Here is a 286,683-nt window from a genome sequence, read left to right as displayed (position 1 = left end):
GCTCGGGTTCTTCCACCCTGCGTTCGCCTCGGACCGCTGTGGTTAGCTGTGAAATGCCCCTGCGGTCTGGTTTTCTCTCCTTTTCCGCACGGTTCTTAGTGTGTTATGTTGCTTTTCCGCACTGTACGTTGGAAGCTCTAGGGCTACGAAAACGCAGGCAGTTGCGGGGGAAGCGAAAAATCCCCGCCCTCATGGAAGTTCTGTTACGGTGGAGGAATCAGACCAATGATAAGAAGTCAGAAAATCAAAAGTAGTTTAAACAAGTACATGAATAAATAAGCATTTAAGATATAGTAAGTGCATGAGAGAAAAATAAAACAAGGCTGGGAGGTAGGGAATTCCGGGGAAGGGGGTGGCTCACATTTTAAATAGGCTGCTTGTGGGAGGACCTGCCATGTTGATCCGAGGTTAAGGTGACCTCCCAAATGAGCTCATCTGATGCACGTGGAGCCAACAGGTGAAAGTGTTGATGGAGTCACAGATTATTTATTTATTTATATTTTTAGGTGGAGTCTTGCTCTGTCACCCAAGTTGGAGTGCAGTGGCGCGATCTCGGCTCACTGCAACCTGCACCTCCCAGGTTCAAGCCATTCTCCTGCCTCAGCCTCCCTAGCGGCTGGGATTACAGGCGCCCGCCACCACGCCAGCTAATTTTTTGTATTTTTAGTAGAGACAGGGTTTCACCATGTTGGCCAGGCTGGTCTAGAACTCCTGACCTCAGGTGATCCGCCTGCCTCGGCCTCCCAAAGTGCTGGGATTACGGGCGTGAGCCACTGTGCCCCGCCGATTATTTATTTAGTTTTAGAGGCAGGGTCTTGCTCTGTTGCCCAGGCTGGTGTGCAGTGATGTGATGGTATTTCATTGCAATCTTGAGCTCCCCAGTTCAAGTGAGCCTTCCACTTCAGTCTCCTAAGTAGCTGGGGCTACAGTTGCCCACCACCATGCCCGGCTAAATTCTTTTAAAACTTTTTGTAGAGATGGGTTCTCACTATGTTGCCCAGGCTGGTCTGGAACTCCTGGCCTCAAGTGATCCTCCCACTTCGGCCTCCCAAAGTGCATAATTACAGGCATCAGCCACTGCACTTGGCCTACAGATTAATTTATGCCCAAGTGCCTTCCTGACAGAATAAGGTGGCTTTCCCCTCCTCTCACCCCTAGCATATAAGAAAGCTACATTAACCAAAAGGAGTATTTGGTAGTGTAACTCAAGGTAGAGGAAGAGACAGAGATTCTTTTTGCAAAATGACACGCAAGAAGCAGCCCCTTCTCACTCCAAAGTGGGCCTCTTCACAGCCTGGCTGTTTTGTGGGTGCTCCACCCATCCAGGGACTGGGGCTGCTGGGCCCAGTGACCTCTGACCTGCCAGGCGCCAAGCGGCAACAAAAGGGAGGGAGAGCTCTGGCCCACCGGGCAATTTGACTCTTCCTGGAGCCCTGCAGGGGGTGGTGGCCCCGAGAGGCTGGATCAGAGACCCTCAGGTCCGAAGGTCTGGTGGGCTAAATGAAGTAGAGAGGCCGCCCTCAACTCCACCCTGCCGGGATTCAGGCGGGCTCAAGGACGCAGCTTGGCAAGGACTGTCTTATGTATTCGCCTTGATGCGTGGTCTGGCAGGTTCACTGTAGTCTGTTGAATGATGTGTGTATCCTTTCTTCTGTTTTACACACCTGTTTTGAGAACCATTTACTTGTAGCACAGTCTGTGTATAAAGCCTAAGGTAGATGCAGCAGTGGTTCTCAAACCTGGCTGCATACATTTTGGGCAGTTTTTAAAATATCCCTTCTTGGGCCTCATCCCCTGGACATTCTGACATAGTGGGTCTGGGCTAGGGTCCGGGAATTAGTCTTTGAGTTTTGCAGCCACCAGATTTGAGATGCATTGAACCAAATGATTTCTGTGGGTCCTTATTCCTGATATCTGATTCCCCCCAACCTGCCTAAGCATCCCCAGGCTCTTGTGTCCTATGCCAGCCTCTCCCGCTCCTCGTGGGGCTGTGAGGGTTTGACCACCGTAAGCATGATGTGCCTGCAACACCAGGTCTCCTCCCCAGGCTGAATGCATGGATCTGTCCTCTTCTGCCTGGGGTGAGAGACAGCCTTCTCTGTGGGGAAACCAGCTACCACCCTGAAGAGCTGCCTCTGTCAGAGCACAAGATCCCCACCTAGAGACCCCCTCACTGCTCCCCTCCCACAGCAGCAACGGCAGCTCTGAGGTTCTGGACACCCCAAAGGACACAGACCTACCTTCACCCATGAGCCGTCCAGGAGACATTTGACAGCTGCTGTGTGCCATGTCCTAGGGGTAGGAATGCAAAATAAGTCAGAGGCCATCCCTGCTCCTGAGGCATTTACAATCCAGTGAGGGAGACAGAGGATTATAACACAACACAGAGCGGGGCACGGTGGCTCACGCCTGATATCCCAGCACTTTGGGAGACCAAGGCGGGCAGATCACCTGAGATTGGGAGTTCAAGACCAGCCTGGCCAACGTGGGTGAAACCCCGTCTCTACTGAAAATACAAAAATTAGCTGGTTGTGAGGCAGGAGAATCGCCTGAACCCAGGAGGCAGAGGTTGCAGTGAGCTAAGATAGTGCCACTGCACTCCAGCCTGGGCGACAGAGTAAGACTCTGTCTCAGAAAAAAAAAGCATACAACACGGAATTAAGAAAAGCTCCCACCTCAACACAGAAGGACACCAAGCCCGGCCCAGAAGGACAGGGAAGGCATCTGGAAGGAGGTCTCATGATTTGGCCAGATGGAACTATTGGGGCACAGCCAGTGCAAGGCGAAAGCCTTCCAGGCTGGGGGCTCTGTTTCAGCAAGGGAGAATGATTATGGCTCACATTAATTAAGTGCTTCCTGCAGCCCAGGCTCTTAGTGGCTTATGTTGTATGAACTACTTATTCCTGATGACTACTGTGGTAGGTAGAATCATGGTCCCCAAAGATGGCCACCCTCTAATCCTTGGAACTTGTGAATCTGTGAATCTTACACAGCAAAAAAGATTTTGCAGATGTGATTAACGGAAAGATCCTGAGATGGGGAGGTGATCCTGGAATACCTGGCAGGCCCAGTGTCGTCACAAAGGTTCTCATAAGAGGAAGATAGGCGCATCTGAGAGAGAAGGTGGGGGATGCTGCTGGGCTGGCTTTAAAAATGCAGGAGGGCCCGTTACTGGGTATATACCCAAAGGATTATAAATAATTCTACTATAAAGACACATGCACATGTATGTTTATTGCAGCACTATTTACAATAGCAAAGACTTGGAACCAACCCAAATGCCCATCAATGATAGACTGGATAAAGAAAATGTGGCACATATACACCATGGATTACTATGCAGCCATAAAAAAGAATGAGTTCATGTCCTTTGCAGGGACATGGATGAAGCTGGAAACCATCATTCTCAGCAAACTAACACAGGAACAGAAAACCAAACATCGCATGTTCTCACTCATAAATGGGAGTTGAACAATGAGAACACATGGACACAGGGAGGGGAACATCACACACCGAGCCCTGTTGGGGGGTGAGGGGCAAGGGCAGGGAGAGCATTAGGACAAATACCTAATGCAGGCAAGGCTTAAAACCTAGATGATGGGTTGATAGGTGCAGCAAACCACCATGGCACACGTATATCTATGTAACACACCTGCACGTTCTGCACATGTATCCCAGAACTTAAAGTAAAATGTTAAAAAAAAAAAAAAATGCAGGAGGAGCCACAAGCTCAGGATTGCAGATGGCTGTAGACACTGGAAAAGGCAGAAATACGAACTCTCCCCAGAGCTTCCACCCACAGCCCTCCTGGCACCTTGATTTTAGTCCATCGAGACCCATTTCAGACTTTTGAACTCCAGAACTGTAAAATAATAAAACTGCATTGTTTTAAGCCATAAATATATGGTAATGTGTTGTAGCCACAATAGAAACCAATACAACCATTCCTCTATTTTGAAGGGAAGAAAGCAGGAGGTGAAGGGAATTACCCACATTTCCGGAGCTAGAAAGGAGCAGATTCAGGCTCCAGGGCCTGCACCTGTCCACTCACCTCTCTTCTGTTCCTCCCGCCTGGAAGGGGTTTAAAAACAGCAGTCCAGCAGCTGGGGCTTATCGGAGACCAGGAGCATTGGAAGATGAAGCTGGCCAGATGCGCAGGCAGGAGCCAGGGTCCGGGAAGCTCTTCTTGGTCAAGTAGAGGGAAGTGGCTTTGCAGGCCATTGGCCTGGGCTCCTTTTCGGTGGTCTCCTCAAGTCTGTGCCGGACTGGGAGTGCCACAAGAGCAGAGGTCAGCTCCTTGGGCCCAGTGCACCCACATGTGGCTTCAGCCACAGAGTGAGCTGTGTGCCCATACAGACTGTGCCGCCTCTCTCCATTATCAGATGGTTTAAAAGTGCCACCCTGGCCAGGTAGTGAAGGGCAGACATCTGGTTAAGTGCCCGCAGCATCCTTATGCATCGAAAATTCTCCTATGTTCAAACATCTGTTTCCACCTCATCATTGTTTTCCTCATTCTAATTTTTTTTTTTTTTTTTTTTTTGAGACAAGGTCTTGCTCTGTCTCCCAGGCTGGAGTGCAGTGGTGCAATCTCGGCTCATTGCAACCTCCACTTCCCAGGTTCAAGCGATTCTCATGCTTTAGCCTCCCCTAGTAGCTGGTATTGCAGGCACGCGCCACCGCGCCCAGCTAATTTTTGTATTTTTCGTAGAGAAGGGGTTTCGCCATGTTGCCCAGGCTGGTCTTGAACTCCTGGCCTCAAGTGATCCCCCCACCTTGGCCTCCGAAAGTGCTGGGATTACAGGTGTGAGCCACCGCGCCCAGCCTCATTCTAATTCTTTAATATAAAGCATCCCCCATCTTCCAGCGTTTGACTGAAATAGGTGGTCAGAGGAATTTTTAGGTGGTGTTTTAAGCATTGTTTTTTTAAATAAAGGACACGTAAGCATAACCTGAAACTACTCCCGATATGTCTGCTCAATTTATATTCCAAGTATTTTGCAGGCTGTGCTTGGATTTTCAAAGGAGCAATCACTAGCATTTGATTAGCATTTTTCAGTTTGCTAAAAGCATTCATGTACCCTGTCCACTTGATCTTTACAGAAATGCCAGGAGGCAGGGATTTTTTTTTTTTTTTTTGAGACGGAGTCTGGCTCTGTCGCCCAGGCTGGAGTGCAGTGGGGAGGCAGGGATCTTTATCCCCATTCTTGAAGGAGGAGACTGTGGTTCAAAGGAGAATCACCATCAGGACAAGGTGCCTAGAGGAGCAAGGACGGCACCCAGGGCTTCCACTCGAACTCCACACTGTTCCTAGGGTATCCTCTTGCCCTAGGGGTAAGAGGTAGCAGCTGGGGTAGCAGGGAAAGACCTAGAATGCACTTACAAGGAAATAGGGTCCCAGAATCCAGTTCCGATGTGTCCCTCCCAGGTACAGAAGTACAACACTGGGGCATCCGCATGCCATCGCCTGTCAGTATTGGGGATCCCACCCTGCTTTGGGGGTTCATCGGATCTCTGGTCTTAACATGAGATTGTTGTATGGAGGAATGTGATTGAGGCTCACCAACATCTCAGGGCACAGGCAATTGCCCTGCTGGAGGACCCATGGAGATACGCAGGTCTCTGATGGGAGGTCTCTGATGGGAGGTCTCAGCGTGGGCACCGTGCCTCTGCGTGGCCGTGGCTTGCTGCAGGCACTGCTCCCCATGTGGCAAAGATGAGGGAATGCAGGCCTGCTGCTCAGTGCCAGCTGCTCTCCTCTACACGGGGCTCCCCTAGACCTTGCCCCAGGCCTCACCGCAGGACCTGGTGCCTTTGGGGTTCCCCTTTTCTGAGACCCCCAAAGAGCCTTCCTCAAATAAATCAAAGGCTTTAGCGTCTAAAACTTGTTCCTGAAGAAGGCTTTCTGAACCCGCTTTGGAAGTAAAAAGCAAAATTCCTCTTTGCACTTCTGTGTAATCGTCCTCATTCTCCTTGAGGCAGTGCGGATAACTCTGGCTGGTCAGAGGAGGGGCAGGTATGAGGAAGCACGGTGAAAACAGCCCAGCCCTGTCTCTCAGGATATTCTCCCTCTACAGAGAGAGAGCCAGTTCCTCCCTACACTAGTCTGGGCTTACCTGTCTAGCAAGAGGAGGGTTCCTGGCCATTACCTGGGTGTCCCCTGGCAGTGCAGCAATACCAGGTTCTCAAACACTAACTGGTTGGTTAAGGAGGTTAAGTTACCTTCAGTCTTCTGCCCTTCAGCTTCCTCAAGGTGGAAGGTGGGCCTTCAGAGCCACTGCAAGGGGTCTCTGAATACAGGTGCACAACCCAGGAAACCTGTGTAGAGCAATTGCGACTGCCATGTGTTTGTATCCTGCTGATTAATTTGCAAGTATGCATAGATGCCTTTGGGATTAATAAAGATGAATTTAAGTATGTTACTGAATTAATCACAGCTTTGTCGTGTTGTATCTTCTGTGGCGACAGATACTGAAAATACAGCCATGTATTAGTTGGTTTTGTGTTGCTATAAAGAAATACTTGAGGCTCAGTGATTGATAAAGAAAAGAGGTTTATTTAGCCGACAGTTCTGCAGGTTGTACAAGCATGGCACCAGCATCTGCTTCTGGGGAGGCCTCAGGAGGGCTCCACCCCCATGACTCAAACGCCTCCCACCAGGCCCCACCTCCATACATCAGGAATCACATTTTTCCCCGCCGAGATGGAGTTTTGCTCTTGTTGCCCAGGCTGGAGTCCAGTGGTGCGATCTCAGCTCACTGCAACCTCCACTTCCTGGGCTTAAGTGATTCTCCTGCCTCAGCCTCCCAAGTAGCTGGGATTACAGGCGCATACCACCACACCTGAATCATTTTGTATTTTTAGTAGAGACAGGGTTTCTCCATGTTGGTCAGGCTGGTCTCGAACTGCTGACCTCAGGTGATCCACCCGTCTCAGCCTCCCAAAGGAATCACATTTTAATATGAGATTTGGATATCCAAATATCCAAACCATAAGAGGCTGTAAGAGACTGCGTTTGTCTGATTGACTTTAGAAGGGACCTAATTTATAAATGTTTAAACTTTGCGCTTTAAAACCATTGGAACCATGGTTTGCAAAATCCTTCCATTTCTGGTGCTCCATGGTTCATTAACAATGCCATGTTCTGGTACATTTTCTAAATTTATTCACTGTCTATACCCGGCTTTGTATTGCCTTCCTCTATCAGCTGCTGACTTCAGCAAAGGAAGTATTTCTTTTTTTTGTTTTGTTTTTTGTTTTTTGAGACAGAGTTTTGCTCTTGTCGCGCAGGCTGGAGTGCAATGGCACCATCTTGGCTCACTGCAACCTCCGCCTCCTGGGTTCAAGCTATTCTTCTGCCTCAGCCTCCCGAGTAGGAGGCATGCACCACCACGCCTGGCTAATTTTGTATTTTTTAGTAGAAACAGGGTTTCTCCATGTTGGTCAGGCTGATCTCAAACTCCCAACCTCAGGTGATCCACCCGCCTCAGCCTCCCAAAGTGCTGGGATTACAGGCGTGAGCCACTGCGTCCAGCCAGCAAAGGAAGGCAGCCTTACTGTGGGGTCCTAATTAGGAACAAGGAGCCAGGCTGGTGGGAGCAAGGGAAAGCAGAAAGAAAATACAGATAAGCTATAAATCTGCGTTTCTTCATAGTCTAGGACACATAGCCCATCTGCGCAAATGACTCACGATCTTCCTGCACCCAGATATCACCAGACCCTCGGTTGATAGAAAAATGCAAGTTAGTTCACAGCCACCTTGACATTATCAATACTGCACTTAGCCCTCTCCAGCACACAGAACAAGCTCCATCCTATAAAATCCCCAGGAAGCCTTTGTCTCCTCCAGTCAGCTCCTCTCTTGCTAACTGGCCTATTGCTTTCTTGCAACATATTTCCATGCTTTTGCTAATAAATCTGCATTTCTGTACCTATGACTGTCTTGGCAAATTCTTTTTACTGCCCGTGCCACTGGCCCCAGACAGTAACCACTCGTGACACAAGGGCATTGACTGGGAAGCTTTACAGAGAGTGAGTCTTCCTGGTGCAGGGGTGGAGGGTAATTTTGAGACTAGCTGATCCCTCACCCTCCCTGGAGGAGTGGGGACTAGTTAGTGACCAGTGGAACTAACTGTGCCATCCTGTAGGACCCCAATCTGAGCTCTCTCTGATTTCGAATCCTCCCATTTCCCACCATGAACCTTTCCTAGGACCAGAGCTTTATTTTTCTGCTTCTCACATTTGGATTCTCGTCTTTTTATCCTTCCCTATTTGCTTATAAAGACTGTCCATGAGCTGGGCCATGTGTACATTTTTCTTGCTTTTTATGGCCTTATCCTGGTTGGACTTCTCCCATCCAGCTGCTTCTTCACCCACCACCAGGTGACTCCTGGTTGAGAGGAGAAATAGGCTGAGCACAGTGGCTTATGCCTATAATCCCAGCACTTTGGGAGGCTGAGGTGGGAGGATTGCAAGAGGCCAAGGGTTTGAGGCCAGCCTGGGCAACAAAGTGAACTTCTGTCTCTACAAAAAATTTTAAAAATTAGCTGGGCACAGTGGCATGCACCTGTAGTCCCAGCAGCTTGAGAGGCTGAGGCAAGAGGATCACTTGAGCCCAGGAGTTCAAGGCTGCAGTGAGCTATGATTGCACCACTGCACTCCAGCGTGGGCAACAGAATGAGACCCTGTCTCAAAAATAAAAATTTTTTAAATTTTAAAATAAAGTGGAAAGAGAAATAACCAGAGCCAGCCTCCCTGGCAGACTGTCTTGCTCGGAGGCTTCCCAGCACTGTCCCGCCATATGGTACATGAGAAGTTCTGTCATTTCAGGTGAAGGGGTGCTGGCACAGAGGGCAGATCTTGTCATCTGTGGCTTTTTTGGCTCCTGGGAAGAAGTGGAACTTATCCCTGCTTGTCTCCATCCCCAGCCTGCCATTCATACCACCAGCTCTGCTGCTCAGGGACAAGTCTCCATGAACAACCATATCGCAGGGACCAGCAGCAGGCTGTCACTCATTAAAACAACAACAACTGCGTCAGACTCTACATCGTTTTTCCTGGAAAGTATCCAGATTATTTCCAGGCTTTTTAAATGAGTCCTATATTTTTTTTCACTGCTGCCAATATACTCTCTTCCATGCATGGCGTACTTGAGCAACAGACATCAGCCTGTCTGCAAGGTCTGAATAACCACCGTAGAGAGATCCTTTGAATGTATGGAACAGATGATCAGCAGTGTCCGTGGGTGACAGCCTTCAAGATTAGTTCTTCCTTCCTCTTTTAAAAGCAATTTTCTTTGAATAGTCTTTCGGTTTCATCCATGCTTCTAATCTAGAATGAAAACTACGTGACTACGTTTTTTCTTTTTCTTTTTGCTTTTGTTTTTTCAGAATCGAGCCATTAAGTTGTTACTTAATCTCAACAAAGGCCGATGACAATGTCTAATATTCTAGGAATGTGCCAAGTCGTCATCTTGGTTTTGTTCCCAGCTGAGGCATTTTACTTAATTCTAATCGTTTTGGGGCAGGAAGACGACAGACAGTTACAAAAGGGAAGACTAAAACACAAAGAGAAAAAACCTTGTTCAAAGTCATACAAATAATTTTTAAAAATAGAAATAGGATTAAAAGCAAGTCTCCTGGCTCCTCATCCACTCCTCCTGTCTGAAAAATACTTTTTCCAGTTGGTTAAACCACATCTCCAGAACCACTTCTCTGTTTGTACTTGTAAGGCAGAATTTTCTAATTCATTTCTGGGAGCTCATTTTGCAGCCTAGGTATTCAGTCTTTGCACACAGATGAGAAACATGTTGGCCGGGTGCAGTGGCTCATGCCTGTAATCCCAGCACTTTGGGAGGCCAGGGTGGGAAGATCGCTTGAGCCCAGGAGTTGGAGACCAGCCTAAGCAATCTAGTGAGACCCTGTCTCTACAAAAAATAAAATAACTAGCTGGGCATGGTGGTGTGTGCCTGTAATCCCAGCTCCTCAGGAAGGAGGCAGGAGGATGACTTGAGCCCAGGAGGAGTTTAAGGCTGCAGGGAGCCATGATGGTGCCGCTGCACCCCAGCCTGGTTGACAGAGCAAGAACCTGTCTCTTAAAAAAAGAAAGAAGGAAAAACATGTCAACTAAGCCTTGCCCTGCATGACGGGCTGTTCAGCTGGGAAGCAGCAAGCCTCCGCACACAGCCCTCTGCTGGTGACCTCCCAGGCCCTCCCAGGCTTCACTTAAACTCTGCTGTTTGAGGTGTGCACAGAAGGAAGTATTCTTGCTATCTTTTGGTTAACTGAGAACTCATCCACGTATTGCCACTCATAGGAATTAGAAAAAACTGGCCAGGCGCGGTGGCTCATGCCTGTAATCCCGGCACTTTGGGAGGCCAAGGCAGGTGGATCACCTGAGGTCAGGAGTTCAAGACCAGCCTGGCCAACATGGTGAAACCCCATCTCTACTAAAAATACAAAAATTGGCTGGGCGTGGTGGCATACACCTGTAATCCCAGCTACTTGGGAGGCTGAGGCAGGAGAATCGCTTGAACCCAGGAGGAGGTTGCACTGAGCCAAGATAGCACCACTGCACTCTAGCCTGAGCAACAGAGCAAGACTCTGTCTGAAAAAAAAAAAAAGAAAGAAAGAAAAGAAAAAAGTAAGCTACGCTGGGCATGCAAACAGTGTTAATGCAGAAGCCACTTTAGGGTCCAGGCACCGAGCCTCCGCTCAGAGCATCAATGCCCACCAGCCCTCAGTGCTGCATGCTCCAGGACGGTGCTTCCCAGAGGTTCTCAGCTGATAGAGCAGCATGTAACCAGTGTGGAAAGATCAACCTAGGCACATTACAATTTTAGAGAGTTTATCCGAGCAGAGGGTGATTCATTAATTGGACAGCACCAAACTGCAAGAGGTTCAGGGCTCCACTGAGGGGGCGTGAGGGGTAAACATTTATAAGGTGTTCTTGGAAGCAAGACAAAGAAAAAATACTTGATCAGTTAAAGTGGAGAGTCTCAGCTGGGCACAGTGGCTCACACCTGTAATCCCAGCACTTTGGGAGGCCGAGGAGGGCGGATCACCTGAGGTCAGGAGCTGGAGACCAGCCTGGCCAACCTGGTGAAACCCCATCTCTATTAAAAATACAAAAATTAGCTGGGTATGGTGGTGCGTGCCTGTAATTCCAGCTACTTAGGAGGCTGAGGCAGGAGAATCGCTTGAACCTGGGAGGCAGAGCTTGCAGTGAGCCGAGATCGTGCCACGGCACTCCAGCCGGGGTGACAGAGCAAGACTCTGTCTCAAAAAAAAAAAAAGGAGAGTCTCTCATTAGAAATTAGCTGGTGATTGGTTAGGCTCACGTTTCATTTTACTGTTGACATTGAGTTGGGTTTAGTTTGCTTAGGTCAGAATCCTAGGCAAAACAGCCATCTCAGCCTCTGGCCACCCAATTGATTATTTTCTAACACCAGCTACAGTAGTATTTCAGAGTTCCTCTTCCAGAGCCCGTGTCCCTCAAGTCTACAGGCCATGCGTCTAGGTCATTCTGAGCTGCGTCCACACTCCCACGGTGACTTTCTGGTCATTCCTGGGGCAGCTTGAGCCATCAGACAGGACTTGCGTATGACAGGCGACCCTGCTCCAGAGGCCTTGAATTGCTGTCTCAGGCAGTGCTGGCTGGCACTTTGCAAACCGTGTACTTTCGTCAGAATTCCCGGGACAAACAAAACACCCGGCTGTTGCTGCTCAGCCTTGATGACGGCATCTGATAAGTGATGAGAGCGTGGCATCATCAGGCTGTTGGTCTTGATTATTCAAGTAGTTGAGTCACAGGCTGCTGTTTTCAGCAGCAAACATTCAAGTACTTACGGCATTTGAAGATGTGTATCTGGCAGCTTTAAGGTGCTGACAATGTGGGGACCTTTCTGAAATAGTCCCACAAGAGAATTCTTGAATGTCTTGAAGAAAGATGACCAGCCTCTTTTGTGAGTGTGCGTTTAGTGTATGTGAAGTTATGGGGAATGGAGGTTACTCATTCTATTTTAACAGACAGGGAAGTGTAAAAGTGAAGATGTGTGGCATCTCTACTCACCAACTCTAATCCTATTGTAGTATCTACCCTGGAAAAATTATCGTGCAAGAGACATGCTCATAACATCATTGTACAAAAGAAAATATTGGAAATAATTCATTGTCCACCAACATGAGAAAGGATAAGTAGAGGGGAACAATGTGATGAAGACAGTAAAAACCCAGAAGTGTCATAGAAATGAAGGGGAGTGCTCAGGTCCAGGGACCAAGGTGGCTGCCCAGCTCAAGAAAGCTTTGAGCCAGGCATGGTGGCTCATGCCTGTAATCCCAGCACTTTGGGAGGCTGAGGCGGGCAGATTATCTGAGGTCAGGAGTTCGAGACCAGCCTAGCCAACATGGTAAAACCCCATCTTTACTAAAAATACAAAACTTAGCTGGGCATGGTGGCATGCTAGTCCCAGCTACTCGGGACGCTGAAGCAGAAGAATAGCTTGAACCCAGGAGGTGGAGCTTGCAGTGAGCCGAGATCATGCCACTGCACTTCAGCCTGGGCAACAGAGCAAGACTCAATCTTAAAAAAAAAAAAAAGAAAGAAAGAAAAAAGAAAGAAAAATTTGAGAGGCTGGTAGCCTCAGAATGAACCCTTGAAGGAGGGCAGAGATGGCTTTTCACAAGAAGTGTTGGGTGCTGAGTCAAGGAGGGGTAAAGTAGATAAAATAGTGGAAGCAAAAGCATGCGAGTGGAAGAGGCCTAGGTCCCCGAGAGTAAAGGCAACTGCATTGAAATTCTTTAATTTTTCATACCATATGGGAGAAGTTGGGACCAATTTTTTTGCTTCTTGTAATTGCATTTGACATTTCAGAAGAGTTATCCCAACTTGGTATGGTGACTCACACCTGTAATCCCAGCACTTTGGGAGGCCAAGGTGGGAGGATGGCTTGAAGCCAGTTATTTAAGACCAGCCTGGGCAACAAAGCAAGCCCCTGTCTTCATTTTTTTTTTAATTGGCGGGGCATGGTGGCACGTGCCTAGGGTCTCAGCTACCCAGGAGGCTGAAGTGGGAGGATCTCTTGAGCCCAAGAGTTTGAGGCTGTAATGAGCTGTGATTGCACCATTGCACTCCAACCTAGGCAACAGAGTGAGACCCCATCTCTAAAAACAAACAAACAAAAAAGCAAAAAAAAAAAAAAAAAAATTCAAGCAAATGTTTGACTTTATCGCTTCCAAGGAGAACAAGTGCCAGTTTTGTCAGAGAGGAAATGCATGTCCATCTCCTGGGTCCTGCTCAGAACCAAAGGAAGCTGAAGACTCTACAAATGCAAAAGTGAAGGGAATGGCAAACCCTGAGAGAAGCCATACAGAGAAAGGAGGCTGGGCTTCCTGCAGGGAAGCTGTCTTTAAAAAGGGCCACCACCTAGCACCTGCGGATCAAAGTGAATAGGGCTGATGCGAGTCTCAATCCCCATATTCAGATATGCGGGGAAAAGTGACTTTTCTAAATGTTTTAAAACGCAAATCGAAGCATGCATTCTGCCTGTTTGGCCTGCTTGGGTTGCCTCAGTGTTTCCCCAGAACTTACACAGGACCAGGTATCTGTCCACTGGGTGACCCGTAGGACACCATCATCTGGGTGGGGACCCTTTAGGCTGGTTGCTGTTGGTGGTCTTGGGTCCTGCCTGGGGACACAAAACTCTCCACAAGACTGCCCATGACCTCCTCCGCTTCAGGGCACCCAATGGCCATTTTGTTCTAGGGTCTTGTAACCCCCCCCCGTCTCCTAACAAGGCTTTGTGGCCCCCAACCACCCCAGCTTGCAGAGAGGGTCACTCTCCGGTCCTGCAGGCAATGCTCTTCTTCCTCCTGCTTCTGGCCAAGACATTTTCCTCCGATACTCTGAATTCTTTCTCACCTCTGGGGTTTAGGCTTTTGGAAACAAAAGCCAGAAAGACTCTTGGGCCATGTCTGGTTTTTTGTTGTTGTTGTTGTTGTTGTCTTTGTTGTTGTTGTTGAGACAGAGTTTCGCTCTTGTTGCCCAGGCTGGAGTGCGATGGCACAATCTCAGCCCACTGCAACCTCCACCTCCCGGGTTCAAGCCATTCTCCTGCCTCAGCCTCCTGAGTAGCTGGGATTACAGGTGTGTGCCACCACGCCCAGCTAATTTTGTATTTGTAGTAGAGACGGGGTTTCTTCATGTTCGTCGGGCTGGTATCGAACTCCTGACCTCAGGTGATCCTCCCACCTCGGCCTCCCAAAGTGCTGAGATTATAGGCATGAGCCACCACGCCCGGCCCCATATCTGTATTTTAACCCATCACACCCATCCCTTCCTTGAATGGGGAAGTATTGGTTGATATCACAAAATACTATCCAGTCTCATGGTTGAAACTAAGGATCCTGATTTTCCTTTCAAAGAGTTCAGTATACTCCAGTCTTCCTCTCTGATGAAGTTAACATACCCGGAAGCCTTCCAGTTTCCAACAGTGTCCTGGGGAGAGGCCATTGTAAATGGTCTGCAGCACAAGTCTGAAGCACAGATTGACTGCCGCAGCTGGTTCCTGCATGCATCAGTGGTGATCAGAGCTGCCACTTCCTCACAGCCCCCTGTGCCGTACCAGACAGTTTTCCAAACCCTTCACTCACATGATCTCATTTCATCTAAAACTATGTCGGCCAGGTGCGGTGGCTCATGCCTGTAATCCCAGCACTTTGGGAAGCCGAGGCGGGCAGATTACAAGGTCAGGAGTTTGAGACCAGCCTGGCCAATATGGTGAAACCCCATCTCTACTAAAAATACAAAAATTAGCTGGGCATGGTGGCGGACACCTGTAGTCCCAGCTACTCGGGAGGCTGAGGCAGGAGAATTGCTTGAACCCAGAAGGCGGAGGTTGTCGTGAGCTGAGATTGGGCCACTGCACTCCAGCCTGGGAGACAGAGCGAGACTCTGTCTCAAAAAAACAAAAACAAACAAACAAACAAAAAACTATGTCATGGGGTAAGTGCATTTTACCTATTCCACAGGTGTGAAAACCCCAGGCTAGGAGAGATAAGACAGCTTTCAGAAAGTCATGCTGCCAAGTGACAGAGCCTCCCTCAGGTCTGTGAGTAGCGATGGTGCATTTCTCTTCCTCTTGTTTGTCATGAGAAAGTCTCCCAGTCCCAAAGACAGTCTCTAATTTGGGTTCTAAGTTCTTTTTTTTTTTTTTTTTTTTTTTTTTTTTTTTTTTTTTTTTGAGATAGAGTCTCACTCTGTCACCCAGGCTGGAGTGCAGTGATGCAATCTCAGTTCACTGCAAACTCCACCTCCTGGGTTCAAGCCATTCTCCTGCCTCAGCCTCCCAAGTAGCTGGGATTACAGGCATGTGCCACCACGCCCAGCTAATTTTTGTATTTTTAGTAGAGACAGGGTTTCACCATGTTGGCCAGGCTGGTCCCTAACTCCTGACCTCAGGTGATCCGACTGCCTTGGCCTCCCAAAGTGCTGGGATCACAAGCATCAGCCACCGTGCCCGGCCTGGTGTTCTTTATGAAGCTGCTGTCTTGGCAGCAATGGTCACGGAAAAGGTCCTATCAGAGAGTGACGAGTTTGCTCAGTAGACGGTGGGGCTGGACATTAGTGCAGCTGAGGTCTGACCACATCAGCAGGACCAGAATTAGGTGAGAATTTAAAGAGGCACTCGGCCGTGTCTCATCGCACTTGCAAGGCCCTGAGATAGATCACCTCTTTAAATTCTGTGTTCTAGGTCCCTCACTAGCCTCCCTCTAGTCCCAGGCCCTCCCTATGAGCTTTGAAAAGCTTGGGAAAGTCAAGAGAATGAGCAGACAAGTCACAGATTGGGAGAAGACATTTGCAAGACATCTGATAAATGCTGTCACTCAGAATACAAAAGAACTCTTAAAACTCAATAGAAAACAAAACAAAACAAAATCCTATTAAAGATGAGCAAAAGTTTTGAAAAGGCATCTTACCAAAGATACAAAGATGGCATTTGAAGAGAAGCTCAACATCATATGTCATTAGGGAAATGCAAATGAAAAGGAGGAGAAACCACTACACACCATTTAGAATGGCCAAAATCCACAACCCTGAGAATACACAAAGCGGGCCAGGATCTGCAGAAGCAGACACTCTTGTTCATTGCTGTTGGGAATGCAAAATGCAACAGCCACTTTGGAAGACAGTTTGGCAGTTCCTTACAAAACGACACCTCCTCTTCCCATATGCTATAGCAATTGCACTCCTTGGAATTTTCCTGGGTTGAAAACTTATGTTCACACGAAAACCTGCACACAGATGTTTATAGCAGCTTTATTCATAATTGCCCAAACTCGGAAGCAACCAAGATGTTCTTCAGTAGGTGAATGGATAAATAAGCTGTGAAACATCCAGAAAATGGAATAGTATTCAGTACTAAAAAAGAAATGAGCTATCAAGTCATGACACAACATAGAGGAGACTTACATACGTATTGCTGAGTGAAAGAAATCAGTCTGAAAAGGCTACATACTGTGATTCCCACTATATGACATCCTGGAAAAGGCAGAATTATGGAATCAGTATAAAGATCAGTGGTTGCTGTGGTGGAGGCACCTCCTGCTCTGAATGTGGCGTTGGGGAGGGTTGAATAGGTGGAGCAGGAAACTCCTCTGTGTGACACCATAATAGTGAGCACCTGTCATTAGACATCTGTCAAAGCCCATAGAATGTGCAGTGCCAAGAGTGAGCCCTATTGTAAACTATGGACTTTAGGTGATATTGATGTGTCAGTGTTGGGTCATTGATGGTCACAAATGGACCACTCTGGTGCAGGATGTTCATGGGGGAGGCTGCGCCTATTTGGGGACAGGAGTTATGTGGGAACTCTGTACTTTGTGCTCACCTTTGCTATGAACCTAAAACTGCTCTAAAAAATAAAGTTTATTTTTTTTAAATGCCGGGAAGTTTGCAGAAGAAGGCTAGGAAAATGGGGAAGAAAAGTACTGTCCCAGGGCAAGAGGAGAAAGCAAGGGAAAGGGATATCATTCTTGTGGCTTTGTGTGGGTCACAGGGTCGGCCTGCAAAAGACATCAATCTTCGTTCCCTCCCCCAGAGCCCCAGAGCCCCTTTGCCAGGCTGGGGCCCTGACCTGCTTCTTGGAAACCCTTCCTCATCAGCTTGGCAGCTGCCCGCATCCACCAGCACCTCAGTGTGGGTCCTCAGCAGGCTGTGGTTCCTCCTTGAACCTACGTTTGAGGTCAGCGGTTCCCCACGTTCCAGAAAGTCAGCTGTGTGTTGCAGACATTCCCACAAGCTGCAATTTACCAGCAACCATCTTCTCCCAGTGTTCAGGAGCCTGTTTGCAAATAGCACTACTGGCCAAGCAAATAACCAGTTAGCTGAGGAGCTGGGAGAGGAAATGGTAGTGGAGCCAAAGGCAACAAGGAAACCTTCTTTGATCTGTCTTAGCGCTAAAAAAATCTCATAGGAAGCAAATGAAATGAGAAGCAAAATTGCACACAATGTTAAGCAAAACCTTGATACTCTGGAACAAAGACATCCTGTTTTTTAACAAAGTTAATTCTTCAGGAATGTAAAAATGAATGGTTTGCCCGAGGAATGGTTATAGAAAATTCATTCTTCTTGAATAATGCTAGGAGCTGGAATATGACAGCTTTTGTCTTTTCTTCAGTTAAAAAATGAAATGGAAAACTCAAAATTATCATTTTCCTCTAACTGTCACTTTCTACTTTGTAAAAATAGCCTTTCTATTGAAACAATATCATGTCAAAATGGAATTGGCAGCCGGGCACGGGGGCTCACACTTGCAATCTCAACACTTTGGGAGGTTGAGGCGGGTGGGTCACTTGAGGTCAGGAGTTTGAGACCAGCCTGGGCACCATGGTGAAACCCCCATCTCTACTAAAAAAAAAAAAATACAAAAATTAGCCGGGCGTGGTGGTGCGTGGCTGTAATCCCAGCTACTCGGGGGGCTGAGGCAGGAGAATTGCTTGCACCCAGGAGGCAGAGGTTGCAGTGAGCCAAGATCACGCCACTGCACTCCAGCCTGGGTGATACAGCGAGACTCCGTCTCAAAAAAAAAAAAAAAAGGAATTGGCCACACAGACTGAAGTACTAGATGATCTTTGAAGGGACTGCTAGAGCCACGCTCTTCAGGCATGTGCTTTTCACCTGTACTCTGGCCAGGCAAAGGCTCGGAGGACCCTCCGTCTTCGGCTCACAGCATTTAAACATTGTGGAGTTTTTGTGTTATTGTGATTTTTAGATGTCCATTTTGTCTCTTTAGTAGAGAATCAGATAGATAATAGAAATAATCATTCTTCCCTCAGCTTTTTGCAAGCTGGGAATACAGAGATGTGCATGAAAGAGGAGGTCTTTCTCCTACCCCAGCTGCTGGTTGCTGGGGAGACAGCATGATGAGGGGGGCTGCTGTGGCGGAGGCACCCCCCGCTCTGAATTTAAAAGGTGAAAGTGGTCAGGAAAGATCCTCTGGAGGTCAGGAAAGATTCCCTGGAGGTCAGGACAGCTGATGCAAGGTATGGGAGTGGAATAGGTGCTCACCAGACAAGAAAGGAAGAGCGTTCTCAGCAGAGGGAGTGGCATATGGAGAGCCCAGGATGGAGCAAGCCCGCTACAGCCCGTCTCTCCTGCAGACTGCAGCAAAAACGCTGGAAAAATATAAAAAGCAACTCCCTGAGGACTCACGAATCACATAAGAGCATGTGGATTGGGGAGGACAGGCAGAAGCCACGAAGTCACCTGTGTGGATGGGAGTGTCCTTTACATTTGTTTTCTCCTTATTCTTGTGGCTTTGACCTGAGTGGGCCCAAGAGCAGGGCTGCAGCGGTGGCCGTGCAGGTAGCGAATGTTCTGATGGAAACCCCACATGGCTGGCGAGAGGAACTGGGGAAAGGGAACCCTGTGATCCTTTTTTTTCTTTTTCTCCTTTCTCTCACAGCTTTGCCCCAAGAACGGGCCCCAGTTCAGAATTGCACAGTGGTGGCTGCATGCAGGCTAAATCTCCAAGATAAACCCTGTCTTTCTGGTCAGGGAAACAGGAAAAGGTGCCCTTTTGAACTGGAGGGTGTGGCAGAAACCCTGGAGAGGAGAGAGTGTGAGAAGTGGATCATCTCATTCTTTTTTATTTTTTTCTTGAAACAGAGGCTCGCTCTGTTGCCCAGGGTGGAGTGCAGTGGCGCGATCTCAGCTCACTGCAACCTCTGCTTCCCGGGTTCAAGCGATTCTCCTGCCTCAGCCTCCCGAGTAGCTGGGATTACAAGCATGCACCATCACGCCTGGCTATTTTTTTTTTTTTTTTTTGAGATGGAGTCTTACTCTGTCACCAGGCTAGAGTGCAATGGTGCAATCTCGGCTCACTGCAACCTCCACCTCCCAGCAGGTTCAAGCGATTCTTCTGCCTCAGCCTCCTGAGTAGCTGGGGTCCACCACCACACCTGACTAATTTTTGTATTTTTAGTAGAGACGGGGTTTCACCATGTTGGCCAGGCTGGTCTCGAACTCCTGACCTCAGGTGATCGAACTGCTGACCTCAGGTGATCCACCCGCCTCGGCCTCCCAAAGTGCTGGGTGAGCCACCTGACCTCAGGTGAGCCACCGTGCCTGGCCGAATTTTTGTATTTTTAGTAGAGATGGGGTTTCACCATGTTGGCCCAGCTGGTCTCAAACTCCTGGCCTCAAGTGATCTGCCCAACTCAGCCTCCCAAAATGCTGGGATTACAGGTGTGAGCTACCGCGCCCAGCCTCATCTAACTCTTTTTATGAACCACAAAAGTTCCAGCCTCACCCCTTAGCTACACATGCTTAGGACAGAACCAAAGTAACATAGCAAAAGCTTTGAGAACAGAATTAGGATTCATACCACTACTCACGTCTCTTGGAGTTGCAAAGACTAAAAATTAAGCTGAGATCAGAATCTAACCTCACCTAATCTAACAACACACTTCTAAATAGCCCATGGTTCAAAAAGGAAATCAAAAGAGAAATTAGAAAATATTTTGAATTGATATAAAAATGTGTGGGACTCAGTGATTAAAGGGAAATTCATACCATTAAATGCTGATTTTATTTCGTTTCATTTTTATAGAATATAGCTTTATTTATAGAATCTTACAAATCATTTACAGTCCACATAAGTTAATTTTATTTTCTAATTTCTTTTCATAAGAGCTGAGTTATTTTTTAAAACAATGTGCTGGAGGCCAGGTGCGGTGGCTCATGCCTGTAATCCCAGCACTCTGGGAGGCCGAGGTGGGAGGATGGCTTGAACCTTGGAGTTCGAGACCAACCTGAGCAACATGGCAAAACCCCATCTCTACTAAAAATACAAAAATTAGCCAGACATGGTGGTGCACTCCTGTAGTCCCAGCTATTCAGGAGGCTGAGGCAGGAGGCTCACTTAAGCCCAGGAGGTCAAAGCTGCAGTGAGCCGTGATCATGCCACTGCACTCCAGCCTGGGTGACTGAGCAAGACTCTGTCTCCAAAAAAAAAAAGGGTAAAATACTGCAGTGGAATTGCAGAACTGTAAAGGGAAATATGAACAATAAAATCCTCTCACACAAATATCGGACAACTTTTTTTTGCCAGGTGCAGTGGCTCACACCTGTAATCCCAGTATGCTGGGAGACTGAGGTGGGCAGATCACTTGAGTTCAGGAGTTTGAGACCAGCCTGGCCAAAATGGTGAAACCCCATCTCTACTAGAAATACAAAAATAATTAGCCAGGCATGGTGGCGCACACCTGTAGTCCCAGCTACTCAGGAGGCTGAGGTGGGAGGATCGCTTAAACCCAGGAGGCAGAGGCTGCAGTGAGCCAAGATTGAGCCACTGCACTCCAGCCTGGGTGACAGAGCAAGACTCTGTCTCAAAAAAAAAAAAGAAAAGAAAAGAAAAAGAAAAAGAAAAAAAGGAAAGAAAAAAGAAAAATTAAAAAAAAATTAGACTTTTTTTTTTTTTTTGGCTAATCTCCAGCATATTACCATCTCGTCAGAAGAGGGCTTACTAAGACCAGATCTTAGGCAACCCAAACAGAGCCTCCTTTTTTTTAAACCCAAGGTGACGGACCAATGAGGAATAGCCCCCAAAATTGACATTAGACACAAAATACCTGTAGGAGCAAGGACAGGGGCAGCCTGCCTGCCAGTGACTAGGTGAGAAGGAGCAGACACCTGGTGCTGGCTTACTGTTCCTGCATGTGACATGTACTTTCCTTGGTAACATTAACAGGGGCTGGTCCATCCAGAAAGAGGTTGAAGCTACTAATGCCAGGGGTGAAAAGTCTTTAGAACAACTGGCTATTCCTTAGACTTCTAGATGTACAAATGCTTAAAACAGCACATTTGGCCGGGCGCAGTGGCTCACGCCTGTAATCCCAGCACTTTGAGAGGCCGAGGCAGGTGGATCACGAGGTCAGGAGATCTAGACCTTCCTGGCTAACACGGTGAAACCCTGTCTCTACTAAAAATATAAAAACTTAGCTGGGCGTGGTGGCGGGCACCTGTAGTCCCAGCTACATGGGAGGCTGAGGCAGGAGAATGGCATGAACGCGGGAGGCGGAGCTTGCAGTGAGCCGAGATCACGCCACTGCACTCCAGTCTGGGCAATAGAGCGAGACTCCGTCTCAAAAACAAACAAACAAACAAACAAACAAACTGCACATTCAACACCCAGAAGTCCAACTCACCAGGCAAAGCTGTTGCCAACGGCAACTTACAGTCAGGAGATAATATGACTGTCTCCAGCCCCACTAAGTTCCGACTAGGACTGACCTCTGCACCCAAAGAGTTTTGTGTTGTTTTGTTTTGTTTTTTGAAATAGAGTTTCACTCTTGTCGCCCAGGCTGGAGTGCAATGGTGTGATCTCGGCTCACCGCAACCTCCACCTCCCCGGTTCAAGCAATTCTTCTGCCTCAGCCACCCACGTAGCTGGGATTACAGACGTGCACCAACATGCCCGCCTAATTTTTTATATTTTTAATAGAGACAGGGTTTCTCCATGTTGGTCAGGCTGGTCTCGAACTCCCGACCTCAGGTGATCCACCCACCTCAGCCTCCCAAAGCGCTGGGATTACAGGCGTGAGCCACCACGCCCAACCTCCAACGAAAGTTTTAAAAGGATTTCCCTTTGAGGTAGCTGTCTATGAAAGGAAATTTCTTAATATAGCTGTGCACAAAAGAGAAAGCACCCTATTATTTCATATTTTATTTTTCAATTTGTTAAAGGTTATATTTTTGAGCTCCTCTCCTAAACAAGAAACCTGCTAACTCTAACTTAGTACTTTCTTCTCCAAAACAAAGGCTATTATTTTTAAGGTATAAGAAGATCTATAGGGAATGCTAAAATTATACATTTAATACATCGATGTGAGTTAGGGAAAGCAAAATCTTCCAGAGTCATAAACTTTGAGTGTTATTTTCTGGTAGCTCCTGAAAGCAGTTTTAGAAAAATAAAACAGAAAAGATGAAGAACTGTTTTTATAACAATAATAAAGATAATATAAAAAGTTAGATTTCAACATTCAAGGAATTGGTTTTTGGTTAACCTGGACCATAATCCTATCAGGAGTCAGTCCTGATATTTCATCTAGAATCTCAATCACTGAAGTTTTCCTCCCTCTTCAGCCTATTCTCAAATCTATTGAAGTCAACAGGCAAGATAAGGAGAGAAACTTGTAATATCACCAGCAGTTTCCTTGCTCATGCTCTTTTCAAGAATATCCCTGGTTTGAGAGATGTCTCCCAGGAAGGGAAAACAAAACTGATGCTTTTTTGTTTTTTTCCCTGAGACAGTCTTGCTCTGTCACCCAGGCCGGAGTGCAGTGGCGCAATCTTGGCTCACTGCAGCCTCCACCTCCCAGGATCAAGTGATCCTCCCACCTCAGCCCTGCAAGTATTTGGGACTACAGGCCCACACCACCACACCCAGCTAATTAATTTTTGTGTATATATATATGTGTGTGTGTATATATATATATGTGTGTGTGTATATATATGTGTGTGTATATATATATATATATAAATTTTTTTTTTTTTTTTTTTTTTTTAGAGACAGCGTTTGCAATGTTGCCGAGGGTGGTCTTGAACTCCTCAGCCCAAGTGATCCTCCCACCTCAGCCTCCCAAAGTGCTGGGATTACAGGCGTGAACTCACCACACCCAGCTGATGCTGCCTTTAATGACTAAGAGTGGACAGTTTTCTGTCTAAGAAGATGAAAAACTCACTGGCGGCGTGCAGTGGCTCACGCCTATAATCCCAACACTTTGGGAAGCCAAGGTGGGAGGATCACTTGGACTCAGGAGTTCGAGACCAGCCCGGCCAACATGGTGAAACCCCGTCTCTACTAAAAATACAAAAATTAGCCAGGTGGGGTGGCACATGCCTGTAATCCCAGCTACTCAGGAGGCTGAGGCAGGAGAATTGCTTGAACCCAGGAGACAGAGGTTGCAGTGAGCCGAGATCACGCCACTGCACTCCAGCCTCGGTGACAGAGTGAGACTCTGTCTCAAAAAAAAAAAAACAAAAAGATTAAAAATTTAGGCAATGGCAATGAAGCAGTACTCTTGTGAATCATGCACACGAATCAGTTTGTGAACACAGCCCCTGGGCTGCAACTGCAGGCACCACTGAGAAAGGCTTCTGGAGAGTCTGGCTTCCCAAATTGGCTAAAGAAACTCATGTTATCCATGTGATAGTAATAAATCGATTCACACAGTGAGCCCTGCAGATTAGCTTTCCTTGAAGCCAGAGTTCTGAGGCAAGGGATCCAGCGTGCCTGAGGCTGGCCCACGGTTTTACAGACAAGTATATCCGTCCATTTTCTGGGCAGAATCAGAGCAATTCATATTCATATTCAGTTCAACGAAGGATTCCACTTTTTGTGTGTGTGTGAGGGAGGAAGCGGTAACCTACACAGGTGATTGAAAGCCCATCTGTAGCATAATCACTGGGCTGCCATTCTGCAAACATCTGCAGTGCCCCAAACTAAGTTTGTGACCTTACATTTCAGAGACCCCTGTTATTCATGCTTTTATTTATGGAAGTAGCAAATCCTAAATTTTGCTTGCACTGATTCCATTTCTGATTACCCTTGTTTAAGCAGAGCATAAACTGCATTCCAATTCTACCAGTCAGCTTGCCACTGTGCAGATATCTCCACTAGGGGAGGATAGTTTGTGCAGTCTGCCTTCTAACAGAGATGTCTGAAATATGCTCAGAATGTGCTTTTAGGGAGGCAGCTCCCAAGTCTTGTCTTGTCTTTTCTTTTCTTTCTTTTTTTTTTTTTTTTTTTAGATAGAGGCAGAGTCTCACTCTGTCGCCCAGGGTGGAGTGCGGTGGCACAATCTCAGCTCACTGCAACCTCCGCCTCACAGATTCAAGCAATTCTCATGCCTCAGCCTCCCAAATAGCTGGAACTACAGGTGCACACCAACACACCTGGCTAGTTTTTGTATTTTTAGTAGAGATGGGGTTTCACTATGTTGGTCAGGCTGGTCTTGAACTCCTGGCCTCAGGTGATCCACCCACCTCAGCCTCCCAAAGTGCTGGGATTACAGGCGTGAGCCACCGCACCCAGCCTGCAAGTCTCTTAGAAGATAGGAGTGGGGAAGGGAAGTGGGAATCACAGCAAAACATTGTTTCCTTGTAGACTCTCTGACCTTCCATTCTGTCAGTGTTGACCTGAAAGAGGAGGTCCAGGAAGCTACATTACCTCCACATTAGCTCACCTGGACAGCCAGGAAATACCAGGTGCTGCCCCCAAATCAATACCCAGCATTCTGCTAGGAGCAGATGAGCAAAATGACAAGACACAGAGCATCCGTCCCACTTTCTCTCCCACTCCGGATGATCCCTGCCTCCCCTCTCACCCTGTCATCTGTTCTCACTTAGAATTCTCTCTGAGAGAAGTAATAGGCAACTAAGCAGACTTTGAAAAAATAAGAGGGATTCCTGCATCTTCTCTGTAAGAAGAGGTGAACCTGTTTCAAAACTGGCCAGCCGGAGGTCCAGGATGCCCAGCCAATGTCATGGGCCCCAAACTATGGATTCACCTCTTGATATTTCTAACCAAGTTAAAACCACTGGCTGTATTTTTGCATTGTCAGGTAAAGGATTCAAAATCTTTCGGCACTGGGCAGGGCACAGTGGCTCACGCCTGTAATGGCAGCACTTTGGGAGGCTGAGACAGATGGATCACCTGAGGTCAGGAGTTCGAGACCAGCCTGGCCAGCATGGCGAAAACCCATCTCTACTGAAAAAAAAAAAAAAAAAAAAATTAGCCAGGTGTGTTTGTGGGTGCCTGTAATCCCTGCTACTGGGGAGGCTGAGGCAGGAGAATCGCTTGAACCTGGAAGGTGGAGGTTTCAGTGAGCTGACATCGTGCCACTGCACTCCGGCCTGGGTGACAGAGCAAATCTCCATCTCAAAACACGCGCGCACACACACACACACACATCTTTCAGCACTGGTTCCAAGGGAAAGAGGCGAGGGTAATCAGAGAAAAAGGCTTGTCTTGCAAGCTGCATTCAGGTTCCAGAGTCACAGAGAGAAAAGGAGGTGAGGAGAGGGTGAGAGGTACTACCTGGAGACTGGTTACTAGGGACGTTTCTTCCTAGGACAGAGCATTGTAAACACCGCTGACATCTGAAGGCGGGAATACAATCTGTGTAAGTTTTTCATGGAACAACCTCTTCCACGGTGCTTTGTGGATGGCGAGTCCTCAGGCCAGGGATCGGGCAGCCCAGGGCCTGACTTCCCATCCCACAGGCTCCTGGCAGGGCCCTACCCAATCTGGATCTGTCCTGAATATATCACGAGGACCAGCATGACGGTGAATCTGGCCAACAGACCCAGGTTCTGAATGACAAAGGGGATGGAGATGCTGCCCTTCCTCCCATCCTCTTGGCAGACCTCATTCGTCTCAGGGAACATATCAACCACAGCAATATTCAAGAACATTCCTCCAACCAGCACAAAAATTCAGTTGGCAGAGAAGTGGCTGCTGGCCAGGATGCCAAAGGCCAGACCCACATAGCAGCAGGCGGAAGGGGGTTGAAGAAGACAGTGCTGAATGGTCCTCCTAGCGCTAAGCAGGATGACAAAGTCATGTGGGAACTCCTCATGGAAGACGGCCACCAGGTGCCGAGGCCTTGGACCACACAGACGGTGAAAGAGGCGCCAGTGGCCAGGCTGCTGAGGACATTGTGGAGGCTGTTGCTTAGGGTGATCACCCAGGCCAGAGTGCTGATAAAGTAGTGGACACCTTTCAGCTCCAGCAGGCACTCTGGGGAGCCTGCAGAACCAGCACAGAGAGTGAGCCCACCACGACCTTCCCATCCATCATGGACTGCTTGCCATCCAGTTCACTGTGGCAGTGCTGAGGGCTCATGTGGTCCAGGTCCCCATTCTGCAGCTTCTCCATCACCCCCCTCCTCCTGGTGCTTCTTGGAAGGAAGCCTCTCAGAGGCATAATGGCTATGTCTATGTGATGTTCATTTTCCTGTTTGAGAAACATCTTCAAGATCTCTGAAAAATAAAAATAAAAGCCCCCAGACACCACTGCAGACTTGGACACATAATCATCTTCCAGAGGGTTGAAATCAAAAGCCCCAGGAATGAGCTAGGAGAGCACATTGGACTAGAGGATTCCAATCGCCAGAGCTATGACGTGGAGCAGCAGCTTCCTTCTGTAAAAGGCCTTCTTGAAGGCACCACGATGGTGCCCATGAGGGAGCAGAGGGAGATGACAGTCACATAGAGGAGATCGTATCCCCACACTTCAGTTGCACTAGATGGTCATCCCAGCATTGAACAGCATGACAGAGAATCCTTTTTCTTGCCTTATCCAGCTTCTAGAGGCTGCACACTCCCCTTCGCTTGTGGCCCCCTTCCACCTTCAAAGCCAGCAGTGTAGCGTCCTCAGATCTCTCTCTGACTCTGACACTGACTCTTCTGCTCGCCCTTTCACTTACAAGGTCCCTTGTGATAATCCATGGTAATTGGTTCCACCAGGATAATCCATGATAATGGTCACACAGAGGAGACTATATCCCCACACTTCAATTGTGCTCAGCCTCCCCTCTTCGATCTATGCATTCTCTCGTTCTCCTGGTCCACAGAGGTGCGGGCCAGGAATCTAGCTCCTGGAGAATGGCGGCAGAGCTCCTGGAGCTCACTCCTTCCAATCCATGACTGCCACTGAAATTGTGGGCAGCAAAGCAGTCTCCAGAACTAAAGCACATCGAGAGGTTCCTCTGTCCCTGCATGGGCTCAGTGACCTTATCCCACCTCACTCCCAATTCCAGGTAGTTGAGCAGGATGAGGCTGCTCCCAGCCCACTGCCACATCCAGATTCAGCTGCTGAGTTTATCCCACAGGAAAGAGGTAGCACTGACAGCGTGCACGCCTGTGGGTGACGCATGATCCTCAGGAGCAGTTCACCATGCGCTGAGCAGGGCCAGTAGGAGGCAGCTGTGGAAGGCCAGGTACAGCAGCTTCATGGTCACCAAATAAGCCTGACACTCAAGCAGACAGCAGCCACCCCCATGCAGCCTCAGCTGCAGGGCCCCAGGGTTGCTGGCTACGGCAGGAGCAGCTCAGTCCATACGTCTGCACAGGCACCCATCTGCCTGAACCCTGATCCCTGTGTCAGGCAAAAATGTTTATTTTAGAAAAAAAGGAAGGTCTCTCTAATCACTGACCTCAGCTTTTGCTTTAATAAACTAAAGAGAGAGAGAGAGAAATTCAAAAGAAGCAGAGAAAGGAAATAATATAGAATAATAAAGCAGAAATCAGTAAAATTGAGGACAGAAAAAAGAGTCAATGAAACCAAAAGCTGCTTTTGTGAAAAGAGTCATAAAAATAAATCTCTAGCCAGACCATCCAAGAAAAAAAAAATACAAATGACCAATATCAGAAATGAAAGACGGAACATCACTACAGACCTACATACATAAAAAGGATATTACAAAGAATGTTATGGCCATAAATTCAGCAGCTGAAATGAAATGGATAAATTCTATGGAAAACACAAACAACCAAAGATCACACAGAAGAAATGGAGAATCTAGGCCAGGCGCAGCGGCTCACGCCTGTAATTCCAACACTTTGGAAGGCTGAGGCAGGCAGATCACTTGAGCTCAGGATTTTGACACCAGCCTGGGTAATATGATGAAGCCCGTCTCTACAATAAATACAAAAATTAGCCAGTCGTGGTGACTCACACCTGTGGTCCCAGCTACTCAGGAGGCTGAGGTGGGAGGATCACTTGAACCCAGGAGGTGAAGATTGCCAGCCTTATATGTCAGGACTGCTTGAAAGGTTCACACACCCTCTTCCTCTGCTGCATGAGAACCCAACCTTGGCAACTACCTAGCTCTGTTACCCTGTATTGCTGCCGTAGCAAGTTACCACATGCTTAGTGACTTAACACCAGTTTATTATATTACAGTTCTAGAGGTCAGAAGTCCAAAATGAATCTCAGTAGGGTAAAACCAAGCTGTTGGCAGAGCTGTGTTTCTTCAGGAAACACCAGGAGAAAATCCTTCTTGCCTTTTCCAGCTTCTAGAGGCTGGACACTTCCCTTCACTTGTGGCCCCCTTCCACCTTCAAAGCCAGCAGTGTAGCATCTTCATCTCTCTCTCTGACTGACACCGACTCTCCTGCCTCACTCTTTCACTTACAAGGCCCCTTGTGATTGCATAGGGTCCACTAGGATAATCCATGATAACCTGCCTGTCTTAAGGTCAGCTAGTTAGCAACCTTAGTTAATTGCATCTGCAACCTAAAACCCCCATTATCATGTTCACAGGTTCTGGGGAGTAGGACACAGATAACTTTGGGAAGCCATTATTCTGCCTGCCTCACCCTGTAAACCAGTTAAGATGCTATATGTCAACTACATTGCCAGGCAACATTGCTTATGGTAAAAATGGCCCCTGACTGGTGAATTACATATGGACTGGGAGTAGCTAGGAATGGAATTTAAATATCTGATGTAGACGCCATGCTTTGAACTTCTCAGCATTTTGGTGACTGCTATGGTCTGAATGTTTGTGACCCCCCCACCCCTCCAAAAAAAATTCTGTGTTGAAATCTAATCCCCAGTGCAGTAGTACTGGGGCTTTAGGAGGTGATTAGATCATGGGGGCAGAGCCCTCATGAATTGGACTTGTGCCCTTATAAAAGAAGCCTGAGGAGCCTGTTTGCCCCTTCCCTCATGTGAGGACACAGTGAGAGGTGAACAGTCTGCCGCCCAGAAAAGGGCCCTTGTCACAACCTGACCATGCTGGCACCCTGAGCCTGAATTTCTAAGCTCAGGGAACTGTGAGAATAAATTTTGTAGTTTAAAAGCTACCCAGGACGGGCATGATGGCTCATGCCTGTGATCCCAGCACTTTGGGAGGCCAAGGCGGGTGGATCACTTGAGCCCAGGTGTTCAAGACCAGCCTGGGTAACATAGCGAAACCCCATCTTTACTAAAAATACAAAACTTAGCCAGGCGTAGTGGCGTGCACCTGTAGTTCCAGATACTTGGGAGGCTGGGGCAGGAGGATCACTTGAGCCTGGGATGTCAAGGCTGCAATGAGTCATGATCGTACCACTGCACTCCAGCCTGGGTGACAGTGAGACCCCGTCTCCAAAAAACCTACCCAATTTATGGTATTTTGTTATAGCAGCCCAGGTGAACCAAGACAGTGACGCTTGTGAAAGTCACGTCCCCGAGATACTGCCCTGTGGTGCGCATCTTCCCACGCAGACCCTGCACCTCCCTGTGAAGGCCCCGTCTGTTTGCACCATGACCATCACATGGGGCTAAGATAACTCCTGGATGTTACATACTCTGCTGTGAGAAATTCTCCAGGACTCCTCACACAAGGCAGCCTGGCATTGTTCTGCTGGCAGGCCAGGGCCTCTGTCCCCATCCTTCTGAATAGATCGGAGCACGTTCTGTCATCGTCTTGTGAGTCTGAATGTCTAGTCAATCTTCGACGTTGTCCTGGGCTAAAGAGGGGCTGTCTTCCATCTGATAACCAATGAGGAGCCAACCCTTATATTTGTAAGTACTTCGTTTTCTTTTTCTTTCTCCTCTTTTTTTTTTTTTTTTTTTTTTTTTTGTGAGACAAAGTCTCACTCTGTCGCCCAGGCTGGAGTGCAGTGGCACAATCTCAGCTCATTGTAACCTCAACCTCCCAGGCTCAAGCAATTCTCATGCCTCAGCCTCCTGAGTATCTGGGACTACAAGCATGTGCCACCATACCTGGCCAATTTTATTTATTTTTTGTAGAGATGAGGTCGTACTATGTTGCCTCGGCTGTTCTTGAACTCCTGGACTCAAGCGATCCTCCCGCCTCGACCTCCCAAAGACTGGGATTACAGGCAAGAGCCACCACACCTGGCCAATACTTCATCATATATACTGGCAATGCTCAGGCAACCCTGTTAACAGTCGAAACTGAGACCCACAATGGTTGGTAATTTGCCCAAATTTGCCCAGAAAGTTAGTGGGCTCTTTCCCCCTTCTCAAATATGCTAAAAAACAACCCACCTGCTTGGCAACATTGTCTAATGCGAAGTTGGGATTAGTGCCCAGTTCTTCAAAAGATCTTTATGGACCCTAAGTCACAGATATACATCCAACCAATGGTCAAATCTACTCACTGACTTCCTGCTGGTGCTGGGCACTACATATTCAAGAATCTCGGTCCAGGGAGGACGCAATGGCCCACATGTATAATCCCAGCACATTGGTAGGCAAAGTGGGAGGACTGCTTGAGCCCAGGAGTTCCAGACCATCCAGGGCAACATGGCAAGACCCTGTCCTACAAAAAGTAAAAAATAATAAAAATTAGTCCAGCATGGTGGCACACACCTGTAGTCTCAGCTACTCAGGTGGCTGAGGTGGGAGGATCACTTAAGCCCAGGAAGTTGAGGCTGCAGTGAGCCATGATGGTACCACTTCACTCCAGCCTGGGTGACGGAGTGAAACCCTGTTTCAAAAAAAAAAAAAAGAGAGAGAGAGAGAATCTCTGCCCTGTGGGTAACTACATTTTATCTCTTTTGCAGTGCTTCTTTTTATTTTTTATTTTTTCTTTGAGATGAAGTCTCGCTCTGCCGCCCAGGCTGGATTGCAGTGGCACTATTTCAGCTCACTGCAAACTCCGCCTCCTGGGTTGAAGTGATTCTCCTGCCTCAGCCTCCTGCGTAGCTGGGACTACAGGCATGGGCCACCACGCCTGGCAAATTTTTGTATTTTTTTCAGTAGAGATGGGGTTTCACCATGTTAGCCAGGCTGGTCTTGAACTCCTGACCTCAGGTGATCCGCCCTCCTCAGCCTCCCAAAGTGTTGGGATTACAGGAGTGAGCCACCACGCCCAGCCTCTTGCAGTGCTTTTTTTTATCTTGACAGAGACACATGGCCAGGGTGAGAGAAAGAGGAAATCAGCAGTTTGGTAGGAATTTGAAACAGGAGCCTTTTTCTAGCACCTTGAATAGGCAATGGTAGGAAAGTCAGAAATTAATCAAAAATGATAAAGACATTCGAGAAAGACACAGGAACCAGCTTGAAGGGGCTCCCACTGGCCAAATCCAGGACAATTTATACATCAAAATAAATACTGATAGTAATGAATTGTAGCCTACTGAATAAAACAGAAAACCCTGAGTGCCTCCTAATAGCAGCCAATAATTGAATATATTGAAAGTTTGATAAGGAACAAGTTTAGACAGTTTCAAGGTATCTTTCCACAAATTCTTATTCATTACAAAAATAAAAAGTAACTACAGTGAAGAAACTTGGCAGACACCACCTTAATCACGTGATGACAACGAACATCATTAATGGGACAAGGTGACATCTTGGGCTACTGGATAGGATGCAATGAGAAGAATGCAGTTTGTCTTCTGTGATGTTCCTGGCAAAGGATAACACCTGCATCTTATGAGGAGACAGAAAAGAAGCCCGAATTGAGGGGTGTTCTACAAAATAACGGCCGCTATCTTGGAAAGTGCTGTGGGTCGTCAAAGTCAAGGAAGGGCTGAGGGGTTAAAGAGGCATAAGAACTCCATGTGGCGTGTGATTCTCAGCTGAATTTACTACCGTGCAGGGCATTACTGGTGCATTTGATGAAATCTGAATAGCGTTAGAGGATTAGATGATGGTAACGTATCAATAATAGTTTCCTAACTTTGATGGCTCTATCATGTCTTTCTGTGTAGGAAATAAGAAGTATTCAGGGCTGACAGGCAGTTAGGTTGACATCTCCCATTCAAGTGGTTCAAGAAACTTTTTTTTTCTTTTCTTTTTTTGAGACAGGGTCTCGCTCTGTCATTCAGGCTGGTGTGCAATGACGTGATCTCAGCTCACTGTAGCCTCAGCCTCCCGAGTAGCTGGGACTACAAGTGTGTGCCACCACACCCGGCTAATTTTTTTTGTAGAGATGGGGTTTCACCATGTTGTCCAGGCTAGTCTCGAACTCCTGAGCTCAAGTGATCTGCCTGCCTTGGCCTCTCAAAGTGCTAGGATTACAGGTGTGAGCCACTGCGCCCGGCCAGGAAACTTTTCTTTATGCTATACTTGCAACCTTTCTGAAAACTTGAATTGTTACAAAATTCAAAATATTTAATGTTAAGACTTTTTTTTTAAAGTAAATGATGCCAACAAGCATATGAAAAGATGCTCCACATCATTAGTCATTAGGCAAATGCGAATCACAACCAAGAGAGGGTACCACTTCACACCCACGAGGATGGCTATAACCCAAAAAGTGGAAAATAACATATGTTGGCAAGGATGTGAAGAAATTGGAGCTATTGCTGATGAGAATGTAAAATGGTTCAAAATAGGTACTCAAATACATGTTCGTGGCAGCATTATTCACAATAGCCAAAAGATGGAAACAGCCCAAATGTCTATCAGCAGATGGGCCGATAAACTAAATGTGGTGCACCTGCATCATGGAATACTCTTCAGCCATAAAAGGGAATGAAATACTGATACATGCTACAACATGCATGAATCCTGAAAACATTACACTAAGTGAAAAAAGCTGGCCAGGTGCGGTGGCTCATGCCTACAATCCCAGCACTTTGGGAGGCCAAGGTAAGAAGATCGCTTGGAGCCAGGTGTTTGAGACAAGCCTAGACAGCAATGTGAGACCCCTGTCTCTATTTAACAACAACAACAAAAAAAAATTGAGGAGCCAGACACAGTGGCTCATACCTGTAATCCCAGCACTTTAGGAGGCCGAGGCGGGTGGATCACCTCAGCTCAGGAGCTCCAGATCAGCCTGGCCAACATGGCAAAACCCCGTCTCTACTAAAAACACAAAAATTAGCTGGGCGTGATGGTGGGCACCTGTAATCCCAGCTACTCAGGAGGCTGAGGCAGGAGGATTACTTCAACTCGGGAGGCGGAGGTTGCAGTGAGCCGAGATTGCACCACTGCACTTCAGCCTGGGTGACAGAGTGAGACTCCGTCTCAAAAAAAAAAAAAATAAAAAATAAAAAACTAAGTAAAAAAGAAAACAAAGGAAGAATCCAGTCACAAAAGACTGCATATTTTGTGATTTTATTTATGTGAAATGTCCAGAATGGGTAAATCTGTAGAGACAGAAAGCAGACTGTTGGTTGCCAGGATCTGGGAGGAGCGGGAAGTGAAGAGAACTGCTTAATGGAGAACTGCTTAATGGAATGAGGTTTTATTCTGAAGGTGTGGACGTGCTTTGGAACTAAATAGTGTTGGTGGTTGCACAACATTGTGGATGTACTAAACGTCACTGAGTTGCTCATTTTAAAATGATTAATTTTATTGTAAGTGAATTGAACCTCAATACTTTTTTAATTCAAGCATTTCAATGTGAATTTGGTATTTTTTTAAAAAGGAAATGGTAAGTGATAAAACATAGTTGGCAGCAGCTGGCAGCAGCCTTTAGAAACAGCATTTCCTGGCCAGGTGCAGTGGCTCACACCTGTAATCCCAGCACTTTGGGAGGCCGAGGTGGGTGGATCATGAGGTCAGGAGTTCGAGACCATCCTGGCCAACAAGGTCAAACCGTGTCTTTACTAAAAATACAAAAATTAGCTGGGCATGGTGGCGTGCGCCTGTAGTCCCAGCAACTCAGGAGGCTCAGGAAGGAGAATGGCCTGAGCCTGGGAGGCAGAGGTTGCAGTGAGCCAAGATCACGCCACCGCACTCCAGCCTGGGTGACAGAGCGAGATTCCATCTCAAAAAAAAAAAAAAAAAATAGAAACAGCATTTCCTGTAGCTGGTCCCAGAGGATGGAGTCACCTCATCTTTCTTGGACAGCCTCAAAGTCCCACATCAGAATGGACTAAAGTGAGGGGAGGGGGCTGGGCCCTGTGCTGGGCAGGAGACACCCTCCCGGAGAGAGGCAGGGAGGGTGGCCTCATGACTTCTGCTCTTGTGGCTTTGCTCTGAAGTAGGAGGCTGCACCCTAACCCTAGCAAGAATACTGAAAAGCCGTGCCGATGGGATGGCATGAAAGGGAGTCAGGCTGGGCGGCGTGGATGGATGAACTGCTGCGAACTCATTCTCCCTGATCAAAGCGCGTGACCCACTAAATTCACACTGGTGGTTTTCTACTACAGAGTCTGTGAAGTACAATGCATTTGCTTCAGATAATTCACAGAACCACTTGTCTGCATGCTTTCCGCTGTAGGCGGCTGCCTCCCGAGAGTAGGCCCCACGGTGCACCCAGTGGCGATGGCCAGCAACCTCATTGAACAACACACTGTCCATCCGTGCTGTGTAATCTGATGTTGGTGGTGACACCATAGCTCATCTGTCACTTCTCCATTTAGCACCATTTCAATATTTGGTCTGGAAAGAATAATTAGTTTTATTGGCACTAAGTAATCTTTTACCTCCACAAATCTGAAAAGTACAGATTGAAGAACATAGAAAGAAACCTTCAGGGCTGGGTGCGATGGTTCATACCTGTCATCCCAGCACTGTGGGAGGCCAAGGCGGGGGGATCATTTGAGGTCAGGAGTTCAAGACCAGCCTGGCCAACATAGTGAAACCCCATTTCTACTAAAAATAAAAATAAAAAAAAATTAGCTGGGTGTGGTGGTGCGCACCTGTAATCCCAGCTACTCATGAGGCTGAGGCAGGAGAATTGCTTCAACCCAGAAGGCGGAGGTTGCAGTGAGCTGAGATCACACGACTGCACTCCAGCCTGGGTGAGACTCTGTCTCAAAAAAAAAAAAAAAAAAAAGGAAAGAAAGGAAGGAGGGAGGGAGGGAAGGAAGGAAGGAAGCTAGCTACTGGAGAAGTGAGCATGCGGCTTCCTTCCTCTGCTCGCCCCCCCATGCTGCTTTGGGCCAAAGGCTCTGCACGCAGCCCAGCCTTCTGACCCATGCTCCCCCTGGCCCATGAGCCTCCCACAGCCAGGACTTCCCCTGCCCCTACAAGTCATGAGTTGCTCAGCTCCGTCTTCAGCCCAAACTCCCTGTGAATTCCATCTCTATCAGTCCTCCTGTCTGCTGGCCATGTGCTTCTCAGTTTCCCAAAGGCCTCCTAAGTTCAGCCTGGCCCTATGTGAACTCTGCACCCCATTCCACTTGCTCTTTTCCTAAGCGTGCGGAACAGCACAGCACCATCTCCCTGGTGGTCAGCCCAGATATGCCTTCCTTTCCCCCCTCCCCAGCATCCAGATCCTAACCACATCCCCTGGCTCTTCCACCCTCACCACCTGGCTCTCCACCCCGTCTCCCTACCAGAGCCAGTATCTAGACTCCCATGGTTTCCTCATTGGTCTGTTTGATTTTTCTTTTTTTTAAGACGGAGTCTTGCTCTGTCGCCCAGGCTGAAGTTCAGTGGCACGATCTCAGCTCACTGCAACCTCTGCCTCCTGGGTTCAAGCGATTCTCCTTCCTCAGCCTCCCGAGTAGCTGGGGTTACAGGTGCATGCCACCATGCCTGGCTAATTTTTTGTATTTTTTAATAGAGATGGGGTTTCACTATGTTCAGGCCAGGCTGGTCTCGAACTCCTGACTTCATGATCCGCCCACCTCGGTCTGCTTGTTTATCTTGTTCACCTCTGATCCATTCTCCACACTAGGTTGAAGTGACCTTTCTAGAATGTAACAGCAGAGCATGGTGGTACGCCTATAATCCCAGCTACTTGGGAGGCTGAGGCCAGAGGATCACTTAAGCCCAAGAGTGCAAGACCAGCCTGGGCAACACAGTGAGACCCACCCCCCCACACTCTCAATCAAAAAAATAAAATGTAACAGCAATCTTTTTACTTCTCTGTTAAATAACCCTTCATTTGATGACACCTGCCTACATGATACCAGTCCCACACTCTTAGTGTGGCACTCAAGGCCCTTCCTGGTCTGCTCCCTGACCTCCTGGGCTTCAGGAATAAGGGACCACCCAGGGTTTCCTGAAAGTGCCAGGCTGGTTCTCAGTTGCTCCGTCTTTACCCATGCTGCAACACCACACTTGCATGGGACTTCTGCCTGGAACTCCCCCTCTCTGATCACAGTGCCTAGTGGGTCCCATTCATCTTCCTAGGCTCAAATTGAGTATAAAGCCCTTCCTAACCTTCTCCTTACCTGAATCGATCATCTCCTTCTTGGCCCCTCTACCCTTTACTGACCTCTGTGGTAGCACCTTGATTTGATTGTTGAGTTTGCTGCTGTTAGTTTTGTCTCCACATAAATAGAAGGCAGGAATCACGGGCCAGGCACGGTGGCTCACACCTGTAATCTCAGCACTTTGGGAGGCCAAGGCGGGCGGACCACCTGAGGTCCAGAGTTCGAGACCAGCCTAGCCATCTCGACTAAAAATACAAATATTAGCTGGGCGTGGTGGCGCATGCCTGTAATCCTAGCTACTTGGGAGGCTAAGGCAAGAGAATCGCTTGAACCTGGGAGGCGGAGGTTGTAGTGAGCCGGGATCGTGCCGCTGCACTCCAGCCTGGGCAACACAGTGAGACTCCATTTAAAAAAAAAAAAAAGGCAGGAATCATATTCCACCTCCACCCACTTCCTCATTTCTTCAGTGAGATGCCTGACATAGTATGTGTTTAATGAATGAATGAATGATATGGGGTTCTCACCTTATTTTTGCTGCTTATTAGCTATTTAATGGCTTTGGACAAATGACTTAGCTGGCCGGATCTCAATTTTCTCATTTTACAAGTGAAAAAAATTGAGGTGAGTATAGGTTATAAATTCTGCTTCTCAGTTCATGCTCCCATCACCCTGAGATACATTCCTCTCCCACAGCCATGAAACGCCATACAATTGTCAGAGAGGCGTTTCTTGTAGGTATTACAAAGAACAACAACAACAAAATCTGATTCTTTGTAGTAGTGAGCACAGACTTGTGGCCACATTTCTGGGTTCCTGACTATACTGAGTTCAGAGTTTACCCCCAGAATTCATATATATCCAGAACTTCAGAATATGACTTTATTTGGAAAGTGGGTCTTTGCAAATATGATTAAGTTGAGGTCATACTGGATTAAAGTGGGACCTAAGACCAATGGCTGGTATCTTTATAAGGAGCGAAGATGACACGGTGAGACACAGAGAAGTGGGTTATGTGAAGATGGGGGCAGAGATTGGAGTGATGTCTACAAATCAAGGATTGAATGTCAAGTGTTATCAGAGGTCACCAGATGATAGGAAAAGATGAGGAAGAAGGATTTTCTCCTGGGGCCTTCAGAGGGAGCGTGACCCTGCCAACACCTTGATTTTGGACTTCCAGCCTCCGGAGCTGTGAGAGAATAAATTTTTGTTGCTTAGAACCACACGGTTTGTAGTAATTTGTTCCCACAGCTCTAGGAAGCTGAGACGTGGCCCAGCCACGCCATCGCTCAACTACCTTTTCGTCCCCCGTGTGGTGATCTGCCCACTTCAGTAGAGCTGCGATAGACTCGAATGACAATGAATTCATTCTAGACTGTAAGGTTTATAGACTGTACAAACACACCAGACACAGGTTTGTGTTCCTCCATACGTGCCGGTCAACACCGTGGTCCAGTTTGAGTAACTTGAATAACCCAGCAGTCAGAAAGAATTAACATCACAGTCAGTAAGGGCTGATGTAAGAGCCTCAGGCCACGAGTAAACTTCTAACATCTTCTCCTGTTGATTAAGAGTTTTGATTTCTACCTGCAAGGCCGAAGCAATGGTCAGGGAGTGTCTGGGTGGCCAGCTAGGTGAGGGAGTGGATAGCGTGAAGGGTCCCACGGAAGGTGGATCTAGTTTCTCTTTCTGTTGTTTATTCTGCACTAATTTGTCAAATGTTCTTAAGTATAACCGCTGGTCTGCCAACCTTCTCTAATTTTCTTGACCTTAATAAGGACCAGATAAGGTGACAGGTGACCAGCAGGCCCCAGCGTCGTTCGGACCCCGCGTGCTCTTCCTAAGAAACTGTGGTTGTCTCTCAAGTCCATTACAACCCATGCCCTGCCCAAAGCTTCGAATCCCTGGACTTGTTTAGCATCTGTGTGATTAGGTGTTATTAGACCAGCTGGATGCTATCGGGCACTCAAGATGTAAGTTGAGTAATTGAGACCCATACTGTAAAATGTATCAAGCTTGCCTATCACAGTACTTAATTTGCAAAGTGGTTGAAGTCGGAGTGGGGAAGAGTCATCCCCCTGCGAGGGGGACGGTGTTCCTACTGCAAACGTAGAGCCCTGGGTGTCTGGGTGGGAGGGCACCTCGTTCCCTGCACTCCCTTCAGGGGTCAGGACATTCAGCTCCAGCCTAGGATGACTGAGAAACAGCAGAATTGATCATGTGGTGCTAAAATGCCACCTTACACATCCACGTGTACAGATAGAAAGGCTGTGCCCTTTGCTGCCACAGCGATTATGACATCCAGGTGAATTAGGACTTCCCCTGCCTTTTATTATTATTATTATTATTATTATTATTAATTATTATTATCATTATTGAGATAGAGTCTTGCTCTGTTGTCCAGGCTGGAGTGCAAGTGGCGCGATCTCTGCTCACTGCAACCTCCACCTCCCAGACTCATGCGATTCTCCTGCCTTAGCCTCCCAAGTAGCTGGGACTTCAGGCACCTGCCACCACACCTGGCTAATTTTTGTATTTTTAGTAAAGACAGGGTTTCACTATGTTGGCCAGGCTGATCTGGAACTCCTGACTTCAACTGATTTGCCCACCTCCCAAAGTGCTGGGATTACAGGTGTGAGCAACCGCACCCGGCCCTCCCCTCCCTTTTAGATCCCTGTGTGGAAGCGAACGTGACCTCTATTCTTGAGGGAATGCCAAGATGTCAACTCAGTTAGTGAAATTCTTGTGACAATTCAAAGCCAATTTTTCTTACAGCTGAAAGGGGGGAATCTTAATGCTCACGATGAACGCTAGGAGAACCCAGCCTGAATGTTGGTGCAAAAGCAGTGCTATCTGGTGGGCCTAGCATCTAACAGAATTTTAGGGTAAAATGTTAGACCCTAGAAATAAACACAGTTTCACTAGGTGGAATCCTTGTTAGACCTGAGTGCCTCATTGTATTGAGTTTCCCAAATACAAGCTCTTAAATGAGTACTTCTGTCTCAGGTTTAAAAGCATTTTCAAGGCAGCCATCCAGTATACTAACCTCTGTTGAAATACTGTATCGGTTAGTGAGATGCAAAGCTGCTGTGACCAAGAGACGCAGAAACACGGTGACTTAAAGAGTGTGGAAATGTATTTCACTTTCTCATATGAGCCCAGAAGTAAGAAGCCAGGCTAACGGGGCCGCTCAGCTCCAGGGGGAATTTGGGGACGTGGGCTCTTTCCGTTTTGTTTCTCTCTCGTCCCCCAGGACTGTGCTTCTCAGATTGTCTTGAGCATCAGAACCACCTGGAGGCCTTGTTAAGCACTTTCCCACGCCCAGAGCTTCTTTTTTGTTGTTGTTGTTGAGATCGGGTCTCGCTCTGTGGACCAGGCTGGAGTGCAATGGCGCGATCTCAGCTCACTGCAACCTCCGCCTCCTGGGTTCAAGTGATTCTCCTGCCTCAGCCTCTTCAGTAGCTGGAATTATAGGCACCTGCCACCATGCCTGGCTAATTTTTGTATTTTTAGTAGAGACGGGGTTTCACTATGTTGGCCAGGCTGGTCTCAAACTTCTGACCTCAGGTGATCCACCCGCCTCGGCCTCCCAAAGTGCTGGGATTACAGGCGTGAGCCACTGTGCCTGGCCCCAGAGCTTCTATTTTGGTAGGTCTGAGTGGGCCCAAGCATTTGCATTTCTGACACGTTCCCAGGGGACATTGATGCCTCCGGTCCAGGGACCACACCTGGAGGCACCACTCAGGCCACTGTCCTCGCCTGCCCTTGTTGAACTTAAGCTGTAGACACATCCACGTGTGATGGGAAAGAGCTCAGAGGTCCCCAAATGATATCTGAAAGCCCAGGCCTGGAAGCGGCACCCATCATTTCCACTCATTCATCGTCGGCATCTCCATTGGCAAGACGTGAGTCACAAAGCCACACGTAGCTGCAAGCGACCCTGGGGAATATCTATCCAGGGGCCACCTGCCCTGTCACCATGACATTCCTGTGAGAGGAAGGGGAGCATGGGTTCTGTGGACAGCCAGCCCACATACACCCATGACAATATGATCATTGCTTATTTATACATCTCTCCCTCAGCACCTGAGCTCTTTGAGGGCGGGCAAGTCTCATTCCATCTTACGGCTTCAGAATCTATCATAGAAAGCAATGTAGATGCTAAAGTCCAGGTCAAGTTCTTTGGTTATACACTGAGAGCCGGGCGCCTCCCTCATAAGAATATTCATGGATCAGCATGGTGATTCCAGCAGTCCATGGCGCCCCTCACCAGGCAGTAAGCTCTGTGAGAGCAGAGACCTCACACCTGTGCCTCAAAGCCGAGCACCACTAGGGGGCTCCTCTTTTAGATGATTTAATTAATTCTAGTAGCCACATCTTTCATCCATTGCTTGGAATGTATTTCAGATGTCAGCCCACCAGCCTATCCCATACCCTAACAAGGGGTTTTAGACACCTTCCCTGTATCATCACTGTTTCTCAAAGTAAGGAAGTTGTTGGAGCCATCAGTACATCTGCATGACTCTGGGTCATTACCCTTCACAACCCAGAGTTAATTTAGCTCCATTTAAGAACTGAAACAGCAGCAGCCATGGGGAATTAAAGTCTCTGTTGAAGCCTCAGTTTATTCTTTCATGCACACCAGAGTCACGTTCATAGGGACTGGCTACGGCGTGCCCGCCCTATCTTGGCAATGGGGGCACAGAAGCTAAAAAAAACAAGGCCTCTGCCCTTGAGGGGCTCCCAGTTAGCTCATGGCCAGCCAGTGGGCCTTCCCACTACCTCACAATGAAACACAGCAATTTTTTCAAAGATGAATATATTTTCTTCTTTTGAGAGGGAAGAAAAGCTTTTGAAAACATCATGGTAAAATTTAGTGCTATTAAAAAGCAGCTTTCAGCCAGGAGTGGTGGCTCATGCCTGTAATCCCAATGCTTTGGGATGCCAAGGTGGGAGGATCCTTTGAGCCAGGAGTTCAAAACCGGCCTGGGCAATACAGTGAGATCCTGTCTGTACAAAAAGTTTAAAAATTAGCTGGGTGTAGTCCTAACTACTCCAGACGCTGAGGTTGGAGGATCACTTGAGCCCAGGAGATTAAGGCTGCAGTGAGCTATGATTGCACCACTGCACTCCGGCCTGGGTGACAGAGCAAGACCCTCTCTCTTACACACACACACATATACACACACACACACACACACACAAAAGCCAGGCGCCATGGCTCACGCCTGTAATCCCAACGCTTTGGGAGGCCAAGGTGGGCAGATCACTTGAGGTCAGGGGTTCAAGACCAGCCTGGCCAATATGTTGAAACTCCATATCTACTAAAAATATAAAAATTAGCTGGGCATGGTGGCACATGCCTGTAATCCCAGCTACTCGAGTGACTGAGGCAGGACAATTTCTTGAACCCAGGAGGTGGAGGTTGTGGTGTGCCAAGATCGTGCCACTGTACTCCAGCCTGGGCGACAGAGTGAGACTCTGCCTGTCTAAAAAAAAAAAAAAAAAAAAAAAAAAAAAGCTTTCTTCCGCAACCAGATAAAGGAATCCAGTCAAGAGCTAAATTCCCATCAGCTCCAACAATCTGTGTTATTTTGAGAAATAGCAATGATACAGGGAAGGTGTCTAAAATCACTTCCTGGGGTAGGCTGGTGGGTTGACATCTGAAATACATTTCAAGCGTTGGATGGAAGATGCTATGCAAATGCCAGGAGGACAAGGAGAAATTGATAGTGTCTTTTCTGATGTGTGGCCTCTCAAAGAGCTTCTAGAGTTAGTAAGTTATCTAAAAGAGGAATCTAAAAAGCTGATGGGGCTGTGAATAACATTAAGGGTCAGGAGAACAGCACCTCTGCTGTCCACCACTGTTATGACTGACCCACGTGTCTTCAGCCAGGCTCTTCATCTTGGACCCTGCATAAGGCAGGACTGGGCCCTGCTGGTCTAGCTCAGAACTTTTCAAACTCTAACGTAAACCTGAATCACCTGGGTTAAAACGCAGATTCGGCTGGGTGCAATGCCTCACACATGTAACCCCAGCACTTTGGGAGGCCAAGGTGGGCGGATCACTTGAGGTCAGAGTTTGTTATCAGCCTGGCCAACATGGTGAAACCCCGTCTCTACTAAAAATGCAAAAATTAGCCAGGCGTGTTGGCTCGCGCCTGTAATCCCAGCTACTCGGGAGGCTGAGGCAGGAGACTCGCTTGAACCCGGGAGGCGGCGGTTGCAGTGAACCAAGATCGCGTCACTGCACTCCAGCCTAGGCAACAAAGCGAGACTCTGTCTCAAAAAAAAAAAAAACAAACCAAAAAACAAACAACGACAACAAAAAAACCCGCAGATTTGACTTCGTAGGTTTGGGTAGGACCTGAGATTCTGCATTGCTAACGAGCTCCAGGGGATACTGAAGCTGATGTCTCCCACCAGGCTGTGAGTAGCAGCATGCAGCCTCCCCGAGGTCCCAGCCAGTCCTGTTGAGTGAGAGCCTGAGATACGGGTTTCATGACATACACACCAAAGTGTGGGATGCTCCAGCTAGATGCAGACTTGAGCAGTGTGTCTCAAACGCGGCTGCACATTAAAAGCACCTGGGAAGGCCGGGTGTGGTGGCTCATGCCTGTAATCCCAGCACTTTGGGAGGCCAAGGCAGGCGGATCACTTGAGGTCAGGGGTTCAAGACCAGCCTGACCAACATGGTGAAACCCCATCTCTACTAAAAATACAAAAATTAAGCTAGGCATGGTGGCATGCACCTGTAATCCCAGGTACTTGGGAGGCTGAGGCAGGAGAGTCACTTGAACCTAGGAGTCGGAGGTTGCAGTGAGCCGAGATCACACCACTGCACTCCAGCCTGGGCAACAGAGTGAGCCTGTCTCAAAAAAAAAAAAATCACCTGGGAAGCTTCAACTTCCACTGATGCCTCAGTCCTCCCCCAGAGATTGTGGCTTAAAGGGCCTGGGGTTTGACTTGGGCATCAAGATCTTTATTTTTTTAATTTTATATTTTTGGGGTTTTTTGAGAAAGGGTCTCTGTTGCCCAGGCTGGAGTGCAGTAGCATGATTACAGCTCACTGCAGCCTCAAAATTCCAGGCTCAGGCGATCCTCCTGCCTCAGCCTCCTGAATAGCTGGGATCACAGGCGTGTGCCACCACACCCAGATAATTTTTAAATTTTTTGTAGAGATGGGGTCTTACTGTGCTGCCCAGGCTGGTCTTGAACTCCTGGGCTCAAACAATCCTCCGCTGCAGATTCCCAAAGCACTGGGATTACAGACGTGAGTCACTGCACCCAGCTGGAATCGGGATCCTTAAAAGTCCCCCTAGTGGTTCAGATGTACAGCAAAGTCTGAGAAGCTCTGGTTGCCTATAGAGCAGTGGTTTTATCATAATCTCCAAGAGAGCTAAGACAGAACTCTAAGGTCATGGAGGTGGGTAGAGCAGGGCCTTAGTCTCTGTACATTCCCAGAGGATTCTGATCCCAACCAAATTTGGGGAACCGATGGTAGAGAACAGCTTCCCCACAGTGGGCTGGGGAGTGTAGTGTGCAACCTACAGGTACAGCCTTGATCCAGCACCTCAGCCCTCTGGGTGGGGTCTTGGGTAGCCAGAGTCAGGGAAGCCAGTTGCCTCAGTGGTTCTGTTTTCCCCAGAATGTGGTGGAAAAGTAGAAGAAGCACTGTTATATTAAAATACAAAACCAACTCCGGGTGCAGTGGTTCACCCCTGTAATCCCAGCACTTTGGGAGGTGAGTGGATCACCTGAGGTCAGGAGTTCAAGATTAGCCTGGCCAACATGGTGAAACCCTGTCTCTACAAAAATAGAAAAAAAATTAGCCAGGTGTGGTGGTGGGCACCTGTAATCCCACCTACTTGGGAGGCTGAGGCAGGAGAATCACTTGAATCTGGGAGGTAGAGTTTGCAGTGAGCTGAGATCGCACCATTGCACTCCAGCCTGGGCTACAGAGTGAGACTCCATCTGAAAAAAAAAAAAATACACACACACACACACACACACACACACACACACACACACAGCAAACAAGTTAAAAAAAAAAACAAACTAAAACATAAAGCATTCCTGGATCTCTGTCAGAGCTCTTTACAAGATCATGAGTCCCATTCATAAGAGCTCCATCCTCATGACTTAACCACCTCTCAGAGGTCCCACCTCCTAACAGCATCACCTTGGGGCTTTGGATTTCAATATAGGAATTTGGGGGGGGTAGGGGGGACATAAACATTCTGACCATAGCACAGGCTGAGAAAAATGCACCAAGCACAACTTCAAACCATCTCCCCTGAAGTTGAGGCCAAAATGAATTTGGATTCCATTTTAGCCAGGGGAGCAAACAGGTCTGTCAGCTTATTCTTGTCGGGCTTTTAGCTTTGCTCCAAGTTCATTAGGATGCCTCGGAGATGGATGCCGTAGGGCAGAGCATTCGGAAAACCCTTGGGGAATGAACTCATTACCCCAGAGTCAGCCATCCTGGAGAGACTGTCCTGGAGAAGTCACAGTTACGGAGGATGGCTGCAAAGGGAAGGCGAACAGGGCTATGAGTCTTGAATGGGCTGTAAGAAACCTTTCAAAGGCCAGGCACAGTGGCTCATGGCTGTAATCCCAGCACTTTGGGAGGCCGTAGGTGGGAGGATCCCTTGAGCCTAGGAGTTCAAGACCAGCCTGGGCAACATAGTGAAACTCCGTCTCTACAAAATAAAAAAAAAAAAAGTAAAAATTAGCCAGGCATGGTAGTGGACGCCTGTAGTCCCAGCTACACAGGAGGCTCAGGTGGCAGGCTCGTTTGAGCCCAGTTCAAGCCTACAGTGAGCCGTGATTTTTCCACTGCACTCCAGCCTGGGCAACGAAGCGAGACCCTATCTCAAAAAATAAATATTAAAAAAAAAGAGCTTTCGAGTCGTCTGATCTCTTCTATGCTAAATGTCCTTTGGTTGAAATCAAATTTCTAATGCATGTAAGTATATTATACATCAACAGGCTAACCATAGTTATCTCTGGGAAAAGGCATTATCACTGGTCTTTATTTTCTTTGTTGTAATTATCTTTATCTGCACATTTTTTGATAATAGGTGTTTTTTTGTTTTGTTTTGTTTTTTGCTCTTGTTGCCCAGGCATGATCTTGGCTCACCGCAACCTCTGCCTGTCGGGTTCAAATGATTCTCCCACCTCAGCTTCCCAACTAGCTAGGATTACAGGCATGTGCCACCACGCCTGGCTAATTTTGTATTTTTTGTAGAGACAGGGTTTCTCCATATTTGTCAGGCTGGTCTCGAACTTCCCACCTCAGTTGATCTGCCCACCTCGGCCTCCCAAAATGCTGGGATTACAGGCATAAGCCCCTGCGCCCGGCCAGGTGTGTGTGTGTGTGTGTGTGTGTGTGTGTGTGTGTGTGTGTGTATTTTGTTTGTTTGTTTTTGTTTTGTTTTTGTTTTTGAGACAGAGTCTCGCTCTGTCACCCAGGCTGGAGTGCAGTGGAGCGATCTTGGCTCACCGCAAGCTCCGCCTCCCGGGTTCACACTATTCTCCTGCCTCAGCCTCCCAGGTAGCTGGGACTACAGGCGCCCACCATCACGCCTGGCTAATTTTTTGTATTTTTAGTGGAGACGGGGTTTCACCCAGTTAGCCAAGATGGTCTCGATCTCCTGACCTCGTGATCCGCCCGCCTCGGCCTCCCAAAGTGCTGGGATTACAGGCATGAGCCACCGCGCCCGGCCCCAAGTGTATATTTTTATAAGAAGAAAACACGTGACCTGTTTCCATTTGGCATAGGTTTGGCTGGAGCTGGGGCTCCTTGTGTTGGGGGGCAGAGCGACTGGGCATGAAGGTTTGCAGGGTCCAGGGGAGCAGTCTGGTGAGGCCCGGGGTGGCCTGTGGCCCTGAAGTTGTGTTTCCAGTCTGCTCTGGGTCAGATCTGAGGGTTCTCTGTCTGCCTCGAGCTCCCCATCTCCCCAAGGTCTGATATGGAGTCCCCAGGCTTTTGGGGAAGGCTGCTGAGTTTGAGGAGAGGGGAACCATGGGACAGGGTGGATGGGGACTCTGGGAGCAATGCCAGGGAGTCCCCACACCTCTAGACATGTCTCTGGTTGTGCTTTCAGGTGACCTCAAAGCAGAAGCTCTGAATTCACCTCTCATCTGACGACTGACAGCTGCTGCCACCGCCAGCCTCTGTCCCTTGCCCAGGCCTGTCACACGGCTGCCTCTCAGCAGGTAAGGAGAGTGACTTACCCTGTGTAGGGGCAGGAGGACAGCAGGTGTCTTCGCCAGGAGCATGTGTGTGGGCTGGGGTGAGACTCAGTTCTCAGGATCCTTGATGGTGGCCAGGTCCTCACAGCATCACTTTCTTCTAGCAATCATCACTGTCCTGTCCCCTTCTCCCACCCTCCACGGCAGACACGGGGCCCTTAGAAACCTTTTGCCACCTCCTGTTATCCCCTATGTGAATGGATGTGCACCTGTTGGGGGAGCAGGGGAGGAGAACTGAGCCATCCCCGAGGGCTGCTGGGCCTTGGCTGGGGAACCGTGCTGTGTGCTTCCCTGTGGGAAAAGAGATGCTATTGCAGTGAGCTTCCTTGTTCAGCAAGGATGAAAGGAGGTCCACCACTCACTTCCTCCCCACTCGCAGTTTAAGCTGCTGGGTCCCTTCAGGCTCAGGGATAGCTGTGAGAGGTGACAGCGTGCTGGCAACCCTCACAGCCCTTGCTCGCTCTCGGCGCCTCCTCTGCCTGGGCTCCCACTTTGGCAGCACTTGAGGAGCCCTTCAGCCCTCTGCTGCACTGTGGGAGCCCCTTCCTGGGCTGGCCAAGGCGGGAGCTGGCTCCCTCAGCTTGCAGGGAGGTGTGGAGGGAGAGGCACGGGCGGGAACTGGGGCTGCGCACGGTGCTTGCGGACCAGCGTGAGTTCTGGGTGGGCGTGGGTTTAGCGGCCCCGCACTGGGAGCGGCCGGCCCGCAAGCCCCGGGCAGTGAGGGGCTTAGCACCTGGGCCAGCAGCTGCTGTGCTCAACTTCTCACCAGGCCTTAGCTGCCTCCCTGCGGGGCAGGGCTCGGGACCTGCAGCCCACCATGCCTGAGCCTCCCCACCACCATGGGCTCCTGCACGGCCTGAGCCTCCTGGACAATCACCGCCCCCTGCTCCATGGCACCCAGTCCCATGGACCACCCAAGGGCTGAGGAGTGTGGGCGCATGGCATGGGACTGGCAGGCAGCTCCACCTGTGGCCCCAGATGGGATCCACTAGGTGAAGCCAGCTGGGCTCCTGAGTCTGGTGGGGACTTGGAGAAACTTTATGTCTAGCTAAGGGATTGTAAATACACCAATCGGCACTCTGTATCTAGCTCAAGGTTTGTAAGCACACCAATCAGCACCCTGTGTCTAGCTCAGGGTTTGCAGGGTTTGTGAATGCATCAATCGACACTCTGTATCTAGCTACGCTGGTGGGGACTTGGAGAACCTTTGTGTGGACACTCTGTATCTAGCTAATCTAGTGGGGACGTGGAGAACTTTTGTGTCTAGCTCAGGGATTGTAAACGCACCAATCAGCACCCTGTCAAAACGGACCAATCAGCTCTCTGTAAAACAGACCAATCAGCTCTCTGTAAAATGGACCATTCAGCAGGATGTAGGTGGGGCCAGATTAGAGAATAAAAGCAGGCTGCCCGCGCCAGCTGGGGTAATCTGCTTGGGTCCCCATGCACGCTGTGCAGGCTTTGTTCTTTTGCTCTTTGCAACAAATTCTGCTGCTGCTCACTCTGGGCCCCCACTGCCTTTATGAGCTGTAACACTCACCACGAAGGTCTGCGGCTTCACTCCTGAAGCCAGCGAGACCACAAACCCACTGGGAGGAAGGAACAACTCCAGACGCGCCGCCTTAAGAGCTGTAACACTCACCGTGAAGCTCTGCAGCTTCACTCCTGAGCCAGCGAGACCATGAACCCACCAGAAGTAAGAAACTCCAAACATATCCGAACATCAGCAGTAGCAAACTCCGGACACGCCGCCTTTAAGAATTGAGAATTGTAACACTCACGGCGCGGGTCCGCAGCTTCATTCTTGAAGTTGGTGAGACCAAGAACCCACCAATTCCGGACCCAGCTGTCTTTTGGGCATTGTCCGGAAGGCCGGCTGTAGTATTCTGCCTACAGATACTTGTCAAGTGCTCATGGACAGAAGTCGTAGTTGGGGAGGATGGCTGCAAAGGCACAATGACATTTGGCTTCCAGAAATTCTAAGTACTGTGCCGTGAGTCAGGTCAGGTCAGAAGCACTGGGGATGGAACCGCCTTGCATTGGTCTCCCAGCCCCAACTTTGTATTTACTGAGTTGTGTGCTGCAAGATGCAGCCCATCAGAATTTTACAGAGCATGGTCGGATGCAGGCACTCATGCCTGAATTCCAGCAATTTGGGAGGCCAAGACGGGTGGATGACCTGAGGTCAGGAGTTCAAGATCAGCCTGGCCAACATGGTGAAACCCCATCTCTACTAAAAATACAAAAATTAGCTGGGCATAGTGGTACGCACCTGTAATCCCAACTACTCAGGAGGCTGAGGCAGAAGAATTGCTTGAACCTGGGAGGTGGATGTTGCAGTGAGCAGAGATTGCACCACTGCACTCCAAGCCTGGGTAAAAGAGCAAGACTCCATCTCAAAAAAAAAAAAAAAAAATGTTACAGAGCAAACCGGGGTCTGCTTGCCCAGCGTGGTAAGACCAGATATCCACACCGAGGTGTTGCAGTGGAAGAAAGGAGGGTGTTTAATTGCTGGGCACCAAGCAAGGAGGACCCGGCGGCTCATGCTCAAATCCTGACCAGTAGCTTGCAGGTAAGGGTTTTTAAAGTCGGAGGTACATTTCAGGAAAGAAGTTACAGGTAAGATTGTAAAATCGACACATGGCGGTTGCACAGTGGTTTTGACCGAAAAGGGCGGCTATCTTCAAGCCAGGGGTTACAGGTCGTGGATGGATTTAAAGATCTTCTGATTTGCAATCACTTAAGGAAAAGAAGCTTTGTTTAAAATGTTGGGGTCGGCAAAAAAAATGTTAGCTCTGGCTTGTGGGCAGGACTCCCTCCAGGACCCTCAGGAAGAAATTTATTTATTTATTTAGAGATAAGAGTCTCATTCTGTCACCCAGGCTGGAGTGCAGTGGTGTGATCTTGGCTCACTGCAACCTGTGCCTCACAGGTTCAAGCAATTCTCCTGCCTCAGCTTCCTGAGTAGCTGGGATTACAGGCACGTGCCACCATGCCTGGCTAATCTTTTTTGTATTTTTAGTAAAGACGGGGTTTCACCATGTTGGCCAGGCTGGCCTCGAACTCCTGATCTCAAGTGATCCACCTGCCTCGGCCTCCCAAAGTGCTGGGATTACAAGTGTGAGTCACTGTACCCGGCCCAGGAAGAAATTTAGAACCAAAAGCAGCAGTCAGAGTTGAGTCCTCAGTTCCCCCTCATCTGAGGTCTCTGTGCCAGCTGATTCATTCCGTAGGGGGCCGGGTTTCTGAAAAACAACTCAGAGACATATGTTAAGATGTTATCTTTAGTTTCTATAGGGAAACCAAACATCTCGTAATTCTAGCTTCCTTGGCTATTGTTTTAAGCTACTATTACCTTCTTGCTTATCAAGTCACTTATTTACTTCTCAGGGCTAACTTGGTGCTAGCTTGGAATTTCCCTTGAAGGAACTCAAGATTTTCCTTTATTTCCCTGCTGGGGGTCCCACAGACCCGTACAACGGGTTCTCTGCTGCATCTCAAGAAACCCCCGGTGCGACCTATGTGCATGAGCACATTCCTGTATACCTGGGAAGAAAGAGCTGTGTGAGCACGTGGCCCCAGGTGCCACCCCTAAGCAAATGGTCCCTTTTCCCCCTTGCCTCATCTTCTGGAAAGCCGAGAGCCCAGTCAGTGTTGCCGGTAGCCAGTGTGCGTGTGGAGATTTGTTGCAGCTCCTCTCTGTTCCTACTTCCATTTTTCTTCTTGGGTCCAGGTGGGATGTGCAGACGCATGAATGTCTGTGCAGGGAGGCATACCTGAGTCCCCATGGAAGTACATATAGCATCCAGACAGTCTCAGAAAGGCAGGGGCGTTATTCAGGTGGAGCCTAAAGGGTACCTGGCCAGGTAGGGGAAGCAGGACCTCCGAAACCTTCTTATAGGGCTCTATCTTCAAAGCATGTGGTTGTCTTCAGCACCATTGGCAAAAGCCATTACCTTCTCCCCCACCAGGGATTTCCTGCTTTTTTTGCCCACCTCAGGGAAGGGGCTCCCTCCTGACACCTCACTCCCAGGTTAAGCAAGGTTAGGATCACCCAGGGGATGAGTCTGTTCCAGGAGAGCAGGACAGACCAAGTGTGGGGGATGAAATCCTAAGCGCCACTAGGCCAAGGTGGGTAATGAGCCAGGAGCAGTGGCGGAGCAGTGCTTCCTTCCACTCCTGCTGAGGAGCGCTGGGAAATTATGTTACCTAACCTCCTTGAATATATTTCCTTATCTGAAAAATAAGAGGATTGGAACCGGACCTCCATGTTCCCCTGCAATACCAACAGTCAGTGATTCAGAGCCTTGCTACTCAAAGTGTGGTCCGTGGACCAGCAGCCTCACGAAGCTCGTTAGAAGCGCAGGATCTCGGCCCCTACCCCAGAGCCACTCGATCAAAATCTGCATTTTAAAATCCTCAGGTGATTCATATGCACGTTAAAATTCAAAAAGGACTAGTTGAGACAGCCCCTAAGGTACATGAGACATCCTATGCGTCCCATGCAAGGTAATTTGGACACTAAGGAATCACGAAGTAGAAGTGGCTCACAGCCAGCAGTGGTGCTCTCCTTTGGTACGGGCCAGAATCAGCCTGGGAGATTGTAAAATACGGACGTCCAGGTGTGCAGGGCCACAGTGCTGGGAGAAGCCAGAGCAGCCCCTTGGAGAGAGAAAACACAAACACGCACACATGAAATCGCTTAAGGATCACTCTGGGCAACAAGGGTGACTGTCCTAGACACAGAATCAGGGTGAGCCGAGGGCAGCAGAGCAGAGACCGTGGAGCAGGCCTGTTTACCCAGTGCTCCCGAAAGACGGCTTTTCATCCTTACATTAGAATCTCTTCCTTTAGTTACTGAGGGGCCTCTCAGGGGAATCTGTGGTTACCTCTCCACCTTCTTTTTTTTTCCAGACAGTCTCACTCTGTCACCCAGGCTGGAGTGCAGTGGCGCAATCTCGGCTCACTGCAATCTCTGCCTTCCAGGTTCAAGCAATTCTCCTGTCTCAGCCTCCCAAGTAGCTGGGACTACAGGCACCCACCACCATGCCTGGCTAATTTTTGTATTTTTAGTAAAGAGGGGATTTCACCATATTGGTCAGGCTGGTCTCAAACTCCTAACCTCAGGTGATCCACCCACCTCGGCCTCCCAAAGTGCTGGAATTACAGGCATGAGCCACCACACCCAGCCTCTCCACCTTCTTAAGCAAGAATGCAGAAGATTGCAGGGAGGGAAGACTGTTGATGTTGTTGCTTGTTTTAAGATGGTCAGGTGCAGATTGCATAAATATATTTGCATATTCTGAGGAGGAAAAGCGCCAGAGACGTGGACATTACAGGATGGAGGGGTGAGTGTAGGGCAGATCCCTTGGGGAGGGGAGCGGTCTACTGACCTGTGAAGTGTTAGCCTTGGCTGAGAAGATGCCTTCAGCTGCAAGTGACAGATGACCCAACAAATATGGCCTGAACCATGAGGAGTACATTATCTCATTTCAAGGATCAGGAATAGACTTCCAAGGACCCACCCAGCTCAAGGATCCAGGTCATTTTCTCCACTAGACTAGTGACCGTGTCCTTGGTTGATTCCCCAGTGGTTTTATGGCTCTGGCAGCTGCAAACACAACTCAAGGTGGCCAAAGACAGAGCTTTCTCCCCTTGTCCCTCCGTCGGGGAGGAAAACCCTCCCTATGAGTCCCTGCAGATTTCCCCTGATGTCCCATTGAGGAGGACAAGGTCACGTTGTCAGGTTCACAACTATACCAAATGCCCTGCTTGGGGTCAGGTTCCAGCCCATGCTGAGGTTCGAGGGGAGTGGGCGGATGGGCAGGTAGCTGAAGGAACACTCGTGGGGCCATAAGCAGGTGAAATGTAGTTTTACTCAACAGGTCTCTCAGCAGCTGACTCATACCAGCTCTCTCACACTGTCCGCCTTGACTCAGCTGTCTGCTCTGGCTTTGTGGCTCCTCTCAGCAGCCAGCTCCCACACATAGCTGCATGGCCGACTCTCCCCTGCCTTCGGGGTCAGCAGCTTAACTCTTTCTCTCTCTGGGCACGAGCTGAACTGTGCTGTGCCCTGGCTCCCCCTGTCTACCTGCAAAATGGACAGCTTTGGCTCTTTCTCTGGGCGCCAGCATGCCTGTACAGTGTCAGCAGGGCAATAATAGCTTTTACAAACAACAGTGGCTTAGAGCCAAATGATGAGCCTTCCGATGTTATGGCTATATGGCTGTGATGACAAGTGGAGTTATACGCCTGCGCTCTAAACTTGCTGAGTCACTCTGGATGTTTACCTCAGCCTATCCTTGACCAAAGCACAGCCATGTTCCTGACACGCGTGCTCTGGCCTTACAGCAAGGGAGGCAAGAAAGTGAGTCTGCCATTGTCAGCCCCTGGGGAGGAAGGAGGGCCCTGCCGGCAGGGCAGCAAGTCGGGAGCAGCTGTGGGTGGTGTCCTACAGGCTCTGCTGTGGAGGAAGAGCTGCTGCCCTGAGTGGAGGCAAGGATGGATGTGGGTGTGGAGTGGAGTAGGTGGGGTGGGGAACATTAAGGAGGGTTCTCTGCTAATGGCCATTCTGTGTAGACAGAGGGGCTGAGGTCCTCTGCTGAGGAGGAAAGGTCAGAGGTGATGAGGAAGTGATGAAGACTGGAAGAAGAGGATGAAGGGAGGGGGAGATGATTTGGGGCAAGGAGTCCTATTGCCAGGTAGCTCTGAGGGCCTCGCAGAGGCTGGATTGTGGATGTCTGATGGGCAGAGTTTAGTGGGGGGGGTCTCTCCAGCAGCGCTGAGCAGCCCCTTCGTGAGTGTGGAGAGGGGAGGAGTTGGGTCCATACCGAAGCAGGTTTTAGGGACAGAGGAAAGGGCCAGAGAAGCAGACGGCTCTTGGGAGACAGTGGTGGTAGTTGGGTCATGCTGTTGAGGCTAAGTATGGAGCCAGGGGAGGAGGAAGCAGCAGAGAAGGGGCTGAGGGAGAAGCTGGGGTCGGAGAGCACAGCCCCCGCTGGGGGCCAGGTCCAGGGGCCTCGGCTGTGGGTGGCAGACATGGGCTGGAGAGTGGACGCACATGGAGGGCCTGAGAGGGAGGCCATGGAGGGATGGAACCCCCAGAGGGTCACCCACCCGCTTATTTTATCTCCAGCGCACAACAAGGAAAGCACAGTGCGCTGGTGGGACCTTCCCACAGGAAGCCTCCAGCCAGAACTCTCCTCTGCGGAGAGGGTAGGGCATGTGGAAAACGAGCCCTTCTTTTGAACAGCGGAAGAATGAGGAAGGGCTGAGGGATCAGGGCCGTCTGAACAGCGCCTGGGAGGGAGAGAGGTGGGCGCAGCTGCAGGGGCCTGACGGGACTGAGAGTCGGCTCTGCTGCTTTCCCCGGTAACGTTAGCTGTTCCCTCCCCGCCACATGACCCACCTGTGCACATGTGCACACATCCTCAAGGACTCACACTTATACCCACACACTCACACTCCAGACACAAACACACCCCCCACACCCTCTCACACACTCCATACACTTACACACACGTTCACCCCGCATGCTCTGAGACGTGCCTGTATTCACACTCTCACCTTCACACACACACACACCCCCACCCCACACTCTCCCACACTCACCCTCACCCCCACCCTGAACCCTGACCCACACCCACACACACCCTCACACACAGACACCCAACACTCGCACACATACCCCACAGTCACACACACACCCAACACCCTCCCACACTCACACTCCACCCCACATTCACACACCCCACCCCATGCCCTCCCACACTCACACTCACCGCCACCCCACACCCTCCCACATTCACAACCCCAACCCACACCCTGACACACACCCACAACACACCCACCTCACATTCACACACCCCCACCCCCCATCCACACTCTCACACTCACCCCCCACCCTGTACCCTCACACACGCTCACCCACCCTCACACACACACCCCCACCCCTCACCCTCATACATGCTCACACACGTGCTCACACACACACTCACACACACCCCACCCCTGACCCTCATACATGCTCTCACACTCTCACACACACACACCCCTCACCCTCACACACACCCCAACCCACACCTTCACACACACTCACATACACTGTCATCACACACACCCCACCTCACACACTCACACTCACCCACACCCTCACACATACTTTCTGTCACACACACTCACCCCCACACACTCTCACACGCTCACCCCCACCCCACACTTTCACACACTCCTACTCACCACAGACTCCCTCACACACAGTGCAGAGCCCTCCCCTCCTCCCTTTGCCCTGCTCCATGTCCTCTTGGCTTCACCCCTGCTGATCCCAAACTCTACCTCCTCCTCCCCTGAACCTCCCCCAACTCCTAAATGCCCAAGTCAAAGACAAGGGGCGAGAGGGATGGAGTCTAGAATGGGGAGAGCAGGATCAAGATTTGAAGGCAGTCACTGTAGGGTCTGTAGTAGGCTGTTTTGTGTTGCTGTAAAGGAATACTTGATACTGGGTAATTTCTAAAGGAAAGAGGTTTAATTGGCTTATGGTCCTGCAGGTGGTACAGGAAGCATGGCAGCCAGCATCTGTTCCTGGTGAGGCCTCAGGAAGCTTCCACTCATGCAGAAGGTGAAGGGGGAGCCATACTATCACACAGCAAGAGTGGGAGCAAGAGAGACAGCAGGAAGGCGACACACACTTTTAAACAACCAGGTCTTGGATGAACTCAGAGTGACTTTCACTTATCACCAAAGGGTGGCGCTGAGCCCTTCCTGACTGATCTGGCCCCGTGATCCAGTACCTCCCACCAGGACCCACCTCCCACATTGGGAATCGCATTTCGTCATGAGATTTGGAGGGAACAAACATCCAAATCACATCAGAGTCCTTTTTTCATTGCATCAGCTGGGAAGGGTTGGGAACTAGACTGTGTCTCCTCCCTCATTTTGTGTAGACACACAGCAACGCAGACACACATCAGCACACACACACACACGGAGAGATGGCCACACACAGACTGGCACAAGGCCTGCACGAGCAGGCACGTGGGCACATACAGACACACCCAAGGACACACCAACACATGTGCAGGAACGCGTGCACAGTTCTGCTGAGTGGGGGATGAAGGGGATGTTCCTTGGATTTCAAAGCTCCCAACTTGTCGTGATTCTCCTTCCCTTGTTGTTGAGTTAAAGTTCCAAACTAAGATAAGGACACACATCTATTAAACTCTGATTTGGGTGGCTGATCTGTCTTCTAACGAGAATATTTTACTTTTCAAAAACTGCCTTTGGACAAATGTAGTTGCCATTATGCCTTTCTGGGCCAGAGAATTAGTTCATATGTGATTAAAACCCACAGAGAGAGTGGGTCCCATACACTAACCTACTGGCCAAATAGAAAATTTCTTAAAAATTCTAAATGTTTTGTATGAAGCAAGTATAACATTGATATTTAAACCAGATGAAGGTAGCATTAAATGACTTAATTTATTACTTAAGAATAGTACTGAATTCCAAAATTACTTAAGAATCTTGATGCAAAAATTATCAGAATGTTACCTTATAGAATTTGGTAATATATCACAAAAGTAAATATGCATTTACCTTTGACCCAGTAATTCCAGAAATGTACCTTGAAGACACACCCCCACAATAATATGAGAATATAGATGTAAATGCCCGTAAATATATGGATTGAAAAATATACAGTATATCCACACAGTGGAGTACTGTAGTATGTAGTTCTAAGAAAGAATGAGTATGATCTTTTTTGCATATCAGTGAACTAATATGTGGTGCTTTCTAAAATGTATTGCTAAATATAAAAACAAAGTTCAAAAGCACACACACGTTATCTTTTTGTGTAAGAAAGAAGGAGAAATGAGAAAACATATATGTAACTGCTTACTTTCTAAGAAAATAAACACAGGACCAGCCTGGGAAACATAGCAAAAAAAAATTTTTTAATTAGCCAGGCATGGCGGCACACACCTGTAGTCTCAGCTACTCAGGAGGCTGAGGCAGGAGGATCGCTTGAGCCCAGGAGTTTGAGGCTGCAGTGAGCTGTGATTGCACCACTGCATTACAGCTTGGATGACAGAGACCCTATCTCAAAAAGAAGGAAGGAAGGAAGAAGGGAAGGGGAAGGAAAGGAAAGGAAAGGAAAAGGAAAAAGAAGCATAGGAAAGAATAGTCTGGAGTCCAACGTGATGGGAAGGAAGGAAGACCAGAGGGAGGGAGGAAGGGAAGGAGGGAGGGAAGGAAGGAAGGAGAAAAAAGAAGCATAGGAAAGAATAGACTGGAGTCCAGTGTGATTGGTTGCCCATAGGAGGTAGGTGGGAGGGGAGAAAAGGATTGGAATGGGCAGTGAAAGTGACACCTGTGTGAATATCAATTTGCATCATTTTAACTTTGAAAGTATGGTTGCTGCTTTACATACTCAATTAAATTAATACAATAAAGTCCAACAGTTGTGAGGTGGGAAAAAAACCTAAAACTGAAATAAAATATAAACAGAAGCAGACGAATAATAGATGGTGGCCAGGGCCTCTTCCCACCTCATCTGTACCTTTGGGAGCCAGTGTCACTTGTGTTTCTGCTCTCAGTGACCTGTCCCCAGCTCTCAGGCTTTAGTTTTAGGCTTCCTTTGAAGCAGATTCTCATTAGACGGGGCAATTGCAATTGTGATGTGTGTAGCACATGCTTTCTGTGAAACAGGTAGCACTACACTGGTCTTAGTCACGGGGCATCAATGTGTGTAGGGTTAGGGAGAATTTCTTCTGCCTCCCTCTAGAAAATAAATCTATGCTTGGGATAGGGAAGAAAGAGAGAGAGAGTGTGTGTTTGTGCGTGTGTTTATTGTTGAAAACAAACTCTCAACACAAAGTCTGTAAACTTTTTGGAAGGACAACAAATTAAAATTAATAAAGCAATTTTATTCATTAGAAATGTGTGTTATGAGCCATAGATTGTTAGGAGAGGCCATTTGAGACACTCGGCTAGGCTTCAAAGCTTTGAGTTTGAGTTCTGGATCCACAAATGTTGGCTGTAGGATCTTTGGCTATTGGTTTAATTTCTCTGATTTTTGCACTTTCTTCCTTTGCAAAATAGAAATTAATATTGTCCCACCAACTGTATGGGCTGCTAGAGCAATGAATGAGCAAACGTGTGTGAAAGTGAATGATGACTCAAAGCACTATACGAATGTCCAAGCATTACTTATGGTCGTGGTGGTGATGGTGGTGGCAGTGGTGGGGGTGATGGAAAAGTCATTCTGGAACCTTCTGTTCTCTTCTCACTGTCCCCGGGACTGAGAAAGTTTTTCCAAACAAAAGCATCATGTCTTGCTCCTCTTACTCGAATGAGGCATTCCTTTCTCTTATCCCAGGAGGGTTTTCTACCAAATGCTGTCCATGCTCCCAGATGCTCCCTGGCTTGGACAGAGAAGCTGTAGGTGGTGGGAGGTGGGGTTCCCCTACCCTTGGAAGAGCAGCTCTTCTAACCCTTTTACTTTGGTTACTTCTAGGGGCAGTAGAATGAAAGAGGGCATGTCTAATAACAGCACCACTAGCATCTCCCAAGCCAGGAAAGCTGTGGAGCAGCTAAAGATGGAAGCCTGTATGGACAGGGTCAAGGTAAGCATGCATGCGTCAGCCCCACCCTCCGCCCGAAGCTCAGCTCAAAACATTCCTCCTGCTTCCAAAGCAGACTTGTGAGAGTTAACACGTCACCCAGCAGAGCATGCAGCCAACCTTGGCAGCTGTAACATTTACAAATGAGTGTTTGCTTCACAGTTCTAAGTGTGCCCAAGGATTCAAAGGATGCAAAATACACAGTGTGCATGAATTCCATAAGGAGTCTCCAAAAATAGACTCATAATTCATCTCGGCTCTATTTAGCTCCGTTGTCATGCCAATAAGCAAGAAAGAGAGTTTAGCAATGAGATCAATCACTTTTCTGCTGTGATACAGTGCCTTTGAGGTTCAACAACATCGGATATTTTGACAGGATTATTGTTGAGGGTGGAGCTCTGAACCATGCCTGGGTGTGTCAAATATTCCTTTGGTGAAAATGAAGAAAGGTTCCAGACACCTCCCGTTGTATTCATTTCACTGATGAGTGCAGGTCTCTCCACGCTGGGAGGACTGCAGCAAGATGAAGCCACCTCTTCTCCAGATGCCACTCAGAGGTGAGCAGAAGGCCAGGCAAAGCATGTGGCTCTGAACGAGTCCGTGAGCATGACGCTCGTTGACTGTAATAGAGTTGAAAGGAACCCCAACTCTGGTGTCGGGAACCTGATGCCAGGAAGCTCCATGTGTCTGTGGTCTTGGGGAACACAAATCAGAGGTCTCACCTGGGCATCTGGGATTCAAAAAACACAGAATCCATGGCAACGGGCGACTCCTGAAGCCTTCTATGGACAGAGCCTCCCTGACCCCTCCCCTCATGCTAGTGTATGGCTAGAAAGCACCAATACTCACCTCTGTGTGGACAGTTATTCTTTTCCCCTGGAGCTCTGGGGGTACAACCTCTCCAAGGAGGCAGAAAATATGCACGGAAAGTTACATGAGGGTATATGAAGCAAGGAAGGAATCCAGCGTGATGTAAGTCAGTATCACCGGACCCATGTTACTAGAGCATCTACATCTCATACATACCGATACCAACTGCAAATTACATGTCAGTCCTTGGTCTCTAGACTAGAGGAGGGAGCAAGTTTAGAACCCAGAAAACAATTCTAAGACACAGCGGGTCCCAATAGCATAGAAAGGGGTTTCAAATGAAAGCTGCAGGCATCCCGTGCTCCAGAAGTGCAGACAGGAAAAAGGATGAGGACTGCAGTGAAAGGCATTGCTGAGCACCTAATCTATACTTGAAGGGTCCTGGGAGAGAAATGTGAAGGCGACAGTCTCCTCCGTATGGCTCAGGGAAGACTTCTCAGAGTTGTGAGCTATGGCTGGCTCTGAGCTGATAGTGGAGGAGGAAAGGCCGGTGTGAGCTAATCACGGCTCGTGTGGAGCAGCTGGGCAGCGGGAGGAGCTGCAGGTTGTGCTGGGAAGAGAGCTATGGGAGGAGGGCGCCATGCACACAGGTGCGGAAGCCACAGCCATGAGGTGACAGGTGTGTGAGGTGAACCAACCTGTAAGCAATAGACGGAGTTGTCAGAGGTGAGGAGGTAGTTGAAGCTCTGAGTAATCAAGAGAGGCAAGGAGGGGCAGAAATCGGGTACAGTGTGGAGCAGACAGCAAAGATGCGATCGGGGAGGCAAACACACCAAGAAAATCAACAGAACATGGAGAGTAAACGTGGGAGGCACTAGGGAGAGAGACGTTAGAATCCAGCTGTCAAGCCCCATGGCCAGAGACCTGAAAAGACAGTGGGCCCCAGTTTGGGCTATAAGGCAGTTCTCCTTTGCCCAGGCGTTCTCTTCTGGCAAGGAAGATAAATTCTGCAATAGCATCTTCACCTGCCACAGACACCGCCCCAGGAGCCCCTGTGAGGACCGGGTGTCTTCAAGAATGAAGGCTTCTTCAAGAGTCACTTAGGCACACACACTGTCACTAAAAGAAAGAGGAAAGTCAAAGACAAATGAGTTACTGTAGGAGTTCATTCTCACATTGCTGTAAAGAAATCCCTGGGACTGGGTCATTTATAAAGAGATTTAATTGGCCTGTGGTTCCACAGGTGGTCCAGCAAGCATGATGCCTGTATCTGCTTGGCTTCTCAGGGCGGAGGGTGCGGAGGCCTCAGGAAATTGAAAATCATGGCAGAAGGTGAAGGGTAAGCAGGCACATCTTACATAGCAGGAGAAAGAGAGAGAAGGGGGAGGCGATACACACCTTTTTTTTTTTTCTTTTTTGAGACGGAGTCTCGCTCTGTCGCCCAGGTGTGATCTCGGCTCACTGCAAGCTCCGCCTCCCGGGTTCACGCCATTCTTCTGCCTCAGCCTCCCGAGTAGCTGGGACTACAGGCGCCCACCACCACGCCCGGCTAATTTTTTGTATTTTTAGTAGAGACGGGGTTTCACCGTGTTGGTGAGGATGGTCTCAATCTCTTGACCTCGTGATCCGCCTGCCTCGGCCTCCCAAGGTGCTACACACTTTTAAACAACCAGATCTCTTGAGAACTCACTCACTATTACAACAACAGTACCAAGGGAGATGGTTTTAAACCCTTCATGAGAAACCACCCCCATGTCCAATCACTTCCCACCAGGCCCCACCTTCAACACTGGGGATTACAATTTGACGTGAGATTTGGGCAGAGACACAGATCCAAACCATATCAGTTACTCAGGTGATATTCAATCAAAGGGATAGGCAGGCCAGATGTGGTGGCTGACGCCTGTAATCCCAGCACTTTGGAAGGCCGAGGCAGGTGAATCACCTGAGGTCAGGAGTTCGAGACTAGCCTAGCCAACATGGTGAAAACCCATCTCTACTAAAAAATACAAAAATTAGCTGGGTCTGGTGACGTGTGCCTGTAATCCCAGCTACTTGGGAGGCTAAGGCAGAAGAATCACTTAAACCCAGGAGGTGGAGTTTGCAGTGAGCCAAGATTGTGCCACTGCACTTCAGCCTGGGCAACAGAGGAAGACCCCATCTCAGGAAAAAAAAAAAAAAAAAAACAAAAAACGGGATAGGCCGCCATGTTGCTGTGCTGACCATAATGGAAACGTGAAAGCAAGATTCCTCAGGGGGCCTGCCAGAGGCTAATTCAGATCCTGTGGTAATTCCAGGGAGTAGGCCAGTGACAGCTGTGTCAGATTTGGTTCAGAAACAGAGTTGGTGGAAACAGAATGTTGTCATTGAAGAGACAATGCCTGAGGAGAGAGCTGAACCTAGGAACCGCATCTGTGCCAAAGATGCGTGAGCACACATGGGTGGTTTTTGTTTTTTTCTTGCTTGGACACCCTTGAACATTAATTTTTTTAGTTGTGGTAAAATATATATAACATACAATTTATCATTTTAACCATTTTTAAATGTACAATTCATCAGTATTAGGTACATTCACAATATTGTGCAACCATCACCAGCATCCACCTCCAGAACTTTCTCATCTTCCCACACAGAAACTCTGTACCCATTCAGTGCCAACTCCCCATTCGCCCTGCCCATGCCTGGTGACCACCGTTCTACCTTTTTCCTCTGTGAATCTGACTACACTAGGTATCTCATATAAGTGGGATCATACAGTATTTATCTTTTTGTTCCTGTCTTATTTCACTTAACTTATCGTCCTTAAGATCCATCTATGTTGTAGCCTGTATCAGAACATCATTCCTTTTCAGGGCTGAGTTGTATTCCATTGCATGGATAGACCACATTTTGTTATCCATTCATCCATTGATGGACACCTGGGTTATCTCCACCTTTGGACTATTGTAAATAATGCTGTTAGGAACATGGGTGTGCAGGTATCTGTTGGAGTCTTTACTTTGGTTCCTTTGGGTACCCACAAGTGGAATTGCTGGATCATAGGGTAACTCTATGTTCAACCTTTTTACCTTTTTTTTTTTGAGAGATGGAGTCTCACTCTGTTGCCTGGGCTGGAGTGCAGTGGCATGATCTCAGCTCACTGCAACCTCTGCCTCCTGAGTTCAAGTGGTTTTCCTGCCTCAGCTTCCCAAGTAGCTGGGATCACAGGCATGAGCCACTACACCCAGCTAATTTTTGTTTTTAGTAGAGACAGGGTTTTACTATATGTTGGCCAGGCTGGTCTCGAACTCCTGACCTCAGGTAATCTGCCTGTCTCGGCCTCTCTAAGTGCTGGGATTACAGGCCTGAGCCACCATGCCCGGCCTTATGTTCAGCCTTTGGAGGAACTGTCACGCTGCTTACACAGGGGCTTCATCACGTCACGTCATCACCAGCAGTGCACAGGAATTCCCGTTTCTCCACATCCTGACCAGCACTTGTTTTCTGGGTTTTTTTTTATTAATGTATTTACTTTTTTTTTTTTATTAATGTATTTACTTTGACAAGTAAAAATTAAAGTCACTCACTATCATGACGACAGTACTGAGGGGGATGGTGTATATTTATGGTGTACAACATGAAGTTTTGACATAGGCATACATTGTGGAATGGCTAAGTCAAGCCATTTAATGTATGTATTCTCTCACATACTTAGTTTTCTGTGGTGAGAACACTTAAAACCTATTCTCTTAGCAATTTTCAAGTATACAATACATTGTTATTAATTGTAGTCACCATGATGTGCAATAAACCTCTCGAATTTATTTCTTCTAACTGAATTTTTTTTTTTTTTTTTTGAGATGGAGTCTTGCTCTGTCACCCAGGCTGGAGTGCAGTGGCATGATCTCGGCTCACTGCAACCCCTGCCTCGCGGGTTCAAGCAATTCTTCTGCCTCAGCCTCCCAAGTAGCTGGGATTACAAGTGTGCACCACCGCGTCCAGCTAATTTTTGTATTATTAGTAGAGACGGGGTTCGCCATGTTGGCCAGGCTGGTCTCAAACTCCTGGTCTCAGGTGATCCGCCTGCCTTGGCCTCCCAAAGTGCTGGGATTACAGGCCTAAGCCACCGCAGCCAGCCCTGAAACTTTGTGTCCTTTGACCAACATCTCTCTAATCTCACCACCCCACAGCCTCAGGTAGCCACCATTTTACTCTCTATTTCTATAAATTTGACTTTTTTACACTCCACATATAAGTGAGATCATGCAGTATTTGTCCAGTGCATGGCTTATTTCATTTAATATAATATCCTTCAGGGTTACCCATATTTTCTCAAGTAATAAGATTTCCTTCTTTTTTAGGGCTCAGTAGTATTCTATTGTGTAAATATACCACATTTGCTTTATCCATTCATTCGCTGATAGACACTTAGGTTGATTCCATAACTTGGCTATTTTGACTAATGCTGCAATGAACACAGAAACACAGATCTTTCTTTGACATACTGATTTCGTCTCCTCGGGTTATATACCTAGTAGTGGGATTGCTGGATCCTATGGTAGTTCTATTTTTAATTTTTGAAAAACATCCACAGTTTTCCAAAATGGCTGTACTAAATTTAATTCCCACCAATGGCATACCACGGTTCCCTTTTCTCCAAACTCAGCAACACTTGTCATCTTGTGTATTTTTGATAATTGCCATCCTAACAGGTTTGATGTGATATCTTGCTGTAGCTTTCATTTGTATTTCCCTGATGATCTAGTGATGTCTGTTTTTTTAATAATAGTCACCCTAATGAGTATGAAGCTCACACATGGTTTTCAGCCCTAGGCATCCCTGGTTTCAGGGCACAGTGTGGCTTTGCAGAAAAATCTATGTGATGCAAGACTTGAAAGAAAAAAAAAGAAAAGGTGCATCTTGGTATCAGCCAGACTATACGAATGTGGAAAGAAAGGGGAGCTGTCAAGGACACTCCCGATGACCTCGTCAAGGACCTTGAGGAGGGAAGAGAGAGGAAGTCACCAGGGAAAGGCAATGGCCTTTCTGGGATGGGTACGAGGTTACTGCCAGAGAGGAGGAAGGAAAGAGGGAGGCTGGATAGGAAATGACAGAGGGCAGCCCTGGGGAAGGAGGAGAGGAGCAGTTTTTAGAATCCACTGAACTCGCACACACCATGTCAGAAACACCAGGGCCAGATGACAACACTGAGATGGGCCGGGCGCAGTGGCTCAAGCCTGTAATCCCAGCACTTTGGGAGGCCAGGGCGGGTGGATCACGAGTTCAGGAGTTTGAGACCAGCCTGACCAACATAGTGAAACCCCATCTGTACTAAAAATAGAAAACTTAGCCGGGCGTGGTGGCACGTGCCTGTAGCCGCAGCTACTTGGGAGGCTGAGGCAGGAGAATCACTCGAACCCAGGAGGCGGAGGTTGCAGTGAGCTGAGATTGCACCATTGCACTCCAGCCTGGGTGACAGAGCAAGACTCTACCTAAAAAGAAAAAAAAAGAAAACACTGAGATGGATTTTCCAAGGAAGAGGAAAAGGCCAGGCCCATACTGACTGCATAGTGAGAATGCCTAGCAGGTGAATGTGCACACGACGATAGGGCAGGCTGCATGGGAACCAGCTGGAGGGTCCATGGTAGGAATCGTGGCAACTCCCAGGCCCACAGAGCTGGCTTCCAGGTGAGAGCACGGCAGATGGGAACCCAAAGAGGACATCCCAGGCGAGGGCAGGTACCAGCAGGAAACCAAAAGGGAGCCCCCGGGATGGCATGGTATGTAGCCAACCATAGGGCCCACCACCAGGCTCTGTAGCTTATTGTGCTCAGGAGAGTTTCTAAGGAGGAAGGAAGGAAAAGAAGGCATTTGCCGCCCAGGAAAATAAGGGGACATCTGTCACTGGGAAGAGAAAGGAAAATATAACTGCATTAAGCAGTTCTGGGGTTGCAGAAGTAAGAAAGAGTAATAGTGCCAATTCAGAGAGCTTTGCACGATTCATGGAGGAAAAACGTAGCTGAAATATTCATTATTGTCTTGAAGTTCTGCTTGTCCCCATTTGCACAAAAGCACAAGTGCAAATATAGACTTCAGTAGGGGATATAGATTGAGGCATTACACCACAAAGCCCACAGCAAGATCTTAAACCCACACACAGTGTGGTTCAGAGACCTCCTTCCTACCTCCATTCATTTAATATTTATCGAGAATCCCCTGCTACTTGGCCCTTCTCCCAAATTACCACCCCCACTCCATGTGACTCTTCATCTTGCCTAGAAGCACATCAAAGCATTTCCCAACAAAGATGTGTGTTCTTTGCAAACTCTTATCAGCAGCTAAAAACAAGTAATGTCCTCCAGGTTGTCGCAGGCATGAGGAGGATTCACCATAGAACCTGTATAGCCTCACAAAAAGCACAAAGCTTGGAAAATAATACCCAGGTTTCTAAAAAAGAAATAAAGAGCACATGAAAGATGAATTTTGGAAACTATATGGGTTCTAAGGGAAAGAATACCATCATAGCCTTATTCTTTTTCTCACCCATCAGAAGTTCAAACAATCTAAAACTCTATTAGAAAAGTACATATATGGTTGGGCGCGGTGGCTCACGCCTATAATCCCAGCACTTTAGGAGGCAGAGGCAGGCAGATCTCAAGGTCAGGAGATCGAGACCAGCCTGGCCAACATGGTGAAACCCCTCCCTACTAAAATACAAAAAAAAAATTAGCCCGGCATGGTGGCACGCGCCTGTAGTCCCAGCTACTTGGGAGGCTGAGGCAAGGGAATCGCTTGAATCCGGGACGCGGAGGTTTCAGTGAGCCCAGATCACGCCACTGCACTCCAGCCTGGCAACAGAGTGAGACTCTGTCTCAAAAAAAAAAAAAAAAAAAGTACATATATGACATTGATCATTAAATAGAGAAAATCCGACAAGCGGTTATGGCAGGTCTGAGCTGAGCAGAGTGTAAGAGGCCTCACTGGAGAAAACAGTGTCTGAAGCCAGCCTGCACAGCCACAATGCAGAGTTCAGCCACTGAGAAGGCGTTCTCCCAAGGGTGAAGTGCAGCGCTCCCAGGCAGAGTCAGGACACAGGCTCTCAGGCGGGTTCCACGCTGCCTTCCACGTGCCATCCCTCAGGGTGCCCTGATTCTCCTGCCCCACAGGAAAGGGAAATTGCTGACATTGGGTCAATCCTATGTCTGTGGCTCATGAGGCTCTGGGGTGGACAGACACCCTTGAGCAAGCCCAACTCTCAGCCAGGGACTAGAAGCAACTGATGGAATGGCCAAGGAAAACTGGCCAAGGAACATTCTGCCCAGTCTCATTTGTCCTGGGAGATAATTTCAACATCCGTGGGGTGGGTGTGCTCACAATTCCTACAAGGGCTGCCCTTAGGCTGAGATTAATTTTGTGAGCACAGGCTTTATTTGCTGAGTATTGACAGATCAATATATTGTTGGGCCTGCGTTCTATAGACTACTGAAAACATGAGTGCAGGAAGAGAGGAATTTCAGGTGATGGATGCACTAAAAGTTGAAGCCCAAGAAACGCAGGAGAACTGGCTACACATGGCCCTTGACTTACAATGGGGCTACCTCTCAATAAACCTATTATAAATTGAAAGTTCAACTTACGACATTTTCAACTTACGATGGGTTTATGCGGATGTGACCCCATGGGAAGTGGAGGAGCATACTGAATGCGTATTGCTTTCTGCCACTGTAAATTCGAAAAAATCATTCAGCCAGACCATCGTACGTCAGGGACCCTCTGTATTTAGAGTGCGATAGTGCAGAAAGATACTGACATCAAAGAAAAGAGATTGTGGCGAGGCGCAGTGGCTCATGCCTGTAACTCCACCACTTTGGGAGTCCGAGGTGGGTGGATCATTCGAGGTCAGGAGTTCGAGACTAGCCTGGCCAACGTGGTGAAATCCCATCTCTACTAAAAATACAAAAATTAGCTGGGTGTGGTGGTGTGTGCCTGTAATCCCAGCTACTCGGGAGGCTGAGGCAGGAGAATCACTGGAACCCAGGAGGTGGAGGTTGCAGTGAGCTGAGATTGCGCCACTGCATTCCAACCTGGGCAACAGCGGGAGACTCCATCTCAAAAAAGAAAAGAAAGAAAGGATTGTGTCGTGACAGATACTGGCAGTTATTAACAATCTTCCTTCATAAAAACTAAGAAAAATGTAGAGAAAACAGAAAAAGAGAAAGAGCTATTTTTTAAAAGGGTATAATTTGGTGCTTAAAAGAAAGGAGAACAAATAATCAAAAAAATAGGAAATGCAAGGACACAAAAGTTGAATTTACAAGTCTTTGAGATATTTCTCGTATATACTCTCTTTATTCCGTTGATAATTTATTTAAAACCATAAATAAATGAGAGTGGCTCGAACACATACCTAAGCATGGAGCTTACTTAAAGCGCTTCCAACAAAGAAGCAGAACATCTGGTGGGTTGAAGTGAGAATGTGAAAAAGTCATATCCTTTTCAGGGGCCTTTAATGCTTGTTTTGAAAATGATACTACTTCTCTGTTCATTAAAATGGTACTTGCTTTTTTGTTGTTGCTGTTTTTTGAGATGGAGTCTCTCTCTGTTGCCCAGGCTGGAGTGCAGTGGCGTGACCTTGGCTCACTGCAATCTCTGCCTCCTGGGTTCAAGCGATTCTCCTGCCTCAGCCTCCCGAGTAGCTGGAATTACAAGCCTGTGCCACCATGCCTGGACAATTTTTGTATTTCTAGTAGAGACGGGGTTTCACCATGTTGTCCAGGCTAGGCTTGAACTCCTGACCTCAAGTTATCCTCCCATCTTGGCCTCTCAAAGTGCTGAGATTAGGTACTTGTTTATTTTTAAAATTTTTGAAAAATGCTGACAAGTATAAAGAGGATAATTGGAATGGTCTATAACCACTACCTTTTGATGTTTTTCCATCTATATTTGTTTTACATTTATTATAAAACTGGGGCCATAATGTACACTTATTGCTTTTTTATAACCTGATATATCACTGAACAGTATATTGTGATCATATAACAAGGTCAGGAAATATTCTCCTAAAATGTCATTTTTAATATCTATTTTCCCCCGATGTACAATAATTAACCAGTCTCCTATCCTTAGACATTTCAGTTATTTCCAATTGTGAGTCTTTTTTTATTTTTCCTTTTTTTTGAGATGGAATCTCACTCTGTCACCCAGGCTGGAGTGCAGTGGCACGATCTCGGCTCACTGCAACCTCCGCCTCTCGGGTTCAAGTGATTCTCCTGCCTCGGCCTCCTGAGTAGCTGGGACTACAGGCGCCCGCCACCACACCCGGCTAATTTTTTGTATTTTTAGTAGAGACGGGGTTTCACTGTGTTACCCAGGATGGTCTCGATCTCCTGACTTCGTGATCCGCCCACCTCGGCCTCCCAAAGTGTTGGGATTACAGGTGTGAGCTACCGCACCGGGCCGTGAGTCCTATTTTTTTTTTTATCATACTTTAAGTTCTAGGGTACATGTACACAACATGCAGGTTTGTTACATATGTATACGTGTGCCATATTTGGTGTGCTGCACCCATTAACTCGTCATTTACATTAGGCATTTCTCCTAATGCTATCCCTCCCCCCTCCCCCCACCCCTTGACAGGCCCCGGTGTGTGATGTTCCCTATCCTGTGCCCAAGCGATATTGTTCAATTCCCACCTATGAGTGAGAACATGCGGCGTTTGGTTTTCTGTCCTTGCGATAGTTTGCTCAGAATGATGGTTTCCAGCTTCATCCATGTCCCTACAAAGGACATGAACTCATCCTTTTTTATGGCTGCATAGTATTCCATGGTGTATATGTGCCACATTTTCTTAATCCAGTCTATCATTGATGGACATTTGGGTTGGTTCCAAGTCTTTGCTATTGTGAATAGTGCCACAATAAACATACATGTGCATGTGTTGTGAGTCCTACTTTTAAGGAAGCACTGCAGCAAGCATACTGGTAGATAAAATTTTCATGTCTGATTATTTCTTTAAGATAAATTCCTAAGGACTGAAAATCTCTTGGCCAAAAGAGAGATATATACTGTCAGGCACTACATAAAAACTGTTTTAGTCAGCGACAGACTGCATATATGACGGTGGTCCCATAAGATTCTAGTAGTGTATATTTTTTGACCCGGCATGGTGGCTCACGCCTGTAATCCCAGCACTTTGGGAGGCCGAGGTGGGTAGATCACTTGAGGTCAGGAGTTCAAGACCAGCCTGGGAAACATGGCGAAACCCTGTCTCTACTAAACGTACAAAAATTAGCTGGGCATGGTGGCGCACCTGTAGTCCCAGCTTCTCAGGGGGCTGAGGCATGAGAATTGCTTGAACCCAGGAGGCAGAGGTTGCAGTGAGCTGAGAACATACCACCTCACTCCAGCCTGGGCGACAGAGCTAGACTCTGTCTCAAAAAAAAAAAGAAAAAAAAAAAAGAGCACGGTGGCTCATGCCTGTAATCCCAGCACTTTGTGAGGCCAAGGTGGGTGGATCACCTGAGGTCAGGAGTTTGAGACCAGCCTGGCCAAGATGGTGAAACCCCGTCTCTACTAAGAATATGAAAATTAGCCAGGCGTGGTAGCGAGCGCCTGTAATTCCAGCTACTTGGGAGGCTGAGGCAAGAGAATCGCTTGAACCCGGGAGGCAGAGGTTACAGTGAGCCGAGATGGTGCCACTGCACATCAGAGCGAGACTCCATCTCAAAAAAAAGATATCTAGTACTGTATTTTTACCTTACCTTTTCTGTTTAGCTGTTTAGATACACAGATACTTACCATTGTGTGACAGTTGCCTACAGTATTCAGTACAGTCACATTTCTGTAATCCTAGCACTTTGGGAGGCCAAGGCAGGAGGATCACTTGAGCTCAGGAGTTTGAAACCAGGCTGGGCAACATAGTGAGATCCTGTCTCTACTAAAAATTCAAAAAAGTAAGCTGGATGTGGTGCACACCTGTAGTCCCAGCTACTTGGGAGGCTGAGGCAGGAGGATTGCTTGAGCCCAGGAGTTGAGGCTGCAGTGAGCCCTGATCCTGCCACTGCACTCCAGCCTGGATGAGAGAGTGAGACCCTGTCTCAAAATAATTAATTAGTTAATTAATTAACATTTAAAAAGTTTGTAGCCTAGGAGCAATAGGCTATACCCTGTAATCTATAGGCTATACCCTATTGTGTAATAGGATAGACCATCTAGGTTTGTAGAAGTACACTCTGTGATGTTCTTACAGTGATGAAATCATCTAACAAGGCATTTCTCAGAACATATCCCCGTCATTAAGCGACACATGACTGTATACACAAGAAAGTGTTTGAGTCAATATCAAATTTCCCTATAGAAAGGGATACCAATTTATATTTTTATCAGTAATGTGTGTGTTTTCCCACATTCTCCCCCCAAACACCATTCATTATGCCATGCAAATGTAACAGATGATAATAATAGCGGCCAACATTTACTGAGTGCTTAATACGCGTTGTTCTGAACAAGTCACATTAAATTCATTCAATTCTCACAGCAGTCCAATGAAGTGGGTACTCTGTTATATGAAGGAGGAAACTGAGGTCTATGAAGATTCATTAACTTGCCTAAAATTCAGCAGCTGAAAAGTGATGAGAGCCCAGGGATAGGAAACCAGGGAGTGTGTCTCCAGAGCCTTCGCTCTCAACCTTTATGTCATACCATCTCTTGATTGCTGACGCCTCGTTATTTTAACATACATTTCATTGACTGTTACTGGGGTTAAACTAATTTTGTATGTTAAATTCTTCTTTTGCTAATTGGCTATTCCTACCGTTTACCCAATTTTCTATTGTAGTATTGTAGAATATTTTAAGGCCAGCACAGTGACTCACACCTGTAATTCCAGCACTTTGGGAGGCCAAGGCAGGAGGTTTGCCTGAGCACAGGAGCTTGAAACCAGCCTAGGCAACATGGCAAAACCCTATCTCTTCAAAAAAAAAAAAAAAAAAAGGTATGTATATATATATGTGTGTGTGTGTGTGTGTGTGTATATATATATGTATACACACACACACATATATACATACATATACACACACACACACACACATATATATATATAATTAGCTGGATATGGTAGCATGTACCTAGCTAGAGGCTGATGTGGGAGGATCACCTAAACCTGGGAGGTTGAGGTTGCAGAGAGCCGAGATTGCGGCGCTGCACTCGAGCCTGGATGACAGAGTGAGACCCTGTCTTTTAAAAATTTATTTAGACTGGGTGCGGTGCTCATGCCTGTAATCCCAGCACTTTGGGAGGCTGAGAGGGGGAGTGGATCACCTGAGGTCAGGAGTTCGAGACCAGCCTGACCAACATAGTGAAACCCTGTCTCTACTAAAGATACAAAAATTAGCTGGGCATGATGGCGGGCACCTGTAATCCCAGCTACTCGGGAGGCTGAGGCAGGAGAATCGCTTGAACCCGGGAGGCGGAGGTTGCAGTGAGCCAAGGTCATGCCATTGCACTCTAGCCTGAGTGACGGAGTGAAACTCCGTCTCAAAAAAAAAAAAAAAAAAAAGAAGAGGTGAAACTAACGAGTTGGAAAGGGAGGTGGAAAAGCTAAGGAAAGAATTGGAGGGAGGTGGGAGCACCACTGGAAAGAGTGGAGAGTGGCACACATGCTGTGGAAAGCCACAGTGATGACCTGGAGACAGGCCTCAGGAAGGTGCACAGGAAACAAAAGAAACAGATGGAGTGTCAGACCGAAGCAATTAGAAGCTGATAGAAATCCAGACTGACAAGAGCATTCTCACATTTGTATGCGAATATTCCTGGCAGAGAGAATAAATGGAATAGAAAATACTCTTCAGGATATAACATAAAACAGCTTCATTAAATAAAGGAAGACCTGAATCTGCAGGTCCAAACTGCTTGCCGTATTCCAGAAAAGAGTGTGAGAGAAATGATCGACACAGACACAAATACAGCTGAGGGTCTTAATCTCAAAAGGAAAGAGTGATCTCTCCATCAACAAATAAGTCAATAGCAAAAAGCAAAACAAAAGCAATACTAATAATAAAGAGCCCATTAAGAATATAGGCAGAAGAGGCCAGGCGCAGTGGCTCGCACCTGTTATCCCAGCACTTTGGGAGGCCGAGGCGGACGGATCACCTGAGGTCAGGAGTTCGAGACCAGCCTGGCCAATGTGGTAAAACCCTGTCTACTGAAAATACAAAAATGAGCTGGGCGTAGTGGTGGGCGCCTGTAATCCCAGCTACTCGGGAGGCTGAGGTGGGAGAATCGCTTGAACCTGGGAGGCGTTCAAACACTGCTTCAGTAAACAAGGAAAGAGGTCATGAGGAATCTAGTGAGCCAAGATCGTGCCATTGCACTCCAGCCTGGGCAACAAGAGCAAAATTCCATCTTAAAACAACAAAAAAAAAAGAATATAGGCAGAAGAAGCAGTCAGTTAGGACAAATACCCCTAACTTTGATTACATTCTTTTTTTTTTTTTGAGACACGGTCTCCCTCTGTCACCCAGGCTGGAGTGCAGTGTCGTGATCTTGGCTCACTGCAGCTTCCGCCTTCCCGGCTCGAGCTATCCTCCCACTTCAGCCTCCCAAATAGCTAAGACTAGGTTTTGCCATGTTGCCCAGGCGGTCTCTAACTCCTGAGCTCAAACAATCCACTCGCCTTGGCCTCCCAGAGTGCTAGGATTACAGGCGTGAGCCCCCACACCCAGCCTTGGTACATTCTTAATATGTGTTAGGTGCTTGAATTTTCACACCAGCCCTGAGATGTTGGTGCTATCAGTACCCCATTTCACAGACAAGAAAACAGGCCCAGGCCAGGTGCAGTGGCTCACACCTGTTGTCCCAGCACTTTGGGAAGCCAAGGCAGGAGGATCAGAAGAGGTCAGAAGTTTAAGACCAGCCTGGCCAGCATGGTGAAACTCCATCTCTACTAAAAATACAAAAATTAGCCGGGCTTGGTGGTGAGCACCTGTAGTCCCAGCTACTTGGGTGGCTGAGGCAGGAGAATTGCTTGAACCTAGGCGGAGAAGGTTTCAGTGAGCCGGGATCACACCACTGCACTCCAGCCTGGACAACAGAGCAAGACTCCATCTCAAAAAAGAGAAAAGAAAAGAAGAAAAGAGAAGAAAAAAAGAAAAAAAAAAAGGAAAGAAAAAGAAAAGAGGTCCAGAGTTGTCATTTGATGAAGGAAGGATACAAACCCAGAACCTTGGGTACTATCATTACACTACAGTGCCTCACCCACAAAGGAGGAAAATATCAGTCTGGACAACACTTCCCCACAGTTCTGAAGATGTCAGCCCAAGGAGAAACAGCATCTACAATGAATTCTCTACCCAACCAAGTGGCCATTTATGTCCATGGCAACATAGATATATTCTCAATTATGCAGAAGTTTAAATGTAATGCAAATATGTGCTGCTTTTCTTTAGCAAACTTATTTTATTTTATTCCATTGAATTTCACTAAAGGAGATACAGATGTGCATAATTATGTTAATTTACACATGATAATATACATTAAGACCATAAGAAAGCTGAGAAAATGCCTGCTCAGTCAAAAGGTCTTCCCGAGCAGGGGCTGAGGGTCTTGCACATGGCTGGATCCACACACAATCTGAGTCATAGGAGGCATTGAAGGCACTGAAGGATGGGCTTGATGTACTTGGAACAGCTCAGTCACCTGTTTTGATGCAGGGCCTGTTGCAGGTGTGATGACTAGAGCGGGGATCATGAGTGCTAAAGGAATTTGCCAAGGCAGTCATAGGTTTAAAAAAAAAAAAGCAGATTTATTAGAAGGAAAGTATGTTGCAAGGAAGCAACGGGCAGCACAGCAGAAAAGGGACTGTCTCCAAAAAGGCAGGGGCTGGAAGGAAGCTTTATAGGGTCATGCTGGAGGGGGTTCGTGCAGTTACAGTCCTGCTGCTGGGGCTACGTGCAGAGTGAGGGAACAGGATGTTGTGCAAGGGCCTGTTTGTGGTTAGCCGTCTCTCAGAACAATTGTTCTCCCCAACCTGGGACCCCTTCCTCATTGTTGCTTATTTATCAGGATTCCACAGAGCCCAAATCAATATTATAGAAATGGGATCGGGTGAGACAATCCATGTATCACCTATGAATAGACTCAAAAGAATTGGAAGTAGGGTCTTGAAGAGAGATCTGTACATCCATATTAATAGCAGTTTATTCACAATAGCCAAGGCATAGAAGCTACCTAAATGTCTATCAACAGATAAATGGATAAACAAAATGTAGTGTATACTTAAAACAGAAAATTATTCAGCCTTAAACAGGAAGGAAACTCAGACATGTGGGACAACATGAATGAACCTTGAGGACACTATGCTAAGAGAAATAAGCCAGGCACAAAAAGACAAAATATTGTGTTCCACCTATATGAGGTACCTAGAGGAGTCAAATTCATAGAAACAGACAGGAGAATGGTGTTCTCCAGGGCCTGGGGGAAGGAGAGAATGGAGGGTTGTTTAATGGAAACAGAGTTTCAGTTTTGCAAGTTCTGGAGACGGATGGTACTGATAGTTGCACAAGAATGTGAAAATACTTAATACTACTGAACTATATACTTAAAAATAGTTAAGACGATGCATTTGATGTCATGTATGTTTTATAGAAATACACATATATGTGTATATATGTACACATATATTTGTATAAACATATAGTCCTATAATTAAACATTTTTTTATGCCGGGTGCAGTGGCTCAAGTCTGTAATCCTGGCACTTTGGGAGGCCAAGGTGGGAGAATTGCTTGAGCTCAGGAGTTTGAGACCAGTCTGGGAAACATAGCGAGACCACATCTCTACTAAATTTTTTTTTTTTAATTAGCTGGACATGGTGGTATGTGCCTACTTAGGAGGCTGAGGTGGGAGGATCACTTGAGCCCAGAAGACAGAGGCTGCTTTGAGTTATGATCTCACCACTGCACTCCAGCCAGGGCAACAGAGCAAGACTTTATTTCAATAATAATAATAATACTTTAAAAAAACTGCTTTCAAGACAAAGTTATCTCCAAATCCAGCTTCCATCGCTATAGAGCATTCAGAACCAACAAGTCTTCGTGCTGTTGGACCTGCTGTGCTAGAGGGCTTCATGTCCATCAGATGAATATTAGCATTCCCTCTGAGTCTGTATGAGACTGGGCTTGATGCATCCTTCATAGCACTTGTCAAGGCACCACTCACACCCAGATCTTCAGCACTGGTAGCATCCCCGTTCTCATTAGATAGCACCGCCATTTTCCTCAGTCTCTCCTATCTTTTAGAGCAGCGGTCCCCACCCTTTTTGGCACTAGGAACTGGTTTCATGGGAGACAGTTTTTCCACAGGTCATGGGGGACGGTTTGGGGATGATTCAAGCATTACATTTATTATGCACTTTATTGCTATTATTATTACATACTCACCATAATGTAGAATCAGTGGAAGCCCTAAGCTTGTTTTCCTGCAACTAGACAGGACAGGTGTTGGGAGACAGTGACAGATCATCAGGCATTAGGTTCTCATAAGGAGCATGCAAGCTAGATTCCTTGCATGCGCAGTTGACAATAGGGTTCACGCTCCTATGGGAATCTAAGGCCTCCGCTGATCTGACAGGAGGCGGAGCTCAGGCGGTAATGCTCACTCGCTGGCCGCTCACCTCCTGCTGTGCAGCCTGCTTCCTAACAGGCCATGGACTGGTACTGGTCCCTGGCAGGGGGTTGGAGACCCCTGTTTAGAGCACTGTTGAAAGACAGAACACTCACGATTTCACTCACCATGGAGACATCAGTGTGAGTCACCACTCTCCAAAGGTGATCTGCCTCCAAAGTCTATCACTGGGATTCAAATGCTCTCTGCCAAGTTATAGTTTCTGGGTCAATATTCAGTCCTAGAATTCTGCTCAATTCTTTATCAGTGTGATAGAGTCAGATTCTCAATTCTCACTCTTAATAGCCTTCAGATTTGGGTATCAGACAACTTTCTTACTCCATTGACTGAAGATACCAAATGGTAAAAGGGACCTCTGTCCCTCTGTGTCAGCTCATGGAATGCACAAACATCAGCAGCTGCCCCAAAAAGAACACTAGGTCACCTGTGAGGCTGATGATGAACTCCATAGGAACGACTGGGCAGTCTACTGCCTCGTATTTCAAAAGTTCCACCCTGAGAAGCTGTCAAACCTAAGCAAACCTAAGTAGGCACATACCACCATGTCCAGCTAATTGAAAAAAAATTTAATAGAGACGGGGGTCTCGCTATGTTTGCCAGACTGCTCTCAACTCCTGAGCTCAAGCAATTCTCTCACCTTGGGAGCCTGACGAAGAGCTTGCACCAGCCCATTGTGGTTGTTCTTTATTCCCAGGACCTTTGGGGATCTTCTAGTCACTGCCATATTGTGTTTTTTGTTGTTGTTGCTTGTTTGTTTGTTTTTTGAAACAGAGTCTCACTCTGTCACAAGCCCAGGCTAGAGTGCAGTGGCACGATCTCGGCTCACTGCAGCCTCCTCCTCCTGGGTTCAAGTGATTCTCCTGCATCAGCCTCCTGAGTAGTTGGGATTACAGGCGCCCATCACCACCATGCCCGGCTAATTTTTGTATTTTTAGTAGAGATGGGGTTTCACCATGTTGGCCAGGCTGGTTTCGAACTCCTGACCTCAGGTGATCCGCCCACCTCGGCCTCCCAAATTGCTGGGATTACAGGCATGCCACTGCGCTGGGCCAACTGCCACCCTCTTTCTTTAGCCTCTGACTTGCTCAGAGACGACCTTCCTGTTCAGGATTCTTGCCAGCACCATGGCCCGAGTGGTCTCCTGCCTCCTCTGGACTCTGCACATACATGTGTGTAACATGGGATCCAGCCAGCTGACTGAATCGAAATAACTTCCACACGGGGATGGCATGGTAGGAAAGAAGTTGCAGGGTTATTCAATCAATGTAAACTTAGAATTAAGAATAACTGGCTGGGCGCTGTGGCTCACGCCTGTAATCCCAGCATTTTGGGAGGCCAAGGTGGGCGGATCACAGGTCAAGAGATCAAGACCATCCTGGCCAACATGGTGAAACCCCATCTCTACTAAGAATACCAAAATAAGCCGGGCGTGGAGGCACACGCCTGTGGTCCCAGCTACTCGGGGGGCTGAGGCAGAAGAATCGCTTGAACCCGGGAGGCAGAGGTTGCAGTGAGCTGAGATTGTGCCACTGCACTCCAGCCTGGGCAACAGAGCTAGACTCTGTCTAAAAAAAATAATAATAACTATGATGACCACTCTTAAAAAAATGTAATTTTTATCATTCTTCTCAGAAATCTATATGATGTAAAAATAAATATTTGTCAGTAGTAGACTATGACAATCCTAGAAAATACTTACATTAAAATAGGGGAGGGAGAAGAGAGGAGAGTATAAATATGGCAACCTGTCAGTCCAAGAGTCTTTATTACAAATAACAGAAGCTTACCCTGGCTGAGTAAACATAAAAGGAATTTAGTTAGTTGGTTAGTTTCAACTTTAATTTTAGTTTCAAGGGGTACATGTGCAAGTTTGTTAAGTGGGTAAATTGGATGTCAGTAGGGTTTGGTGCACCAGTGATTTCATCCCCCAGGTAGTCAGCATAGTACCCAACAGGTAGTTTTTCAGCCCTTACCTTCCTCCCCCCATCACCCCTCAAGTAGTGTGTCTCTCGTTCCTGGTGTCTCCTATTCCCATCTTTGTGACCATGTGTACTCAATATTTAGCTCCCAGTTATAAATGAGAACGTGTGGCATTTGGTTTTCTGTTCCTGCATTAATTCAATTAGGATAATGGCCGCCAGCTGTATTCATACTGCTGCAAAGGACACAATTTCATTCATTTTTATAGCTGCATTGTATTTCATGGTGTATATATACTACATTTTCTTATCCAGTCCACTGTTGGTAAGCATCTAGGTTGATTATAAAAGGAATTTATTAAAGGGATTTTGAATAGCTTATAAAATTGCTGGAAAGTCTAGAGAAGTGGGCTTAAGATTCATCTTCTGGGAACAGCACTCAAAACCACACTGCAGAACAGTCTGAGGAAGGAACTGCTGCAATCACCACCCAGCACTACATGCTACAGTTTATACCACTATCACTCTGAGCCAGGAACTCAACCTTCTAGTCAGGACCACTGCCACCAGAACAAAAGCTCCTAATGTCTTTTCCCTCAGATCATTCACCAAAGTCTGGCACATGTGTGTCAGATAGACAGAAACAAAGTCACATGTGCCAAGTTGCAAGATTCTGGGAAGGTGAGTATTTAACATTTTCAGATCTATTAAGAGAAATAATTGTTTCCCCACACGAGGACTCATAAAGTAGATCATTCCTCCAACCAGAGAAGGGGTTCAGTTGCTGGGGGAAAACATGCATGATAATTGTCCAGTATAGCCAATTTCCTCATATTTCATAGATGTGAATCAATCAATATAACTTCATTTCTGAAATTGATTAACATTATAAACATATTAAGGCTATAAAGATAAAACGCTTTTTTTTTTTTTTTTTTTTTTTTTTTTTGAGACAGTTTCACTCTGTTGTCCAGGCTGGAATGCCGTGGGGCGATCTCTGCTCACTGCAACCTCTGCCTCTGGGTTCAAGCAATCCCAAGTAGCTGGGACTACAGGTGCGCACCGCTACGCCCGGCTAATTTTTGTAATTTTAGTAGAGATGGGGTTTCACTATGTTGGCCAGGCTGGTCTCAAACTCCTGACCTTAAGTGACCCGCCCACCTCAGCCTCCCAAAGTGCTGGGATTACAGGCATGAGCCATCACGCCTGGCCTATACTTCTTAATTACTGGAGTACAAGAAATAAAGACCATGGAACATCAACAGAAAACAAAAGAGAATGTAAAAGTTTCAAAAGACAAAATAAGACAGCAGAAACAATACCAAATACATCTATCTTAATAATAAGTGTTAAGTGGGAAAACTAATTTAGATTATCAGATTTAACCTTTAAAAAGAATATATTTTGCATTAGACATAGACCTAAAATAAAGTGACTCAGGTTGAATGTAAAAAGATGGGCAAAAATATATCAGATATATTCAATATGCACAAGATCTATATGAGGAAAACTACAAAACTCTGAGGAAAAAATCAAACATCTAAATAAATGGAGAGATAGTCCATGTTCATGGATAAGAAGACTCAATATAGTTAAAATAGCAGTTTTTCCCAACTTGATCTGTAGATTCAATGTGATCCCAATCAGAATCCCAGCAAATTTTCTTCTTTTTTTTTTTTCTTTTTTTTTTTTTCTTTTTTTTTTTCTTGAGACAGAGCCTTGCTCTGTTGCCCAAGCTGGAGTGCAGTGGTGCCATCTTGGCTCTCTGCAACCTCTGCCTCCCAGATTCAAGCAACTCTCCTGCCTCAGCCTCCTGAGTAGTTGGGATTACAGGCCCACCATGCCCAGCAGCTAATTTTTGTATTTTTAGTAGAGATGGGGTTTCGCCATATTGGCCAGGCTGGTCTTGAACTCCTGACCTCAAGTGATCCACCTGCCTCGACCTCCCAAAGTGCTGGGATTACAGGCATGAGCTGCTGTGCCCCACCCCAAAATCCCAGCAAATCTTATCTTGTGGATATTGACAAAATGATTTTAAAGTTTATATGGAAAGCCAAAAGACCCAGAATAGCCAATAAAATACTGAAGGAGAAGAACAAAGTTGGAGAACCGACACTACCTGACTGAAAGACTTACTATAAAACTACAGTAATTAAGACAATGTGGTATTGGTGAAAGAGTAGACGTGTAGGTCAGTGGAACAGAATAGAGAGCCCCAAAATAGACCCATGTAAATATAGCCAGCTGATCTTTGACAAAGGTGCAAAGCCAATACCATGAAGCAAAGATAGTCTTTTCAACAAATACTGTAAGAACAACTGAACATCCACATGCAGAAAATGAATCTAGACACAGACCTTTTACATTTTATAAAAATTAACTCAAAATAAATTATAGACATAAATATAAAAGAGTACACTACAGAACTTCTAGAAGATGACATAGGAAATCTAAGTGACCTTGGGTTTGGCAAAGAGTTTTTAGATACAACAGCAAAAGCACAATCCATCAAAGAAAAAAGTAGACAAGCTAGATTACAGTAAAATTTAAGACTTCAGTGAAAAGCACTGTTAAGGGAATGAACACAAGCCACACGCTGGGAGAAAATATTTGTCAAACACATGCCTGATAAAAGACTTGTATCCAAAATATATAAAGGGCCAAGTGCGGTGGCTCTCGCCTGTAATCCCAGCACGTTGGGAGGCTGAGGCAGGCAGATCACCTGAGGTCAGGAGTTTGAAACCAGCCTGGCCAATATGGTGAAACCCCATCTCTACTAAAAATACAAAAATTAGCTAGGCATGGTGGCAGGTGCCTGCAATCCCAGCCACTCAGGAAGCTGAGGTGGGAGATCACTTGAACCCCAGAGGTGGAGGTTGCACCACTGCAGTCCAGCCGGGTGGCAGAGCAAGACTCGTCTAGAAAAAAAAAATGTATATATATAGAGAGAGAGAGCGCGAGCGCGTGCAAGAGAGCAAGAGAGAGAGAACCCTTAAAACACAACAATGAGAAAACAACCAACCACATTAAAAAATGGGCAAAATGGCCGGGCGCGGTGGCTCACACCTGTAATCCCAACACTTTGGGAGGCCGAGGTGGGCGGATCACGAGGTCAGGAGATCGAGACCATGCTGGCTAACACGGTGAAACCCCGTCTCTACTAAAAATACAAAAAATTAGCCGGCCGTGGTGGCAGGCGCCTGTAGTCCCAGCTACTCGGGAGGCTGAGGCAGGAGAATGTCTTGAACCCGTGAGGTGGAGCTTGCAGTGAGCCGAGATGGCGCCACTGCACTGCAGCCTGGCGACAGAGTGAGACTCCGTCTCAAAAGAAAAAAGAAAAGGGCAAAATTTCTGATCAGACACATCACAAAAGATGACATACAAATGGAAAATAAGCGTATGAAAACATGTTCAACATCATGTCACTAGAGAATTACAAATTAAAACAATAAGATACCACTACACACCTATTAGAATGGCTAAAATCCAAAAATCTGGCCATATTGAGGAAAGGTTATTAGGATGAGCAGTTCTAGAACTGGGATCAGATAAAAGGGGAAAATGCTTCGGATTAAATGAAAGAGTAGAACATGAGTAGTAGAAGAAGAAAATGAAAGTTGCACTTAGAAAGGGATCTCTTCTATTCATGGGGATGATCTGGTCAGGGCCATTGTGGGCATCCAATGCCCTAATAATTTCTGAGAAACTTCTTCGTGTCTGTTTCTCAAGTATCTTCTCTGTCCTACTAGAAAGTAGCCAAATGAATAATGGATTAATAACCCCATGTGCTTATGTTTCAGTTGGCTTGTGCTGCTGTAACAGAATACCACAGACTGGGTAATTTATGATGCACAGAAATTTATTAACTCATAGTTCTGGGGGCTGGGAAAGGGCTACCTCTGGTGAGGGGCTACTTGCAGTGTCACCCCACAGCAGATGGCGGAAGGGCAAGGAGAGAGGCAGAGAGAGAAAAAAGGGGCCAAACCCATCCTTTTATAAGGAGCCCATTCCCATGATAACAGCATTAATCCATTCATGAGAACAGAGCCCTCATCACCTAATAACTTCTCATTAGGCCTCACCTCCTAACATGCTCGCATTGTTTCCAGAACATGCTTTTGGGAGACAGCACTTTCAAACCACGGCAATATATGATGGCATCCATTTAGCCACAAACCAGCAGGTGTTGCCGTTCTCGTTTACAGGAGTCAAAGCTGAGTGCCTGGAGTGTCCATCTTATCCAGCATGGCAAACTTGCAAAGTGATGGAATTATGGATTTCTTTTTGGAAATTTGGGAAATATCAAAACTGAGAGATAGTCAGTCAGATGGGACAAACACTGACCTGTTGAACGGGCTTGGTTAAGTCAAGGTCCAGGGTGGATCTAGGTCAATCATATTCTAAACAAGTGAGGGCTTTGATATTCCTGTGCTGAAGGCCATGTCAGAACAACTCTTACTTAAGTTAATTTGGTGATATTACAACTCTCTTTCAAGCATCTTAGATTTAGCTCCCAATGTGCAATCAACTTTTGATGTGGAAAAAAAGCCTATGCTGAAAGTAGTTAACAGTGGCTAGTCTGCTGCTATGGACATTTGACTTAAGGGTTCAGAGACGGACTCTGTTGAATTATTCTTTTATTCACACATATCACCCACCCTCCTCTCTCTGGTTTCCACCTTCAGGTATAACCTAACCCACTCTAAGCTTGATGTTGCCTGTGGCCTAGGACCCACCCACAGGGCGGAAGCCTCTCCCCACACAGGCCATCCGCCAACAAGTAAGAATTGCCCACACTGACCAGGAATAGTACGAAGTAGTTACTGGGATCCTCTGAAAGCCATAATATGAAAGTATCTAGAGACTGCCCTTAGGAACTGGTGTGTGGGTCTCAAATACTTCCCAATGTTAGGAGAAAAAAAAAAGCACAAGAGTTCACCCTGCAGTGCTTTCTGAGAATTTAAAGGTGAGGTATATACCTGTAATGTCCCCAGGATCCCACTGAGGATAAGCAGTATATGATATCTTCTAGTGGAGTGTGCACCAAATTTCACCGTGTAAAAATATACCATTATAGACCTTGTAAAATATACCGTTACACCATGCTGGCTGCAACCTGGCTGTACCATTAACTGTAATCCTGCTTTGTTTTCTTGGAGTAGGAGAAACAGGCAAAGCCAACCAAGATGCTTTTGATTCCCAGTAGTACTGTTAAATAGACCAGCGTTGCTTAGAAATAGGTGTGGGTCTGTCTACTTCAGATGCAAAGGATAAATGCAGTGGGTGTCACAGCCACAATAATAATTATGTCATCTGTCTTGTCATGGAATGTGACTATAGTAATTGCGGCATTTTCTCCCATCATTGAAGCTTGTAATTATAGTGCAACTAACAGGATTACGTGCTAACTTGGGCTGCCTTAATCACCTCTTTTACTCTGAAATGTGATGGTAAAATTCCACAGTTGTTCCCAAGCTACCAATTCTTTTCAACATCTGTTGTCTTGTAACTCTAACAGTTCAATACTAAGACGGGGAGGCACAGAGATGCTCCAGGCATTTCATCACAGTGAACTTGAGGGAAAGCCGAATTCAGGCTTGATGAGAAAGGATACACAGTAAAGGAATTTGCAATTTTCTACCAGAATAAGATTTTCTCTTTGAAAGCAAATTGTCTACTTTATGTTCCAAAGATGGCAGATGTTTAATGGGATCTGGCGTTGTCTGCAACCCCTATTTGGTACGTGTTGAAGGAAACCTCCAACCATAAACATCAATCTAGGGCTGATTAAGAAAACTCTCCCTCTCAGCGGAAGGAGCAGACTCAGGTTAATTAATACCTGGATACTGAGCTATTTGTTGGGACGCCACCTTTCATGTGTCAGGCTCATTTAGACGGTCATTACCTATATTTATCTTTTCAGATCACATTAACAATAAACTTCAGGGGTTACCCAAGATACTTTGGTTATAAAGGTTATATAGGACTCTGGACGCTATGTGAAAAGACGGGGTGATGAAGGTGGAAAACTCCCTTGACTATTTTGCTGTAAGATGACTTATGCTGTATTAGATGCAGCTGTGCGTAAGTGGGCCATTCTTCACAGTGTTACATTTCAGTAATTCTGAGTGCACCTAGGAAATTAATGTTTCACGGAACCAACCCAGATCCACACATTCGGGCTTAAACTGAGCACTTCTTGATCGGCAGTAATACTGGCTTCATTGTGTGTGCATTCCTGTTGTATGGGTGCACAGACAGGACTCAGCAAGCCAGAGGAGTGGTTATAACTCAGCAAACGCAACTGTGATCTTAAAGCAACAAAAGGAGGCAATCTAAGAACAACTCGTTTTCTTGCAAGAAAAATTGTGGCATCAGGTACAGTATCACCTTTGGGAGGTGAGAGAAAAATTCCTAGGTGAGACCTGCTTAGACCTGGCAAGGCCAGACCATTAATAGCATAATTGTTAGGGTGTTGCAGACACTGGGCTGTAAGGGAAGAAGTTACTCTGCTATGGAGTGGAACATGGGCCCAACCTGACTTCTCCTCGACTGAGCTGTCCCCCGAAGCCCCGACATTTTTTGAGCCCACTCCTTTAATGCTTGGTCATGATGTACAGGATGTACTGGTTGATAGTGCAGCTTCCCCAGTGAGGCGCCCCCTTGAGGTTGCTCCTAGAGAATTAAAAGAGTCGAACTGGCCCATGATGGATGTTGATAACCACCGGGACAGGTAAACTGATCAATGGGAAGAGAGCTATCGTGACAGTTTAGCCAGCCAACTTCTGACCAGCTGGATTGTATGTGTAGACAGAAGGGGATTGGCGGGTCACAGCCTAGAGGAAGGGGTGTCTTGGAGACCACAGTGGCTGTGTCCATCCTGTACTTCTCAGGGCCGGGGGGAAAGGGGGTGAGTCCCAGCTGAGGACACCTCCTGTCTCTAGGTTAAACGAAATGACCTAAGACACTCTAGGTGGGAGACTCTCCTTCTTCTGGTCCTGTGAGCTCCCAGGTAGTTGAACCACAAGGATCTCTCCTCGTGTGCACTGGATGGATGGGCAGGTGAGAATGTTCCAGGCCACTTGAGAATTACGGGTCTCATTGTCAATTAACAAAGCAGCTGCTGTAGTATAGCGGCTGAGTATAGATTCTGTATACAGTGTAGATTATAGATTCTGTATCGAGTGTAGATTCTGTGTAGTATAAAACGGGTCCCCAACCGCCGGGCCATGGACCAGTACCAGTCTGTGGCCTGTTAGGAACCGGGCCGCACAGCAGGAAGTGAGCAGCGGGTGAGCAAGCAAAGCTTCATCTGTATTTACAGGTGCTCCCCATTGGTTGCATTACCGCTTGAGCTCTGCCTCCTGTGAGATCAGCAGCGGCATTAGATTCTTACAGGAGCACAAACCCAATTGTGAACTGCGCGTGTGAGGGATCTAGGTTGCAAGCTCCTTATGAGAATCCTGTGTCTGATTATCTGTCACTGTCTCCCATCACCTCCAAATGGGACCATCTAGTTGCAGAAAAACAAGCTCAGGCCTCCCATTGATTCTGCATTATGGTGAATTGTATATAATTATTTCATTATGTATTACAATGTAATAATAACAGAAATAAAGTGTACGATAAATCTAATGCACTTGAATCCTCCTGAAACCATCCCCCCACCCCCAGTTCATGGAAAAACTGTCTTCCACGAAACCACTCCCTCGTGCCGAAAACGTTGGGGACGGCTGTAGTACAGTACAGCTTAGCTTCAAATTCTGGCTGTCTCTTTTTTTTTTTTTTTTTTTTTTGAGACAGAGTCTCACTCTGTCGCCAGGCTGGAGTGCAGTGGCGCGACCTCAGCTCACTGCAACCTCTGACTCCCTGGTTCAAGCAATTCTCCTGCCTCAGCCTCCCGAGTAGCTGGGATTACAGGCATGGGCCACCACGCCCAGCTAAATTTTGTATTTTTAGTAGAGACGGGGTTTCACCATGTTGGCCAGGATGTTCTTGAGCTCCTGATTTTGTGATCTGCCTGCCTCGGCCCCCCAAAGTGCTGGGATTACAGTCCGTGAGCCACCGTGCCCGGCCCTGGTTTCCTCTCTTAATAGATGGGTGACCTTCTTAACCTTTGTGCCTCAGTTTCCTCATCTGTAAAGTGGCTTTAAGATAATACTTATCATGTGTACTTGAAAATTGCTTGCCAGACTCAGAGGCTCATGCCTGTAATCCCAGCACTTTGAGAGGCCGAGGCGGGCAGATCACCTGAGGTCAGGAGTTCGAGACCAGCCCGGCCAACATGGAGAAACCCCATCTCTACCAAAAATTTAAAAATTAGCCAGGCATGGTGGCAGGAGCCTGTAACCCCAGCTACTAGAAGGCTGAGGCAGGAAAACTGTTTGAAACCAGGAGGCAGAGGTTACAGTGAGCTGAGATCGCCCTACTGCACTCCAGTCTGGATGGCAGAGTGAGACTCCATCTCAAAAGAAAAAAGAAAATTGCTAAAAGAGTAAATTTTATGTTTTTAACCACAAAAAAAGTATGTGAGGTAATAGATATGTCAGTTAGCTTGATTTAGCCATTCTATAATGTATACACGTATCAAAACATCATGTTGTACACCATAAATATATTCCATTTTTATTTGTCAATTATAAATAAGGAATTCTACTTTTTTTTTTTTTTTTTAGAGACAGGGTCTTGCTCTGCCACCCAGGCTGGTGTGCAGTGGTGCGATCACAGCTCACTGCAGCCTTGAACTCCCGGACTCAAGCGATGTCCCTGCCTCAGCCTCCCAAGTAGCTGGGACTGCCGGTGTGCACTATCATGCCTGGCTAATTTTTTCATTTTATGGTAGAGTCTTGTTATGTTGCCCAGGCTAGAGTCGTACGTATAAGAAGAATTAAATGACATAATACATCTGATGCATGTAGCATAGTGCTGGCACCTGAGAAGCACTCAGTAAATGTAAATGTTAGCTTCTATTTGTATTATGGTTTTATCCAGCTGCCTCCTGAGCTTGTTTAATATGGGTCAGCCACAAGAGATGATCTATTCTGAGTGTGCCAGGAAATTGTGTTTCTGGGCCCAGAAGTCCAGTGATTGCCCTCTGAAGAAAGGGGGCAGATTCACCAAGGTGTCCTCTACTGTCTGGGACTGGACAGGTTGTCAGATGCCCCGTCTCCTGGCCTCTCATCATGGATCCACAGTGGCGTGCAAGTGTTCTTTTGTGACATTTCAGCACACATGGATTATTATAGTGACTTCATCATGTTTGAGATCACAGTGAGATCTTCTAGAGGGCAAAACTGTTGCCTTATTCTTTCTCTTGCATCCTCTGAATTAGCTAAAGGGTAGATAGTGAATACTTCCTTTCTGAATGACATAACGAGGATTATAGAGAATTCAGATGAAACTGGAGCATGTCCAAAAAAAATGAAGTAGATGGGAAAAGTGAAAACTAGAAAACTGGAGAGGGCATGATAGTCAGACGAGACGTTCTTTTTTTTTTTTTTTTTTTTTGAGATGGAGTTTCACTCTTGTTGCCCAGACTGGAGTGCAGTGGCACAATCTCAGCTCATTGCAACTTCCAACTCCCGAGTTCAAGCGATTCTCCTGCCTCAGCCTCCTGAGTAGCTGGGATTACAGGCACCCGCCACCACGCCTGGCTAATTTTTTGTATTTTTTGTAGAGACGGGGTTTCACCATGTTGGCCAGGCTGGTCTTGAACTCCTGACCTCAGGCGATCCACCCGCCTTGGCCTCCCAAAGTGCTGGGATTACAGGTGTGAGCCACTGCGTCCAGCCGAGCCATTCTTAAACGGAACTCCCAGAAGAGCTCACTGGAGTCAGGGGCCTAGACTTAGCAAACCCAAGAGGACAGTGGCTCCTAGAGGAGGAATGTGGTTGTTCCAACACTGCAGCCCTTGTGTGTGCTGCCCAGGCAGCAGTGAAGACCACTGCCCAGGGGTTGCCAGAGGGGTCAATGGATGAATTTAGTGGCTGTCCTAACATGGTGGCCATGAGGGAGACCCCAGACCTCAGCAGCTTCTGCATCTCTGGGCATGGTGAGAAGCCAGGAGTGGAAACTAAGGAGGTCATCACTCCAGCAGTTGGGGAGGGCACTTGGCTTTCCTTAGAAGGTGGCAGCAAGGGAGGGCTCAATCTCCCAAGTCCACCGGCTTTGAGTTGCAGCACTCACCATGTGATTCCATTCTCTTGTGTGTCCATCGCAGCCCTGTGGGCCTCAGAGTCCATTTCCTTAAGCCTGTGCTCCTGCTCCTTGTGATGGCTTCACAGGCCCCCCACAGGCTCAGTTTTCCCCTGAGCCTCACCCATCTGGGAAATTCCTATATGGGCGTCCTGTAACCCACTGCAAACTTCAAACACTCCTATTCAACTCAACATACACGTTTTTAGGATCTTAAATACTGACCATGCTATTAAAGGTAGAATCATAGACGTCTTAGAGTAAATTGGGACCTTAGAGCTCTCCAACGCTCCTGAATTTTACAAATGAGGGAAGTGAAGCTCAGAAAGGTTGAGCTGCTTACCCAAGGTCACACAGCTAGCTTACGGGCGGGGGTAGATCTAGAAGCCTGATGTTCACCGGAACTCATTTCTCCATGCCACATTCTTAACAAATGTAGGTTTTGTCAGGATTTAGACTAACTCATCTGCTAAACTTCAAGTTGATTTATTTGAGTGATGTGTTTAGTTGATTCATTGTATATCTCTGCTGGAATTATTTCTAGCCATTGCTAAAGCGGTTAGGTCTGAAAATCAGAAGAATCTCTGTAAAATGCTGAAAGATGAGCCAATTTTTAAAACCCAGAAGGGAATGTGTATGGCCTGTGTAGCTGGAGGCTTCTAAACATTTTTTTTCTTCATCTGTGGAACATTTTTATCATTCTGGGGAAGATTTAGACATTGAATGTACTAAAAGGATTTCATTTGACTGCTATGTATTTACCCCTGCCTGTAATCCGCTAATAAATACTCGCAGGCAGAACAGCCTAATTGGCAGGATGAGTTAATGCACAGGCCATTTATCTGCCAAGCACATGACACAGACCATGAACAAAATAAGCTGGTAACTGCCTCTCCCTCTTAGCAAATGCTTGTCCGCACCCCGCCCTCTCCCAACCTGCTCTTCCTCTGGCCTTGAGCTTGGGGACAGTTTGATGCACAACTGCCATGCGCCAGCAGGCTTCAGATAAGCCTGGAAAGAAATGGAATGGAAAGAACTTTCTGGTCAGGAGCACCTCTCTCCGCAGGGAAGTGGCCACTCCAAGTTAAAACATGTGTGCTGGCTGGGCACGGTGGCTCATGCCTGTAATCCCAGCACTTTGGGAAGCCGAGGTGGGCAGATCACCTGAGGTCAGGAGTTTGAGACCAGCCTGGCCAACATAGTGAAACCCCATCTCTACTAAAAATACAAAAATTAGCTGGGCATGGTGAGTGCCTGTAATCTCAGCTACTTGGGAGACTGAGGCAGGAGCATCACTTGAACCCAGGAGATGGAGGTTGCAGTGAGCGGAGATCACGCCACCACACTCTAGCCTGGGCAACAGAGCGAGACTCTGCCTCAAAAAAAGAAATAAAAATGAAAAATGAATAAAAATAAAACGTGTGCTTATAAAATATAGCTAAATACAAGTTCTGTTGAGGAGGATGAAGTGTCTCTCTGTGTTGGTCACAAGAGTGGATTGCAATAAAACAACTAATAATGATAATAAATATGATCACACTGGCTTGGCCAGGGGCTGCCTTCTGCTTTAGTCTTCCAGAAACGGTTTAGCAAAGTCATTGTGAGACTACTGTCCTGGAACCTCCACTCCTCACCTACTCGAGAATATATCAAGGCTGTCTGGGCCTCCTGCCAGCCCTCAGTCCTGTCTCCATGCTGGCCTGCCATGCGAGGGCAGCCTCCCCTTCTTGGAGGCCCGCTTCGAACCAGTCTCCTAGATCTGCACAAACCCTCCCTCCAGCCTGGGCATGACCATGTTGTAGGCCGTGCACACAATACAGCCTACCCTAGGGCTTGTCCCCTCTGTACGTGGACACCTCTTCCCTGGACTCACTCTGCAAAGGGGCCTTTAACTGAGCACCTGTGCTCTGTGCCCTCACAGGTCTCCCAGGCAGCTGCGGACCTCCTGGCCTACTGTGAAGCTCACGTGCGGGAAGATCCTCTCATCATTCCAGTGCCTGCATCAGAAAACCCCTTTCGCGAGAAGAAGTTCTTTTGTACCATTCTCTAACTCCGTGTGTGATGAAAACGCCTCCTTTTCTGACCTTCAAAGTCCCCTGTAGAGACCATGCATGCTCTAAGCCTTAGGGAGTGAGACCAACACCCATCCCTGCCCAGCCAACAGTGGCCGGGGCTTGTCTTATGTTTCCATCTGTTTTCTTCGTGGCATTCAATTTCATTTTTTTCCTTTTCATTTTCATGTTATTTTCATTATTGGCAAAGAAAATCAAAATGTTTATAGCCAAATAACAAATGTGCCATGTAAAAGTAAGTCTGGACTTAAGAGTTTAAAATTTTTAAACATCAGTTTCCAAGTTTATATCATATTAATACATTTCAGTGGATAATTTATTTTAAAAAAAAAACTATGCCTAAATATCCCTTATTTGCAATATTCAGTATCAAATTAGAGCATTTTGACCAACTGAAACATATAACGTTTTCATCTCCTTTCCTGGAGAAAGCAGCTGCAGAGGTTCTGTATTTCCTGCATTTCCATCATCCTAGTAAAAAGACAACAACCCACAGGATTGGAATGGTTTTCTTTTGTTTTTTTTTTGTTGTTGTTGTTGTTTTGAGATGGAGTCTCGCTCTGTCACCCAGGCTGGAGTGCAATGGCGTGACCTCAGCTCACTGCGACCTCCACCTCCTGGGTTCAAGCGATTCTCCTGCCTCAGCCTCCTGAGTAGCTGGGATCATAGGCACGCGCCACCACACCCAGCTAATTTTTTGTATTTTTAGTAAAGACGGGGTTTCACCATGTTGGTCAGGCTGGTCTCAAACTCCTGACCTCGTGATCCACCCGCCTCGGCCTCCCAAAGCGCTGGGATTACAGGCGTGAGCCACCACACCCGGCCGTGGAATGGTTTTCTTAGCATATCCTCCTGGGGCCGTGGCGCCCCGGCTGTGGGCCGTGGTGGATGTCCCTTGTTTCAGTGGTCCTACAAAGGTAGATGGTGGGCGGACACCGAAGTCAACTTGACTGTAAAAGTACCCCATACCGTTGACGCGCTGTGGCAGACCTGTGGGTGCGGTCTCCCCTCTCCAAATGCCACCTCTTCCTGCTCCCTCCTCTTTTGGCTCCTACTCAGTAGTTCCATTGTGGGCTGCAGTAATATAAGGACCTGTTCTGGACACAGCACTGGGCCCGCTGGGGTTTTAGTAGGGCAGCCCCTTCCCTGCAGGAGTGAGGCATGGTGACAGCAGTCCCCTATGTGCCCCCAAGTCATCTGAGCATTGGTGTGCATTAAGGTACTCAATCTTCCAACAATAAATACCATAAGTGCATGTCTGTTTTATTTTATTTATTTATCTTTTTGAGACAGAGTCTTGCTCTGTCGCCCGGGCTGGAATGCAATGGCACAATCTCAGCTCACCGCAACCTCCACTCGCAGGTTCAAGTGATCCTCATGTCTCAGCCTCCCTAGTAGCTGGGATGACAAGCACACGCCAACATGCCTGGCTCATTTTTGTATTTTTAGTAGAGACGGGGTTTCACCATGTCGGCCAGGCTGGTCTCCAACTACTGGCCTCGAGTGATCTGCCCACCTTGGCCTCCCAAAGTGCTGGGATTGCAGGTGTGAGCCAGTGCACCCGGCCGTATGTCTTAGAGTGAGGGGAAACTGAGGCACAAAGCGTTTATGTAGTTTGCCCAAGGTTACACATGGTAAGCAGAAAAACTGGGATTTGAGGGCAGGCAGCCCGGCCCCAGAGTTCCCTTAGCCCCCTGAACTGTGCTACCTTCCAGGTCTACCTGTTTGCAGGTAGGGAGACCCACAAACTATCATAACTGCACACCGTGAAGCAAACACCTTTGTTGCAGTAACCCGTGGCACACTTCACTTCCCACATTCTCCAGGAGGAAGCCGTATTCTGGTAGTTTAAGGAAGGTGATTCATGGATGCCCCAAGGAAAGGCTAGACATCGATGAATTAGCTCTTGGATTGTCTAAGATCAACCTGAAGGTCCTACCTAAACCAAACTCATATGATCCCGATGAAAGAGGAGAATACACAGTGGGAGCAGAGCTCTTTGTGTAAGTTTGTTCTATTCTGTTTATTTGGAAACTGCCTCTCTCCCTAGTTCTGAAAGAGACTTGCTGTGTGATAGAGAACAGGCCATTTGTGCCTGAAATGTTCTAACCTGCAAATTGGGTTTAATGGTAATTATCCTGCCTTTCTGTCTGGGAGGAAACAGAGATGCTACATAGATGAAAGCTCTGATTATCATTTAAAACAAATAAATGTACTAAATGCCGTGGTATAATATAGGGAAGAATGGATGACTTCAAAGAGACCATGGTTCCGTTGGAGGCATAAAATTGCCTGCAAAGAGGCAAATGTAATTTCCAGACCAATTAATGACTTGCTGCCCTCGTAAATGGATTTAGGACATCTTTGTTCCTTGCTTCTTTTGTTAAAACTCATTCTTAGTTTCATTATCAGCTCACTAATAATACCAGTGTTGTTAAGATGCTCAAACTAGAGCAGAATTGTATGCTGGATGTGACGCTAGGACCTCAGATCCTTTGATAGTGCAGTTATGACCAGGATCTCTTTATTCTGTGCTTCACGTCAACATCATTAACCCGATGAAGCGAAGCACAAGTCATAAAGGCACATCAGAGAAGCCGAGAAAGCGGGGCCGTACAGAGAGCATCAAAATCAGGTCAGAAAAATGCTGCTTTCCTCTTCCACCAAACCTTCTCCCTGTTGTTTTTACATGCCCCGTCCCTCCAGATTCAGCCTCCGTTTTGTTCTCTCTCCTTTTCCTTTTCCTCCTCTCTTCCTTACCTTCCCCTGTGAGATGCTTTTCTGTCCTTTTACTGCACCTCTTCCAGACCTATGGCATTTGGGGACGGGTCACCCTTCCTAGAGTGATCCTGAATCCAGCTGCCTCTTCTTTTTTTGTTTTTGTTTTTGTTTTTGAGACAGAGTCTCTTTCTGTCGTCCAGGCTGGAGTGCAGTAGCGCAATCTTGGCTCACTGCAACCTCTGCCTCCTGGGTTCAAGCGATTCTTGTGCCTCAACCTCACGAGGAGCTGGGATTGCAGGCGCCCGCCACCACACCCGGCTAATTTTTGTATTTTTAGTAGAGACGGAGTTTCACCATGTTGGCCACGCTGGTCTTGAAGCCCAGACCTCAAGTGATCCGCCCGCCTTGGCCTCCCAAAGTGCTGGGATTACAGGCATGAGCCACCGCGCCTGGCCTAGTTCCCTCTTCTTAGATGGAGATTTCTGCACATGAGCTGTGAGATCCACAGACATGTCACTGAGCTCCCCCACTCTGTCAGTGGAAGATGAATGGAATAAAGCCTGCTTGCATTGTGGAGTGCAGCTGTGGGGACAGTTGTCATTTTTGTGTTTTCAGCTTAACTGTCCAGCATCTCCCCTCCCTTCCTACAGCAGGGACATCATGCCTTAGATATAAACTTAGTGGTGTGCAGTACCCACCGTGGAAGCTGAAGAAGGGAAGTATTTCCTGTCTCTCAGGCACACCCCGCTTCCAGCCCCATACCAGTCGGGAAGTGGTCATTGACCTGGGGTGGACTACCTGGACCCTTGCTTGGGGCTATGAGCCTGGAGAATGTGACACAAATGAAGGGATGCTGAGACTCATTTCAAGGAAGCCACCGTGGTCCGGGGTTGGTAGTCATACAGCAAGGCAGGTGGGTAGGGCTGGCAGGCTGCAGGGATGGTGTGTCCACTGGTAGCAATGTCCAGGGATGGCAGCGTCCTGGGAATGTCATTTCTGCTCCACTCCTTGGACTCGCTGAGCTGTCTCCGCCTCCACCTATCTTCCTACAGACCTCCCTTCTAGTTTTCTGTCAATTCTTTGAGCCAGCAAACTCCATCCAGTACATTCTTTCTTCTTTCATGAAAGAGCTTGAGTTGGATGTAAATATATATGACCTAACAATTCCACCCCTAGGTGTATACCCTACAGAAATGTGTACATGTGTTCATCCAGAGACATGCTCTAAATCTTCACAAAAACACTCTCCATAATAACCCCGAACAGGAAAGCACCCCAATGCCCATGTTGGCTGGATAAGCACATTAGGGTATATTCACACGATGGAATCCCAGACTGCAATGGGAATGAGCTGCAACTCCACCCCCAACTTGGAGTGTATTCACCAACCCTAGTGTTGAACGAGATAAGGCAAAAATGCACCATAGGATTCCATTTATATAAAGTTTAAAACCCAGCAAAATTCATCCATGCGGTTGCAAGTAGAGATCAGTCCTAAGAAGACAGTAACCAGAAGCGGGCATGAGGTGGTGCTTCTGGGGTGTTCTGTTTCTTGATCTGGTTGCCGGTTACCTGGGTGCTTTCCGTTTGTGAACATTCTTGGAGCTGTACACTTTTGATCTGGGCACTTTTCTGTGTGTATGTTATACTTCAATAAAAAGTTGGGCTTTGTGACTAGCAATCAAGAATCCTACTTTTTTGGCACTTTGCTCAAATTTTTACTCCTCTTTGGATATCATTAACATTACATTAATGATAACTAACATCGCTAGTGGGGCATTTTAAGAGCATGCTTGACATCATTTTAAAATACAAACTACGATCCTCGGCTATCTGGATGGAGAATAAGCCATCAGCACCACACAGGTAGGGCCCTGTGAACAAGATGCGCAAATGCTGTGGAAATTGTGTCTTTTGGGAAGACAGTGAGGAATCCCACTGCGAGTTCCCACTTGATGGCAGAGATGTTGTCCTCTCAGGCTCTCCTGCCTTCTGACCATCAGGAATGGATGGAGGAGATAGCCTGCTGCAAAACCCTATCATCAGACACCACCGTTGGGGAGGGAGCCGCAGCACAGGCCCCAGGGGGCTCTCCTATGACACCTCTGAATGCAAGCTCAGATGCCCAGGTCGCCCAGCCCGTAGGTATTAATACACTGGGGCCGGAATACTGATGGCCATGCCTTGCTCCTTCCACTCTGCTCACATCCCTGGGGGCTCTGGCCCTGCTTCTGAACCTCGGATTGTTTCTGAGCATCTCCCAGGGCGTCTCCCTTGTTCTCAGCTACCAAGCAGCCTCTGCCATCTCCCTGTGGCAGCTCTGACATGTTGAGTTCCAGGGCAATCACAGAGCAGCTTCACGCTGGGACCCCACGACCATGAGTCAAAAGGGCTTGCCTCTGATCCTGAGCTCCAGCCCCCATGGAAGTCAACTACTAATCTGTGAATTGTCAGCAGCCCCCCTGCTGCTGGGAGCCAGGGGAGGGAGCAAACCAAAGGGCAGAAGGAAGTTTGTTCTGGTGACTCTTCAGATTTGAGATGACAATAATAAGAGTAATAACAAGCAACATTGATCTGATGTCAGAGGCATGTGAACCAAAAACTCCATCTTGAATAGGGGCTGGGTAAAATGAGGCTGAAACCTACTGGGCTGCATTCCCAGGCGGTTAAGGCATTCTAAGTCACAGGATGAGATAGGAGGTCAGCACAAAATACAGGTTGTAAAGACCTTGCTGATAAAACAGTTTGCAGTAAAGAAGCTGGCTAAATCCTAGCAAAGCCAAGACGGCCGCAAGAGTGACCTCTCTGGTTGTCCTCAGTGCTACACTGCCGTCAGCACCGTGACAGTTTACAAATGCCATGGCAACATCAGGAAGTTACCCTATATGGTCTAAAAAGGGGAAGCATGAATAATCCACCCCTTGTTTAGCATATACTCAAGAAATAACCATAAAAATGGGCAACCAGCAGCCCTCGGGGCTGCTCTGTCTATGGAGTAGCCATTCTCTTATTCCTTTACTTTCTTAATAAAGCAAGTTTATTTCACTTTGCACTGTGGACTGGCCCTGAATTCTCTCTTGCATGAGATCCAAGAACCCTCTCTTGGGGTCTGGATTGGGACCTCTGTTCTTAACACTGAGAAGAACGTGGATGATAGCAATCCATTAGACAGAATTATTCACACTTACATCTCCTCAGCTCTTCGGGGGGTAAGACGCCAGATCATGGGCGGGTTTTTTTTGTTTTTTGTTTTTTGTTTCTTGAGATGGGATCTCGCCCTGTTGTGCAGGCCAGAGTGCAGTGACGCCATCACAGCTCACTGCAGCCTCGAGCTCCTGGGCTCAAGCAATCCTCCAGCCTCAGCCTCCTGAGTAGCTGGGACTACAGGTGCATGCCACCATGCCAGGCTAACTTTTTTTTATTTTTTTGTAGAGACAGGGTCTCACTATGTTGCCTGGGTTAGTCTCGAACTCCTGGGCTCAAGCAATCCTCCCACCTCTGCCTCCCAAGCACTGGGATTACAGGTGGGAGCCACCGTGCACTGCCATGGGCTGTTTTCATGAAAGATCAGAGGATGCCCTCTACTCCCCAGCTTCCAGCCACATCTCCTGGGTGGCGCACTGCTCCGCCGTCCCCAGGATGTAGGCCCAGAGCAGCAGAGGTGGAGGATGAGCTGGGCGTCTGCCCAGTTTTAATGCTTTTGTTGATGTGTGGACAAAACAGGGACACACTAGTACCATCCTGCATTCCATCTGGTTTCTAGGAAAACCCTCACAACTTGCTTCAGTTTCAGCTATACATAATTTACTAACTTGTAAATGTTCAAACCCACATACAATCATTAACCGCATGCTGGTATTGTAGCCACTTACTTCAAAGATTCACTAGTGACCCAGGGTGGCCTCCAAGGCCCTGCCTGCCCTGACTCCTACTTACTCTCCAGCGTCACTTTCACACCTCACTCCCCCTGAAAACCCTGTACTCCATCCACGCTGGTCATGATTCAAACCCACCTACTAGCCATGCTCCCTGCTGCCACAAGGCCTTTGCACCTGCAGCTTCCTCTGCCTGGCACACTCTTCCCTCCTCTCTTTGCCAGATGGACTTATTTGGTAGATCTTGACTCAAGCATCACTGAAGACTCAAGCCTTCTCTGACCTCTCTGACGAGGTCAAATCTATCTCTAGGTTCTTATTCACTGCGAGGCTCTCCTTTGAGACCCGTGTCATGGTTGCAGTTGTACACTTGTGTAAGTGATGACTCAAGGAAGATCTGTCTCCCCCACAATGCCATAAACCCTCTGAGAGCCGGGGTTCTAGGTGTGAAAGGAAAAGAAATCTCCCCGAAATCACTAAGCCAGAGGGAAGGGTCAAGCTGGGAACTGCCTTGGGCAAACCTGCCTCCCACTCTATTCCTAAGTAAGATAGCTACATACCCACCCCACCCTCCACCACCACCACCCCCGCAAGCCCCGCACTCCCTCACAATTTGCCCATGAGGAAATTCCTTGCAGACAAAGGACAGGCAGAAGTCAAAGTCATCCCTCTGCTCATGTGAGACAAATGCACATCTGATTTGCTTGCTCTGCCCTATTGTTTCACTAAGCCAGACTAAGGCATAAGTGACTAGTCCTGTAAATCAGCAGTCCCAAACCTTTTTGGCACCAGGGGCTGGTTTTGTGGAAGACATTTTTTCCACAGATGTGGGGTGGGCGGGATGGTTTCAGAGGAAACTGCTCCACCTTGGATCATCAGGCATTAGTTAGATTCTCATAAGGAGCAATCTAGATCTCTCCCATGCACCGTTCACAATAGGGTTCACCCTCCTATGAGAATCTCATGCCACCACAGGTCTAGCAGGAGGTGGAGCTCAGGCGGTAATACTCACTGGCTGCTCACCTCCTGCTTCCTAACAGGCCACAGACCCATACTGGTCCGCGGCCTGGGGGTAAGGGACCACTGCTGTAAACTGTTTATTCAATGAAAGGCTAATCAGAAACTCAAAAGCATGCAACAGTTTGTCTCTTATCTACCTAGGACCTGGAAGGCCCCTCCCCACTTTGAGTTGTCTTGCCTTTCTGGACTGAACCAATGTACATCTGACATATATTGATTGATGTCTCATGTCTCCCTAAAATATATAAAATCAAGCTGTGCCCCGACCACCTTGGGCATATGTTGTCAGGAGCTCCTGAGGCTGTGTCATGGGTGTGTTCTTAACCCTAGCACAAAAAACTTTCTAAACTGATTGACACCTATCTTGGATACCATTTGGTTTATATGGTTTTACTCATTCCCAGTACCTAACATATCATCTGGCACATGATGGCAATCAGAAGGTATTATCTGAATAAATGCATGAAAGTTACTACTAGTCCTTTCTTGACATTAAGTGCTTCTCCTTAGGGGTGTGAATGAACCCTTAGAAGACTGAAATAGTAACCAAGGAAAGGGGGGCGGGGGAACCAATATTTGTTGAGTGCGAACATCATGTGCCAGGTCTTAAGCAAAAGAGTTAACTTCTTTTTTTTTTTTTTTTTTTTTTGGAGACAGAGTCTTGCTCTGTCAGGCTGGAGTGCAGTGGCACAATCTCGGCTCATTGCAACCTCCACCCCCCGGTTTCAAGCGATTCTCCTGCCTCAGCCTCTCAAGTAGCTGGGATTACAGGCACACACCACCATGTCTGGCTAATTTTTGTATTTTTAGTAGAGATGGGGTTTCACCATGTTGGCCAGGCCGGTCTCAAACTCCTGACCTCAGGTGATCTGCCTGTCTCGGCCTCCCAAAGTGCTAGGATTACAGGTGTGAGCAACTGTGCCCAGCCAGGAGTTTTTAAATCTTTACAAATTGCATTGTGATATTCTTTATCCTCATTTGGTAGATGTAGGTTCCTCATATAAATATGAGGAAGCTGAGTTTAGGCTGGGTGCAGTGTCTCACACCTGTAATCTCAGCGCTTTGAGAGGCCGAGGAGGGCAGATTGCTGGAGCTCAGAAGTTCAAGACCAGCCTGGTCAACAGAGCAAGACCCCATCTCTACAAGAAATTTAAAAATTAGCCAGGCATGGTAATGCATGTCTGTAATTACAGCTACTCAGGAGGCTGAGGCAGGAGGATCACATGGGATCAGGAGGTCAAGGCTGCAGTGAGCTGAGATCGTGCCACTGCACTCCAGCCTGGGCAGCAGAAAGAGATGCTGTCTCAAAGAGAGAGAAACAGAGAAAAGAAAAGAAACTGAATTCAAATTAAGTAACTTGCCAGATGTTAGACAACTACTAAGTGACTGAATTTGAATTTGAATCAGTCCACTTGACAACACCACTACCCTGCCTGCTGTCAGACTGAGGCATTTAAGAACCAAAAGGCTCGGCCAGCACGGTGGCTTACGCCTGTAATCCCAGCACTTTGGGAGGCAGAGGCAGGCTGATCACCTGAGGTCGGGAATTCGAGACCAGCCTGGCCAACATGGAGAAACCCTGTCCCTACTAAAAATACAAAATTACCTGGGCGTGGTGGCACATGCCTGTAATCCCAGCTACTCAGGAGGCTGAGGCACAAGAATCGCTTGAACCCGGAAGGCGGAGGCTGCGGTGAGCCGAGATCGTGCCATTGCACTCCAGCCTGGGCAACAAGAGTGAAACTCCAAAAAGTCTCAAAAAAAAAAAAAAAAAAAAAAGAGCCAAAAGGCTCTCATCTCCTCCATACCTCATTTAAAGAAAAAATGCAGGGCCAGGCACAGTGGCTCACGCCTGTATTCCCAGCACTTTGGGAGGCCAAGGCAGGCAGATCACTTGAGGTCAGGAGTTCGAGACCAGCCTGGCCAATATGGTGAAACCCCATCTCTAAGAAAAATACAAAAATTAGCCAGCATGGTGGTGCCTGCTTGTAATCCCAGCTACTTGGGAGGCTGAGGCAGGAGAATGGCTTGAACCCGGAAGGCGGAGGTTGCAGTGAGCTGAGATTGTGCTCACTGCACAATCTCTTTACTCTCTCCGATGGAAACTACGGCTCAACGTTCTTTACAGCCACAGGCTTTCACGGACTTCACGCTATCATTGGATCAACATTTCTCACTATCTGCCTTCTCCGCCAATTAAAATTCCACTTTACATCCAGCCACCACTTTGGCTTTGAAGCTGCCGTCTGATTTGACACTTCGTAGATGTAGTATGACTATTCTTACACGTCTCTGTCTACTGATGAGGATCCTACTCTTTTAGTATAAACAATACCATTGATTTCCAATCAGTTTCAATAATATCCAAGAGAGTAATCAACCTGACACTAGCCCTAGTAACCAACACCTTACTGGCCCTATTACTAATAACAATTGCATTGCTCCCACAGCGTAATACTTATATAGAAAAATCCAGCCCCTGTGAATGCAGATTTGACCCAATAGCCTCCGCCTGCCTCCTCTTTTCCATAAAATTCTTCCTAGTAGCCATCACATTCCTCCTTTTCGACTCAGAGATCACTCTACTACTACCCCTGCCATGAGCCCTTCAAATAACCAACCTGACACTAATAATCAGCGCAGCCCTTATACAATTACCACTTTAATCCTAGGCTTGACATGAATGAGCCCAAAAAGGATTAGACCGGGATGAATTGGTAAATAGTTTAAGCCAAAATAAATGATTTTTACTCATTAGATTATGATAGACCATGTTTACCAAATGCCCTTATTAGCACACACCATATCACTGCTAGGGATATTAGTCTATCGATCCCACCTAGTATCATCCCTGTTATGCCTAGAAGGCATAATACTATCAATAGTTATCATAAATACTCTTACAGCTTTAAGCATACATTTCACTCTAGCACCCATAATCCCCATCATCCTCCTAGTATTTGCTCCCTGCGAAGCTGCAGTGGGCTTTGCCTTACTAGTTTCAATCTCCAACACATATGGCCTGGATTACGTACAAAATCTAAATTTACTTCAATGCTAAAAATTATTATTCCAACAATTATACTGTTACCAATGACATGATTCTCTAAAAATTCTATAATCTGAATCAACATGATTATTCACAGCCTACTCATCAGCCTCGCCAGCCTACTATTTTTTAACCAATTCAGCGATAACCCATCCAACCTCTCATTAATTTTCTCTTCTGACCCGCTGACGTCACCGCTTCTAATCTTAATAGCCTGTCTACTGCCTCTTACAGTTTTTGCTAGAAGCCAATATCACCTGTCCAATGAATCACCCCCATGAAAAAAGCTCTATATTTCTATATTGATTTCCCTACTGACTTTTTTAATCAGAGCATTCACAGCCACAGAACTAATTATATTTTATATCCCCTTTGAAGCCACACTAGTTCCTACCCTAATTATCATCACCCACTGAGGCAACCAACCAGAACGCCTCAATGCAAGCTCATACTTCTATTTTACACACTAGTAGGATCCCTTCCTCTACTTGTAACACTTGTTTATACTCAAAATACCTCAGGTTCACTAAACATGCTAGTAATAATACTTACTACCCAAGAGCCATTAGCCTCCTGATCCAACAATCCTACATGACTAGCATGTATCATAGCTTTTATAGTAAAAATACCTCTATACAGGTTTCACCTATGACTCCGCAAAGCCCACGTAGAAGCCCCTATTGCGGCTCGATAGTACCTGGAGCAGGACTCCTAAAGCTAGGTGGCTACAGTATAATACAACTTACTCTTCTCCTCAATCCCCTAACAGAACATATAGCATACCCTTTCCTCATACTGTCCCTATGAGGGAGAGTTATGACAAGCTCTATTTGTCTATGACAAACTGATCTAAAATCATGTATTGCCTACTCCTCTGTAAGCCACATAGCACTTGTTATCATGGCTATCCTCATTCAGACCCCTTGAAGCTTAACAGGTGCAGTCACCCTTATAATTGCTCATGGACTCACTTCAGCCTTACTATTCTGCCTAGCAAATTCAAACTACGAGCAGGCCCATAGGTGAACCCTATTACTTACCGAACGCCTTCAAACACTGCTTCTGCTAATAGCCTCTTGATGACTTCTAGCAAATCTTACTAACCTTGCCTTACCCCACACCATTAATCTAGTAGAACTCTTTGTGACCGTGGCCTCATTCTTCTGATCTAATATCACTATTATGCTTATAGGACTTAATATACTAATTACAGCCCTTTACTCCCTAAATATGCTAATCACAACACAACGAGGGACACTTGCATATTATATTAACAGTACTAAACCTTCCTTTACACGAGAGAACACATTAATACTTATACATCTTGCGTCTATCTTCCTATTATCTTTAAACCCTAAACTTATTATGGGGTTTGCATGCTGTAGCTACAGTTTAACCAAAACATTAGATTGCAGATCTAATCATAGAAGCCTGCAACTTCTTACCTACTGAGAAAGTATGCAAGAACTGCTAACTCGTGCCCCCATGCCTAACAACATGGCTTTCTCAACTTTTAAAGGATTAGAGTCATCCGTTGGTCTTAGGAGCCAAAAGCATTGGTGCAACTCCAAATAAAGCAACAAACATGTATTCTTCCACTGCTATAACATCCCTAATCCCCTTAATCTTACCGATTACCATTACCTTAGCCAACCCCCGCAAAAGTTTCACACCCAAATTACGTAAAAACATCTATCGCATGTGCCTTCGTTATTAGCCTCATTCCTACAACAATGTTGATATGCACAGACCAAGAAGTCATTATCTCAAACTGACACTGAATGACCGTCCAAACTCTCAAACTCTCACTAAGCTTCAAGCTAGACTAATTCTCCACAATATTTATCCCAGTAACACTCACTGTTCATTACCTGATCTATTATAGAATTCTCAATATGATATATAAACTCAGACCCTAACATTAATCAATTGTTCAAATACTTATTTTCCTCATCACAATATTAATTCTGGTTACCGCCAACAACCTCTTTCAGCTCTTCATTGGATGAGAAGGCGTAGGAATCATGTCTTTCTTACTAATCGGCTGATGGTACGGCCGAGCAGATGCTAATACAGCAGCCAAGCAGTTCTGTACAACCGCATCGGCAATATTGGCTTTATTTCAGCTATAGCATGATTCCTCCTGTCCTCCAACACATGAGAATATCAGCAAAAAATAAATTCTAGACCCTACCCCCAACTCCCTCCCATTAATTAGCCTTCTCTTAGCAGCAGCAGGAAAGTCAGCTCAATTCGGCCTCCATCCCTGACTCCCATCTGCCATAGAAGGCCCAGCCCCAGTCTCAGCCCTACTCCACTCCAGCACTATAGTTGTAGCAGGAGTGTTCCTGCTCATCTGCTTCTACCCTTTAATAGAAAATAACCTATCAATCCAAACCTTTACATTATGTCTGGGGGCTATTACTACCTTATTCACAGCCACCTGTGCTGTAACACAAAATGATATCAAAAATATCATAGCATTCTCCACCTCAAGCCAGTTAGGCCTTATAATAGTCACAATTGGCATTAATCAGCTGCATCTAGCATTCCTTCACATCTGCACCCATGCCTTTTTCAAAACTATATTATTTATATGTTCAGCGTCCCTCATCCATAACCTCAGTGAAGAACAAGACATCCGAAAAATAGGAGGGCTATTCAAGACTCTACCCCTCACTTCCTCCTCCCATTTTATCAGCAGCCTCACAACTTACAGGTATGCCTTCCTCACAGGCTTTTACTCCAAAGACCTCATTATTGAACCTGCAAACACATCATACACCAATGCCTGAGCCCTTTCTATTACGCTTATTGCCACCTCCTTGACAGCTGTCTACAGTACCCATATTATTTTCTTCGCTCTAATAGGGCAACCTTACTTCATGACTCTGGTTATTATTAACGAAAATAACCCCTTCCTAATTAAACACCTAACAATCAGCAGCATCTTCGCCGGATTCCTCCTCACCAACAGTATTATTCCTGCGTCATCCCCCCAAACAACCATACCACTCCACCTGAAGCTCACAGCCCTAGGTGTGACCACCTTAGGCTTCTTACTAGCAATGGAGTTTAATCTCATAACTAATAACCTTAAACTAAAATACCCACTACAGACATTCAACTTCTCCAAAATACTAGGATTCTATTCAGTCACAATTCACCATACAACCCCCAACTCAAACCTATCCACAAGCCAAAATCTGGCTTCACTACTACTAGACCTAATTTGACTAGAAAAGTCTATACCAAAGACCATTTCACAAACCCAAATTTCAGCCTCCATTACTGTGTCTACTCAAAAAGGCCTAATTAAACTCTACTTTCTCTCTTTTTTTATCCCATCCCTTTTAACCCTACTCCTAATTATCTAATCTATTACCCCGAGTAATTTCAATCGCAACGTAAATAGTAACAAATAATGATCAACCAGCAACTACCACTATTCAACACCCATAACTATACAAGGCAGCCGCACCCACAGGATCCTCATGCAACAACCCCTCCCCCTCCCCCTCAAAAATCATCCAACTCTCTATGCTGTTAAAATCAATCATGATCCCCACCCCATCATGCTCAACTATTCACCAAACCGACAGCAACCCCTTTAATACTCATAATAGTAAAGCCCCTCAGATGTCAATATTTGACCCTCATGTTTCAGGATATTCCTCAGCAGCCATTGCCATGGTATAGCCAAAAACAACCATCATGCCACCCAAGTGAACCAAAAAGACTGTCAACCCCACAAAAGCCACACCAAAAATCAACACAATACCACAACCTACAGCACCACTAATAATTAGCTCTAGGCCCCCATAAATAGGAGAAGGTTTCAAGGAGAAACCTACAAACCCTATAACCAAAAGGACACTTAATAAAGATATAAAATATGCCATTGTTCCCACATGGACTATAACTATGACTAATGACATGAAAAATCATTGTTGAACTTCAACTAGAAGAACACTAATGGTCAATATCCGCAAAACACACTCGCTAATAAAAATTATTAGTTACTCACTAATTACTCATAGTGTGCACTCCAGCCTGGGCAACAGAGTGAGACTCTGTCTCAAGAAAAGAAAAAAAAAAAAGCAGCTACTAATTAACCATGAAAGCACACTTTTTTTTTTTTTGAGATAGGGTCTTGCTCTGTCTCCCAGGCTGGAGTGTGCACACTATTGACTTCATAGTATTGTTATACTTTCTTGCCATTTAAAAATCAAAAAGCACCTGCATTCTATAAATGCACCTTCACACAGTGTAGCTGTGTACTGGTTTCATTGTGGTAATTAAGGCCGGGGAGGGCCACTGCTGCTAAGAAGTGAAAGAACAGCTTGAAGAGGAAAGAAACATTGTCCCATGAAACACGAAGGTAACATGGTCCGTTTAGTTCACACATAAGGCCTGTTATTAGGAGTAGGGAGTATCTGAAGTGTTTCCGTGAGAAAAGAGACCTATTATTACCATGGCCAGGTGTGCGCACAAGTATGCATTCTCTGGCTGTTCTTTCCAAATCATTTGGTAAAATTCTCATTATTTAGTACATTTTATCTCATCTTTTCTTTTTCAGTTATATTAGACTTCATTCAATTTGATTTTACATATAAACCAATCCCTGGGGCAAAATAAAGGAATTCATTGGTTTGGACAAATCCAGTGCTATGCAGCTGATGCCACTCTTCTTTATTTATTTCTTTTTGCTTTGTTTTGTGTTTTTGAGATGGGGTCTCGCTGTGTCACCCAGGCTTCAATGCAGTGGCACGATCGTGGCTCACTGCAGCCTGTACCTCCTGGTCTCAGGCAATCCTCCCACCTCAGTTTCCTGAATAGCTGGGACTACAGGCACACGCCACCATGCCTAAGTTTTCTATTTTTTATAGAGACGAGGTCCCGCGATGTTGCCCAGGCTGGTCTCAAACTCCTGGGCTCAAGCGATCCTCCCGCCTTGGCCTCCCAAAGTGCTAAGATTACAGACATGAACCACTGTGCCTGGCCTTTGATGCTACTTTTCTAATACCTTTCTCCTGATCAAATAATTAGTTGTTTCATCTTAGCCCTTACTGGTGTGTAACATTTGGAAGTGCAGATCCACATTGGCACAGCTTCCTTTAGTTAAAAATTACGGCCGGGAGCAGTGGCTCACACCTGTAGTCCCAGCACTTTGGGAGGCCGAGGCGGGCAGATCACCTGAGGTCTGGAGTTCGAGACCAGCCTGGACAACACGGTGAAACCCTGTCTCTCCTAAGAATACAAAAATTAGCTGTGCATGGTGGTGCGCATCTGTAGTCCCAGCTACTTGGGAGGCTGAGGTAGGAGAATCACTTGAACCTTGGAGGCGGAGGTTGCAGTAAGCCAAGATCGTGCCACTGCACTCCAGCCTAAAATACAGAGTGAGACTCTGTCTCAAAAAAACAAAACAAAAAAATTACATAGGAAGAAGAAAATCCAAGAGGAAAGAAGACACCTTGCTTGATAGATAAATAAAAATTGAGCCAGGAGGTATTTAGGAGGCCAAAAACCAAAAATCAGAATGGCAAAGAGCCTGGGCTTTGGAATCAGAGATGCTCGGGTTGAAATCCTGGCTCTGACATCTACTGGCTTTGCCACTGTCCAAAGCTCTCATTTCTTCATCTAGTAAAATGAGGATAATAACACCTATTTCACAGGCAGCTCTTGATGATTCATGAAATCACATAAGTATTTAACACATGCCTGGGACATAACACATGCTCAGTAAATAGGCATTAACTGTATTTACCCTATCCATAATTATTGTGGTAACGAGTCCACACAAAGACTCAGAATTTCAGATAAGAGTTGGTCATTTGCCGAAGATGCATGGAGGGAAGGAGAGACAGTAACACTTACCAGCTAGTAACTGGGTGCCCATCGCGCTCCAGTTTCATAACACATCAACATCACAGTCTGTTTATACAGGAGTACAAGCTAAGACCCCCTCACTCCAGGAACTGAATTATGAAGAAAATAACTCATGATATGCCGGAAAGATAGCACTTTCCCATAATCAGCACCAGAAGGGGAGGTCAAGTCTGTAATGAAAGCTCTCAAACTTCAAAATTGCTATTTCAAGAGGTGATGATAAAAGCCTTTCGAAGGACGGGGCACAATGACGCACACCTGTAATCCCAGCACTTTGGGAGGTTGAGGCAGGAGGAGGTCAGGAGTTCAAGACCAGCCTGGCCAACATGGCGAAACCCCGTCTCTACTAAAAATACAAAAATTAGCTGGACCTGGTGGTGCACACCTGTAATCCCAGCTACTCGGGAGGCTGAGGCAGGAGAATCTCTTGAACCAGGAGGCAGAGGTTGCAGTGAGCCAAGAATGTGCTACTGCACTCCAGCCTGGGCAAAAGTCATTTTGGAGGTCGAAGTACTTATTTGGGAAAACATTCAGGGTCTAGGAAGGGGCCACAGTATTAACCCAATATTAACCATTAAATATCTCTCTGGTGGCTGGGACTTGACTTTGTTTCTAACCACAATTGACCCTTGAACAATGCAGGGATTAGGAGCACCAACCCCTTTCCCTCCTCCTAGCAGTCAAAAATTCACTTATAACTTTTTTTTTCTTTTCAAGATGGAGTCTTGCTCTGTCACCCAGGCTGGAGTGCAGTGGCTCGATCTCGGCTCACTGCAACCTCCGCCTCCTGGGTTCAAGCAATTCTCCTGTCTCAGCATCCCGAGTAGCTGGGATGACAGGCACACGCCACCACGCCCAGCTAATTTTTGTATTTTTAGTAGAGACAGAGTTTTGCCATGTTGGTCAGGCTGGTCTCAAACTCCTGACCTCAGATGATCCACCCGCCTCAGCCTCCCAGTCCTGGGATTACAGGCGTGAGCCACCGCGCCCAGCCACACACAACTTTTGACTCTCCAAAAACTTAACTACTGATAGCCTAGTGTTGACCAGAAGTCTCACCAAGAATATAAACAGTCAATTAATACATTTTTTATGTCATGTGTATCATATACTGTATTCTTACAATAAAATAAGCCAGAGAAAATAAATTTTATTAAGAAAACTGTAAGAAAGAGAGCCAGGCATGGTGGCTTATGCCTGTAATCCTAGGACTTTGGGAGGCTGAGATGGGAGGATAGCTTGAGCTCAGGAGTTGGAGGCTGCAGTGAGCTAGGTTGTGCCACTGCACTCCAGTCTGGGTGACAGAGGAAAGGACGAAAGAAGGAAAGAAAAGAAAGAGAAAGAAAGAAAGAGAGAGAGAGAGAGGGAGGGAGGGAGGGAGGGAGGGAGGGAGGGAGGGAGGGAGGGAGGGAAGGAAGGAGGGAGGAAGGAAGGAAGGAAAGAAAGAGAGAAGGGAAAGGAAGGGAAGGGAAAGGAAAGGGAAGGGAAGGGAAGGAAGGAAGGTCATAAAGAAGATAAAGTATATTTACTATTCATTAAGTGAAAGTGGATCATCATAAAAGTCTTCATCCTCATCTTCATCTTCACATTGAGTAGGCTGAGGAGGAAGAGGAAGAGGAGGAGTTGGCTTTGCTGTCTCCGGGCGGCAGAGGTGGAAGAAAATCCACATATAAGTGGACCCACGCAGTTTAAGCCCCTGTTGTTCAAGCCTCAACTATACTAACAAGTAGTGCTGTCTTTTTGTGGTGAGCTGATTTCTCTGTTATATTCCAGTTTTCACCTCTGCCAATTTTGAATGAGTAAGCAGTGGACCAAGATACCAAAGGCTGGGCCCCTCCTCTACAAGGCCAGGTCATGCAGGGACCTAGAAGGGAAAGAGGGGGAGAGCCGGCTGCTGTCACTCTGATGGAGCTGGTGAAGGATGTCCAGCTGCTGTCCCAGGCTAACGCTGGGGAGAAATCACTCTAGACAGCCATCGCGGGGCCAGCCAGAGATAGTCAAAAGGGCATGGTCTTAGCCAGTATACACTGCTATAAAAAACAAATGCCATAGACGGAGTAGATTTTTTTTTTTTTTGAGATAGATTCTCACTCTGTCGCCCAGGATGGAGTGCAGTGGCATGGTCTTGGCTCACTGCAACCTCTGCCTCCCAGGTTCAAGTGATTCTCCTGCCTCAGCCTCCCGAGTAGGTGGAATTACAGGTGCAAGCCACCATGCCCAGCTAATTTTTGTATTTTTAGTAGAGACGGGGTTTCACCACATTGGTCAAGTTGGTCTCGGACTCCTGACCTTGTGATCCTCCTGCCTTGGCCTCCCAAAGTGCTGTGATTACAGGCATGAACCACCGCACCCGGCCAACTGAGTAGCTTATACACAGCAGAAATGTATTTCTCCCAGTTCTGGAAGCTGGAAGTCTGAGATGAGGGCACCAGCATAGCTTCTCGTGAGGCCTCTCCTGGGCTGCAGATGGCCCTCTTCTCACTGTGTTCTCATGTGACCCAGAGCAGAGGGGAGCAAACTGCCTCAGGACTCTTACAAGGGCACTAATCCTGCCTTCCTGACCTCATCTAATCCTAATCACTCCCAAAGGCCCCATTGAATTTTAGGGGGTGGGGTTTCAAGAGATGAGTTTCAGGGAGACACAAACATTCAGTCTATAGCAATGGCTGCAGGAGCTTGGCAGTGTCCAGGCACAAATTATTCATTTAGTTATTGTTTTGGGCTGAATTGTACCTCCTTTCCAAATTCGTATGTTGAAATCCTAAACCCTAATACCTCATAATATAACCATATAGTAGTTCCCCCTTATCTGCAGTTTCACATTCTATAGTTTCCATTACCCATGGTCTACTGCAGTCCAAAAATATTAAATGGAAAGTTCCAGAAATAATTCATACATTTTAAATTGCATTCCATTCTGAGTAGCATGATTAAATCTCATGCCATCCCACTCGGTCCCACCCAGGATGTGAATCATCCCTTAATCCATATAGCCACCCTGTAGATACCCCATGCTGTTAGTCATTTAGGAGCTGTCTTGGTTATCACTGTTGTGATATTATGGTGCTTGTATCCAAATAATTCTTATTTTACTTCATAAGGGACCCAAAGCACAAGAGTAGTGATGCTGGCATATTGTTAAAATTGTTCTATTTTATTATTAGCTACTGTCGTTAATCTCTTACTTATCATAGGTACGTATGTATAGAAAAAAACATGGTATATATATATATATGGTTTGGTACTATCAATGGTTTCACGCATTCACTGGGGGTCTCGGAATGTATCCCCACAGAAAAAGAGAGGCTACTGTGTTTGAAAATAGGGCCTTTAAAGGGATAATAAAGCAAAAATGAGGTCATTAGGGTGGACTTTAATCCAATATGACTGGTATCATTATAAGAAGAGGAGATGAGGACACAGACACACACAGAGGGAAGACCATTTGAGGACATGAAGAAAAGACAGCTGTCTGCAAGCCAAGGAGAGAGAGGCTTCAAAAGCAACCAACCCTGTGGTCACCTTGATCTCAGACTTCCAGCCTCCAGAACTGTAAGGAAATCCATTTCTGTTGTTTAAACCATCCAGTCTATAGTACTTTGTTATGGCAGCCCTAGCAAACTAACACAATGATCAAATCCTTATACAGAGCTTACCAGGTGCCAATCCGTCTTCTACGTACTTTGCAAATATCACTTTATATATGCTCATGACAAACCTGTGAGCACTAGGATTAAACCCATTTTTAAAGATGGCAAAGTGAGGCATGAGAGATTAAGTGACTTGCCAAAGTCACATAAGTCGTAACAGGTGAAGCTGGAACCAGGCTATCCAGTGCCAGAGCACAGGCTCTTAACCACTTTGCTATGCTCTCCCCTTGGAGGAGGTGGGAAAATAGTTGATACTCAAGGTTCACATGAAAACAGTGAGCAGCTGGGGAGGACGACAGAGGAGTTTGAGGGCACCTTGGTGGGTGATGCTGGAGAATGCTGGCAGGTTGGCAGTCATCCTGGGGACAGGAGACATAGAGATGGGAGAGCATGAAAACACACATTCACGTAGCTGGGACAAAGCCACTGGGAAGGCTCACAGGGCCAGGCCCCAGCCCCATGATGGGCCTGCTGGCTAGAGCAAAATCTGGGTTCCTATATTGAGTCTGGAGAACTAGCACTTTCCAGAAAAGAATTTGCAGTAGAGACTGTTTTATTAATAGTGGTTTTAGTACATTTTCTATTGCTTATAACAGAATATCTGGAACTAGGTTACTTATAAGAAATTACATTTATTCCTTACTGTTCCAGAAGCTGGGAAGTCCAAGGTTGAGGGGCTGCATCTGGTGAGGGCCTTCTTGCTGGTGGGGACTCTCTCCAGAGTCCTGAGACAGCTCAGGGCATCATATGGCGAGTGTCTGAGTGTGCTAGCTCAGGTCTCTCTTCCCTTCTTATAAAGCCACCAGTCCCACTCTCATAACCCATTAATCCATTAATTTATTAATTATTAATTAATTAATGGATTAATCTATTCTCAAGGGTAGAGCCCTCATGACCCAATCACCTTGAAAAGGCCCCGTCTCTCAATAATCCCACACTGGGGATCAAGTTTCAACATGAGTTCTTAAGGAGACAAATATGCAAATCATAGCAGAGACCATAGCAGAAGCCTAATTCTGCAAACCAGAACACACAATGGGCAGCAGAGCTCAGGCCTGGGAGGTCCAGGGCAGGAGGCTTATGAGCAGGAGAGGTGGTGGGCTGTGGTCAGAAGGACATTGCAGATGCTTAGCCAGGGTGACGGCCACTGCCTCCCACCTAGATTGAACTCGTCAGCAGTGGTGGAGACAAACCTTTCCAGTGGGGCCAAGGTTGCTTGAGCACAAGTTGGATTAGTAATAACGTTACTGACCACATGAGACTCCGGAAGCCCAACTCTGGCATGCTGAAGGATCAGGAGCAGGGAAGAGTGGGAGAAGCTCTTCTTATAAAGTCACTAGTCCGGCCGGGCGCGGTGGCTCATGCCTGTAATCCCAGCACTTTGGGAGGCTGAGGTGGACAGATTACCTGAGGTCAGGAGTTTGAGACCAGCTTGGCCAACATGGCGAAACCCCATCTAAAATACAAAAATACAAAAATTAGCCGGGTGTTGTGACGTGTGCCTGTAATCCCAGCTACTTGGGAGGCTGAGGCAGGAGAATCGGTTGAACCCAGGAGGCGGAGGTTGCAGTGAGCCAAGATCACGCCACTGCACTCCAGCCTGGGCAACAGGGTGAGACTCTGTCTCAAAAAAAAAAAAAAAAAGCCACCAGTCCACTCTCATGATGGTAGTCCTGCATCCTCTGGGGATGTCCCTCTGCCTGAGAAAGAAGGGGGACCTATGTATATTAATTTTCCTGAAACTTGTTGCTGAGACCAGACGCAATTCCAGTGATAGAAAAAGGCCTGGAAAAGGTTTACTACTGCAAGGGAAAGAATTCCCAGAGGCAAACAAGGTACTTGTTGACCTCAGAGCATCTTGAAGGAGAAGGAGTCTCAGTGGCCATAGAGTCTGCCTTCTCAATCCAGGAAAGGAGTTTCCAGTTCCTTTGAAAACCATTGTCTTCTTAAATGTTGACATGTGGTATTTTGTAAACATCATCAAAGCAGGCTATTACTTGTTTCCGAAGAGGGCAATCCTTTGAAGAGATGAACTTCCAAGCATCTTGGATGAAGAATTCTCATATAAACTCATCCTCGTTGCAGAACCTGTGATGGTTTTGTGATCAATTGTGCATTAATAACATTTTCACTTCCTGTCACTTAAATGCTGATAAAGTTAGATTAAGATATACATATTCTGACCAGGTGCAGTGGCTCATACCTGTAACTCCAGCACTTTGGGAAGCCAAAATGGGAGGATCACTTAAGCCCAAGAGTTCAAGAACAGCCTGGGCAACAAAAGGAGACACCATCTTCACACACAAAAAATTTTTTTAATAGCCACAGGCCCGGCGCGCTAGCTCACACCTATAACCCCAGCAGTTTGGGAAGCGGAGGTGGGTGGATCACTTGAGGTCAGGAGTTCAAGACCAGCCTGGCCAACATGGTGAAACTCCATCTCTACTAAAAACACAAAAATCAGCCAGGCATGGTGGCACCCACCTGTAATCCCAGCTAGTTGGGAGGCTAAGGCAGGAGACTCACTTGAACCCAGGAGGTGAAAGTTGCAGTGAGCTGAGATTGTGCCACTGCACTCCAGCCCCAGTGACTGAGTTAGACTCCATCTCAGAAAAGGAAAAAATAACCGGGCATGATGGCATGTGCTTATAGTCCCAGCTACTTGGGAGGCTGAGGTGGGAGGATTACTTGAGCCCAGGAGTCTGAGGCTGCAATGAGCCATGATTGGGCCACTACACTCCAGCCTGGGCGCGAGAGCAAGACCCTGTCTCAAAAAACTAAAAATTAAAAAAAAACACATATTCCAATAATCATGAATCTACTTTATTAGTAAATAAAGACCCCCAAACCTATTGAGAGTAAATGAACTCATTTAAGAGAATACTGAGCTTAAGCTTTGCCATTATATTTAAATACACATAAGTGATTAATTCAAAGACCTTGTCTCAAAAAACTAAAAATTAAAAAAAAACACATATTCCAATAATCGTGAATCTATTTTTTCAGTAAATAAAGGCCCCCAAACCTATTGAGAGTAAATGAACTCATTTAAGAGAATACTGAGCTTAAGCTTTGCCATTATATTTAAATACACACGTGATTAATTCAAAGACCTTGTCTCAAAAAACTAAAAATTAAAAAAAAAAACACATATTCCAATAATCGTGAATCTGTTTTTTCAGTAAATAAAGGCCCCCAAACCTATTGAGAGTAAATGAACTCATTTAAGAGAATACTGAGCTTAAGCTTTGCCATTATATTTAAATACACGTAAGTGATCAATTCATTCATGATCAGATTGAGTCAGATATTTATAATATATATTATATTTTTAGCCCTCAGGTGACAGCAATATATTACCAAGAGTTTATTTGCTCACCAAAGTATTAACTTGCATATAATTCATGTGAATTTGGGACACATGTTTTACTTCAACACAGCTATTTAGGTTTTTTAGAGCATGTTTGTTTACTGAACCACCAAATGCTGTAATAAACTATCCTTACAGTCTTTGCCTTAATTGGGAGAAAAAATAATAGAAATCTCAAAGAAGAAATTCTTTCTAACACCCAGCCAAATGAAATATATATAACATAAGTAATCAGCGCTAGATTTAGAAGAATTCTAATTTTATAACATATGTGTCACCAGGGTATGCCTTATAAACAACCTAAGACCACACATTTCCTATCAGTTATGAGCTGGCTGTTTGAAGACTAAATAATCTAGCTAAGTAATTTTTTTTTAAGTTTGTTACTGGCTCATGCCTGTAATCCCAGTACTTTGGGAGGCCGAGGCGAGCAGATCACCTGAGGTCAGGAGTTTGAGAACAGCCTGGCCAACATGGTGAAACCCCATCTCTACTAAAAATACAAAAATTAGCTGGGCCTCATGGCAGGCGCCTGTAATCCCAGCTACTTGGGAGGCTGAGGCAGGAGAATCACTTGAACCTGGGAGGCGGAGGTTGCAGTGAGCTGAGATTGTGCCACTGCACTCCAGCCTGGGCAACAGAGCAAGACTACCTATCAAAAAATAAAAAATAAGTTTATTGCCAAGGCATGTGCTAGATCTGGCTGGTCCTGTGTTTGAAGCTGTGTCAGAATGGGGCACATGAAACAAAAAGGCACTGGACCTTGTAAAATGAGGGAAATACTAAGAGCAGCTCACAAGCACGAAGTATTTACCATGCACGATGAAACTGTCACAAAATTCTCCACAAGGTAGGTACTATTATTGCTCCCATTTTATAGATGAGGAAACTGAGCTTGATGTTCTGGTAAATAGTAATGCCCAGGTTGGGGAAAGGGGCAGGCACTGATTTGCAGCATTTGCCAATTTCCATGGTGTGAATACTTCCAATCAAAGCCAATTTCAAGCTACCAATGTAACATCAACAGGCTTGCAACATTCCTGATGTTGGTCTGATTCCCTAGCCAAACAAGTCACTTGCTCAAGTTCCTAGTCACACAATTAGTAAATACTGCCAATCAAAGTAAATTTCAAGCTAATCAGTAAATACTCCCAACCAAAGCCACTTTCAAGCTACCATGGTAACATTTGCAGGCTTGCAACATTCCTGATGTTGACTTGATTCGCTAGCCAATCAACTCACTTGCTCAAGTTCCCAGTCACACAATCCGTAAATGGAGGAAACTGTGATGTGAACCCAGAAAGCCTGATTCAGAGCCTGTGTTCTCAACCACTGTCATCCGCTTTTAGGAAGAATAATCCACGAGGGGAAAAAGAACAGAAAGGAGACCCCAGAGCTCCCAGGGCTGCACCTGAGCAAGAGTAACTGGGTCAGGGCTAGATTAGAGTCAGACTGCTTTAACTGAAGGCTTCAGTAAGAAAAGGAAAGGAAAAGACAAATCATTTAATATCATGAACTCTAAGCAAAAGAAAAATTGACAAATTTGACAGCTCTTCGGTTTGAGGAGATGCTATATCTTTTGTTTCTGGTTTTTTGTTTGCTTGTTTGTTTGTTTTTTGAGATGGAGTCTCACTGTGTCGCCCAGGCTGGAGTGCAGTGGTGCAATCTTGGCTCACTGCAACCTCCACCTCCTGAGTTCAAGCGATTCTCCTGCCTCAGCCTCTCGAGTAGCTGGGATTACAGGCACGCACCACCACCCCCAGCTAATTTTTGTATTTTTAGTGGAGATGGGGTTTCACCATGTTGGCCAGACTGGTCTTGAACTCCTTACCAAAAGTGATCCACCTGCCTTGGCCTCCCAAAGTGCTGGGATTATAGACATGAGCCACCGCGCCTGGCCTGTTTCTGATTTTCTAATAAAAATATCTGCTCCAGAGAGATCCTTAGGTGGTGGGGCAGACAATTAAGCTATCTTTACTTGGTGGAATTGACACAAATTCCTTTAACCTCTCAGAAATGGAGCACAATCAGGAACAGCAGCACTCCACAAACACGGGCCAGGGCAGGGGAGGTCAGTGTTCTGAAACTTTCTTCTTGGCTAATCCTCATTCCTCTTCATTGCTATCAGCAGGATTTTTTGTTTTGGTTTGGTGTTTTTTTTGTTTTGTTGTGAGACAGGGTCTCGCTCTGTTGCCCAGGCTGGAGTGCAGTGACATGATCTCGGCTCACTGCAGCCTCCACCTCTGGGGTTCAAGCAATTTTCCTGCCTCAGCTTCCTGAGTACCTGGGATTACAGGCGTGCACCACCACACCCAGCTAATTTTTGTATTTTCAGTAGAGATGGGGTTTCGCCATGTTGGCCAGGCTGGTCTTGAACTTCTGACCTCAAGTGATCCGCCTGCCTCGGCCTCCCAAAATGCTGGGATTACGGGCATGAGCCACCATGCCCGGCCCCTGTCAGCAGTTTTATGGAATACTTTGGGAAGCATAAAAAGCATTGTTTCCCCAAATCAACTTATGAAGTTCAGACATTTACCACATTTTTATTTATTGTCTACTATGAGGGCACCTTGGCACTCACCAGCAAGGACTGGCATAGTTCCTTTATGTGAGTTTCGGGGTGAAGACTGGCAAGCCTATGGGGGAGTGTGGTCAGGGCTGTCCTGGGAGTGGGTGCAGGGGACCCAAGGGCATGTATAGGAGATCAGCACCCACACTGCAAGGAGTTAGGAGGTGAGGTTTTCTAAACTGAGACCCAGAAGTGGATTCAGGTTTCATGAGGCCTCATGAAATCCAACCCTAAGAAAATGAATACCAGATTACAAAATTGGGTGTCAGGGTTTGGCACAGACCCTGAAGCTTAAGCTTCATTAGCTTCATTGTAAATGCTCCATTTCTGCTAAGACCTGAAAATAAGTAGGAATTAGCCAGGCCAAAGAGCTGTAGGAGCAGAGAGCAGGCAAAGGACTTGATACATGCAAGAACAAGAGAGTGCTATTTCCTGCCTCCAACGTGGGAGTCGAGCTGGCAGAAGTGGAGTGGAGTTCTGACCAGATCAAAGGCAACCCTCAGAGCAAGGCGAGCTGGGCCGAGACAGGAGCCCAAAGAGGCTCTGCAAGGATGCAAAAGGAAGATCCAAAGGACTTTAAAACAGAGAATTGGAGAAAACAGGAGGTAGAAGCTAGTCTTCAACCCAGGGAACTGTTGAACCAAGACCCCTTTTATAAGGATTCTAGGGACCAGTGAGAGCAGAGTGAGCCATCAAGATTACTATTGTAGCCTGGGCGTGGTGGCTTACGCTTGTAATCCCAGCACTTTGGGAGGCCCAGGTGGGCGGATCACCTGAGGTCAGGAGTTTGAGACCAGCCTGGCCAACATGGTGAAACCCCATCTCTACTAAAAATACAAAAATTAATTGGGCATGGTGGCCGGCGCTTGAAGTCCCAGCTACTCGGGATGCTGAGACAGGAGAATCGCTTGAACCCAGGAGGCAGAGGTTGTAGTGAGCCGAGATCGCGCCAATGCACTCCAGCCTGGGCGACAGGAGAGAGACTCTGTCTCAAAAAAAAAAAAAAAAAATTGCTATTGTAATCAGCACAATGTATTATAATACCGAGATTCTCTCTTTTTGACCATGACCTACAAAAAGAAAAACATTTTATTCCACAGCTGAGGACCTACATAAAAAAGTTTCAGAAAGCATCATTACCTCTACTATTTGCAAGGTGCCCTGAAGTTTTCTATACTGTTCTATTTCCCTTGTTGAATGCCGGGCATGGTGCACCAAATTGCTTTCACATGCACCGAAAAATCCTGACCTGCAGTTTGGAAACCACTTTTGCATAATGTATGATTATGATGTCTGGCTGCCTTTGAATTCTCCAGAATCTTATTTACACCTAAAGCACTAGTGGCCAATGTAGATTTTGCTGGAGACTTTACAGGGGTGATGGAAGAGGGTTTTATGTCACCCACAGTTTTATAAGTTCCCTTGGACATGTCTGCCCCCACCAACTGAGGGTGCTCCTCCACCCCACCCCACTGCAGGGCCAGATCCCTTCTGCCCTCCCTCCCCGCCTCCCAGGAACAGATGCATTCCTTTTAGTAATTCACACAGGGCAGCACAGTTGGTTTCTTTCAGCACAATGCACCAATTACTTAACAAGTCATGGAGCCCTAGCTTCGGAAAGGGAATATCAAAGCACTCATCCAACAAAACTGCCTCTTGCAACCTGCTAAAAATTATGATTTCTTCCATATCATTAAATATATCTATTTCCCCTACTGGACTGTGAACAACTTGAGAATAGGGACTTGAGGTACTCAATAGATGTTGAACCAACGTATATGAACGAGTTAGTCAATGAGGTGGGTGCTATCCCCATTTTACAATGAGGAAACAATGGCTCACAGAGATGTGATTAGAACTGTTCAACTGGTGAGCTGAGAACCAGCCTTCAAACGCAAGCCCATGCAGACAGGATTCCTTTAAACCAGACACACAAACAGGTTCTTTCTTTTGTGTGTCCCTGAAGAATCCCCAGAAATGGACCAATGTTGGGGAAAGAGCAGTATGGATCTTACCAATTCTGAGAGGTGTGTTATAGTTTATGTGTTTGCTATTTTAGACTAAGCCAAAGCAAAAAGGTCTTCAGGAAGGATTAACCAAAAGCCCTTCAATTCTATTTCCATTTGATGGGTAAGGGCATTGGGGATATCTCATCTGTAAGATAGCTTTTTTAAACTTAATGAGTGGCCTTGATTACTACGGCAACAAGTGTGTTGATTCTTTTCCAAGTGAGGTTGCTATAGTTTATATCTGAATGAGAATGGCATGATGGTAAGAGATTAAGTGTATCTTGGCATTTACAGCCAACTTACACAAACATATAAAGACCTACATCAAATATACTGCAAGTTTATAAAACCAAAAGCTCGTAATAGTGCAAAAATGTGTTTGGAATTGTTGAGTTAGGCCATCATACAGAATCTGCTTTTCATTTTTCATGATGCTCAGTGGTTTAGCAGACTGAGTTAGATATATAGGCTAGATATATAGAAATTATATATCTAGATATATAGGCTAGATATATAGAAATTATATATATAGAGTTAGATATATAGAAATTTTACAGAGAAAATGTTCAATTCTAGAATAGATCACACAGCAACATGCAGCTGTATTAAAGTACATTTGTGGCCAGGCATGACGGTTCACGCCCATAATCCCAGCACTTTGGGAGGCCAAAGGGGGCAGATCACTTGAGTTCAGGATTTCGAGACCAGCCTGGCTAACATGGTGAAACCCCTGTCTCCACTAAAAATACAAAAATTAGCCCCAGGCCTGGTGGCCCACATCTGTAATTCAGTTACCCAGGAGGCTGAGGCAGGAGAAGCACTTGAACCCAGGAAGCAGAGGTTGCAGTGAGCTGAAATCACGCCACTGCACTCCAGCCTGGGCAACAGAGTGAGACTGTCTCAAAAAGCAAAACAGCCGGGCGTGGTGGCTCACGCCTGTAATCCCAGCACTTTGGGAGGCCGAGGCGGGCGGATCACGAGGTCAGAAGATCGAGACCATCCTGGCTAACACGGTGAAACCCGGTCTCTACTAAAAATACAAAAAATTAGCCGGGCGTGGTGGCGGGCGCCTATAGTCCCAGCTACTCGGGAGGCTGAGGCAGGAGAATGGCGTGAACCCGGGAGGCGGAGCTTGCAGTGAGCTGAGATGGCGCCACTGCACTCCAGCCTGGGCAACAGAGCGAGACTCCACCTCAGAAAAAAAAAAAAAAAAGCGAAACAAAAAATAAATAAATGTAGTACATTGAGATGAACCATTCAGAAGAGTTACTTATGTGACATGGCCATTCTGTCTTCTGTCTTCTCTCAAAGTAGTTTCATATTCTATTAACCTCATCTCAGATGATTACCACGACAGAAAAGAGCCTAAAGTTAAGAGCTGGATAAAACATTGAAGTAACTATTTAACGGCTCTGAAGTCCTTCAAAGCCGCAGAATTGTTCCTATGACACTTTATTCCCCACTCTAGTTCACACTGCAAAAACTCACCATGATGAAAGATAGTATGTGAACCCAGCAATCCTGCTTCTAGGTATAACTGGAAAGAAACCTTCATTTGCACATGGCGGTGGACATACAAATAAGTATGCAGGCCGGGCGCGGTGGCTCACGCCTGTAATCCCAGCACTTTGGGAGGCCGAGGCGGACAGATCGCCCGAAGTCAGGAGTTCGAGATCAGCCTGGCCAACATGGTGAAACCCCGTCTCTACTAAAAATACAAAAAATTAGCTGGGCGTGGTGGTGCACAGCTGTAGTCCCAGCTACTCGGGAGGCTGAGGCAGGAGAATCGCTTGAACCAGGGAGGTGGAGGTTGCAGTGAGCCGAGATCGTGCCACTGCACTCCAGCCTGGGTAACAGTGCTCAAAAAAACAAAGCAAAACAAAAAAAAAAAACTCACCATGATGAAAGATATTATGTGAACCCAGCAATCCTGTTTCTAGGTATAACTGGAAAGAAACTTTCGTGTACACATGGCAGTGGACATGAGAATAAGTAAACAGGACTGTTACAGTGAGCAATGGAAATACCTCAAAGAGGCAACAAGCCCAGGTTTAGGACACAGATTCTGATGTGACAGGTGTGTGACCTGTCTAGGTCACTTACTAGCTTACTAGCCTTGTGACCTTGAGTGGGTAACTTAGCTTCTCTGTGTCTCAGTTTCCTCATCTGTAAAATAAGGAAGGCAAAACTACTACCTGTTATAAAGATACATGAATGAGAATTTGCAAAGCACTTAAATTGAGCCTAGAGGATAAAAAATATTATATACATGTTCATCAGTAGAAAAATGCAAAAATCGACTGTGGCCCATTCATCCAATGGTGCAATCTCACATTAGACGGTAGTTAAAAGGAACCCATTAGGTCTACATATACCAAATAGGACAAGTATCAAAAATACAATGTTGAGCAAGAAGACCAAGTATGTAGAACAATATATATAAAGTATGCTATTCAGGTGAATTTAAAAAAACAAAATAATAATACTCTCTCTCTCTCTCTCTCTCTCTCTCTCTCTCTCTATATATATATATATATATATATATATTTTTTTTTTTTTTTTTTTTTTTTTTTTGAGACAGAGTCTCACTCTGTTGCCCAGGCTGGAGTGCAGTGGCATGATCTTGGCTCACTGCAACCTCCACCTCCCGGGTTAAGTGATTCTCCTGCCTCAGCCTCCCAAGTAGCTGGGACTACAAGCTCCCACCACCATGACCCGCCAATTTTTGTATTTTTAGTAGAGACAGGGTTTCGCCATGTTGGCCAGGCCAGTCTTGAAGTCCTGACCTCAAGTGATCCACCTGCCTTGGCGTCCCAGAGTGCTGGGATTACAGGTGCAAACCACCATGCAAACCACCATGCCCAGCCAACACTACATATTTTTTGCATAGGTGTAGGTACATGTATACATATATGTATGTATATGTTTTTACTTTTTATAATTTCAACTTTTTAGATTCAGGGGTACATATGCAGGTCTGTTACATGGGTAGAGTGCATGATGCTGAGAATAAGTATTGGCTTGACGGCCAGAATATTATGCTTTGCTGTTTAGATATTGGAACAATAGCTAGGATAACAATAGAGAAGACTAGGGCTAGTACCCCTCCTAGTTTATTGGGAATAGAGCATAGAATTGCATAGGCAAATAAAAAGTCTCATTCTGGTTTAATGTCAGGTGGTGTGTTGAGGGGGTTTGCCACAGTGTCATTATCTGGGTCTCCTAGTAGGTCAGGTGAAATAGAACTAATATAAGTAGTAATAGTAGAAGGAGAATTAGACCCAAAATGTCTTTGATTGTGTAGTAGGGATGGAATGGAATTTTGCCAGAATCTGATGAAACTCCTGACAGGTTGTTGGATCCTGTCTCTGGAAGAAATAGAGGGTAGATGGCTACTAGGTCCATGATAATGAAAGGTAAGATGAAGTGGAAGGTGAAGAATGGTGTGAGGTGGCTTTGTCAACTGAAAAGCCTCCTAAGTTTATTGTACCAGGCTGGTGCCAATGTATGGAACAGCTGACAATAGATTTGTAATTACTGTTGCCCCTCAAAAAGATACTTGTCCTCATGGTAGGACACAACCTATAAATGTTGTTGCTATTACTATAAATAGTAACATAATACCGATGTTTCTGGTTTCTAGGAAAGTGTAGGACCAGTAATATAAGCCTTGTCCTACACGTAGAAAGCAGCAGATGAAAAATATCGATGCCCCTTTGGCATGTAAATTTCGGCTAATTCAGCCATAATGCAAATCTCAGCAGATCTGTGTGGCAGAGAAGGATGCAGGTGTTGTATGTGATGTACAGTGTATAGTTAGAAAGAGTCCCATGATGATTGTAGGCATAGACACTTAAAACTGAGCTGAAATTTCATCATGCAGAAATATTTGATGGTGCCAGCAGGTCAATGATATGGTTTGGCTCTATGTCCCCACCCAAATCTCACCTTGTAGCTCCCATAATTCCCACGTGGTGTGGGAGGGGCCCAGTGGGAGATGATTGAATCATGGGGGCAGGTCTTTCCCATGCCGTTTTCATGATAGTGAATGGGTCCAGATACCTCCTGCTGGAGGTGCACCACACCTATAATCCCAGTGCTTTGAGAGGCCGAAGTGGGAGGATTGTTTGAGGCCAGGAGTTCCAGACCAGCCTGGGCAACATAGGAAACCTCATCTCTAAAACAAACAAACAAAAACACTAGCCTGGCATGGTGGCGTGCCCGTAGTCTTAGCTAATCAGGAGGCTGAATGGGGAGGATCACTTAAATCCAGAAGTTCAAGTGTGCAGTGAGCTCTAATCATACCACTGAACTCCACGCTCCAACCTGGGCAGCACAGTGAGACTGTCTCAAAAAAAAAAAAAAAATCAGTGCTGAGAGTTGGTCCTGAGTTTTCATGTGGTTTGTGACACAGCAGTAGCTAATAACCGTCTTTATGTTCTTCATTCCTCCTGCTCACAGAGGAAAGGGGAGACTAACATTGTCTCGAGATGGAGTCTTGCTCTGTCACCCAGGCTAGAGTGCAATGGCGCGATCTCGGTTCACTGCAACCTCCGCCTCCCAGGTTCAAGCGATTCTCCTGCCTCAGCCTCCCGAGTAGCTGGGATTACAGGCGCATGCCACCATGCCTGGCTAATTTTTTTGTATTTTTAGTAGAGATGGGGTTTCACCATGTTGGCCAGGTTGGTCTCAAACTCCTGACTCGTGATCTGTCTGCCTCGGCCTCCCAAATTGCTGGGATTACAGGCATGAGCCACCGTGCCAGGCTGAGACTAACATTTTCTAAGGACTGACTAATGCTGAGTACTTTCACATATGGCGTTAGATTTAATTTTTTTTTTTCATCCTATGGGGTGGTCATTATTTTTCACATTCTGCAGACAAGGAAGCTAAGGCTCAGGGAAATTAGATAGCTTATCTAAAGTCAAAATTTTAGTAAGTGACACAGTTAGGATTCCAAAGCAAGTCTTCTGGCTTTTTGCAAAACCCCATTTTCACTGCTGAATACCTTATAAAGATCAGACAAATTCTCTGGGGTATCCAATTGCCATCTCCACTGAAGATAATTATAGTTTTTGTTTCCAAACACTAGTTCATCAGGGGAAAGAGACATTCACCTCGTTGTGTATAAACCAGGAGGAAAAACTGTTTATTAGTGTGTGTGAGTAGAATCTAGCCCTGTCATCACAGAGGAAATGCCCCATAATACTTACATCAATATGAATGATGAACCCTATGCATAATCAGCTATTTGGAATTGCCCTTTTATCTTTTAAGATTAAAATATCCTGTCCTCTGACTCAGAATGGCTCTAAACTTTTCTTGCTGAATTAATGTAGCATCATTTTGAAAACATAATGCCATCCTCTCTGCTAGCATTTGAAATTAATTTCTTATACAACAGGCTCTGGGCCGGGCGCAGTGGCTCACGCCTGTAATCCCAGCACTTTGGGAGGCCGAGGCGGGCGGATCACGAGGTCAGGAGATCGAGACCATCCTGGCTACCACAGTGAAACCCCGTCTCTACTAAAAATACAAAAAATTAGCCGGGCGTGGTGGTGGGCGCCTGTAGTCCCAGCTACTTGGGAGGTTGAGGCAGGAGAATGGCGTGAACCCAGGAGGCGGAGCTTGCAGTGAGCCGAGATCGTGCCACTGCACTCCAGCCTGGGCAAGGGAGCGAGACTCCGTCTCAAAAAAAAAAAAAAAAAAAACAGGCTCTGCAATTTGGCACAAGACTTCTCTGCACACAGTCTAAAACTACTCTGCAAAGTTTAAAAGCTTTGCAGAACTTTTAATGGTGTATCTTGGGCCGATATAAAAACAATGTGGATTGTTAAAGAGAAGACAAACATGTGAGAGAAACTTGTTTTTCTTTTTCTTTGATCTCCTAAAAGCAAGATCACATCTCAACATACAGAATGAACAAGGGGAACAAGGTTTAAAAATCAGAGGAGAGGAGGGTACGAACAAATCTCTTTCTGTGTGCATAAACTCAAATCACGCTATTAAGTTGTGAAAAGAAATATTAAGGACCAATCCTTTTAGAAACCTTTCAGATGAGCCAAAGTGGGAAAAGTCTAGAATCTGTCCTTGAAAGGGATTTAGTATATACTCAAAGTAGGACTGGGGTGATTGAAGACCATTAAGCACTAATGAGAAAGAGACCAAATTTTACTTAGGATTTTTTAAATTTGCTCATTAGAACAATATTTATTTATTCATTTATTTATTTATTTTTCATTGAGACGGAGTCTCCCACTGTTGCCTGGGCTAGAGTGTAATGGCGCGATCTCGGCTCACTGCAACCTCTGCCTCCCTGATTCAAGTGATTCTCCTGCCTCAGCCTCCTGAGTAGCTGGGATTACAGGCGCCCACCACCATGCCCAGCTAATTTTTTGTATTTTTAGTACAGACAGGGATTCACTATGTTGGCCAGGCTGGTCTCGAACTCCTGACCTCGTGATCCACTTTCCTCGGCCTCCCAAGGTGCTGGGATTATGGCCACGTATTTCATTTTTTAAGAGTGTCTCTTTTAAACGTGATTCACTTTATGGAATCCTACTGCCCATTAGAGCATGGAAAGCTCCTTTTGTCCATGTCACAGGGCGAATTACTTCATCGTGTTGAATATACTGAGTGTCCCAAGAAGTTTTTCTTCCCAGTGACATGGCTGCTTTCTTCCTTGATTACTGTCTGGATTATTTCTAAGCCTTTGAATTGACCTCTTTGCTTTCAATACACCTCACCTTGATTCATTTTACACACAGTCATTGGTCATTCTTGGTTTCACTGTCACCAAGTCTCCTGTTAGGTATGCAAGAGCTCTGTGTGACAGCCTTTACTGTAATCAGCCTGTGGGGCACAATGCAAACAAATCGGCATTTCCCTACCTACCCACTGAAACTGAGCCACATGGAGGGGCTGTGTGGCTGCCAGTCAGATGCATTAAGGCACCAGGGGCAGGAGTTTCAAATGTGAGCTGCGTATGGGAAGGCCCAAGAACAGTCTCTGAATGCAGAACAAGTTGATGGAGACTGCTGGAGAGGAAGGGATAGCAGTGATTACTTATTTAGCCGTGAGGTCTCCTGAGCGACACTGGGAGGCTGGCTCATTGTTAATTTTTTTGTTTTACTATAATTATTTATAATTTTAGTAAATTGTAAGTAATTTACTAAAGTAAATAATTATAAAAATGCAAATCTGGGTTTTGAACTCAAATTTGTCTGCTGGACCTACAGAGAGTAATTTGATTCTATTTTTCCTCTTACAGAGATTTCTGATTTTTAAATGTTATGACATTAGATACTGCCAAGATTGCCTGAATAATGTGTGCTCTTTCACTTTGCCATTTTGAACTTCTAAAATTTTAGACCTTTGGACACCCAAAGAAGTCTTTAGGTTTCTTTTTAAAAAGAAATTAGGTGGTAATGCCTGCAAACCTGCCAGTTATTCTTTCCAGGGGGAAACCTACTTGTGTTTGTTCTTTGTGTACCTTCCCCCACTAGAATGGAAGCTCCGTGAAGACAAGAACCAAGCTTGTTTGGTTCTCATTTGTAACTTTGATGGTTCTAGGCATGCAAAGACACCGAGTAAATGTTTGTTGAATGAATGAATGAATGAATGAATGAATGAATGAATGCTATCCAACTTGGGCAAATTTTTGCAATACGTAAACTTCGTTTCCATGGTGATATCATACCCCATTTTTTTCCCTTCCAGTGGTCTTAATCATTTCCAGCACCCACCTCCCGCCAGCTCTCCTCCCCATACTCCTCTCTTTATATTTCTCAAACTTACTACAAACTTTAGCCATTGAAATATGCAAGAACCAAGAAGTCAACCAGCTAATGAACAAATTAGTCTGTGATACTGGCAGAAAGCCAGGACTTCCCTTAATAATAAGGGCATTTTAGGAAGTCTTATAGAGACAATGAATGCTTCTCATTTGTGATCTCATTAGTGACTCTAGTTTTGACAATGGCTGGCCAAAGGATACTTTTCAGCTACTATAATCTACTGTAATGTACCAAGTCACCTATATGGAGTAGACATCTTCCAGGACTGAGGCCACATTCCATGATATTTGATGTGATTGATATTGTGGATTGCTTTTAGAGTTTGCTTTACGCTAATGAGGATAGAAAGAGGAAATAAAGAAAGCAACCGAGTTCATTAAACGAAAAAGGCAGAGGACTCTCAGGAGAAGGAATTTGAATTCTAGCACTTATCCAAACATGCAAAGAACCCCCTCTGGTCCCCAAATTTCCTTGTAAGAAAACTGCTCTCTGTGTCAAGCAGTGCCTAGAATATTGGATCTGAGACGTAAAGTTGAAGAATTACTGAATTAAGGTATGACCAAGGCTTTTTTGGTTTTGTTGTTTTAAAGCAATTCTTAAAATTAATATTTTTCCTTAATCATTTGAGATATATTTTCCAAAGGTTGAGGTTGCATATGCCACATTTTAATCTGGATGTCTTCATATTCATGTTTAGGGAAAAGAATGAAAATAACATGTATAAATTTTACCAATATGTTTTCTCATTTAATATTCAAAACAATCCACTGAAGTATATCCTGTGAGTCTCATTTCACAGATTAGGAATCTGAGACCTAGAGGTAAAGTGCTTGCCATGCTCAAGGCCACACAGCTAATAAATGCAAATCTGAGTTTTGAACTCAAATTTGTTTGCTGGATCTGCAGATAATATTTTGATTCTGTTTTTTCTCTGACAAAGATTTCTGAATTTTAAATTTTATGACATTAGATTCTGCCAAGATTCCCTGAATAAGGTGTGCTCATTCACTTTACCATTCCGAACTCCTAAAACTTCTTATCTTTAGACATCTCTAGTCCTATCTTTGATAACAAGAAATTTGCTGTTATGTGTCATAGGTTTTTGGTTTGTTTGTTTTGTTTCTTTTTTTGAGACAGAGTCCCACTCTGTTGCCCAGCAGGCTGGAGTGTAGTGATGTGATCTCGATTCACTGCAACCTCTGCCTCCTGAGGTTCAAGTGATTCTCCTGCCTCAGCCTCCTGAGTAGCTGGGATTACAGGTGCACGCCACCACGCCAGGCTAATTTTTGTTATTTTTTTTAGAGATGGCATTTCACCATGTTGGCCAGGCTGGTCTCGAACTCCTGACCTCAAGTGATTCGCCCGCCTCAGCCTCCTGAAGTGCTGGGATTACAGGCGTGAGCCATGGCGCCTGGCCTATAGTTTTTTAAAATGTTTATAATCTTCAATAGCAAGGTCCCCCAAAGTCTACTGAAGCTAGACTTGACTGAAAATTTATATACACAAATAAGAAATGTGTGCATATAGCAATGCGTGTGCTAAAACTGAAGGGATAGGCCAGACACAGTGGCTCACACCTGTAATCCAAGCACTTTGGGAGGCCGAGGTGGGCAGATCATTTGAGGTCAGGAGTTCAAGACCAGCCTGGCTAACATGGTGAAACCCCATCTCTACTAAAAAAAAATACAAAAATTAGCCAGGCGTGGTGGTAGGCACCTGTAATCCCACTCGGGAGGCTGAGGCAGGAGAATCTCTTGAACCTAGGAGGCGGAGGTTGCAGTGAGCCGAGATTGTGCCATTGCACTCCAGGCTGGGCAACAGAGCGATACTCTGTCTCAAAAAAAAAGAAGTGATAAAACTAATGGAAATTATTCTGTATTAGGAAGAAGATGGAAGTTCATCATTTTAAAGATAAAATGGCTCAGTGTGAAAATGCAACATATTTTATAATTACCCAAAAATTATTTTTTCTTTGAGAACCAAGAGATATTCTTTTTCACAAAAACGTGTATGAATTTTCCCAAAGTAAAATCTAAGTTGAAATCTCCTATTTTGAGTTTAAGCCTGTGGAGCTAACCTTTACCAATCTTAGTTGCCATCCAAAATCTCTAATTAAATTTTTCTCAAAAACCAAACCAAACCAAACCAAACGAGGCAAAAAGAGGCAAGCTCTTTACTGCCACCTACCGTCAGAAAAAAATAGCCCACTAAGTGTAAGGATAAATGACTTGCATGGAAAACTTGAGGCGTGGACAGGGAGACCATATGGTCTGGTTTGCAGATAGTTCCTGTTGTCTTGACATTTATCCATTTTAGCATTTGTCCTGCCCCCTTTTTCTCTCAAAACCTTGATTTAGATTACAAATTATATGGTTGTTACTGGCTGTTTCCATACATCACTTAAAATACTCAAGTCAGGCTTATCTCTCCCATCTAAATGCACACACACACTTCTTCAATCAGAGCCCTCTTCCCAGCTCCCATTCTTTCTCGTTCTGATCTTCATGACCAAACTTCTCAAAATAGTAATGCACACACCATTTCCACTTCATTACTTCTCATTCACTCCTCAACTCACAGTACTCTCCCTTCTGCTCTACCTATTCCTCGAAACTGCTAGTTACCTGGCCACTCTCAAATCAGCAGACACATTTCTGCCTTGATCTTGCTTCATATGTTGTCAACAGGCATGAGCCACCACGCCCGGCTAATTTTTGTTTTTGTTTTTTTTAGAGACAGTGTTTCACCATGTTGGTCAGGTTGTACGCTGTCGTCTGCACTCCCTCTGCCATCTTACATCTTGTCTTGGGTGACACATCCTCCTGTTTTCCTCCTATAGTCTGGATTCTTGTCAATGTCCTTTATAATTTTAACTTCCTCTGCTCACACCTAAATGTTGGTGTCTCCCTTCATCATCGCTCTACAGACTATGCCTGGGTAATCTCACCTTGTGAGTTCTACTGCAATCAACTTGCTAAAGATTCCCAAATTCATTGATTCACTCATTCATTCACTGTTTGTTCAATAAATATTTATGGAGCACCTACAAAATGCCAGTGACTTCTCCAGGTTCTGGGATATATCAGGGAACAAAACGGGAGGGAAAATTTCTGCCCTGTGTAGACAGTAAGACAATAAACCGCAAACAAAATAAATAAGTAAATTGAACAGTATGTTTAAGAGTGATAAGTGACACATGGCAGGTCGCAGTGGCTCACGCCATTAATCCCAGCACTTTGGGAGGCCGAGGCAGGCGGATCACAAGGTCAGGAGTTTGAGACCAGCCTGACCAACATGGTGAAACCCCACCTCTACTAAAAATACAAAAATTAGCTGGGCATGGTAGTATGCACCTGTAATCCCAACTACTCAGGAGGGTGAGGCAGGAGAATCGCTTGAACCCGGGAAGTGGAGGTTGCAGTGAGCCGAAATCACACCACTGCACTCCAGCCTGGGCAACAGAGTGAGACTGTCTCAAAACAAAACAAAACAAAAAAAGAGTGATAAGTGATACAGAATAGAGTAATAGAGATTGGGGATGGTGGAGCAGGGTTTTTTAATAGAAGGGACAGGGAAGGCCTCATGGAAAAGGCAACATTTTAGTTGACTTGAAGAAGAAGAAGGAATAAGCTATGAAAATATCTGGAAGAAGAGCAGAAGAAACAAAGTGCAAAGATCCCGAGGAAAGAATGTACCTGTCCTATTCTCGGGATGGAAAGGAGGCCAGGATGGTTCTGGAGCAAACTGAATGAGAAGGAGGGGAATAGAGGATGAGGTTAGAGGGGTTCAGGCCTGCAGATGACAACGGCCTGCAGATGACAATGGCCTACAGATGACAACGGCCTGCAGATGACAACGGCCTACAGATGACAACGGCCTGCAGGCCACTGTAAGGGACTCTGGTTTCCCTGTGAGAGAACAGAACTGGAGAGCCATTTGCAGGGTTTTAGGTAGAGAAATGACATCATCTTTCATGTCATTTAACAGAATCGCTGTCTTAGGTCAGGTTCCCATGGAAACATACTCTGAAACACGGGTTGTATACAGGTTTACTGGGGACTGCTCTTGGGAATGCCGGTAAGGGAGTGAGGAAAGCAGAATTGGGCGGAGGGAGAAGTTGGACTGTGACGCAGTTGCAAGAGAGGCCACGGGATGGCTCTTCAGAGTTACCCACATCTTTACACCGTTCCTTGAGTAGTCACTGGATGCAGGTTGTCTCTCAGGAGGGAGCTGTACCCTTGGGTGAGGCAGCCACCTTCAGCCAAGGGCAGTTCCCAGAGAGAGAGATTCAACTGAGACTCCTTTGCAGTCAACATTTTCCATCCTGAATTGGGGAGATGCACCACAGCATCTTAGAGTCGGCCTCTGCACCCTCAGATAGATCAACTCCATATAGAAGCACCCAGGATCCCTCTTCCATCTTCTGGTTGGCTCTTGCTACTGCAGCTTTTCTCAAGACTTGAATGATACTCATCATCTCCTCCGCTACTCCACACGGTAGATTTTTCCCCACCCCCAGTCAGTCTATTCACCACACAGCAATGTGAGTGTTCCTGCTAACACATAAGTCAGATCATGTCACTCCTTTGCTTAAAACCCACCATGTAGGCTGGGTGCGGTGGCTCATACTTGTAATCCCAGAACTTTGGGAGCTGGGCCGGCGGATCACTTGAGGTCAGGAGTTCAAGACCAGCCTGGCCAACATGGTAGAACCCCATTTCTATTAAAAATACAAAATGGCTGGCCATGGTGGTGCACGCCTGTAATCCTAGCTACTCTGGAGGCTGAGACAGGAGAATTGCTTGAACCCAGGAGGCAGAGGTTGCAGTGAGCTGAGATCGCGCCACTGCACTCCAGCCCAGGTGACAGAGCAAGACTCTGTCTCAAAAAAAAAACAAAAAAACAAAAAAACAAAAAAAAACAAAACCCCACCATGTAACTACTCCCCTTTCATTTCGGAGTAAAAGCCCAAATCCTTATCATGATTTATATCATATTCTTGCTAGGGACTACATCATCCCCGATTATTCTCCTCACCACTCACTCTGTTCCTGTTACACCAACCTCCCTCCTTGAGCACATTTTTGAAGGACAGTTTGGCAGTGTCTATTTTCCTACTCTTCTTGGAGAAGCCCGAGTCAAGATGCTTTCAGACTGAAATGTTAATGATTCTGTCTGCTAGTGTAAAGGTTGTCTTCTGCAAAGATTATCTGGTCGTCATATCACAGGCATTTAATTTAAAAGAATTCAACCATTGGCTTAAAAAAGAAAGAGAAGCAATCATTTAAATAGCACGCATTACTAGGGCAGCGTGTACCCACCCGAGGCAGAGTGCCAGGAGTCCTGAAAAGAATATCTGAATGATTTTAAGGTTTCCCAACTATTCACCAAAAAAAAAAAAAAAGTGAAATTTGTTGATTAAGTGACCAGGCAAGATGGTTTCCTTGAGGAAGAAAGTGAACAACTAAAGCCTGACGAGAAACTTTAATGATAAAGAATTAGAGGGCCAGGCACAGTGGCTTATGCCTGTAATCCCAGCACTTTGGGAGGCTGAGGTAGAAGGACCGCTTGAGGTCAGGAGTTCGAGACCAGCCTGGGCAGCATAGTGAGAGCTCATCCCTACCAAATAAGTAAATAAGAATTAGAGGAATAAAAAAATACTTTTACAGAATTACATATACAAAAACATACATACTATATATTTTAAACTAAGAGATGTTCAAGGGCAATTTTTATTTCACTGGCTGATCGAATTGGGCCCTGTACTAGAGAAAAGAGAACCAGCAAGAAGTGACCCTCATATGGAAGGGATGAGAAGGCGCTTGGAAGTGTCATTAAAGGGCTGGGGTAAGGCTTAAGGCAAGAGATAGCCAGTAGGGACCTCTATTGGGGGACCATAGGAGCAAGTTTATCTCATATCAAGTTAAAAGTTTTCTGTCTGTATCTTCTCAGGCTAAATTCTTGTATTTATTTATTTTTTTGAGACGGAGTTTCACTCTTGTTGCCCAGGCTGGAGTGCAATGGTGCCATCTCGGCTCACTGCAACCTCCGCCTCCTGGGTTCAAGCAATTCTCCTGCCTCAGCCTCCCGAGTAGCTGGGATTACAGGCATATGCCACCACTCCCGGCTAATTTTGGATTTTTAGTAGAGATGGGTTTTCTCCCTGTTGGTCGGGCTGTTCTGGAACCCAGACCTCAGGGGATCCGCCCGCCTCAGCCTCCCAAAGCACTAGGATTACAGGGGTAAGCCACCGCGCCCGGCCAATCCTTTTACAAGTCTGTTAAACATGCCAGCCATGTCTTAGCTGTGACTGGGGGATAAACGGAGGCACTATGTCTGTGTTTCGGGTCAAAGCAGAAGAATCTGGGGCTGTGGCCTCGAGAAGTGGTTATGAGTTGAGGTGGTTGATAGAGAACACTAGAGCAGTCTGGAACAAGAGGTGGCAACGAGACTGATGATGACCTCGTGGAAAAGAGAACACGCCTTGGTACTTAGAAATATTGAGAGAGGGGACTAGAATTTCTGGAGTTATACAGGTTAAGGGGACAGATTGCATACATGGGGATTGAAAAGGAGGGTGATTCCTCCCTTTCCATCACTGGAAAAGTAAAGAAATTTGGAAAAATTCAGAATATATATACAAGAAGAAATATCTGGGCTATAGTGGCTAAGTCTGGAAAGAAAGATTGGGGTGGGCTGAAGGATTCTAACATTATATATTTTGTTTACACTTGTATTACATTACTTGTGTTTGTTATGATAACCATGCATTAGTTTTTTATTAAACATAAGGTTTAGGGGAAAGTCGAATAACTATACAAATTATTATAAAATTCATTAGAAATAGGCCGGGCTCACGCCAGTAATCCCAGCACTTTGGGATGCCAACGCGGGTGGATCACCTGAGGTCAGGAGTTCAAGACCAGCCTGGCCAACATGGCAAAACCCTGTCTCTACAAAAATACAAAAATTAGCCTGCTGTGGTGGTGCGCTCCTGTAGTCCCAGCTACTCGAAAAGCTGAGCCAAGACAATTGCCTGAAACTGGGAGGCAGAGGTTGCAGTGAGCCCAGACCTGGATGACAGAGCGAAATTCTGTCTCAAAAAAAAAAAAAAATATATATATATATGTGAGAAATAAAGAGTATTGAGAGGGAGAATTGCCCTCTGGATTACAAAATATTATACAACTAGGATCATTAGAGTATTACGGTACTGATGAAAGGACAGATGAATGCAAAACTGTGGCTTGGAAACAAATACTATTATGTTAAAAATTTTTAATAAATTGAGGTGATGTCATAAACTAATAGGGAAATAATGGGCCAGGACAATAGTTAGCTATATGAAAAAAATTAATTAATTTTGAGATCCTTGCATTACACCATATTCCTAAATAAATTCCAAATGGATTAAAACATTAAATAAAACAAACAAGAATATTGACCAGATCTCACGATCAGAATCATCCTAAAATATGGAAAAAAATTAAATATTGATCATTTGAATTTATAAAAATTTAAAGTGTTTTTGTGTCCTAAAAGTTATAAAATTAGAAGGCAAGAAAACTGAGGAAAAATAAAGGGCTTATACAAATGGATAAAAGGAAGATACATGACTAATTAACAAAAGAAATAGAAACAGCTAACGAACATAAGAATATTCAATCTCATTGATGAAAAGTTTTGTCCTTTGAATTAATAAAGAACTTTTTTAAAATATGAGGGTGAGATAAGAGAAACATATTGAAGGCAGACATACACATTGAAACAATAGCAGTATGAATAAAGCGGCTTAAAAATAATATCAGAAAAGGAAATTATCTGAAATGTGGAAAAAGTTTTGTGCACAGAAGTGCCAGTATTACTTATTATAGTGGAATAATGGAAACAACCTGTATGTCCAATAATACGGGACCAGATAAGAAATTATAGTGTGGACAAATGATTAAGTTATATTTTCTGAGACTACTAATTAAATATGGGAAGGCTTATAGGTTAGGTGAAAATAGTTGGATATAAATTCTAACTTACAGTATGAATGGCAAATTTTTTTAATGAAAAAACTTTTAAAAAATGTATGAATTGTATGTAGTATGATTTCTTATATTCTTCTGTTTTCCAAGATCCTTTTCATAATCATGTATTACATTGGTAATCAGAAAAAAAAATTCTTCTTTAGAGCCTTCACAATAAAGTCCAAATTCCTTAGCAAAGTTTATGATTACAACCTGGCCTCTGCCTTCTGTTCACCTTCTCATCATTGCCGTGTTCCTAACTTGCACTAAGGTCATACCAATTGCTTACATTTCCCTAATTGCCGTGTCATCACTAGCTCAGGTTTATTTATTTTATTTTTTATTTTTTTGCCTACAGTGCTCTTGAATGTCCTTCCTACTTTCTGGCCCTGTTAACTGGCCACTTTGACTTCAAGCCCCGGCCCTGTATTTTCAAGAGATAGCCTCCTCTGGGGACCCTTGAGTAGAGTTAAATATAGTTGGCCCTCCATATCCCTGGGTACTGCATCTATGAATTCAACCAACCTCAAATTCAGGAAAAAAGCAAACTTGAATTTGCGCATGCCATTGAATCCACGTGAATGAAGTGATGCGTAGACATCATATTAGGTGTTATAAGTAATTTAGAGATGATTTCGCGTATATGAGAGGATGTGTGTATGTTATATGCAAATATTATACCATTTTATATAAGGGACTTGAGCATCCATGAATTTTGGTATCCATAGAAGGTCCAGAACCAATCCCCCATGAGTAGAGACAGCTGTACCCCCTGCTTTGTGCTGCTCTAACATCCTGTGCATTCCTTTCTCAGAGCACTTATCACATTGAATTGCCATCATGGTTACCAACCACCCTAGTTTGTCTCTCCCTAATTCTAATTCTGTTAACTTGTTCCTACTTACCCTATGAGCCCCTTGAGTGCACAGACTGTTTATATCACTACTGAGTTTTTTTATTCTTTCCATTACACATACTGTCACTTTTACCTTTTTTTTTTTTTTTTAGAAACAAGGTCCCACTCTGTCACCCAGACTGAGTCCTGTGGTGTGATCATAGCTCACTCTAACCTTGAACTCTGGGGCTTAAGTGATCATCCTGCCTCAGCCTCCCGAGTAGCTGGAACTATAGGCGTATACCACCATGCCCAGCTAATTGTTAATTTTTTGTAGAGACGAGGTCTTGCTATGTTGCCCAGGCTGGTCTTGAACTCCTGGACTCAAGTGATCCTCCCACCTCAGCCTCCTAAAGTGCTGGGATTACAGGAATTACTGTCTTGCAATCTTCACTCACTTTAGTCATGAGATTATTAGGGGACAGTAGAAAACAGGTAAGTGGAAAGGTCACTGGTCCTATGAACAAGTACTATAGACAGCTCCCACTCTGATGTGATTTGAAGGATGTTACAAAGTTATTCAAAACTATTTTTGTTACAAGCTTGTCAGAGAGCCAGTGAAAAACTTCCCCTCTAGGTTGTTAAGTGAAACAACACCTTGATTATTTAATATATTCGGATGACTTATGTTTATTCTTCCCTTTAGTGCTCATTGTAACTTTGAACAGTTGTTTAAATACTGCTAGTTGATACTGCAATCTGTGTCATTTCAATCCCACACTCACAATTCCCCTACCCGGCCCTAATTGTTATATTTTCCAGAGCAGGAATAACCTTCTAACATGCTGGTTGAGTATATTTCTTTATTATGTCTATAGTCTGCGCCCTACTCCCCATCAACACAGGATAGGGATCTTTATTTTGTTCACTGGTGTATCTAAAGTACCTACAAAAGTGTCTGGTACATAATAGACACTCAATAAGTATTTGTCGAATGACTAGCTCTGCTGAAATGAGGGATTAGTCCTCTTTTTAGGATAACTCATTCTAATTCACAAAATGAAAATTTTACAATATCAACAGAGGCCATTTACTACCTTTCCTGAGGATAAAAATAGTATACTTTTTCTGGCAACCAATTATTACTTTCTTGCCTTTTCTTTTTATTTTTTTTTTGTTTGTTTGTTTGTTTTTGAGACAGAGTCTCGTTCTGTCACCCAGGCTGGAGTGCAATGGCGCGATCTCGGCTCACTGCAACCTCCGCCTCCTGGGTTCAAGCGATCCTCCTGCCTCAGCCTCCTGAGTAGCTGGGACTACAGGTGCCCACCACTACGCCAGACTAATTTTTGTATTTTTAGTAGAGACAGGGTTTCACCATGTTACCCAGGCTAGTCTCGAACTCCTGCCCTCAAGTGATCCGCCCACCTCGGCCTCCCAAAGTGCTGGGATTACACGCATGAGCCACGGCGAGCCAAAGTACTTTTTTCCCTTAAGCCTGTTTGAGTTGGGTCTTCTGTCATCCAAGACTTTTTTTCAATAATACAGTCACCTTCTGTTTCCACACTTGTGGAAACTTAAAAAAAAAAAAAAAAAAACCGCGGCCGAGCGCGGTGGCTCACGCCTGTAATCCAAGCATTTTGGGAGGCCGAGGCGGGCGGATCACCTGAGGTCAGGAGCTGGAGACCAGCCTGGCCAACATGGCGAAACCTCGTCTCTACAAAAAAAATACAAAAATTAGCTGGGCGCAGTGGCGGGCGCCTGTAATCCCAGCCACTCAGGAGGCTGAGGCAGGAGAATCGCTTGAACCCAGGAGGCGGAGGTTGCAGCGAGCCGAGATCGCGCCATTGCACTACAGCTTGGGTGACAGAGTGAGACTCCGTCTCAAAAACAAAAGCAGAAACAAAAACCGCCCCATAGCCCAGCCGCTCGTTCTCATCCTTCTCTCCCATCCTCACCCCAGTGCCTTCACCGCCCCGTCCCCGCTTTCCGGCTGCCTCGGCGCGGGCCTGGTGGGCCAGGAGGGCTCCCACCCGGGGCAAAGCCTCAAGACGCGGGGCCGGCGTTCTCCCTGGAAGGCTCGCTGCGGCCACCCTTCCCCAGGTCCCCGGAGCCCACGTTCTCCCAGCTCGCCCGGCTCCCGTTTCGCTCCCAGCTCCAGTATGAACCCGGAGCACGTGCAGTTCTACCCTGATTGGCTCGTCATCATCGTGTTCCACAGCCTAGTCCCCAGCTCGCTGTCTGTCACCCTGCGTTCCCAGAGCACAGAACCGGGCAAAGAGCCGGGAACCCACGGCACCAGAGCTAATCCCTGATGAGTCACCGCTCCAGGCGCGGACACTCGGGCTTCCTCGCCCCACTCTACGGGCCAAGGAGACGTCAGCAGGATCCCACCTCCCACAGCAGTCGAGCAAGAGAGCACGCGGAACAAAGGAGCTCTGCGTGATTTCACACAAGAGCCACTCGGATTTCCTTCAAATCTGAGGCAAAGCGCATTTCCCTTCGCGGCTCCGGGCAGCCTCCGAGCACCGGGTCTCCGGCACTACCTCCCCTGGGCCGTGGGGTGGCAGCAAACGTCAAGGGGGATGCGCATGCTCTGTGTGGGGCCTCGCCCTTCGCCCCCGCGGCCGCCGAGTGACGGAAGCGCGTGCTTAGGCTCATGGGAAATGTGGTTTCTAAACCGCGGGCGCCCCCTGCCTGGGCCCAGAGCGGGACTTCAGCTCCCGGCCGGCTGGCTGGCGCGTGTGGAAACGCGGGAGGAGAGGGCGGGGCGAGTGGGAGAAAAGGTGGGCGGAGCCGGTGGGAAGGCCAGGCGGAGGGGGCGGGGCTTCGGCCGGCTAAGCCGCGGCCACCCGCGGTCTGAGGGACCGGAGGAGCGGGGCCGGGAGCTGCGAGGAGCCCCCCAGACGTCGCCGAGCGCGAGGGCGGGCGTGCTCGGAGTGGTCGCTCGTCAGCCGCCGCCCCTCAGTCTCCGCACTTGCAGGTCCCCTCCCTCTCCGCCGGGACGCGGGAGAGCCCGGCTCGCGGCGGGGGCGGCCAATGCGAAACTGGCTGGTGCTGCTGTGCCCGTGTGTGCTCGGGGCCGCGCTGCACCTCTGGCTGCGGCTGCGCTCCCCGCCGCCCGCCTGCGCCTCCGGGGCCGGCCCTGCAGGTGAGGTCCTGGGGCCGGGCGGGTTGGCGGCCGCCGGGGGGGTGGGAGGCCCGGCTTGGTGCCGCGGGGCTTCGCCGGGAATTGTTGGAGGCGGGGGAAGGGCCAAACGCGACGGTCCCCAGACGAAACAAACGGCTCTTTTCATCCTTGGAGCGTTAACATCGGGCAAACTTGAGGGAGCTTTTCTCTTTTCGTGTCCCCGCCTCTTCTCACTTCCCCGTTTCCCTTAACGCCCGCAGAGCCGGCGCCCGCAGTTGCAAGTCCTTCGCCTGTCCCCAGGCCTGGTTAGTGATGTCCGACGCCGCCCGTTCGCCCGGGAGCGGAACCTCGTGTGCCCTTCAGCCGCCAGCGCTTTCTGCTTTGGGAGCTCTGGCTCTGAAGTTGTTTTCTTCCCCCCCAAGTTGTTGGTCTTTCTCGGTCAAGACTGGGGTTTTAGTGCCGTGGATAATGTGTGTGCGTGTTTTCAAAGGTGGCTCGGTTTTGCTTTTAAGGAATAACTTTGCTGTAAGAATATACTGTAGTTCGTATTCTTGGATTATGATGTAAGTCGGTTAAACAAATCTAGACATGAAATAGGGCATGGCCGAGAGTTGGAGTTGTTCCTGTGAGTTTGGATCGCATAACCTGCTAATGCAGTTTACATGGAAATATCAAATTCTTTAACGATCGTGTCCATTTGCTCTAAAACTTAATCTCTCGTAGGAATGAAACCTTTGTTCTTGTTTCGCGTCACAGCCTAATAGAATGCTTTACTTACGGTGCCCAGCGGATTGTTTTGTTAGTGGGTTCCACCACCCTGAACACTACTTTAGCTTTCCCTGTATCTCTTGTCTTCTTCTTTAAGGGCTTGCCCTAGAACATGAAAGAAACCTAGAAAGCTCTTTTAAATATTATGTAATACTTAATTTTGTAACTATACTGGGACTTTTTTCCCTTACCATCTCTCCCCAAAACAGCTGTTTTCTAATCCAAAAGTTCTTAAAATTAGAATTGAGTGTTTGCAGTTCAGCACTCTATGCCTTATAAGTAGAAAGTATTCGGCAATCCTCAAAACAGTCTCAGTTATATGAAATTATGTTGAGGTTATTTTGGTAACAATCTCTTTTCCTATTAGATCACTAGCTCTTTGAAAAGGATTTGTGTGACCTGAATAGAATTAAACACTATTTAAGTGATTTAATGAAAGTACAGTGTTGCTATGCACTTAACCAGTTGATGGGGTCAGGGTTTTGCTCAGTGTTTTTTAGGTTTTTGTGAAGTGAACTAAGAAGAGAACGCCATATATAAAAAATGCTTTGTAACAGCTGCTTGTGTGTTACAGGTTTCTCTCTTTTGTTATGAGTGAGCCCTGCTGGAATCTCCTTGTAGAGCGTCATTAAGTCTGTTTATGGCCTTAATGGTTGTTTAGGGTTCAGTAAAACAAACAAAAACTGAAATGTTAGTAGACTTCAAACTGAAATCTTAGTAGACTTGCTAGGCAGTTTTCTAGTTTGAGACAAGTTTTTCCTACTCCCTTACTGCACTTGAAGGATGATGCCTTTATCTGCCATCCAGTAGTTAGACCAGGCTAGATTAAGGAAATGAAGAAGTAGACCATAGAAAGGAACAGGGTAATAACGTAGGTAAGAAGATCAATACTAGTTATGTTAATTAACTTTGGCTTTGAATGAGTACTGTGTATCTGGTCAGATAATAAATGGGATTTTTTTTTAAGTTCCGGGATACGTGTGCAGGACGTGCAAGTTTGTTACATAGGTAAACGTGTGCCATGGTGGTTTGCTGCAGCTGTCAACCATCGATATTTTAATAATCTAAGTTAAACATGACTGGCCCGGCGCGGTGCCTCACGCCTGTAATCCCAACACTTTGGGAGGCCGTGGTGGGTGGATCACCTGAGGTCAGGAGTTCAAGACCAGCCTGGCCAACATGGCGAAACCCCGTCTCTACTAAAAATACAAAAATTAGCCGGGCATAGTGGTGCATGCCTGTAATCCCAGCTACTAAGGAGGCTGAGGCAGGAGAATCACTTGAACCTCGGAGGCGGAGGTTGCAGTGAGACGAGATTGCGCCACTGCACTCCAGCCTGGGTGACAAGAGCGAAAGTCCATCTCAAAATAATTAATTAATTAATTAAACAAGACTGACTCCTACCTTTCCTTTTTTCCTTTTGGTACTTTCAAAGCTAAAAGCAGTGGAAGCATCTTAAATGCTAAAATTTCCCATAATTCCTTTACCATTGTGCTGTCACCATGTTGAAACTAAAATAGTTGGGTGTTTTTACATTTTAACCCTTGTACTTTAAGCCTAACAGGAGAAAAAAAAACCCAAGATTTTGCTAAGTATTCTTTTCTTGAATTAACATTTTTAAATGTATTTTTTTTTCTCTTCTGCTGCTTTGTCTGTCTTCAGTCTCATTAAGTAATGGCAGTTTCTTTGTTTTTTTTGAAAGAGCGATTTACCTTCCCTGAATATTAAAAAAGGTTCTTTGGCTCGCAGTTGATTCAGCAAATATTTGAGAGCCTACTCTGTGCCAGCTCCTATCGTAGGTGTGGAATTACAGCAGTAATCAAGCTAAACTTCCTGCCCTCATGTAGTTTACAATTTAGAAGGGAAGACAGAGCATCAGGAAATAATTATAAATATCACAGCGGTAGTGATAAGTATAGGGAAAAAAGATAAAGCAGTGTTAAGAGATTAAAGAGATGGTTTTAAATAGGTCAGGGAAGTCCATTCCATTCTGAAGAGGTAACAGTTGAGCAGGGACCAGAATGAAGTAAGTGAGTCACCTTAGTACCAGAGTCAGCAACTTTTTTAATGTGATAGGTTCCCTTAAACCAGTCAGGGAAAGCAACTGGTAAAGAGGAAGTGAAATCCAGTACACCTGAGGGTGACAGAGGAAAATGCAGGTGGAGATAACCATCGGACTAAGGAATCTAAACATAGGATATCTTGATTACAAAATGCTCGTTTTGGGTAATGCCTTAAGTAGGAATTATTTAACGGTTAATTTAGAAAAATGATGTGACAAAAGAAGGCTTCGCTTTCTAGGGTATCTGGAAAGAAAGAAACCAAAACAAAGGAGCATATTCACTCAACAAGTACTTGAGTGTTAGATTCTGTGCTGGATGCCTAGTCCCTTCTCCCAAGGTGCTCACAGTATCTAATGGAAACAGATGTAGAGCAAGTAGAAGGTCAGAAAACAAATTGAGCTTGCTTTGTAATTTTGCCTGGGGTGAGTTCTTCCAAAATTATCCCTATATGCTAATTGTGTCTCTGTGCTTCAGTTTCCTTATTTATAAGATGATGATCTCATAGACTTATTGTGAAGATTCAATTAATGAAACACCCGCAACAGTGCCTGTTTCATAGTAAACACTCCATGAGTTTGAGAGAGGAGTGGTAGTCTGGTGGCCGCTGATGCCTGTGCTAGTGTGGTGTTTTGGGAGGTGTCTTTGGTAGTGTGTATGATGATTGTCTTTATCATTAGATCTGTGACAGGCTCACATGTTTTCTTCATTTTCAAGATTTGTATCTATTTGTGACTCTTCCAAGAGCATGCATATCAGAGTGGAATTTTGGTGTGATTTTTAAGACTCTTGGGCTTATTTTGAGCAATCAATTTTGATGTCAACCTTCTTTAGACTTTTTTGATTATTATTTTGAGGCACAGTTTCACTCTGTCGCCCAGGCTGGAGTGCAGTGGCACCATCTTGACTAACTGCAACCTCTGCCTCCGGGTTGAAGCCATTCTCCTGCCTCAGCCTCTGTTACATGTGTGTGCCACCACACCCAGCTAATTTTTGTATTATTAGTAGAGACTGCGTTTTGCCATGTTGGCCAGGCTGGTCTCGAACTCCTGACCTCAAGCGATTCATTCACCTCGGCCTCCCAAAGTGCTAGGATTACAGGCATGAGCCACTGCGCCAGGCCCTCCCTTAGACTTTAATATACCTTTGGATGTCCACTCACAGTGCAGGGTTGAGCAGGTTGCCAGACTCTCAGGATATATTACATATTAAGAAAAGAAATAGTTCTTACTGTAGGGTCTCAGAAGAAAACAATACCCCAAAATAAGGCCTCAGAAGCAGCTGTCTCTGACCTGCTGCTGCTGTCCTCTCTCTGGCCTTGCATTCTCACCTGAGGCTAGCTGTAGAAACTAAAATCCCTCTTCCCCAAAGCCAGCCATAAAACCTAAACATATTACTCTAACTAGCCCCCACCACCTCCTTTCTATATAAAAATTACCTAACTTACCTTCTTTTATTAAAGGTCATAAGAACCTCATACCAGAGAGGGTCCTATCCCATACCCAGTAGGAAAGAATGTATACTCAGAGAGGACAAGAAGAATCTAGACAGGCCTTGCTGGGTTTTCCAACTCCATCTGTTAACATTAGATCCTACCCTTTCTGTCCAATCTTAATTCCACATAGCTATCTATACTTTGTTAAACCTAAGCACAGAAATGGGCACTTTCTCCTGTATCTTTACTGATCAAATAAATTTATATGCCTTTTCTCCTGTCCATCTCTTGTCAGTGATTTTCACCGAACCTTCAGAGGGAAAACTTTCCCTTGGCCCTTACGTTGCCCTCAGGGAGCTTGCTTGGGATTGTGATTTAGTCCTGACATTATGAAGATTTTGTTTACTGCTGTATCTGTGCCATCTAGAACAATGAGCATAGGAGATGCTCTGTCATTTGAGTGAATAAATCAAGAGAATAAAACTGGCGCAGTTTGATGTATTTTCACAAATTGAACACACCCAACTAATCACCACCCAGATTTAAAAAAAGAAAACTATCAGTGCTTCAGAAGTTCCCTTCATGCTCTGTTTTGTCACTACCAGGGATAGTAACCAGTGGCAGAAATTTGGCTACTTTTGTACTTTATATAAACAGAACCGTCTAGTATCTACATAGTTCCTATCGCCTGTTTATCTTAATATGATGTATTAATAGAATAATGTTTAATGATATGATTAACATGTAATTTTAATGGCTGCATAGTATTCTGTCATATAGCTACACCATAATTTATTTAATGAGTCCTTTATGTGTTTATGTAGCTTGCAGTTTTTCGCTATTAATAGGTGACACTATGATTAATAAAGATCTTCTGAGTGTATCACTGATTATTTCTTTAGAATGAGTTCTTAGAATTGCTGGACAAAGTTACACCATTCTAAATTATTTGACACATTGCCAAATTGCCCTGCAGAAGACTGTACCAAATTACATTCCTTCCCGCAATGAAAAAGAGTAGCCTTTTTTTTTTTTTTTTTTTTTTTTTTTTTTTTGAGAAGGAGTCTAGCTCTGTCACCCAGACTGGAGAGCAGTGGCGGGATCTTGGCTGACTGCAACCTCTGCCTCCCAGGTTCAAGCAAGTCTCCTGACTCAGCCTCCCGAGTAGCTGGGATTACAGGCATGCACCACCACACCTAGCTAATTTTTGTTGTATTTTTAATAGAGATGAGGTTTCACCATATTGGCCAGGCTGGTCTCGAACTTCTGACCTTGTGATCTGCCCTCCTCGGCCTCCCAAAATTGAAGCTGGGATTATAGGCATGAGCCACCGTGCCCGGCGGAGAGTAGCCACTTTGTTGAAATCACTAACAACATTTCCTTGAAGTACCATCATTTAGTTACAATCATTTAAGAAGACATTTGTCAGTTTGAATGTAGGAGAAAACTGGTGTCTCATTGCTCTAATTCAAACTTGATTCTTATTGAAGTTGAACATGTTTTCATAGGCTTGCTATTTGCCTTTTTTCTTTTCTGAATTATCTTTATGTCCTTCTGTATCATGTTTACTTCTTACCACTTTCTTTTTTTCCCTCTGTTTCTAGACACTGGAGTCAACTAGGTACCCTGTTCTTGTAACATAAAAGGTGATAAGAGTTTAGAGCCAGATTGGTAAAGGGAGCTAGAAATTTGAGCAACATTCTTACATAGGTATTTTATTATGCATCTGCTTTGGGTTTTGTACTGTGTAACACAGTACTCAGGAGTCTATTGGACTAATTTACATTAATGGTATGTGGTTAAAAAACCTATTTTTCTGACATTTGACTTCAATATATCTTGAAGTAGTTCTCTAAAAGACCACGATATGCCGTGTTACTTTCCCTCTGCAAGAAAAAGAGAAATGCATGTAAAGTAAAGCAGTTGAACAGAAGCAGCTTAGACATGGATTAGAAGCAGGGGGGATTGAGAGTGGCAGAGAGGTGGAATAAGATCAAAAAGAGGTTTCCATCCATAATCCATGGGATTTTCACATGTCACATGGTTATCTTTGTATTTCTTTATTATTTTTAGAAAAATCTTGTTTGACAATTATATGGAGAAGTCAGGTAAAAACCAGTTAGGATGCCCTCGTACTGGTCCAGGTGAAAAAACAGACCGAACTGAGCAGCAGCTAGAATTAATGACAAGAAAGGGATAGATTTGAGAAATTTTCATGAAGATTTTGAGACATCAAGAAAAGATTAAATTATGTTCTATGTAATCTATTTCTAAAAGATTTGCTTTGATTAGCCATCAAAAATAAGGTAGTAAATTATTGGAATTAAAAGTGATGTTTCAAATATTTTGAAAGTTTGCTTTTGTGCAGCATCCTTATTTTCTGATGATGTCAGATAAATGAGGCATTTAGATTAAATGTGATTTTTGCCCTACAGCTTTTAATCTTTTGAGATGAGACTTTGAAACAAATGAAATAGAATATCCAAAATTTTTTTTGTATCAGTTTTCTCTAATTAAGAAGTTGAAGCACAGGGATTTAAATAATTTCTTACTAACGTAATGCAAAATCTTGGCTGTGGAATCAATGTCAGAACTGGCTGGTCACTACCTTTGTTTTGCCTCCTTCCTGACACTAGAATGTACATATTTCTCTGTGAAAAAGGTGGGGAGGCATATTGTCAGTTTTACATAGTCATTTAAATTAGTCTCTGAATTCAGACACTCATTTAGAGTGAGTTCCAGCACTAGGTACAACTTCCATCATATAGTTATGTATCTGAGAAAAAATGTTCTGAGCTATGAGTTAAAAAAAATTGATGTGTTACCCAGCGTATTCAATGATCCGCTTATTGCTAATTCAGTTGAACTGGTATTGTGGATTAAAAGATCAGAATTTAGACTCAGATAAGCTATATTAAGCTGTATAGCTTTAGAATAGAACAGTGATAAAGAATGGTGTTAGATTGCCTGGGATTAAATCTTAGCCCAGCCATTTCCAAGCTGTTTGACTTAAGTTACTGAATTCTTTGGGTGTTTCATTTGTTCAACAAGTACTGGGCCAGGCACGGTGGATCACGCCTGTAATCCCAGCACTTTGGGAGGCCGAGGCGGTGGATCACAAGGTCAAGAGTTCAACACCAGCCTGGCCAAGATGGTGAAACTCCATCTCTACTAAAACTACAAAAATTAGCCAGGCACAGTGACAGGCGCCTATAATCCCAGCTACTCAGGAGGCTGAGGCAGGAGAATCACTTGAACCCGGGCGGCAGAGGTTGCAGTGAGCCGAGATCGCCGCCACTGCACTCCAGACTGGGCCACAGAGTGGGACTCCGTCAAAAAAAAAAAAAAAAAGAAACAAGTACCTACCTCATAGGGTTGTGAACATTAAATGATACTCTATATGTAGTGCTTTTCACAGATTAACTGTTCAATAAATATGGCCTATTAATAAGCTTAATCCATGAAAATTTGAATTTATTTAAAAATAAATTGTCTTTATAAAAGAATTCGTTTTAGTACATGACTCATTGTAGAGTGAAATAATAAATACCTCTATTCCATTTGGAATGGAACTTTTTTTTTTTTTTCAGGTGGAGTCTCACTCTTGTTGCCCAGGCTGGAGTGCAATGGCGCGGTCTCGGCTCACCCCAACCTCCACCTCCCGGGTTCAAGAGATTCTCCTGCCTCAGCCTCCCAAGTAGCTGGGATAACAGGCAAGCACCACCACACCCGGCTAATTTTGTATTTTTAGTAGAGACAGGGTTTCTCCATGTTGGTCAGGCTGGTCTTGAACTCCCGACCTCAGGTGATCCGCCCACCTCGGCCTTCCAAAGTGCTGGGATTACAGGCATGAGCCACCGTGCCTGGCCCAGAATGAAACATTTTAAGAAATATATCTATTGTGGAAAATAAGGTATCTACACAAAAATTTCTGTATTATATCCTTAAAACTATCCTAGTAGAAAGATCTGTTTTTATTATTTTAATTGGGCCTTTGAAGAAAATATCAACCTGGTTTTGTTGTCTTTTAGACTGAATACCTAGATCCCATGGTATATAAAAACATTGCATTTAATATAGTAAAGAGTCTGGGCTTCAATAATTTATTTTTGGAAACGTTTTGGATCAGTTCCCACCACTGGAGAAAGAGATGAAATGGATACCTCATCAGAGCTATATATAAGCTTGTAGCTCTCAAGCCTTAAAACTGGTGATGAAAAACAAGGACAAAGTATATCTTTCTCTTCTGTCTTCTAAGGACAAGTTTTACATGGAAATGTAACCCTGCCCATTAGACCTTCTGACAGTAAAAAATGAGCCGTTCAGAATGACTTACTTTATTATTATTTTTTTTTTTTTTTACTAAAAGTGTTGCTTTCCCGTCATTCTTCAGAATATTTTGTAGGTAGTGAAAGGTTTACTGGCTATAGAATTCATTGATATAAATAAGGGTTGCATTACTTTCCGGTATGGAAGTCCTTCAGCGTCATCCGCCAAACTTAATAACTAACATTAATGTAGGACCTCACTTTTCAAAGCACATTTTTTTTAGTTGCCATTGAATGCCTCATATATGCCTAATACCAAACCAAGAGCTTTATACATGTTATCTCATTTAATTTTTACAACAGCTTTATGAGAAGTATTATTATACCCATTTTGTAGTTGAGGAAACTGAGGCTCAAGAAGCTAAATAACTTATAGTTAATATATGATAGAGCCTGGATTCTAACTGTGGCCTAATTGACTCTTAATGCCTACTATTTTTTTATGCTACGTTGCCTTTTGAAACAGATTCTTACCACATCTTGTTTGTTTTGAAGAATTAGTATACTTACGTGAGCATGAATACATACATATATACGTGAAAGACAAAAATACTCTAAACCAAAATGTTATTAGTGGTTGTCTCTGGATAGTGGGTTCATATGTGATTTAAAAATTCTTTTCTTTGTGTTTATCTGAATTTCCTACAAACATAAGCTTATTTTGTAATAAACTTATGATACATATTGAACTTCATAGTAATTGATACATGACTTATTTCTCATGTATTGTTCTTATTTCTAGATCAGTTGGCCTTATTTCCTCAGTGGAAATCTACTCACTATGATGTGGTAGTTGGCGTGTTGTCAGCTCGCAATAACCATGAACTTCGAAACGTGATAAGAAGCACCTGGATGAGACATTTGCTACAGCATCCCACATTAAGTCAACGGTAGGTTTTCTGAGTTGTTGCCTTGCCTGGTTTATTGAAATAAGAGTTCTGAAAAACCTAGCCAGGCGTGGTGGTGTGTGCCCGTCGTCCCAGCTACCGGGGAGGCTGAGGTGGAAGGATTGCTTGAGCTTGGAAAATTGAGGCTGCAGTGAGCCATGATTGCACCACTGCATTCTAGCCTGCATGATGGGAATGAGTCCCTGCCTAATTTAAAAAAAAAAAAAGTTCTGAAAAACCTTACTTTGAATAGAAATGTTCATTCAGATATGTGGGCTCTTCCTGGGAGAAATGGCTGTTTCATTTGCTTTTCTTCCATATAGTTTGGGCCAAAAAGTAAATTTAACCAACATTTTAAGCCAAATGATAATTGGAAGAGAGTATATTCACTGGTTAACGTGTAGTATTTAGATACCCAGTGTGGTTTGTTTGTTTTTTGCTTTGATTTAGAATAGCAATTCTTAAAAGGTTCTGTTCTAGAGCAGTTCTCTCCTTAGACACATGTGCATGTCTAAATATACTTTTCACTAACTTCACAGAGATAAATTTAATTTTTTTCAGTTTTGTAGTATTTTTTAGTTGTGTAATCTGCAGTATGTGTAATATGCCATGCTCTTTTTCCTGACTACCCTTCTGGAACTGAGCTTTGGTAATCCATTTCATGCTGACATTAGATAGCTCTCAGTTATTAGTTAGGGGCCCAAAGCCTTAGTCTGTTCTCAATGAGATCAACCTCTGAAGATTGTGTAGTGAGGGACTAGGGGAAGAAACGCATAGAAGTTGACTTCTATGTATGTGAAGACTCAGGTGATAAGCAGAGAAGGCCCTTTCAGGATTGAATTGCACTGGCACATTTGTGACTGAGTAGCTATACAAGCAAATTGCAGTTGTGAATTTTTTTTTTTTTTGAGATGGAGTTTTGCTGTCGCTCAAGCTAAAGTGCAGTGGCACGATCTTGGCTCACTGCAACCTCCAATTCCTGGGTTCAAGCGATTCTCCTGCCTCAGCCTCCCAAGTAGCTGGGATTACAGGCACTTGCCACCATGCCCGGCTAATTTTTGTATTTTTAGTAAGGACAGGGTTTCACCATGTTGGCCAGGCTGGTCTCGAACTCCTGACCTCAGGTGATCTGCTTGCCTCGGCCTCCCAAAGTGCTGGGATTACAAGCGTGAGCCACCAAGCCCGGCCTAGTTGTGAATTTTCTTGTCACTAGTAGTGCTTACTCATAGTAGCTTTCATTCCTTTTCAAGACAGGTTTCTTTAGTTCATGGTTGCAATGATAATAGAGCCTATTACACAGCAAATGAAAGACCTCAGAATCATCACTACTATCAGAACCACCTCCAAAAGCTGTACTTCCTGTAGTATTTCCCTGTTAGAAAATAATGACTCCTCCACCAGTTGCTCAGACCAAAACCCTTGGTGTTACCCTGATTTTTCCTTTCACCTGCCACATCCAATCCATCAGCATACCTTCCAGATGCTGCTTAGACCATACCCAGAATCTGACTTCTCACCACCTTTACCACTGCCATCTGATCTAGGCTGCCATTATGTCTCACCTGGATTATTGCAGAAGTCCCCTTCTCTGAACTTACTGCTTCTACCTTTGACCCCCTACATTTTATTTTCCATACAGCAGCCAGAGTGATCCTTTTAAAATTAGTCAAATTATGTCAATTCTCTATTCATACCCCTCCATTGACCTCCTTTCTTGCTCAGAGTGAAACTCCAAGTCTTTGTTGTGGTATTTGACCTTATCTACATCTACTTCCCCTACACTGGCTGCCTTACTGTACTTTCATACACTAAAAGTGCCCCTACCTCAGGGCCTTTGCATTTCCTACGTCCTCTCTCACTAATGTCCTCAGGACTCACTTCCTTCAGGTCTCTGATTAGATGTCACTCTAGCAGACAGCCCCATAGTAAATAGCAGCCCACCCCTATCTTGTTTGTGTCTTCCCTTAGTTGGCTTTAATTTTTTTTTGGTAACACTTATCACCAGCTGGCATCTGTATTGTATTTAGTTGTAAAATTGTTTGTCTTTCTCCACTTGAATGTAGGTTTCATGAGCATTGGGGCTTCAGGTTTTTTCACTGGTGTATTCCCAATACCTAAAACCTAGCTTGGTGCAGACTAAGGCACTCAACAACTATTGAATGAATGACTCAGAACCAAATGTAATGAATATAGTTTATATTCAGACATTTCACCACTAATTTATTTGCCATCATAACAGTCTTGCTTTAAATTTAGCGTGCTTGATTTGTGTTATGAGAATGATCAGCTATCTGTATAAAAATAGATATTAGGCAGAAACACCTTCCTGGGACACAGTAATTTTGTGGATCTAGTAAGAGTACCTAGTAAGATGGCTAAAAAACCAAATTTGGTACATACTTGCAATAATTTAGTTAGCACATTTATTCATTTCTGTTTATACTTTTATTCCAAATGCTAGTTATCTATGAAAGGTATTCTGCCTTAATTGGTAATTAGTAACAGAAACTGCATTTCTGTGGTTATGGCATATTTTCCATTCTTGCATTTCACCAAAGGACCCAAACTCAACACTAAGTACTTCTGTAAGCAAATAATGTAGTATGTGTGGTAGAATACAGAGATAAATAGAGTGTTAGGAGGGGCTTGACATTTAGTAGAAGGAAATAGGTGTAATCGTATAATAAAATGTTGTATGTGCTGTGATATAAATAGATATAAAATAGCCCGGGGTGTTTGAGAAACTCCTAACACTTCTATATAACTTGAGCACAGGGCTTGTGGTGGTGGGGGAAGGGTTGTGGCACAGTGTGAGAGAAACAGCCAGGAGAGGTAGGAGAGTAGAGAGGTGTATATAAAGAAAAGAGGGGGGAAGCATATGACTGTGAGAGGCAGACAGTGAGCAGATCACATGTAACAGGCATGTGGAGGGTTGAGTGGAAGGACGAGACCTGTTGTGGCAAGGACTGCTGAGGGGCTGATCTACAGAGATCAGAGGGGTGACCTTGTGAGAGAATAAGGTCATTGAATGTAGAAAATGGAGGAGGAGGCTAGGAAGATTGCTAGTGTTCTGACTTGGAGAATAGTGGAATCATCAATCAAAACAAAAATACTAAAAGAGAAGAGCAGGTTTCATGGGAAAGAAGCTCAGTTGTGTATATGTTGACCTTGAGGTTCCTACAGGCAGTAGTGTACTGATAAAGGTTTACTAACTGGCTCTCTGGGAAAAATGATGCTTATATGTACATACATGTTTATTATAAATTTTATTGACATAAAGTATATACAGCCTGTAATTGACAGATAATAACCTATACAATACTGTTTATCGTAAATTCCATGAAACCAGTTGATTCTCATAGAACGCTTTTGTTGTTTGTCAGACTCTCCTATCTATGACCAACTTATGGTTGCAGTTAACAAAAGAGTGTAGTTGTGACAAAAGTCTTTCTTTTAAGTTAAACAGTGAGGTGAGGACTAAAGTGACAACTAAGATATGTCAGCTTTACACTTAATAAAGTCAGTGACTTCTATGCTGTATCAGGTAATAGTTTTGGAACACTGGAATCGTATCTTCCTTGACTTTTTTTTTTTTTTTTAACTATTCACTCTGTAGTGGCTATAGATAGACACATCACATTAAGCTTAATTTGCATTATCAACATTTTCTCTATACTTTCTTAAGTCTAGACAGTCAACAAAACAATAAACCAAACCCTTATTTGTATTATTTGCCAGTTTCTAGGGTGTGAATATTTCCACTATGGCCAATTCAAGTGACTAATGTGACATCACTGAACACAGAGTGGGGGAAAGATAAGCAGTAGCATGCCATATATACTATTTCCACCATGTAGATGTAATAAATATAAATGATCTCAAGAACATAATAGTAAAATGTAGTAAAACATTAAGTGATTAATTTGAGTATTTCCTTTGATTTTAATATATATTATAAGATTATATAATTTAATTTTAAATAAAGGCTATGTTTAATAACCGTCTCACAAAATTTCTGAAAAGTTGACAGTTGGCTCCCAGAAGCCAGTAGTAGCAGGCTTTAGCACACAGCTGTCTGTGGGTTATCTGGGTGAAGATGTCCAGTGAATTTACAGGTCCTTTACATGGGTCTAAACTAGAGTTACTAATTCAGGTCCGGACACAGTGGCTCACACCTGTAATCCCAGCACTTTGGGAGGCCAAGGCAGGCAGATCACTTGACGCCAAGAGTTCGAGACCAGCCTGGCCAACATGGTGAAATCCCGTCTCTACTAAAAATACAAAAATTAGCCAGGCGTGGTGGCACACGCCTGTAATCCCAGCCACTTAGGAGGCTGAGGCAGGAGAATCACTTGAACCTGAAAGGTGGAGACTGCAAAGAGCCAAGATTACACTGTTGTATTCCAGCCTGGGTGACAGAGCGAGACTCTGTCTCAAAAAAAAAGAAAACAACTAGAGTTACTAATTCAGGAATCATTCCCATGCTATTTGAAGCCATGAGAATAAATAATATTGTTTAGGGAGAGGAAGTAAAAAAAATGAGTAGATTGAGAAAAGACCCAAAGGCAGAGCCCTAGACTAATACCACTCTCAGTGGACAAGCTGGGGAACAAGAGGCAGTGAAGATGACTGAGCAGGCCACAGAAGGAAGGGAAGAGAGCATTTTAGGGAGCTGGGCAGTATTAAGCCGTAGAGAAACCAGGAAGGTAAGAGTTCAAGAGTGTCTATTGATTTAGCAGCAGCTCATTGGTTACATTAGTGGAATCTCAGTGGAGGTGGTGATATTAAAGCTAAAACTCTTGTTTTATAAAATGAGTGGGAAGTAAGAAACAGGCTGCAGTTTTAATTTCTTTGTAGGACCTCAGTGTAAAGTGTGGTGGCAAGGAAGGATGGAAGGTGAAGAGAATAATTAGAGTCAGGACTTTATCATGTTTGTAATGTGGAGGGAAGGAGTCACTAGTTACAGGGGTAACCAGTGAAGCAAGGTCTAGGAGAGAAGGGGATTTCCTCTTGGATGGAAAGACCTAATCTTGAGCAAAAGGAACACTTTCTGAAATAGAAGAAGGCAGCAAAGGAAAATTTTAGATATAGATATGTTTTTAGGTATGGGCATGAGAACTGACTTTACTATAGTTTGCTTTTAAATGATATGAACATTTGCTTGTAGCGAGGCCAGACATATTCATACTTGCTTTAATATAGCATTGCAATAAGGACTCATGCATAAGTAACTTGGTAGTTAGCAACTTTCAGTTTACTTGTTCCCCCATTTTGTCTGACTAGAAGAATAAAGGTAGAGAATTAATCCTCATAAACACTTGTGTCTCAAAGTAAAAGCTCTGAAATGGGCATGAGGAAACGTGCATGTGCGAGGTGAAGATCAGTAACTGATGTTAATGCCAACACATCTCTCAGTGTGCTTGTGAAGTTCATAATAGGTGCTCATGGCTGTGAAGTGCCTGTGGAAGACAGGGAGGATCCTTATTCCTGTAAACTACTCAACATCACAAATCCAGGTAAGTCATCTTTTCCCTTGACTGCCATACACAAGCTTGATGTTGAGTAAAAGTTGCTAAGCTTAATAGTATGGAGTCTGTTTTTATTTTTTATTATTTTATTTTATTATGTGTTTTAGAGACAGGGTCTTGCTCTGTCGCCTAGGCTGGCGTGCAGTGGCATAGTCATGGCTCACTATAACCTCAAACTCCGGGGCTCAAGCGATCCTCCTACCTCACCACCCTGCTAGGACTACAGGCACATGCCACGAAAACTGGCTAATTTTTTAAATTTTTTGTAGAGTTGAGGTCTCGCTGTCTTGTCTGGGCTGATCTTGAATTCTTACCCTCAAGGGATCCACCAGCCTCAGCATCCCAAAGCACTGGGATTGCAGGCATGAGCCACCATGCCCTGGAGTCTGTTTTTAATAGACTAAAATGTCTTTCATCCAAATTTATGTCTCATCTTTTTTTTTTTTTTTTTTTTTTTTTTTTTGGAGATGGAGTCTTGCTCTGTTGTCCAGGCTGGAGTGCAGTGGTGCTATCTCAGCTCACTGGCTCACTGCAACCTCCGCCTCCTAGGTTCAAGAAATTCTCCTGCCTCAGCCTCTCTTAAGTAGATGGGATTACAGGCTACCACCACTGCGCCTGGCTAATTTGTGTATTTTTAGTAGAGATGGGGTTTCACTGTGTTGGTCAGGCTGGCCTCGAACTCCTGACCTTGTGATCCACCTGCCTCAGCCTCCCAAAGTGCTGAGATTACAGGCATGAGCCACCATACCCAGCCTATTTCATCATTTTTGACAGATTGCCTTGGGGTACCTGTAGAGATTCTTTACAGAATTGGAACTTTAGGATCCAGGAGACTTTATTTTTCAGTGTGATTCATACGCGTTTGGAAGTTCCTTATGCTTAGATAAATCCTGAATTACCAAATTTTGAACTTTTGGAAAACTGCTGATTTTACCAGTTAATTTATAATAATCTTGAAGAAACAAATATTATGAATCAACTTTCTCTTAGAATTATTGTCTAATTTATTTCTGTAAAAGAAAAAATAGTAAAAAATGTAAGACACAAGTAACATTATTTATGCCTTAAAATTAAAAGTTTGTAAAAATTCTGGTGAGGATAAAGAAAGCTGCTCCAGCACTTTGGGACACCACGGTGGGAGGAGGAGCACAAAACCAGCCTGGGCAACATAGTGAGCTCCCATGTCTGAAAAAAAAAACATTAGCCAAGTATTGTGGCTCATGCCTGTAGTTCCAGCTGCTTGGGAGGCTGAGGTAGGAGGACTGCTTGGGTCCAGCAGTTCGAGGCTGCAGTAAGCTATGATCTGCTTCCGCTACTGCACTCCAGCCTGGGTGACAGAGCGAGACCCTGTCTCAAAAACAAAGACAACGAAAGAAAGCTGATCCTAACTAGGTTCTCTGTGTCACCAGGGAACCAATTTTAGGAAGTTGATAAGTTTTTAACTGTCTGTGTTTATTAGCAATTCCCATTATGTTCAGCTGTGTTTCTAAGGGAGGTTATACTTCCAAGTCTTAAATATGCTGATTAGGACTTCTGGTATTTTAAGGTTTGTTAAAACTGTATAATTAAGTAACACCTCACTTTTATAAGCAGTCTCCATGGCTCTCAATCCAAGCTTTGCCATTTTCTAGCTGTGTGACCTCCTCTGCCTCAGTTTTATCATCTGTAAACTTGGGATAAAAGAATCTCCCTCATGGGGATTGACATAAGGATGAAATAAGTTGATACATATGATGTATTTAGAATAATAGTTCCTAGAAGGTGGAAGGTACTGAACATTATTTTAAAGAGCCTGCTATTTTATAAAGCTGGGTTTCAAACAGCTTTTTAAATAAATTGGACAATATATTCAGGTCTGTATTACAAAATAGAGGTTTCTTACTTAGGATGTCTGTGAATTCAGTTAACATTGTAAGCAAATTTTATGTATGAATTGTGTGCTGGGGAGAAAGTCCTTTGGCTTTCACTGGAGTCTTGTCTTTTTTTTTTTTTTGGAGACAGAGTTTCGCTCTTGTCACCCAGACTGGAGTGCAATGGCGCGATCTCGGCTCACTGCAACCTCCACCTCCCAGGTTCAAGCGATTCTCCTGCCTTAGTCTCCCGAGTAGCTAGAATTACAGGTGCCCGCCACCACGCCTGACTTATTTTTAGTAGAGATGGGGTTTCACCACATTGGCCAGGCTAGTCTCAAACTCCTGACCTCACGTGATCCACCCCCCTCAGCCTCCCAAAGTGCTGGGATTATAGGCGTGAGCCACCACGCCTGGCCTCACTGGAGTCTTAAAGGGATCATAAACCCCATAGAATGTTATGTCACTGATGTGGTATCCACTGATGTATCCTCCAACAAATTACAATTGAAAACCAAACCAAAACAAAAAGAAGCCCTTCACTTTTAAATTAACCATATTTTTATTATCTTAAGTGCTGTTATTTATTAAAAGTAAAGAAGTAGAACTTTATGTTAAAAGAACATTTTCATATATGTAATACCTAGGTTATGAATTTTTAAATGCGTATATAACTAAGTTAATATTGAACCTAATCTTATCTTTTCGATGATCCAAAGGCAGTTATGGTTATTTCAGTACCTGAAGGTCATGGTAAGCATTAATCATCGTGATACTGTGGCTGTGGTAGAAGGTTTAATAGCACTGTAATGCAACGGGATTTCCTGTGTCCACGTAACTTGAAGCTCAAGGCACAATTCTTTTAGATAAGAAAATATCTAAAAATGCTATATTATAATTGACTTATTGCTTTTAATAAAGAGGTTTCTACTATGGATATCTGTTATTTACTGAATATCTTAAAGAGAAAAAATTGTATTGTTGTCCATTATGTTGTAGTCTAGACTCTCCAGTTAGTGCTTGCCCAGCCCATGACAAAAAACTGTATTCTCCCTTTTTTCCCTCCTGTTCATGTCTATAATTAGGTAGGAGTCATCACTTCCCTTTAATCCCATTTTACTGAATATCTACTGAGTGTAAAGAGCTTCTAGGAAGTCTGACGTGGGCAACCAAATGACCTAGAGTATAGGAAGAAAATGTAATTTCTTTTTTTTTGAGACAGGGTCTTGCTCTGTTGCCCAGGCTGCACTGCAGTGGCACAATCTCAGGTCACTGCAGCCTCTTCCTCCCAGGCTCAAGCAATTCTCGTGCCTCAGCCTCCCAAGTAGGTGGGATTACAGGTGTGTGCCACCACGCCCAGCTAATTTTTGTATCGTAGAGACAGAGTTTCACCATGTTGCCCAGGCTTAGAATTTCTATTTATCTGAAAATAAGAAAATACAATCTTTATTAATACTGAATATATAGACTCACCACAATATATGCATATATTTTGTAAGTAAATAGGTGTGTGTACAAATATTTTTAACTGATGGTGTTGTGTAGTCAGCAAAATTTGAAAACCACAGCTCTAAAAGATACAAAGAACTTTGATATAATCTTTTAAAATAGGGTTTTATATTATTAAAGTAGCACTGATATTCCCTGCCTATGAACTGCTTTATTTAATGTATTCTGATTCATTTATGGTAATTAGAAAATTTATTTGAAGGCTGGGCACAGTGGCTCATGCCTGTAATCCCAGCACTTTGGGAGGCTGAGGCGGGAGGATTGCAGTTCAAGACCAGCCTGGGTAACATGATGAGACCCCCATCTCTACAAAAAATTAGCAAGGCCTGGTGGTGTGTGCCTGCGGTCCCAGCTACTCAGGAGGCTGAGGCAGGAGGATCCCTTGAGCAAAGGAGGTTGAGACTGCAATAAGCCATGTTCATGCCACTGCACTGCAGCCTGGGTGACTGGGTGACTGTCTCAAAAAAAGAAATAAAAGAAAAATTATTTGAACTGTTTTGGCACTGATTAGACAGCTGTGAGGGAGTGGAAAGGGGACTGACTTTGGAATCACTAAATGGGACTTGATTCCTGGATCTGCCACTTTCTATGACCTTAGGTGAATTGCTTAATTTTGGGCCTCAGTTTCTTAATATGTAAACTGGAGATAATGCCACAACCACAAGGGTAGTAGTGAAGATATAAATGTGATGGGAAATGGTACATAGAAGATGGTTCAAAACTGTGTTTGATATGCTTATCTTTTATCAGTGCTGTACAGCAAGAGTTTTTCAGTGTTATTTGAAGTGACTTCAGTTGCTTATTTATACCGTAATAATTGCCTGATGTATCACAAGTATTTTAAATTGCCTAACAAGAAGTAGGATTTTTGGAATTTGCACAGTAAGACCAAATTTACTGATTATTTATGACTACAGTCAGTACTGTTTTTCTTATTTCTATTTATCCAACCCTTCCAAATAGATGCCTTCCAGTTGACTTAAATTTAATATCTCCTGTGGCGTTTATACATATATATGCACACATTTATGCAAAAAGCTATTAAAGCAGTTCTGATAATTAACTTACTTAGATGTGGCTGAAAACTTTATTCTTAAATTTCAAAAATGTTTATATAGAAGCAGCCATTTTTCTCAAGCATTTTTTAAAAATTCCTGCCATTTGTGAATTATATAGCAAATGATTACCTAGGTTTTGGCATTAAGCCCACTTCACTACTTCTTACTAGTAAAACAAAGGATTACATTTGTTCAGTTATATAAACCTGTTCTCATTACTTAGTTTTGAATCAGGAAATTGAAGCGTTCAGTCTGTCCGAAGACACTTCATCGGGGCTGCCTGAGGATCGAGTTGTCAGCGTGAGTTTCCGAGTTCTCTACCCCATCGTTATTACCAGTCTTGGAGTGTTCTACGATGCCAATGATGTGGGTTTCCAGAGGAACATCACTGTCAAACTTTATCAGGCAGAACAAGAGGTATGCACTGCTCTGTACAGGTTTTTTCTCTTTTTTCTTTTTCAAAAACATCAACTTTTCCTTGTGACATACAGTAAGTAGATTGGAAGACTATATAATTCTCTCTGGTTGAGAGACTTTCACCTTTCTTCCCCTATTGACTAAATACACTGTAGTGTGATATAAGACTGGTTTGGGGATAGATTATCTGTGAATAAATGTGCTATATCTAGAAGAGAAGGAGTTGACTAGATTAGAAATCTCCAACCTAAAATTCCCTAAAACCTAGGGAATTTCAAAAGTTGGTAATGGATATAAAAAAAGTTTAGGATTCTTAGGATAAGTGAGTATTATTGCCTCTTACTTCCAACTGTAGAAGTCTGTAATACAAGGCTAATAACTGCTTCAAATCTTTTTTGTAATAAGGATATAGAGGGAATAAAAGTTATTCTTTTACAGAAAACAGAAAACCAGTGAGGTTTCTCTATTCCCGATATGTAGGGAAATCTGATTTGTTCACAGAGTGCATGTGAAGTAGCAGCATGGAAATGTATTTGAAGGATCTGTTTTTTAGTTTTAAACATGAAGAAAACTTGAAGGAATTATTCAGTAAACCCTATAGCCACTAACTACATTCTACAACAATTAACGTTTTCCTGTATTTGGTTTATTACTCCTAAGTAGCTGGGATTCTAGGTGCATGCCACCACACCTGGCTAATTTTTGTATTTTTAGTAAAGATGGGATTTTGCCATGTGGGCTAGGCTGGTGTCAAACTCCTGACCTCAAGTGATCTGCCCTTCTCGGCCTCCCAGAGTGCTGCCTCAGCCTCCCAAGTAGCCTCCCAAAGTGCTGGGATTACAGGCGTGAGGCACCGCACCAGGCCTGGTGTGCTTTTTCTTTGTCTGTTTTATTCAGGGCGTGCTACATGTTTCTTCAATCTGTAAATGTATGTATTTTACCAAATTTGGGGGATTTTCAACTATTAATGTCTTCAGAACCTTTTCTGACTTCGCTCGCTCTCTCTATTCCTCCTGGGATTCCAGTTACATGTATGTTAGATCTTTTGGTATTGTCCTGCAGATCACAAGACTGTTCATTTTTTTCAGTGTTTTTTCTCTTTTCTAATGTAGATAACTTCTGTTCATCTGTATTCAAGTTTAGTGACTCTTCTGTCATCTCAAATCTGAAGTTAAGCCTATCCAATGAATTTTTTATTTTAGATTTATTTTAAATATTATACTTTTTAGTGCTTCAGTTTCCATTTAGTTCTTTTTTACTGTTTCTATTTCTCTAAAATTTCCTATGTGTTCATTGTTTGAGAATATTTTTCTCTACAGCTTTGACCATAGTTATAACAGCAGCTTTAAAATCTGTGTACGCTTATTCTGAGTCATCTCAGCGTCTGTCTTTATTGATTATTATCTTTCCTCTAAAATATGGGTAACATTTTTCTGTTTTATGTCTAGTATTTTGGGGGGTTTTTTGGTTTGGGTTTCGGTTTTTTTGTTGTTGTTTGACAGGGTCTCGCTCTTTTACCTGAGCTGGAGTGCAGTGGCACAGTCGTGGTTCACTGCAGCCTTAAACTCCTGGGCTCAAGCTATCCGCCCATCTCAGCCTCTTGAGTAGCTGGGACTACATGCTACTCATGCATTGTATCCTAGATATTGTAAATAATTCATTGTAGGAACTCTGGATCCTATTATATTCCTCAGAGTATTGATTTTTTTTTTTTGTTTTAGCAGGCAGCTAAATTGGCTGGACACAGACTAAACATTGTCTCACTTGCAGTGAGAAACAGCTAAAATCTCTATTCAGTTTCTCTGGCCTTGGATGGGCTACTTGGGTTCTGCCTTGTATGTGTATTTCATGAGTCAGCCACAGATTTGGGTAGAGTTTATATGAAGAATTTGTGGTTCTCTCTCTCTGTGATCCTTTCCTTTCTGGGAGGTTCCCCCTAATGCCTTTTATTAATTGATGTGTTTGCCCCAACTCTGTCCTCTTAATTTTCAAGCAGAAAGACTACAGATTTTCATTCAAATTTCTAGTTACCCTAGAGTTGTATCCTCAGACAAAGAGTCAAGAAGTGGGGTAGGGAGGAGATGCATATTTGGAGCCTTTTCCTTCTTCCAAGTACTGATTCTTCTCTAGTTTCTGCCTGTTTGTTTGAATTCCAGTGCCTTCAAATCATTGTTTTTTATGTTTCATCCAGAGTTCATAGTTACTATCTATAGGAGAATTGGTCTGATATTACTGGCAGCAGAACTCTGTTCAGTTTTTTAAAATGTGTTTGTATTATTAATGTTGATTATTAGCAATGAATATAATGTTAGAGACTCATCAATAAATACACAAATAAATTTGAGATTAAATTTCTTTTTTGGAATTTGCCCTGTTCTTCCTCTAAATAATCTGTCTCGTTTGTTGATGTGTTTATAGACATAAATATAAGACAGAGGGAAGAGTAGGATTTCTACTGATGATGCCAGCTATAATGATTAGTGAGAAGAGCTTTGTATACTCAACTATAGGAGTCCATATATGATTGTAGTTAACAGTTTCATTGATACTGAAGATCAAATAGGTAATTGAAATAGCAGTACTCTGAGTATCACTGTTATCTAGAAATTAGAATTAATCTTGAATTTTTTTGATACACTTGTTTATCTTAGTATATATAGTTTAAAAAAAAAACTATCAGCCAGGCGCAATGGCTCACGCCTGTAATCCCAGCATTTTGGGAGGGCAAGGCAGATGGATTGCTTCAGCCCAGGAGTTAGAGACCAGCCTAGGCAATACAGTGAGACCCCATCTCTACAAAAAATTAAGAAAATAGGCAGGCATGGTAGCATTTGCTTACAGTCCCAGCTACTTGGTAGGTTGAGGTGGGAGGATCACTTGAGCCCAGGAGGTCGAGGCTGCATTACAGTGAGCCGTGATTGCACCACTCACTCCAGCCTAGGTGACAGAGTGAGACTGTCTCAAAAAACAAAACTATTTATAGTGTGCGAGTTATCAATCAAGTAGTTTGGTTCAGACATACAATATTTTGATCATGTCGATATAACTTCTAGTTGCCATATTTTTAACCAGGGAGGAGTTAATCTTTGTCCTCAAGGAAGGACTAGTCTAAGATGGATGCTAATGGGTTCATGGGTAGTCACGATGCAAAAACTATTCTTATACTGCATTGCTAAGAACTGGTGTTCATGAAAGAAATAGACATAATCCATTGAAATGTGCTTAATTTTGAACCCCTGCATGGTTTTAAGAGCTTAACAGAAGTTTCCCCTATGGTTAAGTTGGTATATAAGAATAGGCATGAGAATGAGGAAATGTTGCCTGGAAGAAATGGGAGAACCCAAGAAAACGATAGACATAGTGAAAATCAGTCCGGTTTTTTTTTTTTTTTTTTTTTTTTTTTTTTTTTTTTTTTTGAGACAGAGTCTGGCTCTGCGGTCCAGGCTGGAGTGCAGTGGTGCAGTCTTGGCTCACTGCAGCCTCCACCTCCTGGGTTCAAGCGATTCTCCTGCTTCAGCCTCCTAAGTAGCTGGGACTACAGGTGCCTGCCACCACACCCAGCTAATTTTTGTATTTTTAGTAGAAATTTGGAGTTTCACATGTTGGCCAGGCTGGTCTGGAACTCCTGACCTCAAGTGATCTGCCTGCCTCAGCCTCCCAAAGTGGTGGGATTACAAGCGTGAGCCACTGCACCTGGCTCCAGTCCTCTTTTATATTCCCTTTTTTGTTTTGTTTATATTTTCTTCTGAAGATTCTTTTTGAACGGAGTTTCCTGAGTGCTTTTGTTCCCAGTAAAAATCTGTGTCTTTCAGTTTAGTTTTAACCCTTTGGGGGAGTGTTGACACTATAATGTGTTGGCTTAATTTAACAACACTGCTCACTTCCCTGAATATTTTTTCTTTCAAGGTGGGTTTTTTTTTTAAGGTTATGTGGATTATGTTTAGCATTTGAGAATTTCGTGACAACTTTGATTACCTTAAATATCGTTATTTAATAACCATGACTGCACTAGAAAACCCAGTGATGCCAAAACCACAGTAGAACCATGTTAGTGACCGTGGTTAGGGCCATTGTGGATTTAGCTGACCAAGAAGTAAGGTGTTTGAAAACTTTTTGCATATGCAATGTATAACATGAAGTATTTTTTCTTGTCTTTTTCTCCCAATTTGTAGGAGGCCCTCTTCATTGCTCGCTTCAGTCCTCCAAGCTGTGGTGTGCAGGTGAACAAGCTGTGGTACAAGCCCGTGGAACAATTCATCTTACCAGAGGTACAGGATGGCAGGAAAAGACTGTAGTACCAATGCAGTCCTTCATAGGAGTGGGCGTGTGCTTTCAGGGGCAGGCACTTGATATTTTCTTGTACCAGGGCAGCACTCCAGAGTGATAGATGAAGGTACCAACTGTGGATGGGCTAAAACATAGCACTCTGTATTCAAACCTCCTGAGGACTTCATGAGGCCTCAGAGGTTCCAAAACCACTTTTTGAAAAACATTGCATGTTTCCGTAGTTTATTTAGTGGAGTAGAGAACTACACAATTGTTTTAATGACAAAGGATGATGTTGGGTGTGGATTGATGGAAAGACCAGACAGAGATACCATTTGGGTAAAAATTAAATAATTTGCTTATCTAAAGAATGAAAAGAAAAAAAAGTCAGTGCAGACAGGTTAATGATAGAGATGGGCCATGTTTCCAAGTTAAATAAAATTTCTCCAAAGGGTGAACAGTTGTGGATGATAGCCTGAAAATGTACCTGTCACCTTCTGGGTCCCTCTAGGTCCAGTCATAACTAGATATGCACTAAAGAATGCCTCGCCTGCCAGGTGCCCTCATTAGTCCTGGAGTTAAGCCACACAGTATGGTCGCAGAGTGTGACAGAATCAGGATCAGACATAACAAATTATTCATTCATCAGCTTCAGCCTTTCTAGGCTGTTTTAGTCTAGGCCGAGTACATTCCTGAACTCAGTGCTCTGGAACCACAATCGGGGTCAGTTTCCTAGACATCTCTGGGATTCACTTTAGATCACCTATAGAGTTCATCCCGCAGCATCTCAGCTGGGTTAAGGTGTGGAGGCTAGACAACTGACCGGCCCTGGTGACTAACCAAGAAACTTTTTCCTACCCATTCTGTGGTGTGCCATTCACAATGTGTTCAGCAATAGGAACCACACATTTTTGTAACATACTATGGGTCTTTGGAATTGAGTACAAGTAGTTGAAACTATATGTTAATTCTGTCAGTGTCAAAGGGATCTCCTTTTCATTTGTATCTGAACCTCCATTTTAAAAACTTCTGAATACGCTACTCTCAGCATACTGCTTATAGGATAGCCTGCTCCGCAAAAGCAGTCAAAAAATAAATTAAAAAAAACAAAACGACTTTTAAATAAAAGCCAAACTAAAACAGGGGTGGAAAAAAAGGAAAATGCAGATATGCTAAAGGAAAACAAGACTACTAGAATCTCATATTTGGAGATAATCACATTTAACATTTTTGCTTCTATGTGTTATAGTTGCTAGGATTATGCCGTTCATTCTACTTTATAATTTACTTACTTTAACATATCACGAACATCTTTTGATGTGCTCTATTATTTGTAATGGCTATATAGAATTACATTGTATGAAAGTATTGTCATTTAACTCTGTATTTGGGTGTTGATAGAGTTTCAATTTTTCGGTGTTATGGAAAAGACTGTAGTAAATATCACCGCACCTCTGTTTTATGTGTATAACTGGTTATTTTCTTAGGATGAATTGTTGGGTCGAAGGGTATACACATTTTTAAGTCAGATGATTCCTTCCTGGAGGGGAGTTTAGCAATTTGTATCAGTGTGAACAATCATTAGCAATATATGAGAGTGCCTGTTTTCCTACATCCTTTTATTAATTTCACATATGAACTTTTTTCCTTTTTAAGTGCAGTATGTACCATCAAAGTTACCTTTTACTTCAGGAATGGTGGTTCAGGTCGGGCTCAGTGGCTCACACCTGTAATCCCAGCACTTTGGGAGGCCAAGGCGGGTGGATCACAAGGTGAGGAGTTCAAGACCAGCCTGGCCAAGATGGCAAAACCCCGTCTCTACTAAAAATACAAAAATTAGCTGGGTGCGGTGGTAGGCTCCTGTAATCCCAGTTACTCGGGAGGCTGAGGCAGGAGTATCGCTTGAACCCGGGGGACAGGTTGCAGTGAGCCAAGATTGCAACACTGCACTCCAGCCTGGGCCACAGAGAGACGCCATCTCAAAAAAAAGAATAGTGGTTCAGATACATAGTGTTGGATCTCAGTTTTTGCAGGAAGCCATTCTTTGGTTTGTTCATTCACATGAGGTGCTTAATCTCACTGTGTCTATTTCCTCCTCTAAGATGAAGGTGCTACACCACCCATTTCAGATGGTTATTCTGGGGGCTAAATGATTTAACACACGTAGACTGCTTAGAACATGCTGCCATATGCCACGCATTCAGTAGATCAATAGATGTTGTCATTATCATTATACTCCTCATCTGGATTGAGGGGGTCCTATTCTTTAAGAGCAGTGTTTCTTCACCAGGGGCAATTTGCCCTCCGCGCACAGAGCAGTGTATAGAGACACTTTCAGTTGTTAAAACTGGATGTAGGGTGATACTGGCATCTAGTGGGTAAAGGGACAGGGATTCTGCTAAACATCCTGCAGCCACAGGACACCACCCCACCCCCGCCCCAGCAAATAATTATCTGGCCCAAAATGTCATTGGTGCTGAGGTTGAGAAACTGTATTCCAAAAGAAAGTCACATGGGGTGCAGCAAAGAGGAAGAAAATGAACTTTAATGCTTCAAGCTAATCGCAGTTTTATGGAGTCTGTTCCATTATCTTGGTCAGCCTTATAGAAAGAATTGCAAATTTTGATTAGTTCATAAAAAATATTATTTTCGCTTAGAATGTCCTTGTTCTTAGGAAATACATGCTGAAATACTTAAAGTTAAAAATTCATGATATCTGTATTTTTAAGTGATCCAACAACAGAAAAGTGTGTGTGGAGAGAGAGCAAAAAGGCAAATGTGGCAAAATGTGAACAGTTGGTGAGTCTAGGTGATTTGAATGGTGATTTGAACTTTTCTATAGGTTTGAAGCTTTTCAAAATAAAAATTGGGTTGGGGGAGAGGGGTTAACCTTCCTTGCTTGTGTTCAGGATGGTATATCTGGCAGTGGGTACTAATGATGGGAAGTACTCAGCCAAAATAGTGAGTTACCTTTGTAGTTATTAAGACTTTTTTTTCCCCTAATTTTTATTTACTTATTTTTTTTTTTTTTGAGACAGGCTCTGGCTCTGCTGCCCAGGCAGGAGTCCAGTGGCATGATCATAGCTCACCGCAGCCTCAACCATATGGGCTCAAATGATTCTCCTACCTCAACCTCATGAGTAGCTGGGACTACAGGCACCTGCCACCAGACCCAACTAAATTTTTTATATCTTTTTTTTTTTTTTGAGACAGCATTTTGCTCTGTCACCCAGGCTGGAGTGCACTGGCATGATTCTGGCTCACTGCAACCTCTGCCTCCCACGTTCAAGTGATTCTCCTGCCCCAGCCTCTCAAGTAGCTGGGATTACAGGCACATGCCACCACACCGGCTAATTTTTGTATTTTTTAGTAGAGACAAGATTTTACCATGTTGGCCAGGCTGGTCTCGAACTCCTGACCCCAGGTGATCCACCTACCTTGGCCTCCCAAAGTGCTGAGATTACAGACATGAGCCACCACGCCTGGCCTAAATTTTTTATTTCTTGTACAGATGGGTGTGTCGCTATGTTGGCAGGCTGGTCTTGAACTTCTGGCCTCAAGCAATCCTCTCACCTCCCAAAGGTCTAGGATTACAGGCTTGAGCCACCACACCAGGTCTAGTTTGTTTGTTTGTTTGTTTGTTTAGAAACGGAGTCTCGCTCTGTCACCCAGGCGGGAGTGCAGTGGCATGATCTCCGCTCACTGCAACCTCTGCCTCTTGGGTTCAAGCAATTCTCCTGCCTCAGCCTCCTGAGTAGCTGGTACTATAGGCGTGTGCCATCACGCCTGGCTAATTTTTTGTATTTTTAGTACAGACGGGGTTTCACCGTGTTAGCCAGGATGGTCTTGATCTCCTGATCTCATGATCCGCCCGCCTGCCTTGGCCTCCCAAAGTGCTGGGATTACAGGCATGAGCCACTGCGCCTGGCCACCAGGTCTAGTTATTAAGAGTTTTAATGACTATAGCCTTGTGCTTTTTATCTCCCTTCAGGCTTTAGGCTAAATAGACTTGATTTTATTACCTTTATTAATTTTGTATAATATTTTTTCTTTTAAAAAACAAGCAGGCCACGTGTGGTGTCTCAGGCTTATCCTCCCAGCACTTTGGGAGGCCGAGGCGGGCAGATCATTGAGCCCATGAGTTTGAGACGACCAGCCTGGGCAACTTGATGAAACCCAGTCCCTATTCAAACAACAAAAATAACCACACACACAAAAAGCAAGCAATTATTTAATAGTGGCTATACCTGGTGGGGAGCTAAGATTATGGATGATTTTAATTTTCTTCTTTTTGTATATCTATCTTCTAAATGTTCCATAATAAACATATATTAGCTTTATATAATAGAAAGAAAAAATAAACTTTTAGCAATTAAAAAAATTCTCTCCTGTTGTACAAAATTCTATTTGTGTTGAAAATATGTTTAATTTTAAATCCTTTTTTTTACTGCATCAAGGCTGATTGGGTTTGTTTGCTCGGAAGAATGATAGTGATTGTTTGCTGGCATATCATCAGCAAAGAGTAACAGAAGAGAAGTAGGTAGTGTATTCCATTTGCGAGAGGAAGTTCATCATCGTATTCCCTCCACACTTGGTGATTGCCTGGAGTCACATGTCCCCAGTATAGCTTGTCCAGTAAGCAGGTCGCCTGTAAGGTTTTCATTGTGTAGCTCACTGAAGCATAAATCTCAGTGGGCGTCACAAGTGATTCTTCACAAGTGAAGACTACTGTGTGTTTCTCTTAAAATATTTATGTTTTGGCTGGGCGTGGTGGCTCACATCTGTAATCCCAGCACTTTGGGAGGCCGAGGCGGGTGGATCATGAGGTCAGGAAATCCAGACCATCCTGGCTAACATGGTGAAACCCCATCTCTACTAAAAATACAAAAAATTAGCCAGGTGTGGTGGCGCATGCCTGTAGTCCCAGCTACCAGAAGGCTGAGGCAGGAGAATCACTTGAACCTGGGAGGCAGAGGTTGTAGTGAGCCAAGATCATACCACTGCACTCCAGCCTGAGTGACAGAGACAGAGCGAGACTCCGTCTCAAAAAAAAAAAAAAAAAAAAAAATATATATATATATATATATATATATATATATATATATGTCTCTAATTTTATGTTGTCCTTAATGGTACAGTTGGAACCTGTAACTAATTTCAGTAAAAAGCAGACTATTTTTGTTCACCTAAGTCACTAGCGACGTTATTGTTAGCATTATGGACGCTTACATCCTTAGACAGAATTTCACTCCTGTTGCCCAGGCTGGAGTGCAATGGCTCAATCTTGGCTCACTGCAACCTCCACCTCCCAGGTTCAAATGATTCTCCTGCCTCAGCCTCCTGAATAGCTGGGATTACGAGTGCCTGCCACCACACCTGGCTAATTTTTTTTATTTTTAATACAGACAGGGTTTCACCATGTTGGCCAGGCTGGTTTTGAACTCCTGACCTCAGGTGATCCACCCACCTCGGCCTCCCAAAGTGCTGGGATTACAGGTGTGAGCCACCGTGCCCAGCCTATATCCTTATTTTTTGTGAAGGTTGAAATTCTTTATATATAGTCATTTCTCCAATCCACAAGAAGTTGTTAATGTTTATAGGCACAGAAGTACTGTATATATTTAAGCTACTCTGTTGTTTGGATGAGAAATTAGAAGCTTTATGGAAAAGAGTTGATGCGTGAAAGGAGTTACAGACAGCTTGCTTATGTTATGGGAGAGATAGATATGATATCTCATTTTTCCAACCTGTATCATGCTATTTTTTCCCAACTTTTATTTTGGTTTTTATGATCTTAGTAAGGGAATTGCCATAAACAAGTTGTTTTGGATCTTAAGAGATACCTGGCTTCATAATTGCCTTACATCAGAATAAAAAGTAGGTGTATGAGAGCAGAGGTGAGGAATAGAAATTAAACTGTGTTGTGGAGCAGAAACAGGTTTAGGAGATAGGTGGAAGATAAAGCTTCTTCCTTGCTTAGTAACAAAACAGCTGATGGGTTATTTAAGTTCCATGAGTAAGTCAAGATGATTTGGGAGGACTAGGGAATTTTTCTGGTAACACATTCAATTATTCATTGAATTTGTTTGTTGTATCATAGCCTAGTCACAGACAAAATGGAGTTGGGTGCCAGGAAGGACCCACTGTGAAATAGCATGTCACATGTCATGTCAATTGAATGGACAGTACAGAGAATTACTCGTTTTATCATCATCTTTTCTAGATTTGTAGTTTCAAGGTGAGGATTTTTATCTGGTCACTATAGTTTTTACTTTTGGTATGATTCATTATTTCCTTTTTGCTTTCCTCTTAAATATTAATCATTAGGATTTGCTACCTAGCCTTCTGTTTTATTTTACTCATTCTTCCCAGGCAATTTCATTCATTACTGCCTGTATGCTGAAGGCTGTTAAATCTATAATTACAGCCCCAGCATCTCTTGTGAACTCCAGACATGCTTTGAGTTGCCTCCTGAACTTCTCCACTTGAATGTCCCATGGGCATTCTAATGGTAACATTGTCTCCATCCCATCTGTTCTCATCGCCTGTATTTTTAATCTTGGGTAACCATCTCCTTTTCCTCAAGTCACCTAAACCAGAATCATGAGAGTTATCGTCACTCTCATGTCCAGGTACTCACCAAGTCCTATCAGTTCCTTATCCTAAGTATATATGCTATCAATCCTTCCAAACTCTATCACTATTAAAGTTTTAGAAGAAAATACATTAGCTGAATACAGAGCGATAAACTGCCTGAGGAATCCGGACTCTTGGAATATTTTTATCTGTTTTGGAGGAGGAAAAAAATATTATTTATTTTAAAAAAGGAAAGAAAGGAAGGGAAAGGTTGGGCGGTGGCTCACGCCCGTAATCCTAGCACTTTGGGAGGCTGAGGCAGGCAGATCACTAGGTCAGGAGTTCAAGACCAGCCTGGCCAACATGGTGAAACCCCATCTCTACTGAAAATACAAAAATTAGCTAGGCATGGTGGCACATTCCTGTAATCCCAGCTACTTGGGAGGCTGAGGCAGGAGAATCACTTGAACCAGGACCTGGGAGGTGGGGTTTGCAGTGAGCAGAGATCACGCCACTGCACTCCAGCCTGGGCTACAGAGTGAGACTCCGTCTCAAAAAAATAAAAATAAAAAAAAAGAAAAAGTTTATATCACTCTGTGCAGAGGGAAAAAAATGTTTATAAACCACTGACCTAGCTTATCAAATTGAATTTTGTATGGTTTCCCTATACTGCTGGCTAAAATGAGACATTATTGTAAAGTACTTTATCCCTTCATTTTAACATGAAAGTTTTTAGAGTATTAGAGGTATATCTTTCATTTAATCCTCTATACTATAGTCAATTCTGGTTGATTTTTAGTTCAACATTATTTATTCAGCAAACATTTTGAGTTGTCAGTCATGTCAGGCCAGGCTCGATGCTGGGGATGCAGTGGTTGATCAGGCAAGCTCCTTCCTGTTCTCAAGGTGTTTGTCTTCTAGTAGAGGCAGTTAGTTTAATAATAAAATAAAATAAGAAATATCAGAGTGATAAATGGTATTAATAAGATAAAACAGGTTGATGTGATAGAAGTTGGGAGTTGGAGCCTTCTGGAGGACATCTGGAGAAAGCCTCTCGGAGGAGAAGGTAGTGGAGCTGAGACCTGAGCAGGACTAAGGAGCCAGCTGTGCACAGAATTAAAAATGGGATCATGGAGAAATTAGAAGACATTAAGATTTCAATATATATCAGACCTTGGGACAGGGGGGCATAGCTCTCTCAGCTCAGAATTTAATAGTAATAATCACAAAGGAAAAGTTTGTCAGATTTGCCAAGGTGAAATTTATGGACTTCTGAATTTCAAAAATAGCATTAAGTAGCAAATGAAAAACTATTTTAGCATATAAAATGTGCACAGGATTAAGATAATTACTTTATTAAAAGCTTGCATAGATGAACAAGAAAAATAGAAAACTCAGAGGGCAGATGGCAAAGCAGCATGATAAGGCAGTCCTCAGAAGAGAACATGCAATTCATAAACATCACTAGGAATCAGAAATCCAACTAAGCCAATCTTTTTTTTTTTTTTTTAAATTCAGGCAGGGCGCCGTGGCTCATGCCTGTAATCCCAGCACTTTGGGAGGCCAGGGTGGGCAGATCACTTGAGGTCAGGAGTTCCAGACCAGCCTGGCCAACATGGCGAAACCCTGTCTCTACTAAATATCCAAAAATTAACCGGGCGTGATAGTGAGCGCCTGTAATCCCAGCTACGCGGGAGGCTGAAGCAAGAGAATCGCTTAAACCTGGAGAGTGAAGGTTGCAGTGAGCCATGATCGCACCATTGCACTCCAGCCTGGGTGGCAGAGCGAGGCTCTGTGTCAAAAACTGAAAAATAAATCCAACTAAATAAGGAATCATTTTGTAAAAATCTAGTATATTAGGTTAAACTTTTGTTTACTAGTATCCCATACCAGGGAGAATACAGTGCAGTTGTCATTCTCATACATTGCTGATAACCCTATAAATTAGTAAAAGTTGCTTTCAAAAAGCAGTTGGCGGTGTATACCAAAATCCATAAAAATATCTCTTTCTTGTCCCAGTAATTTCACTCTGGGAATGTAAGTACAAAACAAATTGTTAGGAGTAAATAAACATGTACACCAAAACATGCCTACATTATTTTAGTAGATACTTAGTAGATATTTTAGTAGACATTTAGTAGCAACCAAATGTCTAATAGTAGGGGAAAATGAGTAAATCAGGGTGTATCTGCTCATTGGGATGTTATACACACATGAGGAAGAATGGCTGTGACAGCTGCAACAACATAAGGAAATGCTTTTGATACAATGGGAAATGGCAAACAGCAGTATGCAAAATTGTGTATATACTCTTTGTAATTGGTTTTTTATATGTGCATGGAAAAAACGGTCAAGGATACACACCAAACGCTAACAGTGGTATGTCAGAGTTATGGGGTGAAAATTTTAAATGATACGTTTTGGGAAAAATTTTCTCTAAAAATCTTGCCTGAAAGCATACTTAAAACCTAAATGACAGCAATAAGGAAATTGACTCACTATTCATCTTTCTACAAAAGAGCTTTGAAGGTACAATCGTGTGGGAGAGCCAAGACCTCCACGGCCTTGTGTCAAGAAATCTCCACAAAGTGACAGTGAATGATGGAGGGGGAGTTCTCAGAGTCATTACAGTAAGTCGTTTTTTTTTAAGGTTTAATTGCATATTTTAGCTTCTTTTTAATATATAAAATTGTTCTAAAATTTACCTTAGAGCCCAGGCAGCATGGAGCAATGATTCTTGTGTGTTTTACAACATATATAGTAGCAAATGTTGTTGTCTTCATAGTAAAGGCAAAAACTCAAATATGATCCTGTAACTCCAGCATTAGTGAGTTTACAGTTTTGCTTTAAGATTGATGCATTTTTAAAATGCAATATTTTATTTCTCTTTTTTTTTTTTTTTTTGAGAGGGTCTCACTTTGTTGCACAGGCTGGGGTGCACTAGCACGATCACAGCTCACTGCAGCCTCCACCTCCTGGCTTAAACAATCCTCCCATGTAGCTGGGGCTACAGGTGCGCACCACTACACCCAGCTAACTTTTTGTGTTTTTTGTAGAGATGGGGTTTCACCATGTTGCCTAGGCTGGTTGCAAACTTCTGGGCTCAAGTGATCCGCCCACCTACGCTTCCCAAAGTGCTGTATTACAGGCATGAGCCACTGCACCTGGCCTATTTCTCAGTAATTTTTAAGTTAGCATTCTTTAAGAATACTTGCTCAGTAGTATTCAGAGTATTTACTATCTCACCTTGAAAATAAAACCTCAGTTAAAATACTATAATTAGCCAGGTGCGGTGGCTCATGCCAATAATCCCAGAACTTTAGGAGGCTGAGGCAGGTGGATCACTTGAGGCCAGGAGTTTAACACCAGCCTGGGCAACATAGCAAGACCCCATCTGTACTAAAAATACAAAAACTTAGCCAGGCATGGTGGCGCATGCCTGGAATCCCAGCTACTCAGGTGGCTGAGGCATGAGAATTGCTTGAACCTAGGAGGCAGAAGTTCCAGTGAGCTGAGATCACACCACTGCACTCCAGCCTGGGTGGCAGAGTGAGACTCTGTCTCAAAACAAACAAACAAACAAAAAAAACTACTATAGATAAAAATATTGGAAAATAAGGCGGGGTGTGCTGGCTTATGCCTGTAATCCGAGCACTTTGGGAGGCTAAGGTGGGTGGACCACTGGAGGTCAGGAGGTCAAGACCAGCCTGGCCAACATGGTGAAACCCCGTCTCTACTAAAAATCCAAAAAAAAAAAAAATTAGCTGGGCCTGGTGGTGCATGCCTGTAATCCTAGCTACTTGGGAGGCTGAGGTGGGAGGATTGCTTGAACCCCAGAGGTGGAGGTTGCAGTGAGCCAGGATCATGCCACTGCACTCCAACCTGGGCAACAGAGCGAGACTCCATCTCAAAACAAAACAAAAAAAAATAGAAAATAAGATTGAGTACTTTCATTTATTTTGCTGAAGCAACTCTGGGATTTCTGACTCTCATATTTCTCATTCGGCTTTGCTTTAAATTTAAAACAGTTTGACAGGTGAATTTCTCAAAGTAAATATAGGTCAATAAAGCAGGTATATGAAGACTTAAAATGAACTTTAGTAAACAAACGGTCTGTACGGTGGAATCATAGACAATCTTTTATTCTCCTCGATCTCCTGTCCAATGATTAGGAATGTACTTGGCATTTAAATTCACAAGCTTAGTGAATGAATATTAACCTCATTTACATGGATTAATTTCTGAGTTGAAATGAATATATGCTACGTTATTACTCATTCAAAAAACATTTCCTGCATACCTGTGGTAAGGCAGAAACAATGGCAGGGTAAAATAGACATACTAGTGGCCCACCGTGGAACTTACAGTCCAGTGAGGAAGAAAGACATTAAACAAATAGACCCATAGATTCATATGTAGTTATACATTTAGATTTGTAGGCCATGTTTAGGATTTCATTCATGTTTAGGATTTAGGATTTATTATGACAGGTAAATTTCATAAAGTAAATGGAGGACAATAAAGATGGTGTTTACTTTAGTAAACACACACACCACTTGTTTACTAAAGTTCATTTTAAGTCTTATGAAAAATTTTTTACTGAAAATAGAAAGTTTTATGGAATTATATCTTTCCTTATTATCTTGCCTCCTTTTCTATTTATGAAACTTTAAAATACCCAGCATATGCCAAAATTCTGTAATATTGGTTACACTAAAAGAAATAAATTGGCCGGGCGCGGTGGCTCACGCCTGTAATCCCAGCACTTCGGGAGGCTGAGGTGGGAGGATCACGAGGTCAAGAGATCAAGACCAGCCTGGCCAACATGGTGAAATCCCGTCTCTACTAAAAATACAAAAATTAGCTGGCTGTGGTGGCGGGTGCCTGTAGTCCCAGCTACTCGGAAGGCTGAGGCAGGAGAATTGCTTGAACCCAGGAGGTGGAGGTTGCAGTGAGCCAAGATCGCGCCACTGCACTCCAGCCTGGCTACAGTGCGAGACTCCGTCGCAAAAAAAAAAAAAAAAAAAAAGGTAGGTTTCTGAGTTGAGAACTAGGTTCAAATGTAAAGACTCAAATGATCTGCCTTTGGGAGTAAAAATTATTATAGAGGGCTAAAGATAGCTTAAACATACAGTTAACCTAAAAAAACAAAAACAAAACCAGGTAACTTTTTAAAGCCTACGCTAAGAAACCCCAGGTACAAATTAAGATTTTCATCACAAATGCGTACAGCTGAGAGTTTTCACTAAGCTTTATTCCCTTGCCAGCAAGTGATGTCAGAAAAATTTTAAAGGCAAAAAGCCAAGTTGTGACCTTTTAGAGAGAAGTTAATAAACAGAAATTACTATTGAGTTCTAAAGCCAAAACAATATAGAAATATACAATAAAAAATAAAGCATAGGCTGGGTGCTGTGGCTCACGCCTGTAATCCCAGCATTTTGGGAGGCTGAGTTGGGCAGATCACCTGAAGTCAGGAGTTCGAGACCAGCCTGACCAACATGGTGAAACCCCGTCTCTACTAAAAATATAAAAATTAGCCAGGCGTGATGGCTAATGCCCGTAATCCCAGCTACTCAAGAGGCTGAGAAAGGAGAATCACTTGAACCCGGGAGGCAGAGGTTGCAGTGAGCCAAGATCACGCCATTGCACTCCAGCCTGGGCGACAAGAGTGAAACTCCATCTCAAAAAACTAAATAAGTAGGCCGGGCGCGGTGGCTCACACCTGTAATCCCAGCACTTTAGGAGGCCGAGACAGGCGGATCACCTGAGGTCAGGAGTTCGAGACCAGCCTGGCCAACATGGTGAAACCCCGTCTCTACTAAAAATACAAAAATTAGCCAGGTGTGCTGGCAGGCGACTGTCAGCTACTTGAGAGGCTGAGGCAAGAGAATCGCTTGAACCCCCGAGGCAGATGTTGCAGTGAGCCGAAATCACGCCATCGCACTCCAGCCTGGGGGACAAGAGCAAGACTTCGTCTCAAAAAAAAAAAAAAAAAAGTAAATAAGTAAATAACAAATAAAGCATATACAGTCTTTTATGGAACTACAACGTTGGAATCTATAGCCTGCCCCTTTAGTAATTTTCACATTTGGCTACGAACTTTTATTTTATTTTATTTTATTTATTTTTTTGAGATGGAGTCTCACTCTGTCACCCAGGCTGGAGTACAGTGGCACAGTCTTGGCTCACTGCAATCTCCTTCTCCCAGGTTCAAGTGATACTCCTGCCTCAGCCTCCAGAGTAGCTGGGATTATAGGCACACACCACCATGCCTAGCTAATTTTTCTGTATTTTTAGTAGAGACAGGGTTTCACCGTATTAGCTAGGATGGTCTTGATGTCTTGTCCTCGTGATCCGCCCGCCTCCGCCTCCCAAAGTGCTGGGATTACAGGTGTGAGCCACTGCGCCTGGCCTACAAACATATTTTAAATTAAATGACAAGTTACTACAGTGACCTCAGATTACTTGTTCTACTGGCCTTAAAACATTGCTTTGTACAGTACAACTCTGAAAAGATCTGTTTAAGAATAGCCAAGCAGTAGCTCTCTTGATTAAATGAAGGTGTAGAAAAAATACTGTAAATACACTGAGTATGGACTCTTAACTGTCTGATCTAGCCCACAACAGCCAGACAATACTCTGGTAGATGTACCATAGTGGTTTACTGTATACAGAAGTAAAACAGTTCACTCTGAGTAAGGCCATTGGGTAACTTTTGAAGAGAGATAACTCTTTAATAATAAAAGATTCTCCATTCTAAGAAGTAGAAAGGACTGTCATTGGCTGCTGGCACAATAGGCTTAAGCACCTTCAACAACATCAACAGGCTGGGCACAGTGGCCCACACCTGTAATCCCAGCACTTTGGGAGACCGAGGCGGGAGGATCACTTGAGCCCAGGAGTTCAAGACCAGCCTGGGCAGCACAGTGAGACCTCTTCTCTACAAAAAATTTATAAATATTAGCTGGGCATGGTGGTGCACACCTGTAGTGCTAGCTGCTTGTAAGGCTGAGATGGGAAGATTGTATGTTCAAGGCTAGAATGAGATATCATTGCACCACTGCACTCAGCCTGAGCATCAGAGTGAAACCCTGTCTGTAAAATGAAATTAGGCCGGGTGTGGTGGCTCACGCCTGTAATCCCAGCACTGTGGGAGGCTGAGGCAGGCGGATCACCTGAGGTCAGGAGTTCGAGACCAGCCTGACCAATATGGTGAAACACTGTCTCTTATTTGAAAAAAAAAAAAAAAGAAAAATTAAAAATTAAAAAAAAATTTTTTTTTAATCAATATACAGTAGAGTTCAATTTGAATATTTGGAACAGACTGTTAATTTTGAGCCTTTCTCTGCATGGTCTCTTAACTTTAAAGCATGCCAAGATGTATTTGAACTCATGAGAATTTTTAGTTTCCAAAAAATCAAAGGTCGTAATACATATTTTTTTAAGTGGTGGGGTTGGGATGTAAAATCAATTGCTTTTTGTACTACTAGAGTAGCAAGTACATAAACATGATTCTATGTAAGTTGCAATTCTGAACACCTTATGGAATGTTGGGTATATCTTATCTTTAGTATTGTAATTAGATAACAAAAATAGTAGAATACCGTATGTCATCCTGATATTATAAGCCTCCAGTGCACCAGCATCTTACATGCATTTATCTGCTGCAAGTGGAGTCATATTATGATTTTTGTCAAATCGATTTTAAAATATGATCAGTGTATTTTTAGTAATGAATCACTGAGTACATTCTTATTCCTTTCAGGCTGGGGAGGGTGCATTGCCTCATGAATTCTTGGAAGGTGTGGAGGGAGTTGCAGGTGGTTTTATATATACTATTCAGGGTAAGTTTGCTAGTTGAAACTTGAAAAGTACACTGAATGTCTTATACTTAATCTTTATACTTGAGAGAAAAGGATTTTTTCTTTTTTGTCTTTTAAAAAACTTTATTCAGATAAAATTCACCCTTTTAAAGTGGTTCAGTGGTTTTAGTGTATTCTTAGAGTTCTACAACCGGCTCCACCTCCCAAAAGGAAACCCCACACCCATTAGCAGTTACTCCTCATTCTTACCTCCCCAACCCCCCACCCCCTAACAACTACTGATGCACTTTCTTTCTCTATGGATTTGCCTGTTTTGAACATTTCACATAAATGGAAATGCACAGTACGTACTCTGTGTGTCAGTTTCTTTGCTGTAACATGTGTTCCAGGTCTGTCCATTTTGTATGTATCAGTACTTCTTTTTTATGATCATATAATATTCTATTGCATCGATATGCCCTATTTTATTCATTCATTAATGGATGGACATTTAGATTGCTTCTACTTTTTGAATATGAATAATTCTGTAGTAAACATGTAGGTACAAGTTTTTGTGTGGTCATATATTTCCATTTCTCTTAAATGTCTAGGAGTAGAAGACCTGGGTCATATAATTGTGTGTTTAATCACTTGAGGCACTGCCAGGTTGTTTTCTAAAGCAGCAGCCCACTTTACATTTCCATAGTCAGTATATGAGGATTCTAGTTTCTCCATATTCTTGTCAACACTTAATAAATTGTCTGTCTTTTAAAATATACCAATCCTAGTGGGTGTAAATTGTTATTTCATTGTGATTTTTATTCGTATTTCCATAATAACTAATGATGTTGAGCATTTTCTTCATGTGCTTATTGGCCATTTGTATATCTTCCTTTTTTGTTTCGTTGTTTTTCTTTTTTTCTGAGACGAGGCCTCACTCTGTTGCCCAGGCTGGAGTGCAGTGGCATGATCACAGCTCACTGTAGCCTTGACCTCCCCGGGCTCAAGTGAACTTCCCATTTCAGCCTCCCGAATAGCTGGGACTACAAGTGCATGCCACCATGCCCAGCTAATTATTAAATGTTTTGTAGAGACAGGGTTTTGTCATATTGCTGAGGCTGCACACTGTTAACAGGGTGAATTATTATGGTATATGAACTAGATGTGGGAAGTGAGGGAGGGAGGAGGGGGAGGAAGTGAGGGAGGAAGGGGTGGAGAGAGGGAGAAGGTGGTGAGGGAGGGAGGGGTGGAGGGAAGAAGGGAGGAAAGGAGGGGAGAGAGAGTCATTTGTATATCTTTAGAGAAATATCTATTCAGATCCTTTGCCCATTTATAAAATTATTTTATTGTTGAATTGTAAGAGTTCTTTATATATGCTGGATACAAGTCCCTTATCAGATACATGCTTTGCAAATGGTGCCCTTTAACACACAAAAGTTGTAAATTTTGATGAAGTCCAATTTTGTCACATGTTTTTGCTGTCATATGTAAGGAACTATTGTCTAATGTGAGGTCACAAAGATTTGTGCCTTTGTTTTACAGTTCCAAGAGTTTTATAGTTTTAGCACTTATACGTAGGTCTTGGATCCATGTTCATTTTCATATATGGCATGAAATAGAGGTTTAACTTCATTCTTTTGCATGTGGATATCCAGTTGTCCCAGCACCCATTTGTTGAAAATCAGTGACTGTAGATGTAAGGATTTACTTGAGGACTCTCAATTCTATTCCATTGATCTATGTGTCTGCGTCTTTAACCAGTACTACACTGTCTTGATTATGTAGCTTTTTAGTAAGATTTGAAATTGGGAGGCTGGGCACGGTGGCTCACTCCTGTAATCCCAGCACTTTGGGAGCCCGAGGCAGGTGGATCACGAGGTCAGGAGTTCGAGACCAGCCTGACCAACATGGTGAAACCCTGTCTCTACTAAAAATACAAAAAAATTAGCCAGGCATGGTGTCGGGCGCCTGTAATCCCAGCTACTCCAGAGGCTGAGGCAGAAGAATCGCTTGAACCTGGGAGGCAGAGGTTGCATTGAGCTGAGATTGCCACTGCATTTCATCCTGGGTGACAGCAAGACTCCGTCTCAAAAAAAAAAAAAAAAAAAAAAGAAATTAGGAAATGTGAATCCTCCAACCTTGTTCTTTTTCAAGCTTGATTGGCTATTCTGGGTCTCTTGCACTTCCATATGAATTTTATGATCAGCTTGTTAATTTGTGCAAAAAAAAAAAAGAAAACCTAGCTGGAATGTTTTAAGGGATTGCATATATATATATGCATATATATGAATAAATATATAATTTCAATCGGTTTTGGGGGAGCAGGTGGTGTTTGATTACATGAATAAGTTCTTTAGCGGTGATTTCTGAGATTTTGGTGCACCCATCACCCAAGCAGTGTACACTGTAACCAGTGTGTAGTCTTATTCCTACCCCCTCCCACCCTGTCCCCACCAAGTCCCCAAAGTCCATTGTATCATTCTTATGCCTTTGCATCCTCATAGCTTAGCTCCCACTTATGAGTGAGAACATACGATGTTTGGATTTCCATTCCTGAGTTACTTTACTTAGAATAATGGCCTCCAACTGCACGCAGGTGCTGTGAATGCCATTATTTTGTTTCTTTTTATGGCTGAGTAGTACTCCATGGTATATATATATATACCACATTTTCTTTACTCATTGATTGATGGGCATTTGGGCTGGTTCCATATTTTTGCAGTTGCAAATTATGCTGCTATAAACATGCATGTGCAAGTATCTTTTTCATATAATGACTTACTTTCCTAATGGGATCGCTGGATCAAATGGTAGATCTACCTTTAGTTCTTCAAGGAATCTCCACACTGTTTTCCATAGTGGTTGTACTAGTTCACATTCCCATCAGGGATTGCATTCTATCTGTGGATCAACCTGGGGAGTATTGCCGTGTTAACAGTATTAAGTCTTTGAACATCCATGTCTTATTAAATTTCCTTCAATGATGTTTGATTTTTCAGTATAAAAGTCTTGCACTTCTTTTGTTAAATTATTAAATACTTATGTTATCTTTTTGATGCTGTTGTAAGTGGAATTGTTTTTCTAATTTAATTTTAAGATTGTTCATTGCGAGTATATAGACATACAGATTGTTTTTGTGATTGATCTGTGTGCTGCAACATTGCTGAACAGATCCATGTATTTATTACTTAATCATTTTAAAGTTAGACCTTATGATTTTCTACATGCAAGGTCATTTCATCTGTAAGAAGAGAGAGTTTTGCTTCTTCCTTTTCAATCTGGATGCCTTTTTTCTTATCTGATTGTCCTGGCTAGAACATGTATGTTGAATAGAAGTGGCAAAAGCAGACATCCTTTCATTTTCCTGACATATTAATTTATGCTCATATTTTTCAGATACATGCAGTGAAACAAAATGTGTTACTAGTCTAAAAGGCTTGTATTTAATTTCTGCACTCCTGTTGTTACAAGCCATTTTCCTGTTACAATTTTATAACACTTTCACTTTCCATCAAGTGTTAAATTATACAGATGCTCCTTGACTTACAATGTTACATCCTGTTGAACCCATGTTAAGTTAAAAATGTATGTTGAAAATGCATTTCATACACTTAGCCTGCCGAATGTTATAGCTTAGCCTCACCTACCTTAAACTTGCTCAGGACACTTACATTAGCCCACAGTTGGGCAAAATAATCTAACACAAAGCCTATTCCATAATAAAGGTTGAACATCTCACAAGACTGTAGTCACATGAGAAACAGAATGGTTGCATATGTACTCAAAGCATGGTTTCTGGTGAACACATATTGTTTTTACATTATCGTAAAGTCCAAAAATTGTAAGTCTAAACAGGAGGTCAGGCCAGGTGCAGTAGCTCAATGCCTGTAATCCCAGCACTTTGGGAGGCCAAGGCAGGTGGATCACGAGGTCAGGAGTTCGAGACCAGCCAGACCAACATGGTGAAACCCCATCTATACTAAAAATACAAAAATTAGCTAGGCATGGTGGCGCACGCCTGTAATCCTAGCTACTCGAGAGGCTCAGGTAGGAGAATCGCTTGAACCTGGGAGGCAGAGGTTGCAGTGAGCCGAGATAGCGCTACTGCACTCCAGCCTGGGTGACAGAGTGAGACTCCATCTCAAAAAAAAAAAAAAAAAAAAAAAAAAACAGGAGGTCATCTACCCCTGTGTTTCTCAAAGGCTGGTCTGTGTTCTGCCTACCTGCATCAGGGTCGCAGCAGTGGCCATTAAAAATATAGATTCCTGGGAGCAGGTGCAGAAGGAAAAAAAATAGATTCCTGGGCTCCACCCCAGACCTACTGAATCTTTAGGCTTGGGGCCCAGGAATCTGCATTTCAGCAAGCATTCCCAAGAATCACTGATTGAATCCAGCACCATTTTCTACAGGTGAGACTGCTGTGGTCTAGAGACAACAGAACTTGTCCAGTATCTCACAAGTCATGAGAGGCAGAAGTCAGATATAGGCCTTCAGCTTCCCACCTCATCCTTTCCATTTGCAGTGACAAAGAGTGCAGTGCTAAATTGTATTTCATTTCCTTTGCCACCCTCAGCAGCTCATTTTCTTTGTATTTTTCAAAATTTTTCTTTAATTTGATTGAGACATTTTTAGGAAATCCTGACGTCTCCTGCCACAGCGAAAGAATTGCCTTAAATCAGTAGGATCTGGGGACAGTCCCTGCACACGTGACAAGTGACTCATTAACTTGTGAAGTGGCAAATAAATTGTCTTTTAAGCACATTAGTAATCATTTTTATTATGAAATATCATGGCCAGGCATAGTGGCTCTCGCCTGTAGTCCCAGAACTTTGGGAGGCTCCCAGAAACTTGGGAGGCAAGAGGATCTCTTGAGCCCAGGATTTAGAGACCAGCCTGGACAACATAGCGAGACCCCATCTCTACAAAAAACTTGAAAATTTCCTGGGTATGGTGACAGGTGCCGGGAGTACCAGCTACTTGGGAAGCTGAGGTGGGAGGATCACTTGAGCCCAGGAAGTTGAGGCTGCAGTAAGCTATAATTACACCACTGCATTCTAGCCCGGGTGATAGAACAAGACCCTGTCTCAAAAAAAAAAAAACAAAGGAAATAATCATAAATACACCAGAAATAGTACAGAAACAGCCAGGTACCCAGTGCTCAGAATTAACAATTTTTTATTTACATTTTTTCTTATTCATTTCTAATTTTTTTTTTTTTTTTTTAAATAAAACATGGCCAGGCACAGTCGCTCATGCCTGTAATCTTAGCACTTTGGGAGGCTGAGGCAGGTGGATCACCTGAGGTTAGGAGTTCGAGACCAGCCTGGCCAACATGGCAAAACCCTGCCTCTTGTTACAAACAATTTTTACAATTGTTTGTAAAAATACAAACAATTAGCTGGGCACAGTGGCAGGCGCCTGTAATCCCAGCTACTCATGAGGGAGGCTGAGACAGGAGAATGCTTGAACCCGGGAGGTGGAGATTACAGTGAGCTGAGATCGTGCCATTGTACTCCAGTCTGTGCAACAGAGTGAGACTGTGTCTCAAAAACAAAAAAGAAAGAGGAAAGAAAGAAAACATTATATGCCTGGTGCAGTGGCTCACGCCTGTAATCCCAGCACTTTGGGAGGCTGAGGCAGGTGGATCATTTGAGGTCAGGAGTTCGAGACCAGCTGGCCAACATGGTGAAACTCCGTCTCTACTAAAAATACAAAAATTAGCCGGGCGTGGTAGCTAACACCTGTAATCCCAGCTACTCGGGAGGCTGAGGCAGGAGAATCACTTGAATCTGGGAGGTGGAGGTTGCAGTGAGCCAAGATCATGCCATTGCACTCCAGCCTGGGCAACAGAGTGAGACTCTGTCTCAAAAAAAGAAAAAAAAGAAAACATTGTAGGTACAGTTGAAACCTTTTCCTTGTGGTTCTCCCTAGATGTATTCCTCTTCCCTCTCCTCAAAGGGGGTGCCACTTCCCTAAAATTCATGTGTACCCTTCCCATTCTTATTTTTCTACTTTGAACATATTTACGTCTCTTTATTTATTTATTTATTTGAGACAGGGTCTCGCTGTGTTGCCTAGGCTGGATGGAGTTCAGTGGTGTAATCATAGCTCACTGCAGCCTTGAACTCCTGGGCTCCAGGGATCCTCCTGCCTTGGCCTCCCAAGAAGCTGGGACCAGAGGCATGCACCACTATGCCTGGCTAATTTTTAAATTTTATTTAGAGATGGGGTCTCCCTATATAACCTAGAGTGATCTCAAACTCCTGGGCTTAAGCGATTCTCCTCCCTCGGCTTCACGGAGTGCTGGGATTACAGGCATAAGCCACCACGCCTGACCATGTCTTTAAATAACATAGTTTTGAGTGTTTTATAATTGATATCTGTGGTGTCATATTGTATTTATCACTTGGCAATTTTCACTCAACTTTATTTTTTCATCCCAATCCTTTTAACATGCAAGATCAGGGTAATTTTTTTAACTGCTATATTTCATTATGTGAATATACCACAACTTGGCTGTTTTTTTTTTTTCTCTCAGTGGACATTTAGGTTGGTCCCATTTTTCTTCCACAATTACAAACAATGCTGTAATTAATATCCTCATGTGAAATAATGTTAGTAGGGATATATCTACAAGTGGCCTCAACTGAACCATAAGGTGTACACATTTTCAGCCTAAATAGATATTGCCAAATTGCTTTCCAGAGTGGGAGCATCCACTTAATCCTACTGGCAGTGTATGAGAGTTCCCATTTTTCTACCTAAAGTTCCAAACAACTGCATGTGTTTCTGCTGGGTTACCTTGGGAAAAGAACTTTAGTGTACATCATCAGTTCTGAATGGTAACTTTACAACAGCATTTTTCTCCAACTCTCAACTTTTCCTTTATAGAAGGTGATGCTCTCTTACACAACCTTCATTCTCGCCCTCAAAGACTTATTGATCATATAAGGAATCTCCATGAGGAAGATGCCTTACTGAAGGAGGAAAGCAGCATCTATGATGATATTGTTTTTGTGGATGTTGTCGACACTTATCGTAATGTTCCTGCAAAATTATTGAACTTCTATAGATGGTAGGTTGTAAAAATGTTGGGTAGCTAGAACTTGTTTTATTGTTAGTTTTTTTTTTTTTGAGATGGGGTCTTACTAGGCTGTAAGGAAACCCCTTACTAGGGGTTTCCTAGGCTGGTCTTGAACTCCTGAGTGCAGGCAAACCTCCTGCCTTAGCCTCCTGAGTAGGTAAGATTACAGGCACATGACACTGTGCCTTATTGTTCTTTTGCTATCGAGACAATTTATCAACTTCAAACCACTGAGATTTCAGCAAATAAAAACAAACCTAAGGACACTGAGCACCTGGGATATGACCTATTGTATCCCAGTTCCTTGCGAAAACTGAGCTTCTAAGATGCTGCCACTTTATTTTGATAAAGATCCACAATGTGATATTAACCTATCAAAAACACGGCAAAAATTGGCTGGTGGCTTATGCCTGCCGGCAGCACTTTGGGAAGCCAAGGCAGGCAGATCACTTGAGATCTGGAGTCTGAGACCAGCCTGGCCAACATGGTGAAACCCTGTTTCTACTAAAAATACAAAAATTAGCCAAGTGTGGTGGCGAGCGCCTATAATGCCAGCCACTCAGGGGGGCTGAGGCATGAAAATCACTTGAACCCAGAAGGCGGAGGTTGCAGTGAGCCAAGATCACACCACTGCACTCCAGCCTGGGCAGCAGAGTGAGACTCCGTCTCAAAAAAAAAGAAAAAAAAAAAAAAAGTTGATTCATTTTGAGTCATTTCTGCTTGCCTCGGTTGTCTCAAGCCAGCATTAGATAAAAATCAGTGAGTTTGGGAATGGTCCATTTTTAGTTGTATTTATACCCACCTACCCAGATTCCCCAGTTATAGTCACTCACATTTAGGTTACTGATAGGCATTCTCTTCTACTGAATATCCACCTTATACTTCCAGTCTCTACTCCATCCGTTTAAAAACTACCTCCCTGATTCTAAAACTCTTATGTGGCTGGCTTACTAAAATTCCACAACTCCCAGAATCTATCATATTTATAATTTCCCAGACCCTCCAGTGTTTCTTGGAACTTACTTTTAATTCCTACTTTTATAACAAGAATAACAGCAACAATATATAATAATAGTAACATACATATTATATATCTATATAATCTTAACGTATAGTTATTAGAATTATTAGTTACTCTAGGATCTCAAAATTTTATGTTGAGTTTCCTGGTACTGTCTGTCCTGACCATGGAGCCAAAACTTTCAAACCTATCTCTGATTAGGCCAAACCTATAAAGGGTATTCACTTTTTATTTTTTTCACTTTTATTTTTAAAAACCTTCTTCTGTTCCTTGGTGTGAGGCCCAGGGTCTGTCTCTTTCTTTTCTTCTCTGTTGCCCTAGGCAGAGTGGGAAGTTACCAAGAACAGTACTTTACGGATACAGTTCCCTGGTCCTGAGGGGTAGATGGTCTAATTGGTTTATGGAAGGTAATGTTTCTTAGCTGGGGCAAATTATTTATTTATTTATTTATTTATTTATTTTTTAATAGAAATGAGGTCTCAAGCAGTCTTCCTGCCTTGGCCTCCCAAAGTGCTGGGATTATAGGCGTGAGCCACCACACCTGGCCTGCTGGGGCAAATTAATATAATTTGGGACTCATCCTGTGAGTAGAGAGCAGAGGTAAATGAGGGTTGGAAATCTGGGTGTGTCGAATACTAGGTTAAGTTTAGGCAGCTGTAGTAAGAAAAAGAACCTCCTTTTAATTTGGGGCCGCAAATGAGAGTTGCAATTGTAGGTGAGGCTGAGATGAGGAATGGGCATGGAAGTCCCGAGGGTGGGAAGTCAGGGCTAAGAGTCAGCCCCGGATACTCTTTAGAGCAAGATATTTCCTAGGCGTGGAAGTATCTTAGCCTCTCCCTTAGTCTCCGCTGCCGCTATTGTTGGCTGCCACCTTCTCTCCCTGGATCGCTGCAGTAACCTTCAACAGGACTCTGATCTGGGACCTGCGTCCCCATAGCTGGCATCACCCATCTCCACACTACAAATGAGTTTCATTATTTCTTCCTCATTATTTCAGTTATCAGTGACCTAAATATTCTTTATCATGAAATTTCTAATTAGCAAATATTATGTATGCCTTCTGCTGTTAATTGGAAATAAACTTTAGAAACATGGGGTGATGCTATTTGGTGTGGACCCATTATTGTTAAATTCACCATTCTTGGACCTAATGAAATTCTAAATTTATTTTATTGAGATTTCTGACATATGACTGGCACCCTAGCAAAACTGCATTTTTAAACAGATGTACAGGGACTGTCAATGTGAAATGAAGGAGTCAATTTTGTCTTTAGTCATGATTATATATTTTACGTCTAGATAATGAAGTCACTATCCTTTGCCTTCCAGAAGGTCATTTATAATGGTTTAATTGCTAGAAGTTGTTTCCAAGGGAAAATATGTTTCAATGTAATAAGTCAGGTTTTTTTAAGCCATAAAATATTTTGAGTGTAATATAAATAGCATCGGATGCATCTTGTACAATAGCGTTCTGTGTGAGAGGCCCAGATGTAACACCTAATTCATTATGCTGGGCCTTTGTTATTAAGAACACACGGGGCAAGGTTCAGGCGTTTAATAGATTTGGCAGCAGGAGTTGAATGATGCCTAAGAAGCATTTGTTTGAACATATGTTCCATTTAAGCCAGATATTTTCCTTCAATATGCTCTTTCTTTGCCTTTTAAAATCAGGTTAGTACTTCTCTGTGTTATGCCATTTAGTAAAGACCAAGTGATGGCCTTAGTTGATAGCAGCAAAATTTTGTTAGAGCAAATGTTCTCAACATTTGAGGAATAAGAAATTTAGATAATGACAGGTACAGTTTTGAATGAAAGTGTTAGTGACGCCACTGCATTGGTGTTTGTTTGTTTGGTCGCACTGACTTTCTTATCCCTTTTGTGTCAACAGGACTGTGGAAACAACGAGCTTCAATTTGTTGCTGAAGACAGATGATGACTGTTACATAGACCTCGAAGCTGTATTTAATAGGATTGTCCAAAAGAATCTGGATGGGCCTAATTTTTGGTGGGGAAAGTAAGTTAACCATTCTTAGCCCATTGGCATTCGTGTACCTGATCAAATGTAATTAATAAAGCATAAAATATCTTTTTTTTTTGAAAATGTGGTTGAGATATACAATTTCGTACTAGACTCCTGGGTTTATATATATTTCATTACTCTAGGTCAGTCATGCTGGCTCACATCTGTCATCCCAGAGTTTTGGGAAGGCTGAGGTGGGAGGATCCTTTGAGGCCAAGAGTTCAAAACTAGCCTGGGCAACGTTGCAAGACCCTGTCCCTACAAAAAATTAAAAAGGTGATGTGAGCCTGTAGCCCTTAGCTACTTGAGAGGCTGAGGCAGGGAGACTGCTTGAGCCCAGGAGTTGGAGGCTGCAGTGAGCTATGATTTTGCAACTGCACTCCAGCCTGGGCAACAGAGGGAGACCCTGTCTTAATAATAATAATAAATTTTATATTACTGTACAATTGGAGGAAATTATTTTTTAAATGAAAAGCCTCAGGCTAATGTAGTAAAGGAGGGAAAACAATATGGCTTTTATTCTTATGCCAAAGAAATAAATGGTATTCACATTAGAAGCTACTGTATATTTTGTTAGAGTACGTTTGTGACACGTCTCTGAAACCATTTTCTGTGCTTCCTCAGGAATACAATATGGATTAGTGATTTGGTTTTTTGTTTTCATATATACTAAAACACAGGGTGATCTTCTAGTGCTTTTCATTCAGAAACTCTACAAATGCAACTTTGAGAAAATTTAACATAACCAATCTTTTATCTAAAACAACACTGGATAAATGATAATTCCTTTCCTTAGATTAAGAAAATTTTTTTCTGGAAGGGCAGTGGCTCACGCCTGTAATCCCAGCACTTTGGGAGGCTGAGGAGGGTGGATCACCCAAAGTCAGGAGTTCAAGACCAGCCTGGACAACATGGCAAAACCCTGTCTCTACTAAAAATATAAAAAATTAGCTGGTCATGATGGTGTGCGCCTGTAATCCCAGCTACTCGGGAGGCTGAGGCAGGAGAATTGCTTGAACCCAGGAGGCAGAGGTTGCAGTGAGCCGAGATGGCACCACTACACTCCAGCCTGAGCAACAAGAGCAAAACTCCATCTCAAAAAAAAAGAAATTTTCTTATTTTCTTTCCTCACTTCTACAAGCTTATTCCTTTGTAGTGATGATAAAGGAGTCAAGTTTTAATAGTGGCAGGATATGTGTCAGACTAACACAAGAGGCCACATTATTTTTCATCTCAGTTTCAGACTGAATTGGGCAGTTGACCGAACCGGAAAGTGGCAGGAGTTGGAGTACCCGAGCCCCGCTTACCCTGCCTTTGCATGTGGGTCAGGATATGTGATCTCCAAGGACATCGTCAAGTGGCTGGCAAGCAACTCGGGGAGGTTAAAGACCTATCAGGTAATTAAGAATTTCTTAGCTTGGCGTGGTGGCTCTTGCCAGTAATCACAACACTTTGGGAGGCTAAGGCGGGTAGATCACTTGAGCCCAGGAATTCAAGACCAGCCTGGGTAACATAGCAAGACCCCATCTCTATAATAAAAAATAAAATAAAAACAAAAAATTAAGGATTTCCCACCTACGTATACACTCATCACACCAAGTTTCATCTCACTCGGCATCCCATCATGGAAAGCAGAACCCACTTACCTTGGGGAAAAGCACGTTATTCTCTGTATAGGAATCACCTCTCAAAGGTTAAGGATGCACCCCTACATCCCTCAAATCTTGCCTTTAAATTCTATTCCTAAATCTTTTTTGAGCCTACTTATTATGTTTTCAGCTAGTATTTACAGGTGTCATCCCTGGAGGCTGGGCACTGTGGCTCATGCCTGTAATTGTAGCACTTTCGGACGCCAAGGCAGGCAGATCACGTGAGGTTAGGAGTTCAAAACCAGCCTGGCCAACATGGCAAAACCCTATCTCTACTAAAAATACAAAAAATTAGCTGGGCGCACACCTATATTCCCAACTACTTGGGAGGCTGAGGAGGAGAATCATGTGAACCCGGAGGCGGAGTTTGCAGTGAGCTGAGATTGCGCCACTGCATGCCAGCCTGGGCGACAGAGGGACACTCTGTCTCAAAAAAAAAAAAAGTATAGTCCCTGGAGGAATAGAAAGATTTTTATTCCTAAGGAGGAAGCCCTAAGTGCTTCCTGGAAGCTTAAGGTACATGAGAAGGATGGGTCGTCTGCTCGCGGTTTCATCTTATTACCTTGTGGCAGGGGTGCTTCATATTAAAGACCACTAGCTTTGACTTCATGTGAACCCATTTTTGCTATTTCATATTAGAATAATAACAGAGCAAAAAAGTAGAAAGGTGGTTTATGATGGGAGTGGCTATGGTTTTGTCTTTACAAATAAAATAGCATTAAAATTTTTACATTTAAACTTTATGGGCCATGTATAGGGTGAAGATGTAAGCATGGGCATCTGGATGGCTGCCATAGGACCTAAAAGATACCAGGTAAGTCTTTGGGGATGGCCTCAGGGTTCTTAAGAGTTGAGGAGGTGGATTTCTATATACAGGTTGAGTGTTCTTTATCCAAAATGCCTGGGACCAGAAGTATTTAGGATTTCAGATTTTTTTGGATTTTAGAATAATTGCATTATACTTAGAAGTTGCACATTCCAAATCTGAAAATCTGAAATGCTTCAGTGAGCATTTCCTTTGAGTGTCATGTTGGCTCTCAAAAAGTTTTGGGCTGGGCATAGTGGCACATGCCTGTAATCCCAACACTTTGGGAGGCCAAGGTGGGTGTATCACTTGAGCCCAGGAGTTCAAGACCAGCCTGGGCAACATGGTGAAACCCCCCGTCTCTACAAAAACTACAAAAAAATTAGCTGGGCATGGCAGCGCCTGCCTGTGGTCCCAGCTACTCAGGAGGCTAAGGTAGGAGGATCAACTTGAGCCTGGGAGGTCGAGGGTGCAGGGAGCTGTGAATGCACCACTGCACTCCCACCTGGGCAACAGAGTGAGAGAGACCCTGTCTCAAAAAAAAAAAAAAAGTTTTGGATTTTGGAGCATTTTGGATTTCAAATTTTCAGATTTGGAATGCTCAACCTGTAATGTTTATCACACCATGGGCAGAAAGAATGAGGATCTTCTACCATAATAGTTATGCTGTTGCTTTAATTCACAATAATCCACTAGGTTATTTCTCATACAGTATTTTTCTGAGTTTAAAGCAAAAGGTTATAAATCAACGTTCCCCTGCCTACAAAAAAACTCAGTTTCCATAGATTTGATCAGAAATTATTTGCAGCTTTAAAACTTAACAACAGAAGGCCGAGGCGGGCAGATCATGAGGTCAGGAGATGGAGACCATCCTGGCTAACACGGTGAAACCCCATCTCTACTAAAAATACAAAAAAAATTAGCCAGGCATAGTGGCGGGCGCCTGTGGTCCCAGCTACTCAGAAGGCTGAGGCAGGAGAATGGCATGAACCCGGGGGGCAGAGCTTGCAGTGAGCCAAGATCACACCACTGTACTCCAGCCTGGGCGACAGAGCGAGACTCCGTCTCAAAAAAAAAAACTGAACGACAGAATCCACTGATTGAGTGTGGCAGTCTAAGGATCCTTCAACCCTTCTGACCGATAAAAATAAGACACTGCATGAAATATAAGACATCATTTAAAACACAGTATTGCTGAACCAGAAAAAAAAATGAATCTGCAGAGACCAAAATGGAAACTAGAGCCCTGGGAAGAAATCAAGCACAAAGCTGGCTTTAGCTTCAGAGATTTCTGTTCTGGATTCTTGCAGCTTCCACTTTGGCCATCGAAGGTGCAGGGGACAGAAGGCACATGCAGTGTCTGTCAGTTAGAAGCCCTGCATAGAGCTGGGGTCCCAGAGCAGCTCTCAGTCCAGGACAAGAAATCAACCCACATCTACATGGTCCACTTTGATAGTCTGATTCCTTTGCTGTACTTTGTCTCATCTTTGAATATAATTCTTTTTTGTATCTGGTAATTCTGGGATCTGTAGTCTTTGCTGGGTCTGATTTTGCAGTTTGTTGTTTCTACAACTGTTGTTCATGGCGCTTGTTTTCTGATGCGGTCTTTTTTTTTTTTTTTTTTTTGTGACCATCTCATGTCTTTGGAAACTGAGTCCTCTATTTAAAATGCATTCCTACAGAGAGGATTTACATATTTACATTTTTTTCTGCCATGCATCTAGGAATACTACCATCTATGAATACTTCAGATTTTTGGCTTGGAACTGTTGGGCTTACACAGACTGACTACCAGCCCCAGACCTACCTAAGTGCAAGCTGTGGGTAGGCACTGAGGGGAGAGAGACTCCTTTCCATCCCACTGAGGGGCAAGACTGAGACAGACAAGCTGAGTGTGTTTTGTTTTATCACCCCTGAGGCTGTGGCCCCTCAGAGATCCTAGCTCTGTGTCAGTCTCCCATTAGTCTCCTGACCCTGGGCTTGGCCTTCCAAACCCAAGGATCAGCAGCTGCCTTCAAGGCACAGGCTGACTCAGTGCTTTCTCCTACCCTGTTTCTTCTTTGATCACGGAGTTGAGCCATGCTTTATAAAGGTTTTTAATTTTATCCAACATTTTTGTGTTGTCAAAACATTGAATGAGTTTCTCTCTGTGTTCTGCTACATTGCTGGAAATAGAAACCAATTCACGTAGCTAGGAAATAGTCTAGTGGTTAAGAACTTGAGCTTGGGAGTCTTTAATCCCTCCTCTTCATTTACCAGCCCTGTGACCTGGAACAAGTTTTTTAACTCTTCGTTTGTTCCTCAATTGTTAAGAGGGAAATAGTTCCTACCTCACAGCATTACTGTGAGATTTAAGTGAGATATTTACAAAGCACTTGGTACAGTCCCTGCAATATTGTAAGCATTCCATCAGAATAATAGCTGTTACTAATACTGCCATAGACACACCTTTACTAGCAAACATGAAACTCACTTGTGGTTTCTAAAATCGTTCATTACGGAATGGCATTTGTTGACTAACTCTTCATCCACACACCGCCTTGTTTCTGTATTCCACAGCCACAGGACTGTGGGACCTGGTGCTTTCCCAAATCAGGAGGTGCCACCCCCAAACCTCACCAGTTGTTCCACACACGGAGTTATCCTTGAAATAATTTCAGCATCATTAGAATACATAAAAGCTGTCTACGTGCATACTTTCTGATGCTCTTAAAACAGTTTCACCACTCTCAGATCGGCTTTGGTTGTTTCTCAACAGGACAGTCTGTGGCTGTGTGAGAAGACCTGTGAGACAGGAATGCTGTCTTCTCCTCAGTATTCTCCGTGGGAACTGACGGAACTGTGGAAACTGAAGGAACGGTGCGGTGATCCTTGTCGATGTCAAGCAAGATAACAGGGACTTGAATTAGCAGAGTCTAAAATCAGGGCAGGCAAACGATAATCTGAGTGCAAGTCTGAGGAGTCCCAGGGTTTAGCAGTAGACTGTATGGTCTTTCAAGAGAGTTCCAGACTGGCACTTTCACCCAGAACCAATGCGGTGTTTCTTAATGTTTGCACAAATTTCCTTAAAAATCAACTTGTACTGTAGCATAAGAAAAGTTTTTATTTATCTATTGGAAGATTATCAGAAAAATACCAAGTTATTTTATAAAAGAAAAAATATTTCTAAATCCTGATGCATTGTGGCTAATTAGTAATTCACCATTACCTATAGTTTTTGGTTAAAACTTGGCCTAGTTCAGAAATCTGTAGTAGTAACTGAGAGTTTGAATTTCAACCTGGATTGCAGGATAGCTCTGTAGAGCTAATTAGGATAATTATCAGACAAAAAGGAACTCACAGGAATGCTGTGTGATCATGTGATCACATATTTGAGCAGTGGTCACTTATACCAAAGTTTGGGGTTTCTGGAAATAATGTCAGATTTTGTGGATCTCTGAAGTGGGCAACTTGAACTAACTTGAAGAGGAACCAATATGATTCTCAGTTCTGAACCTTGGTTTTAAAGAAGTTCATTTATATGGTAGACTAATACCCAAATTTTCTTTCTGCCATCTAACATAAATCCTGAAGGTCACAGTTTAGTACTCATAGTTTTTAAATGCTAAAGTTGTGTGAGTATGAATAAAAGCAAATACCTCTCAGGGTTTTAGTGCCATCGGGAAGGATATTTCTAAATTTTGTTGACATTTTGAAAGAATTAGTTTTGCTTTCCTCCTATCATTGCCTAATGTTTACCTAATATGAGTACATTTCAATCAAAGCTGGTTATCACAGAAGAAGATATACTCAGCTTAGGTATAATTGTAGGGAAAAGCATGTGATTAATTTAAGTACTCTTAGAAATAGTGCAACTGAGAAGACAGATAATAGCATATTGTTATACATAGTAGAGGATGTCTCCCCAAGTTTAAGGGACATTTCCCAAAATGACCAACCAAATCATTTCTAGTAACCCTTTAAAATAGTAGTTTCAATAGAGAATTCCATTAAAACTAGTCTTATGACAGATATTAACTGTGTTCAGATTTTATTAGGCTAGCTAGTTTCTTTCTATTTAATATTTAAATCTTATCATGAAATGCAGTGATGAGCTGTAAAAATAAATATGAAATAAGATCAGAAAATCATTAGTAGGTTCAAAGCCTTTATTATTGCTATTATGTATAAGCCTAGAAATGGTCACTTCCCAACAAAAAATACATCCCTTGTTATACTTAGGACAAGTTGTAAACCCCCTTTGTTTTGACAGTAGAATTGTTCCAGTGAATCATTTATTTCCGGTGAACCCCAGACACGATAAGCAGTGTGGTCTTTAAATTTTATTAGTTGGTTGTCACCATCGCACTAATAGACAATCTCCATTTTCCACAGAATAAAACTGTAATGACTTTAGGTCATTTTCCAGCTCGATTTCTCTGCCCGGCTTCTAAAATTAGAACGAAGGTGGGGAAGGATGTGATTAAGACAGATCCGATAAAGCATGCTACACATACTCTTCCCCCACCCCGTCCCCAGGCAGTAGCTTACCCTTAAAATCAAACAAACAGACCCATGGTCTCCATTTAGAATCAAACTGTTGCTATCTAGAGACAGTTTAATGTCATAATACGAGGACTAAGCTTGACTTTGACTTTGTATTTTGCTGGGCAACTTACTTTGGGACTTTCATAGGACAACAGAAGGTCTGACACAGGAACTTTGAGAAGACGTGACAGCAATCCCTTCACCTTTTGAATTGTCATGGAGCCTATCAAAAGACAAGAAAAGTCCATTCGTTCTCTCAAATGACAGTTACCTGTAAAACTAGCTCATGTGATGAGACCACAGTATCATTGCAATGATAGCTGTATCTGTCTTTTTTTTTTTTTTTTTTTTGAGACTGACTTACTTACTTACTTAAGTAAGTCTTGCTCTGTCGCCCAGGCTGGAGTGCAATGGTGTAATCTCGGCTCACTGCAACCTCCGCTTCCCGGGTTCAAACAATTCTCCTGCCTCAGCCTCCTGAGTAGCTGGTGCCCATCACCACACCCAGCTAACTTTTGTATTTTTAGTAGAGACGGGGTTTCACCATGTTGGCCAGGCTGGTCTTGAACTCCTGACCTCGTGATCCGCCCGCCCTGGCCCCCCAAAGTGCTGGGATTACAAGCATGAGCCCAGCGCCTGGCTGTATCTTTCATTTTACCCAAGTCACTTTACCCAAGTAAGTAATTAGGGGAAAGCCTGAGTCTTGTACCACCTGTTCATTTGGGGAACTGTGGGAAACGGAGCCAACGGACCTAAGTGCCCTTTGACAGTGAGTTTCATACCATTTCAGTAGTGTATTTCTTTCTTAATCTGAATAAACCAGAATGATACTCTCAGCACAGAAGAATAAAGGGAGCGAGTCATTAACGTTTTCTTTTTAAACCTTTATGATGACTTCCTTATGAATTACTGAACGAACACTGGAATGGGACTCAGGTATCCTGAGGACATCTCTCAACTCTGGCCTTAGTTCCCCCTCTGTAAAATTAGGGTGCCAACTAAATGATCTACAAGGTCCCTTCCAGCGCCGCCATTCTGTAATTACATCATGTGTAACTGTATTAAACATACACAAGTGACTGCCAGGCATGGGAATGTAACTTCCGAGTAAATGCTTTGGTTTGTTCAGAATACACTATGAACTTCTTTCCAAAGACGGGTTGTGGTAAATAGTGGATATTTTGATTATAAGAAATAGAGTTTCCTTGAAGCTTTAGCTGGAGATACAGCAATAGTGTGGTGTTCCTACAAATATCACAGTGTATTCAAACATATTTTTCTATCAAAAATCATTTTTGTAAAAGCTGTGTGTTTTTATCCAACTTGTGATAATAAATGTTCTTTATTTTAGAATAAAAACTGGCCTTTTTGTATGTATTGAATACAGTTAATAGAATTTATAATTTTAATTAACAATTTGCTCTTTCATGTGTGAATATGTGATAGTCTAGTCCTTTCAAAAGATTGAGACGGACTGGCTTTCATTGTTTGAAGGCTGGTGAGAGAAGGGGTTACCTGCTGCACACCAGTGGGGAGTGACATACTCCTAACACATGCCAGAAACAAAAAGTTTGGTCATAAAACAGTTCTAATAAGAAATCTGCCTGGCCTGCTCACACCTGTAACCCCAGCACTTTGGGAGGCAGAGGGATCAGAGCCCAGGAATTTGAGACCAGCCTGGGCAACATGAGGATACCCCATCTCTACAAAAAATAAAAAATTAGCCAAGCATAGCGATGTACGCCTCTAGTCCCAGCTACTTGGGAGGATCACTTGAGCCCAGGAGGTCAAGGCTACAGTGAGCCATGATCGCGCCACTGTACTCCATCCAGCCTGGGTAACAAAGTGAGAACCTGTCTCAAAAAAAAAAAAAAAACCTGCCTACTCATACCGGTTCTATAGAAGAAAGTAGCAATCTCTATGTAATAAATAGCATTACCATTTTTAATATAGTAACATGACTGTCTTAACATTCAGAAAATATGGAAATAGCTGATTATTTCTTTTTACCTGCCTATGACCAGTGTTAAAAATTTGAGAGGTATACCTCTAGGCCTTTTTTTTTCTGTGTTCATATAAGGATGTATAGGTTTTAAGCCAGGCGCAGTGGCTCACGCCTGTAATCCCAACACTTTGGGAGGCCGAGGCGGGCGGATCATCTGAGGTCAGGAGTTTGAGACCAGCCTGGCCAACATGGAGAAACCCCGTCTCTACTAAAAATACAAAAATTAGCCAGGCATGGTGGCGGGCACCTGTTATCCCAGCTACTTGGGAAGCTGAGGCCGGGAGAGTTGCTTGAACCCGGAAGGCAGAGTTTGCAGTGAGCCGAGATCATGCCACTGCACTCTAGCCTGGGTGACAGAATGAGACTCCGTCTCAAAAAAAAAAGGATGTATAGGTTTTATAATATATTGACGTACTACATTTGTATTTCTTTATGACATGATGGTATAGCTTTTCATGCCAATTCCATGCCATGTCCTCTAGCCATACACTGCCCAGTATGGCAGCCACATGTGGTACTGAGCACCTGGAAAGCGGCGAGTATGACTGAAGAACTCAATTTATTTTATTTTAATGAATTTAAATAGCCACATGTGGTTATTGCAGCCACACTGGACAGCGCAGCTCTAGACTGCTTCACTCTCCTCGGTGACACACGACAGTGCCTTGTGTGCTGTGTGGTTCCACCAGAGCTTATTCACCATTCCTCCGCTGGCAAGTACTTAGATTCTTACTATCTTTACCATTACAAATGCTGCAAGATACAATGCTTGGTCAGAGCATATGTGTATTTTTAACTTTTTATAGTAGTTCCCACATGACTTTAAAAAAGGGTATACTGCTTTTTCATGCCAGCCAGTATTATTTTAATTTTGCTAATCTAATGGATAAAAAAAAAGATATTGCAGTTTTGTTTTGTTTTGTTTTAATTTTAGACAGGGCCTCACTCTGTCACCCAGGCCAGATTGCAGTGGCTCAATCACAGCTCACTGCAGCCTCAACTTCCCAGGCTCAAGTGATCCTCCCACCTCAGCCGCCCAAGCAGCTGGGACTACAGGCATGCACCACCACACCCAGCTAATTTTTGTATTTATTTATTTTTGTAGAGACGGGGTTTCACCATGTTGCTCAGGCTGGTCTCGAACTCCTGGGCTCAAGCAATTTGCCCACCTTGGCCTCCCAAAGTGCTAGGATTACAGGTGTGAGCCACCATGCCTGGCTATTACTTTTCTGTTTAGAAGACATTTACCTATGTTAGTGGTTAAATATTCACAGCATGTGGCATAAGAATTAGTATTAAGAACCTTTGTATGAGTGAGTGAGTGAGTGCACATTTGAGAAACAGAAAAGCAAATAAAAAAGGGGAAAAAAAGGAACCCTTGTAATCTGCTGGCTTACTGCTGAATTTATAGAATATAGGACTCAGATTCTGAATAGTTTAAAGTAGTAATTCTTACATATAATTTCTATGGATAGTCGAATCTCTGCTAGCTACCCAAAGATTAATAAAAACAGCATGAATGCAGTGGGTGTTCCCAAAATGGCTAACTGAATCTCAGAAGACCTGGGATACCAGTCAGGTGTACAGTGTGGAAGTAGAGAAGGGTAAGGCGGCACTGTCACCCCCAGCCAAGGGCTGCATTCAGGCATATGCCCAGACGGCAGGCCTTGGCAGGTCTACCTCAGTGCCTTCCAGAGAAAGACTGAAAAGGAAAGCTTAACGAAACAGGTCTAATGACAATATTCTTGAGCAAATACTCTATAGTGGTAACATTCCCATGAATTGATTTGATGTATCTGCAAAGGCAAAAGGAAACACGCAAAGACATCGAAGGCCAAAAACATTCACAGAAAGTCCTGGCCTGCCAGGCATGGTGGCTCACACCTATAACCCCAGCACTTTGGGAGGTGATGACAGGAGAACTGCTTGAGCTCAGGAGTTTGAGGCCAGCCTTAGCAACATAGCGAGGCTTCATCTCTACTAAAAATCAAAAAAATTAGCGGGGTGTGGTGGTTCGTGCCTATAGTCCCAGCTACTCAGGAGGCTGAGGTAGGAGGATCACTTGAGCCCGGGATCAAGGTGATGGAGCCTGCAGTGAGCTGAGATGGCACCACTGCACTCCAGCGTGAGTGACAGCCAGACCCCATCTGAAAAAAATATATCAAAAATAAAACAGTCCTGGCCCTCTTTGACTAGTCTGTCTCCACCAGGGCCTTTACTGTCTGTCTAAGTTTGAAAACAGAATAATGAAGGGGGAAATCACTAATTCTAACCCATTATATAGCAGTAGCCAAATTACATATTACAGGAGTAGAAACTGGATTGTGAATAAATAAAAATGGAGACGTTGTGGTAAATTAAATGGATGGTTATCAATCAGAAAGGTACTTCTTTGAACACAACTAAGGCCTTCTATAAGCAATACCATGATAAGCTTGCTTTATCTGATAGAAACTAATTTAAAAATCAATGTGAATTTACTGCACTGATGGGCAAAGAAACCCAGTGTACTAGAGTCATTAAGCTGATGTGTATTTCATTTATTTAAATCCTCACTGCTCTAAATTATTTATATTTTAGCATTTAGCTATGAATCAAGTTTAATCTTGAGAATTCACAGTATCATGGCATACTCAAAAATAGACTATAATTTCATTTTTCTTTTGAGTGAAAGTTTAAGGTAAGTTATGTTGATCTACTTTATTGACACAAGCATATTTATTTTCCAAATAAAAGTAATTCAGTTCCAGTACCACAATTTTTTTAAGTTCTAAGGTAGCTTTCTCAAAGAAAACCATTTCAGGGTGTCCATTAAAAGAGCATCTGCGAATTGTTTTTGCAGGGACTCCTAATCAGTCAGGAGAAGTAGAATGTAAGCAAAGTCACAAACCTCCCGTAAGAATTTGGTTCACCAGGACACAGCTCCTCTCTTATGAAGGGATGAGAAGCAGACCCCAAACCCAGTGTCACAGTCTCCCTGGAAACAGCAGCAGGCTTGGGGAATGCTTCCAAAAGGCTATGCCATTCAAGGTCTCAGGTTTTTTGGTTAAAAATACAACTTAGGCCAACTGCAGTGGCTCATGCCTGTAATTAATTCCAACACTGGGAGGCTGAGGCAGGAGGATGGCTTTGAGCTCAGGAATTCGAGACCAGCCTGGGCAACATGGCGAAAACCCATCTCTACAAAAAATACAAAAATTAGCTGGGCGTTGGTGGCTCGCACGTGTAGTCCCAGCTACGTGGAGGCTGAGGCTGGAGAATTGCTTGGGCCCAGGAAGCAGAGGCTGCCGTGAGCTGAGTTGGTGCCACTGCATTCCAACCTGGGTGACAGAGTGAGGCCCTGTCTCAAAAAAAATTGTGTGTGTGTGTGTATATATATATGTGTGTGTGTGTGTGTGTGTAATTATATGCAGGGGCTTCCAATTTTAACAGAACTGCTTTCAGCTGATAAAGTTAGGGGAGACCTGAACTTTTGGGGGCATGGGGGAGTGATATTAGCATGATTGATTGTATTTTAGAATATAAAAGACTAATGAAAACCTGTAAGTTCTGAGGTCCACACTTTGAGACATGAGTTAAAGGTTTTAATTTTAGCTGACTCATACCTAGGCCGATGATTCAGAGTTTAAGGAAAAGACAGGCTGGTTCTTCTTACCCGGCAGTTGTTTCTCCAGGACTTTCTGATCAAGTTGATGAGGGTATTTTATCTTCAGTGCTTTAAGAGAAACAAAGAAAAAGACTAATTGATATCTACTATTATATGGATTTAAATTATCCACACACATCAACAGATGGCCAAATGATAGAGGTATTCAGTGCAAATTGGCAGGTCTAATCAATGTTTAAAATTCTTTCTATTAATCCTTCCATGGATTGCTAACAACAACAGAAATAGCTGGACAATACTTTCCCTTTTCCCCACTTAGTACTTCTTTCCTTACAGCTTGGCTAGGTTTTCAAGTCATAAATTCACAAATCACAATTTGGTTCACAACTCCAATACCTCCCACATTTATAACACTATTAAATGAGTTTAAAACATAGGAGTTACAAAAATGTATAAGAATTTAAACATGTTTTAAAGAATTCATTTCTTTGACAGGGCGCGGTAGCTCATGCCGCTAATCCTAGCACTTTGGGAGGCCGAGGCGGGTGGATCTCCTGAGGTCAGGAGTTTGAGACCAGCCTGGCCAACATGGTGAAACCCCATCTCTACTAAAAATACAAAATTAACTGGGTGTGGTGGCGCATGCCTGTAATCCCAGCTACTCGGGAGGCTAAGGCACGAAAATCGCTTGAACCCGGGAGGCGGAGGTTGCGGTGAGCCAAGATCGTGCCACTGCACTCCAGTCTGGGCAACAAGAGCAAAACTCCGTCTCGATTAAAAAAAATTAGCCGGGCATGGTTGTGTATGCCTGTAGTCCCAGCTACTCCAGAGGCTGAGGCAGGAGAATCGCTTAGAACCTGGGAGGCGGAGGTTGCAATGAGCTGAGATCACACCACTGCACTCCAGCCTGGGAGACAGAGGGAGACTCTGTCTCAAAAAAAAAAAAAAAAATTTTCATTTAAAACTCAAGGCATTTACTTAGGTACTTAAGAGGTACACACTTAAGAGAAACACACTAACTGTTTCAGCACCTAAGCACTCAAATACAAATAAACTATTTGAATCTGAGATTCTTACTTAGTAGCTGGTTTTTCAGCATAAGTGGTTGCTGTGTTTTGAGTTCCCAATCTTCAGGTGCACCATATTCTGTTTAAGAAAGCAAAAGAGATGAATGATAAACCAAAGGCCACTATAAGTAAAAACAAAACAAACAAACAAACAAAGGATAGGTAAGCGTCCAGAGAGCCTGTGCCTTTCCCAGGACACATGGAGCTGCCTTTATTCAGTGTGATTTTTAGGAGTGATGGACAACGACCACTTCCAAGGGCAGAATCTTCTATCTACCCAGAGCTGCAGACTCTGTAGCTTATCTAGCTCATTGTTAATGACCAGTGAAACTCAACAAAAGACAACAAATGAAAAGCAACATGTTTACATGTGTATTACATCATTGTTCCTTAGGTGTCCTGACTCAAAACTAGCAAGAGAAGACTGCCTTCAAATACTTCAAATGTTTTCCCCGAGTGTCACCTTTGGTAACAGTTCTCTTTCTGCGCTGACAGAAACCTGGTGCCACCTGAGACACGATCCACAGGACACTTCTCACGTTTCCACCAGACCGTGCAGTGCCAGGCTGGGTGCTCAGTACCATACTGCAAACCAGTTCCTAGGCCTGGACCACAGCCTCCACAGGAGAGGAGGAAAGCAGTACTTTTTTCCTGCTCTAGGCCAAACAGTGACAACATTTCTCTAAATCCCCCCATCTATCTGTGCTTTTGTCTTCTAACATTCTTAGCAGTGAAATACTCAACAATACCTGCCCGGCTGCTTCACATCTTCCCTTGCCCACCCCCGAGTGATTTAGAATTCACCGAGCGTGGCCAGGAGATTGGGCTGGCTAATGGAGTCATTTGAAAGTGATTCCTCTAGGCTGCTTTTCTTCCTTAAACATACTGTTCAAGCCTGAAGCGTTTATGCAGCGAGCTTCTTGCATTAAGAAATATAAAAAAGGAAATAACATAAAAGCGAAATGTGGAGTAATAATGTCATCAAAACAAAATGGAAAGTACATCAGGGACAAAGACTCATGAATTCTTAGCTTCAAAGCCTGAAGAACCAGGCTGGAGGATTTAAGGAACCACCGTGCATGCCAAGTGCCAGCCTTGGTAGCGAGCCCTCGGGACGAGAGCTTACTGCAGAACTACACTCATACGAACTTTCCTATTCACTAGAATTACCTGGGGGGCTTTAAAAAAATACAGATGCCGGCTGGGCGCGGTGGCTCTCGCCTGTAATCCCAGCACTTTGGGAGGCTGAGGCGGGCGAATCACCTGAGTTCAGGAGTTTGAGACCAGCCTGGCCAACCTGGTGAAACCCCATCTCTACTAAAAATACAAAAAATTAGCCGGGCATGGTGGCAGACGCCTGTAATCCCAGCTTCTCAGGAGGCTGAAGCAGGAGAATCACTTGAACCCAGGAGGTAGAGGTTGCAGTGAGCCGAGATCGCGCCATTGGACTCCAGTCTGGGCAACAAGAGCGAAACACCATCTCAAAAAAATATATATATATACGGATGCCTCAGACATAAACTGGAGTGCTTCCTACCCTTCCTACAGTGGAGCATGGTGCGCCACCTGAAACCTGGTGGACATATGCAAGAGAAGAACCTACATTTAAGAAGTGCTTTCCCTGGCTGGGCGCGGTGGCTCACGCCTGTAATCCCAGCACTCTGGGAGGCCAAGGTGGGTGGATCACAAGGTCAGGAGATCGAGACCATCCTGGCTAACACGGTGAAACCCCGTCCCTACTAAAAATACAAAAAATTAGCCGGGTGTGGTGGTGGGCGCCTGTAGTCCCAGCCACTCGGGAGGCTGAGGCAGGAGAATGGCGTGAACCCGGGAGGCGGAGCTTGCAGTGAGCGGAGATCGCGGCACTGCACTCCAGCCTGGGCGACAGAGCGAGGCTCCGTCTCAAAAAATAAATATACAAAAATTAGCCAGGCATGGTGGTGTGCGCCTGTAGTCCCAGCTACTCTGGAAGCTGAGGGAGGAGAATCACTTGAACCCAGGAGGTGGAGGTTGCAATGAGCTGAGATTGTGCCACTGCACTCCAGCCTGGGTGACAGAGCAAGACTCTGTCTCAAAAGAAAAAAAAAGAAAAAGAAATGCTTTCCTGCTACGCACGGTGGCTCACACCTATAATCTCAGCACTTTGACAGGCCGAGGCGGGTGGATCACTTGAGGTCAGGAGTTCAAGACCAGCCTGGCCAATATGGTGAAACCCCGTCTCTACTAAAAATACAAAAATTAGTCGGGCGTGGTGGCGGGCGCCTCTAATCCCAGCTACTCAGGAGGCTAAGGCAGGAGAATAAATTGAACCCGGGAGGCAGGGGTTACAGTGAGCTGAGATCACTCCAGCCTGGGCCTGGGCGACAGAGCAAGACTCCATCTCTCTTTTTTTGTTTTGAGACGGAGTCTCGTTCTGTCGCCCAGGCTGGAGTACAGTGGTGTGATCTCGGCTCACTGCAAGCTCCGCCCCCCGGGTTCACACCATTCTCCTGCCTCAGCCTCCTGAGTAGCTGGGACTACAGGTGCCCGCCACCACGCCCGGCTCATTTTTTTTTTTGTATTTTTAGTAGGGACGGGGTTTCACCGTGTTAGCTAGGATGGTCTCGATCTCCTGACCTCGTGATCCACCCGCCTCAGCCTCCCAAAATGCTGGGATTACAGGCCTGAGCCACCGCGCCCGGCCAACTCCATCTCTTAAAAATAAAAGAATTGCTTTCCCTTCCCCAAATGCAAACCTCTCCATTTCAAGAACATAAACAGTCTCCCAGGTTCCTCCTGCTGAAAGATACTGCTCTTGCCCTGCCGCCCTCGCCCCAGGAAAGTGCCTATAGTCCATTCAGATGAATACAAGAAGCCCAGGAAAGGAAGAAGGGCAAAAGCAACACTGAGAACCTCTTTTGATACCCAAGAAAAAACTTTGTTCCAGCTGGAAATCCACCACCTGAAGGCCACCAGTGTATACGCACGTACTCAGGCAGAGGAACTGGTATCTGGGATGGGCTGTGAGGAATTCTTCGCTGAGTCTGTTTTTTTCCGGATCCTTATGTCCACCAGCCTGTTTCCACTCATTTCCAAAAGCTTTTCGGTAGTCAAGCTCAGCTCTCCGCCTCTCCTCGGGGAGAATCTATGTTCATGTGACATAAAAACAAGCCTATTACAAAGCTTTTTTCTAACATGTCCTTTGCGTTTTGCACCTTGTCCTTCCTCCATAGCACATGCAGAAAATAATCAAATTGAGAGGGACAAGATCTAGTTTTCACCCTTCTTTTTAACATTGACAGAACTCAGGGGTTTATTAGAAAAGAAAAAAGAATTTCAGTTTTACACTCTTTTTTTTTTTAATTTGAGATGGAGTCTCGCTGTGTCGCCCAGGCTAGAGTGCAGTGGCATGATCTCAGCTCACTGCAACCTCCACCTCCCAGATTCAAGTGATTCTCCTGCCTCAGCCTCTGGAATAGCTGGGATTACAGGTGCATGCCACAATGCCTGGCTAATTTTTTTGTATTTTTAGTAGAGACGGGGTTTCGCCGTGTTAGCCAGGATGGTCTCGATCTCCTGACCTCATGATCTGCCAACCTCGGCCTCCCAAAGTGCTGGGATTACAGGTGTCAGCCACCGTGCCTGGCCTACACTTTTAATTCATGCGAGTACTTGCGCATAGGCCAGTTTCAGGACTACACCAGGTACCCTGGGTCGCCTCCCCCAGGTCTGCCTGGAGGCGCCTGCTCTGGTGGAGCTGACTGACTCCCAGTGAATGCACAAAAGTGCTGGCAAGGACAAGGCATGGACTTCCCACTTTTATGGGGAAGAGTGGCTGAGAAGGGGAGGAGAAAGCAGCTCTGTGGTCTGTGTTCTTTCTGCCTACATTCCCTGAAAACATGGAGACGGTGCCTGGTGTGCCTCAAATGATACTGCACTGATCTAAGTGGAGGACTCTCTCCTGAGGAGCTGGAAAAGAACCACTATTATGAAACTGCACAAGGCTAATCTTTACCATTCCAAGGAAAGCTACATCTCACCCCCTTTACAATATTCAAAAATAATTTTTTTACTTTTTTTTTTTTTTTTAAATTAAGACAGGGTCTCACTCCATTGCCCAGGCTGGAGTGCAGTGGCATGTTCATGGCTCACTGCAGCCTTGGCCTCCCGGGCTCAGGTGATTCTCCCACTTCAGCCTCCTGAGTAGCTGGGACTACAAGCACTTACAGGCGCGTGCCACCATGCAGCTAATTTTTGTATTTTTTGTAGAGATGGGGTTTCACAAGATTGCCCAGGCTGGTCTCAAACTCCTGGACTGCAGCGATCAGCCTGCCCCAGCCTCCCAAAGTGCTGGGATTACAGGTGTGAGCCACGGCGCCTGGCCTAAAATCATTTATTTTCTAGTCTAAAAAATATCTAGTCATGACGCCAGTGCTCACCTCACATTTGTTCAGCGTCTTCAGCTGGCCAATGCTGGCGATAATGAGTAGTCGCGCCGTCTCTGCTTCTTTGTCCTCTTTGGTCAGGGGGTTTCTTAGGCAGGACAAAGCCCGTAGACTTGGTAACTTCTCTAGCTCATTGAAAAACGACCACTGAAACACAGCAAAAGGAAATAAATGAAAAGCGGTACGTTCATGCCACTTTTGCAGAAGTTTGAACCAGCAACAGGAAAGCATGTCCCTAGTTCTAATCTGAGGCAGGGAATTTCATCATGCACTAAGCAATCCCCTCTAGAAAGACCACATACTTTTACTGTTGTTTTTTGTTTTGTTTTGTTTTGTTTTTTGAGATGGAGTTTCGCTCGTTTCCCAGGCTGGAGAGCAACGGCGCGATCTCGGCTCATCACAACCTCCGCCTCCTGAGTTCAGGCGATTCTCCTGCCTCAGCCTCCCGAGTAGCTGGGATTACAGGCATGCGCCACCACGCCCGGTTAATTTTGCGATTTTTTTTTTTTTTTAGTAGAGATGGGGTTTCACCATGTTGGTCAGGCTGGTCTCGAACTCCCGACCTCAGGTGATCCGCCCGCCTCGACCTCCCAAAGTGCTGGGATTACAGGCTTGAGCCACCACACCCGGCCCCTTTTACTCTATTAATGTGCCATTTAAGTGTGAAGTCCACTTAAGTGTGAAGTGAACTAATTTCTTTCTTAATATTTTTGGCTTCTTATGAGGAGTTTCACTCTGAGGAGGTATTTCTCTTTCGATTTAAATTTCTTTTTACTTTTTTGGTAGAAGGAACCTCCAAACTCTGCCATGAGAGTGGAAAGAGGCAACAGTGTGCTGGGCATACTCCGAGCAGCTCTTACTTGTGATATCTGATTGTCGTTTACTACCAGGTACTTCAAGGATGGGAACATGGACGTTTTGCACCCTATAAAAAGAGGAATGAAGTTACACAGTAGAAGTGAAAGTAGCTGAAGTATAGTGTGGGGGGGCAGTGGGGAACTTTACTAATCTTATATACCAATTCCAGCATCCGGAAAATGTAGAGAAGAAATTCCAGTGTCAGAGAGGATTAATTGTTCTAACCTGAAATTCAAAATGTACAATTTGATTACACAGAACAATGTAAAATGCTATGGGGTATCAACCAGACTCGGTTTGTAAATTTTTTTCCTACACCCTGGGTTTTTAATCCCATGTAAAATACTTAGAAACCATAAAGTCCAACTTAGGACATGCAAAGTGAACTCTTTATCCTGTATTCTAATGACTCCATAGTCACCTAATGGTTCTTGAGTACCTACTGCTATGTCAGGTGCTAAATGCGTCTCAGAGGAAAGAGACACGGTCTACTGCCCGGAGTTTAATGAATGAAGACTTTCCGCATTATCACCAGGGTCAAATTATTCATTCTTCAAATTATCTGGTACAGACATAGTCCACATTATACAGGGTTCACAAGTAAATTTTCTAAATGAATTCAAATGAAAATTTCCCAAAGGGAATTACTCAATTTAGAAATTCCATCATTGTTACCACGTTTCTATTGAGAAAGCATACATAGCATATGAAAACTGCTTCACTAAGAATTGACTGAACACTATTGTATCAGGCATTTAGGGGCAAATTACCTGGGCAGGTGGGCTATCAGATACAGCTGATTTTCATCAATTAATTGATTAGAGGAAAGATCTAATAACTTGACTGTCTGGAGAACATCTGTTGGCCTGTATGGAAAATAAAATTTTTTCACCGTGAATTTATCTCTTAATTGTTTTCAAAGATACAGCCTTAAAATCCCTGCATTTGGTGCGATGGAGGGCTGGGGATAAGAAGCAAGTAAATATGACTGTAAAGGGGCAACCTGAGTGGTCCCTGTGGTGATGCACATATTCCTGCCGGTATCAGTGTCACACCTAGCCTGTGATCCTATATCATAGTTTTGCAACTTGTTACCAATGGGGGAACCTGGGTCATGGGTACAAGTGATCTCTGTGTATCATTTCTTATAAAACTTCATGTGAATATATGATTATCTCAAAATAAAAAAATTTAATTTAAAAAACCTGCAGGCCAGGCACGGTGGCTCACACCTGTAATCCCAGCACTTCGGGAGGCCGAGGCGGGTGGATCATCTGAGGTCAGGAGTTCAAGACCAGCCGGGCCAACATGGTGAAACCCCGTCTCTACTAAAAATACAAAAATTAGCCAGGCATGGTGGCACGTGCCTGTAGTCCCAGCTACATGGGAGGCTGAGGCAGGAGAATCACTTGAACCAGGGAGGTGGAGGTTGCAGTGAGCCGAGATGGTGCCATTGCACTCTAGCCTGGGTGACAAGAATGAAACTCTATCTCAAAAAAAAAACAAAACAAAAAACCTGCATTTGCCTACATAATGAAACCCTTCTGTAAACGAAAATCTTTAAGATTCTGAATCCTTTAATTCAGAATCTGTTGTAAATTTTCCCACAGTTAGGTTAATTTTACATAGTAATTTAATATTATTAATTTAAAAAGGAGATGAGGCAACAATATATTTCAGAGAACAAAGTTTTACATGTACTTTGGTACAATGACCTTAAACAGATGATGCTAATGAAAAATACATTATTTAATCCTTATAGCATATCCTACAGAACTTCCATTTAGAAACAGCAAGTTGGCCAGGCACAGTGGCTCACAAGGTCAGGAGTTCGAGACCAGCCTGGCCAAGATGGTGAAACCCCGTAAAAGATGGTGAAACCCCGTCTCTACTAAAAATAAAGAAAATTAGCCGGGCATGGTGGCAGGCACCTATAATCCCAGCTACTCGGGAGGCTGAGGCAGAAGAATCGCTTGAACTCAGGAGGCGGAGGTTACAGTGAGCCAAGATCGCCACTGCACTCCAGCCTGGGCGACAGAGTGAGACTCTGTCTCAAAAAAAGAAAAAGAAAAAAAAGAAACAGCAAGTTAATACACTGATGCAAAACTAATATAACTCATGTCTTCACAAATATTTAATTCTGATGAGTTTCCTTTGATTAGAACCAATTAGTGAAATTCTAATTTGTGAAGGCAATGAATAATAAGCATTTTTCCTAATTCTTGTTTGCAAATCCTTCTAAAAATTAAGGTTAGATATAATTGAGACCATTTATTTACTCAGAATGATGATTAAATGGGGATAGATGCATTTAAGTAAGTGCTAGTTACCTTTCGGAAATGAAAATGTTGTTAGACTCAAGGTAGAGTTCCTCCAGGCCTGGGCACCCCGCGACACACCGCAGCACCTGGAAGAGAAACTCGGTTCAGGCTCAGGCGGCCTCTGCTGGCTGTTTCTTCCCGGGTGTTCATAGGAACCACCACAAGAATTCAGCTCAGTTACTGTTTCAGCAAACAAGTGCCTCACGGACAGTTCATAAGACTGTTTCAGGCCTGGAATAGTGGTGGGGGGTGATAAATAAAATGTTAAGGGGGTGCATTTTAATGCTGTGGGAGCACACACTGTGGGCACTTTGAGGCCTTGGAGGTACGTGTCAATGCATGGTTTAGGTAAAGCAGCTACGAGGTGGAACAGGAGATACTAACTGCACATATTATTATTTGATAGAATTTGCTTAACCAAAATAAGTAAATTGATGTTACACACCTTTCCTCAATTCTAAATGCCAATCTGGGTTTGTAAAGGATATGCTAATTTTTCATATCCTTTCATAAATTTCTCAACAATTATTTCTTCTTTCATTATTTTTTTAATTATACATTTTTTAAAGTTTTCATTATATATTTATGACAAATATTCTACATCCATGATTCTCTCCAATCAAAAGTTCTTTGAGATCGGGCACAGTGAGTTCATGCCTGTAATCCCAGCACTTTGGGAGGCCAAGGCAGGTGGATCACTTGAGGTCAGGAGTTGGAGACCAGCCTGGCCAACATGATGAAACCCATTACCACTAAAAATACAAAAATGGCCGGGTATGGTTGCACACGCCTGTAATCCCAGCACTTTGGGAGGCTGAGGCAGACAGAATGCTTGAGGTCGGGAGTTTGAGAACAGCCTGGCCAACGTGGTGAAAACCCATCTCTACTAAAAATACAAAAAATTAGCCAGGCGTGGTAGTGCACGTCTGTAATCCCAGCTACTTGGGAGGCTGACGCAGGAGAATCATTTTGGCCCAGGAGGCAGAGGTTGCAGTGAGCCAATATCACACCACTGCACTCCAGCCTAGGCAACAGAGCAAGACTCCATCTCAAAAACCAAATAGTTGAGATGACGCCCTTGGCCATGGCCAATTAGAGAATGGAATCATCTGACTCACCCATCCTGCAAACAGTCCTGCAGATAGCACAGGTTTTAAACTGGCTGTTAAACCTGCCCGTGACCTCACTGGCCTTGGCCACGTTCATCCGCATGGATGTGTGGTCCTTGGCACTGATGATGCAGTTGCTGGTGGAGCATTTCTGCAGCACGCACAGATCCACGAACTTGCTGGCGTCTTTCTGCATGTCGAGACCGTGCCTGCTGCCACCACACTGCGCATGAGCCTAATTTTTTTTTTTTACAAAAAAAAAAATTACAAAAAATTATTATATATTATATAATTATGTATAATAATATATAATATATATATAGCATCTACAGGATCTCTCTATGTTGCCTAGGTGGGTCTTGAACTCCTGGCCTCAAGTGATTCTCCTGCCTGGGCCTCTCAAAGTGCTGGCTGGAATTATAGGCGAGAGCCACCATGACCAGCCTCACCAACTATTTCTAAATTTTCTCACTGGAACTTTACTGCCATCTCCACCACTTCAATTTCTGTGTGCCCTTCCTAGTTTATTTGGAGGGTGAGATGCGTCTTGCTCTGTCACCCAGGCTGGAGTGCAAAGGTGCAATCCTAGCTCACTGCAGCCTCAAACTCCTGGGCTCAAGTGATCCTCCCACCTCAGCCTCCCAAAGCGCTGGGATTGCAGGTGTGAGCCCCAGTGCCAGTGTCTGGCCCCTTCTTGTCTTCCAGCTACATCTACACCTTGAGAGGGAGTAAGCGCCTCACAGAGGAGGGGCCCTAGGAAAGAGGCTCCATGGCCACGGGCATATTAAGGGCACAAGGGGCCCACCTGTCTCTCACTGAGTGGCCTCTGTGGCACTTCCTGGGTGAACATGGCTGGGAATGTATTTCTACACCCTTGGTTTGAAAGTGGAATGCCCAAGCTGGGCACAGTGGCTCACGCCTGTAATCCCAGCATTTTGGGAGGCTGAGACAGGCAGATCATTTGAGGTCAGGAGTTCAAGACCATCCTGGCCAACATGGTGAAACCCTGTCCCTACTAAAAATACAAAAATAAGCTGGGCATGGTGGCAAGCGCCTGTAATCCCAGCTACTTTGGAGGCTGAGGCTGGAGAATTGCTTGAACCCAGGAGACGGAGGTTGCAGTGAGCCGAGATCATGCCACTGCACTCCAACTTGGGCAACAGAGCGAGACTCTGTCTCAAGAAAAATAAATAAATAAAAATGAAAGTGGGCTGGGCACGGTGGCTCACGCCTGTAATCCCAGGACTTTAGCAGGCCGAGGTGGGTGGATCACCTGAAGTCAGGAGTTCGAGACCAGCCTGACCAACATGGAGAAACTCTGTCTCTACTAAAGATACAAAATTAGCTGGGCATGGTGGTACATGCCTGTAATCCCAGCTACCTGAGAGGCTGACGCGGAAGAATCACTTGAACCTGGGAGGCGGAGGTTGCAGTGAGCCGAGATTGCGCCACTGCACTCCACCTTGGGCAACAGAGTGAGACTCTGTCTCAAGAAAAATAAATAAATAAAAATGAAAGTGGGCTGGGCACGGTGGCTTACACCTCTAATCCCAGCACTTTGGGAGGCCGAGGCGGGCAAATCACTTGAGGTCAGGAGTTCGAGACCAGCCTGACCAACATGGAGAAACCATGTCTCTACTAAAAATGCAAAATTAGCTGGGTGTGATGGCACATGCCTGTAATCCCAGCTACTTGGGAGGCTGAGGTGGGAGAATCGCTTGAACCTGGGAGGCAAAGGTTGCAGTGAGCCAAGGTTGCACCATTGCACTCTAGCCTGGGCAACAAGAGTAAAACTCCGTCTCAAAAAAAAAAAAAAAGAAAGTGGAATGCTCTGGGTGTGTGAAGTCAGTACACCTCAGACAGGAAATAGTACTGCCAGATATAAGTCCCAAATGCTGCTGTGCCAAGGACCCACAAGTCTACTTTTGAGCCCGGCTGTATAAAATGAACAGTGGATTCCAAGAGCCGAACTTCTAACAAGAAAAGTATGTGAGAACCTTTCTGCTGCTTGGCTTCTGTTCTAAAAAAAACTAACAGGAAAACTCAGGAAGCTAGTCAATAGCCAACACTACGGCTTTTTGAAGCTCAGCACATACTGGTTCATACCATAACGGAGCGCCACTGTTTATAAAGGCACCAGAACAAGTCAAAATGAGCTGAGATAGGACATGGATTTCCAGATGCAAAACTCAACTATGATGCTCTTTTAACTCGTTTTTATAAGGCACTTTAATGAATCTTGTTATCTATTAATAGATACTGGGATGATTTAAATGAAGCCACAGTTGTACTATTAAACTGTACTAACAATTCTCTATTAAACCAAACATTTTTAATTGCTTATTAATGTGTAATAAAACAAAGAAATATGATTACCTCAGCCCACGTTATTCCTGTTTGATTGAGGACTAAAACCTTCAGTACAGAAAGCGTTCCAGTTAATACTGAACCGGAGGGAAATTTTAGTTTATTTTCACTGTGTAGAAAAAAAAGATACAATGTACTTATTTCTATACAGTAAACCCAACTGAAATAGTTGTTGAAAGCAACAATCTGGGTTTTAATCTAAGGGGTTTGATTTGTTTCAATCTTAAAATGGAATTATATTTTAAAAATCACTTTTTTAATGATTCAAGTGAATCAAGACTACCTAATTTTTAACATTTACAACATACAACTTTTTGGTATCAGCTGTGTAAAGATGCTTTCACAGGATTAGGGCACCTGTATGCGGCTGTAGGCTTCCTAAACCCAAAACTCAGGCATTTGCAAGGTGAGCTTCCAGCTTCACAAGATATGGCTCTGGATACTGCAAAACAAAGTCCCGTTCTCCAGAGTCTTACTGATACACTGAATCATGGGCTAGAATTTTGCTTCTCTAAACATAGAGTCTGCCCTTTGGCTATGAGGATGGATGAAATTATTGCCCCTTAAATTATTTCTCAAAACCCTAATCTCAGAAAGTATTCAATCCTGACAGTCACTTTGAAAGACGATACTATTAAAAAACACAAGCCCGTATTTCCAGAAGATGAGACACCATGGGTTGAATTGCCCCCGTTTGCTCTATTTGGGAGCACAACTCATTCAGGCCTGTCTACCGGCTTTACTGTACACTCACATGTCTATGCAAAAATGGTTCAAGAATGAAAGGGGAAACCTGTGCTGGGCACGGTAGCTCACGCCTGTAATCCCAGCACTTTGGGAGGCCAAGGCAGATGGATCACCTGAGGTCAGGAGTTCAAGACTAGCCTGGCCAACATGATGAAACCCCGTCTCTACTAAAAATATAAAAATTAGCCGGGTGTGGTGGTAGGCACCTCTAGTCCCAGCTACTTGGGAGGCTGAGGCAGGAGAATCACTTGAATCTGGGAGGCGAAGGTTGCAGTGAGCCAAGATCATACCACTGTACTCCAGCCTGGGCAACAGAGTGAGACTCTGCCTCAAAAAAAAAAAAATGGAGGAAGCCTGGCTAAGCCCTTGGAAAGTTAGGTTCTGAGATTAAAACAAATTAAATATTCAGGAAGGCCTAGAAAAGTGTGACATTAGTAAAATAGGTAGATTAATGAAAAATCCTTATCAAAACAGAATTAAACAGTATCCCAATGAAATTACTCATTCCTACAGCAATTAAACGCTAGAAGTTTTCAAATAAACAAGCAGTTTTAATAATATCACCTCTCCTCTCCTACTCCCCAATTAAATATCACCTCCCCCAACCTTCCATCTTTACGGTCAGGCTAAAAATAAGATCTTGCAGTTCAATGAAAATCTAACTCATCCCCACCTGGTAAAAGTTAAAACACATTCCTTATTCATGAATCACCTCATGTGACCGTTTGCAAGGCTATAATAATCAATGTGCCCTTAAAGATTAAAGTGTCCTTAAAGAGGCGGGACATGGTGGCTCACACCTGTAATTCCAGCACTTTGGGAGGCCGAGGTGGGTGGAAAACCTGAGGTCAGGAGTTCAAGAACAGCCTGGCCAACATGGCGAAACCCTGCATCTACTAAAAATACAAAAAGTAGCTGGCAGTGGTGGTGGGCACCCATAGTCCCAGCTACTCAGGAGACTGAGGCAGGAGAATCCCTTGAACCCGGGAAGGGGAAGCTGCAGTGAGCCGAGATCGCGCCATTGCACTCCAGCCTGGGCGACAAGAGTGAGACTCTGTCTCAAAAAAAAAAAAAAAAAAAATATATATATATATATACACACATACATATATACATACATACATAAGGCTGGGCACAGTGGCTCACACTGTAATCCCAGCACTTTGGGAGGCTGATGTGGGCGGATCACAAGGTCAAGAGATTGAGACTATCCTAGCCAACATAGTGAAACCCCGTCTCTAGTAAAAACACAAAAATTAGTTGGGCGTGGTGGCTCGTGCCTGTAGTCCCAGCTACTCAGGAGGCTGAGGCAGCAGAATCGCTCAAACCCGGGAGGCAGAGGTTGCAGTGAGCCAAGATCACGCCACTGCACTCCAGCCTGGCGACAGGGCGAGACACTGTCTCAAATAAATAAATAAATAAATAAATAAATAAAGTGTCCTTAAAGATTAAATGTGTCCTTAAAGTTAAAGTTAGATAAATTCAAGTAAACCAAAATCTGGCTGTATAAAAATGTCTACTAGCGAAGCAGCTGCGTTGTCTGGGGTATACACCTGGTATTCCTCTTCTCCCACCAGGAAAATTTAGGACACAGACACATGAGGAGTTTAGGAGCAGAGGTTTAAAAGGCAAGAGAAAGAAGATGGAAAACAGCTCTCTCTCTAGTAAGAGAGAGGGGACTTCCAAGAAGAAAAAGGCAAGCTGGCAGCAGATGCAGATTTTTTGTTTGTTTGTTTGTTTTCTGAGATGGAGTCTCGCTCTGTCGCCCAGGCTGGAGTGCAGTGGCACAATCTCGGCTCACTGCAAGCTCCGCCTCCCAGGTTCATGCCATTCTCCTGCCTCAGCCTCCCGAGGAGCTGGGACTACAGGTGCCCACCACCACGCCCGGCTAATTTTTTGTATTTTTAGTAGAGATGGGGTTTCACTTTGTTAGCTATGATGGTCTCGATCTCCTGACCTCATGATCCGCCCGCCTCAGCCTCCCAAAGTGTTGGGATTCCAGGCGTGAGCCACTGCGCCTGGCCCTTGTTTGTTTTTTTGACGGAGTCTTGCTCTATCACCCAGGCTGGAGTGCAATGGCACGATCTCAGCTCACTGCAACCTCTGCCTCCCGGGTTCAAGCAATTATCTTGTCTCAGCCTCCTGAGTAGCTGGGACTACAGTTGCATGCCACCACGCCCAGCTAATTTTGTATTTTTAGTAGAGACGGGGTTTCTCCATGTTGGTCAGGCTGGTCTCAAACTCCTTACCTCAGGTGATCCGCCTGCCTCAGACTCCCAAAATGCTGGGATTACAGGAGTGAGCCACTGCACCCGGCCCAGATGCACAGATTTTAGTTTGACTTGAGGAGGCAGTGTCTGATTTACTTAATGCTCACAGATTGGTTCAATCAGGCATGACATTTACACAGCCAGGAAAGGCTGGCCACCCCACCCTAATCTTACTATGTAAATGAAATTTCCCTTTGGCTGGCACCATCTTGTCTGCTCCTTACTGTACACGTGGCTGGAAAAGAGAAGGGAAGATGGAGCTGCCATCTTGAACCTGATTGGCTCAACTGTCTGCATCTATGTCTGCAGCTCGATTTTACAGGCTGCTTGTGTTAGAAAGGAAAATAATTTGGGGCTGCTTTTCATTAAAAGGAAAACCTTACTGAGGACTTCCATACCCTCACTATCAGCCTGAGTAATTCCTTCTTAACTCCTGTATCATCAGGTGGCAGCCTTAACCCTTCCGGCTCCCTACCTCTTTCCACAGAGATGCTGTGAGGAAGCAAGGAGAGATGAGCTTTATTGTTAATGAAGATTCAGCAACCAAGAGTTCATACCTGACATTAAGGACTTCCAGGTGTCTGAGCTGATCAGCAATGTGTATCACTTCATCCCATGATGACAACAGGTTTTTTGACAAATCTACCTTTCTGATATCTAAAAGCACATGTTAAGAAACAGTAATTTCAAAAGATTCACAAAAGACATAAAAGGAGTTACTCTTAATTCCAGAGCATGAGCGTTTTAACTTTTCATTTTATACCCTCTAGTCAGCTTCAAATTTTTTCAGGAGTACATAATATTTTTAAGTTATCCAAAACTTCACTGAGAAACGAAAAAGTTCATTGTGAGGCCAGGCGCGGTGGCTCACGCCTGTAATCCCGGCACTTTGGGATGCCAAGGTCGGGGGAATCACTTGAGGTCAGGAGTTCAAGACCAGCCTGGCCCACATGGCAAAACCCCATTCTACTAAAAATACAGAAATTAACCAGGTGTGGTGGCACGCGCTCGTAATTCCAGCTACTCAGGAGGTTAAGGCAAGAGAAACTCTAGAGCCCGGGAGGCGGAGGTTGCAGTGAGTGGAGACTGCGCCACTGCACTCCAGCCTGGGTGACAGAGTGAGACTGTCTCAAAAAACTAAAAATAAATTAAAAGTTCATTGTTATATACTCAAAACTTGAGACAAACATCTACAATCAAATGACAAAGAACCAAATGTCATAACGCTAAACCATCCTAGCACTATCCAACAAAAGGAGAGGGGAAAAGCAGTGAGGGTAACTTTGATTTCTGAAGCACCTAAGGTATACACACAAGCCTCACCCCAGCACATGACCTTCTATGGGGCACCATTACCATAGGAATCTCCAGATAAATAGCATCTACAGGGCAGAGAAGAGGGGTCAACTTGGGACACATGTGCAAAAGCGCATGACTTAGGAATTGAGAGGGTGTCCGGTAGCCTGGAAGCAGTTGTAACAGTATCACTCCAACTGCCCCTGATACAGGGATTCAGAGAGGATAACACAGTGGGGCTGGAAAAGCAAAGCCGACAGACAACACAAGTGGAGGTGAGGGGCTAGGTGCAGGTGCAGCACCATCAGGAAGGGGCACAGCTTAGCCAGGTCCCCGCAGAGAAAGACAGAGGAGCTTGCAGCAGGACCGGGCCAGCTACTGGAGGAGCTACACTCTCATCTAATATGTGTATGTGTGGAAATTATTCAATGCACTCGTCTATTCTGCAAGTAATTATTTAGGGCCAGGAGCATCGCAGTGAGCAAAGCAGAGTGTCATCGGGGAGAGACGATCACGACACAGGGGCCTCAACAGTGTGTCACAGGCAGGCCTGTCTGTGCTCAGGGACAGAGCAGGGCATGCAGGAAAGGTGTGTGGCTGTTCTATATGCAGTGCCCAGGGAAGACCACCTCCTCTAAGAGGGCATCTGAGCAGAGAGCTGAGGGAAATGGGGGAACGCCATCTGGGAGAGGAGCACATGGCGGAGGAGTGACAAGAGCAAAAGGCCCTGGGGTGGGAACGAGCTCAGCCTATGACCGGGACCGCCAGCGCCTGTGTGACTCGAGCAGAGGGGCTTGGGGGTACTAGAAACAAGGTCACAAGGAATAAGGGGCCAGGCCACATCACAAAGGGCCTTGCAGGCCACTTCAAAGTCTGTTTGAAACGGACTTTTCAAAGTTTGCTTGAAACGGGAGATATTGGAGGCTTTGAAACAGCGACAGGTGACCTGGGTCCTTTAAAAATCACTCTGCTTTGACTTTGATCTATATTATGTCAAAAAACAAAACAACAACAACAAAAAAATCCAGTAAAAGTCACTGTGCTTCTGAGTTGAGCACAATTGCAGGGAAATAAAGGAGGGCCGGGAGTCTCCAGGAGGCCGGAGCAAACCAGCAGCATGAGAGGGCAGAACATGTCAGAGGGGGCGTCTGACTCTGGAAGTGGGGCTCACAGGATTTGCCAATGGATTTAGGTGTGGGGCATGGGAGAAAGGGAGTGTCAAGGACAACTCCAAGATCTGTGGCCTGTGCAAATGGAACTGTCATTTATTAAGAGGGAAAAGACTACAGGATGAGCAGGCGTGGGTCTTAGTTTTGGACATGCTAAATCTATGATGGCTATGAGACATCCAGACAGAGGTATCAAAGCTGCAGCTGGAGAGACAGATGTGGAAGAGGGCAGGCCGTGGAGGAGTGCCAGCCACACCCCAGAAGGTCTCTCAAGAAGCCCAGGGCTCCCAAGTCTGAGCCTTGGGGTACACCCAACAGTCTGCAACCAGAGAAAGGTCCCACAGAAGCGACTGAGGAGTGGCCAGCGACAGAAGAAGAGCTCCAAGATCCAGGCCAGGCGCGGCGGCTCACGCCTGTAATCCCAGCACTTTGAGAGGCCAAAGTGGGCGGATCACCTGAGGTCAGGAGTTCGAGACCAGCCTGGCCAACACGGTGAAACCCTGTCTCTACTAAAGATACAAAAATTGGACCGGGAACTGTGGCTCATACCTATAATCCCAGCACGTTGGGTGGCCGAGGCGGGCGGATCACCTGAGGTCGGGGGTTCGAGACCAGCCTGACCAACATGGAGAAACCCCATCCCTACTAAAAATACAAAATTAGCCAGGCATGGTGGCACATGTCTGTAATCCCAGCTACTCGGGAAGCTGAGGCAGGAGAATCGCTTGAACCTGGGAGGCGGAGGTAACAGTGAGCCAAGATCATGCCATTGCACTCCAGCCTGGGCAACAAGAACGAAACTCTATCTCAAAAAAAGAAAAAAAAAAAACAAAAACAAAATCAGCCAAGCGTGGTGGCACGTATCTGTGGTCCCAGCTACTCAGGGGGCTGAGGCAGAAGAATCCTTGAACCTGGGTGCCAGAAGGTTGCGGTGAGCCAAGATCGCGCCACTGCACTCCAGCCCAGTGAAAGAGCAAGACTCCATCTCCAAAAAAAAAAAAAAAAAAAAGAGCTCTAAGATCCAGTAATAACAACAGCAGCAGTGACAGCCACCACCCGCACTGCTGCTGCCACTGCTAACCAGACCCAGGCACTATGCTGATTGCTGGGTTGTTTTGCTTTCTCATAGCAGAACAAACGGTGGCACAGCAGTCACAGAGCTGTGTCATTGTGTGCAAATGAACAAGTGGGAAGTTACACCCAAGTCATCCTCGATCCAAAATCCATATCATTGCACCCCATAATGCAACAGGGAGTCATCAAACATACATAAAACGTGGAGAAAGTTTCTTTACAAAAACAGTGGCATCACTCCAAAGCATTGGTTAGAAAGGAAATAATTTTAGGCAGGAACCAATTAGGAAGCTCTGCAAGAAGGTCAGGAACAAGGGAAGGACGGCAGAGAAGATGCGAAGAAAGGGATGACTCCATACCCGGTCGCCAGCTACCCATGCCCGAATCCTGCCAGCTGCCTGGACTATTACAGCCCAAGAGCTAACAATGGGGTCTACCCTCGTAAACAGTTGCATTTCAATCGGTAATATGAGTACCTGCAGAATAGCCTCAATTTTGCCGTGGCCGTCGCATCAAATGGAAGGGAAAAGAGTCGGTGCAGGCTGCCGAAAATTCCAGACCGGGCAAACACCCTCCAGGTCCCCTCGCGCTCCTCCTCTGCCCTTGGGCCCACACCTGCATGATGGCTTCTGTAAACTGCTCCTCTGCCCCTCCTCCTCAGCCTCCTCTCGGCTGCCCTAGCTTCCTGACACCGCCTAACACAGGCTCATGCGAGGGGTGCTTTCCCGGCCTCTGGGTGACACTTTGGCCACCCTGTGTTTCCATTAACCCCGCTAAATCGGCTGTTAGGCTGCTGAGGAAGGGTTTAAGTCCAATCACGCTTCCCTCACTGCTGCTTCCCATTATGTAGCCTAGAGTTATTGTTTCTAAGGTCTGTACAGAGCACACAGACCACCTACATCCTGAAATCAACCACGAACAACAGCTGTCAATATGTGGTCGCCCCTCCCACACACACCGTTCAAGGAGCCCCCGTGAAAGCACAGGCCAAGCACCTGGGCACAGACTCTCCTCCGCAGGTCATGAGGGAGGAGGAAGCTCATCCCCTCCCCTGGAAGTACCCTCAGATTTGACACACCCGGGTCTGCAGCTCTCCCACTGCCTCGAGTTCTGGTAGAGTAAATAACCTCAAAGACAGACCAACCCAAAAAAGGATGACTGGATTAAGCACCCAAAGCAATACTTCAACTTCTGGCGAGAATTCAATCGGGAGCTGCAAGACATTTATCACTGTATCTGCAAATACCAATCATGACTTGATTATCTTCGTGAAACCTCATTTCTTCGTGTCCTGGGGGACATTTTTCTCCAGAAAAGTGCAGTATAAACAAACAACATGCTGATTCTTCAGGACACTGCTGACAGCTCTGAGCAACCCAACAGCCAGCACTCCCAAACCCATTTACCGCCACATCTGTCCTTTTTTTTGAGACGGAGTCTCGCTCTTGTCGCCCAGGCTGGAGTGCAATGGCGCGATCTCGGCTCACTGCAACCTCTGCCTCCCAGGTTCAAGCGATTCTCCTGCCTCAGCTTCCCAAGTAGCTGGGACTACAGGCGCCCACCACCATGCCTGGCTAATTTTTGTACTTTAGTAGAGATGGGGTTTCACCGCGTTGGCCAGGCTGGTCTCGAACTCCTGACCTTAGGTGATCCACCTGCCTCAGCCTCCCAAAGTGCTGGAATTACAGGCGTGAGCCACCACACCTGGCCCCCCCGTTTTTTGTTTTTTGGTTTTTTTTTTTGAGATGGAGTCCTGCTCTGTCACCCAGGCTAGAGCACAGTGGTGTGATCTCGGCTCACTGCAATCTCTGCCTCCCGGGTTCAAGTGATTATCCTGCCTCAGCCTCCTCCTGAGTAGCTGGGATTAGAGGCGTCCGTAACCATACCCAGTTAATTTTTTGTATTTTTAGTACAGACAAGGTTTCACCATGTTGGCCAGGCTGGTCTTGAACTCCTGACCTCAGGTGATCCACCCGCCTTGGCCTCCCAGAGTGCTGGGATTACAGGCATGAGCCACTGTACACAGCCCGATTACCAATCTTCTGAAATAGTTTAGGAATAGGCCAGGCAGAATGCAGAATGCTCTGACACTGCTGTGGCACTGGCTCCTCAGCAAACTCTTTTCTGCATCCACTTCAATTCCCCTCACTCCAGCTGCCTACTTTTGAAAATGACCTCATATTTGCAGCACGCTGGGGTCAACGGAGGAGGCTGCTCAGGGGCAGAGACTGGCAGAGACAGGCAGAGACCTGTGCAGCTACCACAGGTCCCAACAGACCCCCAGACTGTTTCCCCCAAGGGAAGTGAACCCTCAGACACACAGATGGAGAGATGTCTGATCTAATTTCCTTCACTGCACTGTCGGGGCATTTTGCCAAAGAGAGCTACTTCACCTGGCATCTCTTCACTCAGAAAAAAACTGATCAAAACTGCTATTTTTTGCAAAAGTTATTATGTACAGATCAGACAGACTTAATGAATTGGGGAAAGACCTTTTAAAGTTAAAGAAAGTCTATTTGGTTTCCATGGGAAATTTCTTTCTTTTTTTTTGAAACAGAGTCTCACTCTGTTACCCAGGCTGGAGTGCAATGGCATGACCTCACTCACTGCAACCTCCGCCTCCCGGGTTCAAGCAATTCTCCCTGCCTCAGCCTCCCAAGTAGCTGGGATTACAGGCATGCACCACCATGCCTGGCTAATTTTTGTATTTTTAGTAGAGATGGAGTTTCACCAGGTTGGCCAGGTTGGTCTCAAACTCCTGACCTCAGATGATCCGCCCACCTCGGCCTCCCAAAGTACTGGGATTACAGGCATGAGCCACTGCGCCCAGCCTCCATGGGAAATTTCTTAATAGAAACGGGGTCTCCCAGGCTGAAGTACAGTGGCATGATCATGGCTCATCACAGCCTCAAACTCCTGGGCTCAAGCAGTCCTCCCACCTCAGCCTCCCGAGTAGCTGAGATGACAGGCACATGCCACCACACCCAGTTTTGTTTTGCTTTGTTTAATTTTTTATAGAGACAAGGTCTGGCAATGTTGCCAAGGCTGGTCTCAAACAGTCCTCCAGTCTCAGCCTCCCAATGCTGAGATTACCATGCTGAGATTACCAGCATGAGCCACCATGCCCATCCTTAAAATTTTCTTTTAACCTACCTCCAACATTTTTGCTTACAGGCAAAAAAGAAATATATGACAAAAATAACACTAATAAGAGCAGGTAGAGAAAAGAGATTCCAAACTTCATAAAGAGCCTCTGTTGGGGTATTATAACAAACTGCATTCAGCTGCATGAAACAGAACCAGAGTCTTTCCCACTAAAAAATAACTGCATGAGGCCAGGTATGTGGCTCACACCTATAATCTCAGCACTTTGGGAGGCCGAGGCAGGGGAATCACCTGAGGTCAGGAGTTCGTGACCAGCCTCGCCAATGTGGCGAAACCCCATCTCTACTAAAAATACAAAAATTAGCCAGACGAGGCCAGGCGTGGTGGCTCACGCCTGTAATTCCAGCACTCTGGGAGGCCAAGGTGGGCGGATGACCAGGTCAAGAGATCAAGACCATCCTGGCCAACATGGTGAAACCCCGTCTCTACCAAAAATACAAAAATTAGCTGGGCGTGGTGGCGGGCGCCTGTAGCCCCAGCTACTTGGGAGGCTGAGGCAGGAGAATTGCTTGAACCCGGGAGGCGGAGGTTGCAGTGAGCTGAGATCACGCCACTGCACTGCAGCCTGGCAACAGAGCGAGACTCCGTCTCAAAAAAAAAAAAAAAAAAAATTAGCCAGACATGGTGGCGGGCACCTGTAATCCCAGCTACTTGGGAGGCTAGGGCAGAAGAATCACTTGAACCTGGGAGGCGGAAGTTACAGTGAGCTGAGATCACGCCACAGCACTCCAGCCTAGGCAACAGAGCAAGACTCCATCTCAAAAAAAAAAAAAAGAACTGCATGAGAAAACAGACCAGGGCTGAAGCAGATTCATCTTAGGTTCCCAGTACACAGTCAGCAGCCCAGGTTCCCTCTCCTCTGCTCTCCCAATCTGTACTGGATGGCTTTCTTCACACTTGTAAGACAGCTGCCAAAGCCCTGGGCTTTCCATCCGCTCAAGGCAGGGGAAGGGTAAAAGCAACAGGCAAAAGGCAGAGGCCAAACAAGTGTGCCCCCTTTCTTTTTTTTTGAGATGAAGTCTTGTTCTGTCTCCAGGCTGAGTGCACTGGCGCGATCTCAGCTCACTGCAACCTCCGCCTAGCGGGTTCAAGCAATTCTCCTGCCTCAGCCTCCTGAGTGGCTGGGACTACAGGCACACGCCACCACACCCGGCTAATTTTTGTATTTTTAGTAGAGACAGGTTTCACCATGTTGGCCAGGATGTTCTCGATCTCCTAACCTCGTGATCCACCTGCCTCAGCCTCCCAAAATGCTAGGATTACAGGCGTGAGCCACTGCGCCTGGCCAAGTGTGCCCCCTTTCAAGGAGCCCGGTGTAGAAACTTCCACCTGAACATGCTGGCAAACTTGCAAGCAAAGGGGTCTGGGAAGGTAAATAATTTATCTGGGCCCCAACTACACCAAGCAAAACTGAACTGCATTAGGAAGGAAGTTGTCAAGACTGGACAATGGGTAGGCAATTAGCAGTCTCTGGCACAGGTATAAAATCCATAGTCAGATTCCAATAACAAGCTCTCGGTGAAAAGGATACTAGGACATGCTTCAGCAACTCCTCCTTTTTCACCAGCACAACTTACTGCACAGTTCCTCAGAGAAACTTCTTGCAACTTGCTCAGCTGACTGCATGAAAAACAGAGTTCACATGGATACATAAGCACGTATGCTATCCACTGGCCCTTTAAAAAATTAAACACATTTCAGACATATAAAAGGGTACCAAAAATAATATACAAATACCAGTAACCACCACCCAAATTAAGAAATAAAGCATTACAAAAAAGAAAAAGAGCACTACAAATATTACAAATGCAACTGAAGTCCTCTGGGGCCCTCTCCAAACACAATTCTCCCTCTACTCCCAGAGGTAAACTTTTCTTTTTGCTTTTTAGCCAGAGTCTCGTTGTGTTGCCCAGGCTGGAGTGCAGTGGCACAATCTAGACTCACTGCAACCTCTCCCTCCCAGGTTCAGGTGATTCTCCTGCCTCAGCCTCCCCAGTAGCTGGGATTACAGGCGCTTGCTACCACACCTGGCTAATTTTTGTGTTTTTAGTAGAGACGGGGTTTCACCATGTTGGCCAGACTGGTCTCGAACTCCTGACCTCAAGTGATCCACCCACCTCCGCCTCCCAAAGTGCTGGGATTACAGGCGTGAGCCACCACGCCCGGCCCTCCCCAGGGCCTTATACTACATTTGGTGTTTATTTAATCTTAAGCATTTCTTAATATTTTTACCATATATTTCCATATCCCTAAACAATTACAGCATTTTTTAATATTCTGAAACTTGATATAAATGGTATTCTACTCCGCAGAGCCTTCTGCACCTGACTTTTTCCTCAACAGTCTATTGTTCAGTGGTGAGATTTCACTACGGTGACACATGGAGCTCCAGGACATTCATCTTCACACCTTACAGCGTTTGTTATATGAACAGACCACAAGGAATGTACATACTCTTCTGCTGACATTTAGATTGTTCCCAACCACGCAGAAGTACATGCTATGGAGTGCTTCTCGCACTCACATGTAAAAGCCTCCCTAAGGTACTTCCTAGAGAGCGCACCCAGCTTCAGCATGACCAGATACTTCCGGCAGCCATTTGTTAAGTGTAGAGAATCTTGTGCTTTCTATTCATGAAAAGAATCCGCATACATAATGTCTAAGAACACAGAATCTGGAACCAGACCACCTGGGTTCAAATCCCAATTCCACCATCTCCTTTGGCTTTGGAGAAGTGAATTAGCACCTCTGTGCCTCAGACTTCACATCTCTAAAAGGCCACGGTATATGCACAAGTTCACAGCAGCATTATTCCTGGTAGTCAAGAGGTGGAAGCAACCCAAGTGTCCATCAACAAATGAAAGGATAAACAAAACGTGGCACACATATACAATGCAATATTGTGCGAACTTAAAAAAAAGGAAGGAAATTCTGACATATGCCGCAATGTGGATGAACCTTGAGTGTATTATGCTAGGTGAAATAAGCCAGTCACAGAAGAACAAATACATGGCCGGGGGCAGTGGCTTATGCCTGTAATCCCAGCACTTTGGGAGGCCAAGGTGGGCGGATCACCTGGGGTCAGGAGTTCGAGACCAGCCTGGCCAACATGGTGAAACCCTGTCTCTACTAAAAAAAATAACAAAAATTAGCCTGGCATAGTGGGGGGCACCTGTAATCCCGACTACTCAGGAGGCTGAGACAGGGGAATCGCTTGAACCCGGGAGGGTGGAGGTTGCAGTGAGCCGAGATCACACCATTGCGCTCCAGCCTGGGTAACAAGAGTGAAACTCTGTCTCAAAACAAAAAACAAGAAACAACAACAAAAAAAAGAAAGAAAAACCAGGGTACAAAAGGCAGCAGCAGAATTCAAGGTTAGAGGGTCCCAAACTTTCTCAGGCCACACGGTCCTTAGGGTTTCAGTAATTTTTTTCATGGTACTTAGGCCAAAATAAATACCTCACAGTTCCAATTAAGTACGTAGTTAGGGCCAAACAACTTAATCATTACTTATGTCCTGTCAACTCAGTGTCTGCTGGGCACTGCCCAACTTCCCAAACCCTGGAATCAGACTGGACGCCACCAATTCCATTTCCAGTTCCACACTGATTTAAGAGATACTTGCTTTTTTATAAAACAAATATTTCTATTGATGCATGATAGATGTACATAAATACTTGTGTTTTATCGCGGCAATTGCCCAAAAGCCAGCTTTGTAGGCTTATGACATCATTGAAAAGAACTACAGGAATCTCATGAAACAGGCAACTACTTCAAACTGTAGTTTGCACTGTGTCCGACAGATGTCGCTCCTTCCCCCTAAAATTTAAAATAGCCTTCTTTGCCAGGTCAACTTGGCACTAAGCATGAGGACTCAGATCTCAGTCCAAGCATCACTCCAGAGCCAAAGCCATCTCCAAGAGAAACCATACATAATGGATTTTTTAATTTGTTTTTGATTCCTTTATTGAGTAAGTCTCTTCTTAGTGGTACGATCTCAAAGCTGGTCAGCTGGATTTTATTGATGAGATAAGACAATGGCTTAAAGTAGAGGTTTCAACTCCTAACTGACAGCTATCATTAATTGTAGGATCTCATTTGTTATTCACAACAGCACTTATATCTTAGGTTTTATGTTGTAACTGAGGAAACTGAGGCTTAGAAACAATAAGCAGCTATCTCTAACTTCTGTCAGAGCCAAAAGTGCCTTAGCTGGCGGCTGAACCCAGCCTAACTCCAACACTGGCTGCATTCCACCAAGCTGTCTCATAATTTCTGAATTGACTAATCTCCAGCCAACATATGAGATTACTCCAGAATCTCTAAAATTTTACCTTTTCAATCAAGAAAGACACTAGCTAATGATTAAATGCAATGATACTCAAGTAGTAGGGTCATTTACAGAAAAATTCATGAGTTACATAGCTGTTCATAAACTAGGGGACGAAAATCCATTTGCAATTTGTTAATATTCTCAGAAAGAGATTAACCAATTAAAAAAATGCTTCCTTTGGGTAAGAGATATGTAAATATTTGGGGTTTTTTTTTTTTGGTTTGTGTGTCATTTGAGACAAGGTCTCACTATGTCACCTAGGCTGGAGTGCAGTGGTGCAATCATGTCTCACTGCAGCCTTGACCTTCTGGGTTCAGGTGATCTTCCCACCTCAGCTTCCCAAATAGTTGGGACTATAGGCACGCACCACTACACCCAGCTAATTTTTGCATTTATTTATTTATTTTTTTTGTAGAGACAGGGTTTTGCCATGTTGCCCAGGCTATTTGTATTTTAAATGGGAAAAAATAAAGCAAAGAACTCTAACCCTATGAAGCATGTAGTTCTTTAAATCCAAGTAAATCAGTAGGGTAAACAGTAAAAACTGTTCATGATAGTTACGTCTTTTTTTTCTTTTTTTTTTTTTTTTTTGAGACAGAGTCTCATTCTGTCACCCAGGCTGGAGTGCAGCGGCATGATCTCGGCTCACTGCAACGTCCACCTCCCAGGTTCAAGCGATTCTCTTGCCTCAGCCTCCCAAGCAGCTGGGACTACAGGTGCGTACCACCACACCCAGCTAATTGTTTGTATTTTTAGTAGAGACAGGGTTTCACCATGTTGGCCAGGCTAGTCTCAAATTCCTGGCCTTAAGTGATCCAACTGCCTCGGCCTCCAAAAGTGCTAAGATGACAAGCATAAGCCACCGCACCCAGCCCGTTTACGATACTTATATCTAAGTGGTGGCATTAATCATGATACTTTTTTGTTCAATCTGTAATTTCTAAATTCTCAACAATAAAGGTATCTTGTTTTATAAAGAACAGTCCATTTGTTCCTTTTTCTAAAACTCTTGATTTATTCTGAGTTTTTTTTAATGGGGGCCATGTATGCTAAAGAGTAGATGTACCAAGAAATGTATTTATTTTCCACATTGTCCCCATGTGCACTTTTATTAATAACAACAATAACAAAAGATAGTAAAGAAATTTACTTTGGACAGAACTATAGCTTAATTCTTTTAGAGACTGAAAGAAAATATATTGCAGGCCTCCAAGTGGCCACAAATTTATCCTCACAGTGGCCACCAGGGGTCCTTACCCAGATGCCTCGTCCAAGTCACTCACCACAGTAGGAAGCTGCAAGGCCTGGCCAGTTCTTGTGCAGCCATGACTGGTTTTGTGTAAATACTATCTTTCTCTCTCTTTGATTCAAGCAGTTCACTGGAATGACTAGAAAGCCTCCTTGTACAAAGTCACAATATACAGTTTCAGAGAAAAGAGAATGTTCTTGTGCAGCAGTTTTAAAGGGCATTATTTTAAGGCCGGGTGCTTAATCCCTGTAATCCCCAGTGCTTTGGGAAGCCAAGGATCACTTGAGCCCAAGAGTTCAAGACCAGCCTGGGCAACATAGCAAGATCCTGTCTGTATAAAAATAAAAATACAATACAATACAATACAATAAAATGCATTAGAGCCCATATCCCAAAATTGTGATTGAGCAGATCTGGGATGGGACCAAGGATGCCGCATGTTCCACAGCTCCCCAGGTGATGAAGATGTGCAGCCCGAGGTGAGAACTACTCCCTACTATTAACAGACGGCACCAGCACGCTCCACGGCATAGGGAACAATTCAGACTGCTGTTTCCATTCCCAACTTACCATCATCACCATGAAATAGAAAAGAACCCAAACGTCAGCCTTGGTTACTTAGTCAACACGAGATAATATGATGTGAATAGTAATAATGGGCCAATAAATATTTCAATTGCAAACTGGATAAATCTACCAATCCTGTGCTAACATAAGAATTTTAATTTCCCTAAATAATTCTTGGATTCCTCAGATTTTGATTCCGTTTCTGTGGAACCATAAACCAGTTTAGGAGCAAAGTCATGAGCATCCATATACAGTCATGGGTATTTCAATTCTGAACCTTAATAAAACCATAAAAGTCAGCTCTGCCGTTATAAACTCCACTTACCTTTGCTGTTTCATAATAGAGTCAAAACCGATAGTCTCCACAGGTTTATTTCCAATTGTAACAATTTGCTCTTTTCTATCTTCCTCTGGTCCATCTTCTAACACATAGCGGTTCTTAATTGCAGTAAGAAAGTCTGTTCCAAAATTTACCTTGTTCGGACGAATAAAGGATCCTCCTGTCGGGTGCCTGGTAAAGAAGAGCAAATGAAACACAGAAAATATTACCCACCAAGAAAGGCCATAAATACAATTTTCTGAAGGTCTTCAAAAATTTCTACATGCTAAAAAATCAAAATTAGCATAAAAGAGAATATCACATACTAAAATAATATATAATCAGTATGATTGACCATAAAGGGTTATGATCTTATGCAAGCATGTTAAATCCCTTTAAATAAACTAACAAGTAATATGAAACTGACAATTCACATTAGAAAAAACAGAAGTATTAAATCCATGGGGGTGGCCAGGCACGGTGGCTCATGACTGTAATCCCAGCACTTTGGGAGGCCAAGGCAGGAGGACCACCTGAGGTCAGGAGTTCAAGACCAGCCTGGCCAACATGGCGAAACCCCCATCTCTACTAAAAATACAAAAATTAGTCCAGCGTGGTGGTGCACACCTGTAGTCCCAGCTACTAGGGAGGCTAAGGCGGGAGAATTGTTTGAACTCGGGAAGTGGAGGTTGCAGTGAGCCAAGATCATGCCACTGCACTCCAGCCTGGGTGACAGAGCAAGACTCCATCTAAAAAAAAAAAAAAAAAAAAAAAAATCGTAGGTGGATTATATACAAAATCATTTATTTATTTATTTACTTATTTATTTTTTATTTTGGTAACAGAGAGAGACCTTGTCACTTAAAAAAAAAGAAGAAACAGTGAACTCTATAAATTGATCAAAATTGTATTATAAACACTATTTCAGCTTACGATCATTACTTTTTTTCTTTTTTTTTTTTGAGACAGAATCTCACTCTATTGCCCAGACTGGAGTGCAGTGGCGCAATCTTGACTCACTGCAACCTCCACCTCCTGGGTTCAAGCAGTTCTCCTGCCTCAGCCTCCCAATTAGCTGGGACTACAGGCATGTGCCACTACACCCAGGCTAATTTTTCTATTTTTAGGAGAGACAGGGTTTCACCATGTTGGCCAGGCTGGTCTTGAACTTCTGACCTTAAGTGATCCTCCCGCCTTGACCTCCCAAAGTGCTGGGATTACAGGCGTGAGCCACCACGCCTAATTTTTTTTTTTTTTTTTTAAAGAAAGGGGGTCTCACTCTGTCACCTCGGTGAGAGTGCAGTGACACAACCATAACTAACTGCAGCCTCCAATTCCCAGGGCTCAGGCAATGCTCCCTCTTCAGCCTCCCACGTAGCTAGGACTACAGGTACAAGCAACCATGTCCAGCTAACACTTTTCGTACTTTTTTTAAGAGACAACATCTCACTACGTTGCCCAGGCAACAACCATTAACTCTTAAAGAAAGAAATCAGACCTTTTTAGAAGTCACCATAATTCTGGCCAGGCACAGTAGCTCATGCCTATAATCCCAGCACTTTGGGAGGCTGAAAAGGGCGGATCACCTAAGGTCAGGAGTTCGAGATCAGCCTGACCAACATGAAGAAACCCCATCTCTACTAAAAATACAAAATTAGCCAGGTGTGGTGGCACATGCCTATAATCCCAGCTACTGGGGAGGCTGAGGCAGGAGAATCACTTGAACCCGGGAGGCAGAGGTTGCGGTGAGCCAAGATCATGCCATTGCACTCCAGCCTGGGCAACAAGAGCAAAACTCCATCTCAAAAAAATAATAATAATAATAATTGAAAAGGATGAAAACTAATATTTGTGATAAATTTTGTTAACATAAACATACGTACAGTTTTCTCTAAGATGTGGGTTCACAGTGATGATCAGACTCTAAAAGGAACTTGTGATCCCAAAAAGTTAAAACCAATCCCCAACCTGGGAAGAAGTGGCCAGGAGGGAGTTAGAAACTTAGAGAGTGTGGGCTGGGTGCGGTAGCTCACCCCTATAATCCTAGCATTTTGGGAGGCTGAGGCGGGCAGATCACCTAAAGTCAGGAGTTTGAGATCAGGTGCGGTAGCTCACCCCTATGATCCTAGCATTTTGGGAGGCTGAGGTGGGCAGATCACCTAAAGTCAGGAGTTTGAGACCAGCCTGGTCAACATGGTGAAACCCTGCCTCTATTAAAAATACAAAAATTAGCCAGGCATGGTTGCTGGTACCTGGAGTTTCGCTACTTGGAAGTATGAGGCAAGAGAATTGCTTGAGCCCAGGAGGTGAAGCTTGCAATGAGCTGAGATCACATCATTGCACTCTAGCCTGGGCGACAGATGGAAACGAGGGGAGGGGAAAGGAGGGAAGGGGAGGGGGAGGGGAGGGGAGGGGGAGGGGAGGGGAGGGGGAGGGGAGGGGGAGGGGAGGGGAGGGGGGAAGGGGAGGGGAGGGGAGGGGAAGGGGAGGAGAAGGGAAAGGGATGGGAAGGGAAAGGGATGGGAAGGGAAACTTGGAGAGTGTGGTGTCCTGGAAGCCAATGAAGAAAGTCAACAACCATGTCCAATGCTAAAACCAGGTCAGGTAAGGTAACAGCTGAGGCCTTGCCACTGAATCCAGCAACATGAACATAACCTTTCCTACGAGCAGTCTGGGTGGGGCAATAGGGCAAAGCCCAGCGAGGGTGAGTTCCAAAGACTGGGAGGCAAGTGAGCACAGCCTACCCTTGTCCTGAAGGGGCACAGGGGTCAAAGGAGGGAGATTGCTTAAGACAGGAGAAAATATCCACCTTGTATGTTGATGAAATTAATTCAGTGGAATAGGGGGAAGCTGATTATGCAGGAAATTAAATCCTCTTTTGTAGCAAAATTAAGTCCCATATCTCTCTCATGGCTTATACACACACATCAGTGATTTGTTTCTGTAAGTTAAACATGTCTCTTAAGTTACAAGCCTAGTTTACTGGCTGCTCTGCCTATGGAGTAGCCATTCTTTATTATTCCTTTACTTTCTTAATAAACTTGCTTTCACTTTACTCTATGGATTCCCCTCAAATTCTTTCCTTTGCAAGATCCTAGAACCCTCTCTTGGGGCCTGGATCAGGACCCCTTTCTGGTAACATCTTTCTGGCGAACCACAGAAAGGAGGACACTGAGGGGACCCGCCCCCCAACCCAAAGGAAATAGTCTGCAGCACTGACTGGGTGACCTTGGGACACAAGTGGAGAAACTGCTTATTTTACCAAGGCTTCAACTGGAATGGTGTGTGTTCCTTTATGGAATCAAACTTGACTTATAGAGCCAATAAAAGCCGCTTGGGAAAACTGGCCTCACTCCTTGTCTACACAGTTCCTGACCTGTGTCCCACAGACCTATGGAAGACAAGAGAATGATCCCACTTATTCCTGTGAACCAACCAGTGATCTCTGGCTGCTGCTCAGAAGAAACAAGAGTGATGGGTAATGTTATTCTAATTCTGGGCACATATTGGAATTGGCTAGTGACTCCTTATTAGCTTGATTTAAACAATTGCCCAGTTCATGGAAAACTTTCTAATTCAGTTTACTTGGGATAATTTTATTTTTTTTATTTTACTGTTGTGGAATATATTGCTGTGATTATACTCTTTGTGTAGGAATGCAGGATAAGCTTACTAAATGTTTTCTTAAACTGAACACTTATTAATCTTCCAGATATACCTTTTGTCGGAACTCAAGAGTTATGAATGGCCTTCGCCATACCAACGCTTTCGAACTGAGCTCCTCTACCCTGAATGCAAGAGACCCAACAGTTAGGCAGGAATATCATCACCCCTGTTCAGCATAAAGAAGTTACAGAAAGTGGATCTTCATCCCTCTGCAGCCCTTAGGATTAAGGGTTCTCTCGTAAAAGGGAGGGGGGAAATATGTCAGAGACGTTTGAACCAGAGCAACTCCATCTTGAATAGGAGCTGGGTAAAATAAGGCTGAGACCTACCAGGCTGCATTCCAGACTGTTAGGCATTCTAAGTCTCAGGATGAACTAGGAGGTCGGTACAAGATACAGGTCATTAAAGACCTTGCTGATGAAACAGCATGCAGTAAAGAAGCTGGCTAAAACCCACCAAAACCAAGATGGAGATGAGAGTGACCTCTGGTCATCCTCACTGCTACACTCCCACCAGCACCATGACAGTTTACAAATGCCATGGCAACGTCAGGAAATTACCCTACATGGTCTTAAAAGGGGAGGCATGAATAATCCACCCCTTGTTTAGCATATACTCAAGAAATAACCATAAAAATGGGCACCCAGCAGTCCTCGGGACTGTTCTGCCTATGGAGTAGCCATTCGTTATTCCTTTATTATAATTTTTTTTGGAGATAGAGTCTCCCTCTGTTGCCCAGGCTGGAGTGCAGTGGGGTGATCTTGGCTCACTGCAACCTCAGCCTCCCTGGTTGAAGCAATTCTCCTGCCTCAGCCTCCCGGGTTGAAGCAATTCTCCTGCCTCAGCCTCCTGAGTAGCTGGGATTACAGGCGTGCAACACCACGCCCGGCTAATTTTTGTTTCTGTTTTTTTTGTTTTTGTTTTTGTTTGAGACAGAGTCTCACTCTGTCACGCAGGCTGGAGTGCAGTGGCACGATCTCGGTTCACTGCAATCTCCAACTCCCGGGTTCACGCCATTCTCCTGCCTCAGCCTCCCAAGTAGCTGGAACTACAAGCACCCGCCACCACGCCTGGCTAATTTTTTGTATTTTTAGTAGAGACGGGGTTTCACTGTGTTAGATAGGATGGTCTCGAACTCCTGACCTCAAGTGATCCGCCCACCTCGGCTTCCCAAAGTGCTGGGATTACAGGCATGAGCCACGGCGCCAGGCCCTAAATCTACACTTTTTAAAACAGTGGTAATAAACAAGTTTTAAAACCATGGTAAAAAAACAAGAAGTCATGAACAGATCTTTATTACTGTTGAGTTTAGTTGCAGGCAGATGAAAGGAGAGTTAGGAATGTTGTTAGGTAGTTGCAAAACGGATGCTATGCCCTTTACAGATCAAAGACTAACACTAAAGATCAATATTTTCTGGAACATTTCCAGCAGGTTTCTCAGAAAACAAAACAGCCTCAACAAATAGTGAAAAACCCTAGCTGAATGGGTGCCCATCAATAACAACAAATCTCCAAGAGGTAAACTGTAATAATTTACATAGACTCCACTGAGATTCTACATTAATATATTAAGAAACTGTATCCAAACACTGAAATTCCAAACCATGTCTAAAGAGAAAAATGTTGGTGAGGAGGAGAATACAGGGAGGGGTGTCCAAAAACGTTTCTCTTGGAAGCATTTGGCCTGTTCAGGTTCCTTCCTCCTTCTGCCTACCAATTACACATGCTGCTGGTAAAATCATCATCCTGACCCATGGCCCTTGTGGAAACAGCATGTGCTCATAAAACCCAGTTATCAAGATTCATTCTGTCCTATGTCCCCATCAGGACTGCCACATAGAATCGAAGATGCTCAGTTAAGCTTGTATTTCAGATAAACAGCAAATCATTTTTAAGTAAGTATGCCCCCATGCATGTCTCATACTTATACTAAAAAAAAAAAAAAAAAAGATTGGCTGTTTATCTGAAATCCAAAGTTCACTATGCATTTGGTATTTTTGTTTGCTGAATCTGGCAACACTACACAAAGGTAAAGGGTCCCCAACAGACTCCCAGACTTCCACAGTAAGCTTCTTTCTTGTTGGAGCTTTGGATACAAGCTACTGGAAAAGGCCAGGTCTCTGGGGAGTTTCTAATAAATACTGTTGATCTTGATACCCTGTTTGTTTCAGGAATGTTTAGTGTTCAGCAAGGTTGCATAACTAGCTGTTCATCAGGAGAGGAGAACTCAGCTTTCGTGCAGTGTTCAGCGCTGTAACATCTAAAGAGCTGACCCAGAGAGGTTGTTTTCCTGTGAGTAAAGCAGTACAGTAGATAAGCACCTTGCTGTAGACTGCTCTTTTTGTTTGCTTCTCTAATCAGCTGAATTTAATATTCATCTCAACTGCTTTTGCGTTGACACAATTATGATTTTGCTCTGATTCAAGAAAACCTTCCAAAAATGAAGCAGAGCTACCACCTTTTTGAACAGAGATGCGCCTTGCCCACATACTATCATTACATTTCCTGATTAAAAAAAAAAAAAAATCTTCCAACACTTTACACCACACCAAGAGAATATTTTATACCAATCCATTAATGCTCAGCCAAGATCCTCAAAACACTTTACAACTGGCTTATGACACACAAAAGATGAATAAATCAAGGGCTTTCTTTTTTTAGTTTAATTTTTAATTTTTGTGGGTACATACAATATTTTGATACAGGCACACGTGTAACAATCACATCAGGGTGAATGGGGTATCTATCACTTCAAACATTTATCCTTTCTTTCAAACACTTATCCTTTATTGCTAGGGCTTTGTTTCTTAAATTGTCAACCATCCATTTCCTAAGATGTCCATTACCACAGACACAGGCTGGAACAGCACGACCTCTCTGATGCTAAGTATTAAAGTTAGATTCTGCTCCCTAGTGTTGAAGAAAAGTCAGATTTTAAGATTTATTTCTCACCAGAAAAGAGAACTTCTACCATTGCTTGGAAACAGAAGCACTGAAATAAAAGGTGAGTGGGCAGAATACTGACACACACAGCTCTGTTCAGAGCATACTCTGGGGTTTAGGTTGAAAGAAAAAAAAAACTGAAAACCACTCTGCTGTCTACGGACAAGGTAAAGAGGACTTCAAGGTTACTTACCATATTTGAACCCCTCAACTACCCCTTCAACAAGAAGTAGAGAGCAGGAGTACCTAGGAAGGACACGGGTGACTGGCGCACGGCCATAAATCTTGGATAAATCTTGGGAAAGTTGATTACAGAAACTGGGTCATTCTTGTCATACCCAACTAAATCAGAGTCAAGGGACCAAGGGGAAAAAGTGCTCGGGGCACACAACACCTGCTCCAAGAATTCAGTTTATTACAAGCCCAGCTGCTGAGACTGCCTGTTGTAACCTGAAGCCAGTTTTATTTAATAGCTACTAAAACAATCTGCCGTGACTCTAAGACTAATCTTACCCACCACTGTCACTCACCAATCAGAGCTTGCTAGCCAGCTCTCCAAAACTTGACTAGTGCCAATGAACTTTCTTTCAGAACAATATGTAACATTTCTCCTTTTTATAAAATGTACTAGACAGGACACGGCGGGTAACACCTGTAATCCCAGCACTTTGGGAGGCCGAGGTAAGAGGATCACTCAAGCCCAGGAGTTTGAGACCAGCCAGGGCAAAATAGGGAGTCTCCATCTCTACAAAAAAATCAAAAAATGAGGTGGGAGAACTGCTTGAGCATAGGAGGTTGAGGCTGCAACGAGCCATGATTGTGCCACTGTACTACTACCTGGGTGACAGAGCAAGACCCTGCGTCCAAAAAAAAAAAAAAAAGGCGGGGGCCAGGTGCAGTGGTTCACGCCTATAATCCCAGCACTTTGGGAGGCCAAGGCAGGCAGAACACCTGAGGTCGGGAGTTCGAGACCAGCCTGACCAACATGGAGAAATCCTGTCTAAAAATACAAAATTAGCCAGGCGTGGTGGCACTTTCCTATAATACCAGCTACTCAAAAGGCTGAGACAGGAGAATCCCTTGAACCTGGGAGAAGGAGGGTGCAGTGAGGCGAGATCACGCCATTGCACTCCAGCCTGGGCAACAAGAGCGAAACTCCGTCTCAAAAAAAAAAAAAAAAAAAAAAGCCCAGGAGCAGTGGCTTATGCCTGTAATCCCAGCACTTTGGGAGGCCGAGGTGGGCAGATCAAAAGTTCAGGAGTTCGAGACCAGTCTGGCCAATATGGTGAAACCCCATCTCTACTAAAAATACAAAAATTAGCCAGGTGTAGTGGCAGGCGCCTGTAGTCCCAGCTACTCAGGAGGCTGAGGCAGGAGAATCGCTTGGACCCGGGAGGCGGAGGTTGCAGTGAGCCGAGATGGTGCAACTGCACTCCAGCCTGGGCGACTGAGTGAGACTCCGTCTCAAAAACTAAAAGAAAAAATCCACGTTTCTCTTTGTTCTTTGTTCTTTGGATATACCAAAGACGATCTAGTCTGTGCGGATGCCCTGAACTGCAATTCTTGCTTCCCAAATAAAATGTTACACTTAGACATTCATCTGCACATTTTATTTTTATTTTGACACTGTAAACCACTATTAATTGCTAATGTTACAAATATTAATTATGGGTAATAATAGCTCAGGAGATTACTATATTTACCTTAGGTTACAAAAGAGATCAGAGAAACTAAAACATGACATGAAATCATCAAACTCTAAAGGACCAGTTAAATTCCTGTAGTCCAGACCAGTGGTTCTCCACCACTTCAGACCCAATGATCTCTTTTGTATTGCCCCATAAATATCCTGAAATGGAATTCACAGATAACATTACCTACTCATATAATTTTTTAATGTCAACAAAGTGCCTATTTAAATTTTAAAAAGTTATTTATAATAAGATAATATGTACTTCAATTATGTAAATGTTTAGGCATGACAACACAACACTAGACGATATAATGAAGTAAGCAGTTATTCCAAGGCTAAGAATCCAAATACAGTCATGCACCACATAATGACGTGTAGATCAACAATGGACCGCATATGCTACAGTGGTCCCATAATCACACTGGAGCTGAAAAAATCCTATCTCCTAGTGAAGCTGTAGCTGTCTTAATGCTGTAGTACAACATAATACTCGTGTTTGTGGTGATGCTGGTGTAAACAAGCCTACTACACTGCCAGTCACATAAAAGTATAGCACATACAATTATGTATAGTACATAATATTTGATAATGATAATAAATGGCTATGTTACTAGTTTAAGTGTTCACTATACTATACTTTTTATCATTATGTTAGAGTGTACTCCTTCTATTTTTTCTTTTTTTTTTGAGACACAGTTTCACTCTGCTGACCAAGCTGGAGTGCAATGGTGTGATCTTGGCTCACTGCAACCTCCACCTCCCAGGTTCAAGTGATTCTCATGCCTCAACCTTCCCAGTAGCTAGGATTACAGGTGCATGCCACCATGCCCAGCTAATTTTTCTGTTTTTAGTAGAGACGGGGTTTAACCATGTTGGCCAGGGTGGTCCCGAACTCTTGACTTCAGGTGATCCTCCTGCCTCAGCCTCCCAAAGTGCTGGGATTACAGGCATGAGCTGCTGTGCCCAGCAAACTCCTACTTATTAAAAAAAAAAAAAAAAAAAGTTAATTGTAAACTACCCTCAGGCAGGTCCTTCAGGAGGTATTCTGGAAGAAGGCTCAGGTCCAGTGCAGTGGCTCATGCCTATAATCTCAGCAATTTGGGAAGCCAAGGCAGGCAGATCACCTGAGATCAGGAGGTCGAGACCAGAATGGCCAACATGGCGAAACCCCGTCTCCACTAAAAATACAAAAATTAGCTGGGCATGGTGACATGCGCCTGTAGTCCCAGCTACTCGGAAGACTGAGGCAGGAGAATCACTTGAACCTGGGAGGCAGAGGTTGCAGTGAGCCGAGGTTGTGCCACTGCACTCCAGCGTGGGTGACGGAGCAAGACTCTGTCTCCAAAAAAAAAAAAAAAAAAAGTACCGGGCATGGTGGCTCACGCCTATAATCCCAGCACTTTGGGAGGCTGAGGAGGGTTGATCACGAGGTCAGGGGTTCGACACCAGCCTGGCCAACATGGTGAAATCCCATCTCTACTAAAAATACAAAAATTACCCAGGTGTGGTGGCGCATGCCTGTAATCTCAGCTACTCAGGAGGCTAAGGCAAGAGAATCGTTGGAACCCAGGCAGTGCAGTGAGCTGAGATCATGCCACTGCACACCAGCCTGGGTGACAGAGCAAGAATCCATCCCAAAAAAAAAAAAAATTTAAAGTTTATAACATAAAAAAGTTACAGGAAGCTAAAGTTAATTTATTATTAAAGAAAGAAAAAACTTCTAAGTTTAGTGTAGCCTAAGGCTACAGTGTTTCCAAAGTCTACAGTAGGGTACAAGAATGTCCCAGCCTTCACATTCACTCACCACTCACTCACTTACCCAGAGCAACTTCCAGTCCTACAAGGTCCATTCACGCTAAGTGCCCTATGCAGGCATACCATTTTCTATCTTTTTTTTTTTTATGATGAGATCTCATTGTGTTGCCTAGGCTGGTCTTGAAACTCCTGGGCTTAAACAATCCTAATGACTCAGCCACCCAAGTAGCTGGTACTAACAGGCACATACCACCCGTACCACCCCACACTGCTTAATTTTTTTTTTTTCTTGAGCCGGAGTCTTGCTCTGTCACGCAGGCTGGAGTGCAGTGGCACGACCTCAGCTCACTGCAACCTCCACCTCCCAGGTTCAAGCAATTCTCCTGCCTCAGCCTCCTGAGTAGCTGGGACTACAGGCGCCCGCCACCACGCCTGGCTAATTTTTATATTTTTAGTAGAGATAGGGTTTCATCATATTGTCCAGGCTGGTCTTGAACTCCTGACCTCGTGATCCGCCTGCCTTGGCCTCCCAAAGTGCTGGGATTACAGGCGTGAGCCAACGCACCCGGCCAATTTTTTATTTTTACTGTACCTTTTCTATGTTTAGATAAATACTTACCATTGTGTTACAATTGCCTACAGTATTCAGCACAGTAACATGCTGTACAGGTTTATAGCCTAAAAGCAATAGGCTATGCCATACAGTAGCCTAGGTGTGCAGTAGGCTACACCACGCAGGTTTGTTAAGTATACTATGATGTTCACACAATGATGAAACCACCTAACAGGCATTTCTCAGAACACATCCCCTTCATTAAGCAATGCATGACTATACTGACTCAATGTCCCTGAACCAAGGCTTCCCATTAGCATTTCAGGACAAACCCTGCATCACCCAGGACTTGAAGCAATTCTTGATTTTTCTGCTCAGAGCAACCAAGACTTTGAAAATATCACTGTATCCAGAGACCATTAAAGACCATAAAAGTATGGACAATTTGGGCAAGCTTTTACAAGAAGGAAGTAGGCTGGGGTAAGTTCCAAATAAAAAGTCCTTTCACAGGGGGTGGTGGCTCACACCTGTAATCCCAGCACTTTGGGAGGCCGAGGCCAGTGGACTGCCTGAGGTCAGGAGTTCGAGAACAGTCTGGCCAACCTGGTGAAATCCCCGTCTCTACTAAAAATACAAAAAAATTGGCCAGACGTGGTAGCGTTCGCCTGTGATCCCAGCTACTCAGGAGGCTGAGGCAGGGGAATTGCTTGAACCAGGGAGGTGGAGGTTGCAGTGAGCCAAGATCACGCCACTGCACTCCAGCCTTGGCCACAGAGTGAGACTACATCTCAAAAAAAAGAAAAAAGTCCTTTCACTGGAGGGTTTGTAAGGTCATGGTCCAGGTACCTAAGGAATCTGTGGGCCTGGCTAAAATATTTCTCCCTAACCATATAACCTGAACAGCTCTGAACAAATTCAGAGATGGCAAGTCTACAAGTAGAGTTGGCCTTTTAAGAACACCCTGACTTTCTAAAATTATGAAATAGTGGACCAGGAGATATGCTGTGTGGTTACCTAATTCTGACCTTCATTTTAAAGGTTAGTAAACTTGTCTTGTTCAGGACCATAAAGACTGTTAAAAGTGGGGCTGGTGCAGTGGCTCACATCTGTAATCCCAGCACTTTGAGAAGCCGAGGTGGGAGGATCGCTTGAGGCCAGGAGTTTGAGACCAGCCTGGGCAGCATAGAAAAACTTCATCTCTTTTTTATTTTTATTTTTTTAAATTAGCTGGGTGTGCTGGTGCACGCCTGTAGTCCCAGCTACTCAGGAGACTGAGGCGCGAAGATCACTTGAGCCCAGGAGTTCAGGGTGACAGTGAGTCATGATCATGCCACTGCATTCCAGTCTAGGCGAGACAATGTCTCAAAAAATAAACAAATAAACCAACCAAACAAACAAAAAAGACTGTTAAAAACAGGCTAGAGGCCCCCTGATTTCCAGGGCAGTATTGTGTTCACTGTACCATACTTAAGGAAAAACAGCTTACTAGGGAAAGATCGTTTTCAGAAATTGAAAACTAATAAAAATCAACAACAACAACAAAAATTTAGAAGACAGGCTCTGCCTGAAGGCTCCCCAGCACCCTTTTCAGGGCTTCATGCAGTTTTTCTGACATCAGGCGATCAAAAATAATAATAGAAATGCAATGTGACAGGCCGGGCGTGGTGGCTCACACCTGTAATCCCAGCATTTTGGGAGGCTGAGGCGGGCGGATCACAAGGTCAGGAGTTCGGGACCAGCCTGGCCAATATGGTGAAACCTCGTCTCCACTAAAAGTACAGAAATTAGCCAGGCGTGGTCGTGGGCACCTGTAATCCCAGCTACTCAGGAGGCTGAGGCAGGAGAATTGCTTGAACCTAGGAGGTGGAGGTTGCAGTGAGCTGAGATTGTGCCACTGCACTCCAGCTGGGCGACAGAGTGAGACTCCGTCTCAAAAAAAAAAAAAAAAAGACAAAGAAATGCAATGTGACATGTAACTCTTCCTATGATAAGAAATTTATTTAATGGTGGCTCAACATTCCACTATTCAGATGTTCTGTATTTTGTGTAATCAATTCCTTCTTACTGGAAATCTAGGCTGTTTCTCTTTTCTATTATTTACTTACTGGATTGTAAATTGGTAATGAGCCAGAAAGGTTTACATTCATCCAATTTAAAGGACTGTTAAAAAAAAAAAAAAAAAAAAAAAGGACGAAGAAAGCAACGCCATGCATAAGGTCAAGAGTCAGAATTTTTTTAAAAAAGGGAAAAATGCTACAAACAGCAGCAATTAAGCCACAAATAAAATAACTGCCTTTTTGGAATACAACAAATTCCATAATATAACTACTCCATGAGCCAAACATTTCTTCCTCTCCATCCCTCCTTATTCAAGTATTAAATATAATCTTGACTAAATGACCGTGCTGATTCATAATGAAAAGTTACCTGCATTTAAAATACACAGTCCCTTCGTGGCTCCCATCATGCTTTCCTCTCTCGGGATTGTCCCATTCTACTCCTAACCAGGGTCCTAGCAGAACAAGAAAAACCAAATGAGTAACAGATGATGATACAGGCAATGCTCCAGTTTTCTGCAAGCAAATACCAATTTGCAGCGGAAACCATATCACACAGATACCACTTGGGGAGGAGGGAATGGACAAGTTAGCCTTATACTCAGGACTTCAATCAGCAAATGCCATAGCATGTCTGGGTGAAAAAGCCAACAAAAACCACCACTCCAGAAAACAAGAATGGCTAAAATTTATTGAGCACACTAAACAAAACTGACCCTTGAGGACATTACACTAAGAGAAATAAGCCACCATAAAAGGACAAATACCATATTCCACTTATATGAGATACTTAGGGTAGTTACTACTAAACTGTACATTCAAAACTGGTTCAGATGGTAAATTTTATGTTACGTATATTTCACCACAATTTAAAATGTTAAATTGAAAAGTGGTTAAAATGGCAAACTTTATGTTATGTATGTGGCTACAATAAAAATTAAAAAAAAAAAAAAAGCCCAGGCACAGTGGCTTACGCCTGTAGTCCCAGCACTTTGCAAGGCCAAAGTGGGCGGATCACCTGAGGTCAGGAATTCGAGACTGGTCGAGACTGGCCTGACCAACGTGAAGAAACCCCATCTCTACTAAAAATACAAAATTAGCCAGGTGTGGTGACACATGACAGTAATCCCAGCTACTCGGGAGGCTGAGGCAGGAGAATCACTTGAACCCGGGAGGCGGAGGTTGCAGTGAGCCGAGATCATGCCACTGCACTCCAGCCTGGGCAACAAGAGCAAAATTCCGTCTCAAAAAAAAAAAAGGCTGGGCACAGTGGCTCACGCCTGTAACCCCAGCACTTTGAGAGGCAGAGGCAGGCGGATCACGAGGTCAGGAGTTCGAGACCATCCTGGCTAACACAGTGAAACGCCGTCTCTACTAAAAATACAAAAAATTAGCCAGGCACGGTGGCGAGCGCCTATAGCCCCAGCTACTCCGGAGGCTGAGACAGGAGAACGGCGTGAACCCGGAAGGCGGAGGTTGCAGTGAGCCGAGATCACGCCACTGCACCCCAGCCTAGGCGACAGGGCGAGACTCCATCTCAAAAAAAAAAGAGGAAAAATAATTTTTTCCTTCAATTTCAGCAAAAACCCAATAAAGGTAGTCTTCAAGGAAAAAGAAAATTATACCAGATAGAAGCCTAAAGATACAAGGAGTGGGGAGATAAAAGGCAAGAAAAGGGTAAATATATGGGTGAAGTTAAAGTAATACAGACAATGTAAAGTAATAATATCAGTTCTTCGGGTTTAAAATAAACATCGGTTAAAATGTCACACATATGAGTTAGGAAGGTGATAAATGGCATGTTCTAAGGTCTTTCATGGGTCCAAAAGGAGGTATAATTATTAGACTAGATTTCTGTAAACCAGAGATGCATATTTTAATCTCTAGACTTACCTCTAAATAATAAAAAATTAACTGCTGTGTAAGGAAAAATAAAAAATGAATAACTACTGCATAAGTTAAAACTCTCCAAACCATGTCTTTCCTCTGCTACACTATTCCTCACACTACAACGATCAGCACAGATGACTTCTGTGACCGAATGTGTGGGGGTTTTCCCCACACACCAAGCAGGGGATGCCATCTGGGTGTCCGCCAATTCAATTCTGACACTATCTGACTGGACATAGTGTCAGACCACCAGCCACTAGCCTGGGCGTCTGGAACTTCTGACCGACCAGCTTCAAACAGCTGGGGTTCCAACAGCCCCCTCTTTGTATTTGATTAATTTGCTGGAGCGGCTCACAGAACTCAGGAAAACACTTACTTACATTTACAGGTTTATTATAAAAAATATTGCAAAGAATCTAGATGAAGAGGTGTGCTAAGGCGAGGTACAGGGGAAGGGCTGTGGAGCTTCCAAGCCCTCCATGGATGCAAGAACCTTCACAGATTCAGCTATCTAGAAGTTCAAAGACATTAGCATTCCTGCCTCTAGTGTAGAGGGGTGGGAGCCTCTCCGGGAGGGTCTTATGACCCACAGTCAGAATGGTGGAAGAAGATTAGAGTTCTGCCTTGGGGCAGGAGAATGGAGGGCAGGAGAGAGATCCTGTTTCCTGAGGCCTGACACACCAATATTATAACAAAAGACTGTAACAAGAGGTATGGGAGTTGAGAACCAGGAACCATGAACAAAAACCAATATATATCATACCACCACAACTCCAAACTAATGGAGAAGAAACACAAGGTAAAAATAATCATCTCTAGGCTTGGTGGCTCACGCCTGTAATCCCAGCACTTTGGGAGGTGAAGGCGGGTGGATTGCTTGAGCTCAGGAGTTCGAGACCAGCCTAGGCAACATGGCAAAACCCCGTCTCTACTAAAAATACAAAAAAATAGTTGGGCATGGTGGTGCATGCCTGTGATCCCAGCTACCCAGAAGGCTGAGGTGGGAGGATCGCTTGAGCCTGAGGTATGGAGGTTGCAGTGAGCCAAGGTTGAGCCACTGCACTCCAGCCTGAGTGACAGAGGGAGACTCTGTCTCAAAAAAGAAAAAAAGAAAAGAAATAGTGGCTGGGCACGGGAGCTCACGCCCATGATCCCAGCACTTTGGGAGGCCAAGACTGGCTGATTGCTTGAGCTCTGGAATTTGAGATCAGCCTAGGTAACATAGTGAAACCACATCTCTACAAAAACTACAAAAATAAGCCCGGCTCAAGCGATTCTTTTGCCTTAGCCTTCCGAGTAGCTGGGACTACAGTAGCTGTAGTCCCAGCTACTCGGAAGGCTGAGGTGGGAGGACTGCTTCAACCCAGGAGGCAGAATTTGCAGATAGTGCTACTGCACTCCAGCCTGAGCAATGGAGTAAGACCTTGTCTCAAAAAAAAAAAAAAGAAAACACCACAAATAATCATCATCGTCATCCAATGAAGGGAGAAAAAAAGGAACAGAATGTCAGCAAAACAAACAAAAAGCAAGTAGTAAGATGAGAGATATAAACCCAAATTATCAATAATTAAGTAAAACATAAATGGTATAAATGCTCTCATTAAAAGAAAACATTTTCCAATACCCGGGCACGGTGGCTCACACCTATGGTCCCAGCACTTATGGAGGCCAAGTCAGGTGGATCACCTGAGGTCAGGAATTTGAGACCAGCCTGACCAACATGGCAAAACCCCATCTCTACTAAAAATAGAAAAATTAGCCGGGCGTGGTGGCGGGTGCCTGTAATCCCAGCTAGTTGGGAGGCTGAGTTGGGAGAATTGCTGGAACCCAGGAGGTGTAGGTTGCAGTGAGCCAAGATCGCACCATTGTACTCCAACCTGGGCGACAAGAACAAAACTCCATCTCAAAAGAAAAAAAAAAAAAAAGAAAGAAGTAAATGTTATCATCATAGAAACTATCAGAATGGGTTGAATTGATGGATGCTACAAAGAAGAATGCACAAAATAAGGCCATTCTCTCACACTGCAAAGCACAAGTCATTTTTCAAGCCAAAGCAGACAGAAGGAGCAAGGCCAGCATTCAACTGTGATTAGCTGTAAGTCTGACGAAGAATATCTATGGTTTAGCAAGCTTTTCCCCTGGGGCCAGTACATTAATGATAGAGGAGCAACTACAGAAACCAGTATGAGTAAGAGAGTGGACAGACATGGTATAAGGGTATACCTCACCAGTCAGATCCCAGGAATGTGTAAGATCCAGATTTTTGCTTTCTACATCCAGGGCGAACAAACCCTGATAGCCTCAATTTGAAAATTCCAAATGCACAGAAGACTGAACCAGACACTAGCACACAGGTTTATTAATTCACAATGATTAATAAAGCTGTCACACAAACCTGATTACTCTGGTCAACCTAATTTGTTTCCTATTCTCCATGGACTCAAGCCACATGAAAAGCCAATCATAATCAGGCCCAACTTCACTGACATCACAAGAATTAAAAATAATTAATCCATCACAAAAGTTCTGCATAGCGAAAGAAACAATCAACAAAGTGCCGGACGCGGTGGCTTACGCCTGTAATCCCAGCACTTTGGGAGGCCAAAGCGGGTGGATCACAAGGTCACGAGGTCAGGAGATCGAGACCATCCTGGCTAGCACCACGGTGAAACCCTGTCTCTACTAAAAAATACAAAAAATTAGCCGCGCATCCTGGCGGGCGCCCGTAGTCCCAGCTGCTCGGGAGGCTGAAGCAGGAGAATGGCGTGAACCCAGGAGGCGGAGCTTGCAGTGAGCCCAGATCGCGCCACTGCACTCCAGCCTGGGCGACAGAGCAAGACTCCGTCTCAAAAAAAAAAAAAAAAAAAGAGATTGAGACCATCCTGGCCAACGTGGTGAAACCCCGTCTCTACTAAAAATACAAAAATTAGCTGGGCGTGGTGGCGCACCCCTGTAGTCCCAGCTACTCGGAAGGCTAAGGCAAAAGAATCGCTTGAGCCAGGGCGGTGGAGGTTGCAGTGAGCCAAGATGGCGCTACTGCACTCCAGCTTGGAGACAGAGCGAGACTCTTGTCTCAAAAGAAAAATAAATAAATAAATAAATAAATAAATAAACAATCAACAAAGTGAAGAGACAACTCACAGAATGGGAGAAAATATTTACAAACTACTCATCTAATAAGGGATTAATAACCAGAATATAATAAGGAGCTCAAACAATTCAATGGGAAAAACATCTATTAATCCGATTAAGAAATGGGCAAAAGATCTGAATAGACATTTCTCAAAGGAAGGCATACAAATGGCAAGCAGGTACATGAAAAGGTGCTCAACATCACTGATCATCAGAGAAATGCAAATCAAAACTACAATGAGATATCACATCACTCCAGTTAAAAGGACTTTTATCCAAAAGAGAGGATATAATAAATGCTAGAGAAAAGGGAACCCTCACACACTGTTAGTGGGAATGTAAATTAGTACAACCACTATGGAGAACAGTTTGGAGATTCCTCAAAAAACTAAAAATAGAACTGCCATATGTTCCAGCAATCCCACTGCTAGTTATATACCAAAAAGAAAGAAAACCAGTATATAGAAGAGACATCTGCACTCCTATGTTTACTGCAGCACTATTCAAAATAGCCAAGGTTTGGAATCAACCTAAGTGTCCATCAACAGATGAATGGATAAAGAAAATAAACACATAAGGGCCGGGCACGGTGGCTCACGCCTGTAATCCCAGCACTTTGGGAGGCAGAGGCGGGCAGATCATGAGGTCAGGAGATCGAGACCATCCTGGCTAACATGGTGAAATCCCATCTCTACTAAAAATACAAAAAATTAGCCGGGCGTGGTGGTGGGCACCCGTAGTCCCAGCTACTCGGAGGCTGAGGCAGGAGAATGGCGTGAACCCAGGAGGCGGAGCTTGCAGTGAGCCGAGATCGCTCCACTGCACTCCAGCCTGGGCGGCAAAGCGAGACTCTGTCTCAAAAGAAAAAAAAAGAAAAAGAAAAAGAAAATAAACACATACACAATAAAATACTATCCAGCCTTAAAAAATAATGAGATCCTGTCATTTGCAACAACATGGGTGGAACTGGAGGTCATTATGTTAAATGAAATAAGTCAAGCACAGAAAGACAAACCTCACATGTTCTCACTTACTTGCAGGAGCTAAAAAAATGAAAATAATTGAACTCATGGAGATAGCAAGTAGAACGGGGCTGGGCACGGTGGCTCATGTCTGTAATCTCAGCACTTTGGGAGGCTAAGGCAGGTGGATCACCTGAGGTCAGGAGTTCGAGAGCAGCCTGGCCAACATGGCAAATCCCCGTCTCCATTAAAAATACAAAATTTAGCCAGGTGTGGTGGTGCACACCTGTAATCCCAGCTACTTGGGAGGCTGAGGCAGAAGAATTGCTTGAACCCAGGAGGCGGAGGTTGCTGTGGGCCAAGATGGCACCACTGCACTCCAGCCTGGGCGACAGAGCGAGACTCCACCTTAAAAAAAAAAAAAAGAAGAAGAAGAAGTAGAATGATGGTTACTAAAGGCTGGGGGGCTGGGCAGGGGGAGAGAGTGGGAATGGTTAATGGGCACAAAAATACAGATAGCATAAATAAGATCTAGTGTTTGATAGCATGACAGGGTGACTACCATCAACAATAATTTATTGTGCATCTTTATATAACTAAAAGGGTATAATTGGGCTGTTTGTAACAAACAGAGAATAAATGGTGATGGATACCTCATTTACCTAGATGTGATTATTATGTATTATATGCCTGTATCAAAATCTCTCTTGTACCCTATAAATATATACACCTACTATGTACCCACAAAAATTAAAAGAATTAATCCAACAATCCAGAAATCATCCTCCTTGGTATTTACCCAAATAAGTTGAAAATTTATGTCCACACAAAAACCTGCACACAAATGTTTAAAGCAACTTTACTCATAATTCCCCAAACCAGAAAACAAAATATCCTTTAGTAGGTGAAGAATAAACCGTGGTACATCCAGACAATGGAATAGTAATCAGCATTACAAATATATAAGCTGGCCTGGAACTGTGGCTCATGCCTGTGATCCCAGCACTTTCGGAGGCCAAGGCAGGAGGATCGCTTGAGCCCAGGAGTTCAAGTCCAGTCTGGGCGCCATAGGAAGACCTTGTCTCAACAAAAAATTAGCAAGGTATGGTGGCTAGTGCCTGTAATCCCAACTACTCAGGAGACTGAGGTGGGACGATCACTTGGGCCCCAGAGGTTGAGGCTTCAGTGAGCTATGATCATGCCACTGCACTCCACCCTGGGCTACAGAGCAAGACTCTGTCTCAAAAAATAAGGGCTAGGTGTGGTGGTTCACACCTGTAATCCCAGCACTTTGGGAGGCCTAGGCAGGCAGATTGCTTGAGCCCAGGTGCTAAACACCAGCCTGGCAAAACCCGCTCTCTAAAAAATACAAAAAATTAGCTGGGCATGGTGGTGCACATCTGTAGTCCCAGCAACTTGGGAGGCTAAGGTGAGAGAATCACTTCAGCCCAGGTGCAGAAGCTATAGTTACAGTGAGCTATGATAGCACTACTGAACTCCAGCCTGGGCAACAGAGTGACAACCTGTCTCAAAAAAAAAAAAAAAAAAAAAAAAAGAAATTATCAAAAATTATCAAATGTCTATAATAAAATTCATTACAGGCCAGGCATGGTGGCTCACGCCTGTAATCCCAGCATTTTGGGAGGCCGAGGCAGGTGGATCACGAGGTCAGGAGATCGAGACTATCCTGGCTAACACGGTGAAACCCCGTCTCTACTAAATATACAAAAAAGTAGCTGGGCGTAGTGGTGGGCGCCTGTATTTCCAGCTACTCGGGAGGCTGAGGCAGGAGAATGGCGTGAACCCAGCGGGCAGAGCTTGCAATGAGCTGAGATTGCACCACTGCACTCCAGCCTGAGCGACAGAGCGAGACTCCGTCTCAAAAAAATAAATAAAAATAAAATAAAATTTGTTACAAATTTTAAGTAGGGCTGCATCCTAGTAATAAGTAAACTACAATATGCACCCTGAAATCACTAAATGAAATAAATAACTTAATTACCTACTTAATTACACTACAATTTTCACCTAAATACCACGGTGTGTCTGTCAAAGGCAGGAACTTTGGTTTGATACAATCTTTAGATGTTCCCCTAGGCAACAGTCAGTAAGCTTAGCTGTTTCCTTCATCCACTCCCAGAACATGAAAACATATCATGTCATTACCATATTAAAATACATATATATCTATTTGCTCTGTAGGAGGATAAAAGCATGATTCTTCTGAAAGGTGTATACAACTGCTAAAAGAACATCACTGCTGTACATACTTTATGAAGAGATTTGCTACCAGACTACCTGTGTCAACTCTATTCTCCAGGTATTATTATTTCAATATATTTCAATACAGTAAATGAAAAAAAAACATTTAAAACTCTGGAACAAGAACAGCAATAAAACAACAATAATAAGATATAATCAATAAATACTATTTTTTTTAGACAGTCTCACTCTGTCACCCAGGCTGGAGTGCAGTGGCGCCATCTCGGCTCACCGCAACCTCCACCTCCTGGGTTCAAGCGATTCTCCTGCCTCAGCCTCCCAAGTAGCTGGGATTACAGGCACGTGCCACCACACCAGGCTAATTGTTTGTATTTTTAGTAGAGACAGGGTTTCACCGTGTTAGCCAGGAAGGTCTCGATCTCCTGACCTTGTGATCCACCCACCTCGGCCTCCCAAAGTGCTGGGATTACAGGCGTGAGCCACCACGCCCGACCATTAAATACTATTTTTTAAAATATCTCTAGCATTATAACTCAGTATATAAATAATGTGAAAAGCCAATAGTAGGTAAATAAATGCTACAGAAGTCTTTATAAACAAACATTTCATTTTGGTGAAAAACAAAGTGTAACCACAGGAAATGGTGGGATAAAAATTAGATTTTTCTCTATATGGGAAGCTAAGAAACTCATGTCTAAAATTAATCAAGAAAAAAGCTAAAGCAGAATTTTTTTTTATTAATTTTTTTAGAGACAGCATCTCACTCTGTTGCCCAGGCTGGATTATAGCTCATTGCAGCCATGAACTTATGGGCTCAAGCAATCCTCCCACCTCAGCCTCCCAGTAGCTGGGACTACAGGCCTGAGTCACCATGCCTGGCAAATAATTTTGTTAAAAGACAGCAGATTAAAAGAGCATGTGACTACCCCATCTTAAAATCTTAAAGAATGGACACCACTTTGGACTAAAGAATTAAACCAAGATGTGAAATAGAATCAAGTTTTTCAATAATCTGGATTTACTGATTTAAAACAATTCTGGGCCAGGCGTGGTGGCTCAGGCATGTAATCCCAGCACTTTGGGAGGCTGAGGTGGGCGGATCACCTGAGGTCAGCAGTTCGAGATCAGCCTGGCCAACACAGTGAAACCCCATCTCTACCAATAATACAAAAATTAGCTGGGCATGGAGGGGGGTGCCTGTAATCCTAGCTACTCGGCAGGCTAAGGCAGGAGAATTGCTTGAATCCAGGAGGCGGAGGTTGCAGTGAGCCAAGATCCCACCACTGCACTCCAGCCTGGGCAACAAGAGCGAGACTCTGTCTAAAAAAAAAAAAAAAAAAAAAAAAAAAATTCTGTTCAGCAATTTGACAATATGAATCACAACTTTCTTTTTTCTGAAACAGAGACTTGCTCTGTCACCCAGCCTGGAGTGCAGTGGCACGATCACGGTTCACTGCAGGCTCAACTTCCTGGGCTCAAGCAATCCTCCCATTTCAGCTTCCCAAGTAGCTGGGGCTACAGGCACATGCCACCATGCCTGGCTGATTTTATTTTTTATTTATGTACTTATTTATTTATTTATTTATTTTTGCTAGAGACAGGGATCTTGTTACGTTACCTAGGCTGGTCTCAAACTCCTGAGCTCAAGCAATCCTCCCTCTTCAGCCTCCCAAAGTGCTGCAATTACAGGCATGAGCCACCATACCCAACCTATGAATCACAATTTAAACTGTACAGTTTTGTAAGAAAACGTATTTTTTTTTTAGAATTACAATGTAAAGTATTTAGGAATGAAATGCTACTCCGTATATAATTTAAAATGCTTAAGCAAAAAATAAGAGATGGGCCGAGTGCAGTGGCTCACATCTGTAATCCCAGCGCTTTGAGAGGGTGAGGTGGGTTGATCACCTCAGGTCAGGTGTTCAAGACCAGCCTGGCCAACACGGGAAAACCCCATCTCTACTAAAAATATAAAAATTAGCTGGGCATAGTGGTGCAAGTCTGTAATCCCAGCTACTTGGGAGGCTGAGGGAGGAGAACCGCTTGAACCTGGGAAGCAGTGGTTGCAGTGAGCAGAGATCGTACCACTGCACTCCAGCCTGGGTGACAGAGTAAGACTCCATCTCAAAAAAAAAAAAAAAAAAAAAAAAGGAAATGAAGCAAATATGGTATGGTAACATGTTAACAATTGTTAAACTGACATGACAAGCATATACAGGTGTCCATTATACTATTCTCTCTACTTTCTTTGTCTACGCTTTTTTTTTTTTGAGATGGAGTCTTTGTGGCCCAGGCTGGGGTGCAGTGGTGCAATCTCGGCTCACTGCAACCTCCACGTCCCAGGTTTAAGCAATTATCTTGCCTCAGCCTCACAAGTAGCTGGGATTACAGGCACCCACTACCACACCCAGCTAATTTTTTTTGTACTGTTAGTAGAGACAGGGTTTCGCCATGTTGCCCAGGCTGGTCTCGAACTCTTGACCAAGTGATCCACCTGCCTCCCAAAGTGTTGGGATTACAGGCGTGAGCCACCACGCCTGGCTTATTCTCTCTACTTTCTATATTTTTGAAACCTTTTCTTTTTTGTATTTTCTAATAATAATATAAAAACTACTCATATCTTCCTTAAATCTATTCTACTTGTAGGAATTAATCCAACAGAGGCAGCTCTGTCCTTTAAAAAGGCCCAGAAACGAAGACCAACCCAGTAGCAATGAACACCGCTGCAGCCCATACTGTGGCCCCTGAATGATATTTGCCAGCAAAAGAAAGAAAGAAAACAGCAAGAAATGTAAGATGAACCTTTACATGATAGCTTCCTTATCATATGAGGAAAGTTTTTCCAGCTTCTAGAGGCTTAGAGGCTGCACACTCCTTAGCTCATGACCCTCTTCCATCTTCAGAATAAACAATGGCCAGCTGAAACATTCTCACGTCACACTGACACTGCCTCTTCTGCCTCTAGCTTCTACTTTTTTTTTTTTTTTTTTTTGAGACGTTTCGCTCTTGTCACCCAGGCTGGAGTGCAATGGCACGATCTCAGCTCACTGCAACCTCCGTCTCCCAGGTTCAAGCGATTCTCCTGCCTCAGCCTCCCAAGTAGCTCGGATTATTGGCATGCACCACCACATCTGACTAATTTTTGTATTTTTTGTATTTTTAGTAGAGACAGGGTTTCACCATGTTGGTCAGGCTGGTCTTGAACTCCTGACCTCAGGTGATCCATCCGACTTGGCCTCCCAAAGTGCTGGGACTACAGGTGTGAGCCACTGCGTCTAGCCTAGCTTCTACTTCTAATGATTCTTGTGATTACACTGAGCCCAACTGGATAAACCGGATACTCTCCCAATCTTAAAATCAGCTGATTAGCAACCTTAATTCCATCTATAATTCTAATTCCCCTTTGCCATGTAACCTAGCAAAATCAGAGGTTCTGGGGACATCTTTGGGAGGCTATTATCCTGCCCACCACAGTATATCATCTTTATTCCATCTGAACAGTTTAAGATGTAATACTTTTTAAATCTTTGTATGATGCTATCACAGGAAATAATATCTCCAATTACAAGAAGCCATTTGCAGAACATTAGTACAATTGCATTTCTTTTTCTTTTTCTTTTTTTTTTTGAGACAGTCTTACTCTGTCACCCAGGCTGGAATGGAGTGATGCCATTTCGTCTCACTGCAACCTCTTCCTCCCGTGTTCAAGCGATTCTGCTGTCTCAGCCTCCCAAGTAGCTGGGGCTACAGGAGCGCACCACAAAACCCAGCTAATTTTTTTTGTATTTTTAGTAGAGACAGGGTTTCAACATGTTGGTCAGGCTGGTCTCAAACTCCTGACTTCAAGTGATCTACAGCCTTGGCTTCCTGAAGTGCTGGGATTACAGGCATGAGCCACCACGCCCAGTCTGCATTTCTTTTTAAAGTAAGTTTTAAAATGTTTATTTACAACAATATGCACGATTAACTGGTCTAAGTGCTTTAAACATCTAACTGATTTAGTTGTCATAACAGCTCTACAACATCCAGTGAAGTAACCGCAGAAATTATTACTAAATCTGTGTTCAATTTCTGTGCATCTTAGTACCAATTCCAAAAGATGACCTCTAAACTAAATGCAGGCCAGGCGTGGTGGCTCACACCTGTAATCCCAGCACTTTGGGAGGTAGAGATGGGCAGATTATGAGGTCAGGTGTTTGAGACCAGCCTGGCCAACATGGTGAAACCCCGTTTCTACCAAAAAAACCATGCAAAAATTAGCTGTGTGTGGTGGCAGGTGCCTGTAGTCCCAGCTACTCGGGAGGCTGAGGCAGGAGAATCACTTGAACCCAGGAGGCAGAGGTTACAATGAGCCGAGATTGTGCCATTGCACTCCAGCCTAGGCAACAAGAACGAAACTCAACCTCAAACAAACAAACAAACAAAAAGCTTAAATTTACAGTAGCTCCCTCTCTGCAGAATTACAATTTTCAAGGGAGAAAGAAGCACTTACCTGATAAAACATGCATGAAGAAAGTGTCACATTCACAGGCAATTTAATAAATAAAATTTAAATAAATTAAAAACTTCACGTTTGCTAAACTATCATTAAAAAACTTTTATCTATATTACTGTACTAGTGATATGCCACCCTGTCTTCAAGAATTGGGACTTATCTCCCAATAGCTGGGAGGACTGGCTTTTGGTAAATAGCCCTCAACTGTCTGCCCTCTTATGGAACTGTCTACTGTAGAAAGCATCTTGCCCAAGGGCACACCCCCTTCCTAGGGTCAACAGAACCTAGTGACAGATCATCACTAATGTATAATGACCCAGCCCCTCATCTCCACTAGGAAAGACTCTGAAAGGCCACTCTATCTTCAGAGCACCCAAAGGAGACAGCTGAAATATTTGTTGAGGCTGTACCATAGCCCAGCTTAGCCCTCTGCCCAACCTTGCTTACTCTCTTTCCTCTTCCATGAGTACTGGTCCCAAAGTACTCCCTAAAAAACTTTCTGAACACTAAACTTTCTAAGTGTAAATCTCTAGCTAAGTCTGCTTCCCAGAGAATGTGAATATTGGAAATTTCCAAGTACCGGACATTGACTGACTTGCAGACAACAATTTGGCAACATATGTCAAGAACCTGAGAATATTCACATTCCTTAGAAGTAACAGAGTAGAGCCAGGTGCAGTGGCTCATGCCCGTAATCCCAGCACTTTGGGAGGCTTGGGCAGGCAGATCACCTAAGGTCAGGAGTTCGAGACCAGCCTGGCCAACATGGTGAAACCCTGCCTCTACTAAAAATACAAAAATTAGCTGGGTGTGGTGGTGGGTCCCCGTAATCCCAGCTACTCGGGAGGCTGAGGCAGGAGAATCACTTGAACCTGGGAGGCGGAGGTTGCAGTGAGCCAAGATCATGCCATTGCACTCCAGCCTGGGCAACAAAAGTGAGACTCCATCTCAAAAAAAAAAAAAAAAAAAAAAGAAGTAACAGAGAAGAAAGGGCATGGGCAATGAAGGATAGATTCAAATCCCAGCTCTGCTATATAAAAGTTTTAAGACCTGAGACTTGGTCTTCTTGTCTATAAACATAGGAATAGTAACATCTATATTTTAAGGTTGTTATTGGAATATTCAAAGTTGAGAGCATGCTTTCAAGTGTCTGGTACACAGTAATTATTCATTAAACATTACTTTCTCTTCCCATTTACAAATAATACCAGGAAAGTAAAAACCCTTGACAGATTAGGTATATGTTAAAGACTTCCACAGCCTCCATGAAGGCAGAGTCCACATGTATCTTGTTCAATGGCTTTCACCAAACCTTATTGTGCATCAGAATCCCCTGGAGGGGCTGCTCTGTCTATGGAGTAGCCATTCTTTTATTCCTTTACTTTCCTAATAAACTTGTTTTCACTTTACAGACTGGCCCTGAATTCTTTCTTGCACGAGATCCAAGAACCCTCTTTTGGGGTCTGGATTGAGACCATTTCCTGTAACATCTTTCCCTCATTTGGGAAGCGCAAGGGGTCAGGGAGTTCCCTTTGCTAGTCAAAGAAAGGGGTGACAGATGGCACCTGGAAAATCGGGTCACTCCCACCCTAATACTGCACTTTTCTGATGAGCTTAAAAAACGGCACACCAGGAGATTATATCCCGCACCTGGCTCGGAGGGTCCTACACCTACGGAGTCTCACTGATTGCTAGCACAGCAGTCTGAGATCAAACTGCAAGGCAGCAGCGCGGCTGGGGGAGGGGTGCCCACCATTGCCCAGGCTTGCTTAGGTAAACAAAGCAGCCGGGAAGCTCGAACTGGGTGGAGCCCACCACATCTCAAGGAGGCCTGCCTGCCTCTGTAGGCTCCACCTCTGGGGGCAGGGCACAGACAAACAAAAAGGCAGCAGTAACCTCTGCAGACTTAAATGTCCCCGTCTGACAGCTTTGAAGAGAGCAGTGGTTCTCCCAGCATGCAGCTGGAGATCTGAGAACAGGCAGACTGCCTCCTCAAGTGGGTCCCTGACCCCTGACCCCTGAGCAGCCTAACTGGGAGGCACCCCCAGCAGGGGCAGACTGACACCTCACACGGCCGGGTACTCCTCTGAGACAAAACTTCCAGAGGAACGATCAGACAGCAGCATTCGCGGTTCACGAAAATCCGCTGTTCTGCAGCCACTGCTGCTGATACCCAGGCAAACGGTCTGGAGTGGACCTCTAGCAAACTCCAACAGACCTGCAGCTGAGGGTCCTGTCTGTTAGAAGGAAAACTAACAAACAGGAAGGACATCCACACCAAAAACCCATCTGTACATCACCATCATCAAAGACCAAAAGTAGATAAAACCACAAAGATGGGGAAAAAACAGAGCAGAAAAACTGGAAACTCTAAAAAGCAGAGCGCCTCTCCTCCTCCAAAGGAACACAGCTCCTCACCAGCAACGGAACAAAGCTGGACAGAGAATGACTTTGACAAATTGAGAGAAGAAGGCTTCAGACGATCAAACTACTCCGAGCTACAGGAGGAAATTCAAACCAAAGGCAAAGAAGTTAAAAACTTTGAAAAAAATTTAGACGAATGTATAACTAGAATAACCAATACAGAGAAGTGCTTAAAGGAGCTGATGGAGCTGAAAGCCAAGGCTCAAGAACTACGTGAAGAATGCAGAAGCCTCAGGAGCTGATGCAATCAACTGGAAGAAAGGGTATCAGTGATGGAAGATGAAATGAATGAAATGAAGCGAGAAGGGAAGTTTAGAGAAAAAAGAATAAAAAGAAATGAACAAAGCCTCCAAGAAATATGGGACTATGTGAAAAAACCAAATCTACGTCTGATTGGTGTACCTGAAAGTGACGGGGAGAATGGAACCAAGTTGGAAAACACTCTGCAGGATATTATCCAGGAGAACTTCCCCAATCTAGCAAGGCAAGCCAACAATCAGATTCAGAAAATACAGAGAATGCCACAAAGATACTCCTCGAGAAGAGCAACTCCAAGACACATAATTGTCAGATTCACCAAAGTTGAAATGAAGGAAAAAATGTTAAGGGCAGCCAGAGACAAAGGGAAGCCCATCAGACTAACAGCGGATCTCTTGGCAGAAACTCTACAAGCCAGAAGAGAGTGGGAGCCAATATTCAACATTCTTAAAGAAAAGAATTTTCAACCCAGAATTTCATATCCAGCCAAACTAAGCTTCATAAGTGAAGGAGAAATAAAATACTTTACAGACAAGCAAATACTGAGAGATTTTGTCACCACCAGGCCTGCCCTAAAAGAGCTCCTGAAGGAAGCACTAAACATGGAAAGGAACAACTGGTACCAGCCACTGCAAAATCATGCCAAATTGTAAAGACCATCAAGGCTGGAAGAAACTGCATCAACTAACGAGCAAAATAAACAGCTAACATCATAATGACAGGATGAAATTCACACATAACAATATTAACTTTAAATGTAAATGGACTAAATGCTCCAATTAAAAGACACAGACTGGCAAATTGGATAAAGAGTCAAGACCCATCAGTGTGCTGTATTCAGGAAACCCATCTCACAGGCAGAGACACACACAGGCCCAAAATAAAAAGATAGAGGAAGATCTACCAAGCAAATGGAAAACAAAAAAAGGCAGGGGTTGCAATCCTAGTCTCTGATAAAACAGACTTTAAACCAACAAAGATCAAAAGACACAAAGAAGGCCATTACATAATGATAAAGGGATCAATTCAACAAGAAGAGCTAACTATCCTAAATATATATGCACCCAATACAGGAGCACCCAGATTCATAAAGCAAGTCCTCAGTGACCTACAAAGAGACTTAGACTCCCACACAATGATAATGGGAGACTTTAACACCCCACTGTCAACATTAGACAGATCAACGAGACAGAAAGTTAACAAGGATAGCCAGGAATTGAACTCAGCTCTGCACCAAGCGGACGTAATAGACATCTACAGAACTCTCCACCCCAAATCAACAGAATATACATTTTTTTCAGCACCACACCACACCTATTCCAAAATTGACCACATAGTTGGAAGTAAAGCTCTCCTCAGCAAATGTAAAAGATCAGACATTATAACAAACTGTCTCTCAGACCACAGTGCAATCAAACTAGAATTCAGGATTAAGAAACTCACTCAAAACCGCTCAACTACATGGAAACTGAACAACCTGCTCCTGAATGACTACTGGGTACATAATGAAATGAAGACAGAAATAAAGATGTTCTTTGAAACCAACGAGAACAAAGACACAACATACCAGAATCTCTGGGACAACATTCAAAGCAGTGTGTAGAGGGAAATTTATAGCACTAAATGCCCACAAGAGAAAGCAGGAAAGATCCAAAATTGACACCCTAACATCACAATTAAAAGAACTAGAAAAGCAAGAGCAAACACATTCAAAAGCTAGCAGAAGGCAAGAAATAACTAAAATCAGAGCAGAACTGAAGGAAATAGAGACACAAAAAACCCTTCAAAAATCTAATGAATCCAGGAGCTGGTTTTTTGAAAGGATCAACAAAATTGATAGACCGCTAGCAAGACTAATAAAAAGAAAAGAGAGAAGAATCAAATAGACGCAATAAAAAATGATAAAGGGGATATCACCACCGATCCCACAGAAATACAAACTACCATCAGAGAATACTACAAACACCTCTACGCAAATAAACTAGAAAATCTAGAAGAAATGGATAAATTCCTCGACACATACACCCTCCCAAGACTAAACCAGGAAGAAGTTGAATCTCTGAATAGACCAATAACAGGCTCTGAAATTGTGGCAATAATCAATAGCTTACCAACCAAAAAGAGTCCAGGACCAGATGGATTCACAGCCGAATTCTACCAGAGGTACAAGGAGGAACAGGTACCATTCCTTCTGAAACTATTCCAATCAATAGAAAAAGAGGGAATCCTCCCTAACTCATTTTATGAGGCCAGCATCATCCTGATACCAAAGCCAGGCAGAGACACAACCAAAAAAGAGAATTTTAGACCAATATCCTTGATGAACATTGATGCAAAAATCCTCAATAAAATACTGGCAAACCGAATCCAGCAGCACATCAAAAAGCTTATCCACCATGATCAAGTGGGCTTCATCCCTGGGATGCAAGGCTGGTTCAATATATGCAAATCAATAAATGTAATCCAGCATATAAACAGAACCAAAGACAAAAACCACATGATTATCTCAATAGATGCAGAAAAGGCCTTTGACAAAATTCAACAACCTTCATGCTAAAAACTCTCAATAAATTAGGTATTGATGGGACATATCTCAAAATAATAAGAGCTATCTATGATAAACCCACAGCCAATATCATACTGAATGGACAAAAACTGGAAGCATTCCCTTTGAAAACTGGCACAAGACAGGGATGCCCTCTCTCACCACTCCTATTCAACATAGTGTTGGAAGTTCTGGCCAGGGCAATTAGGCAGGAGAAGGAAACAAAGGGTATTCAATTAGGAAAAGAGGAAGTCAAATTATCCCTATTTGCAGATGACATGATTGTATATCTAGAAAACCCCACTGTCTCAGCCCAAAATCTCCTTAAGCTGATAAGCAACTTCAGCAAAGTCTCAGGTTACAAAATCAATGTACAAAAATCACAAGCATTCTTATACACCAATAACAGACAAACAGAGAGCCAAATCATGAGTGAAATCCCATTCACAATTGCTTCAAAGAGAATAAAATACCTAGGAATCCAACTTACAAGGGACATGAAGGACCTCTTCAAGGAGAACTACAAACCACTGCTCAATGAAATAAAAGAGGATACAAACAAATGGAAGAACATTCCATGCTCATGGGTAGGAAGAATTAATATCGTGAAAATGGCCATACTGCCTAAGGTAATTTACAGATTCAATGCCATCCCCATCAAGCTACCAATGACTTTCTTCACAGAATTGGAAAAAACTACTTTAAAGTTCATATAGAACCAAAAAAGAGCCCGCATCGCCATGTCAATCCTAAGCCAAAAGAACAAAGCTGGAGGCATCACACTACCTGACTTCAAACTATACTACAAGGCTACAGTAACCAAAACAGCATGGTACTGGTACCAAAACAGAGATATAGATCAATGGAACAGAACAGAGCCCTCAGAAATAACGCCGCATATCTACAACTATCTGATCTTTGACAAACCTGAGAAAAACAAGCAATGGGGAAAGGATTCCCTATTTAATAAATGGTGCTGGGAAAACTGGCTAGCCATATGTAGAAAGCTGAAACTGGATCCCTTCCTTACACCTTATACAAAAATTAATTCAAGATGGATTAAAGACTTAAACGTTAGACCTAAAACCATAAAAACCCTAGAAGAAAACCTAGGCAATACCATTCAGGACATAGGCATGGGCCAGGACTTCATGTCTAAAACACCAAAAGCAATGGCAACAAAAGCCAAAATTGACAAATGGGATCTAATTAAACTAAAGAGCTTCTGCACAGCAAAAGAAACTACCATCAGAGTGAACAGGCAACCTACAAAATGGGAGAAAATTTTCGCAACCTACTCATCTGACAAAGGGCTAATATCCAGAATCTACAATGAACTCAAACAAATTTACAAGAAAAAAACAAACAGCCCCATCAAAAAGTGGGCGAAGGACATGAACAGACACTTCTCAAAAGAAGACATTTATGCAGCCAAAAAACACATGAAAAAATGCTCACCATCACTGGCCATCAGAGAAATGCAAATCAAAACCTCAATGAGATACCATCTCACATCAGTTAGAATGGCAATCATTAAAAAGTCAGGAAACAACAGGTGCTGGAGAGGATGTGGAGAAATAGGAACACTTTTACACTGTTGGTGGGACTGTCAACTAGTTCAACCATTGTGGAAGTCAGTGTGGCGATTCCTTGGGGATCTAGAACTAGAAATACCATTTGACCCAGCCATCCCATTACTGGGTATATACCCAAAGGACTACAAATCATGCTGCTATAAAGACACATGCACACGTATGTTTATTGTGACACTATTCACAATAGCAAAGACTTGGAACCAACCCAAATGTCCAACAATGATAGACTGGATTAAGAAAATGTGGCACATATACACCATGGAATACTATGCAGCCATAAAAAATGATGAGTTCATGTCCTTTATAGGGACATGGATGAAATTGGAAATCATCATTCTCAGTAAACTATCACAAGGACAAAAAACCAAACACTGCATGTTCTCACTCATAGGTGGGAACTGAACAATGAGAACACATGGACACAGGAAGGTGAACATCACACTCTGAGGACTGTTGTGGGGTGGGGGGAGGGGGGAGGGATAGCATTAGGAGATATACCTAATGCTAAATGACGAGTTAATGGGTGCAGCACACCAGCATGGCACATGTATACATATGTAACTAACCTGCACATTGTGCACATGTACCCTAAAACTTAAAGTATAATAATAATAAAATAAAAATACAATTAAAAAATTAAAAAAAGAAAAAAAAGAAAAATAATTATTCTTGCTGCACTTTATACAAATAATCAGGCCAATTACAATAAAGCAAATCAGTCTTTTTTTTTTTTTTTTTTTTTTTTTTTGGAGAAGGAGTCTCGCTCTGTCGCCCAGGCTGGGGTGCAGTGGCGTGGTCTCGGCTCACTGCAACCTCCACCTCCCAGGTTCATGCCATTCTCCTGCCTCAGTCTCCCTTAGTAGCTGGAACTACAGGTGCCCGCCACCACATCCGGCTAATTTTTTGGATTTTTACTGGAGATGGGGTTTCACCGTGTTAGCCAGGATGGTCTCAATCTCATGACCTTGTGATCCGCCCGCCTTGGCCTCTCAAAGTGCTGGGAATACAGGTGTGAGCCACCGTGCCCGGCCCAAGCAAATCAGTCTTACCATGACTTGTCTTTAGTAAAACTTGGAAACTAGAGAGAAAAATTATGTTTCAAGAACTATGGGGCATTTGTCATTAGATTCTAGTCTCATTAGTTGTTTTTAAGTTTGTTTCTTCAATTTAGGCTAACCCTGCTTATTCCTGTGAACCAACTGGTGATCTCTGGCTGCAGCTCAGAAGAAACAAGAGGGATGGGTAATGTAAAAATATGGATAAATATTCTAATTCTGGGCACATTGCAATCAGCTAGTAAACCCATATCAGCTTGGTTCCAGCAGTTGCCCAGTTCATAGAAAGCCTCCTTATTGGCCAGGCACGGTGGCTCACACCTGTAATCCCAGCACTTTGGGAGGCCGAGGCAGGCAGAACACCTCAGGAGTTCGAGACCAGCCTGACCAACATGGAGAAACCCTGTCTCCCCTAAAAATTCAAAATTAGTCGGGTGTGGTGGCACATGCCTGAAATCCCAGCTACTCGAGAGACTGAGGCAGGAGAATCGCTTGAACCCAGGAGGCAGAGGTTGCGGTGAGCCAACATCGCACCACTACACTCCAGCCTGAATAACAAGAGCGAAACTCTGTCTCAAAATACACAGAAAACAGTCAAATTTTTGTTGACTAAGACTTATGAGTAAGTCTACTACATTATTATTTACTCTAAAAACTAGAAATTAACATCCAAAAATGGGGAACAATTAAACAAACTATATATTATACTAAATGTAATAATTAAGAAATACGCAAAATCAAAAAAAGAAGAAATATTGCAAAATAATGCTGTAGAAACATAGGTAAATTTATACCAAAAAATAAGTTTAAAAAAAAGGTAACAAAAATTGTAATGTGTATCAGTTTAAACTATATTAGATACCTACACACGTGGATTAATGACAAAAGAAATTTCAAAAAAATTACTTGAGTTGAGGTTTATGAGGTTTCAAGACTTTTAGCTGTTTATAGTTTCCTCAGAAGATATTTTAAGGTTGATTTTATATAAGATAGCAACACTAAATAATTAAATGGCATATAATTAAACAAAATCATAGATACCACAGGATACTGTCACTCAGATAAAACTGGATACAGGAGGCACCTATAAATTAGTTGTTAATTTCGTCAAAATTTGTGGTATAAAGTGCTACTGAGAAGCTTACACAGAAACAGCTGCAAAATACACACACACACACACACACACACACACACACACACACACACACACACACACAATAATTGCTTACCTGCCACGGGAGGGACAACACCAGCAAAACGTACTGTTGCATGTTCTCCATTAACTTCAACTCTTCGACCAATGACATCCGCTGTCAAAGTGTCACTCATTATAATATATCCAGAATCCAAAATATGAGATCTAGGAAGAAAAATACAACACTGATAAGAACTTAATACAATTCCTTTAAAGGAATTTTTTTTTTTTTTTTTGAGGCACAGTCTTGCTCTGTCGCCCAGGCTGGAGTGCAGTGGCGCAATCTCGGCTCACTGCAACCCCCACCTTCCAGGCTCAAGGGTTCTTGTGCCTCAGCCACCAGAGTAACCGGGTCCACAGATGTGCTTCACCACACCCAGCCAATTTTTGTATTTTCAGTAGAGAAGGGGTTTTGCTACATTGCCCAGGCTGGTCTCCAACTCCTGAGCTCCAGCAATCCACCAACCTCAGTCTCCCAAAGTGGTAAAATTACAGGTGTGAGCCACCGCGCCTGGCCTATAAGAGAAGGTTCAAGTTTGGGAGAGAAGTCAGTATACTTAAAGTGCCTATAGAGGGTGATGACGGATGTGGGTCTCTAGCTCAAACGATACATTTGCGCTAGAAATGTGTTTTTTTTGTTCTTGTTGTTGTTTTTTAAGATGGTGTCTCACTCTGTTGCCCAGGCTGGAGTGCTGTGGCACGATCTCGGCTCACTGCAACCTCCACCTCCCTGGTTCAAGCAATTCCCCTGCCTCAGCCTCCCAAGTAGCTGGGATTACAGCACCCACCACCATGCTGTTTAATTGTTTTGTATTTTTAGTATAGACGGGGTTTCACCATGTTGGCCAGACTGGTCTCAAACTTCTGATCTCAGGTGATCCACCCTCCTCTGCCTCCCAAAGTGCTGGGATTACAGGCATGAGCCACTGCGCCCGGCCTAGAAACATGTTTTTAGGGGTTGTCAGCACAGAGCTTATAACTGATAGCATGAAAGTAGATGAGAATGAAAGGGTATCAGCTAGAAAGAAAAGGGGATCAATGACAGAATCCTGCAAAAACATAATAGTTAAGAAAGAAGAAATCCCTAAGAAGTCGGAGAAAGAAAAAACAGAAAAGAAAAAAGAAGAGCAGCTACCTGATGCCTTGGAATCCAAGGGACAGAGTTTAAAGCAGGAATAATCAAGCAACAGTATCAGATGCTGCAGAGAGAGCCTGTGAGACTAGGGCTTAAAAATCCGTGCCCCTTTTGCAAGCACAAATATGGTTAATTTCCAAACCTTCATCTTTGTCTAAATAAAACTCACTTTCTTTTTTTCTTTTCTTGAGACAGAGTCTCGCTCTGTTGCCCAGGCTGGAGTGCAGTGGCACGATCTCTGCTAACTGCAACCTCTGCCTGCTGGGTTCAAGCAATTCTCCTGCCACAGCCTCCCTAGTAACTGGGATTACAGGCACACGCCACCACGCACACGCCACCATACCCAGCTAATTTTTGAATTTTTAGTAGAGATGGTGTTTCACCATGTTGGCCAGGCTGGTCTTGAACTCCTGACCTCAAGTGATCCACTCACCTCAGTCTCCCAAAATGCTGGAATTACAAGCATCAGCCACCGCGGCCGGCCTAAATAAAACTCACTTTCTGTTTTAAAAAGCTAGCAGTGTTGGCTGGGCACGGTTGCTCATGCCTGTAATCTCAGCGCTTTGGGAGGCCAAGGCAGGCAGATCACCTGAGGCCAGGAATTCGAGACCAGCCTGGGCAACATAGTGAAACTTATCTCTACCAAAAAAAAATACAAAAATTAGCCAGGCATTGTGGCACACGCCTGTAGTCCCAGCTACTTGGGAAGCTGAAGTGGGAGGATCATGTGAGCCCAGAAGACTGAGGCTGCAGTAAGCCAAGATCATGCCACTCTGCTCCAGCCTAGGCAACAGAGCTAGAGCCTGTCTCAAAACAAACAAACAAAAAAACACAAATAAAAGATAACAGTGTTGAAGTACAAGGATTTTTAAACGACAAGTTACATAACTATTGAACAAAGTATTTTTCTATTTTAATATTATCATATATAATATGTGTACAAAACAAAAGAAAAAACATATGCTGTTACATGCCATCTGGGGTTAGAATACATTACTGACTACCCACAAACTCCATTGGTATATAGATATCTGAGGCCTTTGTTATTATTACCTCTCCACCTTTATGGGTTTTTTTTATTTTAAGAACAGGTAGATGGAAGGGGAGTGGTGGCTCATGTCTGTAATCCCAGCACTTTGAGAGGCCGAGGCGGGTGGATCACAAGGTCAGGAGTTCGAGACCAGCCTGACCACCATGGTGAAACCCCGTCTCTACTAAAAATACAAAAACTAGCCAGGCGTGGTGGCGCGATGCCTGTAATCCCAGCTACTCAGGAGGCTGAGGCAGGAGAATCGCTTGAACCCGGGAGGCAGAGGTTGCAATGAGCCGAGATCGAGCCATTGTACTTCTGCCTGGGTGACAGAGCAAGACCCCATCTCAAAAAAAAAAAAAGAATAGGTAGACATTTCCTCTGTTACTGGAGTTGTCTGTTACATTAGACCTGCTATTTCCATATTACAGAATAATCTAAGCATTTCAATCTCACATTATATGATTTTAAGTTTATTAAGTTTCTGCATAAGGTCCTCTCAATCAGCTCCTCAAATATTTTGTAAAAACAATAACATTAGGCTGGGCGCGGTGGCTCACGCCTGCAATCCCAGCATTTTGGGAGGCCAAGGCAGGCAGATCACAAGGTCAAGAGATCGATACCATCCCAGCCAACAGGGTAAAACCCTGTCTCTACTAAAAATACAAAAAAATTAGTTGGGCATGTAGTGCGCGCCTGTAGTCCCAGCTACTTGGCCATCTGAGGCAGGAGAATCACTTGAATGCGGGAGGCAGAGGTTGCAGTGAGCCAAGATCGTGCCACTGCACTCCAGCCTGGCGACAGAGCAAAATTCCATCTCACAAAAAACAAAACAAAAAAAATCATTTTTCCCAATTGTTGTGAAAAGAATCCTACTTTCAAAATGGAGCTGAATTTTGTCTATTTAAATAAAGGAGGACAGGGCCATTGGGAAGGGGGCCAGGATCCAGATCTAAACATGCCCAGTAGTGTTGAAAAGCAAAAGAGAAATAATCTCCGAGCCCAAAGTTGGTGAGAAAAGTCAAAGCAGTTTAGATGATTTTTTTTTTTTAATTGAGACGGAGTCTCACTCTGTCGCTCAGGCTGGTGCAATCTCAGCTCACTGCAACCTCCATCTCCCGGGTTCAAGCGATTCTTCCGCCTCACCCTCCTGAGTAACTGGGATTACAGGCGGCCGCCACCAGGCCCAGCTAATTTTTGTATTTTTAGTAGAGACGGGATTTCACCATGTGGGCCAGGCTGGTCTCAAACTCCTGACCTCAAGTGATCTTCCCACCTCGGCCTCCAAGTGCTGGGATTACAGGTGTGAGCCACTGTGCCGGCCAGTTTAGATGATGTGATGGCAGGATCAACATACGGGTCAGACCAGGCATGGGGAATTTATGTTTTAGTAAGCTAAGAGGTCTGGCCAGAGACACAGCACTACCCAAAAACCTGTGCTCAGATTCAGAGCTCTAGTCCCTAAGAAGAGGGACGAATAAAATGACTGCAGAACTCCACTCCTACAAGAAATTAAAGTACTAGGCCAAATCTTGGCTCCATGAACTAGACTGTATAGGGATTATCTAAATCCAGAAACTCACAAGGCCCCATAATCAGTCTGAGGCTCTTTCCAGCTGGGGCTCAGCTTAAGGGTACTACTACATCACCCTGCAGATCAGGCTAACAGTGAGAATGGCTTGGTGAGAAGAAGGGGGCAGCCATCAATGGGAAGTAAAACCAGAGAGTGTAATAGCAGGAATGAGGATTGAAGACACTAGGAAGCCATTCTCATTATTAATCTAACATCTGTAGGTAACTCATGAATTCCTTCACATGCTTGATCCTACTTAATCTCCAGTAACAATTTTTTTTTTCCATTCCTACCTGTATGCTGTGCCCACAGACATGACCAATGAGATCATTAGGTATAAGGTCTAAGGTCAGTAATTAACAGTCTCTGTGTCAAGTCAGGTGTTTTTGTTTGTTTGTTTTGAGAAGAGTCTCGCTCTGTTACCCAGGTTGGAGTGCAATGGCGTGATCTCAGCTCTGCAACCTCCACCGCCCGGGTTCAAGCGATTCTCCTGCCTCAGCCTCCAGAGTAGCTGGGATTATAGGCATGTGCCACCAAGCCCGGCTAATTTTGTATTTTTTTTTTCAATAGAGATGGGGTTTCACCTTATTGGTCAGGCTGGTCTCGAACTCCTGACCTCAGGTGATTCACCCATCTCGGCCTCCCAAAGTGCTGGGATTACAGGTGTGAACCTCTGCGCCCAGCCTCAAGTCAGTATTTTTGATGATCCTGTCTAGTCTCTGAACGTTTCTAATAATGTCTTTCTTGATACCATGATCTTCCGTGAAGACCTAGAAACTGGATCCATGTCTTGGTGACCTATGCCTTAGTTCCAAAGCCTTTACCCTCTTCTTCTAGCTAGTAACCAGTGGGTCCCTGTTTCCTGATGTTAGACCTACTTGATGCTGTTACTGGCCCACTCTGCACCCTTATTGCCTGTTGCTAGGACAACCACTTTGATCACTCCCCCACCCCCAGCCCCATTTTAGTATCCAGTCAAAATGACCTGCAGTCAGCTGCTGCCTAGTTAAGTTCTCTGTAATGGCCTGCACTGGGCCCTCTCCTAATCACCTGAATGTGAGTGGCATGTTGCTCTTAGTTAGGTCTATCTGGGTGCTGACTAAGGCTTGGTTCAGATGGAATGACTTTTTAAAATACACACACTTGCTAACTAATGAAGATAGCCCACTTAAATGTTGGAGTGACTCTTGTTATTCTTCTTTAAAAAGATGAAATCTACATCTCTAGGCCAGGCACAGTGGCTCATGCCTGTAATCCCAGCACTTTGGGAGGACAAGGCAGGCGGATCATGAGGTCAGGAGATTGAGACCATCCTGGCTAACACAGCAAAACCCCATCTCTACTAAAAATACAAAAAATTAGCCGGGCGTGGTGGTGGGCGCCTGTAGTCCCAGCTACTCGGGAGGCTGAGGCAGGAGAATGGTGTGAACCCAGGAGGCGGAGCTTGCAGTGAGCCGAGATCGCACCACTGCACTCCAGCCTGGGCAACAGAGTGAGACTCCATCTCAAAAAAAAAAAAAAAAAAGAAAAAAAAAGAAATCTACATCTCTATCATTTTCACCTAGTAATTTTCTACTACTGCCCTATGTAGCTACAGAGAATCAATATATTCCCTTTCCCAGACAACATTTAAATGTGGAAGGCCAGCTGGGCACAGTAGCTCACACCTGTAATCCCAGCACTTCGGGAGGACAAGGTGGGTGACTCACCTGAGGTCAGGAGTTCGAGACCAGCCTGGCCAACATGGTGAAACCCCGTCTCTACTAAAAATACAAAAATTAGCCAGGTGTGGTGGCGGATACCTGTAATCCCAGCTCCTAGGGAGGCTGAGGCAGGAGAATCACTTGAATCCAGGAGGCGGAGGTTGCAGTGAGCCCAGATTGCACCACTGCACTTCAGCCTGGGCGACAGAGGGAGATTCAGTCTCAAAAAATAAATAAATAAATATGGAAGGCCATTTGTTACCATTTCTGCTTTCCCTGCTTCCTGTCTTCATCTCCCAAACCTCTCTACCAGGGTAAACATTTCCAGCTCCTTAAACCCTCCTTATAGCATTCCAGTTTTCCTCTGTAACTGATTTACTGATTCCATGCTTAAATTGCGATATCTAGAACTGAACGCCACATTCCAGATGTGGCCTGACCTGCACGTGGGGTACAATGGTCTGAAAAGCATTCATTTAACAGTGTAGGCTAGGCAAAGTGGCTCACGCCTGTAATCCCAGTACTTTGGGAGGCCGAGGAGGGTGGATTATCTGAGGTCAGGAGTTCGAGGCCAGCCTGGCCAACATGGTGAAACCTGTCTCTACTAAAAATACAAAAATTAGCCAGGCATGGTGGCAAGCACCCGTAATCCCAGCTACTCTGGAGGCTTGAACCCAAGAGGCGGAGGCTGCAGTCAGCCAAGGTATGCCATTGCATTCCAGCCTGGGCAACAAAGAAAGACTCAGTCTCAAAAAAATAAATAAAATTTTAAAATTTAAAAAATAAAAATACAAGTCTGGGTGCGGTGGCTCACGTCTGTAATCCCAGCACTTTGGGAGGCCGAGGCGGGAGGATCACGAGGTCAGGAGATCGAGACCATCCTGGCTAACACGGTGAAACACCGTCTCTACTAAAAATACAAAAAAATTAGCCAGGCGTGGTGGCGGGCGCTTGTAGTCCCAGCTACTCGGGAGGCTGAGGCAGGAGAATGGCGTGAACCCGGGAGGCGGAGCTTGCAGTGAGCCGAGATCGCGCCACCGCACTTCAGCCTGGGCGACAGAGCGAGACTCCGTCTCAAAAATAAAATAAAATAAAATAAAAATAAAAATAAATAAAAATAAAAATACAAAAATTAGCCGGGCATGGTGGTGAGTGCCTGTAATCCCACCTACTTGGGAGACTGAGGCACAAGAATTGCTTGAACCCTGGAGGCGGAGGTTGCAGTGAGCCAAGATCGTGCCATTGCACTCCAGACTGGGCCACAGAGTGAGACTGCGTCTCAAAGAAAAAAAAAAATGTAGACGTTACATTCTTTTTTTTCTGTCCCTTTCATGGGAAAGACTGTTGCTTACTATTAAGGTTGCAATGAAAGAAATTCCAAAGCCATTTCTGATTTACTACCATCTTCCGATCATAAAATTTAAATGTTTAAATTTTACTACAATTGTATTACCCTAAAAATGAGTTTTTTACTAGTTTTAAGTGCCCTTTCAAAATTTTCATTAACATGTAAGCAGAATTTTACTACCACTGAGACATATAATTTGTTCTACTTCTTTTATTAACTTCCTTTAAAATAAAGTAGGGCCTCACTATGTTATCCAGGCTGGTCTTTAACTCCTGGGCTCAAGCAATCCTCCTGAGGATTCCCAAAGTGCTGGGATTACAGGTTTGAGCTACCTCAACTGGCCATATTAACATTTGTCCATAAACATTTTTCTATACAGCCACAGAGTCAACACATTAATCATCTCAATATCCAAGTATGATACCACAATTTACTTAATAATTTCTCTCTTTTTTTTTTTTTTTTTTTTTTTAGACGGAGTCTCACTCTGTCGCCCAGGCTGGAGTGCAGTGGTGCAATCTCAGCTCACTGCAAGCTCCGCCTCCCGGGTTCACGCCATTCTCCTGCCTCAGCCTCCCCAGTAGCTGGGACTACAGGCACCCACCACCACGCCCGGCTAATTTTTTGTATTTTTAGTAGAGACGTGGTTTCACCATGTTAGCCAGGATGGTCTCGATCTCCTGACCTCGAGATCCGCCCGCCTCGGCCTCCCAAAGTGCTGGAATTACAGACGTGAGCCACCGTGCCCAGCCTCTCTCTCTCTCTCTTTTCTATTGGTAGAGAAGGGATCTCTCTATGCTGCCCAGGTTGGTCTCAAACTGCTGGCCTCAAGAGATTCTCCCGTCTCAGCCTTCCAAAGTGCTAGGATTATAGGTGTGAACCACTGCACCCAGCCAATCATTTCTCTAATGCTGTTTATTTACAACTCCAAAGAAAACAGCTAAAAACAGCTTTGATTTTTAAAATATTACCTTATGAAGTATTTCCTTGGGAAAAATTCTTAAGATAGATAAATATGTTTAAGGTTCTACAAAGCCAGCCAGGAGCGGTGGCTCACGCCTGTAATCCCAACACTTTGGGAGGCCAAGGCAGGAGGATCATCTGAAGTCAGGAGTTCCAGAGCAGCCTTGCCACTATGGTGAAATCCCGTTGCAACTAAAAATACAAAAATTAGCCTGGCGAGGTGGAGTGCGTCTGTAATCCCAGCTAAATATGCACAGCAAAATTAAAAATTAAAATATAAAAATCAGCTGGGTGTGGTGGTGCACGCCTATAGGCCAATGTATTTGGGAGGCTTAGGTTGGAGGATGACCTGAGCCCAGGAGTTCGAGGCTGCAGTGAGCCCTGATCACACCACTGTACTCCAGCCTGGGCAACAGAGGGAGACCCTATTGTACAAAAAAATGAAAAAATGAAAAAAAGGGCAGGCACAGTGGCTCATGCCTGTAATCCCAGCACTTCGGGAGGCCAAGGCAGGCAGATCACCTGAGGTCAGGAGTTCGAGACCAGCCCGGCCAACATGGTGAAACCCCCACCTCTACTAAAAAAACAAAAATTAGCTGGGTATGCTGGCGGGTCCCTGTAATCCCAGCTACTTGGGAGGCTGAGGCAGGAGAATCACTTGAATCCGGGAAGTGGAGGTTGTAGTGAGCCGAGATCGTGCCATTGCACTCCAGCCTGGGTGACAAGAGCAAAACTCTGTCTCAGAAAAAAAGGTGGGGCCGGGTGCTGTAGCTCACGCCTGTAATCCTAACACTTTGGGAGGCAGAGGTGGGTGGATCAACTGAGGTTGGGAGTTTGAGACAAGCCTAACCAATATGATGAAACCCCATCTCTAATAAAAATACAAAAATTAGCCAGGCTATGGTGGCACACGCGTATAATCCCAGCTACTCAGAGGCTGAGGTGGGAGAATCACTTGAACCCGGGAGGTAGAGCTTGCAGTGAGCCAAGATCGTGTCAGTGCACTACAGCCTGGGTGACAGAGGGAGACCCTGTCTCAAAAAAAAAAAAAAAGGGAAAAAAAAAAAGACAAGAGTGGCCGGGGGCGGTGGCTCACGCCTGTAATCCCAGCAGTTTGAGAGGCTGAGGCAGGTGGATCATTTGAGGTCAGAAGTTCAAGACCAGCCTGACCAACATGGAGAAACCCCATCTCTACTAAAAATACAAAATTAGTCAGGTATGGTGGCGCATGCCTGTAATCCCAGCTACTGAGGAGGCTGAGGTGGCAGAATTGCTTGAAGCCAGGAGGCGGAGGTTGCGGTGAGCCAAGATCATGCAATTGCACTCTAGCCTGGGCAGCAAGAGCAACCACTCTGTCTCAAAAAAAAAAAAAAAAAAAAAAAAAAAAAAAAAAGCCAGGCGTGATAGCTCACACCTGTAATCCCAGCACTTTGGGAAGCTGAGGCGGGCGGATCATGAGGTCAGGAGTTCAAGACCAACCTGACCAACATGGTGAAACCCCATTTCTACTAAAAATACAAAAAAGAGCTGGGCGTGGTGGCGTGCGCCTGTAATCCCAGCTACTCAGGAGACTGAGGCAGGAGAATCGCTTGAACCCGGGAGGCGGAGGTTGCAGTGAGCCGACATCACACAATTGCACTCCAGCCTGAGCGACAGAGCAAGACTCCATCTCAAAAAAAAAAAAAAGAAAAGACAAGGAGGAAAAAAGCATAAAAATATGAAGTGTAGAAGATGGTGCAAAAACCCCAAATTCATTCAATCAACAATTATATTATGGAGTGTCTGCTAAAAGCCAGATACTATTTTAGGCAATTGGAATAAAACAGTAATGGATTTTACAGGGAAGTACAATAAGAGATCTTCCCAAAAAAAAAAAAAAAATGCCGGGTGCAGTGGCTCACGCCTGTAATCCCAGCACTTTGGGAGGCTGAGGCGGGTGAATCACAAGGTCAGCAGTTCAAGACCAACCTGGCCAAGATGGTGAAACCCCATCTCTACTAAAAATACAAAAATTAGCCAGGCATGGTGGCATGCGCCTGTAATCACAGCTAGTTGGGAGGCTGAGGCAGAGAATTGCTTGAACCCAGGAGGCAGAGGTTGCAGTGAGCCGAGAACGTACCACTGCACTCCAGCCTGGGCAACAGAGCAAGAATCCGTCTCAGAAAAAAAAAAAAAAAAAGAATACAGCAGTAAACAAAACAGAAAAATACCTGCCCTCATAAACCTTCTATGCCAGTGAGAGAAAACATAATAAACCAGATAAATGACTCTATCACATGGCATGTCATATGATGATAAGCACAAGGATAACGAGTGCAATGGAAATGTTAAAGATGGCAGTGGCTTGTCAGAGAAGGCCTTACTGAGAAGGTAAAGGTCCCCAAAATATGAGAGAGGTAAAGAACTGAGCCATGTGGACATATGAGGGAAAGGAATAGCAAGTGCAAATATCCTGAGGCTAGGATGCGCTTGAGGAGACCATACAGTAGAGCAAACAGGAGATGAGAACGACATGAGATCAGCAGTGAAGCAGGGCTAGGTCACATAGGACCTTCGATGAATAATCCACTCTGAAGACTTCGGCTTTTTTTTTTTTTTTGAGACAGAGTTTTGCCCTTGTTGCCCAGACTGGAGTGCAATGGCACAATCTCGGCTCACTGCAACCTCCGCGCCTGCCCCCAGGTTCAAGCAATTCTCCTGCCTCAGCCTCCCTAATAGCTGGGATTGCAGACACACACCACCACACCTGGGTAATTTTTTGTGTTTTTTTTTAGTAGAGACGGGGTTTCGCCACTTTGGCCAGGCTGGTCTTGAACACTTGACCTCAGGTGATCCACCAGTCTTGGCCTCCCAAAGTGCCAGGATTACAGGCTTGAGCCACTGCGCCCAGCCAGTTTTTGTTTTTTTTGTTTTTGTTGTTTTTTTTGAGACAGAGTCTTGCTCTATCGCCAGGCTGGAGTGCAGTGGCACGATCTCGGCTCACTGCATCCTCTGTCTCCCGGGTTCAAGCGATTCTTCTGCCTCAGCCTCCTGAGTAGCTGAGATTACAGGCACGCACCACCACGCCCGGCTAATTTTTGTATTTTTAGTAGAGACGGGGTTTCACCATGTTGGCCAGGATGGTCTCGACCTCTTGACCTCGTGATCCACCCACCTCGGCCTCCCAAAGTGCTGGGATTACAGGCATGAGCCACCACGCCCGGCCGACTTTGGCTTTCACTCCAGGTGAAATGTGTAGTCCTTGGAGGATTTTTGAGAGGAAAGACATAAATCTGATTTTTTTTTAAAGGATCAACCGAGATACTGTGATGCAAACAGACTAAAAGAGGAAAGAGCAGAAACTACTGCAGTAATTCAAGTACGAGACAACGTAACTTGAACAAGTGAAGGTGATAACAAGAGCCTGGGAGTGTGGACAGATTTTAAAGGTGGAGAGTCCATAGGATTTGCTGATATATATGGAAGAGATTAATCAGGGATGATACCAAAGATTTTCATCTAGACAAATATTTCAGTAGTGACAATGAATGTAAATCCAATAAACCTGCTAGTCAAAAGGCAGACTGGGCTGGGCACGGTGGCTCACACCTGTAGCCCCAGCACTTTGGGAGGCTGAAGCAGGTGGATCACCTGAAGTCAGGCCTTCAAAACCAGTCTGGCCAACATGGCGAAACCCCATCTCTACTACAAATACAAAAAAAAAAAAATTAGCTGGGCATGGTGGCACACACCTGTCATCCCAACTACTCGGGAGGCTGAGGTGGGAGATATGCTTGAACCTGGGAGGCGTGGTTGCAGTGAGCTGAGATTGGGCCACTGCACACCAGCCTTGGGCGACAGAGCAAGACTCCATATCAAAAAAAAAAAAAAAAAAAAAAAGCAGGCTGTCCACTTAGATTAAAAAAAAAACCCAGAGATATGCTGTTTACAACAGTATATAAAATATGAGCATACAGAAAAGTTAAAACTTAAGAATATGAAAAACGTTTGAAGCAAGTATCAAAACACAGCGGCCGTGGCTAAATTAATGCCAGAGAAAAGAAAAGTCTTCTCTCTTCATCTCTACCTCCACTAACTTTCTCTAACAGTTTGGCAATTTGTTAACCCCGTCTTCCTGCCAGGACTGCTTCTCTGAGGATAAGGCTGTCACACCATCATTTGGATCCACCCACAACTTAGAACAGTCCCCATTTGGTAGTAAACACCAAGTAAAAATAGTTACTTTAGGCCGGGCGCGGTGGCTCACGCCTGTAATCCCAGCAGTTTGGGAGGCCGAGGCGGGTGGATCATCTGAGATCAGGAGTTCGAGAGCAGCCTGGCCAACATGGAGAAACCCTGTCTCTACTAAAAATACAAAAATTAGCCGAGCGTGGTGGCACGCGCCTGTAATCCCAGCTACTCGGGAGGCTGAGGCAGCAGAATCGCTTGAACCCAGGAGGCGGAGGTTGCAGTAAGCCGAGATCAGAGATCCGCGCCACTGCAGTCCAGCCTGGGCGACAGAGCAAGACTGTCTCAAAAGAACAAACAGTTACTTTAAGTGCTCTCCACCTATTTAACGTTATTTCTCTGTCATCACCAATGTTAACTGATTCGGAAGGACGAGGCTGTTCCTCTAAGGTGACACCTTGTAAAAGTCGTTGGTCGCCTGTACCATTTTCACCTCTTCCAAAGTGACATGCCAATTCTCTGAGAGAAGCTTAAAATGCTAGAGATCACGTGCGGCTACTCCTAAATAAGGCCTTCCAGGAGGCGCAGGGTGGCCCCAACCCAGCCGGCTGGACCGCCTCCCAGCGCACGGAGCAGGCAACGCCCGGCTCTGGCAATCTGGGAAGATTCCAGGAAAGGAAGAAAAGGCCAAGAGCACTGCAGGGTGACGCACCGGCCAGGAATGCTCGTTCCGAAAGCTCCCCGAACCTCTGAAGCTCACCTGCCCGCGGAGACTCCAGGTGTTCCCAGCAGCAGCCCCTCCAGCCAACTGCCCAGCAGCGAAGCTTGAGGCTCTGGCCGGAAGTGCTGTAGGAAGTCCCGCCTCCACCGGAGTGAGGTACGGCTGCTGGAGCATAGACGAGAATGTCAGCGACAGTATTGGAGGCCAGAGGAGTGGTCAGCCCACCCAAGCCCCGCCTCTGGGCGGGGGCCCAAGCGATTTCCGAGTGCTGAAACCTGGGATGACAGAGCAGCCCAGGGAAAGCGCGTGTTCCAGTTTACTAGATACCACAGAAGTGAGTTACAAATCCTGTAAGAGGTTCAGTTCCATGCGTATTGAGAGTCTACCACGTAGGCAGCATGCGGTGGTCAAAGAGAAGAATATAGTGTTGATACCGCCAAAACTAAAAAAAAAAAAAAAATTACCTAGTTAAAGCATAAGGCAGAATGAAAGTAAATGCAGTGATAGAAAAAATAATAGAAAAAGCAACTATCCTAGACATGTTAATTTCTGTTGAAACCGCCTTTGCAAAATTTTGACAGTAAGAGAAATCTGACATGGTTTACTCCTATCTTGATTCTAGCCTCACAGACTGGCTGTCTTTGCTCATTCCTGGGCACAGGACAAACTAACTTTGGGAGAAATTTAGTTTATAGTTTAAATGATAATAACCCTTCCCCAAAACTGCCCTTTTAAAACTAAATGAAAGGCCACCAAGTTAGGAGAATGAGAGGGTCCTGAATTCTTCTAAGTTGTAATTGTAGTTAAATGATTACCACCCATTATTCCACAGGTCACAAATTCGCATCTTCCCCAATCATTCCTGCAGATAACATCACTGTTGTAGAACCTAAGATTGGCCTTTTGAGATGTCTTTTCAGGTTTTTGCATTTCTGACAAGTGGATGGCCCCACCCTGACTCATCAACCTGGGGATCCACGAACCAACTCAGTGCAAGAGGACAGCTTCTACTTCTTATGATTTCACCTCTGACCCAACCAGTCAGCACTCCCCATTCCCTGGCCCCGTACCTGTCAAACTATCTGAAAAACCCCCTAACCTCTGAGCCTTTGGTGAGATGGATTTGAGTAACAACTCTGTCTCCCACGTGGCATGGCCAGCCTCGCGTCAATTAAACTTTCTTTACTGCAATGCCATGGTTTCTGTCAATTAATTTTGTTTGTGCAGCAGGCAGAAAGAACCCATTGGTGGATACCACAGACTCCACAACAAGAGCAGTTTGGGTAGAGTGAGTGTTAGCATTCCAAAACCAGACTGAAGTGAGGTGAAGTGGAAAGGAAATTGAGGGAGCAAAGCCAAATGACTCTTCCAAGAAGTGACCTTCTAATTGTCATATTAAATGGACACAAACAGTCAGTATCCTGCTGGATGTCTCTACTGTTTTATACTTTGATAGTTCACTCCTTGAAACTAGAAACTAGATATTACAGTGATTGTTTTTTCTTTGGAAGAGGGGATTAAAAACCACATTGGAAATCTGATAAAAGCTATCTACCTACACACAAATTTTGCGTATGATTTCAAGGACTGATTAATCCTTTGAAGCCCATGAATAGGCCTCAAAGGAATCCATGGATCCCAAACTAAGACTCTCCTCAGCAGGGCACGGTGGCTCACACCTATAATCCCAGCATTTTGGGAGGCCGAGGCAAGCAGATCACTTGAGCTCAAGAGTTCAAAACTAGCCTGGGCAATGTGGCGAAACCCTGTCTCTAAAAAAACACAAAAATTAGCCAGGCGTGGTGGTAGGTGCCTGTAGTCCCAGCTACTCAGGACGTTGAGTTGGGAGAATCTCTTGAGCAGGGGAGACAGAGGTTGCAGTGAGCTGAGATCTCAACACTGCACTCCAACCTGGGCAATAGAGTGAGACCCTGTTTCAAAAAAGAAAAAAAGGCCAGGCGTGGTGGCTCATGCCTGTAATCCGAGTACTTTGGGAAGCTGAGGCGGGTGGATCACAAGGTCAAGAAATTGAGACCATCCTGGCCAACAGGGTGAAGCCCTGTCTCTACTAAAAATACAAAAATTAGCTGGGCATGGTGCTGTGTGCCTGTAATCACAGCTACTTGGGAGGCTAAGGCAGGAGAATCATTTGAACCTGGGAGGCGGAGGTTGCAGTGAGCCGAGATCGCGCCATGCACTCCAGCCTGGTGACACAACTAGACTACGTCTCAAAAAAAAAAAATTAGCTGGGTGGGGTGTGGTGGCACATGCCTGTAAAACCAGCTACTCAAGAGGCTAAGGCAGAAATTGCTTGAACCTAGGAGGCAGAGGCTACAGTAAGCCGAGATCGTGCTGCTTCACTCCAGCCTGGGGGACGGAGCAAGACTCCATCTGAAAATGAATACATAAATAAAGCCCTCACTTTTCCATTAGTTGGTGAGAAAAGAAAAAATAGGCCAGGCGCGGTGGCTGATGCCTGTAATCCCAACACTTTGGGAGGCCGAGGCGGGCGGATCACCAGGTCAGGAGTTCAAGACCAGCTTGGCCAATATGGTGAAACCTCGTCTCTACTAAAAATACAAAAATTAGCCAGGCATGGTGGTGCGTGCCTGTAGTCCCAACTACTTGGGAGGGTGAGCCGGGAGAATTGCTTGAACCTAGGAGGTGGAGGTTGCAGTGAGACCAGATATCACCACTACACTCCAGCCTGGGCTACAGAGTGAGACTCTATCTCAAAAAATAAAATAAAATAAAACAATGTGTAGCCAATCAATAACTTATTTTATTTTAATGTAAATTATTATTGGTAAACAACTTAGGAACTACCTCTTCTTTTTTCCTTTAAAAACCCACTTGTAGAGGCTGGGTACAGTGGCTCACGCCTGTAATCCCAGCACTTTGGAAGGCCGAGGTGGGCAGATCATGAGGTCAGGAGTTTGAGACCAGCCTGACCAACATGGTTAAATCCCGTCTTTACTAAAAATACAAAACTTAGCCGAGTGTGGTGGCATGCCCTTGTAATCCGAGCTACTTGGGAGGCTGAGGCAGGAGAATTGCTGGTACCTGGGAGGCGGAGGTTGCAGTGAGCTGAGATTACACCACTGCACTGCAGCCTAGGCAACAGAGCGAGACTCCGTCTCATAAATAAATAAATAAATAAATAAATAAATAAATAAATAAATAAAACAAAACCCATTTGCAGGCTATGCGTTGTGGCTCATGCCTTTACTCCCAGCACTTTGGGAGGCAGGGGTGGGTGGATCACTTGAGGTCAGGAGTTCAAGACCAGCCTGGCCAGCATGGTGAAACTCCATCTGTACTAAAAAAAAATACAAAAAAGAGCCGGGCATCGTGGCATGCACATTTAGTCCCAGCTACTGGGGAGGCTGAGGCAGGAGAATTGCTTGAACCTGGGAGGCAGGTGTTGCAGTGACCTGAGCTGAGATCAAGCCACTGCACTCCAGCCTGAGCAAAAAAGCAAGACTCTGTCTCTAAAAAATAAAATACAATAAAAAGTTTAAAAAGCACTGACTTAAGAATTGCACAGGGAGGCCAATTTGAGCTGGCCTCCTGTCTCTTTGTTGGCTGACTCACAATAAAGCTTTTTTTTTTTTCTTCTCAAAAACCTAGTGCCATAGCATTTGACTTCTGTACCACCGGGCAGTGAGCTCCTTTTGCTTGGTAACAGTCACTGGTATCTTTAACTCTTGGGGGGCATGATTTCATAAATATCCATGAGCCCATTCAATCCAGAATATATTTAAGAACCCTCAAAACTGAACAATAAGAAAAAGAAAACCCCAATAGAAAAATGGACAAAAAGATTTGAGTGAAGGCCAGGAATAGTGGCTCATGATGTAATCCCAGCACTTTGTGAGGCCAAGGCGGGTGGATCACTTGAGCCAGGAGGTTGAGACCAGCCTGGCCAACGTAGTGAAACCCATCTCTACTAAAAATACAAAAATTAGCTGGGTGTGGTGGCATGGACCTGTAATCCCAGCTACTCAGGAGGCTGAGGTGGGAGGATTGCTTGAACCCAGGAGGCAGAGGCTGCAGTGAGCCGAGATCGCACCACTGCAATCCAGCTGGGGCAACAGAGCCAGACCTTGTCTCAAAAAAAATTTTTTTGACTCAAAATTTCACCAAAAGGCCAGGCACGGTGGCTCATGCCTGTAATCTCCACACTTCGGGAGGTTCACTTGAGCCCAGGAGTTGGAGACCAGCCTGGGCAACATAGAGACCCCTTCTCTAGAAAAAAAATATATATTTTTTATATTTTTATATTTTATATTATAAAAATATATATTTATATATATTCTCTACAAAAATATATATAAATATATATAAATATATATATTCTCTACAAAAAAAATATACAAAAAATATAAATAAAAAAATTAGCCAGTTGCTCCTACCTGTGCCTGTCATCCCAGCTCCAGGCATGTAGGCTGAGGTGGGAGGATCGCTTGAGCCCAGGAGTTCACGGTTGCAGTGAGCCATGATCACACTACTGCTCTCCAGCCTTCCAGCCTGGGTGACAGAGCAAGACCTTGTCTCAATAAAAAATAAGATAAAAAACACCACATAGGCTGGGCATGGTGGCTCACGCCTGTAATCCCAGCACTTTGGAGGCTGAGGTGGGTGGATCACCTGAGGTCAGGAGTTCAAGACCAGCCTGATCAACATGGAGAAACCCTGTCTCTACTAAAAATACAAAGTTAGCCAGGTGTGGTGGCACATGCCTGTAATCCTAGCTACTTGGGAGGCTGAGGCAGCAGAATCGCTTGAACCCAGGAGGCGGAGATTGCAGTGGGCCAAGATCGCGCCATTGCACTCCAGCCTGGGCAACAAGAGCGAAACCATCTCAAAAAAACAACAACAACAACAAAAACCACCACATAAACAGAAAGCCCCTCTTGTGCCACTCTCTGTCGCCCCTTCATAACCCCCTTCCAGGCTCACCCTCCCGTACCCACTCACCTGGCTGACTGACTGGCATGGCTGGAAAGGACTACCACCACCTTAGGAGGAGTTGGAGGCTGTAGGCTGGGGGCACTGGACTCTTAGTGGTCTCATACTCCTCAGCAAGCTCCTGTTTGATCTGTCTGGTGCTTAGGGGTAACCCTGAGGCAGGGGCCACAGGTGGTGGTGGCAGAGATGACACCTGAGGGCTCACAAGTGACAGGTCCCACAGTGGGCAAGACTGGTTTGACCCGATGGGGTCCCCTTCAGATGGAGAGAGGCACCCTGGCTTGTATCTGTGTGGCCTGTCTTCTAGTCCCTGGGGATGCAGCTTTCTCTCCCTATGGCGTGGGCCCAGGCGAGTAGGCTGTTTTGTAGTCTGCTGGTGAGGAAGCCACAATAGCAATGGCAGTGGAAAGGGCAGCCAAGGAGGTGGTGACCGTAGGCACCAGCAGGAAGAGGTAGGGGCCCTGGGAGGTGTGTGAAAGTGGGTAGGACCCTTGAGAGGAGGAAAAAAAGAGAAGAAGAGACCGTGGGAGGTAGGGGGCAATTGGGGCCTGCTTGGCTGTAGGACATCTGGCTGTGAGATGGGGCCAGGTATGCTGGCCCTGATGGATAGAGCCAAAGAGACCCCAGGGAGGAACACATGGCATAAGAGTGTGCATTGGCCGGGCGCTGTGGCTCACGCCTGTAATCCCAGCACTTTGGTAGGCCGAGGCAGGTGGATCACCTGAGGTCAGGAGTTCATGACCAGCCTGGCCAACATGGTGAAACCCTGTCTTTACTAAAAATACAAAAATTAGCCACTTATGGTGGTGAGCGCCTGTAATCCCAGGAACTTGGGAGGCTGAGGCAGAAGAATCACTTGAACCTAGGAGGCAGAGGTTGCAGTGAGCCAAGATAGTGCCACTACTGCACTCCAACCTGGGTGACAAAAGTGAAACTCCGTCTCAAAAAAAAAAAAAAAAAAAAGAGTGTGCATGGTATGGGGCTATGTGGCTACAGCTCTCCAGGTGGTGGGGAAATGCTCCAGGTGGAGGGGGCCTGGAGCTTCCACAGTGTTGCTGCTGGTGGTGATGGTGATGTGTTGGGGGTGATGTGGGCAGTGGATTGGCCTCCAGGAGAAGGAGGAAGCCTAAGAGGCCGCCACAGGAGGTTGTGGGGGACCCTGGCTCTACACAGCCTGGGCTGGAAGAGAAGATTGAGTATACTTGGGGGCCTGATTGGGGACAGAGAGGCTTGTTGCAAGAGGGAAGGAGTGGGGATACCTGGGCAATGCCTGGGAAGCAGGGTACTGGGAGGCAGAGGAGGAGGAGGAAGAACTGGAAGAGGAGGCTGCCGCAGAGCTGCTACTAGAGCATGAGTAAAGAAACCTCAGTGGGGCGGAAGAAGAGGAAGCAGGGAGCCGGGGCAGAGGGTGGGCTGTGGGAGCTAGAGTCAAGTCGTTCTCTGGGCCAGGAGGAAACCCTCCCATTCCCTGCCCCGTGGCACAGGGAGAGGACAGATGCTCTCTCCCTGTGCCACAGGGCAGGGGCCCCGGGCCTGGAGGAGAAGCTAATGTGCTGGGGTTTTTTGTTTGTTTTGCTTTCTGTGAGACAGATTCTAGATTTGTATCTCAGGCTGGAGTGCGGTGGCACTATCTTGGCTCACTGCAGCCTCTGCCTCCTGAGTTCAAGCGATTCTCCTGCCTCAGCCTCCCGAGTAGCTGGGGCTACGAATGCGCACCACCACGCCCGACTATTTTTATATTTTTAGTAGAGACGGGGTTTCACCATGTTGGCCAGGCTGGTCTCGAACTGCTGACCTCAAGTGATCCTCCTGTGTTGTCCTCCCAAACTGCTGGGACTACAGTCATGAGCCACCATGCCCAGCTGCTGATGCATTGTTGAGGGGGCTTGGGCAGATGGGGGAGGCAGGTTTGGTGCCACATGGGGGAAGGTGGTTGGTGGTGAAGCAGAGGATAGGTTCCCATCACCCATTGGAGTGTTAGACATCTTTGTAGGGGGAGCACCACCAACCCGAGCTTGATACTGAAATGGGGGTAGTGCATGCGGGGTGCTGCTTATTCCTACCAGGGGCCCCAGTGGATGAGGCAGCCCCTAACCCCTTGGGACCCACTGGGGGTCCAGATACAACTCCCCCACCAGCCACCTCACCAGAGTAGAGCTGTGAGTGAGGGTGAGGGACCCCAGGAGGGGTCAAGGCTGGTCTTGAACTTCTGGGCTCAAGCGATCCTCCCGCTTCGGCCTCCCAAAGTGTTAGGATTACAGGCATGAGCCACCGTACCCGGCCAGTAATTTTACTTTTGATAAACCCCAAACAGGAAACAATTCAAATGGCTATCAAAAGATGAATGAATAAATTGTGATATATTCATAAATGGAATTCTCCTCCACAATAAAAGGGAGTGAATGGAGGATCTATGCAACAACATGTATGAATCTCAAAATAATTATGCTAAGTATAAAAAAAAAACAAATAGCCAGGCGTGGTGGCTCACACCTGTAATTCCAGCACTTTGGGAGGCCCAGGCAGGCCGATCACTTGAGGTCAGGAGTTCGAGACCAGCCTGGCCAATATGGTGAAACCCCATCTCTACTAAAAATACAAAAATCAGCTGGGCATGGTGGCTCTCACCTGTAGTCCCAGCTACTCGGGAGGCTGGGGCAGGAGAATCCCTTGAACCCAGGAGGTGGAGGTTGCAGTGAGCCAAGACTGCACCATTGTACTCCAGCCTGGGCGTCACAGCGAGACTCTGTCTCAAAAAAAAAAAAAAAAAAATGCAAAACACTGAGAGGTTACTTTGGATGGGTTGTGAAACTGAAAGGGGTGAATGGGATGACTCTAAATAATGGTCCAGGACCCATCCCCTCCGTGTTAGGCTGTTCTTGTGTTGCTATAAAGAAATACTTGGCCAGGCATGGTGGCTCACGCCTGTCATCCCAGCACTTTGAGAGGCCGAGGCAGGCTGATCACCTGACGTCAGGAGTTCGACACCAGCCTGGCTAACATGGCGAAACCCCGTCTCTACTAAAAACACAAAAATTAGCCGGGCATGGTGGCGCACATCTGTAGTCCCAGCTACTTGAGAGGCTGAGGCAGGAGAATGGCTTGAACCAGGGAGGCGGAGGTTGCAGTGAGCCGAGATCATGCCACTGCACTCCAGCCTAGGTGATTGAGCAAGACTTCATCTCAAAAAAATAAAAAACACAAATAAACAAATAAATACTTGAGGCTGGGTAATTTCTAAAGAAAAGAGATTTAATTTGTTCACGGTTCTGGACAGTACAAGAAGTGTGGTGCTGGCATATCCTTCTGGTGAGGGCCTCAGCAAGCTTACAATCGTGGTGGAAGGCGAAGGGGGAGCAGGTGTGTCACATGGCAAAAGCCAGAGCAAGAGAAAGCTAGTGGGGAGGTGCCACATACTTTTAAATAACTGGATCTCCCATGAACTAACTGAGGGAGAACTAACTTATCACCAAGAGGATGGTGTCAAACTATTAATGAGTTTAATATGATAGAATCACCCCTATGATAGAATCACCTCCCACACTAGGCTCTACCTTCAACACTGGAGATTACATTTCAACATGAGATTTTGGGGGAAAAAATATCCAAACCCTATCACCCTTCATTTTTGCATCTAACGTCTGGAAGCTGTGGCTTCCTCCACCTTATCTCAGCTCCCCCCAAAATTTTCTGAACTCTTACCCATTTGCTGTAACTTCCTTGATCATAAATACAAGAGTCCAATCCAATACAACCGAAACCTCTTCTGATTTTTTTTTTTTTTTCAGATGGAGTCTCACTTTGTCACCCAGGCTGGAGTGAAGTGGCATGATCTCGGCTCACTGCAACCTCCACCTCCCGGGTTCAAGCAATTCTACTCCTCAGCTTCCCGTGTAGCTGGGATTACAGGCACGCACCAGCACACCCAGCTAATTTTTGTATTTTTAGTAGAGATGGGATTTCGCCGTGTTGGCCAGGCTGGTTTTGAACTCCTGACAGGTGATCTACCTGCCTCAGCCTCCCAAAGTGGTGGGATTACAGGCGTGAGCCACCACACCCGGCCTTTTTTTTTTTTTTTTGAGACAGGGTCTCACTCCATTGCCCAGGCTGTAGTGAAGTGGCATGATCTTAGTTCACTGCAACCTCTGCCTCCCAGGTTCAAGCCATTCTCCAGCTTCAGCCTCCCTAGTAGCTGGGACTACGGGCATGTTCCACCATGCCTAATTTTTTTTTTTTTGGTAGAGACGGGATTTCACCATGTTGCCCAGTCTGGTCTCGAACTCCTGAGCTCAAAGTGATCGCTAGCCTGGTCCTCCCAAAGGGCTGGGATTGCAGGCGTGAGCCATCTCACCCAGCCTTCCGCATTCTATTGTTTCATCTTTTTGTACTGTACATTAGATCTACAGAGTACTCTGCAGGCAGTTAAGTTATAAAATGGTGAGGAAATAGCTCCAATCTCCATATCTCTTTCTTTGGCATGACTGAAGTCAGAGTTGGGGTGGGGTTAGACTGGACTCGCCCCCATCAATTTCAGCATATTTTCATCCAATGTACAGGCAGCTGCCCCTACCTTTTGATACCCTCTTCCTTACCAATGCCAAAATGAAACAAAACAAAACAATACCCACTTGAGACAGACTTTAAGGTGGCCCTGTGACCCCTGCCTCCGGGTATTCAGCCCCGTATAATTCCCTAATCCCCTTTCCTTGAGTGTGGGCAGGGTCTGTGACTTGCTTTTAACCAATAGACAATGATAAAAATAATGGGATGTCATTCCTATGATTACATTTTTATAAGACTGTCTTGTTAGCTGCCTGACACTAGAGCCTGCCTGTCTCTCTGTGTGGGTCTCTGTCTTTCTTCCTGGCTTCGAGGAAGCAATCTACTGTGAATCCTACAGCTGAAAGCAAATGAATTCTACCAAGCCGAGGGAGCCTGAAATTGGATCCTTCCCTGCTAGAGCCTCTGAGGAGAACCCAGACCTGGCTGACACCTGGATTGCAGCCTGTGACTCTGAAGCAGAGAACTCAATTCTGCCTCTCTCTTCCATTTTGAAGGGCAGTCTTGCAGTCTCTGCATTTTAGTCTCTCTTCTTCTTCTTCTTTTTTTCTTTTTGTGAGACAGAGTCTTGCTCTGTCGCACAGGCAAGAGTGCAGTGGCACAATTTTGGCTCACTGCAACCTCGGCTTCCCAGGTTCCAGCGATTCTCCCGCCTCAGCCTCCCTAGTAGCTGGGATTACAGGTGTGCACCGCCACGCCTGGCTACTTCTTGCATTTTTAGTAGAGGTTTTGCCATGTTGGCCAGGCTGGTTTCAAACTCCTGACCTCAAGTGATCTGCCTGCCTAAGCCTCTCAAAGTGCTGGTTTTACAAGCATAAGCCACCATGCCTGGCCAAGAAATTTCCTGAAATTTCTTACTCACTAACATGGATCATAATTAGCCCTTCCCATTCTCAATTATATTTTGCTGTATTAACCTTTTTATTCTTTTACTTTCCTTTTAGTGTTCTCTGAAAAGGGAGAAAAAAATAACACACGCTCAGTCCAGCATCCTGAAGAGAATGTATATTCTTCCTCTACCTCCATCTTGCAAGACTAGCAGAAAATTTGATCTCAGTCAGTTTTGGGTCCTCTTTAATTCTCATAGTTACATCAGCTTGTAGGAGATTTTAGAGGTGGCCAGGGGCATCTCATCTTTGGGTCATAGAAGCTATTGGCAGGTTTATTTATTTAATTATTTATTTTTGAGACAGTCTCGCTCTGTTGCCCGGGCAGGAGTGCAGTGGTACGATCTTGGCTCACTGCAACCTTCACCTCCTGGGTTCAAGCCATTCTTGTGCCTCAGCCTCCTGAATAGCTGGGATTACAGGTGTGTGCCACCACGCTTGGCTAACTTTTTTTTTTTTTTTTTGAGATGGAGTCTCGCTCCGTAGCCCAGGCTGGGGTGCAGTGGCTCGATCTTGGCTCACTGTAACCTCCACCTCCTGGGTTCAAGTAATTCCCCTGCCTCAGCCTCCCAAATAGCTGGGACTACAGGCATGCACCACCACACCTGACTAATTTTTGTATTTTTAGTAGAGGTGGGGTTTCACCATGTTGGCCAGGCTGGTCTCAAACTCCTGACCTCAAGTGGTTCACCCACCTCAGCCTCTCAAAGTGCTAGAATTACAGGCATGAGCTACTGTGCCCAGCCCCTGGCTAACTTTTGTATTTTTAGTAGAGACAGGGTTTTACCATGTCACCATGTTGGCCAGGCTAGTCTTGAACTCTTTGTTTGTCTGTTTTTTTCTTTTATTTATTTATTTATTTATCATTATTATTATTTTTTGGTCTCAAACTCCTGACCTCAGGTGATCTACCCGCCTCGGCCTCCCAAAATGCTGGGATTACAAGTGTGAGCCAGCAGATCCAACCTTTTTTTTTTTTTTTTTTTTTTCTGGAGCCAGTGTCTTGCCCTGTTGCCCAGGCTGGAATGCAGTGTTGTAATTTTGGCTCACTGCAACGTCAACCTCCTGGGCTCAAGCAATCTTTCCACCTCAGCCTCCCGAGTAGCTGGGACTATAGGCACTTGCCATCACGCTTGGCTAATTTTTAAATTTTTTTTGTAGAGACAAGGTCTCACTATATTGCCCAGGGTGGTCTCCATCTCCTGACCTCAAGCAATCTTCCCGCTTTGGCCTTCAAGTAGCTGGGACCACAGGTGTGCATCATTATGCCTGGCTTTTATTTATTTATTTAGAGACAAGGTCTCACTATGTTGCCCGGTCTGGTCTTGAACTCCTGGGCTCAAGCTATCCTTCCCTCTTTGGCATCCCAAAGTGCTGGAATTACCAGCATGGGAGCCATCTTGCCTTGGCAAAGCTGTTTCAAAAAAAAAAAGAAAACCTGGGCGCAGGGTCTCACGCCTGTATTCCCAGCACTTTCGGAGGCTGAGGCCGGTGGATCACCTGAGGTCAGGAGTTCGAGACCAGCCTGATAACATGGAGAAACCCTGTCTCTACTAAAAATACAAAAAATTAGCCGGGCATGGTGGCACATGCCTGTAATCCCAGCTACTCAGGA

At 44.6% G+C, this 286,683-nt stretch overlaps 3 protein-coding genes, 2 long non-coding RNA genes and 10 pseudogenes across 21 annotated transcripts in view, besides 15 other annotated features; 8 read left to right on the top strand and 7 right to left on the bottom strand.

Moving 5' to 3' along the window:
* The window catches only part of LOC124904560 (uncharacterized), a 3,789-nt gene extending 1,638 nt beyond the window's left edge, over nt 1–2,151 (bottom strand). Inside the window, exon 1 of the long non-coding RNA XR_007066960.1 lies at nt 1–2,151. This exon is cut by the window's left edge and continues 55 nt beyond it. This is a non-coding gene — a long non-coding RNA (uncharacterized LOC124904560).
* GNG4 (G protein subunit gamma 4) overlaps nt 1–94,509 on the top strand; it is a 102,924-nt gene extending 8,415 nt beyond the window's left edge. For 2 of the 6 annotated variants that reach the window (NM_001098721.2, NM_001098722.2), the window contains exons 2-4: nt 46,683–46,794; nt 58,346–58,454; nt 89,957–94,509. In NM_001098721.2, the coding sequence (NP_001092191.1) occupies nt 58,356–58,454; nt 89,957–90,085 (228 nt within the window). In that variant the 5' untranslated portion in view covers nt 46,683–46,794; nt 58,346–58,355 and the 3' untranslated portion in view covers nt 90,086–94,509. Of the gene's footprint in view, nt 1–15,076; nt 15,100–46,682; nt 46,795–49,383; nt 49,403–53,126; nt 53,198–58,345; nt 58,455–89,956 lie in introns of those variants that run through there. The other 4 variants (XM_047418084.1, XM_011544167.2, XM_006711761.3 and 1 more) reach the window with 4 other exon arrangements.
* Nucleotides 19,027–19,527: an enhancer, noted in NCBI's record as "H3K4me1 hESC enhancer chr1:235785967-235786467 (GRCh37/hg19 assembly coordinates)". NCBI's record gives its function as "activates a minimal SCP1, AML or CMV promoter by ChIP-STARR-seq in naive H9 embryonic stem cells {active_cell/tissue: H9 hESC(naive)}" and the evidence as "EXISTENCE:reporter gene assay evidence [ECO:0000049][PMID:30033119]".
* LOC100131725 (solute carrier family 39 member 14 pseudogene) lies at nt 25,600–26,794 on the bottom strand (annotated as a pseudogene).
* Nucleotides 75,695–76,196: an enhancer, noted in NCBI's record as "NANOG hESC enhancer chr1:235729298-235729799 (GRCh37/hg19 assembly coordinates)". NCBI's record gives its function as "activates a minimal SCP1, AML or CMV promoter by ChIP-STARR-seq in naive H9 embryonic stem cells {active_cell/tissue: H9 hESC(naive)}" and the evidence as "EXISTENCE:reporter gene assay evidence [ECO:0000049][PMID:30033119]".
* Nucleotides 95,789–96,289: an enhancer, noted in NCBI's record as "H3K4me1 hESC enhancer chr1:235709205-235709705 (GRCh37/hg19 assembly coordinates)". NCBI's record gives its function as "activates a minimal SCP1, AML or CMV promoter by ChIP-STARR-seq in primed H9 embryonic stem cells {active_cell/tissue: H9 hESC(primed)}" and the evidence as "EXISTENCE:reporter gene assay evidence [ECO:0000049][PMID:30033119]".
* On the top strand, nt 99,804–100,035 carry MTCO3P46 (MT-CO3 pseudogene 46; annotated as a pseudogene).
* Nucleotides 100,102–100,437, top strand: MTND3P8 (MT-ND3 pseudogene 8; annotated as a pseudogene).
* Nucleotides 100,488–100,782, top strand: MTND4LP21 (MT-ND4L pseudogene 21; annotated as a pseudogene).
* MTND4P10 (MT-ND4 pseudogene 10) lies at nt 100,778–102,149 on the top strand (annotated as a pseudogene).
* Nucleotides 102,382–104,143, top strand: MTND5P19 (MT-ND5 pseudogene 19; annotated as a pseudogene).
* Nucleotides 104,153–104,674, bottom strand: MTND6P14 (MT-ND6 pseudogene 14; annotated as a pseudogene).
* Nucleotides 108,955–110,154: an enhancer, noted in NCBI's record as "P300/CBP strongly-dependent group 1 enhancer chr1:235695340-235696539 (GRCh37/hg19 assembly coordinates)". NCBI's record gives its function as "activates an origin of replication core promoter dependent on BRD2, BRD4, P300/CBP, MED14 and CDK7 cofactors, with strong dependence on P300/CBP, by STARR-seq in HCT116 cells {active_cell/tissue: HCT116}" and the evidence as "EXISTENCE:reporter gene assay evidence [ECO:0000049][PMID:35650434]".
* Nucleotides 121,509–122,223, bottom strand: MTCYBP14 (MT-CYB pseudogene 14; annotated as a pseudogene).
* Nucleotides 136,964–137,640: an enhancer, noted in NCBI's record as "H3K27ac hESC enhancer chr1:235667854-235668530 (GRCh37/hg19 assembly coordinates)". NCBI's record gives its function as "activates a minimal SCP1, AML or CMV promoter by ChIP-STARR-seq in primed H9 embryonic stem cells {active_cell/tissue: H9 hESC(primed)}" and the evidence as "EXISTENCE:reporter gene assay evidence [ECO:0000049][PMID:30033119]".
* Nucleotides 136,964–138,213: a biological region, named in NCBI's record as "H3K27ac hESC enhancer GRCh37_chr1:235667854-235668530".
* Nucleotides 137,144–137,263: an enhancer, noted in NCBI's record as "active region_2802". NCBI's record gives its function as "activates an Ori minimal core promoter by ATAC-STARR-seq in GM12878 lymphoblastoid cells {active_cell/tissue: GM12878}" and the evidence as "EXISTENCE:reporter gene assay evidence [ECO:0000049][PMID:35858748]".
* Nucleotides 137,574–138,213: a silencer, noted in NCBI's record as "silent region_1988". NCBI's record gives its function as "represses an Ori minimal core promoter by ATAC-STARR-seq in GM12878 lymphoblastoid cells {active_cell/tissue: GM12878}" and the evidence as "EXISTENCE:reporter gene assay evidence [ECO:0000049][PMID:35858748]".
* B3GALNT2 (beta-1,3-N-acetylgalactosaminyltransferase 2) lies at nt 137,742–202,398 on the top strand. 8 transcript variants are annotated; one of them, XM_006711749.4, is made up of 13 exons: nt 137,742–138,053; nt 147,366–147,513; nt 152,926–153,026; nt 157,679–157,872; nt 162,045–162,140; nt 171,234–171,344; nt 176,480–176,558; nt 183,408–183,591; nt 186,510–186,635; nt 187,879–188,038; nt 189,048–189,104; nt 191,854–191,954; nt 200,696–202,398. In XM_006711749.4, exons 1-13 carry the CDS (start codon nt 137,942–137,944, stop codon nt 200,985–200,987), a joined length of 1,761 nt encoding a protein of 586 aa, XP_006711812.1. In that variant the 5' UTR covers nt 137,742–137,941; the 3' UTR covers nt 200,988–202,398. The 8 variants fall into 8 exon arrangements, with proteins under 8 accessions (XP_006711812.1, XP_016855883.1, NP_689703.1 ...); XM_017000394.2 differs by lacking the exon at nt 200,696–202,398 and adding an exon at nt 145,886–146,008 and having other exon boundaries at nt 191,854–195,004; NM_152490.5 differs by lacking the exon at nt 200,696–202,398 and having other exon boundaries at nt 191,854–195,004.
* Nucleotides 150,626–150,826: a silencer, noted in NCBI's record as "peak774 fragment used in MPRA reporter construct". NCBI's record gives its function as "represses an SCP1 promoter by STARR-seq MPRAs in K562 erythroleukemia cells {active_cell/tissue: K562}" and the evidence as "EXISTENCE:reporter gene assay evidence [ECO:0000049][PMID:32103011]".
* Nucleotides 165,242–165,741: an enhancer, noted in NCBI's record as "H3K27ac hESC enhancer chr1:235639769-235640268 (GRCh37/hg19 assembly coordinates)". NCBI's record gives its function as "activates a minimal SCP1, AML or CMV promoter by ChIP-STARR-seq in primed H9 embryonic stem cells {active_cell/tissue: H9 hESC(primed)}" and the evidence as "EXISTENCE:reporter gene assay evidence [ECO:0000049][PMID:30033119]".
* On the bottom strand, nt 189,751–274,767 carry TBCE (tubulin folding cofactor E). Of its 4 annotated transcripts, NM_001287801.2 has the most exons (18): nt 274,690–274,767; nt 262,045–262,175; nt 240,607–240,691; nt 227,576–227,761; nt 222,633–222,721; nt 214,955–215,054; nt 211,390–211,489; nt 209,096–209,248; nt 207,914–207,990; nt 206,354–206,449; nt 205,744–205,808; nt 205,586–205,650; nt 204,720–204,872; nt 203,272–203,425; nt 200,312–200,380; nt 199,283–199,342; nt 193,754–193,845; nt 189,751–193,524 (listed from the first exon to the last, which is right to left on the bottom strand). In NM_001287801.2, exons 2-18 carry the CDS (start codon nt 262,142–262,144, stop codon nt 193,432–193,434), a joined length of 1,737 nt encoding a protein of 578 aa, NP_001274730.1. In that variant the 5' UTR covers nt 262,145–262,175; nt 274,690–274,767; the 3' UTR covers nt 189,751–193,431. The 4 variants fall into 4 exon arrangements, with proteins under 4 accessions (NP_001274730.1, NP_001072983.1, NP_003184.1 ...); NM_001079515.3 differs by lacking the exon at nt 209,096–209,248 and having other exon boundaries at nt 274,642–274,767; NM_003193.5 differs by lacking the exon at nt 209,096–209,248.
* Nucleotides 198,764–199,963: an enhancer, noted in NCBI's record as "MED14-independent group 3 enhancer chr1:235605546-235606745 (GRCh37/hg19 assembly coordinates)". NCBI's record gives its function as "activates an origin of replication core promoter dependent on BRD2, BRD4, P300/CBP and CDK7 cofactors, and independent of MED14, by STARR-seq in HCT116 cells {active_cell/tissue: HCT116}" and the evidence as "EXISTENCE:reporter gene assay evidence [ECO:0000049][PMID:35650434]".
* RPS21P1 (ribosomal protein S21 pseudogene 1) lies at nt 208,962–209,247 on the bottom strand (annotated as a pseudogene).
* Nucleotides 241,563–242,096: an enhancer, noted in NCBI's record as "H3K27ac-H3K4me1 hESC enhancer chr1:235563413-235563946 (GRCh37/hg19 assembly coordinates)". NCBI's record gives its function as "activates a minimal SCP1, AML or CMV promoter by ChIP-STARR-seq in naive H9 embryonic stem cells {active_cell/tissue: H9 hESC(naive)}" and the evidence as "EXISTENCE:reporter gene assay evidence [ECO:0000049][PMID:30033119]".
* Nucleotides 244,134–244,334: a silencer, noted in NCBI's record as "peak773 fragment used in MPRA reporter construct". NCBI's record gives its function as "represses an SCP1 promoter by STARR-seq MPRAs in K562 erythroleukemia cells {active_cell/tissue: K562}" and the evidence as "EXISTENCE:reporter gene assay evidence [ECO:0000049][PMID:32103011]".
* Nucleotides 274,347–275,060: an enhancer, noted in NCBI's record as "NANOG-H3K27ac-H3K4me1 hESC enhancer chr1:235530449-235531162 (GRCh37/hg19 assembly coordinates)". NCBI's record gives its function as "activates a minimal SCP1, AML or CMV promoter by ChIP-STARR-seq in naive H9 embryonic stem cells {active_cell/tissue: H9 hESC(naive)}" and the evidence as "EXISTENCE:reporter gene assay evidence [ECO:0000049][PMID:30033119]".
* Nucleotides 274,468–274,807: an enhancer, noted in NCBI's record as "active region_2801". NCBI's record gives its function as "activates an Ori minimal core promoter by ATAC-STARR-seq in GM12878 lymphoblastoid cells {active_cell/tissue: GM12878}" and the evidence as "EXISTENCE:reporter gene assay evidence [ECO:0000049][PMID:35858748]".
* Nucleotides 274,774–275,841, top strand: LOC124904559 (uncharacterized). Of its 2 annotated transcripts, none has more exons than XR_007066957.1 (2): nt 274,774–274,984; nt 275,571–275,841. It is a non-coding gene; the product is annotated as an uncharacterized LOC124904559 (long non-coding RNA). The 2 variants fall into 2 exon arrangements; XR_007066956.1 differs by having other exon boundaries at nt 274,906–274,984; nt 275,483–275,841.
* LOC100418822 (atrophin 1 pseudogene) lies at nt 279,630–281,829 on the bottom strand (annotated as a pseudogene).

The sequence above is a fragment of the Homo sapiens genome, chromosome 1 (assembly GCF_000001405.40).
Source record: "Homo sapiens chromosome 1, GRCh38.p14 Primary Assembly".
In the NCBI taxonomy this organism is placed as follows: Eukaryota; Metazoa; Chordata; class Mammalia; order Primates; family Hominidae; genus Homo; species Homo sapiens.
Note: the sequence above shows the minus strand (reverse complement) of the source record. Positions and strands in the feature narration are given on the sequence as shown.

Coding starts and splice junctions, on each gene's coding strand:
- TBCE (NM_001287801.2), bottom strand. CDS start 262,144: ATGAGTGACACTTTGACAGCGGATGTCATTGGTCGAAGAGTTGAAGTT. Junction 240,692..262,044: donor TGTTGTCCCTCCCGTGGCAG/GTAAGCAATTAT, acceptor TTGTTCTGCTAG/GACCCTGGTTAGGAGTAGAA. Junction 206,450..207,913: donor AACATTTTCATTTCCGAAAG/GTAACTAGCACT, acceptor TTTTCCATACAG/GCCAACAGATGTTCTCCAGA.
- B3GALNT2 (XM_006711749.4), top strand. CDS start 137,942: ATGCGAAACTGGCTGGTGCTGCTGTGCCCGTGTGTGCTCGGGGCCGCG. Junction 171,345..176,479: donor GAGTTCTCAGAGTCATTACA/GTAAGTCGTTTT, acceptor TATTCCTTTCAG/GCTGGGGAGGGTGCATTGCC. Junction 183,592..186,509: donor TTATTGAACTTCTATAGATG/GTAGGTTGTAAA, acceptor TTGTGTCAACAG/GACTGTGGAAACAACGAGCT.